The 203,613-nt window shown below is 44.0% G+C and overlaps 1 protein-coding gene across 3 annotated transcripts; it reads right to left on the bottom strand.

Moving 5' to 3' along the window:
* Positions 1-14,222: 14,222 nt before the first annotated feature.
* LOC140737581 (polycomb group RING finger protein 3) lies at positions 14,223-199,099 on the bottom strand. 3 transcript variants are annotated; one of them, XM_073064017.1, is made up of 10 exons: positions 199,023-199,099; positions 168,085-168,171; positions 154,999-155,116; positions 126,684-126,780; positions 91,077-91,132; positions 87,385-87,495; positions 72,540-72,628; positions 46,790-46,927; positions 44,648-44,728; positions 14,223-27,518 (listed from the first exon to the last, which is right to left on the bottom strand). In XM_073064017.1, exons 1-10 carry the CDS (start codon positions 199,062-199,064, stop codon positions 27,471-27,473), a joined length of 867 nt encoding a protein of 288 aa, XP_072920118.1. In that variant the 5' UTR covers positions 199,065-199,099; the 3' UTR covers positions 14,223-27,470. The 3 variants fall into 3 exon arrangements, with proteins under 3 accessions (XP_072920118.1, XP_072920117.1, XP_072920120.1); XM_073064016.1 differs by having other exon boundaries at positions 14,223-21,853; XM_073064019.1 differs by having other exon boundaries at positions 14,223-21,853; positions 87,430-87,495.
* Positions 199,100-203,613: the final 4,514 nt, after the last annotated feature.

Here is a 203,613-nt window from a genome sequence, read left to right as displayed (position 1 = left end):
CATTGGAAGGTATCTACACAGAACCCCACGCAATTATCCCCTGAACATTTGCCACATTTCTTCTGTATGTTTCTCTGAGAACATTGGTTCCAATTTATGCTTCCAAGTTCCTGCCTGATAGAAACATAGAAACATAGAAAATAGGTGCAGGAGTAGGCCATTCGGCCCTTTGAGCCTGCACCGCCATTCAGTATGATCATGGCTGATCATCCAACTCAGAACCCTGTACCTGCTTTCTCTCCATACCCCCTGATCCCTTTAGCCACAAGGGCCATATCTAACTTCCTCTTAAATATAGCCAATGAACCGGCCTCAACTGTTTCCTGTGGCAGAGAATTCCACAGATTCACCACTCTCTGTGTGAAGAAGTTTTTCCTCATCTTGGTCCTAAAAGGCTTCCCCTTTATCCTTAAACTGTGACCCCTCGTTCTGGACTTCCCCAACATCGGAAACAATCTTCCTGCATCTAGCCTGTCCAATCCCTTTAGAATTTTATACGTTTCAATAAGATCCCCCTCAATCTTCTAAATTCCAGTGAGTATAAGCCTAGTCGATCCAGTCTTTCTTCATATGAAAGTCCTGCCATCCCAGGAACCAATCTGGTGAAACTTCTTTGTACTCCCTTTATGGCAAGAAAGTCTTTCCTCAGATTAGGGGACCAAAACTGCACACGATACTCTAGGTGCGGTCTCACCAAGGCCTTGTACAACTGCAGTGGAACCTCCCTGCTCCTGTACTCAAATCCTTTTGCTATGAATGCCAACAAACCATTTGCCTTTTTCACTGCCTGCTGTACCTGCATGCCCACCTTCAATGACTGGTGTACAATGACACCCAGGTCTCGTTGCACCTCCCCTTTTCCTAATCGGCCACCATTCAGATAATAATCTGTTTTCCTGTTCTTGCAACCAAAGTGGATAACCTCACATTTATCCACATTAAATTGCATCTGCCATGAATTTGCCCACTCACCTAACATATCCAAGTCACCCTGCATCCTCTTAGCATCCTCCTCACAGCTAACACCGCCGCCCAGCTTCATGTCATCCGCAAACTTGGAGATGCTACATTTAATTCCCTCGTCTAAATCATTAATATATATTGTAAACAACTGGGGTCCCAGCACTGAGCCTTACGGTACCCCACTAGTCACTGCCTGCCATTCTGAAAAGGTCCCGTTTACTCCCACTCTTTGCTTCCTGTCTGCCAACCAATTCTCTATCCACATCAATACCATACCCCCAATACAGTGTGCTTTAAGTTTGCACACTAATCTCTTGTGTGGGACCTTGTCAAAAGCCTTTTGAAAATCTAAATATACCTCATCCACTGGCTCTCCCCTATCCACTCTACTAGGTACATCTTCAAAAAATTCTATAAGATTCGTCAGACATGATTTTCCTTTCACAAATCCATGCTGACTTTGTCCGATGATTTCACCTCTTTCCAAATGTGCTGTTATCACATCTTTGATAACCGACTCTAGCATTTTCCCCACCACCGATGTCAGACTAACCGGTCTATAATTCCCCGGTTTCTCTCTCCCTCCTTTTTTAAAAAGTGGGGTTACATTAGCCATCCTCCAATCCTCAGGAACTAATCCAGAATCTAAGGAGTTTTGAAAAATTATCACTAATGCATCCAATATTTCTTGGGCTACTTCTTTAAGCACTCTGGGCTGCAGACCATCTGGCCCTGGGGATTTATCCCTTTAATTTACCTAACACCACTTCCCTACTAACATGTATTTCCCTCAGTTCCTCCATCTCACTAGACCCTCGGTTCCTTACTATTTCCGGAAGGTTATTTATGTCCTCTTTAGTGAAGACAGAACCAAAGTAATTATTCAATTGGTCTGCCATGTCTTTGTTCCCTATGATCAATTCACCTGTTTCTGACTGAAAAGGACCTACATTTGTCTTAACCAATCTTTTTCTTTTCAAATATCTATAAAAGCTTTTACAGTCAGTTTTTATGTTCCCTGCCAGCTTTCTCTCATAATCTTTTTTCCCTTTCCTAATTAAGCCCTTTGTCCTCCTCTGCTGGTCTCTGAATTTCTCCCAGTCCTCAGGTGTGCCGCTTTTTTTTGCTAATTTATATGTCTCTTCTTTGGACTTGATACTATCCCTAATTTCCCTTGTCAGCCATGGGTGCACTACCTTCCCTGGTTTATTCTTTTGCCAAACTGGGATGAACAATTGTTGTAGTTCATCCATGCGATCTTTAAATGCTTGCCATTGCATATCCACCGTCAACTCTTTAAGTATCATTTGCCAGTCTATCTTAGCTAATTCACGTCTCATACCTTCAAAGTTACACTTCTTTAAGTTCAGAACCTTTGTTTCTGAATTAACTATGTCACTCTCCATCTTAATTGCTCCATCTGATCGCAACGTATAAGATTATTAAGGGATTGGACAAGATAGAGGCAGGAAATATGTTCCAGATGCTGGGAGAGTCCGGTACCAGAGGGCATGGTTTGAGAATAAGGGGTAGGTCATTTAGGACCCAGTTAAGGAAAAACTTCTTCTCCCAGAGAGTTGTGGGGGTGTGGAATGCACTGCCTCAGAAGGCAGTGGAGGCCAATTCTCTGGATGCTTTCAAGAAGGAGCTAGATAGGTATCTTATGGATAGGGGAATCAAGGGATATGGGGACAAGGCAGGAACCGGGTATTGATAGTAGATGATCAGCCATGATCTCAGAATGGCAGTGCAGGCTCGAAGGGCTGAATGGTTTACTTCTGTACCTATTGTCTATTGTCTATTAATGAAGAATTCCACCTTATTATGGTCACTCTTACCCAAGGGGCCTCGTATGACAAGATTGCTAACTAACCCTTCCTCATTGCTCAATACCCAATCTAGAATGGCCTGTTCTCTAGTTGGTTCCTCGACATGTTGGTTCAGAAAACCATCCCGCATACATTCCAAGAAATCCTCTTCCTCAGCATCCTTACCAATTTGGTTCACCCAATCTATATGTAGATTGAAGTCACCCATTATAACTACTGTTCCCTTATTGCACGCATTTCTAATTTCCTGTTTAATACCATCCCCAACCTCGATGTTAGGTGGCCTGTACACAACTCCCACCAGCGTTTTCTGCCCCTTAGTGTTATGCAGCTCTACCCATATCGATTCCACATCCTCCAGGCTAATGTCCTTCCTTTCTATTGCATTAATCTCCTCTCTAACCAGCAATGCTACCCCACCTCCTTTTCTTTCCTGTCTATTTCTCCTGAATATTGAATATCCCTGGATGTTGAGCTCCCATCCTTGGTCACCCTGGAGCCATGTCTCTGTGATCCCAACTATATCATATTCATTAATAACTATCTGCACATTCAATTCATCCACCTTGTTACGAATGCTCCTCGCATTGACACACAAAGCCTTCAGGCTTGTTTTTACAACCCCCTTAGCCCTTATACAATTATGTTGAAAAGTGGCTCTTTTTGCTTTTTGCCCTGGATTTGCCTGCCTGCCACTTTTACTTTTCACCTTACTACTTTTTGCTTCTACCCTCATTTTACACCCCTCTGTCTCTCTGCATTTGTTCCCATCCCCCTGCCACATTAGTTTAAAGCCTCCTGAACAGCAGTAGCAAACGTTCCCCCTAGGACATTGGTTCCAGTCCAGCCCAGGTGCAGACCGTTCTGTTTATACCGGTCCCACCTCCCCCAGAACTGGTTCTAATGCCCCAGAAATTTGAATCCCTCCCTCTTGCACCATTTTTCAAGCCGCGTATTCATCTGAAATATCCTCCTATTTCTACTCTGACTAGCATGTGGCACTAATAGTAATCCAGAGATTATTACCTTTGTGGTCCTACTTTTTAGTTTATCTCCTAACTCCCTAAATTCACCTTTTAGGACCTCATCCCATTTTTTACCTATATCGTTGGTACCTATGTGCACTACGACCACTGGCTGTTCACCCTCCCATTCCAGAATGTCCTGCAGCCGCTCAGATACATCCTTGACCCTTGCAGCAGGGAGGCAACATACCATCCTGGAGTCTCATTTGCGGCTGCATAAACGCCTATCTATTCCCCTTACAATCGAATCCCCTAGTTTCATATTTCCCCTTACTCCAATTAAACATTTCACTAAGTTGTCTGTTCCTATCCCTTTCCAATGCTATGGTAAAGGAGATAAAATTGTGATCACTATCTCCAAAATTTTCTCCCACTGAGAGACCTGACACCTGACCAGGTTCAATTCCCAATACCAGATCAAGCACAGCCTCTCCTCCTGTAGGCTTACACACCTAACAAACTCCTGAACACACCTAACAAACTCTACCCATCTAAACCCCTTGCTCTAGGGAGATGCCAATCAATATTTGGGAAATTAAAATCTCCCACAACAACCCTGTTATTATTACTTCTTTCCAGAATCTGTCTCCCTATCTGCTCCTTGATATTCCTGTTACTATTATGTGGTCTATAAAAAACACCCAGTGGAGTTATTGACCCCTTCCTGTTCCTAATCTCCACCCACAGAAACCCTGTAGACAATCCCTCCAGGACTTCCACCTTTTCTGCAGCCGTGACACTATCTCTGATCAACAGTGCCATGCCCCACCTCTTTTGCCTCCCTCCCTATCCTTTCTGAAACATCTAAAGCCTGGCACTTGAAGTAGCAATTCCTGCCCCTGAGCCATCCAAGTCTCTGTAATGGCCACAACATCATAGCTCCAAGTACTGATCCATGCTCTAAGCTCATCCGCTTTGTTCATAATACTTCTCGCATTAAAATAGACACAACTCAAACCTTTGGTCTGAGCTCATCCCTTCTCTATCACCTGCCTATCCTTCCTTTCGCACTGTCTCCATTCTTTCTGTATTTGTGAGCCAACCTCCCTTTCCTCAGTCACTTCAGTTCAGTTCCCACTCCCCAGCAATTCTAGTGTAAACTCTCCCCAACAATCTTAGCAAACCTCCCCGCAAGGATCTTGCAGGATCCATATCCTGCTTGTTATTTCTTCAAAGAAAGCCAACTGATTTGTCAGGCAAGATTTTCCCTTGAAATCGACTCCAACATCTTCACAACCACTGAGGTCAGATTAACTGGCCTATAGTTTCCTTTCTTCTGCCTCTCCCTTCTTGACAAATGCGATGATATTTGTCTTCCAGAACTATTCCAGAATCTAGTGATTCTTGAAGATTTATTACTCCACAAACTCTTCAGTCATCTCTTTCAGAACCCTAGGGTGTACATTATCTGGTCCAGATGACTTAGCTACCTTCAGATATCTGTTGCCCAAGAACCTTCATTCTAATTATGGTAACTTCACACACTTCATGATCCTGGACTCTTGTGAAGACTGTTGCAAAATACTTATTCAGTTCATCTGCCATTTCGTTGTCCTCCATTATTACCTCTCCAGGATAATTTTCTCGTGGTCCCATATCCACTCTCACCTTTTTTTTCACACTTTATGTATCTGAAGAAAATTCTGGTACACTCTTTAATATTATTGGCTAGCTTACTTTCATATTCCATCTTTACCTTCTTAATGACTTTTTAGTTGTCTTCTGTTAGTTTTTAAGAGCTTCATAAATCTCTAACTTCCCACTATTTTTGCTCTATTATATGCCCTCTCTTTAGCTTTTATGTTGGCTTCGACTTCTCTTGTTAGCCATGGTTGTGTAATGTTACCTTTAGAATGCCTCTTCCTCTTTGGGATGTATATATCCCGTGCCTTCCGAATTGCTTCCAGAAATTCCAGCCATTGCTGCTCTGTCATCATCCCTGTCAGTGTTCTTTTCCAGTCAATTCTGGCCAACTCCTCTCTCATGCCTCTGTAATTCCCCTTACTCCACTGTAACACTGATACATCTGACTTTAGCTTCACATTCACAAAATGTGAATTCACAATTCACACAGGGTGAATTCAATCATATGATGATCACTTGCCCCAAAAGGTTCTTTGATCTTAAGATCTCTAATCATCCCAGGTCATTACACAGCACATAATTGAGAATAGCTGAGACCCGAATGGGCTTGACCATGAGCTGCTCTAAACAGTCATCTCTCAGACACTCTAGAAATTCCTCCTCCTGAAACCCAGCACCAACCTGATTTTCCCAATCTACCTGCACATTGAAATCCCCCATGACTATTGTAACATTGCCCTTTTGGCATGCATTTCTATCTCCCACTGTAATTTGTAGAACACATCCTCACTATGATCTGCAGGTGTAAGCAGTCAGAAGTTGCATGGAAGGCAGGCAGAGGGGAGGCATGGTTCTGCTGGGAAAGAATGGCAACAAATCAGTAAAACATAGAAAATCTACAGCACAATACAGGCCCTTCGGCCCACAAGGTTGTGCTGAACATGTCCCTACCTTAGAAATTACTAGGCTGACCCACAGCCCTCTATTTTTCCAAGCTCCATGTACCTATCCAAAAGGCTCTTAAAATACCCTATCGTACCCACCTCCACCACCTTTGCCGCCCATTCCACGCACTCACCACTCTCTGAGTAAAAAACTTACCCCTGACATCTCCTCTGTACCTGCTCCCCAGCACCTTAAACCTGTGTCCTCTTGAGGCAACCATTTCAGCCCTGGGAAAAAGCCTCTGACTATCCACATGATCAATGCCTCTCAACATCTTATACACTTCTATCTGGTCACCTCTCATCCTCCGTAGCTCCAAGGAGAAAAGGCTGAGTTCACTCAACCTATCCTCATTAGACATGCTTCCCAATCCAGGCAACATCCTTGTAAATCTCCTTTGCACCCTTTCTATGGCTTCCACATCCTTCCTGTGGTGAGGCGACCAAAACTGAACACAGTACTCCATGGGGGTCTGACCAGGGCCCTATATAGCTGCAACATTACCTTTCGGCTCGTAAACTCAATTTCACAGTTGATGAAGGCCAATACACCGTACGCCTTCTTAACCACTGAGTCAACCTGTGCAGCTGTTTTGAGCGTCCTATGGACTCAGACCCCAAGATCCCTCAGATCCTCCACACTGTCAAGAGTCTTGCCATTAATACTATATTCTGCCACCATATTTGACCTAACAAAATGAACCACTTCACACTTATCTGCGTTGAACTCCATCTGCCACTTCTCAGCCCAGTTTTGCATCCTATCAATGTCCCGCTGTAACCTCTGACAGCCCTCCACACTATTCACAACACCTTCAACCTTTGTGTCATTAGCAAACTTACTAACCCATCCCTTCACTTCCTCATCCAGGTCATTTATAAAAATCATGAAGAGTAAGGGTCCCAGAACCTATAAGGGTCTGAGGCACTCCACTGGTGACTGACCTCCATGCAGAATATGACCCGGCTACAACCACTCTTTGCCTTCTGTGGGCAAGACAGTTCTCAATCCACAAAGCAATGTCCCCTTGGATCCCATGCCTCCTTACTTTCTCAATAAGCCTTGCATGGGGTACCTTATCAAATGCCTTGCTGAAATCCATATACACTACATCTACTGCTCTACCTTCATCAATGTGTTTAGTCACATCTTCAAAAAGTTCAATCAGGCTCATAAGGCACGACCTGCCTTTGACAAATCCGTGCTGACTATTCCTAATTACATTATACCTCTCCTGTTACGTACCCGTGACACGTGACAGTGGTACCCTTGTCACGTGACGGGTGTTGAAGCTATACTGGACTTGAGGTAATGGTCTTGTTGTGATGGTGGAGTGACATCATTTTCCTGCCAGTAGAGGTCATGTGACAGTTTTTTTTTACAGGGTATAAAAGGAGGACCCCTCCCTGTGAGGAGGGGCAGTTCGTGGCTGGATTTGCCATGTTGACTTCATGCCACTGCGTGATTTAATATTATGACACAGTTTAGTTGAAAAATGGAGTTTATCTAATGCCTAAAGTTTAAAAGGTCATTGCCAGCAGTTTCTTTATAATACTGCTAGTTGAGAATCAGTGGAGAGTGAAGATTGGAGTTCGGGAGTTAAAGGATCGAGGAAAGTCGATTTTGACGGTGAAACAGGTTCAACCATGTTTGATCCTCATTCGGAAGGAATTCGTTGACTGTGCCTGTGTTAGTCCCTGTGAATAGCAGAAAGGATTGGGAACAGTTTTGTAAAGGAAAGGTCAGTGCCTTTAAGCCGTTTCATTTTCCATCTCCGTAAATTCTTCGTGGGAAAAGTATAGTTCAACTGGGAACTGAAGCAAGACGACGCGAAAGAGAATTTAAATTGTCTTAAAAAGTCTCTCCTTAAATGGTCTGTAAGAATTTTGAACTTTTGCAATACTACTTTGAAGAACTGTTTTTGCAACATCACTTTAAGAACTGTTTAAGCTTCATTGCTTTAAGAACTGTTCAAGCTGCCGCACAGCAGTTGATTTCCAGTTACGTTAGTGATTTGTTTACTTTTGGGGGTTTGTTTTTCAGTGTTTAATAAATGTTTTATTGGTTATAAAAACCCCTGCCTCACTCATATATTTATTGTTGCTGAGTCCGTAACACTCCAAATGTTCATAAATCCTGCCTCCCAGGATCTTCTCCATCAACTTACCAACCACTGAAGTACGACTCACTGGTCTATGATTTCCTGGACTATCTCTACTCCCTTTCTTGAATAAAGGAACAACATTCCAATCCTCTTGAACCTCTCCCATCCCTATTGATGATGCAAAGATCATCACCAGAGGCTCAACAATCTCCTCCCTCGCCCCCCCCCCCCCACACAGTAGCCTGGGGTACATCTCATCCGGGCCCAGCGAAGATCAGAAGATGTTGAATCCTTGTGGGTTGAGTTAAGAAATTGTAAAGAAAACAGAACTCTGATAGCATTTATATACAGGTCTCCCAACAGTAGCTGGAATGTGGACCACAGATTACAGTGGGAAATAGAAAAGGCATATTAAAAGGGCAATGTTATGATAGTCATGGGAGATTTTAACATGTAGGTCGATTGGAAAAGTCAGGTTGGTAACGGATCTCAATAAAGTGAGTTTGTTGAATGTCTATGAGATGGCTTTAGAGCAGTTTGTCGTTGAGCCTCCCAGGGAATCAGCATACTCAATTGGGTGTTATGTAATGAATGAAGGTAATTAGGGAGCTTAAGGAGGCAGTGATCACAATAAGATTGAGTTCAACTCGAGATTGAAAGTAACGTCTGATGTAGCAACATTTCAGTGGAGTAAAGGACATTAGTCGTATGAGAGAGAGGTTGGCCAAAGTAACTTGGAAGGAGTTGCTGGAAGGGATGACAGCAGATTAGCAATGACATAAGTTTCTGGGAAAAATGAGGAAGATGCAGTATAGGTGTTTTCCAAAAACAAATACTCAAATGGCAAAATAGTACAACTGTGGCTGACACTGGAAGTCAATGCTAAAGTAAAAACAAAAGAGAGAGCATACCACAAAGCAGAAGTTAGTGGGAGGACAGAAGATTGGGAAGCTTTCAAAACCCTACAGAGCACAACTAAAAGAACCATCAGGAGGGAAAAGATGAAATATGAAAGCAAGCTAGCAAACAATATCAGAGTGGATAGTAAAAGCTATTTCAAGTACGGTGTATAAATAATAAAAGGGAGATAAGAGTGGATATAGGACCACTAAAAAATGAGGTGGAGAAATAATAACGGGAGACAAGGAAATAACAGATGAATTAAATGAGTATTTTGTATCAGTCTTCACTGTAGAAGATATTAGCAGTGTGCCAGATGTTGAAGGGTGTGAGGGAAGAGGGTGCAGCTACTATTACAAGGGAGATGCTGCTGAAAACTCTTAAAGTACACAAGTCACCCAGACCAGATGAACTGCATCCGAGGGTTCTGAAAGAGGTAGTGGAGATTGTGGAGGGAAGAGCAATGATCTTTCAAAAATTGTTGGACTCTGGCATGGTGCCAGAGGACTGGAAAATTGCAAACGCAACTCCACTCTTTAAGGAGGAAGGCAGCAGAAAGGAAATTAAAGACCAGTTAGCCCAACTTCAGTGGTTGAGAAGATGTTTGAGTTAATTGTTGAGGATGAGCTGATGGAGTACTTGGTGACTCAGGACAAGATAATACAAAGTCACCATGGTTTCCATCAGGGAAAATCCTGCCTGACAAATCTGTTGGAATTATTTGAAGAGATTACTAGGATAGATAAAGGGGATGCAGTGAATGTTGTATATTTGGACTTTCAGAAGACCTTTGACAATGTGCCACACATGAGGACGCTTACCAAGTTAGGAGCCCATGGTAGTACAGGAAAATTACTAACGTGGTTAGAGCATTGGCTGATTAGTAGGAAGCAGCAAGTGGGAATAAAACGATCATTTTCTGGTTAACTGCCAGTAACTAGTGGTGTTCTGCAGGGGTCGGTGTTGGGACCGCTTTTAATGATGTATATCAATGATATAGATGATGGAATAGATGGCTTTCTTGCCAAGTTTGCAGATGATACCAAGTTTGGTGGAGGGGCAGGTAGTGTTGAGGAAACAGATACAATGCAGAAAGACTTGGACAGAATATGAGAATGGGCAAGAAAGTGGCAAATGAAATACAATGTTGTAAAATGCATGGTCATGCACTTTGGTAGTAGAAATAAATATGCGGACTATTTTCTAAATGGGGAGAAGACCCAGGAACCTGAGATGCAGTGGGACTTGGGAGTCCTTGTGCATAATACCCTGGAGGTTAACTTGCATGTTGATTTGGGTGAGGAAGGCAAATGCCATGTTAGCATTCATTTCAAGAGGTCTAGAATACAAGAGCAAGGATGTGATGACTTACTTTAAGTATTGTGAACAGTTTTGGGCCCCTCATCTTAGAAAAGATGTGCTGACATTAGAAAGGGTCCAAAGGAGGTTCACAGGGATGATTCCAGGAATGAAAGGGTTATCATACGAGGAACGCCTGATGGCTCTGGGTCTGTACTCGCTGGAATCCAGAAAAATTGGGGGGGGGGGGGGGGGAGGGGCAGAATTGCATTGAAACATTTCATATGTTGAAAGAACTAGACAGAGTAGATGTGGAAGGGATGTTCCCCATAGTGGGAGAGTTTAGGACAAGAGGGCACAGCCTCAGGATAGGGGGGTGCCCTTTCAAAACAGAGATGCAGAGAAATTTATTTAGCTAAAGGGTGGTGAATTTGTGGAACTCGTTGCCACATGAAGCTGTGGAGACCACCTCGTTGGGTGTATTTAAGGCAGAGATTGATAGGTTCTTGATTGGACATGGCATCAAAGGTTATGGAGAGAAGGCCGAGAACTGGGGTTGAGGAGATTAAAAAAAGGATCAGCCATGATTGAATAGTGGAGCAACCTTGATGGGTCAGATGGCCTAACTCTGTTCCTATGTCTCATGGACTTATCTTGTCTGCCTTTACAACTCATCCTGTTGACTGTAGTTTTGCCCTATCAGCCACCTCTCCTCACGACACATTGCCTTTTTGTAAACTAGCTACCTCATCTTCAGCACTATCATCTGCCTTTCATACTGTACTTCTTGCATTGAAATATACAGAGCTCAGGACGCTAGTTGTACCATGCTCAACCTTTTGATTCCCGACTTTGTCTGAAGTCTTACCAACATCTATCTCCACAACCTCTCCACTTTCTGTTTTGGCACTCTGGTTCCCATCCCTCTGTAACTCTAGTTTAAGCCACATCTTGCAGCATTAACAAACCTTCTCACTAGGATACTAGTCCCCCTTCCAGTTCAGGTTGCATTCTCCCTGGACAAGAGCCCCATGATCCAAACATTTTATGCCCTCCCTCCTACACCAACTCCTTAGCCACATATTAAACTGTATAATCTCCCTAATTCTGGCCTCACTAGCATATGGTACAAGTAGCAATCTTGAGGTCACAACCCTAGAGGTCCTGCCCTTTAACTTAGCACCTACCTGAACTCCCTGTGCAGCATCTCGTCATTCGTCCTACCCTATCATTGGTACCGACATGGACAACTTCTTGCTCTTCACCATCCCACTTAAGAATGCTGAGAACTCAATCCACAATATCCCCAAACATGGCTCCCGGGAGGGCAACATACCATCCGGGAATCTCATTCTCACTCACAGAACCTCCTATCTGTTCCCCTAACTAATCCTCTTTCACCATACCATGCCTTTTCTCCCCTCTGTCCTCTGAGTCACAGAGGCAGTGTCAGAGAATCGCTGTAAAGTCATCCCCCCTGACAATATCTAAAGTGATCTACCTGTGGTTGAGGAGGATGGCCACAGGGTGCTCTGTACTCGCTACTTACCTCTTTCCCCTTTCTGATTATCATGCAGTTTCCTGTGTCCTGCACCTTGGGTGTAACCACCTGTACATATCTATACATCCTGCCCATCACCCCTTCAGCCTCCTGAATGATTCAGAGTTCATTCAGGTCCAGCTCCAGCTCCTTAACACAGATTGTAAGAAGTTGCAGCTGGAAGCAGTTCTCACAGTTGTAGTTGCCAGGGACACTGGAGGTCTCCTTGCCTTCCCACATCTCACAAAAGGAGCATTTCACTATCCTTGGCCAGCATACAAAGAAAGGAAGGAGAAAAAAAAATAACCTTATGGGGGCAGGTATTGTTGAGGAAACAGGTAGGCTGCATAAAGACTTAAGACAGATTAGCAGAATAGGCAAAATAGTGGCAAATGAAATACAATGTTGGAAATGGATTGTTATGCACTTTGGTAGAAGAAATAAATGTGTGGACTATTTTCTAAATGGGATCAAAATCCAAAAATCTGAGATACAAAGGGATTTGGGAGTCCTTGTGCAAAACCTAAAGGTTAACTTGCAGATGGAGTTGGAATGCAAATGCAATGTTAGCATTCATTTCAAGAGGTTTAACCCTTCGTCAGGGTCTCAGCCCAAACGTCAACAGTGCTTCTTCTATAGATGCTGCCTGGCCTGCTGGTTTCCACCAGCATTTTGTGTGTGTTGTTTGAATTTCTAGCATCTGCAGATTTCCTCGTGTTGGCAACAAGGCTATCCATTTCATCATCTACATCGACAAATAGCATAAAAAGAAAGACTCCCAACACCAACCCCCACGGAAAACCACTAGTCACTGGCAGCCAACCAGACAAGGATCTTTTATTCCCACTTGCTGCCCCTACCAATCAGCCAATTCTCTAACCATGCCGAGTAACTTTCTTGAAATACCATTGGCTCTTAAGTTGGTAAGCAGCTTCATGTGTGGCACCTTATCAAAGGCCTTCTGAAAGTCCAAATATACAACATCCATTGTATCCCCTTTATCTATCCTACTCGTAATCTCCTCAAAGAATTTCAACAGGTTCATCAGATGAGATTTTCCTTCTTACCCTGTGTCACCAAGTATTCCATAACCTCATCCTTAACATCTTCCCAACCACTGAGGTCAGGCTAACTGGTCTATAATTTCATTTCTGCTGCCTCCCACCGTTCTTAAAGAATGGAGTGACATTACGATTTTCCAGTCCTCTGGAACCATGCCAGAGTTCAAAGGTTTTTCAAAGATCATACTAATGCCACCACAATCTCTAATGCTACCTCTTTCAGAACCCTAGGGTGTAGTTCATCTGGTCCAGGTGACGTATGTACCTTTAGGTCTTTCAGCTTTGTGAGCACCATCTCCCTTGTAATAGTAACTACACACACCACTTCCCCTCACACCCATCAACATCTGGCACACTGCTAGTGTCTTCCACAGTGAAGTCAGATGCAAAAATACTCATTTTAGTTCATCTGCCATCTCCTTGTCCCCTGTTATTTATCTGGTCTCATTTTCTAGCAGTCCTATATCCACTTTATATTGTTTGCTAATTTGCTTTCATATTTCATATTTTCCCTCCAAATGATTCTTCTAGATGCTGCCTGTTAGGTTTTTTAAAACTTCCTAATGCTCTATTTTCCCATTATTTTTTGCTTTGTTGTATGATCTTTCTTATGCCTTCACATTAGCTTTGACTTCCCTTGTCAGCCATGGTTGTCTATTTTGCTATTTGAGTATTTCTTTGTTTTTGGAATACATCTATCCTGCACCTTCCTACAGCCCGTTTCTGTGCTGCTGCAGTGTTGTGACTATTTTGGCCTCTGACATCTTGGAAAAGTAAGAAAGGCAATGTTGATAAACATGATCTCTTTGTTCCTTAATTTGCTATTGAATTATCCCATCCTTTTCTCAATAGCAACCAAAGTTGTGTGACAGCACTGTTAGAATTAATGAACACAATAAATAGGATAACATGTGAAACACACTCACAAATATAATAATTTATTTAATTGACAGAACAAAAGAATTCTGCACATTATAGGGCTAAAAAGTGGTTTAATTTACATGAAGCATACAAAACATTCTCATTACAGAAGACATTTGAAGTAGCGGAATAATACATCATCACAACAGTTTATTATAAACTGGGTGGTGCCTTAGTGAGAGTATTTGTTCACATGGATCTCTGATGTAAACCTGAGTGGTTTTCATTATCTGGTAACTAGAGTTTACTTAAGGAGATGTTTTCCATTAGAATTACAAACTCATTGCAAGAAAGTTATGTTAATGCAGACCGCGATGTTATCTCATTCATCTGAATCTCTTAAACAACAGAAAATACTGAGAAACCATGTGATTCCAATTCTCACTGTGTTAGCTGTCACTGAGTTGGTGGCAGGGAGATGTCCTGCAGTAACACACGGCAAAATATTCTCAGTCAGCATGGGTCAGTTACAAACAGTTCCATTTTAATGTCTGTTTCCTTTTTGATGTATGAACTGTGACCTGCCAAGCAGCCACAATCCATTAAACTCTAATTCTGTACAATATTTGAAACTCAGTTAAACATATCTGAATCCAGCTTTGACCCCACCTGCACAGACTTGATTACTGTCCAATCTGAAACATTCATGATTTGAGAATAAGTGCCAGAACCAACCCTAAGGTTGAAATTACCTTTTTCAGTTTGTTAGAAAATGTGAATGCCGGAACATTTCTGAAACACCAACCTGTTTTCCTCCTGCACAAATAAACACACTTTATAAATTAAATACTCTTCAAATATGATGACCAAGTTCAGTTCTGGTTGTGAGTGATGCTATTCTTAAAAGATAACAGAATAAGGCAGCATAAATCAATGTTTACATGGGAGTCAATAAAGGAGTTAGATAACTAAGATACTGAGAGGGATTCTTGGAATCCGGAACCTCTCCACACGGACACTGTTCCACGGTTCTGGTGAACCTGGACTCTCCACACTAGCACTGTTCCCTGGTTCTGGTGAACCTGGACTCTCCACACGGACACTATTCCATGGTTCTGGAGAACCCGGACTCTCCACGTGGACACTGTTCCCTGGTTCTGGAGAACCTGGACTCTCCACGTGGACACTGTTCCCTGGTTCTGGAGAACCCAGACTCTCCACACGGACACTGTTCCCTGGTTCTGGAGAACCTGGACTCTCCACATGGACACTATTCCATGGTTCTGGGGAACCTGGACTCTCCACACGGACACTATTCCATGGTTCTGGAGAACCTGGACTCTCCACACGGACACTATTCATGGTTCTGGTGAACCTGGACTTTCCACACTAGCACTGTTCCCTGGTTCTGGTGAACCTGGACTCTCCACACGGACACTATTCCATGGTTCTGGAGAACCTGGACTCTCCACACGGGACACTATTCCATGGTTCTGGTGAACCTGGACTCTCCACACTAGCACTGTTCCCTGGTTCTGGTGAACCTGGACTCTCCACACGGACACTATTCCATGGTTCTGGAGAACCCGGGACTCTCCCCGTGGACACTGTTCCATGGTTCTGGAGAACCTGGACTCTCCACATGGACACTATTCCATGGTTCTGGAGAACCTGGACTCTCCAAACGGACACTATTCCATGGTTCTGGAGACCCGGACTCTCCACATGGACACTGTTCCATGGTTCTGGAGAATCCGGACTCCCCACACTAGCACTGTTCCACCACAGTAATTTCCTCAAATTATGTCAGATTCCATAGTTCTGTACTGTCCTCCAAACATACTGTGTCTTTAAAGGCCAAAGTCATACATTGTAATTTCTGTTATTTATTCTATTTCTGAGAGAAATAACTCATCAGTAAAGCTGGCAAGTAATCATACCCACATCAGTGGCCACTGCCAGAGGATTAATCTGTACAGGATTTGTACCAACTCAGTGGTAGATTGATAGAGGTTTCTGAAGAGACACCCAAGCTGCACCTTGGTTAGCTCACAGCTGTGATCACAACTGGAATGCTGAGTGTAGATCTGAAGCTGTCAGCATGCCCTGTATGGCAACAGCACTCTAATCTGCTGCCCAATTTAATCAGGAGACTGGAACAACTGTGTTATCACAGCATGGTTAGTTAGCACCAAACAACCTGTATTTACAAGAAGGTTTAAGCAAAACTGTTATTAAGCCAACTTACCTCACTAATAAAAAGCTTCTTAATATACAGGTGAGCATCAGAATTGTGTGTAAAAGTGAAGTTTGTAGTGGTAATGTCAACATGTAGAAAATACTGCTCGACTACTATTAACTTACTTTAAAGCTGAAATACTAGGCCATTGTTAGTAGGCTGGCACAAAGGTCCTTTCACAGTAACATGGTCTTTGCCTCAGTGGTGCTAGAACATGAGTGTGCCTACACACCAGCCTCATAGTGGACAAGGTTGCAAACAATACATCAAAGGTATGACCAACGTCCACATCAGCCTTCCTCAGATTGGGCACTTCAGTGTTTACAGTTATCAAACTGCAGATACGTACAGAAAGCAATGGGAAAGTGTAGCATCCCTGATCATAACAGTGGAGAGACAGAGCTAATGTCTCCTCCCAATGACTGAAGCCAGGAAAGTGAGTACTGTATCTCCAACATCCTGCATTGACACAGTGACTGCCAACACAGACACAACTCCTTCTGAGTACACTGTTGCCTTCCATCACAACGTTATTTTTATCACTTGCTCTGAGATCAGTCCATACTCTTGCTGTTCACTTAATATTAGCTGAATCTCCTACTGCCAGCTTCATTCACTGTCTCATCCTGTCACAGATATTCCCTTTGTTCTACCCACCACACCCAGTTCACCACTGACAACAAACTTGGTTTCTCTTTCTCAGTTCTAACAAAGGGAGACTTTAACTGTTTCACTTTCAACAGCTGTTGCCGACCAGCTGATTGTTCCTAATATTTTTTGTTCTATGTAAGTGAAAAAAACATGTTAACTGCATTTTTCTTCACAGTTGCTGGCCTGACTTCTGAATATTTGAACACTCTGTCTTTACTTGTGGAACACAAGTGGAAGATGTGTAATTGTTCTGAGCTGTACACTGATTAAATCAATATACATATATATAAAAATGACTTCACATTAATTTGTTAATATATTTGATCTTCTGAAAAGATGTTCATACACCAACAGCTGAGCATTGAAATAAGTATCAGACTTTGACTTCATTATATAAATTCCAAAATATTTATTTTGACTATGATCTTGGCATCCTCACTGGCCATGGGAGTAATACGAGATGATTGAAGAGTGGCAACTGATATTTATTTGTTGAAGAAAGGGAATACTGATAACCCTGTGAATTATAGACCTATGAGTCTTACCTCAGTGGTGAGCAAACTACTGGAGAAGATTATGAGAGACAGGATTTGCAAGCATTTGGAGAAATGTAGCCTGATTAGAAAGACACAGGAATGATAGAAAAATGGAGGGTTATGTAGGTAGGCACAACATGATGGACTAAAGGGCCTGTAGTGTTCAACGTTTATGAACTAAACATTTCAAAGAATGCAAACCAACTCTACTTATTGTCTAACCTTGCTGAAAGATCAGTATGAGTGTGCAGTCCCTTAGGTGCAGCTGTAGAGATATTATGGATTCTGCAGAATACCTTCACTTCTTTGATTCATTTTGTAAAACAATATACCATTATTTTTGGTCAATGTGATAATGTTCAAATCTGCTTCCTGCATTGCCTATCATAGAGTGGCAGGAACAAATAATGATAAAAGGTAATTGGTGCGTTATTGTGAGATTAAATGAGTGCATTAGATTGAAAGGAAGAAACAGTCAAATAAAGGACGTGTACACGGATCCCACGCAATGGAGGCTGTCAGTTTAATCTTGGTGGTGGAGAAACTTTTAAGGAACACCAGTTAAAGAAAAAAAATTATTGGCACTTACAGAAGAGGATAAGTATAGGGTCTAGACAGGGTAAATGCAAGCAAGCTTTTCCCACTGAGTTTGGCTGAGACTACAACTGGAGGTCATGGGTTAAGGGTGAAAGGTGAAATATTTAAGGTAATATGAAGGGGAATTTCTTCACTCTGATGGTGGCGAAAGTGTGAACTAAGCTGCCAGCAGCAGTGGTGGATGCAAGCTTGATTTCAATATTTAAGAGAAATTTGTGTAAGTACATGGATGGGAGTGGTATGAAGAGCTGTGGTCCAGCTGCAGGTCGATGGGACTAGACAGAAAAACAGCTTCCAATGGACTAGAAGGGCCAAAGGCCCAATTTTGTGCTGAAGTACTCTCTGACTCTAAGTTAGGTACACAGCATGGAAATAAGCTATTCAGCCCACCCACCCATGCTGACCAGTGGGCACCCCATCTATTTTAATCCCATAGAGATGATAAAAGACAGCCAGTGGAGATTTGTTAAAGACAAATCATGTTCAATAAGAAGTTTTTGATGTGAAACCAGAGGTTAGTCAATGTCAACTGCATGGATTTTCAGGAGGCAACTGATAAATTCCAACATGAAAGTCTGCTCTAGATTCCATCTGCATGTAATGAAAATGGTCTTAAAGGCAGCAAGCATAGAGAGGTGCTGAACTATCAAGTGAGGATGGAACTCAGTGTCACCCTTTAGTGGTCAGTGTTAGGACCACTACTTTTCATTCCGTAGTTTATTGATTTTGATATGGTGTGCAGGGCAACATCTCCACGTGATGTTTCAGAGTGTGCAAGTATGGTGGTGATGAAGGAGAAGACATTACATTTCTAGTTGGCAGACAAGCTAAGTGAATGGGCAGGCAAAATGCAAACCAAACTTAACCCAGAGGTGTGTGAAATTATATCGTACTTTGGCAAAAAGTATAGAGAGACAATAGTTGTGAACAGAGGGACCGGTTGTGTTCACCCATCTTGAAAGTAGCATGACATGACAGAATACTCATTTATTTCTTTGTCCATTCGTTTGTCTGTTTATTTATTTAGCGACACAGCACAGAGTTGGTCTTTCCGGCCTTTCGACACGCCACCCCAGCAACCCCGTTCAACTCTAATCTATTCACAGGACAACTTACAATGATCAATTAACCTACCCAGGTACGTCTTTGGACTGTGGGAGGAAACTGGAATAGCCAGAGAAAATCCATGCACCCTACTGGGAGGACACAGAAAGCTGTTACAGAATAGCGTAGGAATTGAACTCGGAACTCCAGAACAGTCCGAGCTGTAATAACATTGTGCTATGCTACCATGGCATTGCGTCAATAGAAATGAATAAACAGTTAGTGTTTTGGGCCAAATCCCATTGTCTTGATGAAAGGTCTCGGCCCAAAATGTTGATTGTTTCTTCCCTTCCACAGATACTGCCTGACCTGCTGTGTTCCTCCGGGGGGGGGGGGGGGGGGGGAGGGGTGCGTGTTTTAAAACATACCCACATTACAAACAGGGGATGCTGGTGATTTTAAAGTACATAGAGATGGTTGGATACCTGGGGCCCAACCAAGCATATGCTAGAACTCTTCAAAAAGATAGGGAAAGAATGACAGGGCCATGGATGAGATGTGTATGTCATGCTAGCTACATGTGAGATAACAGAAGGATAGAGGGTGGCTAATAAAGTTATACAACACTCCAGCACAAAAACAGGCCATTCAGCCTATTCAGTTCATTCCAACTTGTTTTTCTGCCAGATATCCACTAGGTTCCATACAGAGATGCAATCACAAACAACAGGAAATCTGCAGATGCTAGAAATCCAAGCAACACACATAGAATGCTGGAGAACTTCAGCAGGCCAGGCAGCATCTGTGGAAAAAAGACCAGTCAATGATACAGGCCGAAACCCTTACAGGACTGGAGAGGGACAAATGGAGAAAGGAGCCACGTAGGGAGCAATCCCCACAGAAAGCAGAAATTTCACTTCCATTTCCATTCCAATATGTCCATTAATGGCCTCCTCCACTGTCATGATAAGGCCACACTTAACACCTTATATTCCACTTGGGTAGCATCCAACCTGATAGCATGAACATTGATTTCCTCAGACTTCTGGTAATGCCCCCCCCCCCCACACCCCTCCTTTACCATTTCCCATTCCCTTTCCCTATCTCACCTTTATCTCCTTGCCACCTCCTCTGATGCTCCTCACCCCTTTTCTTTCTTCTATGGCTTCTGTCTCTTTCACCCAATCAACTTCCCAGTTTTCTTTATCCCTCCCCCTCCAGGTTTCACCTATCACCTTGTGTTTCTCTTTCCACTGCCCCCATCTTTTAATCTACTCCTCAGCTTTTTTTCTCCACTCCTGCCAAAGGATTTGGCCCAAAACTTTGACTATACTTCTTTTTCCACAGATACTGCCGTTTGTGAATGTTGCATGTTGATAGAGAGAAATGCCAAGACTTTGGAGAGAGATCTATTCAAATATTTCTGGGTGACGGAAAGACTAGAAGAGCTGGGATTGTTTTCAGAGAAGTTCTGAAGGGGTTACAACAGGGTATAGAAAGGGCAGATCAAGGGAAGGATCAGGTCTGAAAAGGGAACTGGATGATTCTGGGAAAGGCAAGAACTCACAGGGCAATTGTGCTGGTGGGAATGGTGATACTTCTTGCATTGAACTGGAACAGGCTCGACAGGTCAAATGATATCTATGCTTTAATATGATGTGCTAGAAATTACAGGTGCAAGATAGCACTTTAGCACCACTCAGCGTTCACTCCCTTACTGATGTCCTCATCCCAGCAATTACATCCTGTTGAAAGTGAGACAGATACACTGTGAATTTGGACTGTTTTTGTATTCATATGGTGCCCAGTGATAGCTTTTCGTACAAAAGCACACTTTCATTCCCTCAGCATTCACAGCATGAATTGTATTTTCATTCAGCCTCACTAAAGCAGAATTCCACAAGAAATCACTCATTACAGAAGATGTAAAATAATCGTTCTCCAAGAGCACGCTCACTCAACACTACAGGTTGGTCTATAAGCACTGCATTTATACAATACATACAAGCTTTGATATCAGGCTGAAAATACAGTGGACAGAAAATAGAACTGTAGCTATTGTTTCCGTTTTCCCTTTTAAATGCCGAAATTCTTGGAAGCAGGTAGATAGATTCCCACAACTAGAATGCTAGAATTACACAGGATTTAAACAGGTCATCCACCCATCAATAACATACATGAAAGTTTTGCCAGTATGAATAACATTATTACTAAAAAATTTCATGAAAATAATGTCTAGGCAAGAAGAAAGGGCAAATGGTGAATGAAAATACTTTGCATCAGTATTTACAACAGAGGAAGATAACCCAAGGAAACAAGAAAACAAACTCAACTAGGCAGAGGTTCACAAAAAGTTAAGCATAAAGAAATCAATGGTAATATAATAAAGAACAACAAATCACCAGGACCAGGCAGGTTCCAACCCAGGCTGGATCCTTTCAGAATCCAATAGAAACCTGCATTGTCCTTGATTTGGGAATTTTTCCTATAAACTGGAAAAATTGTGCAGATTACTTCATTATTTAAGCGAGCAGGGAATTGTATATCAATTACCATCACATCTGTAGCCAGGGAATTGAGGTCTGGATGGACTAAGTGATTGAACATAGTGGCGGTGAATGAGAGCCAGAGTTGATTTGTGAAGATGGCCATGCCCCAGAAGTTGATCCAATTCCCTGAAGTAGTGAATGGAGAAATATCATTACAAAGTCAACCAATGCAAAAGTTTAAGTGTTTGGAATCAAATACAGTACTAGTCTGGTTAAGGAAGTGGCAAGATAACAAGCAAATGCTGATACAGGCAGTGACCTGTAAAACAACTCTTCTCTGTTTTTATTAATGGCTTTAATGGAAAGAGGGGAAGCCACGATTGTAAACAGTGCAAGTAAAAGCATTAACACTAGAGGTTACAGAGCTGCTCATGCTCCTTGGACAGTGAGAAATTTCTAAACAGTGCAAGGCTAAAAGAGCAGAAGGTCCAAAGAGACAGAAGTTCACAGAGGGGATCATTACAATGTCACAAAAATAATCAAAATCTACTGGAAAGTTAGCCTATCCGAAGAAACAGAATACAGAAAGATAGAAGAAATAACATATCAGTGCTAATTAAAATCCTGGTTAGACCTCAGCTAGAGAGTTTTAAGCAGTTCTGGATAGCATCCTTCAGCAACGTATTTGCTTTGGAGGTCTGCAGTGCAGTTTTACCAGAATAACTTCCCAATGCCAAAATTTAAAAATAACCAAAATAAAGGACAAATTCCCTAAAATTTAGAAAAATAAAGGATGATATCATTCAATATAGCAAATGGTACCATTGGCAAAGAGACTATCTCTGTTGATTGGGGAGTCTATGACTGAAAAACAGGGTTTAAAATTAGAATGAACACATTCAACAGCAAAGCAAGAAAACAACTTTATATTTAAGCAATAGTGAAAGATCGGAGCTTCAAGTATGAAGCACCAGTAGAGTTACACTTAACTGGTATCGTATATGCACCTTATTACTTGTTAATTTATTCGTGGTAATATTATTTTATGTGTTGTGTGTGAGTTACAGGTACTGTGTTCACCTTGGTCTGGAGGAACATTGTTTCATTTGGCTGTAAACACAATTACATCAACTTGAACTCAATTATCAATCACAACTGATGATACATTATTTTTAATTTTAAATCTGAGATTGAAGGATTATGTTAATAAAGTTTATGTTAGATAAAGATTGATATATAGTTTGAACACACATCAGCCACAACCTTACTAAACAAGAGGGGCAGTCTCATGGCCTTTGTAAGCACTCAACTACACTTCCCTACCCACCACTTGCTGAGAATATACAGTATATTCCCGTAACACTAAAAGAGAGAAGGTTTTTAAAGATTTAAGTCAAAACAGGTGTGAAACATGGACATTGCCAACCATGAGGGAATTATTGCAAAGATTAAAGCAATAAAAACATTAACTCAATTCCTAATGCAAACAGCTGCTGTAAATATTGTGCCTAATCCCACAGAAATACCTCACTGTACCAGAGAGCTAAAAAATGTACCTAGTAATTCAGGTTAAATTGGTGGCAAAGCTTATTGCAAGTTCATTTGCTCTGGTGTTACTATGACAATGAAGCAGATCATAGATGCAAAGCTCAACAGAAAATAAAGTTAGACAGTATATAATAATTCTCAGACCCAGCCAACTGTTTTTAAAGGCCCACTTACAATATTACCTTTGAAAAGCACTGATTCATGTTGGAGTAAAAGGTGGTATACATAATACTGTTCTGATACCACATAGAGAGATCCATACAGAGACATTATGCTTTCCGTATCAAAAACAACATAATAGGCAAACAGAAAATCAGGATGAGCAAACAGTTCAGACTATCTTCATCTAATGTCACATAGTACTCCCATTTGAACAACAGATGAGGAGCAAATATTTAAGATTTAAAATATTCTCATTCTGAACAAGTCCCATCTAAATTGTTCACTCATCCAGTAGCATTAACAAAACAGAACTCAAAATCAATACCTACCTTCACAGTCTGAAGGATTGTAGTTTTGGACTGTTACATTTTGTCAGCATTGAAAATCAAAAATTCCAAATGCTGGCTTCCTCAGCTTTGTCATCTTCACTTCACTTTGGCTTTCTTACTTAAAACAGTTTGAAATGATACATTTCACACAGCTCTTCTCAGGATAGGAAAATCTCCCCACTAAAACTTGTGGCATCCATACACTATGATCTTCATTAACCACTGAGTGGTTATTGGAAATATGTCAAAGGGACCATTCACTACAACATCTACAGATGGACAAGATTTTGTAAAAGGCACTCATATCTTTTGTCTGACTTGTTCAATGATACCAGTTAAATCTATGCAAGAGTTCATTAAAATTAAACAATACATCTGCTGTAGTTTTTCACACTGATACAGTAAACTATCTTGGCTTTTTTTTGTTTTGCAAAGAACTGACTACATAAATAATAACATAAACTCAACGTACTAAAATGCAATCTCCGTAGCTTTCCTGCCTTTGGTGCAGAAAAATATTTCATCCTCAGCAACAGGCATTCTGTTGTATACCCTAAAGCTGTTCATACCAGTCCAACTCTGCACTGTCAACATTGTGCTTCAAGCACCATTCTTCCAAAAGCCAATGCAGATAATGAAGCAACACAAGCACCTTTGTGTTAAACACTCCTGATTTTGGAAGATGGTGTGGAGTAACATGACACTGGTATGTTTAAGCCCCACCACTCTGGTAATGAAAGCATGAGCACCGAGTTCCGTGGCCCTGAGCTGACCACCAACCAAGAGTTTCAGCAAATCCCAGCGTGATTACGTGGCTGATTCAGTGTTCTCTACAATGGTCAAACAAGCTGTAACAGTGAAACAACTGTTGGAATAGTAGCCAAACCTGTTCAATTAATATAGGTTATCTCCAGTAAGTACCTAGAACAGGGGGAGGGTTTTTCACTGAGTCCAGCTCATTCTGAGGAAAGCTGCAGGAGAGACATTAAATGGCACAGACTAGATGGCACTAAGGACCTGTTTCTATGCTGTAGCGCTCTATGACTGAAGGAAAGAGCACAGACAGAATGAACACATGAAGTGAAATGCTAGGGCTGAAAGAAAAGACTGCACTGTCACTAAATGAATTTACATTAAAATTTCTTGGTTTTATGGTTGATGATACACTTTAAATAAAATATAAATCTTGGGCATAAGGCGCATTATACTTCGTGCAGATTTTACATGGAAGATATAGTTTCAATTAGCTGTGGTCATGGACAGGAAATAAACTGACAGTAGAGGAACAGTTCTGAATTCTACTGGACTATGCCTGGCTTCTGCTACCCGATACACTTCAGTGCCCCTTTGCAATGTTCTGTAAAATTTCACCAAACATTTATTTATTTTCTTAAATTTAGAGATACAGTGTGGAACAGGCCCTTCCAGCCCTCCGAGCCTCGCCACCCAGAAACTACCAAGTTAATCCCAGCCTAATCACAGGACAATTTACACTGACCAGTATGCTTTTGGACTGTGAGAGGAAACTGGAGCACCAGAGGAAAACCATGTTCTTAAGGGAAGGATGCAAACTTGCTTACAGAGGATATCGGAACTGAACTCCAAACTCCGATGCCCTGAACTGAATAACATCACGTTAACCGCTATGCTACTGTGGTGTCGAAATCAGCTAAAGTTACTAAAATGTAAAGAAACTCCAATTTATTTGTAGATTTCAAAATGAAACAGACCACTTATGGATGTGCTAACTATCTACTAAAATGGACGACCAAACAACTTTAAAGTGGAATCAGTTATGAATATTGGTAATTATGAAATTTATGAAAAGGATGGCCAGTATAAGTGAATATTCCATTGTGCAAGTTTCTTTATTGTCCTACAGGTTCTGTTTACAGCAACACTGAACTATGCCTACAGAAAAGCCTGTTCATTCTGTTAGTGCAGTGTCCTTCAGTGTTTGCTCTACAAGAAAATTAGAGAACATTTTGTCTTCAAGCCACGTAACCAAACATTTTAAAACCTCCTTGTGAGATCCCTTAAAACATGTATACAGTTTTGAAATAATATTTAATTTAATCTGTCATAAAAATTATAGACACTGTAATTTTGTTAATTTTCTTGCTGCCTAGATTAAAAATGTTAATTATCGCTGCCAAAAATAGTACTTTGTGAGTCACTGTACACAGTTGCAATGGTCAGACATTCCATATCAACATCTTTGAAGTCAGTTATACACATTAAAATATTTACAAGCACACTATACAAGCATAACTCTGCCCTGGTATATTAATGCACAACTCTAATGCTAAACTACCTTTTAGAAAGGAGGCTGCTTATCTTAGAAACCTGGTACACAGTGCAAAACAAAACCCACCACATACCAAGAACTAAAACACATAATTATAATATAATTTGCAATAAATATATAATCCTTCAGAATGTGCCATTAATAATATAGGATAAACCCTCACTAATGCCATCAGATATCCTCTCCCGCAGCCAAGGTCTTCCACCGTTCCCAATTGGCATATGAATAGTGTTCTTATCAAAGTACCGGGAGCAACAGTTTCATCGCTTAACACAGGTGAGCACCAAATCCTTTTCTTACAGTGTCTCAAAATAATATGGATGTAACAGGCAGATACCACCTCTCCTGAGAATATCCTTTTGGAGAGTGGTGGACATCCCAATGGAAGATATATGGTCATTGCAAACAGACAATAAAAACAATGATAATTTTAACTATCTACCAACCTATCGCACCAAAAGACTTGGAAATCCCACAGAAATCTCTCATTAAACAATTTAAATAGGCAATTTAATATTTATTCAGCAACTGATATAGCTGACGGGACATGTGACCATGAATGGGACTAATCTGCCAGGACTGAATATGAATGGCTATAAGCAATTGCAGAGGCAGATTAGATTCCACCAGATGTTGGAGTACGTTTCTAGCCAGTGCTCATACTGAATGCTGCCATTTCTACAGCTTCAAGGCCAGGAAACAGACAGGGAGTAGTGCATTATATAATGCTGTAATGTAGTTCCCCAAAACTGGAACATTGACATTGTAAAAAAAAAAGTTCAATTTTGAAGTAAGGGTTAAATATCACCCTGAATCTGCACCTAGAAGCAGAATTATCTGAAAAATGTGGACTCTGTGTTTCATAAAGTCACAAACTCATGGGTTAATATTGTTCAAACAGTGAACAGGGCAATTTCACACAATTAGATTTTTTTTAAAAATCTACCAACTTCAGTCCACAATTTTTGAGTTGAAACTACAAAAATTTTTCCAAAGGTCCTTTAAATAAGAAAGCCAAAGTAACCCACAGCTTAATTCAAACATCATTCAAACATTTCCAAATCACAGAGCTGCTAAAGCAAAGGTCAAAATGTAAACTAGAAAAGACTTCTTGTGCCCACAACAAAGCCGCCTAACACATCAAATTCAGCACACTGCATTGTCTTTAGAAACCAGGTATAAAAAAGTGTCTTGGTGCAATTTCATTTGATCCTTTCATAATAACATTATGACGTAAACCCACTTAAACATGAGCGTTTCCAACACAAGGTTAGGAGAGAGCACAGAAGCAGGCTGCTGTTGAGTCGGTCCCAGTTGAGCAGGACCTCTGATCTGGTATGTGCGTTTTGCTGGTGTGTGCCACATGCTAGATCCAGTGATGCATTGTCTGGGTGCTGGGTGACAGTCTCTGCAAAGGTTGCACCTTATCAAGTTCAGCTGGCAATAAAACTTGATGTCATAGTAGGTCCATTTTTGGCCTGTAATGTAGCAGAAGTGGCGATTTCTTTGAAAAGAGAGAGAGGTATATAAAGTGTTATATAGCATAAATCACATTTCATAGCTTTAATAAAGGGTCTTTCCAAATAAGTTCAATGTTCTTTCTGTGCAGAAATTAAACATTGCTGTTCTGAAATGTCTTTGGCCCATGTATCAGATCATGAGACAGCAATAAATCAAATCACCTCAGCTCTGGCGAGCTATACCCATTTTGAGCAATCTTTAGAGCACAGAGTTTGCAATCTTTCTATTGTCTCTTTCTCCAGTTTTATCCTACCCCTCTATTTAATGCTCTATTCCTCCAGCCCCCAACTCTTCCCCATTTTATTGTCTCTCCTTTGTTTGAAGGTGTGTATCTCCTCTTCCAGCCCTTGCCGCTCCCTCTCCCTCTCCTCCAGTTCATATTTATGTAATGATTTAGAGATACACCACAGAAGAGGCCTTCCAGCCCAACGAGCCACGCTGCTCAGCAGCCCACCTATTTAATCCTAGCCTATTCACGGGTCAACTTACAATGACCAAGTGACCTACTGACTGGTATGACTTTGGATTGTGGCAGGAATCTGAGCACCCTGAGAAAGCACACATGGTCGCGGGAGGACTTACAAACTCCTTAGAGGTGGTGTCAGAATTGAACTCTGACGCACCAAGGTGTAATAGCACTCTGCTAACTGCTACACTACTGTGGCACCCCATTTTAAAGGGACACAGACTGGAGACAGGTACAGAACATGGCAGATGTAACTTAAAGGTACTGCTATGGACATAGATAGAGGAGAGGGACACAACCCAAAGAAAGAGAAGGGAGAGGAATCTGTGATGCATGTACTTGAACCTTTGAAGATGGCAGGGCAGGTTGAGAAACTGGAGAAGAGTATGGAGGGTCCAGATCTTTATACAGAGAGCCAGAGGGCACGCGGAAGCAAGTCATATTGAACCTTTATAAATGCAAGCAAGGCTTTAACAGAAATATTGCACCAAATTATAGTCAAAACATTACAGGAAGCAGGGAAAGCGATGGTCCAGGTTTGCAGGTGGTACGCTGTGTACAAGATAACCGTTATACAGAGATGAGAGGAAGGGTTGAGACAGGGGCTGGTAGGTAAAGAAAGGGAAGAGGTGGCAATCAGGATAGGAATGATGAATTATGGGAAAAGACTCAGGGGAAAAAACATAGGAGAGTAGAGCACAAGAACAGACCTACAATGTCTGTACAGACCATGATTTGATCTAATCCCAAACACCTGCACATGGTCCATACCTCTCATTCCCAAACTACACATGTACTTCTCTAAGTGGCCTTTTCACTTTACATCAGCTTCTACTTCCTGTCTCCAGGCACCTACCACTCTTATGGTCTTATGGTCATAGAGAAGTAAAGCACAGAAACAAGCCATTCAGCCCATCTAGTCCATGATGAAACCATTGAATCCCAACGATCTGCACCTGGACCACAGCCCTCCATAACCCTTCTATCCAAACTTTTGAACATTGAAATCAAGCCTGCATAGACCACTTGTGCTGGCAGCTCATTCCACACTCTCACAACCCTCTGAGTGAAGAAGTTACCCCTCATGTTCCCCTTAAACTTTTCAGCTTTCAGTCTTAACCAACCCAACCTCAGTGGAAAGAGCTTGCTTGCATTTACGTTATGTATATTCCTCATAAAGTGGATGATCTTGTCGTACAGCTACAGATTGGCAGGTATGATATTGTGGACATCACTGAAACATGGCTAAAGGATGCATGTCTCTGGGAGCTGAACGTCCAAGGATACACCGTGTATCAGAAGGATAGGCAGGTAGGTAGAGGCGGTGGCGTGGCTTTATTGGTAAGAAATGATATTAAATCATTAGAAAGAGGTGACATAGGACCGGAAGGTGCAGAATCTTTATGGGCTTAGCTAAGAAATCGCAGGGGTAAAAAGACCCTGATGGCAGTTATATACAGGCCTCCTAACAGCTGCAGTGATGTGGACTACAAATTACAACAGGAAATAGAAAAGGCTTGCCAGAAGGGCAGTGTTATGATAACTGTAGGAGATTTTAACATGCGAGTGGATTGGGAAAATCAGGTCAGCACTGGATCTCAAGAAAGAGAATTTGTAGAATGTCTACAAGAAGGCTTTTTAGAACAGCTTGTTGTTGAGCCCACTAGGGGATCAGCTGTACTGGATTGGGTATTGTGTAATGAACCAGAGGTGATTAGAGAGATGGAAGTGAAGGAACCCTTAGGAGGCAGTGATCACAACATGATTGAGTTCACTGTGAAATTTGAGAAAAAGAGAAGCCGAAATCCAAAGTGTCGGTATTTCAGTGGAGTAAAGGAAATTACAGTGGCATGAGAGAGGAACTGGCCAAAGTTGACCGGAAAGGGACACTAGTGGGAAGGACGGCAGAGCAGCAGTGGCTGGAGTTTATGCGAGAAGTGAGGAAGGTGCAAGACAGATACAGTCCAACAAAGAAGAAATTTTCGAATGGAAAAAAGATGGAACCGTGGCTGACAAGAGAAGTCAAAGCCAAAGTAAAAGCAAAGAAGAGGGCATACAAGGAAAGGTAATAATCTCTGGATTACTACCAGTGCCACTTGCTAGTCAGAGTAGAAATAGGAGGATATTTCAGATGAATACGTGGCTAGAAAAATGGTGCAGGGGGAGGGATTCAAATTTCTGGGGCATTGGAACCAGTTCTGGGTTAGGTGGGACCGGTACAAACAAGACGGTCTGCACCTGGGCTGGACTGGAACCAATGTCCTAGGGGGAACGTTTGCTACTGCTGTTCAGAAGGATTTAAACTAATGTGGCAGGGGGATGGGAACAAATGCAGAGAGACAGAGGGGTGTAAAATGAGGGTAGGAGCAAAAAGTAGCAAGGTGAAAAGTAAAAGTGGCAGGCAGGCAAATCCAGGGCAAAAATCAAAAAGGACCACTTTTCAACATAATTGTATAAGGGCTAAGAGTGTTGTAAAAACAAGCCTGAAGGCTTTTGTGTGTCAATGCGAGGAGCATTCATAACAAGGTGGATGAATTGAATGTGCAGATAGTTATTAATGAATATGATATAGTTGGGATCACAGAGACATGGCTCCAGGGTGACCAAGGATGGGAGCTCAACATCCAGGGTATTCAATATTCAGGAGGGATAGACAGGAAAGAAAAGGAGGTGGGGTAATGTTGCTGGTTAGAGAGGAGATTAACACTATAGAAAGGAAGGACATTAGCCTGGAGGATGTGGAATCGAAATGGGTAGAGCTGCATAACACTAAGGGGCAGAAAACACTGGTGGGAGTTGTATACAGGCCACCTAACAGTAGTAGTGAGGTTGGGGATGGCATTTAACAGGAAATTAGAAATGCGTGCAATAAAGGAACAGTAGTTATAATGGGTGACTTCAATCTACATATAGATTGGGTGAACAAAATTGGTAAGGGTGCTGAGGAAGAGGATTTCTTGAAATGTATACAAGATGGTTTTCTGAACCAACATGTCGAGAAACCAACTAGAGAGCAGGCCATTCTAGATTGGGTATTGAGCAATGAGGAAAGGTTAGTGAGCAATCTTGTCGTGCAAGGCCCCTTGACCATAATATGGTGGAATTCTTCATTAAGACGGAGAGTGACATAGTTAATTCAGAAACAAAGGTTCTGAACTTAAAGCAGGGTAACTTTGAAGGTATGAGACGTGAATTAGCTAAAATAGACTGGCAAATGATACTTAAATGGTTGACGGTGGATATGCAATGGCAAGCATTTAAAGATCGCATGGATGAACTACAACAATTGTTCATCCCAGTTCGGCAAAAGAATAAACCAGGGAAGTTAGTGCACTCGTGGCTGACAAGGGAAATTAGGGATACTATCAATTCCAAGGAAGAAACATACAAATTAGCCAGAAAAAGTGGCTCACTTGAGGACTGGGAGAAATTCAGTGTCCAGCAGAGGAGGACAAAGAGCTTAATTAGGAAAGGGAAAAATGATTATGAGAGAAAGCTGGCAGGGAACATAAAAACTGACTGTAAAAGCTTTTATAGATATTTGAAAAGAAAAAGATTGGTTAAGACAAATGAAGATCACCTTACAGTCAGAAACAGGTGAATTGATCATGGGGAACAAGGACATGGCAGACCAATTGTATAACTACTTTGGTTCTGTCTTCACTAAGGAGGACATAAATAATCTTCTGGAAATAGTAGGGGATCGAGGGTCTAGTGAGATGGAGGAACTGAGGGAAATACATGTTAGTAGGGAAGTGGTGTTAGGTAAATTGAAGGGATTAAAGGCAGATAAATCCCCAGGGCCAGATGGTCTGCGTCCCAGAGTGCTTAAGAAAGTAGCCCAAGAAATAGTGGATACATTAGTGATAATTTTTCAAAACTCCTTAGATTCTGGATTAGTTCCTGAGGATTGGAGGGTGGCTAATATAACCCCACTTTTTAAAAAAGGAGAGAGAGAGAAACCGGGGAATTATAGACCGGTTAGCCTGACATCGGTGGTGGGGAAAATGCTAGAGTCGGTTATCAAAGATGAGATAACAGCACACTTGGAAAGAGGTGAAATCATCGGGCAAAATCAGCATGGATTTGTGAAAGGAAAATCATGTCTGATGAATCTTATAGAATTTTTTGAGGTTGTAACTAGTAGAGTGCATAGGGGAGAACCAGTGGATGTGGTATATTTGGATTTTCAAAAGGCTTTTGACAAGGTCCCACACAGGAGATTAGTGTGCAAACTTAAAGCACACGGTATTGGGGGTATGGTATTGATGTGGATAGAGAATTGGTTGGCAAACAGGAAGCAAAGTGTGGGAATAAACGGGACCTTTTCAGATTAGCAGGTGGTGACTAGTGGGGTACCGCAAGGCTCAGTGCTGGGACCTCAGTTGTTTACAATATATATTAATGATTTAGTTGAGGGAATTAAATGCAGCTGACAGTGGTGTCTGAAAAGAGGATGCTGTCCAAGTTGCATGCCATCTTGGATAATGTCTCCCATTCAGCCAGAGACTCATTCCACCAAGATGCAACACTGAGCGTCATAGGAAGTCATTCCTGCCTGTGGCCATCAAACTTTACAACTCCTCCCTCGGAGTGTCAGACACCCTGAGCCAATAGGCTGGTCCTGGACTTATTTCCACTTGGCATAATTTACCTATTATTATGTAATTATTTATGGTTTTATATTGCTATATTTCTACACTAATCTTGGTTGGTGCGACTGTAACGAAACCCAATTTCCCTCAGGATCAATAAAGTATGTCTGTATACACTACCTGTTGAGTTCAGAGTTCGAGGGGTTCTGATACAGGGGATGAAATGTAACAGGGGATAATTGAGTTCACTGTGAAATTTGAGAAAGAGGAGGGTTCCGGTGACATCATCGTTGAAAATGGCAGCTTAAGTCACTAGCTCCTCCAGAAAAACACATATTAAGCCCTGTTATTCCATCAAATATAATATTTTTCGAAAAATATTTGAACTGGAAAGAGGGGCAAGAATGGGGAAAAGGAATGGAAATAAAAAAGTGACACTGCGGAGCCTGCGTCCGAGAGGAGTGCAGCGAGCGGCTCTCCGACCCGACCGTGTGCGAGCGAGGCGGCTACTGGGCCTCATTCAGGCGAAGCGGCGAATATTCTCGAAATCCTTAAAGAAATAATGGAGGTACAGAAAGAAATAAAGCTCCGGGATAGTAAGGCAGAGCTCGCCAGCGTTAATCAAAAAATAGCAGTGGCAGAGACTCAAATCAAGAAGGTGGAAGATCGCGTTCAAAACGTGGAACGGATACTGAGTAAGACAATAAAAATATTACATCACCAAGAAGGTAATCTGCTTGACCTGGAGGGAAGATCACGGCAGAAAAATATCAGAATCTACAACGTTCCCGAAGGAGCGGAGGGCTCATTTATGATGGAGTTTGTCGAAAAGCTACTGCGGGACGCGCTGGATCTTCCCTCGGTTATGGAGCTGGAAATCGAGAGGACGCACCGCGTGCTGGTTCCGAAACCTACCCAGGACAGAAAGCTTCGCTCTATAATAATTAAATTTCTTCGGTACAGTACCAAGACACAGATTCTACAAAGGGCCTGGGGTAAGAAGAGAGCGTTTTTTGACGATAAATTAATATACTTCGACCAAGATTACCCCCCCACCCCCAGCAGTCCTGCAGAAACGCAAAGAATACTCTGAAGTAAAGCGAGTACTAAAGCAAAATAAGATTAGATTTCAAACTCCGTACCCTGCTAAACTTCGAGTGTTTTATGACAACAGGACGCGGTTGTACCAGATGGTGGAAGAGGAGACTACAGACATGAAGGCCAGAGGTTTGCCCGTCAGTGTCACCAAAATGAGGGAAAGCCTGACTGAGGAACTGTCCCGCTCCGCTTGGGAAATAGTGCAAGAATCAAGAAGGCAGGAGACGGGAGGAGGCCGAGAGAAATATATCAGGAAGAGACCGGGAGTTTCCCAAAGACAGTCCTCACCCCCTTCAGAAGAGCCATAAGGTTTAGCTAACTTTAAAAATGTTGAGAAGCTAAATGAAAGCAAAAGTGCACGGTGATATACCTATCTCGAGAAATATTATAATGTGGATTTTATATTACTTAGTTGTTATTCTTTATTCGCTCACTTACTCCTTTTTCCCCAGCAAAATGTGATATATATATACATATGTAATGTGTGTGTGTGTGTGTGTGTGTGTGTGTGTGTGTGTGTGTGTGTGTGTGTGTGTGTGTGTGTGTGTGTATATGTATACATATATATATATTTGTGTATGCGTATGTATATATATGTATATATAGGAGTACACAGGGAAATCTTTTCTGTGTAATGGATTTGTTCATTGACTTTTATGAATACTGCATTGGGGGCCCTCAACTCACAAGTAGGAGGGGTTATCCCCCACAGCTAGACATTTCCTCTAGCTCAACACAGGGTCATCTACTAGAGACCTCAGCCTTGGAATCACACGTTTGTTGCCATTTTTGTTATTATCCGCGTTTCTTGGTTCGTATTTGTTCAGGGAGTAGATCGATTAAGTTTTATTCTAATTTCAATGGTACATTGACAGATAAATACAGATGGCTAAGGACAAGGTAAAATTCATTTCTTTTAATGTCAATGGGCTATTAAATGCAATCAAACGTATGAGAATTTCATCCAATTTGGAACAATTTGATTCATACTGGGGGAAATGGTTTAACTAAATAATGCCTCATAGGCCTGACTTTATTCTCACAAATCAATGAATCTGTTGTAAAAACAAAAGATCACTCCCTACTTGTACATAGTTCTTCCCTTTTGCTTGTTTTTTCTTTCCACTCTTTTCTATGTGTGTACCTCAGATAAATACTTTGTGGAGATTTGTGATATATATGATTATATGATATATATGTACAATGTCTGAAATACATCTTATGGAAATGTTTGTTTGATGAACTTCAATAAAAAAAATTGCAAAAAAAAAGAAATTTGAGAAAGAGAAGCCAAAATCCGATGTTTCGGTATTTTAGTGGAGTAAAGGAATAGCATGAGCGAGCAACAGGTCAAAGTTGACTGGAAAGGGACACTAGTGGGAAGCACGGCAGAGCAGCAGTGGCTGGAGTTTATGTGAGAAGTGAGGAAGGTGCAAGACAGATACAGTCCAAAAAAGAAGAAATTTTCAAATGGAAAAAGGATGCAACCGTGGCTGACAAGAGAAGTCAAAGCCAAAGTAAAAGCAAAGCAGAGGACATACAAGGAAGCAAAAATTAGTGGGAAGACAGAGGATTGGGAAGTTTTTACAAGCTTACAAAAGCAAACTAAGAAGGTCATTAAGAGGGAAAAGATGAACTATGAAAGGAAGCCAGCAAATAATATCAAAGAGGATACTAAAAGCTTTTTCAAGTATATAAAGAGTAAAAGGCAGGTCAGAGTAGATATGGGACCGATAGAAAATGATGCTAGAGAAATTGTAATGGGAGATAAGGAGATGGTGGAGGAACTGAACACGTATTTTGCATCAGTCTTCACTGAAGAAGACATCAACAGTATACCGGACACTCAAGGGTGTCAGGGAAGAGAAATATGCACAGTCACAATTACGACACAGAAAGTACTCAGGAAGCTGAATAGTCTAAGGGTAGATAAATCTCCTGGACCAGATGGAATGCACCCTCGTGTTCTGAAGGAAGTAGCAGTGGAGATTGCAGAGGCATTAGCAATGATCTTTCAAAAGTCAATAGATTCTGGCATGGTTCTGGAGGACTGGAAGATTGCAAATGTCACTCTACTACTTAAGAAGGGGACAAGGAAGCAAAAAGGAAATTATAGACCTGTTAGCTTGACATCGGTGGTTGGGAAGTTGTTGGAGTCGATTGTCAAGGATAAGGTTACGGAGTACCTGGAGGCATATGACAAGATAGGCAGAACTCAGCATGGTTTCCTTAAAGGAAAATCCTGCTTGACAAACCTATTGCAATTTTTTGAGGAAATTACAAGTAGGCTAGACAAGGGAGATGCAGTGGATGTTGTGTATTTGGATTTTCAGAAAGCCTTTGACAAGTGCAGCACATGAGGCTGCTAAACAAGATAAGAGCGCATGGAATTATGGGAAAGTTACATATGTGGATAGAGCGTTGGTTGATTGGCAGGAAACAGAGAGTGGGAATAAAGGGATCCCATTCTGGTTGGGTGCCGGTTACCAGTGGTGTTTCACAGGGGTCCATGTTGGGGCCACTTCTTTTTACGTTGTATATCTTGTGCAGGATACCCTAAAGGTTAACCTTTTTGTTGAGTTGGTGGTGAAGAAGGCGAATGCAATGTTGGCATTCATTTCTAGAGGAATAGAATATAAGAGCAGGGATGTGATGTTGAGGTTCTATAAGGCACTGGTAAGACCTCACTTGGAGTACTGTGTGCAGTTTTGGGCTCCTTATTTAAGAAACAATGTGCTGACGTTGGAGAGGGTTCAGAGAAGATTCACTAGAATGATTCTAGGAATGAGAGGGTTAACATATGAAGAACGTTTGGCCGCTATTGGACTGTACTCCTTGGGGTTTAGAAGAATGAGGGGGGACCTCATAGAAACATTTCGAATTTTAAAAGGCATGGACAGAGTGGATGTGGCCAAGTTTCCCATGGTGGGGGAGTCTAGTACGAGAGGGCTTGACTTAAGGATTGAAGGGTGCCCATTCAGAACAGATATGCGAAGAATTTTTTTAGCTAGAAGGTGGTGAATCTGTGGAATTTGTTGCCATGGGCGGCAGTAGAGGCTACGTCATTGGGTGTATTTAAGGAGGTTGATAGGTTCTTGACTAGTCAGGACATCAAAGGTTATGGAGAGAAGGCAAGAGAATAGATAGGTAGATACTTTATTGATCCTGAAGATATTACAATGTCACAGTAGCATTACAAATACACAGATATACAAATATACGAAAAGAAGAAAGAAAGAATAAAAAATAAGTTACCTCAAACAGTCTAACAGGAGGGGGATTATCTCTTTCCCAGCTATAGATTGACTCATTATAAAGCCTAATGGCTGAGGGTAAGAATGACCTCATATAGCACTCTTTGGAGCAGCGCAGTTATCATAATCTATTACTGAAAGTGTTCCTCTATTCAGCCAAGGTGGCTGAGGGTGAGAAACATTGTACAGAATTTTCAGGATTTTCTGTAGGGTCCTTTGTTCTACCACAGCCTCCAGAGTGTGGAGTTTGACTCCTCAAACAGAGCCAGCCTTTCTAATCAGTTTATTGAGCCTGCTGGCATCACCGATGTTGATGCCCTTGTCCCAGCACCCCATAGAAGATTGTACTGGCGAAGACAGACTGGTAGAACATGTGAAGGAGAGGCCTACATACTCCAAAGGACCTCATTCTCCTCAGGAAGTAGAGCTGACTCTGGACCTTCTTGTACACAGCCTATGTGGATTGACAGGGATTATAAATCAACCATGATGGAATGGCGGAGCATACTCAATGTGACAAATGGCCTAATTCTACTCCTTTGACTTATAGTCTAAAAAACATTTTTGCATAGCTGATTCAGAAGCACAGAATGATTACAGCATGATAGGCTATTTGGCCCTTCAGTACTAGCACTATAGGAGATTCCGCTAATCCAACTCCCTCGCCATCTCAATGGAATTTGACATTGGTAATGCTTTTATTTCCACTCTTTACTTTCCTCATTTCAAATGATTAAAAGAGAATAATTTCAGGGAGTGGCACAGTTAGGGCTTGATAAATGTCATGGTGTGCAACTTGCCTCTGTATAACACAATCCATGTTTCAGCCTGCAGTCAGGTTCCTCATTAAAAGTACTTTGTTGCCATTTGGTAACTTTATAAAATGCTGTGTAACTTCACATTTTTTTCTTACTGTAGGTGTAAACCAGTGGTTCCCAACGTGGGGCGTACGCCCCACAGGGGGTAATTTGATTTTTAAGGGGGGCAATTCGAGAATGAGTTATTAACAGTGAATTTTTTCTAGTAAGTCTGTGTATGAGTGTGTGTGCGACTTAATACATATGTGTATATACAGTATGCATACATAAAAATTCTTTTGTGTATGTACGTGTAATTGCGTATGTACTGTATATATAGTGTATCACCATCATTACAACCATCAAATGGCTTTCATAATTAAATTAATGAATTGACTGATGTAGGAAGGAACGAATGAACAAGTCCAAACGCGTAAGAAACTCGTACGAGGTCGCGCCAATGCTGCTTTTTGCAGTAGCTTTCGGTTCTTGGTGGTGTGAAGGTGTGTACATTAAGTCATCTCTTTTAAATGGTGTATCTGTCTTTGTGTGCTGTAGAAACGAATCGGCATTGTTTTATTTATTTATTATTATTATTATTATTTTAATATCACTTAATGTTCTTTTTTTTACAATTTCTTAGTAATTTCTTCCTCAGAACTTTAACAGTCCTTTGGTTCTTTTATTTTTCTCTTTCATGAATGCCATGTTCTTTGGAAGCTTGTTTAAACCAAGTTAATGGTCTTTTAGGCTTCCTCCAGGTGAATAGGAGTTCACTTTTTGAATAATAAGAATTATATATCACCACAGGGGGCATCAGGATTTTAGAGGTGATTAGGTGGGGCATGGCCAAAAAAAAGTTGGGAACCACTGGTGTAAACACAAGTTTGTCTAACCTTTAATTTCTGCATCCTTTCTGAAGGAAATATTCAAGCTGGTACAGTATGGCCCTCCATTCACTACGAGTTAGAAAACTGGCAGTAGAGACTGAAAGAGCTCAAGCTTACGAAGGGAGGTAGGTGAGAGACTGTCAAGTGGGCATCACATCTGGAAATAACATATGTAGAGAATGTTTGAGACAGGGACAGAGACGGGAGATGCTATTGAGGTAGAAATGGGTGACCTTGATGATGGAGCAACTCAAGATAAGTTTGGCTCTAAGATTCTGAACAGAGCTGATCAACTTTGGTAAGCTGCTCAAGAAAGGGATGATGTGAAGTATGGACACCAAAATCTAGTTCTTAAACTGGCAGCAACATAACTGCCCCCATGTGAAAGCTGATTCAGTCATGACCAAAACCACTACCATAGAAACACAGAACATAGAACAGTACAGCATAGGAACAGGCCCTTCAGCCCACAATGCTGTGCCAAACCAATTAAATTAGTAATCAAATAACTAATCTTTTCTGCCTACACAATACCCACATCCCTCCATTTTCCTCACATCCTTGTGCCTATCTAAGTGTCTCTTAAAAGTCCCTCATGTATCTGCCTCTACCTCCACCCCAGACAGTGCACTTCAGGCCCCCACCACTCGCTGTGTTAAAAAAAACTTACCCCTCACTTCTTTGAAGTTACCACCTCTGGTATTAGACATTTCAACCCTGGGAAAAAGATACTGTCTATCTACTCTATCTATGCCTCTAATAATGTTATAAACCTCTATCAGATCTCCCTTCAAACTCTGCCACTCCAGAGAAGACAACCCAAGTTTGTCCAACTTCTCATTGGCACGTGCCTTCTGATCCAGGCAGCATCCTGGTAAACCTCTTTACTTGAAATATATTTGATTGTGGAAGAGTTACACAGCAGGGAAGTATCACTCAATTTCCACTGAAGTTTTTTGTTACTGGATTGTCTTGGTAGCCCTTAATGTAGAGGCATCCTGGGCCCTAGACTCCAGAGTTCACATGGGACACACTGAATCTTCCATCTGGATGTTCGCATTTTTGTTCATTGGAATCAAAAAACCATTAAAATGCTCCAATCACATTGAGCTCTACACTAGGAAGAGAGAAATCTATGAACATCAGTACAGTGGAAATATGTTAATAGTAGTAAGTACAGAAATAATTTCTTGGTGAAAATGAAAGTGAAGGCAGTACTGTCAAAAAACTTCTGAGTCAACTTGCTACATTGATACTCACATCAAAAGAGACTAAGTGACTAACAGATGAGAAAGGAGAGGGGAAATGCTGCAAAGTCTGCATGTCAAGCAGCATCTGTGGAGGCAAAAGGTGAAAACTGCCAGTCCAATTCGCTGGTTCATTGCTGAGATTGAAGGTTTGGTTGGGGGGGCAGAGGCTGCATGGTTTTGGTTCTGGTGCAGACCAAGCCCTCATTCCTGTTACGGCTGCTGAGGAAGAAACAGCGGAGCTGGCTGTGTGCCGCTGGCGTCAGCACTAGGCTACTGGCTGGCCCCTCCAGTTGGTGCTGCCTCCAGAGTTCACTCAGTGGCAGACAAGTTTGATAGTGTTTGTCTGCGGCTGTACTTGCAAGAGATGAGAAACTGCTGTGGGCTTGTTCTTGCAAAAACATGACTCCAGGACAACATCCATGTACCATCAATCTACAGGCCATGACACTCAAACACTGGAGCCGTCTGGCATGTTGGAACTGGATGTTTCTCTTGCGATCGCAAGACCCTGTTGGGCATTGATAATGTAAGATGCTATAGGCCTGTTTCCCTTGTTGGTGACACGACAGACAGCATGAGAACTGTGTTGCCTCGGTTGTAGTGAGGACCAGGCCTCAAGCTGCTGCTGTCCAGGAGAGAGTCACCAGTGGTGCTGTAACACATCATCTGTGCTCGGTTGGGGGCTGACCTCTCCCATCAGCACTGCCCTCCAGTGTTCAATTGGTGGAATGACAGGCTGGACTGCAGTGGCTGTGCACTGCTGGGAATCTGTACAATCGGGGCCTTGAACTATATATATTCTTTGTACGACTATGGTTTTTTTTTGCTCGCTATTTTGAATGTGCTGTGTATGTTTTGCACCTTGGCCCCAGAGGAACATGTTTCGTTTGGCCGTATTCATGTATGGTTAAATCATAATTCAACTTGAACTTGATTTGATTTTAATTTGACATATCATAATTATGTGTTTATGTGCCACGTGCTATGTATGACTGCTGGTTCTGTGTTTTGCACATTGGGTGAGAGGAACACAGTTTTCTTTGGCTGCATTCATGTGTATGGTTGGATAATAATTTAACTCAACCCACAATACTGACCTGCACCTTCTGCCTCCATAAACCTGGCATGTTTAACTTTAGCACTGTGACTTAAACAAGATTGCTACCATCAATTTGTTTGCCTGATATTCTTGGCAATGATGAAAACAGTACGATTGATCCCAAGAACCCCTTCCAATTTGATACTTCATCCCACCTTCCCCACCCACCTTCACCCTCACCTGGCCTAAGGATCTATCGACCTCTGCCTTAAATACACCCAATGACCTGGCCTCTACAGCTGCACAAGGCAACAAATTCCACAAATTCATCACCCCTTGACCAAAAAAATTCCTCCGCATTTCTGTTTTGAAAGGGCACCCCTCTATCCTGAGGCTGTGTCCTCTTGTCCGAGACTCTCCCACCATGGGAAACATCCTTTCCATATCTACTCTGTCTAGGCCTTTCAACATTTGAAAAGTTTCAATGGGATCCCCGCTCATCCTTCTGAATTCAAGGGAGTACAGACCCAGAGCCATTAAACATTCCTTGTATGATAACGCTTTCATTTCTAGAATCATCCTTGTGAACCTCCTCTGGACCCTCTCCAATGCCAGCACATCTTTTCTAAGATGAGGGTTCAAAACTGTTCTCAATACTCAAGGTGAGGCCTCACCAGTGGCTTATAAAGCCTCAGCATCACATCCTTGCTCTTGTATTCTGGACCTCTTGAATGCTAACATTGCATTTGCCTTCCTCACCACCGACTCAACCTGCAAGTTAACCTTCAGGGTGTTCTGCACCAGGACTCCCAAGTTTTAGGATTTTCGCTCCATTTAGAAAATAGTCCACACTTTTATTTCTATTGCCAAAGTGCATGACCATGCATTTTTCAACATTGTATTTCATTTGCCACTTTCTTGCCCATTCTCCTAAGCTGTCCAAGTCCTTCTGCATCTTACCTATTTCCTCAATATTGCCTGCCCCTCCACCAATCTTCGTATCATCTGCAAACTTGACAACAAGCCATCTTTTCCATCATCTAAATCATTTTTATACAATCTAAAAAGAAGTGGTCCCAACATCAACCCCTGTGGAACACCACTAGTCACTGGCAGCCAACCAGAAAAGGATCCTTTTATTCCCACTCGCTGCCTCCTACCGATCAGCCAATGCTCTAACCATATTAGTAACTTTCCTGTAATACCATAGGCTCTTAACTTGGTAAGCAGCCTCATGTGTGGCACCTTGTTGAAGGCCTTCTGAAAGTACAAATATACAACATCCACTGCATCCTCTTTATCTATTCTACTTGCAATCTCCTCAAAAAACTCCAACAGGGTCATCAGGCAGGATTTTCCCTGAAGGAAACCATGCTGACTTTGTATTATCTTCTTCTGTGTCACCAAGTACTCCATCACCTCATCATTAATAATTGACTCTAACATCTTCCCAGCCACCGAGGTCAGGCTAACTGGTCTATAATTTCCTTTCTGCTGCCTTCCTCCTTTCTTAAAGAGTGCAGTAACATTTGCAATTTTCCAGTTCTCTGGCACCATGCCAGAGTCCACTGATTTTTGAAAGATCATTTCTAATGCCACCACAATCTCTAACACTACCTCTTTCAGAACCCTAGGGTACTGTTCAAGTGACTTATGCACCTTTAGTTCTTTCAGCTTTTTGAGCACCTTTTCTCATGTAACAGTAACTGCACCAACTTCTCTGCCTTCACACACTACATTAGGCATACTACTGGAGTCTTCCATTGTGAAGACTGATGCAAAATACTCATTTAGTTCATCAGTCATCTTCTTGTCCACTGTATTATTTCTCCTGCCTCATTTTCTAATGGTCCCATATCCATATTTCTCTTTTATTTTTAACATACTTGAAGAAACTTTTACTATTCACTTTGATATTATTTACTAGCTTGCTTTCATATTTCATCCTTTCCCTTCTAATTATTCTTTAAGTTGCTCTCTGTAGGTTGTTAAAAACTTCCTAATCCTCCATCTTCCTAATAATTTTTGCTTTGTCGTATGCCCTTTCTTTTGCTTTTGCAATAGCTTTGACTTCTCTTGTCAGCCACGGTTGTAACAATAGCTTTGACTGCTCCTGTCTTCTCCCCGTAATCTTTGACGGCCTGACTAATCAAGAACCTATCAACGTCCGCCTTAAATATATGCAATGATTTGGCCTCCACAGCCGTCTGTGGCAATTAATTCCACAGATTCACCACCCTGTAGCTAAAGGAATTCCTCCTCATCTCTGTTCTAAATACTTCCTTTTATTCTGAGGCTGTGCCTCTCGACCTCAACTCCCCCATTATAGGAATCATCCTTTCCACATCCACTCTATCCAGGCCTTTCCATATTCAGCCCTGTCTCCATGTGGGAAACGCAATGTTCATGTTTCTGTAGCACCTGTTACAATGCGGTCTGTATATCCCCCAGGATTCCAGAACCAATGAACTTGGAAATTCAGCCCAATATCTGCTATTGGTCACATCGAATATTACATTAATACTTCCCACCCTCGTGGATTAAAGCTGTAGCATAGTGGTTAGCGCAATGCAAAACAATTTGGGCTTTCTGGAGTCTGAGTTCAATTCTGGTGCCATCTGTTAGGAGTCTGTACATCCTCTCCTTGGAATGCTTCAGTTCCTCCCATATTCCAAAGATGTACCAGATAGGTTAATTAGTTATTGTAAATTGCCCCGTAATTAGGTTAAGGTTAATCTGGTTTGTTGGGGTTTGCTGCGGTAGTGCAGCTAGAAAGGTTGGCGTCATTCAATGTTTGTAGTGAGATGCTGAAGATGTTCTATAGGTCAGTTGTGGAGAGCGCCCTCTTCTTTGTGGTGGCGTGTTGGGGAGGCAGCATTAAGAAGAGGGACGCCTCACGTCTTAATAAGCTGGTAAGGAAGGCGGGCTCTGTCGTGGGCAAAGTACTGGAGAGTATAACATCGGTAGCAGAGCGAAGGGCGCTGAGTAGGCTACGGTCAATTATGGAAAACCCTGAATATCCTCTACATAGCACCATCCAGAGACAGAGAAGCAGTTTCAGCGACAGGTTGCTATCGATGCAATGCTCCTCAGACAGGATGAAGAGATCAATACTCCCCAATGCCATTCGGCTTTACAATTCAACCGCCAGGAGTAAGATATGTTAAAGTGCCGGGGTTAGGACTCAATGTATTTAAGTAAACTACTTAAGAACTTTTTAAAAGCTATTATTAATGCTTTTTGAGAGGGTGATTTTAGATGCATATCATATTTTTACTGAGTTAAGTATTGTATGTAATTAGTTTTGCTACAATAAGTGTATGGGACATTGGAAAAAATGTTGAATTTCCCCATGGGGATGAATAAAGTATCTATCTATCTGTCTATCTATTTATCTAAAAAGACCTACTCCATACTGTACGACTAAATAAAAATTTAAAAACCTTGAGACCAATCTTGGCTCAATGCTCTGTTATGTCATGATGAGGATAAAGTCACAGATGGTTACAGCCTTGGGCTATGGCTGTACCTTGTGTAGAACATGGCACCAATCAAATGAGATAAATGTCAGATTGTACCACCTCGACAGGCCATGGGGTTTGTTAGATACAATATACGCCCATCAAAAATAAGGAATCAATAGACAACTGACTGGAAATCTTTCCAAAATTTAAAATACAAAGTTGATTAATGATTCCAAAAGGCAATAGAATTGCTGTTTACCTTAAATCTCCATCGAGTGACAACGACAAATTTCAAAGTATGATCCTTTCCAAGGATTTCTTCATTGCATAGAATATCCAACTATGGGGTAATGAAGAGAGGAAGGAGTCATGACAGTATAACACATCAGAGTACAAAAGAGATTTTGTTGTCAAATCCTGCCCACTGCAGGAAAGAACACGAGAGGAATGTAAGTTCAGCTGAGTGCTAATGCCAGAAAAGCATTCAGCGCAGTGGGAAGATGATAAGCACGTTTGTTTTTAATTCAGCAATACAAGACAGCAACACCCAATTACACCCATGTGACCAACTGATTGTTTATTGGTAAGAGTCAGGTATCAACAAGTTTACAATTTTGTCTGGTGCTAAGCATGCATTGTTTTAAAAGCTGGAAAACCTGTTGAGCAGGAAAGTCAGTCTAAGGCCAGAATGACTAATCTCCAAAAACCACAGTCACTTTTCGTTGTGCAAAATATTACTAGAAAAATTCTCTTTTGATTGCCAGTAATTAAATTTAAGCAGAGTTCTCTGAAGGTGCAATCCAAAACCACACTCTTTATTCTACGGATTGAAGGTGGGGCTGCAGAGATTACCCTGAAACCATGCCTGCTTGGAAGGTGGAAATAATGATCGATCTATGGTTACAGGCTACAGATCATAATTTAGAGCAAGACAGGGAGGTGGGGTGGGAGCTGGAGTGTAGATGGGGGGGGGGGGGGTCAGGTGCGGGCTGCGTTGGGTACGGGGGCGGAGCAGGGCCATAGTGGGGTGTGTCAGGAATGGACAGGAGGAGGAAATACAGGACTTTGTGATATGGTGCAACTCAAACTACCTGCGTCTCAATATCACCAAGACCAAGGAGATGGTGGTGGACTTTAGGAGATCTAGGCCTCATATGGAGCCAGTGATCATTAATGGAGAATGTGTGGAGCAGGTTAAGACCTACAAGTATCTGGGAGTACAGTTAGACGAGAAGCTAGACTGGATTGCCAACACAGATGCCTTGTGCAGGAAGGCAGAGTCGACTGTACTTCCTTAGAAGGTTGGCGTCATTCAATGTCTGTAGTGAGATGCTGAAGATGTTCTATAAGTCAGTTGTGGAGAGCGCCCTCTTCTTTGTGGTGGCGTGTTGGAGAGGCAGCATTAAGAAGAGGGACGCCTCACGTCTTAATAAGCTGGTAAGGAAGGCGGGCTCTGTCGTGGGCAAAGTACTGGAGAGTATAACATCGGTAGCTGAGCGAAGGGCGCTGAGTAGGCTACGGTCAATTATGGAAAACCCTGAACATCCTCTACATAGCACCATCCAGAGACAGAGAAGCAGTTTCAGCGACAGGTTGCTATCGATGCAATGCTCCTCAGACAGGATGAAGAGGTCAATACTCCCCCAATGCCATTAGGCTTTACAATTCAACCGCCAGGAGTAAGATATGTTAAAGTGCCGGGGTTGATTGTATTTAATGTATTTAAGTAAACTACTTAAGAACTTTTTAAAAGCTATTATTAATGCTTTTTGAGAGAGTGATTTAGATGCATATCATATTTTTACTGAGTTAAGTATTGTATGTAATTAGTTTTGCTACAACAAGTGTATGGGACATTGGAAAAAATGTTGAATTTCCCCATGGGGATGAATAAAGTATCTAGCTATCTATCTATCTATCTATGGCAGGTAGGATAGAGGGTGAGGTGGTGAGGGATTAAGATAAGGATGGGTGTTAGCGTGAGGGGGAGGGTATGAGGGGAGATTTGAGGCTGGGGGTGGACGAGGATGCGGTGATGGGGCTGACCAGGGTGAGGATGCCTGCGAGGGCAACGGGGAGGATGAGGGATAGGGTATGAAGAGGCAGGGTGAGGACGGGTGTGTGGTTGGGGGAGTGTTGGGGGGGGGGGGGGACAGGAAAAAAGAGCATCACAAGATTAAACATGGTGAAAAAAGCACTGATGAATTAAAACTAAACAAGATCAGAGTGAACAGATGGACATCATGCTGTTATTTTGTATATTGTAACTCACTAATGCTTGAAATAATTGGTTATAAAGCCTGTGACAGTCCAAAACTGCTTTAATATGGTAAAATAATTCTTTTTCTCTGATGAATTTGGGACCAAAGCCCTAATATTCTTTTTTATTTTCCAATATTACCTCATTAAATGATGTTAAGTTGAGTTTTTTGGCAATAAATTTCTTCAGGTGCAGAACAGTAGCCTGCGCTGAACATCGAATCCACTTTCTCTTCAGTCCTCGCAGTTTACTGCTGTTACACTCCAGGCAGATGCTCACCTGGAACCAGACAGGGAACAACTCATTAAACAAGCTCTCTGCATCCTTCTACAGACAATACAGCTGTGTCCCCCCTTTACAAAAGTAGAGTGTTCCTACGAAACCTTTCTTAAGCCGAAATGGCGTAAAGCGAAGAGCTATTAATCTGCATGGGAAAAATTTTCATAAAAGCGAAAATCCTCTTTGTAATGCCAATTACAATACTAATGTAGGTCTTTTGTAAAAGCGAAGTGGCATAAAGCAAACATTCGTAAAGCAGGGAACACCTGGATTTTGAAGGAGTACATCATTTGTAATATTTTACAATTTAATTTTGTGCTTCCCATTGCTGGCATTTACAGGGACATGTTCCTTTCGCTATTTTAACTTTTCACATCAGATGTTAGTCAAAACATGAGGTTGTTCTAGTAGGTGATTTTAACTTTCTACATATTGACTGGGATTCCCATATTGTAAAAGAACTGAATGGAACAGAGTTTGTCAAATGTGTTCAGGAAAGTTCCATTACATCAGTACATAGAACTCCCAAATACAGAGAGTGCAATATTAGTTCTTCTATTCGTGAATAAGACGTGGCAGGTGAAAGAAGTTTGTGTAGGGAAACACTTTGCATCTAGTGATCATAATTTATTCATTTCAAAGTAATTACGGAAAAGGATGGGTCTCGTCCTCAGTTTAAGATTCTAAATTGGAGAAAGGACAATTTTAATGGCATCACAAAGGATCTGGCAAGTGTGGCCTGTGATGGGTTGTTTTCTGGCAAAGGTTTACTTGGTAAGTGGGAGCCTTCAAAAGGGAAATTTTGAGAGTACAGTTTGTATGTTCCTGTCAGAATAAAAGGCAAGGATACCAGGTTTAGGGAACTTTACCTTCAAGAGATATTGTGCCTCAGTTAAGAAAAAGTAAGTGCACAGCAGGTACAGGGAGGTAGGAACAACTGAGAACCTTATGGAGTATAAGAAATACAGGAGAAAGAAATTCTTGAATCATAGTCTATATGGAGGCCGGTGACCAGTGGTGTGCCTCAGGGATTTGTTCTGGGACACTTACTCTTCGTGATTTTTATAAATGACCTGGATGAGGAAGTGGAGGGATGGGTTAGTAAGTTTGCTGATTACACTAAGGTTGGGGGTGTTGTGGATAATGGGGAGGGCTGTCAGAGGTTACAGCGGGACATTGATAGATGCAAAACTGGGCTGAGAAGTGGCAGATGGAGTTCAATGCAGATAAGTGTGAAGTGGTTCATTTTGACAGACAGACAGACATACTTTATTGATCCCGAGGGAAATTGGGTTTCATTACAGCCGCGCCAACCAAGAATAGTGTAGAAATATAGCAATATAAAACCATAAATAATTAAACCATAATAAGTTAATCATACCAAGTGGAAATAAGTCCAGGACCAGCCTATTGGCTCAGGGTGTCTGACACCCTGAGGGAGGGGTTGTAAAGTTTGATGGCCACAGGCAAGAATGACTTCCTATGACGCTCAGGGTTATATCTTGGTGGAATGAGTCTCTGGCTGAATGTACTCCTGTGCCTAACCAGTACATTATGGAGTGGATCGGAGTCATTGTCCAAGATGGCATGCAACTTGGATAGCATCCTCTTTTCAGACACCACCGTCAGAGAGTCCAGTTCCACCCCCACTACATCACTGGCCTTACGAATGAGTTTGTTGATTCTGTTGGTGTCTGCTACCCTCAGCCTGCTGCCCCAGCGCACAACAGCAAACATGATAGCACTGGCCACCACACCCTTGTAGAACATCCTCAGCATCGTCCGGCAGATGTTAAAGGACCTCAGTCTCCTCAGGAAATAGAGACAGCTCTGACCCTTCTTGTAGACAGCCTCAGTGTTCTTTGACCAGTCCAGTTTATTGTCAATTCGTACCCCCAGGTATTTGTAATCCTCCGCCATGTCCACACTGACCCCTTGGAAGGAAACGGAGGTCACCGGTGCCTTAGCCCTCCTCAGGTCCACCACCAGCTCCTTAGTCTTTTTCACATTAAGCTGCAGATGATTCTGCTCGCACCATGTGTCAAAGTTTCCCACCGTAGCCCTGTACTCAGCCTCATCTCCCTTGCTGATGCATCCAACTATGGCAGAGTCATCAGAAAACTTCTGAAGATGGCAAGACTCTGTGCAGTAGTTGAAGTCCGAGGTATAGATGGCGAAGAGAAAGGGAGTCAGGACAGTCCCCTGTGGAGCCCCAGTGCTGCTGACCACTTGGTCTGACACACAGTGTTGCAAGCGCACATACTGTGGTCTGCCAGTCAGGCAATCAATAATCCATGACACCAGGGAAGCATCCACCTGCATCACTGTCAGCTTCTCACCCAGCACAGCAGGGCGGATGGTGTTGAACGCACTGGAGAAGTCAAAAAACATGACCCTCACAGTGCTCGCCGGCTTGTCCAAGTGGGCGTAGACACAGTTCAGCAGGTAGATGATGGCATCCTCAATTCCTAGTCGGGGCTGTTAGGTGAACTGGAGGGGGTCTAAGTGTGGCCTAACCATAGGCCGGAGCTGCTCTAGAACAAGTCTCTCCAGGGTTTTCATGATGTGGGAGGTCAATGCCACTGGTCTGTAGTCATTGGAGACACTGGGGTGCGGCGTCTTCGGTACAGGGACGAGGCAGGATGTCTTCCGCATCACAGGAACCCTCTGGAGACTCAGGCTCAGGTTGAATTCATGGCGAAGTACTCCACATAGCTGGGGGGCACAGACTTTGAGCACCCTGGGGCTGACACCAAATATGGGTAGGTCAAATATGATGGCAGAATACAGTATTTATGGTAAGACTCTTGGCAGTGTGGAGGATCAGAGGGATCTTGGGGTCCGAGTCCATAGGACGCTCAAAGCAGCTGTGCAGGTTGACTCTGTGTTTAAGAAAGTGTATGGTGTACTGGCCTTCATCAATCGTGGAATTGAATTTAGGAGCCGAGAGGTAATGTTACAGCTATATAGGACCCTGCTCAGACCCCACTTGAAGTACTGTGCTCAGTTCTGGTCGCCTCACTACAGGAAGGATGTGGAAACCATAGAAAGGGTGCAGAGGAGATTTACAAGGATGTTGCCTGGATTGGGGAGCATGCCTTATGAGAACAGGTTGAGTGAACTCGGCCTCTTCTCCTTAGCGAGCGACGGAGGATGAGAGGTGACCTCATAGAGGTGTATAAGATGATGAGAGGCAGTGATTGTGTGGATAGTCAGAGGCTTTTTCCTAGGGCTGAAATGGTTACAACAAAAGGACACAGGTTTAAAGTGCTGGGGAGTAGGTATAGTGTAGATGTCAGGAGTAAGTTTTTTTACTCAGAGAGTGGTGAGTGCGTGGAATGGGCTGCCAGCAGCGCTGGTGAAGGCAGATACGATAGGGTCTTTTAAGAGACTTTTCGATAGGTACATGGAGCTCAGAAAAATAGAGGGCTATGGGTAAGCCTAGTGATTTCTATGGTAAGGGCCTGTATTGTGCTGTAGGTTTTCTATGTTTCGGTGTTTCTATGAGCCTCCACTGAACCTGCTCCAATGTCAGCACATCCTTTCATCTTTTTCAAAGGCCCCAAAACTGTTTACAATACTCCAAGTAAGGCCTCAACAGTGCCGTATAAAACCTCAGCACGACATCTTTGCATTTATATTCTAATTCTCTTGAAATGAATGCTAACATCACATTTGCTGTCCTCATCACCAACTCAAACTACAAATTAGCCTTTAGGGAATTCTGCACGAGGACTCCCAAGTCCCTTTGCACCTTGGATTTTAAGAATTTTCTTGCTGTTTAGAAAATAGTCTTTGCTTTTAACTCTTCTCCCAAAGTGCATGACAATACACTTCCTGATACTGTACACCATTTGCCACTTCTCTGTTCACGAGAGTGATTCCAGGAATGAAAGGGTTACTGTATGAGGATCATCTGGCAGTGCTTGGGCTGTACTCCCTGGAGTTCTGGAGAATGAGGGGGGATCTCATAGACACATTCTAAATGGTAAAAAGCCTGAACAGATTAGATATGGCAAAGTTATTTCCCATTGTAGGGGAGTCCAGGACAAGAGGGCACGACTTCAGAATTGAAGGACGTCCATTTAGAACTGAGATGCGGCAAAATGACTTTAGTCAGAGGGTGGTAAATCTGTGGAATGTATTGCCAGGAGCAGCTGTGGAGGTCATAGAACACAGAACAATACAGCACAGTACAGGCCCTTCGACCCACAATGTTGTACCGACCCTTAAACCCTGCCTCCCATATAACCCCCCCCCACCTTAATTCCTCCATATACCTATCTAGTAGACTCTTAAATTTCACTAGTGTATCTGCTTCCACCACTGACTCAGGCAGTGCATTCCATGCACTAACCACTCTCTGAGTAAAAAACCTTCCTCTAATATCCCCCTTGAATTTCCCACCCCTTACCTTAAAGCCATGTCCTCTTGTACTGAGCAGTGGTGCCCTGGGAAAGAGGCACTGGCTGTCCACTCTATCTATTCCTCTTAATATCTTGTATATCTCTATCAGGTTTCCTCTCATCCTCCTTCTCTCCAAAGAGTAAAGCCCTAGCTCCCTTAATCTCTGATCATAATGCATACTCTCTAAACCAGGCAGCATCCTGGTAAATCTCCTCTGTACCCTTTCCAATGATATCACATTCTTCCTATAGCGAGGCGACCAGAAGTGGACACAGTACTCCAAGTGTGGCCTAACCAGAGTTTTATAGAGCTGCATCATTACCTCGCGACTCTTAAACTCTATCCCTCGACTTCTGAAAGCTAACACCCCATAAGCTATCTTAACTACCCTATCTACCTGTCAGGCAACTTTCAGGGATCTGTGGACATGTACCCCAAGTTCCCTCTGCTCCTCCACACTCCCAAGTATCTTGCCATTTATTTTGTACTCTGCCTTGGAGTTTGTCCTTCCAAAGTGTACCACCTTACACGTCTCCGAGATGAACTCCATCTGCCACTTCTCAACCCATTTCTACATCCTGCTAATGTCTCTCTGCAATCTTCGACAATCCTCTACACTATCTACAACACCACCAACCTTTGTGTAGTCGGCAAACATGCCAACCCACCCTTCTGCCCCCACATCCAGGTCGTTAATAAAAGTCACAAAAAGTAGAGGTCCCAGAAATGCTCCTTGTGGGACACCACTAGTCACAACCCTCCAACCCGAACGTACTCCCTCCACCATAACTCTCTGCTTTCTGCAGGCAAGCCAACTCTGAATCCACCTGGCCAAACTTTCCTGGATCCCATGCCTTTTGACTTTCTGAATAAACCTACCATGTGGAACCTTATCAAATATCTTACTAAAACCCATGTAGATCACATCCATTGCACTACCCTCATCTATATGTTTGGTCACCTCCTCAAAGAACTCTAACAGGTTTGTTAGACATGATCTGCCCTTCACAAAGCTATGCTGACTGTCCATGATCAGACCATGATTCTCTAAATGCCCATAGATCCTATCTTTAAGAATCTTTTTCAACAGCTGTTCCACCACAGATGTAAGGCTCACTGGTGTATATTTAGCCGGACTATCCCTACTACCTTTTTTGAACAAGGGGACAACATTCGCCTCCCTCCAATCCACCGGTACCATTCCCATGGACAACGAGGACATAAAGATCCTAGCCAGAGGCTCAGCAATCTCTTCCCTCGCCTCGTGGAACAGCCTGGGGAATATTCCATCAGGCCCAGTGGACTTATCCGTCCTAATGTATTTTAACAACTCCAACCCCTCTTCTCTCTTAATATCAACATGCTCCAGAACATCAACCTCACTCATATTGTCCTCACCGTCATCAAGTTCCCTTTCATTGGTGAATACCAAAGAGAAGTATTCATTGAGGATCTCGCTCACAGGCACATTTTCCCATCTTTATCTCTAATCGGTCCTACCTTCACTCCTGTCATCCTTTTTCCTTTACCCTACTCGCCAAGGCCTTCTCATGCCCCCTTCTTGCTCTCCTCAGCCCCTTCTTAAGCTCCTTTCTTGCTACCCTGTATTCCTCAATAGTCCCATCTGATCCTTGCTTCCTAAACCTCATGTATGCTGCCTTCTTCCATCTGACTAGATTTTCCACCTCATTTGTCACCCATGGTTCCTTCACCCTTCCATTCTTTATCTTCCTCACCAGGGCAAATTTATCCCTAACATCCTGCAAGAGATCCCTAAACATCAACCACATGTCCATAGTACATTTCCCTGCAAAAACATCATCCCATTTCACACCCACAAGTTCTAGCCTTATAGCCTCATAATCTGCCCTTCCCCAATTAAAAATTTTCCTGTCCTCTCTGATTCTATCCTTTTCCATGATAATGTTAAAGGCCAGGGAGCCATGGTCACTGTCCCCCAGATGCTCACCCACTGAGAGATTTGTGACCTGACCCGGTTCATTACCTAATACTAGATCTAGTATGGCAATGCCCCTAGTCGGCCTGTCAACATACTGTGACAGGAATCCATCCTGGACATACTTAACAAACTCTGCCCCGTCTAAACCATTGGAACTAATCAGGTGACAATCAATGTTAGGGAAGTTAAAGTCACCCATGATAACAACCCTGTTATTTTTGCACCTTTCCAAACTCTACCTCACAATCTGCTACCAGGGGGCCTATAGAATACTCCCAATAGAGTAACTGCTCCCTTCCTGTTCCTGATTTCCACCCATACTGACTCAAAGAGGATCCTGCTACATTACCCACCCTTTCTGTAACTGTAATAGTATCCCTGACTAGTAATGCCACCCCTCCTCCCCTTTTTCCCCTCTCTATCCCTTTTAAAGCACTGAAATCCAGGAATATTGAGAATCCATTCCTGAATATCTACATGATCAAGTTTTTCAGTCCACTGTAAGTCATCCTACAATCACCAAGATCCCTTTCCGTAGTAGCAAAGTACTCATTAAGTACTGTGGCGACCCACTTTCTGCGCAGGTGAACCGGCTCACAAATAGCCAGTGCGTGGGGAGAGACCTTGGTAATGCACCTCTGACGTCATTTCCGCCAGGAGAGGGTGGGCGCTAGGGATTAAATGCCAAAGCCGCGAAGTTTGAATAAACTAGTCCCGACTGCGTGTCGTCTCTAGCTCTGTATGCAGTACATCGCTACACTGGTGACCCTGACGGTCCAAACGGGATTTGGACCAAAGATGACTGACTCTTCATCTGTTCACGCAGTTTCGCTAAAACTGCCGACTTTCTGGACGCTGCGACCACGCGTGTGGTTTAGCCAAGCAGAAGCCCAGTTCCAGATTCAGCAGACATCCTCTGATTCCACGCGTTACTACCATGTGGTGAGCGCCCTTGACCAGGAGATGGCCGCCCAGGTTGCGGATTTCATACAGACGCCCCCGGAAGAAGGCAAATATGAAGCATTCAAAGCGCTGCTCACTGGGAACTTCGGCCTCTCACGGCTGTGAGCGGGGTGCCCGCCTGCTTCACCTGGACGGTTTGGGAGACAGACTGCCGTCAGCATCGATGAATGAGATGCTGGCCCTGGCTGACGGACACAAGCCCTGCCTCATGTTCGAGCAAGTGTTCCTAGGGCAGACGTGCTGTGGAAAGCCAAGAGGGAGAGCATGGCGTCCGTCGGTCAGATTACCAGGCCACGCGCCCAACAGCGGACCAGACCAGGCTCGGCAGGGGGGGCGCACACAACACAGGGGCAGAAGTGAGGAGGCCAGTGAACAGTGGTGTTTCTACCACCAGCGGTGGGGCACAAAAGCCTGCCATTGTCGTCCGCCCTGCAAGGGCCAGCAGCCGCTAATGACTAAGGCAGCTGGCCACCAGGACAGCCTCTTGTACATCTGGGACAAACAGTCGGGATGCCACTTCTTGGTCGACACCGGAGCGGAAATCAGCGTCTTGCCCCCGACGGGGTACGACATCCACAACAGGAAGCCAGGACCCACCCTGAGGGGCGCAAACGGCAGCACGATACGTACCTACGGCACCCGCACACTGCAGCTGCAGTTCAGCACCAGCCGGTTCACGTAGGACTTCACACTGGCCGCGGTGGCCCAACCACTCCTGGGGGCGGACCTCTTGCAAGCTCACAGCCTGCTGGTCGACTTGCAAGGGAAAAGACTGGTACATGCCGAGACTTTCCAGACGTTCTCCCTGGGTGAAGCCAAATTGCCGGCCCCACACCTGGACTCCATCACGCTGCCCGACAACGAATTCACCAGAATCCTGGTGGACTTTCCATCAATTCTGGCACCGCAGTTCATGGCAGCCATACCCAGACACGGGGTACAGCACCACATTCCGACCCAGGGACCACCCCTCCACGCCCACGCACGAAGGCTCCCCCCGGAAAAGCTCCGCCTGGCGAAGGAGGAGTTCAAGAGGATGGAGGAATTGGGGATCGTACGGAGGTGCGACAGCCCATGGGCCTCCCCCCCTGCACATGGTGCCCAAAGCAGCCGGGGGTTGGAGACCATGCAGCGACTACCGCAGACTGAACGAGGCTACAACTCCAGACCACTACCCCGTGCCGCACATACAGGACTTTGCAGCAAACCTGCACGGGGCAATAATCTTTTCCAAAGTAGACCTCGTCCGGGGATACCATCAAATCCCGGTGCACCCTGAAGACATCCCCAAAACAGCACTCATCACCCCATTCGGCCTGCTCGAGTTCCTCCGAATGCCGTTCGGCCTGAAGAATGCCGCACAGATGTTCCAGCGGCTAATGGATGCAGTGGGACGCAACCTGGACTTTGCGTTCATCTATTTGGACGACATCCTTATAGCCAGCAGTAGTCACCAGGAGCATCTGTCCCACCTCCGCCAGCTCTACTCCCGCCTGAGTGATTTCGGCCTCATGATCAACCCGGCCAAATGCCAGTTCGGTCTCGATACCATCGACTTCCTGGGCCACAGGATTACCAAAGACGGAGCAACACCTCTGTCCGCCAAGGTAGACGCGATCCGCCACTTTGCCCGGCCCAACACGGTCAAAGGTCTGCAGGAGTTCGTTGGTATGGTGAACTTCTACCACTGTTTCCTCCCCTCAGCAGCCCGTATCATGCACCCTTTGTACACCCTGATGTCGGGTAAAGGCAAGGACATTACTTCGGACGAGGAGGCCGCGGCCACTTTCGTTAAAGCCAAGGAAGCCTTGGCAGATGTCACGATGCTGGTGCACCCCAGAACGGACGTTCTGACTGCACTCACGGTGGACGCATCCAACACAGCAGTTGGTGGGGTGCTGGAGCAGCTCATCGAGGGGCGCTGGCAACCCTTGGCGTTCTTCAGCAAGCACCTACGACCACCCGAACTCAAGTACAGTGCTTTCGACCAGGAGCTGTTGGCACTGTATCTGGCAATCCGGCATTTCAGGTACTTCTTAGAAGGCAGGCCGTTCACCGCGTTCATGGACCACAAATCGTTGACCTTCACGTTCACGAAGGTGTCCGATCCCTGGTCGGCTCGCCAGCAGCGACATCTGTCCTACATCTCCGAGTACACGACAGACATCCAGCATGTCTTGGGAAAGGACAACGTCATGGCGGATGCACTCTCCAGACCAGCTGTCCAGGCCCTATCCCTGGGGGTGGACTATGCAGCACTGGCAGAGGCACAGCAGGCAAACGACGAGATGCCCAGCTACAGGACTGCAGTCTCGGGTTTGCAGCTGCAGGACTTTCTCGTAGGCCCAGGTGAGAGGACCCTCCTGTGCGACGTGGCTACCTGCCAACCTCGCCCCATCGTCCCGGCAGCCTGGAGGCGGCGAGTTTTCGACTCCATACACGGTTTTACGCACCCATCTATCAGGACAACCGTCCGGCTGGTCTCCAGCAAGTTTGCATGGCACGGACTTCGCAAGCAGGTCAGTGAATGGGCCAGAACGTGCGCGCAGTGCCAAACAGCCAAGGTGCAGCGGCACACTAAAGCCCCGCCGCAGTAGTTCGAACCCACCCACCAGAGGTTCGACCACATTCACGTGGATATCGTGGGCCCCCTACCAGTGTCCCGAGGAGCGCGGTACCTCCTAACTATGGTAGACCGGTTCATGAGGTGGCCAGAGGCGGTCCCGCTCACTGACACATCTGCCGATTCCTGCGCCCGAGCACTGATTGCAACCTGGGTAGCACGTTTCAGGGTACCGGCCCACATTACCTCCGACAGAGGTGCCCAGTTCACCTCCAGCCTGTGGTCGGCTGTGGCCAGCCTGTTGGGAACGCAGCTACACCACAATACTGCCTACCACCCACAGTCGAACGGACTAGTGGAACGCTTCCACCGTCACTTGAAGTTGGCTCTCATGGCCCGCCTGAGAGGACCTAACTGGGTGGACAAGCTTCCTTGGGTCTTGCTTGGAATTCGCACAGCGCCCAAAGAGGATCTGCACGCCTCACCGGCTGAGTTGGTGTACGGCGCACCCCTGGCCGTCCCGGGAGAGTTCATACCAGCCCCAAGGGGGCAAGAGGAAGAACCCGCAGCAGTCCTGGACAGACTACGCGAAAGACTCGGCAACCTGGCCCCCGTGCCGACTTCACAGCATGGACGGACCCTGACCCATGTACCCAAAGACCTGCAGGACTGTAAATTTGTGTTTGTACGAAGGGGCCGGACACCGGGCACCGCTACAGCAGCCGTACGAGGGGCCGTTCAAGGTGATCAACAACAACAGGTTCATGTACGTTCTGGACACTGGGGGGAGAGAGGAGGTATTCATGGTGGACCGACTCAAACCAGCCCATGTGGACTTGGCGCAGCCGGTCGAGGTTCAGGCACTGCGGCACAGAGGCAGACCTCCCAAACAGAGGCTGATCCAGACTGTGGACATTGTGGGGTGTATCGCCGGTTCTGGGGGGGGGGGGTTATGTGGCGACCCACTTTCTGTGCAGGCGAGCCGGCTCACAAATAGCCAGCGCGCGGAGAGAGACTTTGGTAATGCACCTTTGACAACATTTCCACCCGGAGAGGGCGGGCGCTAGGGATTAAATGCCAGAGCCGCGAAGTTTGAATAAACTAGTCTCGAAACGACTTATCGACTGCGTGTCGTCTCTAGCTCTGTATGTAGTACATCGCTACAGTACCTCTATTATCTCCTCCAGTTCCACACACACTTTTCCACTGTCACACTTGATTGGTCCTATTCTCTCACATCTTATCCTCCTGCTCTTCACATTCTTGTTGAATGCCTTGGGTTTTTCCTGAATCCTGTCCACCAAGACCTTCTCATGGTCCCTTCCGGCTCTCCTAATTTCATTCTTAAACTCTTTCCTGCTAGCCTTATAATCTTCCAGATCTCTGTCCCTAGTTTTTTGAACCTTTCGTAAGCTCTTCTTATGTTTATCTGTTATTCATTCTTTGGGGCATTTCTCTGTTTTCATAGTGTTATATGCCCCTAGGGTTCATTTTTTCTGCAGGCTGCGACTTAAAAACGCCGGGAGAATGAGACTGACTTTTGGACACTGTTTGAGTTGGGGGGGGGGGGGGGGGGGGGAAGAGAGAGAGAGAGAGAGAGAGAGAGGAGGATGAGGAGGAGGAAGAGGATGAGGAGGAGGAGGAGGAGGAGAGAGAGAGAGAGAGAGAGTTATTTGATGGGCAATCGATGCTATGGTTTCTCTGCAGCTTGTTTTGAATATACAAGGACACACAGCTCAGAGTCTAGATGGATTTGGTCAATGAAAGACAGCAGTGAGTTGGTTGTTGGTTTAAACTTTCAGTAGCACAAAAGACACACACAAAATGCTGGTAGAACACAGCAGGCCAGGCAGCATCTATAGAAAGAAGCACAGTCGATGTTTTGGGCCGAGATCCTTTGTCAGGACTAACTGAAAGAGAAGATAGTAAGAGATTCTCTTACTCTTACTTCCCAAATCTCTTACTATCTTTTCCTTCAGTTAGTCCTGACGAAGGGTCTCGGCCCAAAACGTCGACTGTGCTTCTTCCTATAGATGCTGCCTGGCCTGCTGCGTTCCACCAGCATTTTGTGTGTGTTGCTTGAATTTCCAGCATTTGCAGATTTCATCGTGTTTGTGTAGCCCAAAGGGGTGAGTTGAGATCGATGCAGAGTATTGATAAATGACTCTCACAAGTTTCTGCAACTAGAAGTAGCTTGCAGAGTAGAGAGAGGAGAGGAGAGGAAGGTTTGCAACAGAAGAAACCTAGTGACAAAGGGATCACTGTTTGGACTCTCTCTCCAAGTAGCCTGTAAGGGTGAGTTTGTTTCCATTTGACTACAAAGGTATGATTGTCACGTAGTTAATCCACAGGAGTGGGTTCTCTGGTGAGGGGGAAAACCTTTGTGAATACCACGTGTGTATTTACCCTTTGTCTGGGTGTGGTAGTTCACTGAAGAAAGGCACCCCTGTGGCAAATCACTGTTGGAGTTATTTCGTATGTCATGGAACTGGATAGGTTCAGAATATTTTGAAGGGAGAGGGCGAGCAGCCAGCTGTCTTGGTACATGTTGGTACCAATGACATTGATAGGAAAAGGGAGGAAGTCCTGAAGAGAGATTTCCAGGAGTTAGGAAGGAAGCTGAGAAACAGGACCTCCAGGGTAGTGATCTCAGGACTGCAACCTGTACCACCTGCTAGTGAGGGCAAGAATAGTAGGATCAGGCAGATGAATGCATGGCTGAGAGACTGGTGCAGGGGGCAGGGATTCAGATTCTTGGATCATCTGGATCTCTTCTGAGGGAAGTATGACCTGTTCAAAAAGGACGGGTTACACCTGAACCCGAAGGGGACCAATATCCTGGCGGGAAGGTTTAATAGAGCTGTTAGAGAGGGTTTAAACTAATTTGGCGGGGGATGGGAACCAGAATGGTAGAGCGGAGGAGGGGGAAGACAGAAATAAATGTAAGATAGTGAGCAGTAAAGATGTCAGGAAGGACAGGCAGATGATGGGGCAAATTTGCAGCCATTGGGATGAATTCCAGTGCAATAAGGTTGCAGTGCAATCAAAACAAAAAGTACCAAATACTGGACTTAAGGTGTTATACTTAAATGCACACAGCATAAGGAATAAGGTGGATGATCTTGTCGTACAGTTACAGATTGGCAGGTATGATATTGTGGCCATCACTGAGACGTGGCTAAAGGATGCATGTCTCTGGGAGCTGAACGTCCAAGGATACACCGTGTATCAGAAGGATAGGCAGGTAGGCAGAGGGGGTGGCGTGGCTTTATTGGTGAGAAATGATATTAAATCATTAGGAAGAGGTGACATAGGATCGGAAGGTGCAGAATCTTTATGGGTTGAGCTAAGAAATCGTAGGGGTAAAAGGACCCTGATGGCAGTTATATACAGGCCTCCTAACAGCTACAGTGATGTGGACTACAAATTACAACAGGAAATAGAAAAGGCTTGCCAGAAGGGCAGTGTTATGATAACTGTGGGAGATTTTAACATGCGAGTGGATTGGGAAAATCAGGTCAGCACTGGATCTCAGGAGAGAGAATTTGTAGAATGTCGAGATGGCTTTTTAGAACAGCTTGTTGTTGAGCCCACTAGGGGATCAGCTGTACTGGATTGGGTATTGTGTAATGAACCAGTGGTGATTAGAGAGATTGAGGTGAAGGAATCCTTAGGAGGCAGTGATCACAACATGATTGAGTTCACTGTGAAATTTGAGAAAAAGAGAAGCCGAAATCCAAAGTGTCGGTATTTCAGTGGAGTAAAGGAAATTACAGTGGCATGAGAGAGGAACTGGCCAAAATTGACTGGAAAGGGACACTAGTGGGAAGGACGGCAGAGCAGCAGTGGCTGGAGTTTATGCGAGAAGTGAGGAAGGTGCAAGACAGATACAGTCCAACAAAGAAGAAATTTTCGAATGGAAAAAGGATGCAACCGTGGCTGACAAGAGAAGTCAAAGCCAAAGTAAAAGCAAAGAAGAGGGCATACAAGGAAATAAAGGTAATAAAGGTAATAATCTCTGGATTACTACCAGTGCCACTTGCTAGTCAGAGTAGAAATAGGAGGATATTTCAGATGAATATGTGGCTTGAAAAATGGTGCAAGGGGGAGGGATTCAAATTTCTGGGGCATTGGAACCAGTTCTGGGGGGAGATGGGACCGGTACAAACAAGACGGTCTGCACCTGGGCTGGACTGGAACCAATGTCCTAGGGGGAGCGTTTGCTACTGCTGTTCAGAAGGATTTAAACTAATGTGGCAGGGGGATGGGAACAAGTGCAGAGAGACAGAGGGGTGTAAAATGCGGGTAGAAGCAAAAAGTAGTAAGGTGAAAAGTAAAAGTGGCAGGCAGGCAAATCCAGGGCAAAAATCAAAAAGGATCACTTTTCAACATAATTGTATAAGGGCTAAGAGTGTTGTAAAAACAAGCCTGAAGGCTTTGTGTGTCAATGCGAGGAGCATTCATAACAAGGTAGATGAATTGAATGTGCAGATAGTTATTAATGAATATGATATAGTTGGGATCACAGAGACATGGCTCCAGGGTGACCAAGGATGGGAGCTCAACATCCAGGGATATCCAATATTCAGGAGGGATAGACAAGAAAGAAAAGGAGGTGAGGTAGCGTTGCTGGTTAGAGAGGAGATTAACGCTATAGAAAGGAAGGACATTAGCCTGGAGGATGTGGAATCGAAATGGGTAGAGCTGCATAACACTAAGGGGCAGAAAATGCTGGTGGGAGTTGTGTACAGGCCACCTAACAGTAGTAGTGAGGTTGGGGATGGCATTTAACAGGAAATTAGAAATGCGTGCAATAAAGGAACAATAGTTATAACGGGTGACTTCAATCTACATATAGATTGGGTGAACAAAATTGGTAAGGGTGCTGAGGAAGAGGATTTCTTGAAATGTATACAAGATGGTTTTCTGAACCAACATGTCGAGAAACCAACTAGAGAGCAGGCCATTCTAGATTGGGTATTGAGCAATGAGGAAGGGTTAGTGAGCAATCATGTCGTGCAAGGCCCCTTGAGTAAGAGTGACCATAATATGGTGGAATTCTTCATTAAGACGGAGAGTGACATAGTTAATTCAAAAACAAAGGTTCTGAACTTAAAGAAGGGTAACTTTGAAGGTATGAGATGTGAATTAGCTAAGATAGACTGGCAAAAGATACTTAAAGGGTTGACGGTGGATATGCAATGGCAAGCATTTAAAGATCACATGGATGAACTACAACAATTGTTCATCCCAGTTTGGCAAAAGAATAAACCAGGGAAGGTAGTGCACCCATGGCTGACAAGTGAAATTAGGGATAGTATCAATTCCAAGGAAGAAACATACATATTAGCCAGAAAAAGTGGCACACCTGAGGACTGAGAGAAATTCAGAGTCCAGCAGAGAAGGACAAAGGGTCGCGTCCAAGATATCCTGAAGTGGGAGGGTGAGGAGCCAGAGGTTGTGGTACATGTAGGTACCAATGACATAGGTAGGAAAGGGGAAGAGGTCCTGAAACGAGAGTATAGGGAGTTAGGAAGGCAGTTAAGAAGAAGGACCGCAAAGGTAGTTATCTCGGGATTACTGCCTGTGCCAGTGAGAGTAGGAATGGAATTAGGTGGAGGATGAATGCGTGGCCGAGGGATTGGAGCAGGGGGCAGGGATTCAAGTTTCTGGATCATTGGGACCTCTTCTGGGGCAGGCGTGACCTGTTCAGGAAGGACAGGTTACACTTGAATCCTGGGGGGACCAATATCCTAGCGGGGAGATTTGCTAGGGCTACAGGGCAGACTTTAAACTAGTAAGATGGGGGGGGGGGGCGGAAATCAATTTGAGGAAACTATGAGAGAGGAGGTTAGTTCACCAGTAGAGCAAGTAAGTGGACAGTGTGTGAGGGAGGAAAGGCAGGTGATGGAGAAGGGATGCGCTCAGTCCGAAGATGTAGAGGAGAAGAAAGAAAAGGATAATAAATTTGAATGCATTGCTAGGAATGAAAAGAGAGGAGGAGGTGGAGAGTATCTTAAATGTATCTATTTTAATGCTAGGAGCATTGTAAGAAAGGTGGATGAGCTTAAAGCATGGATTGATACCTGGAATTATGATGTTGTAGCTATTAGTGAGACATGGTTGCAGGAAGGGTGTGATTGGCAACTAAATATTCCTGGATTTAGTTGCTTCAGGTGTGATAGAGTAGGAGGGGCCAGAGGAGGAGGTGTTGCATTGCTTGTCCGAGAAAATCTTATGGCGGTGCTTTGGAAGGATAGATTAGAGAGCTCCTCTAGGGAGGATAGATTAGAGAGCTCCTCTAGGGAGGCTATTTGGGTGGAATTGAGGAATGGGAAAGGTGTAGTAACACTGATAGGAGTGTATTATAGGCCACCTAATGGGGGAGCGTGAGTTGGAAGAGCAAATCTGTAAGGAGATAGCAGATATTTGTAGTAAACACAAGGTGGTGATTGTGGGAGATTTTAATTTTCCACACATAGATTGGGAAGCTCATTCTGTAAAAGGGCTGGATGGTTTAGAGTTTGTGAAATGTGTGCAGGATAGTTTTTTGCAACAATACATAGAAGTACCGACTAGAGATGGGGCAGTGTTGGATCTCCTGTTAGGGAATGCGATAGGTCAGCTGACAGATGTATGTGTTGGGGAGCACTTCGGGTCCAGTGATCACAATAGCATTAGCTTCAATATAATTATGGAGAAGGACAGGACTGGACCTAGAGTTGAGATTTTTGATTGGAGAAAGGCTAACTTTGAGGAGATGCGCAGGGATTTAGAGAGAGTGGATTGGGTCAAGTTGTTTTATGGGAAGGATGTAATAGAGAAATGGAGGTCATTTAAGGGTGAAATTATGAGGGTACAGAATCTTTATGTTCCTGTTCGGTTGAAAGGAAAGGTTAAAGGTTTGAAAGCGCCATGGTTTTCAAGGGATATTAGAAACTTGGTTCGAAAAAAGAGGGATGTCTACAATAGATATAGGCAGCATGGAGTAAAGGAATTGCTCGAGGAATATAAAGAATGTAAAAGGAAACTTAAGAAAGAGATTAGAAAAGCTAAAAGAAGTTACGAGTTTGGTTTGGCAAATAAGGTGGAAGTAAATCCGAAAGGCTTCTACAGTTATATTAAAAGCAAGAGGATAGTGAGGGATAAAATTGGTCCCTTAAAGAATCAGGGTGGTCAGCTATGTGTGGAGCCGAGGGAGATGGGAGAGATTTTGAACGATTTCTTCTCTTCGGTATTCACTAAGGAGAAGGATATTGAATGGTGTAAGGTGTGGGAAACAAGTAAGGAAGTTATGGAACCTATGACAATTAAAGAGGTGGAAGTACTGGCGCTTTTAAGAAATTTAAAAGTGGATAAATCTCCGAGTCCTGACCGGATATTCCCCAGGACCTTGAGGGAAGTTTGTGTAGAGATAGCAGGAGCTCTGACGGAGATCTTTCAGATGTCATTAGAAACAGGGATTGTGCCGGAGGATTGGCGTATTGCTCATGTGGTTCCATTGTTTAAAAAGGGTTCTAGAAGTAAGCCTGGCAATTATAGACCTGTCAGTTTGACATCAGTGGTGGGTAAATTAATGGAAAGTATTCTTAGAGATAGTATTTATAATTATCTGGATAGACAGGATCTGATTAGGAGTAGCCAGCATGGATTTGTGCGTGGAAGATCATGTTTGACAAACCTTATTGAATTTTTTGAAGTAGTTACGAGGAATGTTGACGAGGGTAAGGCAGTGGATGTAGTCTATATGGACTTCAGCAAGGCCTTTGACAAAGTTCCACATGGAAGGTTAGTTGAGAAGGTTCAGTCGTTAGGTATTAATGCTGGAGTAATAAAATGGATTCAACAGTGGCTAGATGGGAGATGCCAGAGAGTAGTGGTGGATAATTGTTTATCGGGATGGAGGCCGGTGACGAGCGGGGTGCCTCAGGGATCTGTTTTGGGCCCAATGTTGTTTGTAATATACATAAATAATCTGGATGATGGGGTGGTAAATTGGATTAGTAAGTATGCTGATGATACTAAGGTAGGAGGTGTTGTGGATAATGAGGTGGGTTTTCAAAGCTTGCAGGGAGATTTATGCCGGTTAGAAGAATGGGCTGAACGTTGGCAGATGGAGTTTAATGCTGAGAAGTGTGAGGTTCTACATTTTGGCAGGAATAATCCAAATAGAACATACAGGGTAAATGGTAGGGCATTGAGGAATGCAGTGGAACAGAGAGATCTAGGAATAACAGTGCATAGTTCCCTGAAGGTGGAGTCTCATGTAGATAAGGTGGTGAAGAAGGCTTTTGGAACGCTGGCCTTTATAAACCAGAGCATTGAGTACAGAAGTTGGGATGTAATGTTAAAATTGTACAAGGCATTGGTAAGGCCAAATTTGGAATATTGTGTACAGTTCTGGTCACCGAATTATAGGAAAGATATCAATAAATTAGAGAGAGTGCAGAGACGATTTACTAGGATGTTACCTGGGTTTCAGCACTTAAGTTACAGAGAAAGGTTGAACAAGTTAGGTCTCTATTCATTGGAGCGTAGAAGGTTGAGGGGGGGATTTAAAATATTGAGAGGGATAGATAGAGTTGACGTGAATAGGCTGTTTCCATTGAGAGTAGGGGAGATTCAAACGAGAGGACATGATTTGAGAGTTAGGGGGCAAAAGTTTAAGGGAAACACGAGGGATATTTCTTTACTCAGAGAGTGATAGCTGTGTGGAATGAGCTTCCTGTAGAAGTTGTAGAGGCCAGTTCAGTTGTGTCATTTAAGGTAAAATTGGATAGGTATATGGACAGGAAAGGAGTGGAGGGTTATGGGCTGAGTGCGGGTAGGTGGGACTAGGTGAGATTAAGAGTTCGGCACGGACTAGGAGGGCCAGAATGGCCTGTTTCTGTGCTGTGATTGTTATATGGTTATATGGTAAGGGCTTAATTAGGAAAGGGAAAAAAGATTATGAGAGAAAGCTGGCAGGGAACATAAAAACTGACTGTAAAAGCTTTTATAGATATGTGAAAAGAAAAAGATTGGTTAAGACAAATGAAGATCCCTTACAGTCAGAAACAAGTGAATTGATCATGGGGAACAAGGACATGGCAGACCAATTGTATAACTACTTTGATTCTGTCTTCACTAAGGAGGACATAAATAATCTTCTGGAAATAGTAGGGGACCGAGGGTCTAGTGAGATGGAGGAACTGAGGGAAATACATGTTAGTAGGGAAGTGGTGCTAGGTAAATTGAACGGATTAAAGGCAGATAAATACCCAGGGCCAGATGGTCTGCATCCCAGAGTGCTTAAGGAAGTAGCCCAAGAAATAGTGGATACATTAGTGATAATTTTTCAAAACTCTTTAGATCCTGGATTAGTTCCTGAGGATTGCAGGGTGGCTAATATAACCCCACTTTTTAAAAAAGGAGGGAGAGAGAAACTGGGGAATTATAGACCGGTTAGCCTGACATCGGTGGTGGGGAAAATGCTAGAGTCGGTTATCAAAGATGAGATAACAGCACATTTGGAAAGAGGTGAAATCATTGGACAAAGTCAGCATGGATTTGTGAAAGGAAAATTATGTCTGATGAATCTTATAGAATTTTTTGAGGATCTAACTAGTAGAGTGGATAGGGGAGAACAAGTGGATGTGGTATATTTGGATTTTCAAAAGGCTTTTGACAAGGTCCCACACAGGAGATTAGTGTGCAAACTTAAAGCACACGGTATTGGGGGTATGGTATTGATGTGGATAGAGAATTGGTTGGCAAACAGGAAGCAAAGAGTGGGAATAAACGGGACCTTTTCAGATTGGCGGGCGGTGACTAGTGGGGTACCGCAGGGCTCAGTGCTGGGACTTCAGTTGTTTACAATATACATTAATGATTTAATTGAGGGAATTAAATGTAGCTGACGGTGGTGTCTGAAAAGAGGATGCTGTCCAAGTTGCATGCCATCTTGGACATTGTCTCCCATCCACTCTATAATGTACTGGTTACGCACAGGAGTACATTCAGCCAGAGACTCATTCCACCAAGATGCAACACTGAGCGTCATAGGAAGTCATTCCTGCCTGTGGCCATCAAACTTTACAACTCCTCCCTCGGAGTGTCAGACACCCTGAGCCAATAGGCTGGTCCTGGACTTATTTCCACTTGGCATAACTTACCTATTATTACTTAATTATTTATGGCTTTATATTGCTATATTTCTACACTATTCTTGGTTGCTGCGACTGTAACAAAACCCAATTTCCCTCAGGATCAATAAAGTATGTCTGTCTGTCTGTCTGTATACACTACCTGTTGTATTCAGAGTTCGAGGGGTTCTGATACAGGGGATGAAATGTTCTACCTGCTGAGTTCAGAGTTCAAGGAGTTCCAATACAGGGGATGAGATGTACCACATGATGAGTTCAGAGTTCGAGAGGTTCTGATACAGGAATGAAATGTCCTACCTGCTGAGTTCAGAGTTCGAGAGGTTCTGATACAGGAGATGAAATACACTACCTGTTCAGTTCAGGTTCAAGGGGTTCTGATACAGCTGATGAAATGTCCGATCTGTTGAGTTCAGAGTTTGAGGAGTTCCAATACAGGGGATGAAATACACTGCCTGTTGAGTTCAAAGGGTTCTGATACAGGGCAGTGTTGAGACTTTTCAAGCACTGTGAGGTCTCACTTGGAGTATTGTAAACAAGTTTAGGTCCCTTATCTTAGGCTACATCCACACTAGACCGGATAATTTAGAAATGCTGGTTTTGCGTAAAAACGATAGGCGTCCAATCTATGCATTTTTGAAAATATCTCTATCCACAATGAAATGGAGATTTCGGCGAATCTCCTCCTCCTGCGCATGCGCAGGACACATCTACTGAAAACAAGTGACATGTTTGGTGTTGAATCTCGCCGTAAAAGTGCGCGTTTGTGTAGTTACAGACTAGAAAAACTTAAAACGATGGACAGCTGTTGGCTCTCGCACAGGAGAACTTAAATCTAAAAAAAACAAATACTGGAGAGTACGGCGGCAACTGACAGGGAGTTCACAGGCAGACTGACCCGGCTGATGACGAACATTGAAAAACTGACTAACTCTGTTGCATTAATAAAGCACCTTGTTAAATGTATAAAACATGTCTGCATCACTGTTATCTTGTATTTCCATACAAGGTTACATTAGGCTGTTACACATCTATTGTCAGAGAAGTACTTGCATAAATAGGTAAACCACCTTCATACGAGCAAGGACAGAAAACAGGGCAAAGTGAGTACAGCATACTTATTTATTTAGTAAGTTATGGGTCAAAGTATTTGGTGAGTACATTTCTAACTCTTCTGGCTTCAGTCTCTTTGCTGTCTGTTCTGAAATTTTTAGGTTGCGTTCAAGAAAACAATGAAATAGCGCGCTGCTGTCTGCCAGCGTTTTCAAAAGTCTCCGGTTACCCCGTCCACACTGATCTGCCCAAGCAGCGTTTTCAAGAATACCCACCCTGGAAAGCGTTTCTGAAAAGCTCCTATTTCGGGGGATGAAAATGCCGTTTTAGTGTGGACGGAGGGTAAAAACAGAGAAAAGGCTTCGGTTACGGATTTATCTGGCGTAGTGTGGATGTAGCCTTAGAAAGGATGTGCTGAAACTGGAGAGGGTTCAAAGGTAATTCATGAAAATGATTTCAGGATTGAATGGCTTCTCATATGAAGAGGGTCTGATGACTCTGGGCCTGTAGGACCCAGAGGAGAGCCTTAGAATTGAGAGACATCCGTTTAGAACAGAGATGAGGAGGAATTTCTTTAGCCAGAGTGGTGAATCTGTGGAATTCTTTGCCACAGGCAGTTGTGGAGGCCAAGTCTTCATGTATATTTAAGTCACAGGTTGATAGATTGTTGATTACATAAAGGGATATGGGGAGAAAGTAGATGATTGGGACTGGAAGGTAAATTAGATCAGCAATGAGCAAACGTGATTGGCCAAATATCCTACTTCTGCTCTTATACCTTATGGTCTAATATTAGAAATTATGATAATACAATTAAAAAAGTGCAGAAGATCAACACAGAGTTTATGATGTCTGAAACCAGGCTGGGAAATTCAGAACACATTTCCAGCAAGATATTCTCAAAATTATGCGACCAGATTTTCTCTCCTGCTGCAATGCAGGCTTGATGAGATTTAGCGTTCATGATGCTGAAATAGGAATCATCCTGACACTGCATTATCAGCAATTAGAAGCACATCATTTAGTCAATAATTTGATGTATGTCACATTAAAAAAACCTCTGAAAAATTAGGAACAGCAAAACAAATGTTTAGCGTTTATCTTTTCTAGCTATCTGTAGATTAGTGTGAATTTCACCCCACATAGTCACAGTGAGCAGCCAGCATTCTCATGTGAGGCATAAGTAGATCATAAAGCCACAGGACCACAAGACCATGGGAGCAGAATTAGACCACTCAGCCCAATGCTCCGACATTCCATCTATTATCCCTCTCAAGCCCATTCACCTGCCTCCTCCCTGTAATCTTTGAAGCCTTGACTAATCAAGAACCTTTCAACCTCTGCTTTAATTATACCAAATGCCTTGGCCTGCACAGCCATCTGTGGCAAAGAATTCCACAGACTCACTACCCTCTGGCTAAAGAAATTTCTTTACTTCTGTTCTAAATGGACATCCTTTGAATTCTGAGACTGTGCCCTCTGGTCTTAGACTTCCCCACATCCTCTCCACATGCACCATCTAGATCACACATTTGCCACACTGGCTCCCTTCAGCACTATACTGTCCACATTTCCTGCACGTGCAACATTTTCCCATTCACCCATCATCCCCCCCTTTGGATGTCTTGCCACTTACTCACACCGAAGGGTACAGTTCTGTAGCTGATTAGCTCACTAGCATGCTTTCCAGTTCACAGTGCAGAAGCCCACACAGAGGTACCCAATCAGGATGTATTGCTCATCAAATGTGGACTTGGGTTAAGCAGAAATGTGAAGTGGAGGAGGCTGATGTGTGGCTTATCAAGGGGTACAAAATCATGAAGGGCATTGATAGGGCGAATATGGAGTCATTTTCTGGGATTAGCGAGTCTAAAACTGGAAAGCATGGGTTTGATAGTGAAAGAGGAAAAGTTTAAAGGGGACATGATGGTAAAGTTCTTCTTAGAGCAGGGATTACCAACCACTGTTTACGGCACGGATAGAGGGGTCTGTGGACCCCAGGTTGGGAAACTCTGTGATGGAACATGATGCCAAAGGCATTGGTAGAGGTGTGCACAATTACAATGGCTAGGATATATGCATAAGATGATGAGAGGCATTGATTGTGTGGATAGTCAGAGGCTTTTTCCCAGGGCTGAAATGGTTGCCACAAGAGGACACAGGTTTAAGGTGCTGGGGAGCGGGTACAGAGAAGATGTCAGGGGTAAGTTTTCTTACACAGAGAATGGTGAACGCCTGGAATGGGCTGCCGGCAATGGTGGTGTTGGCGGATACGACAGTGTCTTTTAAGAGACTCTTGAATAGGAACATGGAGCTTAGAAAAATAAAGGGCTAGTAAGCCTAGTAATTTCTAAGGTAGGGACATGTTCAGCACAACTTTGTGGGCCGAAGGGCCTGTATTGTGCTGTATGTTGTCTTTGTTTCTATGAGACATTTGGACAGGTACAGGTATTAGAATTTATTAGAGCAGAGGTTCCCAGCCTGGGGTTCATGAACCCTCTTGCTTATTAGTACTGGTCCATGACATAAAAAAAGGTTGGGAACCCTTGTAGTAAAGGGACATGGGCCAGACTGCTCTGCCTCAGAAGGCAGAGGAGGCCAATTCTCTGGATGCTTTTAAGAGTTAGATAGAGCTCTAAAAGATAGCGGAGTCAAGGGATATGGAGAGAAGGCAGGAACAGGGTACTGACTGTAAATGATCAGCCATGATCACAGTGAATGGCGGTGCTGGCTCGAAGAGCTGAATGGTCTACTCCTGCACCTATTGTCTATTGACATTGGCACACAGGATTAGATGAGAAAATAATTTTGATTAGCAGGGAAAAGGTTTACCAAATGGCTTGTTTCTGTGCTGTGTAATTCCATAACTTTTCAGTAATAACACGCCTGGATACAACATTCGTGACTTGCAAGCATTTCAAATGCTAGGTTGGTGTGAAACCGAGAAGCTGAGGGGCTATACTGACTGAAGTAGAGAAGAACAATATTAGATGAACTTGTAGAAATATGCTGAGGTGTCAATAGGGTGAATGCTCAGAGAATGGTCTTTGGTGGTTTAATCAATAATGCATAATTTCATATCAAGGAGAAGGCATGTCTATGGAAGAACATCCTGGGGATTTGTGAACCTCTGCTATTCTCACCCAAAACATCAATGGAAGTGAGGTCAACATCAAATCAGACCCGATCTTAGCGAATGGACCATTAGAGTGAGGAGCAATACTCTGCTCCTATTTCTTACATTATTATTTGCCCAGCTAGTAGATATTCTTATGAGAGAACATAATGGAGGTGAAAGGTCACATAACAGAGGCCTCGATAGTTAGGGGGACAGATAGGAGATACTGCGGCAGCAATAGAGAAACCATAACATTATGTTTGCTGATGATACAAAAGTTGGGGGTGTTGTGGATAGTTTGGAGGGTTGTCAGAGATTATAGCGGGATATCAATAGGATGCAGAACTGGGCTGAGAAGTGACAGATGGAGTTCAAACCAGATAAGTATGAAGTGGTTCGTCTCGGTAGGTCAAATTCAAATTTGAAGACAGAATATAATACTAATAAGACTCTTAGCAGTGTGGAGGATCAGCCAAATCTGAGATTCTGTGTCCATAGGACACTCAAAGCTGCTGCACAGGTTGATCGTGTTTTTAAGAAGGCGTATGGTGCGTTGGCCTTCATCAACCATGGGAATCAGTTCAAGAGCCATAAGGTAATGTTACAGCTATATAAGACCTTAGTTAGACCCCACTTGGAGTACTGTCTTCAGTTCTGGCCACCTCACTACAAGAAGGATGTGGATACTATAGAGAGAGTGCAGAGGAGATGTTATTTGGATTGGGGAGCATGCCTTATGAGATGAACTTGGCCTTTTCTTCTTGGAGCAATGGAGGATGAGAGGTGATCTGATAGAGGTGAATAAAATGATGAGAGGCATTGATCGTGTGGATAACCAGAGACTTTTTCCCAGGCCTGAAATGGCTAACACAAGGAGACATAGTTTTAAGGTGCCTGCAAGTAGGTACAAGGGGGATGCCAGAGGTAAATTTTTCCACACAGAGAGTGGTGGGTGCATGGAATGCACTGACAGTGACAGTGGTGGAAGCGGATACAATAGGGTCTTTTAAGAGACTCTTAGATAGGTACATGGAGCTTAGAAAAATAGAGGGCTATACAGTAGGGAAATTCTAGGCACTTTCTAGAGTAGGTTACATGGTTGGCACAACATTATGGGCCAAAGGGCCTGTAATGTGCTGTAGATTTCTATGTTTCTATAACTCTTCCAAACTGCATGAATTTACTGACACTGATTATCAGTTCTATAATGCTGTTTCCATACAAAGTGAAGCCCACCACACTTTCAGGAAAATTTGTCAAGGTTGCTTAAGTTCAAGTTCCAATTTAATTATCATTCAACCATGCATGACTATAGCCAGATGAAACGGTGTTCCTCCAGAGTCAAGGTGCACAACATATTACCAACAGCACACAGCACCCAGGACATACTGTTACGATAAAGCTACCTGCTCATCATTTCTGTGATAATCATGTTCTTCCTCTGGCTTGTCCTCCATTTTCTGTTTATTTGATTCATCTTCTGGCTTTGTTTCACCTTACAAAAATAAAGTTGGCAAAGGTCAGCCCAAGTGATTCAGCATCAAGCCATGCACAAAAGCTCATAATCACTACTGACAGTTTACTAATGCGTGGCAATGAAACATTTAGTACAATTAAAACAGTGAGCTGACTTCATACTTACAAACTGAATAACATGTAAACTCAGCAGCCACAAATGGATTAATTAAATATCAATGACACTTATACAAAATTCTCTTCATCCTACTCCACAGTTCTTCCACCTTCATCCCTGGTTGAAAGGATTAGAACAGAAACTTGATCTACCCTTTAGATTAACCGGACTATTCGTATCACTGGACCCACACCTCCAAGGTTGAGAGAGTGGAACTGCCCCAGGGCAACAGGCTTTTCACTTTTAAAACTCTTCTGCACAAGTCTCCTGTCACTGTCAGATACGACAGACAACCAACAGAGTCTAATTCACCCCTCTCCTCCTCCTGGTTTCACCCATCATCTTGTGTTTCTTCCTCTCCTCTCCCCACCTTCCAACTCTGATTCCTCACTCGTGCTGGTGAGGGCAGGAACAGGGAGATAGGGGATCTGAATGTGTGGCTGAGGAGCTGGTGCGGGAAGCAGGGATTTACATTCTTAGACCACTGGGATCTGTTTTGGGGTAAGGATGAATTGTACAAAAGGGACGAGTTGCACCTTAACAGACGGGGGACAAGCATTCTGGCAGGCAGGTTTGTCATTGCTACATGGGTGTGTTTAAACTAAATAGTGGGGGGGGGGGGAGGAGATGAACTGGAAATATAAGGATGGAGTTAAAGGGAAAGAGAGAATGAGAAAAGTTAAGAAAGACAACAGAATTAACGGAGCAGAAAGCTCAGGAAGGGATCGAAGAATATGGCCAAGTGCAATAGGAATCGATGTGAAAGGTGAGGGGAGTAATGGATTAAAAGTATTTTATATGAACGCACGAAGTATAAGAAATAAAGTGGATAAGTTTAAGGCTCAGTTGAAATTGGCAAGTATGATGTTGTAGGATTAAGAGATATGGCTGCAAGGGACCAGGGCTGGGAAATGAATATTCAAGAACATACATCCTATTGAAAGGACAGGCAGGTGGGCAGAGGGGATGGGGTGGCTCTGTTGGTGAGGAATGAAATTCAGTCCCTTGCGAGGGGTGATATAGAATCAGGAGATGTAGAGTCAATATGGATAGAACTGAGTAATTGTAAGGGCAAAAAGACCCTAAAGGGAATTATCTACAGGCCCCCTCAAACATAGGGTGCAAGTTGAATCAAGAGTTAAAATTGGCATGTCGCAAAGGTAATGCTACAATTGTTATGGGGGATTTCAACATGCAGGTAGACTGAGAAAATCAGGTTGATACTGGACCCCAAGAAACCGAGTTTGTGGAGTGCCTCCGAGATGGATTCTTAGAGCAGCTTGTACTGGAGCCTACCAGGGAAAAGGCAATTCTGGATCTAGTGTTGTGTAATGAACCAGATTTGATAAGGGAACTTGAGGTAAAAGAGCCATTAGGAGGTAGTGACCATAATATGATAAGCTTTAATCTACAATTTGAGAGGGAGAAGGGAAAATTGGAAGTGTCAATATTACAGTTGAACAAAGGGGACTATGGAGCCATTAGGGAGGAGCTGGCCAAGATACCCTAGCAGGGATGACAGTGGAACAACAATGGCAGGTATTTCTGGGAATAATACAGAAGGTGCAGGATCAGTTCATTCCAAAGAGGAAGAAAGATTCTAAAGGGAGTATGGGGTGACCGTGGCTAACAAGGGAAGTCAAGGACAGTATAAAAATAAAACAGAAGAAGTATAACAGCAAGGAAGAGCAGGAAGCCAGAGGATTGGGAAATTTTTAAAGAGCAACAGAAGATAACTAAAAAGGCAATACAGGGAGAAAAGATGAGGTACGAAGGTAAGCTAGCCAAGAATATGAAAGAGGATTGTAAAAGCTTCTTTAGGTATATGAAGAGGAAAAGATTAGTTAAGACCAAAGTTGGGCCATTGAAGACAGAAATGAGTGAATTTATTATGGGGAACAAGGAAATAGCAGACGAGTTGAACAGGTACTTTGGATCTGTCTTCACTAGGGAAGACACAAACAATCTCCCAGATGTAATAGTGGCCAGAGGACCGAGGGTAATGGAGGAACTGAAGAAAATTCACATTAGGCAGAAAATGGTGTTGGGTAGACTGATGGGACTGAAGGCTGATAAATCCCCAGGGCCTGATGGTCTGCATCCCAGGGTTACTTAAGGAGGTGGCTCTAGATATCGTGGATGCATTGGTAATCATTTTCCAATGTTCTATGGATTCAGGATCAGTTCCTGAGGATTGGAGGGTTGCTAATGTTATCCCACTTTTTAAGAAAGGAGGGAGAGAGAAAACAGGGAATTATAGACCAGTTAGCCTGACATCAGTGGTGGGGAAGATGCTGGAGTCAATTATAAAAGATGAAATAGCGGCATACTTGGATAGCAGTAACAGGATAGGTCCGAGTCAGCATGGATTTACAAAGGGGAAATCATGCTTGACTAATCTTCTGGAATTTTTTGAGGACGTAACTATGAAAAAGGACAAGGGAGAGCCAGTGGATATAGTGTACCTGGACTTTCAGAAAGCCTTTGATAAGGTCCCACATAGGAGATTAATGGGCAAAATTAGAGGACATGGTATTGGGGGTAGGGTATTGACATAGATAGAAAATTGGTTGGCAAACAGGAAACAAACAGAGATTAACTGGTCCCTTTCAGAATGGCAGGCAGTAACTAGTGGGGTACCGCAAAGCTCAGTGCTGGGACCACAGCTATTTACAAAAATCATATAACAATTACAGCAGAGAAACAGGCCATCTCGGCCCTTCTAGTCCGTGCCAAACGCTTACTCTCACCTAGTCCCACCTACCTGCACTCAGCCCATAACCCTCCATTCCTTTCCTGTCCATATACCTATCCAATTTTTCTTTTAAATGACAAAATCGAACCTGCCTCTACCACTTCTACGGGAAGCTCGTTCCACACAGCTACCTCTCTCTGAGTAAAGAAGTTCCCCCTCGTGTTACCCCTAAGCTTTTGCCCCTTAACTCTCAACTAATGTCCTCTTGTTTGAATCTCCCCTACTCTCAATGGAAAAAGCCTATCCACATCAACTCTATCTATCCCCCTATTAAATACCTCTATCAAGACCCCCCTCAATCTTCTACGCTCCAAAGAATAAAGACCTAACTAGTTCAACCTTTCTCTGTAACTTAGGTGCTGAAACCCAGGTAACATTCTAGTAAATCTCCACTGTACTCTCTCTATTTTGTTGACATCGTTCCTACAATTCGGTGACCAGAATTGTACACAATACTCCAAATTTGGCCTCACCAATGCCTTGTACAATTTTAACATTACATCCCAACTCCTATACTCAATGTTCTGATTTATAAAGGCCAACATACCAAAAGCTTTCTTCACCACCCTATCCACATGAGAGTCCACCTTCAGGCAACTATGCACCATTATTCCTAGATCACTCTGTTCTACTGCATTCCTCAATGCCCTACCATTTACCATGTATGTCCTATTTGGATTAGTCCTACCAAAATGTACCACCTCACACTTATCAGCATTAAACTCCATCTGCCATCTTTCAGCCCACTCTTCTAACTGGCCTAAATCTCTCTGCAAACTTTGAAAACCTACTTCATTATCCACAACGCCACCTATCTTAGTATCATCTGCATACTTACTAATCCAATTTACCACCCCATCATCCAGATCATTAATGGATATGACAAACAACATTGGACCCAGTACAGATACCTGAGGCACACCACTAGTCACCGGCCTCCAACCTGACAAACAGTTATCCACCACGACTCTCTGGCATCTCCCATCCAGCCACTGTTGAATCCATTTCACTACTCTGATATTAGTACCTAACGATTGAACCTTCCTAACTAACCTTCCATGTGGAACCTTGTCAGAGGCCTTACTGAAGTCCATATAGACAACATCCACTGCTTTATCCTCGTCAACTTTCCTAGTAACTATAAGTAAATATACATTAATGATTTAGACGAAGGGATTAAAAGTAGCATTAGCCAATTTGCAGATGACACAAAGCTGGGTGGCAGTGCGAAATGTGAGGAGGATGTTATGAGAATGCAGGGTGACTTGAACAGGTTGGGTGAGTGGGCAGATGCAGTTTAATGTGGATAAATGTGAGGTTATCCACTTTGGTGGCAAGAACAGGAAGGCAGATTACTATCTGAATGGTGTCAAGTTAGGAAAAGGGGAAGTACAACGAGATCTAGGTGCACTTGTTCATCAGTCACTGAAAGTAAGCATGCAGGTACAGCAGGCAGTGAAAAAAGCTAATGGCATGTTGGCCTTCATAACAAGGGGAGTTGAGTATAGGAGCAAAGGGGTCCTTCTGCAGTTGTACAGGGCCCTGGTGAGACCACACCTAGAGTATTATGTGCAGTTTTGGTCTCCAAATTTGAGGAAGGACATTTTTGCTATTGAGGGAGTGCAGCGTAGGCTCACAAGATTAATTCCCGGGATGGCGGGACTGTCATATGTTGAAAGATTGGAGCAACTGGGCTTGTACACACTGGAATTTAGAAGGATGAGAGGGGATCTGATTGAAACACATAAGATTATTAAGGGATTGGACACGCTAGAGGCAGGAAACATGTTCCTGATGTTGAGGGGAGTCCAGAACCAGAGGCCACAGTTTAAGAATAAGGGGTAGGCCATTTAGAACGGAGTTCAGGAAAAACTTCTTCACCCAGAGAGTTGTGGATCTGTGGAATGCTCTGCCTCAGAAGGCAGTGGAGGCCAAGTCTCTGGATGCTTTCAAGAAAGAGTTAGATAGAGCTCTTAAAGTTAGCGGAGTCAAGGGATATGGGGAGAAGGCAGGAATGGGGTACTGATTGTGGATGATCAGCCATGATCACAGTGAATGGCGGTGCTGGCTCAAAGGGCTGAATGGTCTACTCCCGCACCTATTGTCTGTTGTCTATTGTCTTTGATAACGGGGCAATCCCAGAAAATATGATAAAGGTTTGCATTTTGATTTTCACAATCTCTCCAGCAAACAGGGAGGTTACTATCATAATGGGATAATCTATTCATTTTAATAGATTCAATCCTTGAACTGAAACTAGAAAAAGGAAATTTTTTTTCTCCAGTCCTGATGAAGGGTCTCGGCCTGAAACGTCGACTATACTTTTTTCCATGGATGCTACCTGGCCTGCTGAGTTCCTCCAGCATTCTGTGTGAGTTGCTTGGATTTCCAGCATCTGGATTTTCTCTTTTTGAGATTAGCTGGACATCTATTTGAGTATGTGTAATTTTAGATCAAGCAATGGGAAAATGGTTAAAATGGCAAAATTAAGATGCTGTATCTAAATGCTCAAAGCATTTTCAAAAAGGTTAATGAATGAAATGGAAGTGGACAGGTAATTCCTGTTGTGGAAACACAGCTGGATGGGATCAAAGTTGGTAGGTGAATACTCTAAGAAGGATGATCAGAAACAGAATTGTGTTTAATATCATTGACATATGTTGTGAAATTTGTTGTTTTGCAGCAATATACAATAAGAAATTAACAAAGTACTACAAAAAAAGAGCAAAAGTAGATCAAAAACCAGTGTGGTGGTGTACATGAGTTCATTGTCCATTGAGACATTCATGTCAGAGGGGAAGAAGCTGTTCCTGAAATTTTGAGTGTGTGTCTTCAGACTCCTGTACCTCTTCCTTGATGGGATGGTACTGGGCACCGCAGTAGCACGACTCTATTACAGCCCAGGGTGTTCCAGAGTTCGGAGTTCAAGTCCAGTGCTGTCCTGTAAGGGGTCTCTGTACGTTCTTCCCATGGAACATGAGAGTTTTCTCCAGGTCTTCCAGTTTCCTCCCACAATGTACATTGTCCCGTGATTAGGTTACTGTTAATCAGGTTTGTTGGGGGGTTGCTGGGGTGGGGTGACTCAAAGGGGCAGAAGGGCCTGCCCACATAGTTTTAATGAATAAATAAATTAAGGATTGAGATTTAAAAAAAGAGATGGGTTGGTGCTACTACTAAGGAATAGTTCAGACAGACTTAGAAATGAAACAACACGAGTGAATCTGCAGATGCTGGAAATAAATAAAAACACAAAATGTTGGCAGAACTCAGCAGGCCAGACAGCATCTATGGGAGGAGGTAGTGCCGACGTTTCGGGCCGAAACCCTTCATCACTTAGAAATGACTTTGGCTCAGCAAACGTGATGTTGAATCCGTATGAAATGAACTAAGAAACAGCAATGGGTAGTAGATACTGGTGGCAGCTAGTTAAAGACTGTTAAGTAGTAGATGTGATATCAAGAAATTAGAAGTACATGGAACAGGGCTAATATAGTAACCACAGGTCTTTGATCTACCTATAAACTGGACAAATTAAATTAGCAGCAATTCATCAAATGTAAACATCAGTTTCCAGACCAACATGAGGAGTGGCTGTTATAATTTTCTTTTGTTCTCTGAGGAAGGAATAATTGCTAATTTTATGCAAAGAGGCCTTCACGGGAAAGCAAACATAATAAAATGGAATGCTACAGAAGATAGGTGTTACATTTACACCACCTATAAAAGTATGAGGGAGAGCACAGACAATGACTAGTAGTGAGAAGAAATGACGTATAATTTGCAGGGAAAAAACACACAAATGATAACTAACAGGTAAAGTTAACTGCAAGGAAGAGGGTTAGATAGTTGATTTAGGAACTCAGTAAAGGATGAAAACAAAATTGCCAAAGAATAGAAAAAAAGTATAAAGGAGGTATAAAAAAGATTAGTGAGGCTAAACATTACAAATAGGAGAAGTTATAGTAGGAATGAGAAAATTAAATAAGTATTTTGTTCGGCACGGACTAGAAAGGCCGAGATGGCCTGTTTCCGTTCTGTAATTGTTATATGCTTATACATCTCTTCACAGAAGACAAAAATACTTGCTAGAAGTAGCAGAGAACCAGGAGTGAAATAAGAATAAAGACTGAATGAATGAGCTACAAAAACTGATGATACAATAAGGAATTGTGAAGAGATGGTATACCAACATTTGGTAGATTCTGAAATTGTTCCTGTGCTTTGGAGGGTAGCAAATTTGCCCCCATTATTTAGGAAAGACATGAGAAAGAAAAAGAATTAGTAGCCTAACATCACAAAATGCTGCAAAAATTTTACACGCAAACACTTGAAAAGAATAACAGGTTTGAACAGAGTGACCGTGGCTTGGAGAAAGGAAAATTATGTATGATTTACTTTACAACTCCTCCCTCAGAGTGTCAGACACCCTGAGCCAATAGGTTGGTCCTGGAGTTATTTCCACTTGGAATAATTTACTTATTATTATTTAATTATTTATGGTTTTATATTGCTATATTTCTACACTAATCTTGGTTGGTGCAACTGTAACGAAACCCAATTTCCCTCAGGATCAATAAAGTATGTCTGTCTGTCTGTGATTAATCCACCTCTCTAAAGGGAGCAAATCAGATCAGGACAAACCAATGAGATGATTGATTTGAATTTTTGGAAAGATTAGTCAACAAGTTTTGAGTGGATGAAATTCCAGTAATATATGTAAACAGCTCAGGATAAACAGATGGTATTGTCACTGAACATCAGGATGCATTTGCTGTGTACAGCTTTGGTCTCAGTTACAAAAGGTTATATTTGGCAGAGGAACTGCAGTGATGACCGACAACATTGGAATAAAAATCACTATCAGGTTTATCACATTGTGAAATTTGTTGCCTTGTGACTGCTGTATGGTGCAAGACGTAAATACTTTTATTTATTTAGAGATACAGCACAAAACAAGCTCTTTGGCCCACCTAGACGACCGCCCAGCAACCCAATGATTTATCCTTTGCCTAATTACAGGACATAATTATCCTACTAACTGGAACGTTTTTGAACTGTGGGAAGAAACCAGGACACTTAGAGGAAACGCATGCACTCATGGAGAGAACACGGGATGTTGAAAAGATGTTTCCTATAGTGGGAGAGTGTAACACCAGAGGACACAACCTCAGAGTAGATTGGCATCCTTCTTGAATGGAGATAAGGAGGAATTTCTTTCAACAAAGAGTGGTGAGTCTGTGGAATTTGTTATCACAGGTGGCTGAGGAGGCCAATTTTAGGTATATTTAAGCCAGAGGTTGATAGATCCTTGATTGGTCAGGACATGAAGGGACATGGGGAGAGGTAGGAGGTTAGGGCTGAGAGGGAAAATGGATCAGCCATGATGAAATGGCAAAGCAGACTCAATGGGTCAAATGGCCTAACTCTGCTCCTAAATATTGTGGTCTTACAGATGGATCTAGGTGAGGTGGCATAAGGGGTAGGAGAATTGGAATGGTGTCAGAGGCTGGGAGGTAATAGGGTGGATCCAGGGGAGGTGGCATAGGAAGCTCCATGTACCTATCCAGGCGTCTCTTAAAAGACTCTATTGTATCCGCCTCTATCATCATCATTGGCAGTATATTCCACACACACACCACTCTCTGTGTGGGAAAACTTACCTCTGACATCCCCCTTGTACCAACTACCAAGCACCTTAAAACTATGCCCCCTTGCTTGATCCATTTCAGCCCTGGGTAAAAGCCTCTGGCTATCCACACAATCAATGCCTCTCATTATCTTATAACATCTCTATCAAGTCACCACTCATCCTCCGTCGCTCCAAGGAGAAGAGGCTAAATTCACTCAACCTATTCTCATAAGGCATGCTCTCCAATCCAGGCAACATCCTTGTAAATCCCCTCTGCACACTCTCTATAGTATCCACATCCTTCCTGTAATGAGGTGACCAGAACTGAACACAGTACTCCAAGTGGGGTCCAACCTAGGCCTTCAAAAGCTGTAATACCACCTTATGGCTCTTGAACTCAATCCCACGGTTGATGAAGATCAACACACCATACGCCTTCTTAACAACACTGTCACCCTGTGCAGCAGCTCTGAGTGTCCTATGGACACAGACCCCAAGATCTCGTTGACCCTCCACACTGCCCACACATATCTGAGTTGAACTCCATCTGCCGCTGTTCTGCATTCCATCGATGTCCTCTGACAACTCTCCAGACTATCCACAACACCTCCAACTTTTGTGTCATCAGCAAACTTACTAACCCACCTTTCTAAATTGAATAGAACACAATAGAAAACCTACAGCACAATACAGGCCCTTCAGCCCACAGAGCTGTGCTGAACATGTCCTTACCTTAGAAATTACCTAGGGTTACCCACAGCCCTTTATTTTTCTAAGCTCCATGTACCTATCCAGGAGTCTCTTAAAAGACCCTATCGTACCTGCCTCAACCACCGTTGCTGGCAGCCCATTCCACTCACTCACCACCCTCTGCGTAAAAAAAGCTTACCCCTGACATCTCCTCTGTACCTACTCCCCAGCATCTTAAACCTGTGTCCTCTTGTGGCAACCATTTCAGCCCTGGGAAAAAGCCTCTGACTATCTACATGATCAATGCCTCTCATAATCTTGTACACCTCTATCAGGTCACCTCTCATCCTCTGTCGTTCCAAGGAGAAAAGGCTGAGTTCACTCAACCTATTCTCATAAGACATGCTCCCCAATCCAGGCAACATCCTTGCAAATCTCCTCTGCACCCTTTCTATGGTTTCCACATCCTTCCTGTAGTGAGGTGACCAGAACTAAGCACAGTACTCCAAGTGGGGTCTGACCAGGGTCCTATATAGCTGCAACATTACCTCTTGACACCTAAATTCAATTCCGCGATCGATGAAGGCCAATACACTATACGCCTTCTTAACCACAGTGTCAACCTGTGCAGTTGCTTTGAGCGTCCTATGGACACGGACCCCAAGATCCCTCTGATCCTCCACACTACCAAGAGCCTTACCATTAATACTATATTCTGCCATCATATTTGACCTACCAAAATGAACCACTTCACACTAATCTGGGTTGAACTGTTGAACTGCCACTTCTCAGCCCAGTTTTACATCCTATCAATGTCCCGCTGTAACCTCTAACAGCCCTCCACGCTATCCACAACACCCTCAACCTTTATATCATCAGCAAATTTACTAACCCATCCCTCCACTTCCTCATCCAGGTCATCTATAAAAATCACGAAGAGTAGGGGTCCCAGAACAGATCCCTGAAGCACTCCACTGGTCACCGACCTCCATGCAGAATATGACCTGTCTACAACCACTCTTTGCCTTCTGTGGGCAAGCCAGTTCTGGATCCACAAAGCAATGTCCCCTTGGATCCCATGCCTCCTTACTTTCTCAATAAGCCTTGCATGGGGTACCTTATCAAATGCCTTGCTGAAATCCATATACACTACATCTACTGCTCTTCCTTCATCAATGTGTTTAGTCACATCCTCAAAAAATTCAATCAGGCTTGTAAGGCACGACCTGCCCTTGACAAAGTCATGCAACACACACAAAATACTGGTGGAATGCAGCAGGCCAGGCAGCATCTATAGGAAGAGGTACAGTCGACGTTTCGGGCCGAGACCCTCCTGGGAGCAGAGATAGCCCAGGAAATAACAGACCAGTGAGTCTTACTTCAGTGGTTGGTAAGTTGATGGAGAAGATCCTGAGAGGCAGGATTTATGAACATTTGGAGAGACATAATATGATTAGGAATAGTCAGCATGGCTTTGTAAAAGGCAGGTTGTGTCTTACGAGCCTGATTCAATTTTTGAGGATGTGACTAAACACTTTGATGAAGGTATAGCAGTAGATGTAGTGTATGTGGATTTCAGCAAGGCATTTGATAAGGTACCCCATACAAGGTTTATTGAGAAAGTAAGGAGTCATGGGATCCAAGGGGATCCAGAACTGGCTTACCCACAGCAAGCCAAGAGTGGTTGTTGACAGGTCATATTCTGCATGGAGGTCGGTGACCAGTGATGTGCCTCAGGGATCTGTTCTGGGATCCCTACTCTTCATGATTTTTATAAATGACCTGGATGAGGAAGTGGAGGGATGGGTTAGTAAATTTGGTGATGACACAAAGATTGAGGGTGTTGTGGATACCGTGGAGGGCTGTCTGAGGTTACAGCGGGACACTGATAGGATGCAAAACTGGGCTGAGAAGTGGCAGATGGAGTTCAACCTAGATAAGTGTGAACTGGTTCATTTTGGTAGGTCAAATCTGATGGCAGAATATTGTATTGATGGTAAGACTCTTGGCAGTGTGGAGGATCAGAGGGATCTTGGGGTCCGTGTCCATAGGACGCTCAAAGCAGCTGCGCAGGTTGACACTGTGGTTAAGAAGGCATATGGTGTATTGGCCTTCATCAATCGTGGGATTGACATGCCAATCAATATTTGGGAAATTAAAATCTCGCACCACAACCACCCTGTTATTAGTACACTTTTCCAGAATCCATCTCCCTATTCTACGTCCTCATCTAAGTCATTTATTCAAGTCACAAAGAGGAGGGGTCCCAGAACAGACCCCTGCGGGACACTAATGGTCACCATCCTCCATGCAGAATAACAACAACCCTCGATATCTCTGTTACTATGCAGGGGGGAGGGCCCATAAAAAACACCAACTGGAGTTATTGCCCCCTTACTGTTTCTGACTTTCACCCACAATGACTCAGTAGTCAACCCTCAGTCGTGATACTATCCCTGATTAGCAGTGTCACCCCCACACCTCTTTTGCCTCCCTCCCTGTACTTTTTGAAACATCTAAAACATCCAAGTCTCTGTAGGGCCACAACACCATAGTTGCATGCATTGATCCATGCTCTAAGCTCACCACCTTGTTTATGACACCCCTTGCATTAAAATAGACACATTTCAAACTATCTGGCTGAGTGCTTTTTTGCTCTATCATCTGCTTATCTTTCCTCACAAACTCCCTATAAGCTGTCTCTACTTGTGCACCAACGGCCCATCCTCTGCCTCTTCACTTCTCTTCCCATCCCTCTGCAAATCTAGTTTAAACCCTCCCCAACAACATTAGCAAACTTCCCCACCAGTATACTGGTCCCCTTCCAGTTCAGGTGCAACCCACCCCACTTATACAGGTCACCCCTTCCCCAGAAAAGGTTCCATTGATCGAAGAACTTGAAACCCCGTCCCCTGCACCATCTCCTCAACCACTCCATCTGTGTTATCTTCCTGTTCTGACCTTCACCAGCTTGTGGGACTGGGAGTAATCTGAAGATTACCACCTTGGATGTCCTGCTCTTCAGCCTCCTTCCTAACTCCCTAAACTCACTGCGCAGGACCTCTGCCCCTCTCCTGCCTATGTCATTGGTACGAACATGTATCACAACTTCCAGCTGTTCACCCTCCCCTTCAAGAATGTTCTGCAACCACTCAAGAGACATCCTGGACCCTAGCACACGGGAGGCAACACACTATCCTGGTGTCTCTTTTGCTGCTACAGAACCTCCTATCTGTCCCCCTAACTATTGAGTCCCCTATGACTATTGCTCCATCTGACTTTACCCTACCCTTCTGAGGCTCAGAGCCGACCATAGTCCTATTGATCTCGCTTGCTGCTGCCTTGCCTGGATAGGTCATCCCTTCAGCAGTATCCATTGCTGAGGAGAATGGCCATAGGGGGGTCCTGCACTGACTTTCTTCCCCCTTTACCTGTCTCGATGTACAACCATCTACTCCCCGAGTTCTGCACTCTGGGTGTAACCACCTGCTGGAAAGTCCTATCTATCAAATGCTCGACCTCCCGGATGATACTAAGTTCATCCAACTCCAGCTCCTTAATGCTAGAGGCTGGGAGGTGGCATGGGCAGGGGTGAGTGGGAATTGTACCAGAGGCTAGGAGGTGGCATGAGCAGGGGTGAGTGGGAATTGTACCAGAGGCTAGAAGGTGGCATGAGCAGGGGTGAGTGGGAATTGTACCAGAGGCTAGGAGGTGGCATGGGCAGGGGTGTGTGGGAATTGTACCAGAGGCTAGGAGGTGGCATGAGCAGGGGAGAATGGGAATGGTACCAGAGGCTAGGAGGTGGCATGAGCAGGACAGAATGGGAATTGTACCAGAGGCTAGGAGGTGGCATGAGCAGGGGTGAGTGGTAATTGTACCAGAGGCTAGGAGGTGGCATGAGCAGGGTGAGTGGGAATTGTACCAGAGGCTAGGAGGTGGCATGAGCAGGGGTGAGTGGTAATTGTACCAGAGGCTAGGAGGTGGCATGAGCAGGACAGAATGGGAATTGTACCAGAGGCTAGGAGGTGGCATGAGCAGGGGTGAGTGGTAATTGTACCAGAGGCTAAGAGGTGGCATGAGCAGGGTGAGTGGGAATTGTACCAGAGGCTAGGAGGTGGCATGAGCAGGGGTGAGTGGTAATTGTACCAGAGGCTAGGAGGTGGCATGAGCAGGGTGAGTGGGAATTGTACCAGAGGCTAGGAGGTGGCATGAGCAGGGATGAGTGGGAATTGTACCAGAGGCTAGGAGGTGGCATGGGCAGGGGTGAGTGGGAATTGTACCAGAGGCTAGAAGGTGGCATGAGCAGGGGTGAGTGGGAATTGTACCAGAGGCTAGGAGGTGGCATGAGGAGGGGAGAATGGGAATGGTACCAGAGGCTAGGAGGTGGCATGAGCAGGGGTGAGTGGTAATTGTACCAGAGGCTAGGAGGTGGCATGAGTAGGGGAGAATGGGAATGGTACCAGAGGCTAGGAGGTGGATGTAGAGGGGGAGAGTGGGAATTTCACACAAGGTTACTAAGTTTACTGATGGCCATTCTCACACTGCAAACTTGAACTCACACTGTAGTCAGAGTTTAGTCACAGTAGTTCAGCACACTCAATGTCACTGTTCTTTTTTAATAATTGCACATTAAAGCTTTAATTACACAAATTAAAAATAATCCAAAACCAAAATATTACATTTGCCGGAAATCTGAAATTAAAAAAAGAACTAGAATGGGCTGGATGAGTTGAAGGGCCTGTTTCTGTGCTGTAGTTCTCTACAACTCTAAAAATATTGAACTAGAACAGATTTTTCCTACATTCCCAGTTTCCTATTAAATAAGATGATGAGAGGCATTGATCATGTGGATAGTCAGAGGCTTTTTCCCAGAGATGAAATGGCTGACACGAGAGGGCACAGTTTTAAGGTGCTTGGAAGTAGGTACAGAGGAGATGTCAGGGGTTAAGTTTTTTTTACACAGAGAGTGGTGAGTCCGTGGAATGGGCTGCTGGTGACGGTGGATATGATAGGGTCTTTTAAGAGACACCTGGACAGGTACATGGAGCTTAGAAAAATAGAGGGCTATGGGTAACCCTAGGTAATTTCTAAGGTAAGGACATGTTCAGCACAGCATTGTGGGCTGAAGGACCTGTATTGTGCTGTGTAGGTTTTCTACGTTTCTATGAGTATTTTATGACCTACCCTTAGAATCTTCCGCTGCATTTTATAAGAATGACTAGTACTTTAAACTTTATGCTAACTTGCAATTAAAATACCAGAGGGGAGGTCTCACAATAATTACAAAACTTTTTACACTGATCCACCAATCAGAGAATCTGACTGCCAATCACTCTGGTAGAAGGAGCTTGCACAATTTTGTTAGACCCAGAACTCGTATTCAAGTATGCAGATAAAGTTTATTGCATAAAAACAAGCTGCCCTGACTCACGATACACACAAATAACACAGGCATGGCAAGTATGAAAGCAGGACAGTGTACTTGAGCAAGAATTCCCTACAGTGCTGGGAAAGAAAAGGTTAGCTGACAGGAAAGCGACTAACCGTCATGGAGTGTGTCGAACAGTTGTTTAGCTGTGCACGTCTCACCTTTCACCTCTCCAGGCATTTCAAGGCCAAGTTTCTGATAAAAGTCTTTTTGTTTTTTTAATTCCGCTGTAAATGACAAATAATTTAGGTTTAGGCATTTGTGATACACAATATTAACATTTTCTGCTTTACCTCTAAATCATCGGGATTCCATGAGTTGGTCTAAAGAAAAAACATAACTCTCCAGTTTGAGTTGCACTAAGGAAAAGATTTAATAACTCCCCAGTTTCGATTCAAAGTTCAAAATGTCACCATATACAACCCTGATATTCATATTCCTGTGGGCATACTCAGCAAATCTCTAGAATAGTAACTATAACAGGATCAATGAAAGGTCAACCAGAGTGCAGAAGACAACAAACTGTGCAAATGCAAATATAAATAAATAGCAATAATGAGAACATGAGATAATGAGATAAAGAGCCCTTAAAGTGAGATCATTGGTTGTAGGAACATTTCAAAAATGGGGCAAGTGAGTTAGTTATCTTCTTTTATTCAAGCCTGATGGTGGAGGGATAGTAACTGCTCTTGAACCTAGTGGTGTGAGCCCTGAGCCACTTGTACCTTCTACCTGATGGCAGCAGCAAGAAAAGAGCACGACTCGGCTGGTGAGGATTTCTGATGAAGGATGTTCCTTTCCTGCGACAATGCTTGTGTAAATGTGCTCAATGGCTAGAAGGCTTTAACCTTGATGTACTGAGGCGAATCCACTACCCTTTGTAGGATTTTGTAGCTTGATTAAGGAAAAATATCATAACTTCCCAGTTTGAGTGGGACTAAGGAAAAAGTATAACTCCCAAGTTTGTGGTGCACAGAAAACAGTTCAGGACAGTGAAGTCACAATGAGATTATCACAATGGACAGAAGATACAAAAGCCTGAAAGCACGTACAAGGCTCAAGGACAGTTTCTACCTCACTGCTGGAGGACTATTGAATGGTTCCCTAGTGCAATAAGATGGACTCCTGACCTTAAAAAATAGAAAAATAGAGGGCTATGGATAACCCTAGGTAATTTCTAAGGTAAGGACATGTTCGGCACAGCTTTGTGGGCTGAAGGACCTGTATTGTGCTGTACGTTTTCTATGTTTCTATGTTTCACAATCTACCTTATGATGCTGCACCTCATGGTTTACCTGCACTGCACTTTTCTGTCAATGTACATTTTATTCTGTATTCTGCTAGTGTTTTCCTTGTTCTACCTGAATATACTAAGCAATGAAAGTATCTATATGAACAGTGCACAAGACAAGCTTTTCACCAACCTTGATACAGTAATAAACCTAGTCCAATAAAGGAAATTGCAATTGATCATGTGAATATTCGGTGCTCTTGCTGATGATAAAAAGACTGATCGATGCCCCTTCACTGAGTTCAGAGATTTCTCTCCTGCACAGGAAGATATTTTCTGTACTTCATACAGTTACAAGCTGGAGCTTAAGAAAATAATTAACTTTAAAGATTTACAGTACATCTCTGCAGCCACATTTTTCAATTAACCTTTGACTTCAGCATGTCTTTCACAAGAAGTTTTAGTTATTTTATATTAAACCCTAAACTGATTTTAAGAGGTATAGTGATGCATCTACAGAAGACCATGTTTCAGCAATTTGAAAGTGATCCCTCATCTCCATTACTAGCCTCACATTTGTGTATCAGTCTCTGAGAGAACTGCTTCCTTTTTACCATCAAAGATGCAATGGCACCTGTCTTAATTACACAACTTGCTAAAGCCCTGCCTGCTCAAAGAACTCTTTGCATGAATATGTATTCCTACCTTGTTCACTCTTACATCAATTAGATCTTCATCACAATCTACACAAAAAAGAGCTCCCTTTGGGGCTACTCTGCCTTTTCCTGCATTGGTAATATCTTCCTGGACCACTTCCACCTCTCCACCACTGGTCACATCTCCAGGCAGTTTCATTGCTTGATGACATTCAGTTTCAGATAGTTCTCAACATTTGTCAGCCATGTATTGAAAAGACTGAATCAACTGCCCTTGCCTCTCAGCATAAATCTCCACATACTCCTCTCTAATTGCCTCCCTACAATTTCAAATGTCAAAAGAATGGAACATGCATGTAGAACAGATTTAATGCAGCTTTACCAGTCTGCATATGATTTTGGGCTGTATACTTAAAGAAGATGCTGACATTGAAGATTTGCCTGCCAACCCCTGGGACAGAGACGTTGACATATGGAGTTCAAAATACAAACTAAATTTATAAAAGTACATATATGTCATCATATGCTACCCCAAGATTCATTTTCTTGTGGGCATTCACAGGAAAAGTAAAGAAATATAATACAATTTATGAAAAAGAGGAGAGAGTAAGTGCCAGCGAGGGGAAGGGAGGGCAGGGACCCTGTGCCCAGGGAGGGGAGGGCAAGGAGTCTGTGCCAGTGGTGGGGGGGGTAAGGGGGGAGGAGGAGGAAGAGAGGTGTTTGTGCCCAGAGTTGGATGTAGGTAAGAGGGAGAGAGAGATGGGCAATAGTCTGTGCCCAGAGGGGGGAGGGTACGTCAATGCGCAGGGGAGGGTGAGGAAGTTAGGGTGATGTTTGTACCCAGACGGGTCAGGGAGGGCCATACTCAAAACTTGGCCATAAAGCCACAAATTCCATCATCAGATAACATGAAAATTAGTGGCCCAACACCGACACCTGGGGTACACCAGTCACTGTTAGTTACCTTGTCAAAGATCTTCTGAAAATCCAAATAAACACAGCATCCACTGAGTCTCCTTCGTCTATTCTGGATGTTATCTCCTCAAAGAATTCCAACAGATTTGTCAGGCAAGATTTCACCTTTAGAAAACCCTGCTGACTTTGGCCTATTTTATTATGTGTCTCCGAGTACCCTGAAATTCTGAAACTTCATCTTTAATAAACTCCAACATCTTTCCAACCACTGAAGTCAGGCTAACTGGCCTATAATTCATGGTTTTTTGACTCTCTCCCTTCAGAAACAGTGGAGTGACATTTACTCTGGACCCATTCCTGAATCTAGTGTCTTCAACCCTGGGGTGTAGCCTGTCCAGTCCAAGTGATTATCTTCCTTCAGACCTTTCAACTTCCCAAGTATCTTCTCCTTAGAATTGGCTACTCTACTTCACTCATGCTTGCCCCCGACACTCTTGAATTTGTGGCATGCTGCTTGTGTCTCCCACAGTGAGACACACAGAAATTGTGAGAGCCCGTGCCACTCTGCCTTCTCTATGGTTACAGGCTATCACGTGATGTACTGAGCACCTGCAGGACACATCCTGCTTCCATATCCAGGGGACGAGACTAGGTTGATGGTATAGGGAGATTTATGAAAATCTGTGAGGCTGAAGAGAACTACAGGGAATGGTGTGGAAGGAATGGCTTAGTGGGGAGAGATGTCAAAGAGGGGAAGGGAATACAGGGAGTGGAGTGGAAGGAGTGGATTAGTGGGGAGAGTTGTCAAGGAGGGGAAAGGGAATAAAGAGGGAGAAATGATTCTATGAAAATGAGAATTTACACTAATGCATCTTCTACCCTCACTCTTCACTTCCCCTCCCACACTGACTCATGCCCGTCTCCTCTATCATTTACGCCTCTTGTCTTCATTGTAAAACATGCTGCATTTCAATTTGTCAGAAAAAATTGAAACTTTCCAACTTACCTTCTTGGAGACCAGGCACCAGTTTGTAGACAATATCTTGCATTGTACGATCGTGTCTGAGAAATTGATGAAAAAGTTAATATATTAATTGCTATCTTACAGAAGTAATTTCCAAAATTTCCAAACTATATTCCATGTAAAAGAGTAAGGTTATGTTGACAATTAGATCAACTTATTGATTTGCTTAGAAGATGAAAATTTAAGGATGATTTAATAAATGTATTTTGAAAATATGGATGATTCCAATAACAGAAAACCAGAGGCACAGATGTGAGATAATTGGCGAAGAACCTGAGAGGAAATCTGAAATATTGATTTCTGAGGAAGTCCTTGTAAACTGGACTGTTCTGCACAGTACGTGATGAGAACACATACAACATGATCTCATAAATAACAATAATTTTCAGACTGCTAGGCAGCTGCTTAGAGGAACCCATGGCTGCTGATTGTTGGGACAAGGTTTGAGGCATCAGGGTATTAATAAAGCTTTGACATTTGCATCACCTGGCCTTTCCTAACAATGACTGTGAACAAGCCATAGCCCTAACAAACTAATTAAGGTCTGAGACTTTGGTAAAAGTTATCTGAGAACTTAAATTTCTTGAGGTGCCCAAACTTTTTCTTGGTGCTCCTTTCCTTTTCTTCCCCACTCTAAAATTGTACAAAACAAAAATAATACACTAACCTTGCTTAAAATGTTGAAAGGAATGTTTCATCTTTAACTTTATGACTTTTGGAGATCAGTTCATCTTCTACTCACTTAACTATTCACAGTAACAGAAATTTTGACCAAAGGTGCCCAAACTTTTGCATGCCACTGTATTTTTGTATCATCCACAAACTTTGCCATGAAGCCATCAATTCCATTGTCTAAATCATTGACAATGTGAAAAGTAGCAGTCCCAATACTGACCCCTGAGGAACACCACTAGTCACTGGAAGTCAACTAGAAAAGGCCCCTTTTATTCCCACTCGCTGCCTCCTGCCTGTCAGCCAATCCTCTAACCATGCCACAACACACACAAAATGCTGGTGGAACACAACAGGTTAGGCAGCATCTATAGGGAGAAGCGCTGTCGACGTTTCGGGCCGAGACCCTTCGTCAGGACTAACCAAAAGGAAAGATAGTAAGAGATTTGAAAGTAGTGGGGGGAGAGGGAAATGCGAAATGATAGGAGAAGGCCGGAGGGGGTGGGATGAAGCTAAGAGCTGGAAAGGTGATTGGCGAAAGTGATACAGAGCTGGAGAAGGGAAAGGATCATGGGACGGGAGGCCTCAGGAGAAAGAAAGGAGGCAGGGGGAGCACCAGAGGGAGATGGAGAACAGGCAAACAACTAAATATGTCAGGGATGGGGTAAGAAGGGGAGGAGGGGCATTAACGGAAGTTAGAGAAGTCAATGTTCATGCCACCAGGTTGGAGGCTACCCAGCCGGTATATAAGGTGTTGTTCCTCCAACCTGAGTTTGGATTCATTTTGACAATAGAGGAGGCCATGGATAGACATATCAGAATGGGAATGGGACGTGGAATTAAAATGTGTGGCCACTGGGAGATCCTGCTTTTTCTGGCGGACCGAGCGTAGGTGTTCCGTGAAACGGTCTCCCAGTCTGCGTCGGGTCTCACCAATATATAAAATGCCACACTGGGAGCACCGGACGCAGTATACCACACCAGCCGACTCACAGATGAAGTGTCACCTCACCTGGAAGGACTGTCTGGGGCCCTGAATGGTGGTGAGGGAGGGAGTGTAAGGGCAGGTGTAGCACTTGTTCCGTTTACAAGGATAAGTGCCAGGAGGGAGATTGGTGGGAAGGGATGGGGGGGACCAGTGGACAAGGGAGTCACGTAGGGAGCGATCCCTGCGAAAAGCAGAAAGGGGGGGGGAGGGAAAAATGTGTTTGGTAGTGGGATCCCGTTGGAGGTGGCGGAAGTTAAGGAGAATTATATGTTGGACCTGGAGGCTGGTGGGGTGGTAGGTAAGGACAAGGGGAACCCTATCCCAAGTGGGGTGGCGGGTGGATGGGGTGAGGGCAGATGTGCGGGAAATGGGAGAGATGCGTTTGAGAGCAGAGTTGATGGTGGACGAAGGGAAGCCCCTTTGTTTAAAAAAGGAAGACATCTCTTTCGTCCTGGAAAGAAAAGCCTCATCCTGAGAGCAGATGTGGCGGAGACAGAGGAATTGTGAGAAGGGGATAGCCTTTTTGCAAGAGACAGGGTGGGAAGAGGAATAGTCCAGGTAGCCGATGCAGACTGGGAGACCCCCTCCCCCTCCGGTCTTCTCCTATCATTTCGCATTTCCCCCTCCCCCCACTACTTTCAAATCTCTTACTATCTTTCCTTTTGGTTAGTCCTGACAAAGGGTCTCGGCCCGAAACGTCGACAGTGCTTCTCCCTATAGATGCTGCCTAGCCTATTGTGTTCCACCAGCATTTTGTGTGTGGTGTTGTTTGAATTTCCAGCATCTGCAGACTTCCTCGTGTTTGCTCTATCCATGCCAGTATCTTTCCTGTAACACCAAAGGATTGTATCTTGTTAAGCAGCCTTATGTGTCGCACCTTATCAAATGCCTTCTGAAGTTCCAAGTAAATATATCAACTGCCTCTCCTTTGTCTACCCTGCTTGTTATGTTTTTGAAGAATTCTAACCGATCTGTCAGGCAAAGTTTCCCTTGACAGAAATCATGCTGACTTTGACTTATTTTATCATTAGTCTCCAAATACTCCGAAAACTCATCCTTAATAATAGACTCCAACACTTTCCCGGCCATTGAGGTTAGGCTAACTGGCCGAAAATTTCCTTTTTCTGCCTTCCTCCCTTCTCAAAGAATGGAGTGACATTTGCAATTTTCCAGTCCTCCAGGACCAAACCAGAATCAAGTTCTTGAAATATCATGACCAATGCATACGTTATCTCTTCAGCAACCTCCCTCACAGCTCTGGGATGGAGTCTATCTGGTCCAGATGAATTGAATTGAATTGACTTTATTACTTACACCCTTCATATACATGAGTAAAAATCTTTGCATTACGTTTCCATTTAAATGTGCAATGTGGAATTAAAGTAATTTGTAATAAATAGTATGTACAACAGGATAGTCATTATAACATATAAATACAGTTGTGTCAGCATGAATCAAGCAGTCTGATGTCCTGGTGGAAGAAGCTGTCCCGGAGCCTGTTGGTCCTGGCTTTTATGCTGTGGTACAGTTTCCCGGAAGAAGCAGCTGGAACAGTTTGTAGTTAGGGTCACTTGGGTCCCCAATGATCCTTCAGGCCCTTTTTACACACCTGTCTTTGTAAATGTCCTGAATAGTGGGAAGCTCACATCCACAGATGCACTAGGCTGTCCGCACCACTCTCTGCAGAGTCCTATGATTGAGGGAAGTACAGTTCCCATACCAGGCAATGATGCAGCCAGTCAGGATGCTCTCAGTCGTGTCCCTATAGAATGTTCTTAGCATTTGGGGGACCCATACCAAACTTCCTCAACCGTCTGAGGTGTAAAAGGCGCTGTTGTGCCTTTTTCACCACACAGCCGGTACGTAGAGACCGCGTGAGATCCTCGGTGATGTTTATGCTGAGGAACTTAAAGTTGTTCACCCTCTCAACCCCAAATCCATTGATGTCAATAGGGGTTAGCCCGTCTCCATTCCTCCTGCAGTCCACGACCAGCTCCTTTGTTTTGTGACATTGAGGGAGAGGTTGTTTTCTTGACAACACTGTGTCAGGGTGTTAACTTATTCTCTGTAGGCTGTCTCATTGTTGAGATTAGGTCAATCAGTATAGTGCCGGCAGCAAATTTAATTAGCAGATTGGAGCTATGGGTGGCGACACAGTCATGGGTATACAGAGTAAAGGAGGGAGCTTAGGACACAGCCTTGAGGGTCGTAGGGGCAGAGGTGAGGGAGCCCATTCTTACCACCTGCTGGCGATCTGACAGGAAGTCCAGCATCCAGCTACACAAGGCAGGGTGAAGGTCAAGGTCTCTGAGCTTCTGGTTGAGCCTGGATGGAATTATGGTGTTGAATGCTGAACTGTAGTCCAAGAACAGCATTCTCACATAAGCATCCCACTTCTCCAGATGCGTAAGGACTTACTCACCTTAAGTTCTTTCAGTTTGCCTTGTACTTTTTCCCCTTTGTAATAGCAATGTCACACACTCCTGCTCCCTGGCACTCACAGACCTCTGCTACACTGCTGGTGTCTTCCACAGTGAAGACTGATGCAAAGTACCCATTAAGTTCATCTGCCATTTCTTTGTCCCCCATTACTGCCTCAACAGCATCATTTTCCAGTGATCCAATTGTTATGTACCCCTAGGGTTCATATTTTCTGTGGACAACCACTTTAAAATGTCGGGAGAATGAGTCTGGCTTTTGGACACTGTTGGTGCTGCTAATGAGAGAGAGAGAAGAAGAGGGGATGGTGGCACCCAGAGCAGATGTGAGAGAGAGACAAAGATTTAAGGTTATGGCTCCATGGATAATTATTTACCTTTGTTACAAGGACACTCTTCTTTGCTCATTAACATTCTTGCTGAGATAGCAAGGAGTGGCCCAGTTTGATGGATGGACGATGCCCTGGCAGGGGAGATAAAATAGCAAGTCTGCTGAGACATAGGCAGACACACCACGGGACACTGGAAGAGCATTGTGCACCCACAGGGAAGGTGGGTGCTTGGTGGATCGATTTGGGGGAATTGATCTGAGGCTCACAGTGTGTGACGGCAGACCGGTGGGGGCTTGTGTGTGTGTCCACCCTCGCCTGGGTGACAGGCTCACCACTGAAGAACGGTCTGGCCAGGAACGGAGGGGTCACAGTCGGTGACCGCAACTGCACAACAGGACAAGAAGATAACAGAAGGTTTGCCTGCTGCAACTGCTCACCTCTCGCTCTCTCTCTCTCCCCCCCCCAACGGTACCACAGCAACTACCTCGACCTAAGCTAAACTGAACTGAACTCTGCATCATCTTAAGACTATTCATTTACCCCTAGACTTTGAAAGAGCTTGGTTTTGATTTATATTTCCACACTTCTGTATATATCATTGCTAACCTGTTTTATATGTACATTTGCATTTTATTGTACTGTATTACTTAGTTTACTAATAAACACTCTTAGTTACAGTACCACCAGACTCCAACGTATCATTCCATTTCTGCTGGTTTGGTAACCCAGTCACGGGGTACGTGACACAATATCAGCTCTCACTTCCTTTTTATGCTTTATATAACTGAAAAAACTTTTAGTATCCTGCTTTATATTATTGGCTCATTTGCCTTCATATTTCATCTTTTCCCTTCTTAAAGCTTTTTTAGTTGTCTTTTGTGGGATTTTAAGAGCTTCCTAATCATCCAACTTCCCACTAACTACTGCAACCTTATATGCCCTTTAGAGGTCCCGGCTTTTATGTTGTGCTACTGTTTCCCGGATGGTAGCAGCTGGAACAGGTACCAGGGGTGACTCAGGTCTACCTTATATGCCTGATAAAGTGCGCCCTTTCGAAACAGAGATGTGGAGAAATTTCTTTAGCCAAAGGATGGTGAATTTGTGAAATTTGTTGCCACATACAGCTGTGGAGGCCAGGTCTTTGAGTGTATTTAAGGCAGAGATTGATAGGTTCTCAATTGGACATGGCATCAAAGGTTACAGGGAGAAGGTTGGGAACTGGGGTTGAGGAGGAAAGAGAAAAAAGGATCAGCCAGATGGCTTAATTCTGCTCCTACGTCTTATGGTCTATGCCCTTCCTTGGCTTTTATGCAGTCCTTAACTTCCCTTGTCAGCCACAGTAGGCTACCCCTGCCATTTGAGAACAACTTCCTCTGTGGGACTATCTATCCCGCGCCTTGTGAACTATCCCCAGAAACTTCAGCCACCTCTGCTCTGCCGTCATCCCTGCCAGTATCCTCCTCCAATCCACCGGGCAAGCTTCTCTCATACCTCTGTAATTCCCTTTATTCCATTGTGATACTGATACACGTGAGTTATGCTTCTCCCTCTGCAGTATGATTTCAATCATATTATGTATCACTGCCTCCTAATGGTTCCTTTATGTTAAGCTCCCTAACAAGATTCTGAATTATTACACAACACCAAATCTAAAATAGGCTCGAGCACAAGCTGCTCTAAAAAGCCATCTCGTAGGCATTCAACAAACTTCCTCTCTTGTGATCTGACACCAACCTGATTTTCCCAAACCCATTGGCATACTGAAGTCCCCCATTACGATTGTGACATTATTACATGCCTTTTCCAGCTCCCTTTGCAGTCTCAACCTCACATCTTGGCTACTATTTGGAGGCTTATACATGATTCCCATAATGATTTTTTAACCCTTGCAATTTCTTAACTCCACTTACAAAGATTCAACATTTTCTGATCCTATGTCAGCTCTTTCTAAAGATCTAATTCCATCTCTTACCAACAGAGCCAAACCACTGCCTCTGCTTTCCTGCATGTCCTTTCGATACAAAGTATATTCTTTGATGTTAAGCTTTCAACTATGACCTTCTTTCCGCCACAACTCAGTGATGCCAACAATGTCATACCAACCAATCTCTAATTGCACCACACCCCTGCAAGGTTGTCCACCTTATTCCGAATGCCAGTGGTCCCCAACCACCGGGCCGCAAGGCATGTGCTAACAGGCTGCGAGGAAATGGTATGATTAGTCGATATGAAACGATATGAGTCAGTTGCACCTTTGCTCATTCCCTATCACGCCCACTGTTGAACTTGAACGCACGCTAAGTCATTACCCACGCAAGGTCATCAGTTGCCTAAACGCAATGATACCCTAGCGCCAGGGATCACTGGTTGGCATCAGGTAATCGGCCACCTCGCACAGCTGGCAAGAAGTGCCGTTGCTACTGGCCTGGAGCGCAGACAGATGGGCGCCACCTCTAAACCTGTTTAGCACACTGAATGTTCATGGGGAACCTGGTGCTAAAATATTCACAGACAACCTAATTTGGGCTCAGGGTTTCATAAGTAGCAGAGCAGCTACCTCGCTGTGATCTACTGAAAGTCATCCCTTGAGCCAAATTTTTGTTGGCCGATAGATCCTACCTGCCTACAAGGAGGACGGGCACATGCCCTGTTGCACTCCTTATCACTCGGTCAGTCGCTCTGTCCGGACTGCGACTGCCGCGGCCCCGGTACGGGGACCTCCGGCCCTTACCTTGTCCTCTCACTGGTGTGTTGCAATTATTTTATATATTCATACGAGGAAAATATGTGCTGTGTGTTTAATATCCAAATGTTACTTAAAATGTTATGATGCTATTGACTTATGAGTGAGTTATAATTGATTTATGACTATGTTCATGTGAGGAAAATATGCGCTGTGTGTTTAATATTAAATTCGTTAGATAAACCCTTTTAGAAACAAAATTGAGTGTATTAGCCATTTATAAGTGACTTATAGCTGACTTATCACCTATATTCCGGTCGATATTAACACCCACACTGCCCCCCCACCCCTCGGCCGGTCTGCAAGAATATTTTCAATATTAAACCGGTTCGCGGTGCAAAAAATGTTGGTGACCCCTGCCGAATGCTATACGTATTTAAATACAGCACCTTCAGTCTTGCATTCTTCGGCCTTTCAAATTTTGCCTCTGCGGTACAATTGAACTCTGCTCTGTCTGCATTTATACCCAATCATTGTCTTGTCCTTCCTTACATTCATGTTACACACATCATCTACTTGTAAACCTGCTGGATCATCCTTAGCTCTATCATACTGGTTCCCATTCTCCTGCCATATTAGTTTAAACCACTCCCAACAGCTCTAGTAAAAATGCCCGCAAGAATATTGGTCCCCCTTGGATTCAAGTGCAATTGGTCCCTTTTGTGCAGGTCACACCTGCCCTAGAAGAAGAACCAATGATCCAGAAATCTGAATCCCTGCCCCCTGCTCCAATTCTTCAGCCACACATTTATCTGCCACCTCGTTCTATTCCTATCCTTACTGTCCACATGGCACAGGCAGCAATCCTGAGATTACTACCATTGAGGTCCTGCTTCTCAACTTCCTTCCTAACTTCCTGTAGTCTGTTTCCAGGACCTCCTCCCTTTTTCTACCCATGTTGTTGGTACCAATATCTACCACGACCTCTGCCTGCTCACCTTCCCTTTTCAGGAATGTGTGGAAACATCCAGGAACAGTGCAGATCCTGGCCCCTGGGAAGCAAATTGCCATCCATGTTTCCTTTACACATACACAGAATCGCCTATCTGTTGCCCGAACTATACAGTTCCCTGGTACTGCTGCCATCCTCTTCCATTCCCTACCCTTCTGAGTCACAGGCCAGACTTAGTGCCAGAGGCACGGCCACTGTTGCCTCCCCAGGTAGGTTGTTGCCCCCCCCCACCCCAAACAGTACTCAAAATGGAGTACTCATTGTTAAGGAGGATGGCCACAGGGGTGCTCTGCGTTATCTGACAGTTCCCCCTTCCCTCTCCTGATAGCCACCCATTTATCTGTCTCTTGTAGCCTTGGGCTGACGAGCTCCCTGCAGCTCCTGTCTATCACTGCTTCACTTTTTCAACAAGCCTAAGGTCATCGAGCTGCAACTCCTGTTCCTTAAGGAACTGCATCTCAATGCACCTGGTGCAAATGAGGCCATCAGGGAGGCTGGTAGTCTCCCAGAAATCCCACATCTGACACCCACAACAGAATACTGGCTCTGTAGACATACCCCCATTCTCTCTAGAGTTAAAGAAATAAGGAATGAACTTACCTAGCCTCCGCCTGTGCTTGCCAAAGCCCTGTTGAGCTAAACGTGTTCTGTACACACCAGCTGTGTGGTGAAAAATGTACAACAGCACCTTTTTCACCTCAGACGGTTGAAGTTTGGTATGGGCCCCCAAATCCTAACAACTTTCTACAGGGGCACAATTGAGAGCATCCTGACTGGCTGCATCACTGCCTAGCTTGGGAACTGTACCTCCCTTAATCGCAGGATTCTGCAGAGAGTGGTGCAGACAGCCCAGTGTAGCTGTAGTTGTGAACTTCCCATGATTCAAGACATTTACGACAGGTGTGAAAAGTGGGTCCAAAAGATCAATGGGGTCCCAAGTCACCCCAACCATGGTGTTTTCCAGCTGCTACCATCTGGGAAACGGTACCGCAGCATAAAAGCCAGGACCAACAGGCTCCAGGACAGCTTCTTTCACCAGGCCATCAGACTGATTAACTCATGCTGATTTGAGTGTATTTCTATGTTACATTGACTGTTCTATTTATCATAAATTATTATAAATTACTATGATTGCATATTTAGACAGAGATGTAATGTAATGATTTTTACTCTTCATGTACGTGAAGGATGTAAGAAATAAAGTCAATTCAATACAAAGCCTTACTACTCTGACGATGACCACTCCGTTAGACATTTCCTCTCTTTTATAGAGATTGGCTATTTAAAGCTCTTCGCTGGACCTGCACAGTAAAGATTCTGTTGCATCTGCGCAGTACTCCAATCAATGACTCTCATCAAGAAGCTTCCGGCTTTTTAAAGCTCTTTGCTAGATCTGCGCGGGAATGCTTCTGTTGCATCTGCGCAGTACTCCGATATGAGCACATGGCATCACAGGAAATAGAAGACTGACTGACTGGCAGAAGGCAAAGAGTGGGAATAAAGGGAGCTTTCCTCTGGTTGGCTGCTGGTAACTAGTGGTGTGCTGTAGGGGTCCGGTTTGGGACAGGTTTTTCCATTATATGTCAATGATTTGGATAATTGCTTTGTGGTCAGCTTTGCAGACAATGCAAAGATAGTTGAAGTGGCAGGTAGTGTTGAAGAAGCTGGCTGTCTGCAGAAGAACTTAAGATAGATTGGGGGAAAAGGCAAAAAATGTGGCAGATGGAATACAGAGTAGAGAAGTGAATGATCATGCATTTTGGCAGAAGGAATAAAAGCACAGACTATTTCTTAATGGGGAGTAAATTCAGAAATCAGAGGTGCAGAGACACTTGGGGGGGGGGCCTCGTGCAGGATTCCCAAAACGTTAACGTCCAGGTTGAGTCAGTGGTAAAGAAGGAAAATGCAATGTTAGCAATCATTTCAAGAGGACTAGAATATAAAAACAAGGATGTAATGCTGAGGCTTTATAAGGCACTGGTGAGGCCTCACCCTGAGATACCATGAACAGTTTTGGGCTTCTTACCTAAAAAGGAATGTGCTAGCATTAAGAGAGGGTTCAGAGGAGGTTTGCAAGAATTATCCCAGAAGCGAAAAGGATAACACAAGGAATGTTTGATCATTCTGGGCCTGTACTTACCAGAGTGTAGAAGAATGCAGGGGGGTCTCATTGTAATCTGCTGAATTTTGTAAGGTCTGGGTGAAGTGAATATGGAGCGAATGCTTCCTTTTGTGGGGGAATCCAGGACCAGAGGACACAGGCTGATAATTGAAGGACATCCATTTGGAACAGAGATGAGGAAAAATTTCTTGATCCTTTTTTCCTCTCCTCAGCCACACTCCCTGGCCTTCTCCTCGTAACCTTTGATGCTGTGTCCAATCAAGAACCTATCCAGCTCTGCCTTAAATACACACAATGATATGGCTTCCAGAGCAGCGTGTGGTAACTAATTCCACAAATTCACCATCTTCAGGCTAAAAAAAAATTCTCTGCATGTCTGTTTTAAATGGATGCCCATCTATCCTGAGGCTTTTGTCTCTTGTCCTAGACTCCACCACCATGGGAAACATCCTTTCTACATCTACTCTGTCTTGGGCTTTCAATATTCAAAAGGTTTCAATGAGATCTCCCTCATCCTTCTAAATTCCAGCGAGTACAGACGCAAAGCCATCAAACATTCCTTCTATGATAACCCTTTCATTCCAGGAATCATCCTTTTGAACCACCTCTGAAACCTATCCAATGCCAGCACATCTTTTCTTAGATGAAGAGCTCAAAACTGTTCACAGTACTCAAGGTGAGGCATCACCGGTGCCTTATAAAGCCTCAGCATCACATCCCTGCTCTTGTATTCTAGAAATCTTGAAATAAATGCAAACACTACATTTCCTTTTCTCACCAACTCAACCTGCAAGTTAACTTTTAGGGTGTTCTGCACAAGGACTCCCAAATCCCAGTGCATCTCAGATTTTAGAAAATATTCTGCACAGTTATTTCTACTACCAAAGTGCATGACCGTGCACTTTCCAACATTGTATTTCATTTGCCACTTTCTTGTCCATTCTCTTAATCTACAAACGTTTGTAAGTCCCACTGCAGCCTACCTGTTTCCTCAATGTTACCTGCTCCTCCACCAATCTTTGTATCATCTACAAAGTTGGCAACAGAGCCATCTATTCCATCATCTAAATCACTGACATACAACATAAAAATGAAGCAGTCCCAACATCCACCCATGAGGAACACCACTAGTCATAGAACATACACAACACATTACAGGCCCTTCAGCCCACAATGTTGTACCGATCATGTAACCTACTCCAAAAACTGCCTGGAAATTTCCTTACCACATAGCCCTCTATGTTTCTAAGTTCCATGTACAAACCCCATTTCCAGAAAAGTTGGGATATTTTCCAAAATGCAATAAAAACAAAAATCTGTGATGTTAATTCACGAGAACCTTTATTTAACTGACAAAAGTACAAAAAGATTTTCAACAGTTTTACTGACCAACTTAATTGTATTTTGTAAATATACACAAATTTAGAATTTGATGGCTACAACACACTCAACAAAAGTTGGGACAGAGTTAAAATAAGATTGAAAAGTGCACAGAATATTCAAGTAACACCGGTTTACATAGAACATAGAACATAGAATAGTACATTACAGGGCCTTCGGCCCACAATGTTGTGCCGACCCTCAAACCCTGCCTCCCATATAACCCCCCACCTTAAATTCCTCCATATACTTGTCTAGTAGTCTCTTAAACTTCACTAGTGTATCTGCCTCCACCACTGACTCAGGCAGTGCATTCCACGCACCAACCACTCTCTGAGTGAAAAACCTTCCTCTAATATCCCCCTTGAACTTCCCTCCCCTTACCTTAAAGCCATGTCCTCTTGTACTGAGCAGTGGTGCCCTGGAGAAGAGGTGCTGGCTGTCCACTCTGTCTATTCCTCTTTATCTTGTACACCTCTATCATGTCTCCTCTCATCCTCCTTCTCTCCAAAGAGTAAAGCCCTAGCTCCCTTAATCTCTGATCATAATCCATACTCTCTAAACCAGGCAGCATCCTGGTAAATCTCCTCTGTACCCTTTCCAATGCTTCCACATCCTTCCTATAGTGAGGCGACCAGAACTGGACACAGCATTCCAAGTGTGGCCTAACTAGAGTTTTATACAGCTGCATCATTACATCGCGACTCTTAAATTCTATCCCTTGACTTATGAAAGCTAACACTCCATAAGCTTTCTTAACTACCCTATCTACCTGTGAGGCAACTTTCAGGGATCTGTGGACATGTACCCCCAGATCCCTCTGCTCCTCCACACATACCAAGTATCCTGCCATTTACTTTGTACTCTGCCTTGGAGTTTGTCCTTCCAAAGTGTACCACCTCACACTTCTCCGAGTTGAACTGCATCTGCCACTTCTCAGCCCACTTCTTCATCCTATCAATGTCTCTCTGCAATCTTTGACAATCCTCTATACTATCTACAACACCACCAACCTTTGTGTCGTCTGCAAACTTGCCAACTCACCCTTCTACCCCCACATCCAGGTCGTTAATAAAAATCACAAAAAGTAGAGGTCCCAGAACAGATCCTTGTGGGACACCACTAGTCACAACCCTCCAATCTGAATGTACTCCCTTCACCACGACCCTCTGCCTTCTGCAGGCAAGCCAATTCTGAATCCACCTAGCCAAACTTCCCTGGATCCCATGCCTTCTGACTTTCTGAATAAGCCTTTGGAAGACTCCACATTAAGCAGGCTAATTGGTAGCAGGTGAGGTATCATGACTGGGTATAAAAGTAGTGTCCATCAAAGGCTCAGTTTTTGCAAGCAAGGATGGGTCATGGCTCACCCCTTTGTGCCAAAATTCGTGAGAGAATTGTTAGTCAGTTCAAAAGGAATATTTCCCAACGCGAGATTGCAGAGAATTTAGGTCTTTCAACATCTACAGTACATAATATTGTGAAAAGATTCAGAGAATTCAGAGACATCTCAGTGCGTAAAGGGCAAGGTCGGAAACCACTGTTGAATGCGCGTGATCTTCAAGCCCTCAGGCAGCACTGCCTAAGAAACCGTCATGCTACTGTGACAATTATAGTCACCTGGGCTCGGGAGTACTTCGGAAAACCATTGTCACTTAACACAGTCCGTCGCTGCATCCAGAAATGTAACTTGAAACTGTATTACGCAAGGAGGAAGCCATACATCAACTCTATGCAGAAACGCTGGCGAGTTCTCTGGGCCCGAGCTCATCTCAGATGGACCAAAAGACTGTGGAACCGTGTGCTGTGGTCAGATGAGTGCACATTTCAGTAATTTTTGGAAAGAATGGGCGTTGAGTTCTCCGTTGCAAAGATGAAAATGACCATCCTGATTGTTATCAGCGAAAGGTGCAAAAGCCAGCATCTGTGATGGTATGGGGGTGCATCAGTGCCCACGGCATGGGTGAGCTGCATGTCTGTGAAGGTACCATTGACTCTGAGGCGTATATTAGGATTTTAGAGAGGCATATGTTGCCATCAAGGCGACGTCTCTTCCCGGGACGTCCATGCTTATTTCAGCAGGACAATGCCAGACCACATTCTGCAGGGGCTATAACAGCGTGGCTTTGTAGACACAGAGTGCGTGTGCTTGACTGACCTGCTGCCAGTACAGATCTATCTCCTATTGAAAATGTATGGCGCATCATGAAGAGGAGAATCAGACAACGGAGACCACGGACAGTTGAGCAGCTGAAGTCTTATATCAAGCAAGAATGGACAAAATTTCCAATTGCAAATCTTCTACAATTAGTATCCTCAGTTCCAAAACGATTAAAAAGTGTTATTAAAAGGAAAGGTGATGTAACACAATGGTAAACATGCCTCTGTCCCAACTTTTGTTGAGTGTGTTGCAGCCATCAAATTCTAAATTTGTGTATATTTATAAAATACAATTAAATTGGTCAGTAAAATTATTGAAAATCTTTTCTTTGTACTTTTGGCAGTTAAATAAAGGTTCACGTGAATTAACATATCACAGATTTTTGTTTTTATTGCATTTTGGATAATATCCCAACTTCTCTGGAAATGGGATTTGTACCTATCCAAGTCTTTTAAAAGACCCTTTTATATCTGCCTCTACCACTGTCGCTGGCAATGCATTGCATGCATTAGGGTCTCTGTATAAAAAACTTACCTCTGATATCTCCCTTGCACCTACTTCCAAGTCTCTTAAAACTATGCCCCCTCAGGTTACCCATTTCAGCCCTGAGAAAAATCCTCTGGCTATCCACACAATCAATCTGTCTCATCATCTTATGTCTTTTTCTTCTTCGGTTGTCCATCGGAATCCAATGACGACGTCCACTCCTTTAACAGTGAGATCTTTGATGACTATACAGTCCTAACCTGGACCCACAAGTTCTATTCCAGGTGGGACATGCATATGTGGTAGAAGTGGTGGTAGTGATGGCAACCATGACTGCATTTCTCCTGGCTCTCTTCTGCTGTCTTCTGGTTGTTCTTTCCATCTCCAGAATACGAACCCTATCCCTACACAGCTGTCGCCAAGTGATACAGTCAGCAGCAACATCCTCCAGGTCCTCAGGTCTGATCTTTCACTTCCTTAAAGCATTCCTCATCTGATCCTTATAGCGCTTCTTCGGCCCTCCAGCTGAGTGTCGACCATGATGTAGCTGGCCATATAACACTCTGTGGGGTAGCTGACATGGGGGCATCCTTATCACGTGCCCCAGCCACTGCAGCTGATGCTGGGTAATCATGGCCTCAATACTTCTGCAGTTGGTCTTTACAAGTATTTCAGTGTGAGGCACCCGCTCATGCCAGGTAATTCCCAGGATGTGCTGAAGGCAGCTTATGTGGAAGCGCTCCAAGGACTTGATGTGACGGCTATAGGTTACCCAAGCTTCACAGCTATAAAGGAGGGTGGTGACACAGACCGCTTGGTATACAGTGACCTTTGTGGATGGACGAAGGCTCCTGTTCTGAAAGACTTTACGCCGAGGTCTTCCAACGGGAGCTGATACCTGTTTAATGCGGCTCTGGATGTCATTGTCAATGCCGCTATCCTCAGAGAGAATGCTCCCCAGATATTTGAAAGGTGGCATTACTGATAGCTTTTCATCACCAACATTGAAAGCAGGTAGGGTGGGTGGGACACTGGCACTCCATTGGCAAACCACTTCTGTCTTGGTGGTATTGACGGTCAGCCCCATCCTGCTGTACGCTCTCACCACTACAGCAAGGACAGTCTGAAGATCCTCCGGAGTATGGGCCACAAGAGCACAGTCATCTGCATAGTGCAGCTCTAGGACCCATCCTCTACGGAGTTTGGTGGTTGCGTGGAGCCTCCTGATGTTTAAGAGGTTGCCATCTAATCTGACGTCCACTGCCACACCGCTGCTGTCCTCAATCTCATTGTGGAGAAGCTTGGTAACACACAAAAGGAAGATGTTAAAGAGCACTGGTGCTAGCACACACCCCTGCCTCACCCCTGTGCGTACCAGGAAGGGCTCAGACTCTTGTCCTCCTATGGTCACCCGAGCAGTCGTCCCATCATTGAACCGGCGAAGGATGTTAACAAATTTATTGGGACAGACAAACCTGAGGAGAACATCTCATAAGAGCTTTCTTTGCAGTGTTGAATGCTTTGGAGAGGTCAACAAAGGCCATAAACAGGCCATGATGTTGCTCCCGGCACTTTTCCTGAAGCTGCCAGGCTGTGAAGATCATGTCAATCGTACTCCTGTTCTTCCTAAATCTACACTGCAATTCAGGCAGCAGTGACTCGATGATGTTGCTGATGAGCCTCTGAAGCATCACCTTAGCCAGGACCTTTCCAGCAACAGAAAGGAGTGATATGCCCCTACTATTGCCACAAATGGCCTTGTCACCCTTGTTCTTATAAATGACAACGATGTTTGCATTCCTCCATTGCTGTGGGGTGTTCTCATTAGTCCAGGCCTTGGTGATGTACTGGTAGAGGATGCGCATATATATGTACCCTCCGTTCTTCAGTAACTCAGCAGGGATATTGTCAGTGCCAGGGACTTATTGTTCTTAAGGGAGTAGACAGCTGATAGAACCTCCTGGAAGGTTGGTGGTAGACTGAGATTGATGGTACATCTTTGCACCTCTATCAGGTCACCTCTCATCCTCTGTAGCTCCAAAAACCCCAAAAGGCGGAACGCAAGAACCAAATGTCTGGACTGCGCCGACCCACTGGCACTTACGTGAACGCACCTGTCATAACATGTAAATAAAGCGCGCGCTGCTCTAATTTATTTTAACCTCATCCCACAACGTACACTTGACCTACACCCCCATAGAGCACATGACCTTCGCTGGCTGAGCAAAGGCCATGCGTTGAAGAGGGTGTGCGACCCGCGTGACGAGCTTGTGTCATTTTTATCCAGCTTGCAGAGCCAAAAAGCCCAAGGATTTAAGAGGTTTTTAAGTGACAACAAGGTGATGGCAGATGTTCTTTTTTTGTGTGACATCATGTCTCATCTAAATCAAATTAATCTACAATTACAAAGCAACAACCACACTGTTGCAGACATGTACGAGGCGACTAAAGCTTTCCGGTCAAAGCTGAACCTTTTGGGGGGAGACATTCACGGAAGAAAGTTGCACTTTCCATGTCTGCAGGAGCATTGCGAGAAGAACAAAATGCAGGAGGATCCAGTGATGAAGGATTTCGTGACGAGCCTGGAAGAAAACTTCAGGAAACAATTTGAAAGCTCCCCTAAACTCTCAGGTGAAATCCTCCTCTTCCTGAGACTGCCATTCTCTGTTTTGACTTATGGCCAGTGGACTGCGGAGGCCAAAAGGTTGGTGCCTTCCATAGATGAGGCAACTATTCAGATGGAGGTCTTGGAAATGGGAACATCTGATTTACTCAAAGCACAACACAAGGACGTTGGGGTGAGTGACTTTTGGATCAACGTGGTTCCCCAAGCTCAATTCAAAAGCTCAATTCTCCTACTCACACTGTTCCCATCCACGAACATATGTGAGTCATCGTTTTCTTCAATGCACTCTATCAAGAACCAGGACAGTAACAGACTCTCCAATGCACATCTAGGCCAGTGCCTCAGGATTGCCACAACAGGATACAGGCCCGACATCAGAAGGATTGCCTCATCCCATCACTGTCATTTCCCTCACTGATTGGTGAGTGAATCAATTTATTTTTGTCCATTTGTCAATCTTATTGTGGTATAATAATATTACAACAATAATACTGATAATTTCATTTATAGCTACACTTCATACTTCAAATGCTACATAGCTTAATTAAAAAAAACAAATAGATTAAATGAGAGAACAGAAACAGTGGAAAAGGCAGTACTACTAAAACTCTTTGTGTGAAGACTACCATGTTTACTCTGTGTGTGTGTGCACACGCGTGCACATTTTAAGTCCCAGATGAGTTCTCAATGTGACAGCTGACAGTTGAGATAGCTAGAGTCATAATTAAATGATTGGTTTTGGACTTATTTTGTTTCAAGAGTGCATTTTTTTTTCTTGTGTGACCCACCACACAGGCTTTGAGAATCTCAGGCCTAAATTATTACTACCACCACTACCACAAGTAATAATAATAATAATGGTAATAGCAGCAACATCTGCCCATAAAACGTCTACCCATATTTACTGGCGCAATGAAAAAAACCCTGGACATTTTGGCCCTTGGCTTGGCATGCTTGATATAATTTGGCCCTTGTGGAAAAGGAATTGGGGAACCCTGTCATAAGGCATGCTCTCCAATCCAGTTAACATACTTGCAAATCTCCTCTGCACTCTCTCTGTAGTATCCACATCCTTCCAATAGTGAAGTGACTAGAACTAAACACAGTACTCCAAGTAGGGTCTAACTAAGGTCTTATTATAGCTTTAATATTACCTCATGGCTCTTGAACTCAATACCATAGTTGATGAATGCCAACACACTACAGGCCTTCTTAACAATACTGTCAACCTGCGCAGCAGCTTTGAGTGGATCCCAAGATCTCACTGATCCTCCACACTGCCAAGAGTCTTACCATTAATATAATATTCTGTCTTCAATTTTGACCTATTGAAATGAACCACTTCACACTTATCTAGATTGAACTCCATCTCCCACTTCTCAGCCCAGTTCTGCATCCTATCGATGTCCCGCTGTAACATCTGACAACCCTCCAGACTATCCACAACTTTTGTGTCATCAGCAACCTTACTAACCCACCCTTCTACTTCCTCATCCAGATCATTTATAAAAATCAGAAAGAAGACAGGTCCCAGAACAGATGCCTGAGGCACACCACTGGTCACCATCCTCCATGCAGAATATGAACCATCTACAACCACCCTTTGTCTACTGTGGGCAAGCCAATTCTGGATCCACAAAGCAATGTCCCCTTGGATCCCATGCCTCCTTACTTTCTGAATGAGCCTTGCATGGAAATCTTATCAAATGCCTGACTGAAATCCATATACACTGCTCTACCTTCATCAATATGTTTTGTCATATCCTTAAAGAATTCAGTCAGGTTCAGAAGGCATGACCTGCCCCTGACAAAGCCATGCTGACTATCCCTAATCAGATGATATCTCTCCAAATGCTCAGAAATCCTGCCTCTCAGGATCTTCTCCAACAACTTGCCCACTACTGAAGACTCCCTGGTCTATAATTTCCTGGGTTATCTCTACTCCCTTTCTTCAACAAGGGAACGAGGTTTGCAACTTTCCAGTCCTCTGGAACTTCTCCCATCCCTATGGATGATGCAAAGATCATCGCCATAGGCTCAGCAATCTCCTTCCTCACTTCTCACAGTAGACTGGGAGATAGCTCATCCAGTCGCGGTGACTTTCCACTTTCTTAATGTCTATACGCTCAAGCGCTTCACTTGGCTGTAAGTCATCCCCACAACTGCCAAGGTCTTTTCCCCTGGTGAATACTGAAACAAAGTATTCATTAAGTACCTCCGCTACCTTCTCTAACTCCATGCACACGTTTGCACTATCACACCTGATTGGTCCTATTCTCACACGGCTCATCCCCTTGCTCTTCAAATACTTGTAGAATGCCTTGGAGTTTTTCTTAATCCTGCTCACCAAGGCCTTCTCATGGCCCCTTCTGGCTCTCCTAATTTCATTAAGCTCCCACCTGGCACCCTTGTAATTTTCTAGAGCTCTAACAGTAACTAGTTTCTTGAAGCTTTCATAAGCTTTTCTTCTTAACTAGATTTTCTACATCCTTTGTACATCATGGTTCTTTAACTTTACCATCTTTCCCTGTCTCAATGGAACATACCTATGCAGAACGCCAAGCAAATGTTCTCTGAACATCTGCCACATTTCTGCCGTGCATTTCCCTGAAAACATCTGCTCCCAATTATGCTACCGTTCCTGTCTAAAGCATATTTCCTCCTACCCCAATTAAACGTCTTCCTAAATTGTCTGGTCCTATCCCTCTCCAATGTTATGGTAAAGGAGATACAGTTGTGATCACTATCTCCAAAATGCTCTCCCACTGAGAGATCTGACACCTGACCAGGTTCATTTCCCAATACCAGATCAAGTACAGCCTCTTCTCTTGAGTCTTATTTACGTATTGTGTCAGGAACCCTTCCTGAACTCCATCCCATCCAAACCCCTTGCTCTAAGGAGATGCTAGTCAATATTAATTAAGTTAGAAGCACCCATCACAACAACCATATTATTATAATTTTGTTCCAAAACCTGCCTCCCTATCTGCTCCTCGATGTCTCTGTTACTATTGGGGGGGTCTATAAAAAAAACACCCAGAGGAGTTATTGCCCCCTTCCTGTTTCTAACTTCCACCCACACTGACTCAGTAGACAATCCCTCCATGACTTCCTCCTTTCTGGCCAAGGTTGACTGGAAAGGGACGCTAGCGGGAAGGACAACAGAGCAGCAGTGGCTGGAGTTTATGCGAGAACTGAGGAAGGTGCAAGACAGATACAGACCAAAGAAGAAGAAATTTTCAAATAGAAAAAGGATGCAACCGTGGCTGACAAGAGAAGTCAAAGCCAAAGTAAAAGCAAAGCAGAGGGCATACAAGGAAGCAAAAATTAGTGGAAAGACAGAGGATTGGAAAATTTTTAAAAGCTTACAAAAGCAAACTAAGAAGGTCATTAAGAGGGAAAAGATGAACTATGAAAGGAAGCTAGCAAATAATATCAAAGAGGATACTAAAAGCTTTCTCAAGTATATAAAGAGTAAAAGACAGGTGAGAGTAGATATAGGACCAATAGAAAATGATGCTGGAGAAATTGCAATGGGAGATAAGGAGATGGTGGAGGAACTGAACGAGTATTTTGCATCAGTCTTCACTCAGGGAAGAGAAATATGCGCAGTCACAATTACGACACAGAAAGTACTCAGGAAGCTGAATAGTCTAAGGGTAGATAAATCTCCTGGACCAGATGGAATGCACCCTTGTGTTCTGAAGGAAGTAGCTGTGGAGATTGCAGAGGCATTAGCAATGATCTTTCAAAAGTTGACAGATTCTGGCCTGGTTCCAGAGGACTAGAAGATTGCAAATGTCACTCCACTATTTAAGAAGGGGGCAAGGAAACAAAAAGGAATTTATAGACCTGTTAGCTTGACATCGGTGGTTGGGAAGTTGTTGGAGTCGATTGTCAAGGATGAGGTTACAGAGTACCTGGAGGCATATGACAAGATAGGCAGAACTCAGCATGGTTTCCTTAAAGGAAAATCCTGCCTGACAAACCTAGTGCAATTTTTTGAGGAAATTACAAGTAGGCTAGACAAGGGAGATGCAGAGGATGTTGTGTATTTGGATTTTCAGAAGGCCTTTGACAAGTGCAGCACATGAGGCTGCTAAACAAGAGCGCATGGAATTACGGGAAAGTTACATATGTGGATAGAACGTTGGCTGATTGGCAGGAAATAGAGAGTGGGAATAAAGGGATCCCATTCTGGTTGGCTGCCGGTTACCAGTGGTGTTCCACAGGGGTCCGTGTTGGGGCCGCTTCTTTTTACGTTGTATATCAACGATTTGGATTATGGAATAGATGGTTTTGTGGCTAAGTTTGCTGATGATACAAAGATAGGTGGTGTGGCCGGTAGTGCTGAGTAAACAGAGTCTGCAGAGAGACTTGGATAGATTGGGGGAATGGGCAAAGAAGTAGCAAATGAATTACAATGTCGGAAAGTATACGGTCATGCACTTTGGTAGAAGAAATAAACTGGCAGACTATTATTTAAATGGGGAGAGAATTCAAAGTTCTGAGATGTAACGGGACTTGGAAGTCCTTGCGCAGGATACCCTTAAGGTTAACCTCCAGGTTGAGTCGGTGGTGAAGAAGGCAAATGCAATGTTGGCATTCATTTCTAGAGGAATAGAGTATAGGATCAGGGATGTGATGTTGAGGCTCTATAAGGCACTGGTAAGACCTCACTTTGAATACTGTGTGCAGCTTTGGGCTCCTTATTTAAGAAAGGATGTGCTGACATTGGAGAGGGTTCAGAGAAGATTCACTAGAATGATTCCGGGAATGAGAGGGTTAACATATCAGGAACGTTTGACCGCTCTTGGACTGTACTCCTTGGAGTTTAGAAGAATGAGGGGGGACCTCATAGAAACATTTCGTATGTTGAAAGGCATGGACAGAGTGGATGTGGCAAAGTTGTTTCCCATGGTGGGGGAGTCTAATACGAGAGGACATGACTTGAGGATTGCAGGGCGCACATTCAGAACAGAGATGCGAAAAAATTTCTTTAGCCAGAGGGTGGTGAATCTATGGAATTTGTTGCCATGGGTGGCAGTGGAGGCCAAGTCATTGGGTGTATTTAAGGCAGAGATTGATAGGTATCTAAATAGTCAGGGCATCAAAGGTTATGTTGAGAAGGTGGGGGAATGGGACTAAAGGGAAGATTGGATCACCTCATAATGAAATGGTAGTGCAGACTCAATGGGCCGAATGGCCGACTTCTGCTCCTTTGTCTTCTGGTCTTTCTGCAGCCACAATACTATCCCTGATTAGCAATGCCACTCCCCCACCTCTTTCTGCCTCCTTCCCTGTCCCTTTTGAAACATCTAAAGCCCTGCATATTCAGCAGCCATTCCTGCCCGAGATATCTCTACTTGTGCGCCAACCACCCCATCCTCTGCCTCTTCGCTTCGGTTCCCACCCCGCAGCAAATCGTTTAAACCCTTCCCAGTAGCATTAGCAAACTTCCCTCTCAGGATATTGGTTTCCCCTACAGTTCAGGTGCAACCTTCCCCACTTGTACAGGTCACGCCTTCCCCAGAAAAGGTTCCAATGATCCAAGAAATTGAAACACTGTCCCCTGCACCATCTCCTCTGCCACTCATTCTCTGCGTTATCTTCCTGTTCTGATTTTCCCTGGCTCATGGCACTGGGAGTGATCTGGAGACTACCACCTTGGAGGTCCTGCTCTTCAGCCTCCTTCTAAACTTACTGTGCAGGACCTCTACCCCTCTTCTGCCTATGTCATCGGTACCAACATGTACCATGACCCCTGGCTGTTCACCCTCCCCTTCAAGAATATTCTGCAATGCTCAGAGACACCCTGGGACCCCAGCACCCAGGAGGCAACACACTATCCTGGTGTCTCTTTTGCTGCTGCAGAATCTCCTATCTGTCCCAATAACAATCGAGTCCCCTATGACTGCCTCGGAAGGTAGTGGAGGCCAATTCTCTGGATGCTTTCAAGAAGGAGCTAGATAGGTATCTTATGGATAGGGGAATCAAGGGATATGGGGACAAGGCAGGAACCGGGTATTGATAGTAGTTGATCAGCCATGATCTCAAAATGGCAGTGCAGGCTCGAAGGGCCAAATGGTCTACTTCTGCACCTATTGTCTATTGTCTATTGCTCCACCTGACTTCACCCTACCCTGCTGAGGCTCAGAGCCGACAACAGTGCTATTGATCTCGCTGCTGCTGCCTTGCCCAGATAGGTCATCCCTCTCAGCAGTATCTAAAGGGTTCACCTGTTGCTGAGGGGAACGGTCACAGGGAGATCCTGCGCTGACTTCCTTCTCCCTTTACCTCTCTCAGTGTTTGCCCATCTACTCCCCACATTCTGCAGCTTGGGTGTAACCACCTGCTCAAAAGTCGTACCTATCAATTCCTCTGCTTCCCCTAAGTTCATCCAACTCCAGTTCTAGCTCCTTAATAATGCTGTCTTTCATGAACTGTAGGTGGCTGCACTCCCCACAGGTGTAGTCATCAGAGAGGGTGAGTTCACTCAACCTATCCTCATTAGACATGCTCCTCAATCCAGGAAACATCCTTGTAAATCTCCTTTGCACCCTTTCTATGGCTTCCACATCCTTCCTGTAGTGAGGCGACCAGAACTGAGTACAGTACTCCAAGTGGGGTCTGACCAGGGTCCTATATAGCTGCAACATTACCTCTCGGCTCTTAAACTCAGTCCCACGATTGATGAAGGCCAATGCACCGTATGCCTTGTTAACCACTCAGTCAACCTGCGTAACAGCTTTGAGTGTCCTATGGACCCAGACCCCAAGATCCCTCTGATCCTCCACACTGCCAAGAGTCTCACCATTAATACTATATTCTGCCATCTTATTTGACTTACCAAAATGAACCACCACACACTTATCTGGGTTGAACTCCATCTACCACTTCTCAGCCCAGTTTTGTATCCTATCAACGTCTCACTGTAACCTCTGACAGCCTTCCACACTATCCACAACACCCCCAACCTTTGTGTCATCAGCAAATTTACTAACCTATCCTGTGTCACCAAGTACTCTATAATCTCATCCTTAACAAGTGACTCTAACATCTTCCCAACCACTCAGGCTAACTGTCTATAATTTCTTTTCTGTTGCCATCCTCCTTTCTTAAAAAGTGGGGTGACATTTGCAATTTTACAGTCCTCTGGCACCATGCCAGAGTCCAATGATTTTTGATAGATCATTGCTAATTCTCTAATATTCTCTAACACTACCTCTTTCAGAACCCTAGGGCGCAGTTCATCTGGTCCGGGTGACTTGTGTACCTTTAGGTCTTTCAGCTTTTTGAGCACCTTCTCTTGTAATAGTAACTGCACCCACTTCACTTCCTTCACACACTACTAGTGTTGTCCACAGTGGAGACCGATACAAAAGACTCATTTAATTCATCAGTCATCTCCCTGTCCCCCATTATTATTTCTCCTGCCTCATTTTCTCGTGGTTCCATATTCACTCTTATCTTGCTTTTATTTTTTACATACTTGAAAAAGCTTTTACTATCCACTTTAATATTGTTTGTTAGCTTGCTTTCATATTTCATCTTTTCCCTTCTGATGATACTTTTCATTGCTCTCTATAGGTTTTTAAAAGCTTCCCAATTCTCTCTCCTCCCATTAATTTTTGCTTTGTTATATGCCCTCTCTTTTGATTTTACAATAGCTTTGACTTCCCTTGTCAGCCACGGTTGTACTATCTTGCTATTTGAGTATTACTTCATTTTTGGAATACATCTATCCTGCACCTTCATAGATGTTGCCTGGCCTGCTGGGTTCCCCCAGCATTTTGTTTGTGTTGCTCGGATTTCCAGAATCTGTAGATTTTCTTTTGTTTGTGTTTGAATTACTACATTGTAAAGTCTCTTCCAGGGATGCCTACCCTGAAGTTGTTTAAATCTTCCCTTCAACAGCAGTTCAGTGAAACCCTCTCTCACTGCTTCCCCTGTGATCCCCGCTGCTCTCTGACTCTGTGACTATGTGCTTAGCCAGTCCAGCTACTACAGCCATGCATCCTTTCTGGGAACATGTCTTTGTCGCCAGCTTGTACCAGTCCCGCTGAAGGGTTTCGGCTCGAAATGTTCAATGTACTCTTTTCCTAGATGCTGCCTGGCCTGCTGAGTTCCTCCAGCATTTTGTGTTTGTTGTTTTGCACTTACCTCATTTTTCCCAGAAACTCAAGCCATTGCTGCTCTGCTGTCATCCCTGCCATCAGCTCCTTCCAATTTACTCTGGCCAACTCCTCTCTCATACACTGTAATTTCCCTCACTCCACTGAAATACTGCTACATCAGACTTTACTTTCTCCTTATCAAATTTCAAGTTGAACTCAATCATACTGTGATCACTAGTAAGCTCCCTAATCGCCTCCAGTTCATTACAGATCACTCCATTGCAGCTGATCCTCTCGTAGGCTCAACGACAAACTGCTCTAAAAAGCTATCTCTTAGGCATTCAACAAACTCACTCTCTTGAGATCAATTACCAACCTGATTTTCCCAATCAACCTGCATCTTAAAATCTCCCATGACCATCATAACATTCCTGTTTTAACACACCTTTTCTACATTCTGTTGTAATCTGTGCTTCACATCCCAGCTACTGTTGGGTGGCCTGTATATAACTGCCATTGGGGTCCTTTTACACTTGTAAGTTTCTTAACTTAACCCAGAAGGATTCATCATCTTCCGATCCTATGACACATTTTTCTACTGATTTGATGTTTGATGCCATTCTTTACCAGCAGAGCCACGCCACCCCCTCTGCCTACCTTTCTATCCCTCCGATATAACGTGTAACCTTGGATATTTAGCACTCAACTACAACCATCCTTCAGCCATGATTCAGTGCTGGCTACAATATCAAACATGACAATCTGTAATAGTGCAACGAGATCATACACCTTATTTCTTATACTCCGTGCATTGTGATATAACACTTTGAGAACTGTATTTGCTACCCTTTCTGATTCTGCATTCCTAATGCACTGATACCCTGCTGGTTGCAATTCTGTCCTATCATTTGCCTGGCCTTCCTGACAGTCTGAATGCATGCTAACTTTGCTTTTTTACCATCTGTCCTATCCTGAGTCCCTTCACTCCAATTCCCACCCCCTCGCCAAATTAGTTTAAACCTTCCCCAACAGCTCTAACAAACCTGCCTGTAAGAATATTGGTCCCCCTCAGGTTCAGGTGTAACCCATCCCTTTTGTACAGGTCATACCTGCCCCAAAAGAGATCCTAATGACCCAAGTACCTGAAGCCCTGCCCCCTGCACCAGCTTCTCAGCTCCACATTAATTTGCCAAATCATCCTGTTTCTACCCTTACTAGCACATGGCACAGGTAGCAATCCAAAAATTACTATTTTGGAGATCCTGCTTCTCAGCTTTCTGCCTAGCTCTCTAAATTCCCTCTTCAGAACCTCATTGCTTTTTTCCCCTATGTCATAGGTACCAATAAGTACCAAGACATCTGGCTGCTCTCCGTCTCTCTAAAATGCTGTGCATGCGACCCGAGGTGTCCCTGATCCTGGTAACAGGGAAGCAACATACCATTCAGGAGTCTCATTCACATCCACAGAATCTCCTGTCTTTTCCCCTATCACTACTGTTGTCCTCTTCTCCATCTTTACCTTCTGCAGCACGGACCCATGCTCAGTGCCAGTAACCTGGTTTCATTGGCATTTCCCTGGGTGGTCATCCCCCACAACAGTATCCAAATGGTATACTTATTATTGAGAGGAATGGCCCCAGAGGTGCTCTGCGCTAACTGCCTATTCACATTTCCATTTCTCCCAGCTACTCGCCTCCTGCAACTTCGGGGTGACTACTTCCCAGTGACTCTTCAAGGCTGAGGTTGATACAGACAGACAGACATACTTTATTGATCCCAAAGGAAATTGGGTTTCGTTACAGTCGCACCAACCAAGAATAGTGTAGAAATATAGCAATATAAAACCATAAATAATTAAATAATAAGTAAATTATTCCAAGTAGAAATAAGTCCAGGACCAGCCTATTGGTTCAGGGTGTCTGACACTCCGAGGGAGGAGTTGTAAAGTTTGATGGCCACAGGCAGGAATGACTTCCTATAACGCTCAGTGTTGCATCTTGGTGGAATGAGTCTCTGGCTGAACATACTACTACGCCTAACCAGTACATTATGGAGTGGATGGGAAACATTGTCCAAGATGGCATGCAACTTGGACAGCAACCTCTTTTCAGACACCACCGTCAGATGGGTTCTTGATTAATCAGGGTACCAAATGTTACAGGGAGAAGGCAGGAGAATGGGTTTGAAAGGAATAAATTAGCCATGATGTAATAGCAGAGCAAACTCGTTGGCCAAATAGCCTAATTCTATTCCTATATTTATGGTCTCTCCAACACATCAATACTCCAGCACTGGTCTCAGTGTTGGTCCAGCAGCACACCAGAGCTCAGATGTGCCATCCACATTTGTAATGCTGCATTTAGCCAAGCGTGCATGAACGTCCAAAGGAAACTGAACCATAAACAGCTGATAGCCAGCTTTTTCCTACAGAATTGCCAGCTAGTTCAGTTCAGCCTCTGTTTTCTTAAAGGATGATTTCTGGCATGATTTAAGATGGCACTACTGAAGTTGAGCAACAGATTACTAGTAGTTCAAAAACTAAGAAATACAACTAAATTAAAACACTTTTTCTGTGGTAAATTGTGGTAAACCATCACCACAAACAATGAAGTGGCAAGTGAAGGCGAGGCTGACTCGAGGGTTAGGCCATGCACGTGCGATGCAAATTTGGAGCATGGCATATTCAAGGAGAAGCATTCAGAATGAGGTTGAGGCATGGTCAAGACAGAGACTAAGCAAATCGGAGTGGAGTCAGTGTGGAGGAGTTTTGCAGTTCATCCACCTAAACTGGCAGCAAGGTTGGATGGATCTAAGTGCCGAGCTGATTTGGAAAGGTTGAGACGAGAAAGGCCTTGAGCTGGACGGCAGGCTACAGGCCCAGAGTGCATTGTTGCTGCAGGACCCAGGCCCTATTGTGGGGGACAACCTGGTGTTTGGATGATTTAAACACAGCCCAGGTTGACTGAAAAGGCAGGGTGCCGGGACCAAAGGTGAGGCTCAGGCCAATTCTGCTCGTGCTTGCACAACGTTTACTCCTCTCTCCATGGCGCTAAAGCCATGAGACTCCTCCAGCTGCTACATGCTTCATGTCTGCAAGCTTTGTGGCTTTTTGTCAACATGCACTGGGATCATGGCCCTCCATATCGCTACCATCCAGGTACCTATACAAATTTTCTCTTGAACGTTGAAATCAATGTTGTATGCACCACTTGAGCTGTCAGTTCATTCCACACACTCATAACCCTCTAAGATTCACCTCATGTTCCTCTTAAACTCTTCACCCTTTTACCCTTAACCCATGATCTCCAGATGTAGTCCAACTCAACTTCATTAGAAAAAGACTGCTTGTATTTACCCTGTTTATACCCCTCATAATTTTTATACCTCTATCAAGATGCCTCTCAATCTTCTACATTACAAAATATAAGGTACTACCCTATTAAATCTTTCCTTATAACTCAGTTCCTCCAGACCCGGTAACATCCTTACATATTTTCTCTGTACTCTTTCAACCTTGTTTACATCTTCCTTGCAGGTTGGTGACCAAAATTGCACACAAAACTCCAAAGTATACCTCAAATTTATACAACTTCAACATAACATCCCATCGCCTTTACACAATACTTTAATTTATGAAAGCCTCTACGTGCCAAACGCTTTCTTTATGACCCTATCCACCTGTGACACCTCTTTCAATGAATTATGGATCTGTATTCCCAGATCTCTTTGTTCTACCACACTCCTCAGTGCCCTACTGTTCACTGTGTAAGACCTGCTCTGGCTGGTCCTACCAAAGTGCAAAACCTTGCACTTGTCTGCATTAAATTCCACCTGTAGCGGTGTGCTACACACAGCGCTGAAATAACGACACGGAGTCGATGAACAGCAGTTACAAAAAGATTTTATTCGAACTTCGCGGCCTCGCTTTAAAGCCTTTCTGATCCCGCCCTCCCTGGGCGCGGATGCTGTAGGGGGCACGTATTCACAGTCCTGTCCTGTGCGCGGATGCTGTAGGGGGCACGTATTCACAGTCCTGTCCCGCGTGCGGGCTTTTCCCCTTGCTGGTGAAGCAGACTTGGCGCCCTTTTGGGACTGGCCTTTATGCCGGCGCGCTGGCTATTTGTGAGCCGGTTCAAGTGCGCTAGGAAGTGGGTCGCCACATAACCCCCCACCCCCAGAACCGGCGATACACCCCCCAATGTCCACAGTCTGGGCCGGACCCCGTTTGGGAGGTTTGCCTCTGCGTCGCGGTGCTGGAAACTCAACCGGTTGCGCCACATCCACATGGGCCGGTTTGAGTCGGTCCACCGTGAAAACCTCCTCTCTCCCCCCCAACGTCCAGCACGAACGTGGACCCGTTGTTTCTGATCACCGTAAACGGCCCCTCGTAGGGCCGCTGTAGCGGTGCCCGACGCCCACCCCTTTGTACAAACACAAACTTACAGTTCTGCAGGTCTTTGGGTACGCAGGTCAGGTTCTGCCCATGCTGCGAAGTGGGTATGGGGGCCAGGTTGCCGAGCCTCTTGCGTAGTCTGCCCAGGACTGCTGCGGGTTCTTCCTCGTGCCCCCTTGGGGCTGATATGAACTCCCCGGGGACGACCAGGGGTGCGCCGTACACCAACTCGGCCGACGAAGTGTGCAGATCATCTTTGGGCACCGTGCAAATTCCGAGCAGGACCCAGGGAAGCTCGTCCACCCAGTCAGGTCCTCTCAGGCGGGCCATGAGAGCCGACTTTAGGTGACGGTGGAAACGCTCCACCAGGCCGTTCGACCCAAAAGGCTGGCCATAGCTGACCACAGGCTGGAGGTGAACTGGGCGCCGGAGGTAATGTGGGCCGGTACACCAAAGCGAGATACCCAGGTGGCGAACAGTGCCCGGGTGCAAGATTCGGAGGTGATGTCGGTGAGCGGGATCGCCTCTGGCCATCTTGTGAATCGGTCCACGATAGTGAGGAGGTGCCACGCTCCGCGTGACACTGGCAGGGGGCCCACAATATCCACATGAATGTGGTCGAAACGCCGGTGGGCGGGGTGGAACTGCTGCGGCAGAGCTTTGGTGTGCCGCTGCACCTTGGCCGTCTGGCAGTGCATGCACGTTTTGGCCCATTCACTGACCTGCTTGCGGAGTCCGTGCCAAACGAACCTGTTGGAGACCATCCGGACGGTTGTCCTGATGGAGGAGTGTGCTAAGTTATGAATGGAGTTGAAAATGCGCCGCCGCCAGGCTGCCGGGACGACGGGACGGGGTTGGCCGGTGGTGACGTCACAGAGTAGGGTCCTCTCACCTGGGCCTACGGGGAGGTCCTGGAGCTGCAAACCGGAGACTGCGGTTCTGTAACTAGGGATCTCCTCGTCTGCCTGCTGTGCCTCCGCCAGCGCCTCAAAGTCTACCCCTTGGGAAAGGGCATGAATGTTAGGGCGAGAGAGTGCATCCGCTACGACATTGTCCTTTCCCGAGACATGCCGGACATCCGTCGTGTATTCAGAGATGTAGGACAGATGGCGCTGCTGGCGGGACGACCAGGGATCGGACACCTTCGTGAACGCAAAGGTAAGCGGTTTGTGGTCCGTGAACGCGGTGAAGGGCCTACCTTCTAAGAAGTACCTGAAATGCTGGATTGCCAGGTATAGCGCCAACAGTTCCCGGTCGAAAGCACTGTATTTGAACTCGGGTGGTCGCAGGTGTTTGCTGAAAAACACCAGGGGTTGCCAGCGACTCTCGATGAGTTGCTCCAGTACCCCACTGACTGCCGTGTTAGATGCGTCCACTGTGAGGGCGGTAGGGACGTCCATTCTGGGGTGCACTAGCATCGCGGCGTTTGCCAAGGCTTCTTTCGCTTTAATGAAAGCGGCGGCGGACTCCTCGTCCCAGGTAATGTCCTTGCCTGGACCCAACATCAGGGAAAAACAGGGGGTGCATGATTCGGGCAGCTGAAGGGAGGAAGCGGTGGTACAAATTTACCATACCCACGAATTCCTGAAGGCCTTTGATTGTGGTGGGTCGGGGGAAATGGCGGACTGCGTCTACCTTAGCGGGCAGAGGGGTTGCCCCGTCTGTAGTGATCCTGTGGCCCAGGAAGTCGATGGTGTCGAGCCCAAACTGGCATTTGGCCGGGTTGATTGTCAGGCCGTATTCACTCAGTCGGGCGTAGAGTTGACGGAGGTGGGACAGATGCTCCTGACGATTGCTGCTGGCTATGAGGATGTCGTCCAAACAGATGAAAGCGAAGTCCAGGTCACGTCCCACCACGTCCATTAACTGCTGAAACGTCTGTGCGGCATTCTTCAGGCTGAACGGCATGCGGAGGAACTCGAAAAGGCCGAAAGGGGTGATGATTGCTGTTTTGGGGACGTCATCAGGATGCATCGGGATTTGATGGTATCCCCGGACGAGGTCTACCTTGGAGAAGATCCGTGCGCTGTACAGGTTTGCTGCAAAGTCCTGAATGTGTGGCACAGGGTAGCGGTCCGGTGTTGTAGCCTCGTTCAGCCTGCGGTAGTCGCCGCATGGTCTCCAGCTCCCTGATGCTTTGGGCACCATGTGCAGGGGGAAGGCCCATGGGCTGTCGGACCGCCGTATGATCCCCAATTCCTCCATCCTCTTGAACTCCTCCTTCGCCAGTCAGAGCTTGTCCGGGGGAAGCCTTCGAGCACGGGCATGGAGGGGTGGTCCCTGTGTCGGGATGTGGTGCTGTACGCCGTGTCTGGGCATGGCTGCCGTGAACTGCGGTGCCAGAACCGATGGGAAATCCGCCAGGACTCTGGTGAAGTCGTTGTCGGACAGCGTGATGGAGTCGAGGTGTGGGGCTGGCAACTGGGCTTCACCCAGGGAGAACGTCTGAAAGGTCTCGGCGTGGACCAGTCTCTGCCTCGGCAGGTCAACCAGTAGGCTGTGAGACCGCAAAAAATCTGTGCCCAGGAGCCGTTGGGCTACAGTGACCAGTGTGAAGTCCTACGTGAACTGGCTGGAGCCGAACTGTAGCTGCACCGGACGGGTGCCATAGGTCCTTACTGTGCTGCCGTTCGCGGCCCTCAGGGTGGGACCCGATGCCCTGTTGCGGGTGCCGTAACTCGTCAGAGGTAAGACGCTGACCTCGGCACAAGTGTCGACCAAAAAACAGCGTCCCAACCGCTTGTCCCACACATACAGGAGGCTATCCCGATGGCCAGCCGCCGTAGCCATCAGCGGTGGCTGGCCCTGGCTTTTCCCGGGAACTTGCAGGGCGGGCGACAGCGGCGGGCTTCTGCGCCCCACCGCTGGTGGTAGAAGCACCATTGTTCGTTGGTCTCCTCACCCCTCCCTCTGGGGCTAATGGGCTCTGCTGCCGGGCCTGGTCTGGTCTGCTGCTGGGAGCATGGCCTGGTGATTTGTGCGACTGACGCCCCCACTCTCCTTCTTGGCTTTCCACAGCAAGTCCGCCCGTGCTGCCACCTTCCGGGGGTTGCTGAGATCTGCGTCGGACAGCAGCAGGCGGATGTCCTCGGGCAGCTGCTCCAGGAATGCCTGCTCAAACATGAGGCAGGGCTTGTGTCCTCCAGCCAGAGACAGCATCTCATTCATCAAAGCCGATGGTGGTCTGTCCCCCAAACCATCCAGGTGCAGTAAGCGAGCAGCCCGCTCGCGCCATGAGAGTCCAAAAGCCCTTATGAGCAGGGCTTTGAATTCTGTGTATTTGCCATCCGCTGGGGGAGACTGTATGAACTCCTCAACCTGGGCCGCTGTGTCCTGGTCGAGGGAGCTCACCATGTAGTAGTAACGTGTGTCCTCCGAGGTTATCTGCCGAACGTGGAATTGGGCTTCTGCTTGCTGGAACCATAGGTGAGGTTGCAGCGTCCAGAAGTTTGGTAGTTTCAACAAAACTGCATGAACAGATGCGGCGTCGTTCATCTTCGGCCCAAATATCATTTGGGCCGTCGGGGTCACCAATTGTAGCGGTGTGCTACACGCAGCGCTGAAATAACGACACGGAGTCGATGAACAGCAGTTACAAAAAGATTTTATTCGAACTTCGCGACCTCGCTTTAAAGCCTTCCTGATCCCGCCCTCCCCGGGCGCGGATGCTGTAGGGGGCACATATTCACAGTCCTGTCCCGCGTGTGGATGCTGTAGGGGGCACGTATTCACAGTCCTGTCCCGCGCACGGGCTTTTCCCCTTGTTGGTGAAGCAGACTTGGCGCCCTTTTGGGACTGGCCTTTATGCCGGCGCGCTGGCTATTTGTGAGCCGATTCGAGTGCGCTAGGAAGTGGGTCGCCACACACCTGCCATTTTTCAGTCTATTTCCCAGCTGGTCCAGATCTCACTGCAAGCTATGATAGTCTTCCTCACTATCTTCTATAGCCCAAATCTTGGTGTCATCTGCAAATTTGTTGATCCAGTTAACCACATTATCATTCAGAGGATTGATAAAGATGACAAACAACATTGGACCCAGGTCTGATCTTTGAGGCACTCCACCATTCATAGGCTCTGACGAGAGGCAACCATCTACGCCTACACTCAAGTTTCTCCCACAAAGTCGGTGTCTAAGCCAATTTACTACCTCATCTTGAATGTCGAGTGATGAACCTACTTGACCTATCTCCCATGTGGGATCTTGTCAAGTAGGCTCTTGCTTAGACACAACTGACCATGCACAAAGCTATGCTGACTATCCTTAATCAGTCTATGTCTATCCAAATACTCATATCCAGTCCCTTAGTAAGCCTTACAACAATTTTCCTACTACAGATCCCAAGCTCACCAGCCTATAATTTTCTAGTTTATTTTTAGAGCCTTTCTTAATTAGCTATCATCATTGGCTATCGTCCTATCCTTTGGTACCTCATATGTCACTAAGGATGATTTAAATATCTCTGCTTGGGCCCCAGCAACTTCTGCACTTGCTTCCTGCAGGATCTGAGGGAACACCTTGTCAGGCCCCGGGGATTTATCCATCCTAATTTTCCTCAAGACATCAAACGCCTCCTCCTCTGTACACTGTACAGTGTCCATGAAGTTGATGTCACTTTGCCTCATTTATATAGACTCTGTGTTCCTTTCCTGAGTAAAATACAGATACAAAACATTTACTTAAGATCTCCCCCATCTCTTGGCTCCATACATGGATTATCATTCTCATCTTCCAGAGGACCAATTTTGTCCCTTGTAATCCTTTTGTCCTTAATATATCTGTAGAATCCCTTAGGATTCTCTTTCACCTTGTCTGCTAGGGCAACTTCATGTTTTCTTTTCACCTTGCTGATTTTTTTTCTTAAGTGCTCTCTTGCATTTCTTATATTCCACAAGAATCTCATTTGTTTCTACCTGCCTATCCCTGCCATGTACCTCCATTTTTTTCTTAACCAGGGCCTCAATACCCCTTGGGAACCAAGGTTCCCTACACCTGTTAACTTTATCTTATATTCTAACAGGCATATATAAGCTTTGTACTATCAAAATTTCACTTTTGAAGGCCTCCCAGTTACCAAGTTCACCTTAGCAGAAAACAACCTGCCCCAATCCAAAGTTGTTGATATTGTGGAATGAAGTTCCTCCACCATGTTGTGATGACATCTTTCGTAGAGCATGGATCCACAGACAGACACACACAGAACACATGCATGTATACACATACACACAAAGAGACAGACACACTGACACACATACTCAGTCTCACCCAGACACACATGCTCACACAAAGGGAACCCAAAACATCGTCAATATATGTTGATACTGTGGACTGAAATTCCAGCTCAAGGTACGAACGATAGGGGGAAATCAGGACAGCCATTCAGAAATGGACATATATCAGAGAGCAGCTGGTGCAGCAGGTTCAGTCAAGTCTCACTAAACTGCAAAACTGCTTGTTCACTTATCTTATTTAGAGATACAGCACAAAACAGACTATTTCAGACCACCGAGCTGGGCCAGCCAGCAACCCACCAATTTAACCTTATTCTAATCACACAACAATTTACAATGATCAATTAACCTACTAACTGGTCTTTGGACTGTGGGAGGAAACCAGAGCACTTGGAGGAAACCCATGTGCACACTGGAAGGAACGTACAAACTTTCTAACACAGAATGCTGTAATTGAACTCTGAACTCAGACTAGGAGTTGTAAAAGTGTCATCCTAATTGCTACACTACTGTGGTGCCCCAGTTATATCAGAGATATTGCCAGAAGTTAAAATCTTACTTCAATGATTGAACTGGAAAGACCCCAATGACATAAAATTAATCAAAAATCACAGACAGATGTTAAGGGCAATTAACAAAGGAAAGCTGAAAACATTCACCTATACTTTCATCAGTTATTTAACAGACAATTATTTTGGGGGTGGGAAGGATTTGCTGTTTTAGATTCCAAGTGCAAATACCTCAACCTCCTTTGAGAAGAGATTTATTGATCATCGTTATCAGGTAAAAATTGCATTGCACAGAATTGTATACAAACATTCACACATTTTGTGCATATGAAATGATCAAAAAAAGCACAATACCAAACAAAAATCAAGAAGTCACTTTGCAGTTTTCCTATTTGCATGGTTAACACTAGAACAGCTACAGCTGTGTGGTTAACACTCACCCTATGTACTGCAGTGGGTGGCTCTGGTGAATGACGATCCTGCAGGTCGGACAGGTGTTATTCTCTTCAAGATATTTCACAAGACAGCTCCTACAAACTGAAACAAACCAACAATTCATCAATATCTCATTGTCTACAATCCACTCTGGCAGGAACAGTCTAGTGAACAGAGCTCCTGACAAAGACACAGTGATTTTTTTTCCCGAATTAGTAACTAAGGAAGTGCTTGCTTAAGAACAATCAAAAGTCTAACATTAACAAGTAGTATGACCCAGGGAGCAGAAAGGCAGATTGATGCCCGATTTCTTGGCCACATCAGAAGTACAATTTGCCTGCATTGGGGTAATAAAAGCAAAAGGAAGGATGAACAAATTAACTAACACAGGAAAGCATTCAAGGGGAAGAGTGACAATGAGTGTGGCAATGAAAGCACAGCAAGACAGATATTCCTTGCAACCAACACTCTTGTCCATCTATTGCAGGACATCTGCACAGACCTATGGAAAAAACTGGTAGCTGGGACCAATGATTTAGAAGGGAAGTTCCACTGGGTTCAACCCAACTGTGTTAACATTGAATTCTCTAATTTCTGGTAAACTGTCAATGAAACCTTTTTTTCTCCTCCTGATCCATGGACAAGGCATAGCTAACAAAGCTAATTTTAATGTCTATTGATATAGTGGTTGAGAGCTGAGGCTTTGAGTTCACATAGATGAGAGAATGAATTCCAGGACTTTGGTTCAGTACCAGAGAGATCTATTTCAAGGTTAGAGTAGTGGACAACCAGGACAGGAATATGTTTATGTAATGCCTCTGAAATAAAATAGACTACAGGCTGCTGCAAGGCAGTTTGCAGCTTGTGGCCAAGGATTCTGAAGTTCAGAGTACTGGGTGGTATGATAATCAATAAAAAAAATACGAAATGCTGGCAGAACTCAGCAGGCCAGACAGCATCTATGGGAGGAGGTAATCACTCCTGATGAAGGGTTTCGGCCCGAAACGTTGTTATTACCTCCTCCCATAGATGCTGTCTGGCCTGCTGAGTTCTGCCAGCATTTCGTGTTTTTTTATTTATTTCCATCATCTGCAGATTCACTCGTGTTGGTATGATAATCAAGGTGGTTTGTTTAGCTGATCTGAATATTCCAACATTTAGTCATCTCAGCAAGTGGCGAATATTCCACTACACTCCATGCTTAAGCAAGGCTTTGGCGAGTCACCCATTATAAAACACAAGGTTGCTGGCCTATTATGCAAGTCACCATCTGATGCACCTAGCAGAACGAGGCTTCAGGTTAGTACAATGTCCAGGATATTGGTGGTGGGAGATTATATAGCAGTAATGCTGTTGAACATCAAGAGGTGGTGGCTCAACTCCCTTGACCTTTCTGATGGCCAACATTATCAGTCTGAGCTTGAATCCAATGCGCATCTCATTGTCTATGTGTACGGGTGCCTTTTTTTAACCAAGTTGCACATTTTAACCCAGATAACTTCACAAGACCAGCCACAATTACAGCAAGTTGATAAAACAGAAACATATTTATCACATGGTGCTGGCATGCAAGAATTCAATCCCCTTGCATGATACAATAGTTTATTCTTGTTCTAATTACTAACGGTCTTAAAGTTATTACAGATATTTCTGTACTTTAACCATGTACCAAGCAAGCAATCAAGATTGCACGGTTTAATATCATTGAACAGGAAAGCATCCTTGTCGTTCATTTCATGTTATTACATACTTGTTATTTATTGCTATTCATTTATATTTGCATTTGCAGTTTGTTGTTCAATGATCCTGTTTACAGTTTACAGATCCTGTTCTATAGATCTGCTAAGTATGCCTGCAGGGAAAAAAAATCTCAGGGTTGTACATGGTAACATGTATGTATTCTGATAATAAATTTTACTTGGAACTTTTTTTTGAATTTCAAAATTGGGACTGCAGTTGACATGATGTTTCTGATTTCAGAATTTATCAGTTTGATGATAATGCCGCAGCAATATTTCTGGCTCCAGTGCTAAGATTAAGAGACCTATCTCAGGTAATAACCACTTCGGGAAATTGGAACATGCCGTTTACAATATAGTAATATACCCCTTCTTCCAGACTGATTTTCATCCCTAAGGACCGAAGAAAAATGTAATTGAAACAGGTTGCACAGCCCTCGAAGCTATCCTGCCCATCAATAAGATCACAGTTCAACTGAGGCAAAGTGAAACAACACTGAAAAAGGCACACTGACCCAATGCACCGATAACAAAGCATCCATTAACAATCGAATTGAATTCAATTGTTAGAATCTCAGGTGGTGATGAGAGGGTGTACAGGAGTGAGATATACCAACTAGTGGAGTGGTGTGGCAGCAATAACCTGGCACTCAACGTCAGTAAGACGAAAGAGCTGATTGTAGACTAAAGGAAGGGTCAGATAAAGGAGCACATACCAATCCTCATAGAGGGATCAGAAGTGGAGAGAGTGAGCAGCTTCAAGTTCCTTGGTGTCAAGGTCTCTGAGGATCTAATCTGGTCCCAACATATCGATGTAGTCATAAAGAAGGCAAGACAGTGGCTATACTTTATTAGGAGATTGAAGAGATTTGGCATGTTAACAAATACATTCAAAAACTTCTATAGCTGTACCGTGGAGAGCATTCTGACAGGCTGCATCACTATCTGGTATGGAGGGGCTACTGCACAGGACCGAAAGAAGCTGCAGAAGGTTGTAAATCTAGTCAGTTCCATCTTGGGTACTAGCCTACAAAGTACCCAGGACGTCCTTAGGGAAAGTAGTGTCCATTATTAAGGACCTCCAGCACCCAGGGCATGCCCTTTTCTCACTGTTACCATCAGGTAAGAGGTACAGAAACCTGAAGGCATACAATCAGCAATTCAGGAACAGCTTCTTCCCCTTTGCCATCTGATTCCTAAATGGACACTGAAGCTTTGGACACTAACTCACTTTTTTTTTATATACAGTATTTCTGTTTATGCACATTTTTAAACTCTATTCAATATATGTAATTTGATTTACTTGTTTATTTATTATTATGTTTTATTTTATTTATTATTATTTTTTCTCTCTCTGCTAGACTATGTATTGCATTGAACTGCTGCTGCAAAGTTAACAAATTTAACATCACATGCTGGTGATAATAGACCTGATTCTGATTAAATTGAATTGACTTTATTACTTCGGTCTTTCACGTACATGAGTAAAAATCTTTACGCAACACCTCCATCTGAATATGTAGTATGTAGTTTGTAGTAATTTGCAATATATAGTATGTACAACAGGACAGTCAATATAACATAGAAGCACAAAGAGGCCCACTTCCCACTGCTGTCTGAAAGGAGTTTGTACATTCTTCACATAACTACGTTAGTATCCTCCGGGCACTCTGCTTTCCTCCCACATACTGGTTAGCAAGTTAATTGTTCACATGGGTGTGTTTGGGTGGTATGGGCTCATTTGGCTGGAAGGGCCTGTAACCGCACTGTATCTCTAATTGGTAAATTAATCTTCCATACTGACTGTGCATTCAATCTACAGAGAACTAAACTGCTCACATTAGACTAATATGTCTTTACTCCAGTCCAATCCAACTTCCTGTTCAAATGCCTTTTAACATTACATCACCAAAGACTCAAACAAATTTCTACAGTTGTACCATGGAGAGCATTCTGATGAGTTGGATGTTGGCAGCTCCCAGCACATCCTCGGACTGTGTTGATCATTAACACAAACAATGCATTTCACTGTGTATTTCAATGTTTTTGATATATATGTGACAATTAAAGCTAATCTTGAAATCTTTTTTTACCATTTATGATCAAGCCTTCAAACTTCTTTGTACTCTTGAGTTCCCTACTCTTACCATTGTTGACCAGATCTTTGTAAATCCTCCTCTAACTTCCTCATAGCCAGCATGTCCTTCATGCAATGTGTTAAGAAGAAAAGTACACAGCATTCAATCATAGAGCACTACAGAACTGAAACAGGCCCTTTAGCCTACCCAGTCTCTGCCAGACTATTATTCCACCTCGTCCCATTGACCTGAACCTGGACCACAGCCCTCCATACCCCTCCATCCACATACTTATACAAACCTGAAAACATTGCACTCGAACCCACATTCACCTCTCATGCTGGCAGCTTGTTCCACAATCTCACCCTAAGTGAAGATCCCTCTCAGGTTCCCCCTGAACTTCTCCTTTTCACCCTTAAACAATAAGGTTCTAAATGGTGTTTAAAATTCAGAAGTATTTTATAGAATGTGTCTTCTCTTAACTCCTATATTGTTGGAATATATAAAGATGGTATTAGCCATTCAACGTACCATTACTGCAGGTAATAGAGCATTGACCAGCAACCAATCCAGACATCAAAAGTTTGAGAGGACGGAATTTCACTCAGGCGCACTGCCTGAGTAGAAAAAGGGAATGGCAAGCAGATCACAGCAGAGCAAAAGAGCTTTGACCAGTGACCAATCTGCATTTGAGATCGATTAGCAAGAGCAAATTATAGGAAGGCAGGGGCAAGCACAGTGGCCATTATCTGAGTGGACAGAGTAAGGTTTTAGCTCTTCGAGGCATCGGCAAAGACAGACCAGTCAGAGAAGGCAAAGGAAAAGAAAAACTCAAGGTTAAGTTTTCTTTTTCCTTCTCTTCTTTATATCTACTCAGTTAGGACAAAAGGAAATGCCAGGCAGGGTAGTGAAATATACCTCTTGCAGGATCTGGGAAGGCAGGAAGACCTCCAGTGTCCCTGACAACTATTAACTACAGGAAGTGAATCCAGCTGCAGCTTCAAACGCTCCACGTTAAGGGTTTGGAACTGGAATTGGATGAACTCCAGATCATTCAGGATGCTGAGGGGTGATAGATAGGACATATAGAGAGGTAGTTACACCCAGGAAGCAGGACACAGAAAACTGGGTGACAGTCAGGAAAGGAATTGCTGAACCTCTGGCTAGGATCTTTATGTCCTCATTGTCCACGGGAATGGTACCGGAGGATTGGACAGAGGCGAATGTTGTCCACTTGTTCAAAAAAGGTAGTGGGGATAGTCCAGGTAATTATAGACCAGTGAGCCTTACGTCTGTGGTGGGAAAGCTGTTGGAAAAGATTCTTAGAGATAGGATCTATGGGCATTTAGAGAATCATGGTCTGATCAGGGACAGACAGCATGGCTTTGTGAAGGGCAGATCATGCTTAACAAGCCTAATAGAGTTCTTTGAGGAGGTGACTAGGCATATAGATGAGGGTAGTGCAGTGGATGTGATCTACATGGATTTTAGTAAGGCATTTGACAAGGTTCCACACAATAGGCTTATTCAGAAAGTCAGAAGGCATGGGATCCAGGGAAGTTTGGCAAGGTGGATTCAGAATTGGCTTGCCTGCAGAAGGCAGAGGGTCGTGGTGGAGGGAGTACATTCAGATTGGAGGATTGTGACTAGTGGTGTCCCACAAGGATCTGTTCTGGGACCTCTACTTCTTGTGATTTTTATTAACGACTTGGATGTGGGGGTAGAAGGGTGGGTTGGCAAGTTTGCAGATGACACAAAGGTTGATGGTGTTGTAGATAGTGTAGAGGGATTGTTGAAGATTGCAGAGAGACATTGATAAGATGCAGAAGTGGGCTGAGAAGTGGCAGATGGAGTTCAACCCAGAGAAGGGTGAGGTGGTACACTTTGGAAGGACAAACTCCAAGGCAGAGTACAAAGTAAATGGCAGGATACTTGGTAGTGTGGAGGAGCAGAGGGATCTGGGGGTATATGTCCACAGATCCCTGAAAGTTGCCTCACAAGGTAGATAGGGTAGTTAAGAAAGCTTAGGGGGTGTTAGCTTTCATAAGTCGAGGGTTAGAGTTTAAGAGACGCGATGTAATGATGCAGCTCTATAAAACTCTAGTTAGGCCACACTTGGAGTACAGTGTCCAGTTCTGGTCGCCTCAGTATAGGAAGGATGTGGAAGCATTGGAAAGGGTACAGAGGAGATTTACCAGGATGCTGCCTGGTTTAGAGAGTATGGATTATGATCAGAGATTAAGGGAGCAAGGGCTTTACTCTTTGGAGAGAAGGAGGATGAGAGGAGACATGATAGAGGTGTACAAGATATTAAGAGGAATAGACAGAGTGGACAGCCAGCGCCTCTTCCCCAGGGCACCACTTCTCAGTACAAGAGGACATGGCTTTAAGGTAAGGGGAGGGAAGTTCAAGGGGGATATTAGAGGAAGGTTTTTCACTCAGAGAGTGGTTGGTGCATTGAATGCACTGCCTGAGTCAGTGGTGGAGGCAGATACACTAGTGAAGTTTAAGAGACTACTAGATAGGTATATGGAGAAATTTAAGGTGGGGGGGGGTTATATGGGAGGCAGGGTTTGAGGGTCGGCACAACATTGTAGGCCGAAGGGCCTGTAATGTGCTGTACTATTCTATGTTCTATGTTCTATAAAGGGAAGGGGTTAAGGAGACAGTGCAGAGTACCCCATGGGCATCCCCTCAACAATGGTATATCACCTTGGATACCGTTGGGGATTGACCTAACAGAGGAATGCCACTGTGGTCGGGTCTCTGGCACGGAGTCTGGCTCTGTGACTGAGAAGGGGGGATGGTGAGAAGAGGCACGCTGTGGTGATAAGGGATTAGTTAGTTAGGGGAACGGACAGGAGGTTCTGTGGATGAGAACAAGATTCCCAGATGGTATATTGCTCCCAGGTGCCAGAGTCGGGGACATCTTGGGTCGAGTCCTCTGCATTCTTAAGTGAGAGGGTGAACAGCAAGAAGTCCGGGTCCATGTAGGGACCAATAACATAGATAGGCTGAGAGACATCTGCATAGAGTATTCAGGGAGTTAAGGCTGATTTATACTTCTGCTTAGTAGCCTACGCCGCAGCCTTCGTAAGTGGCCTGCGCCGCTGTGAGCATTTATATCTGTGTGTTGGTGTGTCTGCGTCGCTCTGCAATTCACCACCAAAACGCTAGTTGGTGGTGGGGTTTCTATGCCACTGTGTAGAGTTTCTTTGTGTACAGGCAGACCCCAGTTATGAACGTCCGACTTATGGACAACTCGTAGTTACGAACCGAGGAAGGAGAACACTGGTCGCCACTTTAAGTCAGATCGCGACGCCGACCACCATTTTCAGTCGTTGCCATTGACACTGTTGAGTGATTAACTTTGTATTTGGCTTAAATTTTTCTTAGTAAGATTCACCCTGATCCCACGCCCCCCCACCCCCCATTCCGGTCGGCTGGTGGCACAATGAGATCAGCACTGGGCTGGAGAACTGAGGTTTCCAAGTTCGATCCAGTTACAGACCACTCCCATGCCGGGTTGATGTCGATCCAGTGACTCCCGTACCATTCGTGCCGGGTTGATGTCGAGCTCGCAAAAAAAAAACACTGCCACCTCCAGTTTAAATTCCCACGTGGAATATTGTGGAGGATCAAATACCCAAACCCAGCACAGCCCCCACTTGTCCCATTTAACCTGTCTCAGTGCAGTAGAGTTTAGGACCCAGGGAATTCAATGCAGTGGTCCTTAGGACCCAGCAGACCTCGGGAGCCGACGCAGGTCAGGACCTGCTGCCTGCAGTGTTTCTGTTCCATTGACGGTAAGCGATCGTGATTGAAAATAAAGTGGAAATAAAGTGTTTGGAAAGAGGTGAAACACCATCGGTCATTGGAAAAGCGTTAGGCTACGGTCTGTCAATGATCGGAACAATTTTAAAGGATAAAGTGAGAATAACGGAGCATGTGAAAGACCCTGCCCTGATGAAATCTACAATTATTACTAAGCAACGCAGTGCTTTAATTATTGGAATACATACGTTTCTTAAGTGTTTTATATGCATAGAAAGGTAAAATATATACTATATACTAAGACAAACGTTTGACCAACTGACGCTAAATAATACCAGATGTACTTGTTCTGACTTACGTACAAATCCGACTTAAAGACAGACTTAGGAACGGAACTCATACGTAACCTGAGAACTGCCTGTACTTCAAACAATGGCAACTGAGCTCATCATGTTGGAATTGGAGCTAAGAAATGTTGAACAAGAGTTACTCTTATTGAAATTACTGCAACGCAGAAAAGAGAGAAGACATCAGAGGAGATGGATTGAGGCAGAAGGATGGTGAATTTTCTGTGCTTGTCCAGCCACTGAGAGACATGGACAAGGAAATGCATTTGAAATATTTTCAGATGTCAGCAGGTAGATTTGACAATTTGGTTCATCGTCTCCAACCATTTATTTCGTATCAATGTATGCACAGTATGCCTATAGACAGGAGGAAATGCAATGCTACCAAGTGGACCAATCACAGTTGTTGCGGTCTGCATTGCCACGACGCGCAGTTACATTTTTGGAGAGGTACACGTCAGGCTATGGTGTAGGGTACAGCATAGGTTACACAGCTACGCTGTACCTACGGCGTTCATTTGACGCAGAAATATAAATCAGCCTTTAGGTGTTAAGTTAAAGGGCAGGACCTCCAGGCTTGTGATCTCAGGATTGCTACCCGTGCCACATGCTAGAACTAGGAAGATTATACAGTTTAATAAATGGCTAAGGAGTTGGTGTAGGAGGGAGGGCATAAGATTTTTGGATCATTAGGCTCTGTTCCAGAGAAGGTGGGACCTATACAGAAAAGACACTGAACTGGAGGGGGACTAATACCCTAGTGGGAACGTTCCTTAATGCTGCATGGTGGGGGTTCAACTAGGTTTGCAGGGGGATGGGAAACAGAGTGCTAAAACAGATAGTGGAGAGGTTGTGGAAACAGATGATATTAAGACCTCAGACAAAGTCAGGAATTATAAAGTTGAGCAAGGTGCGACTAGTGTCCTGAACTAGTGTTGTAGGAAAGGCGGATGAGCTCAGGGCATGGATCAACACCCAGAATTATGCGAAGTAGCCATTAGAGAGACTTGGTTTCAGGAGGAGCAGGACCGGCACCTCAATGTTCCAGGGTTCTGTTGTTTTAGACGTGACAGAGCGGGAGGTATTAAAGGTGGGGACGGGGGGGGGGGGGGGAACTAGTCACGGAAAATGTCATGGTATTGCTCCCGCAGGACAGACTGCAGAACTCAACTAGGGAGGTGGAACAGAGAAATTAGAAAGATGTGACCACATTAATGGGGCTATATTACAACCACCCAACAGTCCTAGGGATTTAGAAGAACAAATTTATAAAGTGATCACAAACTATTGAAAGAAACATGAGGTTGTTAGAATCAGTGATTTTAACCTTCTACATATTGACTGGATATTCCATTACATCAAATGACAAGATGGGATAGAGTTTGTCAAAGTTTCCTTCATCAGTATGAAGAAGTCCCAATGAGAGAGCATGCGATATTGAATTTGTTATTAGGGAATGAGACAGGGCAGGTGACAGAAGTTTGTGTAGGGGAACATTTTCCATTCAGTGACCACAATGCCATTAGTTTCAAAGTAAATATGCAGAGAGATAGGACTGGTCCATGGATTGAGATTCTGAACTGGAGAAAGGCTAACTTTGATGGTATCAGAAAGGATCTGGAAAGTGTAAATTTGGGACAGGCTGTTTTCTGGCAAAGGTATACTTTGTAAATGCAAGGCTTTCAAAAATGAAATTTTGAGAGTACAAAGCTTGTATGTGCCTGTCAGAATAAAATATAAAGATAACAAGTGTAGGGAACCTTGGCATTCATGTGATATTGAGGCCCTTGTTAAGTGAAAAAAGGAGGTGCATTGTAAGTATAGGCAAGTAGGAACAAATAAGGTGCTTGTGGAGTACAAGAAATGCAAGAGAACACTTAAGAAAGGAATCAGGAAGGCTAAAAGGTGGCATGAAGTTGCTCTATCAAACAAGGTGAAGGAGAATCCCAAGGGATTCTACAGCAAAAGGACTGCGAAGAACAAAATTGGTTCTCTGGAAGATCATAATGGTAATGCATGTGTAGAGCCAAAACAAATGGGGGAGATCTTAACGTAGTCTTTGCATCTCTATTGACTTGGGAGATGGATACGGAACCTATTCAAGCGAGGCAAAGCGGCATCAAATTCATAGACCCTGTACAGATTACAGAGGAGGGAAGGTGCAATGCCTCAGAGGTTGGCTCCTCCAAAAATTGGGCACCAGTGCCCAACAAGGTGTTCCCTTGGACCCGACGGGAGGCAAGTGCAGAAATTGTCAGGTCCTAGAAGAGATATTTAAAACATCTTTAGAGACAGGAAAGGATTGAAGGATAGCCAATGTTGCTATGCTGTTTAAAAATGCTCCAAACATAAAGCAAGAAAATTATAGGCCGGTGAGTCTGACATCAGTCGTGGGAAAGTTATTAGGAGGTATTCTAAAGGACCAGATATACGAGTATTTGGATAAACATGGACTGATTAAAGATAGTCAGCATGGCAGGTCACGTCTAACCAATGTTAAGAGTTTTTTGAGGAAGTTACCAGGTGTTACGGGTAACCCTAGTTTGGAACGGGATCCAGAATTGACCCCATGAACTGTGCTGCTATTAAGAGAGAGGGGGGGAAGGGGTGTGGGTGTGTGTGTGTGTGTGTGTGTGTGTGTGTGTGTGTGTGTGTGTGTGTGTGTGTGTGTGTGTGTGTGTGTGTGTGTGTGTGTGTGTGTGTGTGTGTGTGTGTGTGTGTGTGTGTGTGTGTGTGTGTGTGTGTGTGTGCGCGCACGCGCGCACACGCGCGCGTGTGAGAGAGAAAGAGAGAGACAGACAGAAACTGCTCTAAGGATTGATATAATGGTTTCTCTACCAGCTTGTCTACCTTTCCCCGATATCACTTGCCTGCTTGCAAAAGTTCCTGCAGAAAGAGGGCGGAGCAGGTTGATGGACAGCTGGTGTCCAACATGTGGAGATAAAAAACCAGGTCCGCTGTTACACTGACAGACACACCACGAGACACACAGTTCGGACACTGAACAAGCTTTGTTGCACCCACAAGAAGGTGGGGTTTTGGAGGATCGATTCGGGGAAATCGATCAGTGGCTCACAGTGTGAAAAAGTGTGACCGGTGGGGAATTATTTGTGTCCATCCTGGCCTGGGTGATAATTCCACCACTGAAGAATGGTCGTATGTAACATGGTCATAGTCGGTAACCACAACCGGACTTCAGAAGATAACGGGAAGACCAACGGCATCACCTCTCTCTCTCTCCGTTACTCAACCAACTACCTCGAAAAGAACTGAACTCTCTTCATCATCATAAGACTGTACCCATTTACCCCTAGTTTTGAAAGAGCCTAGTTTTGCTCCAAAACTATATATAATTGCAATCCTGTATATTATATTTGCATTGATATTACTGTATTGCTTAGTTACTAATAAACACTATTAGTTTATATCAATACCAGACTCCAATGTGGTTTCCATTTCTGCTGGTTCATTAACCCAGTCACTGGGTACTTGACACCAGGAAAGGGGATGATGGCAAGTCAGTGGATGCCATTACGTGGACTTTAGTATGGCATTTGACAAGGCAAGTGGATGCCATTACGTGGACTTTAGTAAGGCATTTGACAAGGCAGTGGATGCTTACTCCCGCTCCACAGTGTCGGTGCGGGCAGCGGAACGGGAGTAAGGAGTGCTCGTGATCGACATACGACTGGAGATCGGAGGATCAGCCGTTGTAGGTAGGCCGAGACCCTCGGACCTACCTGGAGAATACCTGAGGAGGAAGGTAAAGCTGCGCAAGCGCAGATGACTTCAGTGGCGAGTGCGGGCTTTAAAACGCGACCCACTTTTAGGAGCGGGCAGCGGAGTGCGCAGGAGCAGAGTGCTGGGCTTTGACTCAGCGGGCTTCGGCGCAAGAGGACTTCGGCAAGAAGCCTGCTTTTCATTTATTCTGACTAATCTGGGATCAGGTAATGGGGGAGACGGTTAGAGCAGTGGTGTGCTCCGTATGCAGTATGTGGGAGGTCAGGGTCAACACAGTTGTTCCTGATGACCACACCTGCAATAGGTGCATCCAGCTGCAGCTCCTATCAGACCATTAGAGAATTGGAGCAGGAGCTGGATGAACTACGGATCATTCGGGAGGCAGAGGCAGAGATAGATAAGAGTTATCGGAAGGCAGTCACACCGAAAAGAGAGGAGGTAGGCAAATGGGTGACAGTCAAGAGAGGCAGGGGGAGCAGACAGATAGAGAAGATCACCCCTGTGGCCGTTCCCATCAAAAATAAGTATACCGTTTTGGATACTGTTGGTGGGGATGACCTACCAGGAACAAGCTGCAGTAGTCCTGTCTCTGGCACTGAGGTTGGACTCGCGACTAGGAAGGGGAGGAGGGAAGAGAGCGGTAGTGATAGGGGATTCTATAGTTAGGAGGGCGGATAGGAGATTTTGCGGGGAAGATCGGGAGTCTCGGATGGTATGTTGCTTCGCTGGTGCCGGGGTCCGAGACATCTCAGATCGGGTGCAGGTTATTCTCGAGAGGGAGGGCAAGAATCCAGATGTTGTGGTCCATGTAGGGACCAATGATGTGGGTAGGATGAGTGAGGGGGTCCTGCGTAGGGAGTTCAGGGAGTTAGGTGCGAAGCTGAAGAGCAGGACCTCCAGGGTAACAATCTCAGGATTGCTACCTGTGCCACGTGCGAGTGAGGCAAGGAACAGGAGGATTATAAAGATTAATACGTGGCTGAGAGGATGGTGCAGGAGGGAGGGCTTCAGGTTTGTAGATAATTGGGCCTTGTTCCAGGGAAGGTGGGATCTGTTCCGAAGGGACGGTTTACACCTGAACTGGAGCGGTACTAACATTCTTGCAGGAAACTTTGCTAGAGCTTCTTGGGGGGGGTTTAAACTAAATTTGCAGGGGGCGGGGATCCAGAATGTTGGAGAGGTTAGCGAGAGGAAGATTAAAGGACAGGTGCCTTTAACACCATCCAGCCCAAGATCTTAAGGCACAAACTAATGGAGATGGGAGTAGACTCTCACATGGTGGATTGGATAGTGGACTACTTGACAGATAGACCTCAGTATGTGCGGTTGGGAGACTGTAGGTCTGACACGGTGGTCAGCAGCACAGGAGCGCCGCAGGGGACCGTGCTCTCTCCAGTCCTGTTCACCCTGTACACATCAGACTTCCAATATAACTCGGAGTCCTGCCATGTGCAGAAGTTCGCTGATGATACGGCCATAGTGGGGTGTGTCAGGAATGGACAGGAGGAAGAGTATAGGAAACTGATACAGGACTTTGTGATATGGTGCAACTCAAACTACCTGCGTCTCAATATCACCAAGACCAAGGAGATGGTGGTGGACTTTAGGAGATCTAGGCCTCATATGGAGCCAGTGATCATTAATGGAGAATGTGTGGAGCAGGTTAAGACCTACAGTTTCTGGGAGTACAGTTAGACGAGAAGCTAGACTGGACTGCCAACACAGATGCCTTGTGCAGGAAGGCACAGAGTCGACTGTACTTCCTTAGAAGGTTGGCGTCATTCAATGTTTGTAGTGAGATGCTGAAGATGTTCTATAGGTCAGTTGTGGAGAGCGCCCTCTTCTTTGTGGTGGCGTGTTGGGGAGGCAGCATTAAGAAGAGGGACGCCTCACGTCTTAATAAGCTGGTAAGGAAGGCGGGCTCTGTCGTGGGCACAGAACTGGAGAGTATAACATCGGTAGCAGAGTGAAGGGCGCTGAGTAGGCTACGGTCAATTATGGAAAACCCTGAACATCCTCTACATAGCACCATCCAGAGACAGAGAAGCAGTTTCAGCGACAGGTTGCTATCGATGCAATGCTCCTCAGACAGGATAAAAAGATCAATACTCCCCAATGCCATTCGGCTTTACAATTCAACCGCCAGGAGTAAGATATGTTAAAGTGCCGGGGTTAGGACTCAATGTATTTAAGTAAACTACTTAAGAACTTTTTAAAAGCTATTATTAATGCTTTTTGAGAGGGTGATTTTAGATGCATATCATATTTTTACTGAGTTAAGTATTGTATGTAATTAGTTTTGCTACAATAAGTGTATGGGACATTGGAAAAAATGTTGAATTTCCCCATGGGGATGAATAAAGTATCTATCTATCTATACAGTTCCGGAATATTAAGTGTGTAGTAGAGGAAGGTGGGGTGGAACAAGTGATAAGGAGGACTCGTGCACAGAGGGATGGTCTGACGGAACATGGAGTTAAATGTGTTGAAAGAATAAGTAAATGTAGAAAGGACAACAAAATTCTAGGGGTGTATAGCCCGATGGGAGTTCAGGGAGCTGGGTTAAGCACAATAGGCAGCGATTCAAACAGAGAGAGGAGAAATGGGCTAAAAATTCTATATCTGAATGCACGAAGTGTCAGGAATAAGGCGGATGAGCTTGAAGCCCAGGTGCGAATGGGTAACTATGATGTTGTTGGGATAACGGAGACATGGCTGCAGGGAGATCAGACCTGGGAAATGTATGTACAAGGGTATACGTGCTATCGTAAGGACAGAAATGTGGGCAGAGGGGGTGGGGTGGCTCTGTTGGTGAGGAATGAGATTCAGTCCTTTGCAAGAGGGGACATAGGGTCAGGAGAAGTAGAGTCTGTGTGGATAGAACTGAGGAACAGTAAGGGCAAAAGGACCCAAATGGGTGTTGTCTACAGGCCACCAAACAGTAACATGGATATTGGGTGCAAGTTGAATAGGCAGTTAACATTGGCATGTGGCAAAGGTAATGTCGCAGTAGTTATGGGGGATTTCAACATGCAGGTGAACTGGGAGAATCAGGCTGGACCACAGGATAGGGAGTTTGTAGAGTGCCTACGGGATGCATTCTTGGAACAACTTGTACGAGAGCCGACCAGGGACAAGACAATTCTGGATTTAGTGTTATGTAATGAACAGGATTTGATAAGCAATCTCGCAGTAAACGAGCCATTAGGAGGTAGTGATCACAATATGATAAGCTTTTATCTGCAATTTGAGAAGGATAAGGGCAGCTTGGAGGTGTCAGTGTTGCAGATGAACAGGGGAAACTATGGAGCCATGAGGGAGGAGCTGGCCAAAGTTGACTGGACGGATAGCCTAGCAGAAAAGACAGTGGAACAGCAATGGCAGGTATTCTTGGGAATAATGCACAAGGTGCAAAATCAGTTCATCCCCCAGAGAAAGAAGGATTCAAAGGGGGGAAAGGGGCCACAGTGGTTGACAAAGGAAGTCAGAGACTGCATAGCATTAAAAAAAAGGAAATATGACAGAGCTAAGGTGAGTGGGAGGACAGATGATCGGGAAGTTTTTAAGGAACAACAGAACTTAACTAAAAAGACAATACGGGGAGAAAAAATGAGGTACGAACGCAAGCTAGCCAGGAATATAAAGGAAGATAGCAAAAGCTTTTTTAGGTATGTGAAGAGAAAGAAGATAGTTAAGAACAATGTTGGGCCCTTGAAGAATGAATTGGGTGAAATTGTTATGGGAAACAGAGAAATGGCAGAAGAATTTAATGAGTACTTTAGATCTGTTTTCACTAAGGAAGACACAAGCAATCTCCCAGATATATGGATGGGCCAAGGACATAGGATAACAGAGGAAATGAAACAGATTGACATTCGGAAGGAAACGGTGATGAGAAGACTGATGGGACTGAAGGCTGACAAATCCCCAGGTCCAGATGGTCTGCACCCTAGGGTACTAAAGGAGGTGGCCCTGGAAATTGCAGATGCATTGGTAATAATTTTCCAATGTTCCTTAGATTCAGGATCAGTTCCTGAGGATTGGAGAATGGCTAATGTTATCCCACTTTTTAAGAAAGGAGGGAGGAAGAAAACAGAGAACTATCGACCTGTCAGCCTGACATCGGTGGTGGGAAAGATGCTAGAGTCCATTATTAAGGATGAAATAGTGGCATATCTAGATAGCAGTGATAGGATTGGGCCGAGCCAGCATGGATTTACCAAGGGTAAATCATGCTTGACTAATCTGTTGGAGTTTTTCGAGGATGTAACCAGGAAGTTAGACGGGGGAGATCCAGTGGATGTAGTGTACCTCGATTTTCAGAAGGCATTTGATAAGGTCCCACATAGAAGATTGGTGGGTAAAATCAAAGCTCAGGGCATCGGGGGGAAGGCATTGACATGGATAGAAAACTGGTTGGCAGATAGAAAGCAAAGGGTAGCGGTGAATGGGTGTTTCTCGGAATGGCAGGTGGTGACTAGTGGGGTGCCACAGGGCTCGGTATTGGGACCACAGCTGTTTACCATTTACGTTAACGATTTGGATGAAGGCAAAGAAAATAACATCAGCAAATTTGCTGATGATACTAAGCTCGGTGGCAGTGTGACATGTGATGAGGATGTTAGGAGAATTCAGGGTGACTTGGATAGGCTGGGTGAGTGGGCAGATACTTGGCAGATGGCGTTTAATGTGAATAAGTGTGAGGTTATCCACTTTGGGAGTAAGAACAGGAAGGCAGATTATTATCTGAACGGTGTAGAGTTAGGTAATGGAGAAATACAAAGAGATCTAGGAGTCCTTGTTCATCAGTCACTGAAGGTGAATGAGCAAGTGCAGCAGGCAGTGAAGAAGGCTAATGGAATGTTGGCCTTTATTACAAAGGGAATTGAGTACAAGAGCAAGGAAATCCTCTTGCATTTGTACAGAGCCCTGGTGAGACCACACCTGGAGTATTGTGTACAGTTTTGGTCTCCAGGGTTAAGGAAGGACATCCTGGCTGTAGAGGAAGTGCAGCGTAGATTCACGAGGTTAATTCCTGGGATGTCTGGACTGTCTTACGCAGAGAGGTTAGAGAGACTGGGCTTGTACACGCTGGAATTAAGGAGATTGAGAGGGGATCTGATTGAAAAATATAAGATTATTAAGGGATTGGACAAGACAGAGGCAGGAAATATGTTCCAGATGCTGGGAGAGTCCAGTACCATAGGGCATGGTTTGAGAATAAGGGGTAGGTCATTTAGGACAGAGTTAAGGAAAAACTTCTTCTCCCAGAGAGTTGTGGGGGTCTGGAATGCACTGCCTCAGAAGGTAGTGGAGGCCAATTCTCTGGATGCTTTCAAGAAGGAGCTAGATAGGTATCTTATGGATAGGGGAATCAAGGGATATGGGGACAAGGCAGGAACTGGGTATTGATAGGAATTGATCAGCCATGATCTCAAAATGGCGGTGCAGGCTCGAAGGGCCGAATGGTCTACTTCTGCACCTATTGTCTATTGTCCAGTGGATGGGAACAAGTGCAGAGAGACAGAGGGGTGTAAAATGAGGGTAGAAGCAAAAAGCAGTAAGGTGAAAAGTAAAAGTGGCAGGCAGGCAAATCCAGGGCAAAAAGCAAAACGGGCTACTTTTCAACACAACTGTATAAGGGCTAAGAGTGTTGTAAAAACAAGCCTGAAGGCATTGTGTATCAATGCAAGGAGCATTCGTAACAAGGTGGCTGAAATGAATGTGCAGATAGCTATTAATGAATATGATATAGTTTGGATCACAGAGACATGGCTCCATTGTGACCAAGGATGGGAGCTCAACATCCAGGATATTCAATATTCAGGCGGGATAGACATGAAAGAAAAGGAGGTGGGGTAGAGTTGCTGGTTAGAGAGGAGATTAACGCAATAGAAAGGAAGGACATTAGCATGGAGGATGTGGAATCAATATGGGTAGAGCTGCATAACACTACGGGGCAGAAAACGCTGGTGGGAGTTGTGTACAGGCCAACAGGAAATTAGAAATGAGTGCAATAAAGGAACAGTAGTTATAATGGGTGACTTCAATCTACATATAGATTGGATGAACCAAATTGGTAAGGGTGCTGAGGAACAGGATTTCTTGGTATGTATGCCGGATGGTTTTCTGAACCAACATGTCAAGGAACCAACTAGAGAGCAAGCCATTCTAGACTGGGTATTGAGCAATGAGGAAGGGTTAGTTAGCAATCTTGTCGTGCGAGGCCCCTTGGGTAAGTGACCATAATATAGTGGAATTCTTCATTAAGATGGAAAGTGACATAGTTAATTCAGAAACAAAGGTTCTGAACTTAAAGAAGAGTGACTTTGAAGGTATGAGACGTGAATTAGCTAAGATAGACTGGCAAATGATACTTAAAGGGTTGACGGTGGATATGCAATGGTAAGCATTTAAAGAACACATGGATGAACTACAACAATTGTTCATCCCAGTTTGGCAAAAGAATAAACGAGGGAAGGTAGTGCACCCGTGGCTGACATGGGAAATTAGGGATAGTATCAAGTCCAAAGAAGAAACATATAAATTAGCCAGAAAAAGTGGTACACCTGAGGACTGGGAGAAATTCAGAGTCCAGCAGAGGAGGACAAAGGGCTTAATTAGGAAAGGGAAAAAAGATTATGAGAGAAAGCTGGCAGGGAACATAAAATCTGACTGTAAAAGCTTTTATAGATATGTGAAAAGAAAAAGATTGGTTAAGACAAATGCAGGTCCCTTACAGTCAGAAACAGGTGAATTGATCATGGGGAACAAGGACATGGCAGACCAATTGAATAACTACTTTGGCTCACTATGTCTTCACTAAGGAGGACATAAATAATCTTCCAGAAATAGTAAGGGACCAAAGGTCTAGTGAGATGGAGGAACTGAGGGAAATACATGTTAGTAGGGAAGTGGTGTTAGGTAAATTAAAGGGATAAATCCCCAGGGCCAGATGGTCTGCAGCCCAGAGTGCTTAAAGAAGTAGCCCAAGAAATAGTGGATGCATTAGTGATAATTTTTCAAAACTCTTTAGATTCTGGATTAGTTCCTGAGGATTGGAGGGTGGCTAATGTAACCCCACTTTTTAAAAAAGGAAGAAGAGAGAAACCGGGGAATTATAGACCGGTTAGCCTGACATCGGTGGTGGGGAAAATGCTACAGTCAGTTATCAAGGATGTGATAACAGCACATTTGGAAAGCAGTGAAATCATCGGACAAAGTCAGCATGGATTTGTGAAAGGAAAATCATGTCTGACGAATCTTATAGAATTTTTTGAGGATGTAACTGGTAGAGTGGATAGGGGAGAACCAGTAGATGTGGTATATTTAGATTTTCAAAAGGCTTTTGGCAAGGTCTCACACAGGAAATTAGTGTGCAAACTTAAAGCACACGTATTGGGGGTATGTTACTGATGTGGATAGAGAATTGGTTGGCAGACAGGAAGCAAAGAGTGGGAGTAAACGGGACCTTTTCAGAATGGCAGGCAGTGACTAGTGGGGTACCACAAGGCTCAGTGCTGGTGCCTCAGTTGTTTACAATATATATTAATGATTTAGACGAGAGAATTAAATGCAGCATCTCCAAATTTGCAGATGACACGAAGCTGGGCAGCAGTGTTAGCTGTGAGAAGGATGCTAAGAGGATACAGGGTGACTTGGATAGGTTAGGTGAGTGGGCAAATTCATGGCAGATGCAATTTAATGTGGATAAATGTGAGGTTATCCACTTTGGTTGCAAGAACAGGAAAACAGATTATTATCTGAACGGTGGCTGATTAGGAAAAGGGGAGGTGCAACGAGAACTGGGTGTCATTGTACACCAGTCATTGAAAGTGGGCATGCAGGTACAGCAGGCGGTGAAAAAGGCAAATGGTATGTTGGCATTCATAGCAAGAGGATTTGAGTACAGGAGCAGGGAGGTCCTACTGCAGTTGTACAAGGCCTTGGTGAGACCACACCTGGAGTACTGTGTGCAGTTTTGGTCCCCTATTCTGAGGAAAGACATTCTTGCCATAGAGGGAGTACAAAGAAGGTTCACCAGATTGATTCCTGGGATGGCAGGACTTTCATATGAAGAAAGATTGGATCAGCTAGGCTTATACTCGCTGAAATTTAGAAGATTGAGGGGGGATCTTATTGAAACGTATAAAATTCTAAAGGGATTGGACAGGCTAGATGCAGGAAGATTGTTTCTGATGTTAGGGGAGTCCAGAACGAGGGGTCACAGTTTAAGGATAAAGGGGAAGCCTTTTAGGACTGAGATGAATAAAAACTTCTTCACACAGGGAGTGCTGATTCTGTGGAATTCTCTGCCACAGGAAACAGTTGAGGCCAGCTCATTGACTATATTTAAGAGGGAGTTACATATGGCCCTTGTGGCTAAAGGGATCAGGGGGTATGGAGAGAAAGCAGGTACAGGGTTCTGAGTTGGATGATCAGCCATGATCATACTGAATGGCGGTACAGGCTCGAAGGGCTGAATGGCCTACTCTTGCACCTATTTTCTATTTCTATGTCTATGTGGACTTTAGTAAGGCATTTGATGTCAATGGATGCCATCTACGTGGACTTTAATAAGGGATTTGACAAGGCAGTGAATGCCATTATGTGGACTTTAGTAATGCATTTGACAAGGCAGTGGATATTGTCTACGTGGACTTTAGTAAGACATTTGACAAGGCAGTGGATGCCGTCTACGTGAACATTAGTAAGGCATTTGTCAAGGGAGTGGATGCCATTACGCGGACTTTAGCAAGGCATTTGACAAGGTCCCGCATGGAAGGCTGGTCATGTCGGTGTTGAGATTGAGGTAGTAAATTGGATTGAACGTCTTCTTTGTGGGAGAAGCCAGAGAGAGTCCGTAGAGGGTTGTCTCTCAAAATGGAGGCCTGTGACAAGTGGTATGCCGCATGGATCGGCACTAGGTCCTTTGTCGTTTGTAATCAATATCAATGATCTGGAAGATAATGTCATTAACTGGATCAGCAAATTTATGGATGATAACAAACTTAGGGGTGTAGTTGACAGTGAGGAGGCTATCACACCTTGTAGAGGGATCTGGATCAGCTGGAAAAATGGGCTGAAAAATGGCAGGTAGAATTCAATGCAGACAAATGCGAGCTTTAGTACTTTGATAGGACCAACCAGTTTACATCTTACATAGTGAATGGTAGGGCACTTAGGTGTGTGGTAGAACAAAGGTAACTGGGAATACAGATACATAACTCATACAGGTGCATGGGGTTGTAAAGAAAGCTTTCATAAATCAATGTATTGCGTACAAGAGATGGGATGGCATATTGAAGTTGTATAAGTCGTGGGTGAGGCCTAATTTGGAGTATTGTGTGCCGTTTTGGTCACGTTCCTGAAGGCAAGATGCAAATAAGGTTGAAGGAGTACAGTGAAAATTTATAAGAATATTGCTGGGTCTGGAAAACCTGAGTTATAAGGAAAGATTGAATAGGTTAGGACTTTATTACTTAGAATATAAAAGATTGAGAGGAGATTTGATAGAGGTATGCAAAATTATGAGGAGTATATATCAGGTAAATGCAAGCAGGCTTTTTCCATTGAGGTTGTGTGAGACTACAACCACAGGTTACAGCTTAAGGGTGAAAGGTGAAACGTTTCAGGGGAAAATGAGGGGAAACTTCTTCATTCCAAGGAACGTGAGTGTGTTGAATGAGCTGCCAGCATAAGTGGTGCATGTGATCTGAATTTCAACATTGAAGTGAAGATTGGATGGCTACATTGATAATAGGTATGTGGAGGGCTAATGTCCAGACGCAGGTCATTGGAAGTAGTCAGATAAAATTATTTTGGCATGGACTAGATGGGACATAGGGCCTGTTTCTGTGCTGTACTTCTCTGTGACTCTGACATCCAAAGTATGTAACTTGTCCAAAACAAACATAACACTTTAGCAGACATACTAACTGCGACAGAGTAACACAGCCTAACAGCTCCATCTGCTGGCTTGATTTAGAAATGGAAGCAAACTCCACAGGTCAGAAGCACCTTCAGTGATGAAGTAAAAGCCAATTTAAACAGAAGGCAAACAAAGGAGAATCTGCAGATGCTGGAAATCCAAGCAACACACACGAAGTGCTGAATTCCTCCAGCATTTAGTGTGTTAAACAGAAGACAAAAGGTTTAACATTAAAGCAAAGATTTGTGTTGAAAAAAGTTCACCAGCATGTTGGAATAGAGATGGAAAATAGGAAGACACTACAGTTAACTGCATGGCTGAGGAGGGCTTTAGGTAGATGGATCTTTGGACTCTTCAGCAAGTAGGCTGGGACCTGTACAATAGGGACAGGCTGTATTTTAACTACAGGGAAACCAACATCCTAATGGAAAGCTTTGTTACTGCTGCTCAGGAGGGTTCAAACTAGTCTGACGTGACAGTACTGCGGCACTACATTGTGGCTCGTGCATCACTGTACAGCACCGCTCTCTAAAAACTCATTTCCTCATTGACTTTAATACAAACCACTACAAGCAAGTGCAGCATAGACTGGCACATGGAACCTGGATATTATACAGACTGGTATGAGACTGAGATATCACGTAGTCCAGCACATGGGGACATTATACAGACTGGCACATGGGACAACAGTATGTACCATGGATTGGGTACAACTGCAGACAGAGCAGAGTTAAGTTGTACCAGAGGCAAAATTCATAAGGAGAATGAATTATGAAGGTGCTGCATTTAAATGCACATAGCATCTGGAATAAGGTGGACAAACTCATGGTGCAATTAGTGATTGGGTGGTATGATGTTGCAGTCAAGATATAACAGATAACACACTACATACAATTAAAGTACGGTATATTTATGAATGTTAACTTAACCAAACCATTATTAAACAAAGAAAAAAGGGGGGGAAACCAAAAAAAAAGTCAAAGGTGCACAAGTTGGAGCTCAAATCGTCCAAAAGCTGAAGTGTCCAATGAGCTAACTCCTATTCACTGATCACCAGTAGGATTTCCCCTTTTAGACTCCATGGAATCCTGCACTCCTGTTAGATCGAATTCTACAGCAGGTCCCCTCGAGCTTCTTCTCTCTCTATCTCCCACTGAAAAGACCTTGACACACCCTAGAGTCCGTCATAAAATCCTCTTTGCCCAGTCTTCTCTAGAACCTTCTCCCAATTCCACCATCCTGATTGGATGACAAGACATTCTTAATCAGAACATCACAACCCCTCATCTTTAATAATAACCCAAGAGGAGGTTTGGGAATCTCTTCATCAATTATTGGGGAGTTTGCATAAGGTAACATATACCACACCATTTCCTCTGAGCCTGTACAGCATTCAGTGGTTAGGTCCCTTTTAGGTCTCTCCACTGACTACCTTTCTGTTCTCTCACTTCGGCACAGAGTCCTCTTACTAGGTGTAGGGTCCACGTCAGGCTCTGGGTCAACACGTACCTCCTGTCCTAGAGCAAAAAGGTGGTTCTGAAGGAGAATTTTGAAAGGCCAATTCCCGTCTTCTGGCTTCACCCAGACAACTGGCACATTCGGCATGACTCTTCACTACATAAGGGGTAACCACCTAGCAGTCAGCCAACTTATGCTTCTCTGCTGGCCCCAAATTCCTTATTGGAACTCCATATCAGGCATCGGTTGGGAGAACCTAATCTTTTAATCGTATCTCCTCTCGTTTCCTTGATTCTGCTTCATAGCAGAGACCTCTGCTACTTCATAAGCCTTTTGCAATTCCTTCCTCATGTCAGACACAAACTTAAGATAGGTTTTCTCCTCCAGCCAAAAAACAGAGGTCTACAGACAATCTTGCTCCGTACCCAAACATCAAAGAGTATGGCAAGTATCCAGTAGCTTCATTCTGTGTACAGTTATAGATGCCCAATATGCTGACTCCATTTGTTCTTCGAACTGATACCCAGGGTTCCGAGCAGTCTAGCAATGTCCGGTTGAACCTCTCAGGCTGAGGAACATCCTGAGGGAAATAAGGCATAGTCCTTGACTACTTGACTCCAGGCATGCCCAGTAACTCATGTACGAGCCTACTCTCAAAATCCCTTCCCTGATTGCTGTGTATCCCTCTTGAAAGGCTATAAAGAATGAAATACTCTTGCCAAGGTGGATGCCCTCTGATCCTTTGTAGGGAAGGCTTCAGCATTATCTGGTGTAGTGATCAGTAATAAACAAGCCAATCACAAAGCTGCTGGAATCAGGTTCCATAGAGAGGAAATCCATACATACTAGATCACGTGGCCCCGCACTCTGAAAATGGGCAATGTCTTGCTCCAAATATGTCAAATGCACGACTTACAGTACTCTTCGACCTCAGGCTTCATTCGGGGCCAGTAGAACCTCTCCAATCCATAGGTCTTGTCAAACCCCAAATGACATGAATCATCGTGAAGTGACTTCAACACAATCCTCCGATGCTTCTCAGGTAGAACCTACTGAGAATGGTGAGGCATGTCTGGAGGAGACGTGATGTTATACAGAAGCTGGATCCTCAAATCCAGTGTTTTCCATTCTCTTAGAGGTAGAGGTATGGCAGGGTGTTTCATCTTTTCAACTTGGTAAAATTCCCTTCCACAAAGCTGACCAAACAGTGCCTACACAAGGGTCATCTCACTGAGCTGCTGCCACTTTTCCAGAACTCAACACAGGCAGCTGTTTCGTATTCAGAGCAGTCAAGTTACAGTAAGCTTGTGCAATGGCGCAACCAGAAACTCCCAAATGATCCACAGCTCTATTCTGCCACAGCCTTGCCTCTGACTTCCCCATGGTAGAAAACTGGCACATTGAATTGAACTTTATTTCATATATCCTTCACATACATGACGAGTAAAAATCTTTACATTACGTCTCTGTCTAAATGTGCAATCATAGTAGTTCATAATAATTTATAATAAATAGAAGTCAATGTAACAAAGAAAACACTCAAATCAGCGCGAGTTAATCAGTCTGATGGCCTAGTGGAAGAAGCTGTCCCAAAGCCTGTTGGTCCTGGCTTTTATGCTGCAATACCATTTCCCAGATGGTAGCACCTGGAACAGGTTGTGGTTGGGATGACTGGGGTACCCAATGATCCTTCGGGCCCTTTTCTCATACTTGTCTTTGTAAATGTCCTGAATCATGGGAAGTTCACATCTACAGATGTGCTGGGCTGTCCACACCACTCTCTACAGAATCCTGCGACTGAGGGAAGTACAGGTCCCATACCAAGCAGTGATGCAGCCAGTCAGGATGCTCTCAATTGTGCCCCTGTAGAAAGTTCTTAGGATTTAGGGGCCCATACCGAACTTAATCAACAGTCTGAACCTTTTTCACCGCACAACTGGTGTGTACAGACCACAAGGTCCTCGGTGATGTTGATGCTGAGAAACTTAAAGCTGTTTACCCTCTCAACCCCAGATCCATTGATATCAATAGGTTGTGCATGGGGTAATTTCGCTTAGAGGGTGACAGACTCTAGCTGACAAAAGTGACAGGTTTCAACCCTGATCCTGATATAGAACTCCTTCTAACCCTCACGGCTGGCATCTGCGAGCAGTACATACAGCAAATGGAGCTTGCAATGTCTAACAGAGGTGCTTTAGTCAACAGCTCCTTCAGCAACTGGAAGGCCTCTTCATAGTTTGCATACCATCTTACTCCGAAAGGCTCTGAAGGGCTAAGATAAACTTTACCATCTTCTCCTTTTGTCCTCCTCCCTTTCTCTCTTACTTCCCCAAGGGAGGGTAACTGCACAGAAGCTGATTCAAAGGGTAGCTTACTTTGGAGTAGAGCTTCACAAATCTCCAGAAGTACCCACAGAATCCAAGAAACGAGTGTAGAGCACTCACATGCTTGGATTTGGCCATGTGGTCACCACCTCTGTCTTGGACGGATCCACAGCTACTCCATCTGGTGAGACGATGTGCCAAATGTAGTTGACAGATGTCTTGCAGAACTGGCACTTGTCCAGTAACATTTTTAACCCTTCAGCTTTCAGGCAGCCACACACCTTCCTTCAGGAGCCTTGTCTCACGCCTTTCCAGGGTGGACCTGAACACTGTGAGATCATCAGGTACACCAGCACCTCGAACAAGTTCATGTCCCCAACAGTGTTCTCCGTGACATATTGGAAAGTAGCTGTTGCTCCTGGTATGCCCTGGAGCATTCTCTCAAACTGAAAGAATCCAAGTGACACATGAATGACATCTTCTCTTTAGCAGCTTCACTCATGGGTTTCTGGAAATACCCACTCCTTAGGTCCAACACACTGAACCATTTTGTTTCAGTCAGGCAGGCCAGCACATCCTCAAACCGTGGAACAGTCTACTGGTCAGAGACACACGTTTATACCTTCCCATTCTCCTTCCTCACCACCACTATGAGGGACCCTGTGCCTCCATGATAATCCCAGTTTCCTTCATGCCGAACATTCAAATGCTTGCATGTAGCCAGTGGAAGGGGCAAATTGGTTCTGCACCATCAAGAACCTCACCACCAACACAGACTGGGAAATGGGGCTGGAGCATTATACAAACTGATACACGGGACCGGGATGTTATACAGACTGGTACGCGGGATGGGGATATTATACAGACTGATGCACGGGACAGGGATATTATACAGAATGTGACATGGGATGGGGATATTATACAGATTGTTACACAGGACGGGGATATTATACAGACTGGTACATGGGACCATCATATTATACAGACTGGTACACAGGACGGGGACATTATACTGACTGGTACGTGAGACTGGCATATCATACAGACTGATACACAGGACCGTCATATTATACAGACTGGTACACGGTACGGGGATATTATACAGACTGGTACACAGGATGGGGATATTATACTGACTGGTATGCAGGACTGGCATATTAGACAGACAGGTACACAGGATGGGGACAGTATACAGACTGTTACACGGGACGGGGATACTATACAGACTGGTACACAGGATGGGGATATTATACTGAATGGTATGCGGGACCGGCATATTATACAGACTGGTACACGGGACGGGGATATTATACAGACTGGTACATGGAGATATAATACACTCTGGTATATGGGACCTGGATATTATAGACTGGCACATGGGACCGGGATGTTATACAGACTGGCACATGGGACCGGGATGTTATACAGACTGGCACATGGGACTGGGACGTTACACAGTCTGAAAGGGACCATTTGTCTGTACTTACCTTGGAGAAGGTTACAGAAGCTAGGAAGATCAGGGAAGAAAATACTGATGTCCTGGAAGATATCTACATTATTAAGGAGGAGTTAAAGTATATTAAAGTGGATAAAGACCCCTAAGACCACTGAGATATGACCAAAACACATCTTTGGACATCTTGGGAAGCTGGGAAGAAATTTCAGGATTTGCACCATCTTTAACCATGGATGAAGTACCAGAAAACTGGAGGCTAACTAATGTTGTGCCTTTGTTTATAAAAGGCTGCAAGTAGAATCAAGTGAAGTAAAAGGCAGTGAAACCAACATCAGTGGGGGAAGGTTTCTGAGGGTCATAAACTTTCTGAAGTTTCAGTCCTCATTGAGGCATTAGCAGTGGAGAGGATGAGCAGCTTCAAGTTCCTGGGTGTCAACATCTCAGAGGATTTATCCTGGGCCCAACAGAAGGAACAACAGTAGCTCGACTTCATTAGGCATTTGAGGAGATTTGGTATGTCACCAAAGTCTCTTGTAAGGAGCTTACACATTCTCCTCATGATCACGTGGGTTTCCTCCAGGTGCTCTGGTTTCCTCCCACATACCAAATGCAGCAATTGAATGCACACTCGCCACATTCTCACAATCGAACTGATACAGTACAATAGCAGGATCTATGTCAACTGGGAACGTGTGCCACGGAAAGGCAAATGGAATTTTACTTGGGCAATTATAAAGTAATGCATTTGGTCAGTTAAACCAGGCTGGACATACACAGTGAATGACAGAGTGAAAGACAAAAGCCTGATGGTTGAGGGGTAATAACTATTCCTGAACCTGGTGGTGTGGGTCCTGAGGCTCCTGTACCTCCTTTCTGATGACAATAGCGAGTAGAGAGCATTGCTTAGGCGGTGGGGGTCCTTGATGATGGATGCTGCTTTCCTGCAGTAGTCCTCAAAGTAGCTGCGCTCAATGTTAGGGAGGGTTTTACCTGCGATAGATTGTGTTGTATTTACTACTTCTTATAGGCTTTTCCTTTCAAGGACATTGGTGTTTCCATACCAGGCCATGATGCAATCAGTCAATATACTCTCCACTGCAAGCACAGCTATAGAAGTTTGTGAAGATTCGGCATATCATCTAAAACTTGACAGACTAAGGCGGGAGGTGAAAGATTGAAAATGGAAATGGGGAATAAGTTTTCCATACAAAAGGTGGTGTATATATGGAATGAGCAGCTAGAGAAGGTGATAGAGGTGGGTACACTTATAATGTTTAATACACAGGATAGGAAAGGTCAACAACAGACAAATGAGCGAGGTCAGGTGGACAATTCAGTCAGCATAGACGAGTTAGGCTGAAAGACCTGTTCCTGTGTTGCATAGCTTTATAGCTCTATAAATTCCAAAATGGCTGAAATAAGCATTACTAGGTATCTAGCTAAGCTGTGAACAATGTATTTCTGGTACTTACAGGTATGTAGGCACTCTGTGACTGTGGTAGCATCAATCAAATATCCATTGCAAAGTCGACACGTGATGTGAGCATTAATGTCCCAGAGCTTTATCTTCCTTGTCAGCATCTTTGAACCCTAGAAAAATCACGTATTCTTCAAATGAAAGTTCACAGCTTAAATTTATCATCTAAGTATGTATACCATGTACAACCTTGAGATTCATCGTCTTGCAGGCAGCCACAAAACAAAGAAACACAACAGAATCCATGAAAAACCACACAAGACCATCAAGCACCCAGTATGCAAAATAGGATAAATAATGTACATAGAACATAGTACAGCACATTACAGGCCCTTCGGCCCACAATGTTGTGCCGACCCTCAAACCATGCTTCCCATATAATCCCCACCTTAAATTCCACCATATACCTGTCTAGTAGTCTCTTAAACTTCACTAGTGTATCTGCCTCCACCACTGACTCAGGTAGTGCATTCCACGCACCAACCACTCTCTGAATAAAAAACCTTCCTCTAATAGCCCCCTTGAACTTCCCTCCCCTTACCTTAAAGCCATGTCCTCTTGTACTGAGCAGTGGTGCCCTAGGGAAGAGGCGTTGGCTGTCCACTCTGTCTATTCCTCTTAATATCTTGTACACCTCTATCATGTCTCCTCTCATCCTCCTTCTCTCCAAAGAGTAAAGCCCTAGCTCCCTTAATCTCTGATCATAATGCATACTCTCTAAACCAGGCAGCATCCTGGTAAATCCCCTCTGTACCCTTTCCAATGCTTCCACATCTTTCCTATAGTGAGGCGACCAGAACTGCACACAGTACTCCACGTGTGGCCTAACCAGAGTTTTATAGAGCTGCATCATTACATCGCGATTCTTAAACTCTATCCCTCGACTTATGAAAGCCAACACCCCATAAGCTTTCTTAACTACCCTATCTACCTGTGCGGCACCTTTCAGGGATCTGTGGACATGTACCCCCAGATCCCTCTGCTCCTCCACACTACCAAGTATCCTGCCATTTACTTTGTACTCTGCCTTGGAGTTTGTCCTTTCAAAGTGTACCACCTCACACTTCTCTAGGTAGAACTCCATCTGCCACTTCTCAGCCCACATCTGCATCCTATCAATGTCTCCCTGCAATCTTCGACAATCCTCTACACTATCCACAACACCACCAACCTTTGTGTCGACTGCAAACTTGCCAACCCACCCTTCTACCCCCACATCCAGGTCGTTAATAAAAATCACAAAAAGTAGAGGTCCCAGAACAGATCCTTGTGGGACACCACTAGTCACAATCCTCCAATCTGAATGTACTCCCTCCACCACAACCCTCTGCTTTCTGTAGGCAAGCCAATTCTGAATCCACCTGGCCAAATTCCCCTGGATCCCATGGCTTCTGACTTTCTGAATAAGTCTACCATGTGGAACCTTGTCAAATGCCTTACTAAAATCCATGTAGATCACATCCACTGCATTACACTCATCTATATGCCTGGTCACCTCCTCAAAGAACTCTATCAGGCTTGTTAGACACAATCTGCCCTTCACAAAGCCATGCTGACTGTCCCTGATCAGACCATGATTCTCTAAATGCCCATAGATCCTTATCTCTAAGAATCTTTTCCAACAGCTTTCCCACCACAGACGTAAGGCTCACTGGTCTATAATTACCCGGACTATCCCTCCTACCTTTTTTGAACAAAGGGACAACATTCACCTCCCTCCAATCCTCCGGTACCATTCCCATGGACAACGAGGACATAAAGATCCTAGCCAGAGGCTCAGCAATCTCTTCCCTCACCTCGTGGAGCAGCCTGGGGAATATTCCGTCAGGTCCTGGGGACTTATCTGTCCTAATGTATTTTAACAACTCCAAAACCTCCTCGCCCTTAATATCAACATGCTCCAGAACATCAACCTCACTCATATTGCCCTCACCGTCATCAAGTTCCCTCTCAGTGGTGAATACCGAAGAGAAGTATTCACTGAGGACCTTGCTCACTTCCACAGCCTCTAGATACGTCTTCCCACCTTTATCTCTAATCGGTCCTACTTTCACTCCTGTCATCCTTTTGTTCTTCACATAATTGAAGAATGCCTTGGGGTTTTCCCTTACTCTACTCGCCAAGGCCTTCTCATGTCCCCTTCTTGCTCTTCTCAGCCTCTTCTTAAGCTCCTTTCTTGCTACCCTATATTCCTCAATAGACCCATCTGATCCTTGCTTCCTAAACCTCATGTATGCTGCCTTCTTCCACCTCACTTGTCACCCGTGTTTCCTTCACCCTACCATTCTTTATCTTCCTCACCGGGACAAATTTATCCCTAACATCCTGCAAGAGATCCTTAAACATCAACCACATGTCCACAGTACATTTCCCTGCAAGAACATCATCCCAATTCACACCCGCAAGTTCTAGCCTTATAGCCTCATAATCTGCCCTTCCCCAATTAAAAATTTTCCTGTCCTCTCTAATTCTAACCTTTTCCATGATAATGCTAAAGGCCAGGGAGCGGTGATCACTGTCCCCCAGATTCTCACCCACTGAGAGATCTGTGACCTGACCCGGTCCATTACCTAATACTAGATCTAGTATGGCATTCTCCCTAGTCGGCCTGTCAGCATACTGTGACAGGAATCCGTCCTGGACACACTTAACAAATTCTGCCCCATCTAAACCCTTGGAACTAATCAGGTGCCAATCAATATTAGGGAAGTTAAAGTCACCCATGATAACAACCCTGTTATTTTTCCACCTTTCCAAAATTCCAAATATTCTATACCCAGGGGGCCTATAGAATACCCCCAATAGAGTAACTGCTCCCTTCCTGCTACATTACCCACCCTTTCTGTAGCTGTAATAGTATCCCTGACCAGTAATGCCACCCCTCCTCCCCTTTCTCCCCCCATCCCTTTTAAAGCACTGAAATCCAGGAATATTGAGAATCCATTCCTGCCCTGGTGCCAGCCAAGTCTCCATAATGGCCACTACATCATAATTCCATGTATGTATCCAAGCTCTTAGTTCATCACCTTTGTTCCTGATGCTTCTTGCATTGAAGTACACACACTTTAGCCCTTCTACCTTACTACCTTTACACCCTTTATTCTGCTTCTCTTTCCTCAAAGCCTCTCTATATGTTAGATCTGGCTTTACTCCATGCACTTCTTTCACTGCTCAATCGCTCTGGGTCCCATCCCCCTTGCAAATTAGTTTAAACCCTCCCGAACCATGCTAGCAAACCTACCTGCCAGGATATTGCTCCCCCTTGAGTTCAGGTGCAACCCATCCAGTCTGTACAGGTCCCACCTTCCCCAGAAGAGATCGCAATGATCCAAAAATCTAAAACCCTGCCCTTTGCACCAACTCCTCAGCCACGCATTCAACTGCCATCTCCTCCAATTCTTACCATCACTATCACGTAGCACTGGCAGCAATCCTGAGAACACCACCCTTGAGGTCCAGTTCTTCAGCCTTCTGCCTAGTTCCCAAAACTCACACTTCAGGACCTCATCCCTCATCCCTGCCTATGTTGTTGGTCCCAACATGTATCACAACTTCTGGTTGCTTTCCCTCTCGTACCAGGATGTCATGCACCTGGTCAGAGACATCCCGGACCCTGGCACCCAGGAGTCAACAAACCATGCGGATGTCCTTCTCACGTCCACAAAATCCCCTGTCTGCTCCCCTGACTATAGAGTCTCCAATGACGACAGCTCTCCTCTTTTCTGTCCCATCCTTCTGCACCACAGGGTCAGACTCAGTGCCAGAGGCCCTGCCACCATGGCTGTCACCTGGTCAGTCATCCCTGCAAACAGTATCCAGGATGGTAAACTTATTATTCAGGGGAATGGCTACAGGGGTGCTCTGCACTATGAAAATAGTAAAAAAAAAATTAGTACCAGGAACAAGAGCTGCAGACTCTGTGAAAGTGAGTCAGCACAGAGGCAAGTGAAACCAGTCCAAGAGCTCAACAGCTGTAGGGCAACAACTGTTCCTGAACCTGGTGGTGTGGGATCCAAGACTCCTGCACCTGCCACCCAAAGGGAGTAGTGAGAAGAGGAGGAGGCAGGTCAAGCACAGACAGGTGGAATGGACTCAGGTGGATCTTGGCTCGACATTTTTCTTCTATTCCTTTCATATTCATGTCTCCCTAAAAGCCTCTCGAACTCCACAAACTGCTTCCACAACTATTTCAACAACCCATTCCAGAGACCTATTACCCTCTGCATAAAACAACTTTGCCTTCATGTTACTTTTAAACTACCGCCACCCGCTCTATAACCTTAAAAGCATGGTCTCTGATATTTGACTTTTCTGATAGATTCTGTTTATCCTACCTAGGCCACTCATAAATTAAAAAACTTCTGTGGTCTCCCCTCAACATACAATGCTCTGGAACAGGGATTCCAACCTTTTTATGTCATGGACCCCTACCCAGGAATCTGTGGACTCCAGGTCGGGAACCCTGCTCTGCGGAGAACAATCCAAGTATCTGCAACCTCACCTTATAACCCATATTGTCTAATCCTGGTAAACTAATTCTGCACCCTCTCCACAGTCTCATAGTAAATCCCAATAGTTCATACTGTCTAATCTTGGTTAATTGGCTAGTGGCAAAGTGGCATTAGCGCTGAACTACGTGGCGAGAGGTCCTGAGTTCAAATCTGGCGGCTCCCTTGCACACACACCTTCCGTGCCTGAGTTGAGTGTCGAGCTAGCAACTTGACCTCATAAAAAAAACCTGGACATGGATGGGCTCCGCCAGGTTTCAGACACGCTGTAGATGAGCAATCACCAAAAAGATCTGTATAAAAAGCTTGTCATGACGGCACCCCGACGACTCCATCAGGAGTTAAGGGCGCGCACACACACAATCCTGGTAAATTAATTTTGCACCCTCTCCACAGTCTCACAGTAAATCCCAATAGTTCATACTGGTCTAATTCTGGGAAACTACTACTGTCCCCTCTCTACAATCTCACAACTAAGCAGCAGTGCTTCCATACAAATAATCTGTAGTACACGTTATTCGTTAGAGCTCTGGATGGAAACAAGCCCTTTAGCCTAACAGGTCCATTCAGACCAAGGTGCCACATCCAAATAATCCAATTTGCTAGGGTTTGGCCTGTAACCTTCTAAACCTTTCCAATCTATGTACCTGTAGAAATGTATTTTAAAAGTTGTTAATATACCTGTCTCAACAACTCCCTCCAGCAGCTAATTCTACAAAAATGCCACCATTATTTTTAAAAAGTTGCCATTCAAGTTCCTCTTAAATCTCTCCCCTCTCACCTTAAACCAATGTCCTCTGGTTCTTAATTTTCCAAGTCTGAATGTATTCACCTTATCTTATATACTTCTAAGACCACTCAGTCATCCATGCTCCAAGGAATAAATAAGAACATAAGAAATGGGAGGAGGAGTAGGCCATCTGGTCCATTGAGCTTGCTCCCACCATTCAATAAGATCATGGCTGATCTGGCCATGGACTCATCTCCACCTACCTGCCTTTTCCCCATAACCCTTAATTCCAATACTATGCAAAAACCTATCCAACCTTGTCTTAAATATATTTACTGAGGTAGCCTCCACTGCTTCATTGGGCAGAGAATTCCAGACACCATCCTCTGGGAAAAGCAATTCCTCCTTATCGCCATCCTAAATCTACTCCAAATCTTGAGGCTATGTACCCTAGTTCTAGTCTCACCCACCCACCAGCATTAACAACTTTCCTGCCTCTATCTCATCTATCTCTTTCATAATTTTATATGTTTCTCTAAGATCTCTTCTCATTCTTCTGAATTCCAGCGAGTATAGTCCCAGGTGATTCAATCTTTCCTCATAGTCTAACCCCCTCATCTCTGGAATCAACCTGGTGAACCTCCTCTGCACCACCTCCAAAGCCAGTATATCCTTCCTCAAGTCAGGAGACCAGAACTGCACACAGTACTCCAGATGCAGCCTCACCACTACCCTGTATAGTTGCAGCATGACCTCCCCGCTCTTGAACTCAATCCCTCTGGCAATGAAGGCCAATATCCCTTTTGCCTTCCTTTTGTGATTCATGCACAAGCACTCCCAAGTCCTTCTGCAGAGCAGCATGCTGCAATTTTTTACTATTTAAACATTAATCTGCACTTCTATTCTTTCTTCCAAAGTGGATGACCTCACATTTATCAACATTGTATTCCTGCTGCCAGACCCTTGCCCACTCACTTAACCTATCTATATCTCTTCAGTCAAAGCTCAGTTGCTCAAGTCCTACCAAAATCTTTGTAAATCTTTTCAGCACTCTTTCCAGTTTCAAAACATCCTCCCAACTTCTATACTCAATGCCTGATTTAAGAAAACCAGCATGCCAAAACCTCCTTCATCACCTATGCCTCCACTTTCATTGAACCATGTGCTTGCATTAAAAAGGTGCCTCTGTACGACAACACTCCGCAGGGCCAGTTCTACCTGGATTTCACTTTCCAACATGTAACATCCGCACTTGTCCAAATTAAACTCCACTTGCTATTCCTTGGCCCACTTACCTAGCTAATCAGGTTTTTTTCTGTAATTTATGATAACTTCCTTCCTTGTCCACTATACTACTTTAGTGTCATAAGCTACTGTTTAGAATATAAGCAGTTTTACTTATTTATATTTATTGTGTTTTTTATTACCATTGTATTCCTTATCTTATTGCAGAGAGACATTGATAGGATGCAGAAGTGGGCTGAGAAGTGGCAGATGGAGTTCAACCCAGAGAAGTGTGAGGTGGTACACTTTGGAAGGACAAACTCCAAGGCAGAGTACAAAGTAAATGGCAGGATACTTGGGAGTGTGGTGGAGCAGAAGGATCTGGGGGTACATGTCCACAGATCCCTGAAAGTTGTCTCACAGGTAGATAGGGTAGTTAAGAAAGCTTAGGGGGTGTTAGCTTTCATAAGTCGAGGGATAGGTTTAAGAGTCGCAGGGTAATGATGCAGCTCTATAAAACTCTGGTTAGGCCACACTTGGAGTACTGTGTCCAGTTCTGGTTGCCTCACTATAGGAAGGATGTGGAAGCATTGGAAAGGGTACAGAGGAGATTTACCAGGATGCTGCCTGGTTTAGAGAGTATGCAGTATGATCAGAGATTAAGGGAGCTAGGGCTTTACTCTTTGGAGAGAAGAGGAGACATGACAGAGGTATACAAGATATTAAGAGGAATAGATAGAGTGGACAGCCAGCGTCTCTTCCCCAGAGCACCACTGCTCAATCAAGAGGACATGGCTTTAAGGTAAGGGGTGGGAAGTTCAAGTGGGATATTAGAGGAAGGTTTTTTTTACTCAGAGAGTGGTCGGTGTGTGGAATGCACTGCCTGAGTCACTGGTAGAGGCAGATACACTGAGTCAGTGGTGGAGGAAGATATACTAGTGAAATTTAACTACTAGACAGCTATATGGAGGAATTTAAGGTGGGGAGTTATATGGGAGGCAAGGTTTAAGGGTCAGCGCAACATTGTGGGCCGAAGGGCCTGTACTGTGCTGTGCTATTCTATGTTCTATGTTATGTTTTTTTGCTGGTGTATCACATCTGGAGTAACAATTATTTGGAAATGACATTAAACAATCTTGAATCTACAAACTTACTACCAATGCCTTGAACATTCTTATTCATATTGTTGCTATTGATGACAAACAATAATGAGTATAGCACTCGCCCCTGAGGCACACCAATAATCACAGGCCTCCAGCCTGAGAAACAAACTTCTGTCTTCTCCCATCAAGCCAGTTGTGTATCTAAATAGACAGCTGTCCCTGGATCCCCTCTGATCAGACCTTCCAGAGCAGTGCACCATGTGTAACCTTGCCAAAGGCCTTACAGACATCCATATAAACCACATTTAGCACCCTGGTCTCAACGACTTCCTTAATCATGTGTCAAAAACGCGATCAAATTCATAACACACTGTTGCCCATGCACAAAGCCGTGCTGTCTCAGCGCAAACATCCCTCACAATCTTCTCCAGTAACCTACTTACCACAGATGTTAGTCCTACTGGCCTACAATTCCCACATTTTCTTTACAACCATTCTTAAATATAGGCACAATATTTTCTGGTACCTCACCAGTGGCTAACAAATATCTCAGCCAATGCTCCTACAATTTCTTCTCCAGACTCCCACAATGTTCTTGGATTACCTTGGGCAGGACCTCGAGATTTGTCTACCCTCAATTCTTTTCAGTCTGCAGTGCCCACTAACCAAGACCACCCCATTTACTTTTCCTGGTTTCAGAGTTTTCATGTCTTTCTCCATGGTTAAAACAGAAGAGAAATATTCATTAAGGACTGGAGGTGTGGAAAAGCCAGACAAATTAGGGATATTTAAAAAGTTCTCAGATAGGCACTTGGATGATAGAAAAACAAAGGATTATGGTTTATGTAAGACGAAAGGTTGGATCAATCATGGAGTAGTTTGCATTGGTCAGCACAATGTTTTGGGCTTAAGGGCCCATACTGTGCTGTACTTATTTTTTTAAGAGATACAGCATGGCCACAGGCTCTTCCAGCCCAACAAAACCATGCAGCCATGAGACCAATTAACCTACTACCCATATGTTTTAGGGGGTCAAAGGTTACAGGCAGAAGATAGAGGAATGGGGTTCAGAGGAACAATAAATCAGCCACAATGGAGTGGCGGAGCAGACTCAATGGGTTGAATGGCCTAATTCTGCTCTTATGTCTTTGGAATGCTGTAGAAAACTGGAGCACTCAAAGCAAATCCACGTGGTCACAGGAAGAATTCCTTAAAGGCAGTAGTGGGAATTGAACCTGGGATACTGACACTGTAATAGTATAATTCTATTCAACTGGGTCACTGATGCTTTAATAATTACACTACCATGCCAACCAACCACTACACCATTGTATACTGTTCTATGTACAACTACAAGTGCAAACATCCTCCCCAATCAGCAAAATTTATTTCTGATGTGAAATGAAACTCCATTTCTCTTTTCACAGATGCTTCCTGTTATTCTGGGGGGGTCAGATTTTCAGCATCTTTGGCTGTGGATTTTCATTGTTTGAGCTGGGGGCTCATATGATGCAGAAATTTAATGTGCTGTAAGTGATTATGTACTGTGTTTCGCACCCTGAACCGTGAGGAATGTTGTGTTCTTTAGCTGTATACATATGTACGGTTTAATGACAATAAATTTGAACGAACTTGAACTGATGGTGAATGCTTCAAGAAGCTTTAATATGTTAATACATAGCATGTAATAATATTTACAAAAATCTCCTTTTAAAAACTGTAAGTGTTCCATAGAATGGAAGAAAAAGTACCTTTGGTGTGAAACAGCATTTCCATAGAAACAGAACAAGGAGACCACAGCCCAAGGTTGTGTATCATCACATCATATCATGGAAACAATGTTTATCCGCATGGAGAGGGTGCAGATATGCACACAATACACCAGGCACCAGAGTCTTGGATCACAACACAGAACAGTACAACAGACCCTTCAGCCATAATGTTGGGCTAACCATTGAACCAACTAAGAGATTAATCAAACCCTTCCCTCCCACACAGAGCTCCATCCCATAAGACATGAGAGCAGAATCATGCCATTGGGCCCATCAAGTCTGCTCTGCCATTCAATCATAGCTGATCCTTTTTTTGCCCCACTCCACGGCCTTCTCCCCATAACCTTTGATGCTGTGTCCGATCAAGAACCTAACAATCTCCACCTTAAATACACCCAATGACTTGACCTCCACAGCTGCCTGTCATAACAAATTCACCACCCTCTGGTTAAAGAAATTTCTCCGCATCTCTGTTTTAAATGGACACTCCTCTATACTGAGGCTGTGCCCTCTTGGCCTAAACACCCCCACCATGGGAAACGTCCTTCCCACAATAACTCCGTCTAGGTCTTTCAACATTCGTAAGGTTTCAAAGAGATCCACTCTCACTCTTTTAAATTCCAGCGAGTACAGACCCAGAGCCATCAAACATTCCTCGTATGATAACCCTTTCATTCCCGGAATCATCCTTGTGAACCTCCTCTGCACCCTCTGCAATGCCAGCACATCTTTTCTAAGATGAGGGGTCCAAAACTGTTCACAATACACAAGATGAGGCCTCATAGTACCTTACAAAAGCTCAGCATCACATTCCTGCTCTTATATTCTAGACCACTTTAAATGAATGCTAACATTGCATTTGCCTTCCTCATCACCGACTCTACCTGCAGGGTGTTCTGCACAAGGACTCCCAAGCCCCAGTGCATCTCAGATTTTTATATTTTCTCCCCATTTAGAAAATAGTTTGCACATTTATTTCTACTGCCAAAGTGCATGACCATGAATTTTCCAACATTATATTTCATCTGCCACTTACTTGCCCATTCTCCAAATTTGTCCAACACCTTCTGCAGCCTCCATTTCCTCAACATTACTTCCCTCTCCACCAATCTTTGTATCATCTGCAATCTTGACAACAAAGCCATCTATACCATCATCTAAATCATTGATATACAGCATAAAAAAGTGGTCCCAACACCAACCCCTGCAAAACTAGTCACTGGCAGCCAATCAGTCAAGGATCCTTTTATTCCCACTCCCTGCCTCCTACCAATCAGCCAAAGCTCTAACATTGTTAGTAACTTTCCTGTAATACCATGGGCTCTTAACTTGGTAAGCAGCCTCATGTGTGGCACCTTGTCAAAGGCCTCCTGAAAATCCAAATATATAGCGTCCACTGAATCTCCTTTATCCATATAAATACTTGCAATCTCTTCAAAGAATTCCAACAGGTTCATCAGGCAGGATTTTCCCTGAAGGAAACCATGCTGACTTTGTCCTATTTGTCCTATGTCACCAAGTACTCCATAACTTCACCCTTAACAATTTTGTCCAACATCTTCGCAACCACGGAGGTCAGGCTAACTGGTCCATAATTTTCTTTCTGCTACCCCCCTCCTTTCTTAAAGAGTGGAGTGACATTTGCAATTTTCCAGTCTGTCAGAACCATGCCAGAGTCCAAAGATTCTTTAAAGATCATTACTAATGCCTCTACAATCTCTACTGTTACCTCCTTCAGAAACCTAGGGTGCAGTTCATCTAGTCCAGGTGATTTATGTACCCTTAGGTCTTTCAGCTTTATAAGCACCTTCTCCCTCCTAATAGTAACCGCACTCACTTCTCTTCCCTCACATCACTTCAACACCTGGGATACTGCTAGTGTCTTCCACAGTGAAGACTGATGCAAAATACTCATTTAGTTCAGCAGCCATCCCCTTGTCCCCTGTCATCATCTCTCCAGCCTTATTTTCTAGTGGTCCTATATCCACTCTCATCTCTCTTATTCTTTTATATTCTTGAAAAAGCTTGCTCCACCTACCTTGATATTGTTTGCTAGATTGCTTTCATATTTCATCTTTTCTCTTCTCTCCTAGTGATTCTTTTAGTTGTTTTCTGTAGGTTTTTAAAAGCTTCCTGATCCTCTGTCTTCCTGCTAATTTTTGCTTTGTTGTGTGCCCTCACTTTTGCTTTTACATTGACTTTGACTTCTCTTGTCATCTACGGTTGTACTATGTCGCCATTTGAGTATTTCTTTGTTTTTGGAATACATCTATCCTGCACCTTCCTCATTTTTCCCAGAAACTCGGGGCATTGCTCCTCTGATCCCTTCCAGAATCTCTTTCCAATTTACTTTGGCAACTCCTCTCTCATACACTGTAATTTCCCTTACTCCACTGAAATACTGCTAATCAGACTTTACTTTCTCCCTATCAAATTTCAAGTTGAACTCAATCATATTGTGGTCACTACCTCCTAGGGGTTCCTTTACCTTAGCTTTGATTCTCTTGTCAGCCATGGTTGTATTGTTTTACCATTTGAATATTTCTTCATTTTTGAAATACAAATGTCGTGCACCTTCCTCATTTCTCCCAGAAACACACACCATTGCTGCTCTGCTGACATCCCTGCCAGCAGCTCCTTCCAATTTACTTTGGCAATTCTTCTCTCATACCACTGTAATTTCCCTTACTCCACTGAAATACTGCTAATCAGACTTTACTTTCTCCAATTAAATTTCAAGTTGAACGCAATCATATTGTGGTCACTACCTCCTATGGGTTCCTTTACCTTAAACTCCTAATCACCTCTGGTTCATTACATAATACCCAATCCAGTGTAACACTTACCCAATAGGCTGGTATATGTCTAGGGGAAAAGGAGATCCAGCCACTCACCAACCCCACCTCCCATACACGCAAGTGCTATGAGAATCAAGTTTATGCCGCGCGCACACACGCAATATCAAATTCACACCAGATACCGTTATGGAATACACTTTAAAGATTTTACTGAAACTAAGAGTACTATGCAATACAGTATATGAAGGAAAAGAAAATAAAGTAAAAGGCGCCAACTTATCAAAGTTCAGTCAGTTTAGTGCACATCATTAGAGCTCAACCATCGAACTATTCGACCCCTCGTCACTTTCCTCCGACCTCCACGTTCTTGCACCTGGGACCACCCTGGTGGTCAACCGAGCAGTGCAGTGCATGTCCACCTTCCTCGGCATCTTCTTCCCGACTCCCTGAAAAGACCACGAAAACCCCCCCGCTCCCAGCCCCACAAGACGAAATAACATTTCCCCATTGGTTAACAAGTGAATACAATCCCAATATCAGCAAGTCTAAAGCTAAACAACTGCAAGAGAAAGCACTTATAACAAAGAAGCACTCCTACTCTTAACAAAACAAAGAAGCCATTTTGATTAACATACACAGTACATTGTACACCAGTACAGCTGATCCCCTCAACAACAAACTCCTCTAAAAAGCTACCTTGCAGGTTTTCAACAAATTCACTCTCTTGAGATCTGCCTACATGTTAAAATCTCCCATAATCTCCCAGCTGGGACATTAACATTGTCCTTTTGAAACATCTACTCTATTTCCCATTGTAATCTCTAGTCCATGTCCCAGCTACTGTTTAGAGGCCTGTATATAAATGCCATCAGGGTCCTTTTACTCTTGAATTGGTACAGAACTGAGAGCTGAGTTTGAATTTGAAGTGCTAAGCTACTTAACTCACCTGCGCTGCTCTGACGCGGAGCACTGCAGTGTAGTCATGTGATGTGGCCGGCAAAGATCGGAACACTTGAGTAGCTGTGTGAAACACCTGAGCAAGGTAAAGCAATGAGGCTGTGTCATTTTAAAATGTGTTCAGTAATAACCCATGCAATTCTCATTATACACTGCCAAAAATTCTGGTGAGGAAAAGTTATAGTAAAATAAAGTTATATATACCCAGTAAGGAGAGAATAATACCTTTCAGCACAAAAGAATATGGTTTAATGGTTGAAACAATGATCCAATATCACCAGAATTGGGTAAAGAACAATGAAATCTCGTATAGGCAAGTGCAAAGTGAGAGACTTAGAAAGAAGAGGATGAGTATGTCCATTACACTAACTGCAAGATCAGTAATTGTTCCTTCACTAAGTGCTTCACTGACACCCTTTTCCACCATCCTAATAAGTCACATGTCTACCAGAACCTTGTTCATGGCATGTGTGAACCTTGTGTGGATCATGAGGAAGGTCATCAAAGGATTCAGCTGCTTAGAAACACGTTGGAAATATTGGTGGAGAAATGGCAGATGGAGTTTAATCCAAACAAGTATGAGGTGCTGTACTTGAGAGGTCAAATCGAAGGGTAAAATATATAGCAAATAGCAGGATCCTTAGGAGCAATGATGTGCAGAGGGATCTTGGGATGCAGGTCCAGTCCCCTGAAAGTGGTAACACAAATGGACAGGGTGAATGGAAGGTGTATGGCATCTTTGCTTTCACTGGCAGTTTGGACACTGAGTATAAAAGTTGGGATGACTGGAGGGGACTTTGGTTAGGCTACATTTGTACTGTGTGCAGTCCTGGTCACCACATTACTGGAAGGATCTCTAGCCTTTGCAGAGGACAGACCACCACGGTAGCGTAACAGTTAGCACGACACTATTACAGTTCAGGGTGGAAAAGTTCGGAGTTCAATTCCGGCATCCTCTGTAAGCAGGTTTGTATGTCCCTTCCTGTGTGTGCATGGGTTTCCTCCAGGTGCTCCAGTTTCTTGTAATTTATTTTTTTTATTGAAGTTCATCATCAAACAAACATTTCCATAAGATGTATTTCAGACATTGAACATATATATCATATAATCATATATATCACAAATCTCCACAAAGTACTTATCTGAGGTATACACTTATAGAAAAGAGTGGAAAGAAAAAACAAGCAAAAGGAAAGAACTATGTACAAGTAGGGAGTGATTTTTTTTTACAACAGATTCATTGATTTTGAGAGAATAAAATCAGGCCTGAGGCATTATGTAGTTAAACCATTTTTCCCAGTATGAATCAAATTGTTCCAGCTTATGGTTAACAGATGCTGTTATCTTCTCCATTTTGTAAATGTCCATTGTAATTTCCATCCACGTATTTAAAGTTGGGCTCTCCTGTGATAAGAGTCTTTTTACCAGCCACCAACAGTATATTCATTAAATATTTATCTCTTTTCAACCATTCCTGAGGTATATATCCAAAATATATGGTCTTACTCTCTAAGGGTATTTCACATTTAAAGATGTCTTGTAGAGCATTGTGTATCCCCCTCCAACAGTCTTTGATAACAGGGCAGTCCCAAAAAATATGATAATGATTTGCATTTTGATTTCCACAATTTCTCCAGCAAACAGGGAGGTTACTATCATAATGGGATTTCTGAGAAGGTGTAATAAAATATCTTATCAAGTTTTTCCATCCAAGCTCCCTCCATTTCTGTGAACTGGTACACTTCCATTGATATCTCCATATTGTTGTCCATTCTTCCTCAGATATAATTATCCCTCCTTCCTTCTCCCATTTTGTTTTAATGTATGAAGTCAAATGTGTTTTAAGATTTGACAACCCATTATACATGCTTAAAATGATTCTACCATTATCTGAATTATATGCTTTTCTAAAGAGCTCTATCAAGCATGTATTTGCCTTGGTTACATTTTTAAGCATCCTATTAACATATTGTCGCATCTGTAAATACCGATAAAAATCTTGTTTTTCTAATGAGTGTTTCTCTTTAAGCATTTCAAAACTGAACAGTGTTCCTTCTTTCATTATGTTGCAAAGAACTGTTATTCCTTTAGCTGTCCAGTCCTTAAATCTAGCATCCAATTTATTTTGTATAAAATCAGAGACATATGCACACCATTTAAGAATTGCAATATCTCCCTCTAGATTATATTCTTTTATAGTAGTTTTCCATATTTTAAGAGTCAATTTCACCCATGGGTTATCAATAGTATTTATGTACCTTTGCAGGTTGTTATCAGCCAAAATTGCTTGTATGGGGATGGGAAGTACCTGCTCCTCAATGTTTTTCCATTGAGCGTCATATGCGTTACACCAACACATCACAGCTCTCAACTCTGCTGCAAGATAATAATCTCTAAGAGAAGGTAGGCCCCATCCCCCCTTTTCCTTTGCTAATTGCAAAGTTTTGAGACAAACTCTAGGCCTTTTACCCTGCCAAATATACCTTAATAGCATCTTGTTCCATTCATTGAATTGATTTTGATTAATCTCTATTGGTAGGGTCTGAAAGAGATATAACAGTCTGGGCAGTATATTCATTTTAATAGACTCAATCCTTGAACTGAGACTGAAAAAAGGAATCACGCTCCATCTTGCCATATCATCCTTAATTTTTTTATATAAAGGCTGATAATTACATTCTGATAATTTTGCCAAATCTTTTGGCATAATGATGCCCAAATATTTGAAAGACCCTGTGTGCCCAGGGGTATCTACTTTCAATTTCTCTTGGTGGGCTATACTAATATGAAAGTAATTGGGTTTTATCTATGTTGATCTTGTATCCTGATAATTGACCAAAAGATTGCATCAATTTAGGTAAAGAGTATGTTGGTTGCCCCAGATAGATCAAAATGTCATCTGCATAACAAGCCAATTTATGCTCTGTCCCTTTAATAGTAATTCCCCTGTATCTTCATTTTGTCTGATGTATTGAGCTAATGGTTCCAGATATAACACGAAGAGTAGTGGTGACCATGCACAACCCTGTATCGTGCCCCTTTTTAGGGTAAGACTATTTGATAAATATCCATTGATTTTAATCCTAGCAGTAGAATTGTCATATAGTGTCTGTATAGTTTTAATAATTGTGTCTTGGAAACCAAATCTATGTAAAACTCTGTAAAGAAAATTCCAATTAACCGAATCAAATGCTTTTTCAGTGTCCATGCTTATCACTATTCCTTCAATTTTATTTTTTTGTATATGATCCATAATGTGAAGTGTCCTTCGTATATTGTCTTGTGTCTGATCGTTACGTATCAGTATGGGTAGAAACTCCTCTAATCGTTTGGCCATGATAGATAGATAGATACTTTATTCATCCCCATGGGGAAATTCAACATTTTTTCCAATGTCCCATACACTTATTGTAGCAAAACTAATTACATACAATACTTAACTCAGGATGGAGGTAAATGACCTATAATCTACATTAAGAACGGATATTGGTCTAAATGACTAACATTCCATTTTATCCTTGCCTTCTTTCGGTATAGCTGAGATTATTATTTTCTTCCAACTGGGTGGCATTTGTGCCTTTTTAGAGCCCAGTTCAGTGTAGGGAGTAAAACAGGAATTAACTCATTTTTAAATTCTTTGTACCACTCTGCCGTATACCCATCTGATCCTGGTGACTTGCTTAATTTATGCCTACTAATTGCAGCTTTTAATTCAACTTCAGGTATGTCAGCAGTCAACGTTCTATTTTGTTCTTCGCTTAAAATGGGTAACTCTAGAGAATTCAAGAAGGTGTCCATTTGGGTTATGCTTCCCTCTGGAACTTTGGAATATAGCATTTTGTAAAACACTTCAAAAGCTTCTTGAATTTCACTTAGCTTATTTTTTATCATTTTCGTTCTTGGGTCCCTAATTCTATGAATTGTATTTTCTGCTATCTTTTTTTTCAGTTTCCACGCCAGTATTTTCATAGATTTTGATCCACGTTCATAATGTCTCTGTTTCAGAAACATTAAGTTTTTCCTGATTTCTTGCGTAGCCAAATTATTTATTTCATTCCTAATTCTTTTAAAATGTATCCTGTGCCAAATTCAATTTGTGTTTTTTCTCTAGTTCCTTCAGCCTATTTTGTAATTCCTCTAATGTTTTATTCCTTATTTTTTTCTTATATGAAGATATCGCTATAATTTTCCCTCTTAAGACCACCTTTAGAGTATCCCATAAAATGGGAGGTGAAAGCTCTCCATTATCATTAAATTCAAAGTAGAGACCTATTTCCAAGATGGTGGCACGACGCAGCTTGCAGCGGCCACTCCGGAGCTGATTATCTGTTATTTATGAAGTGGGATGCCGTGCACAATCATAATCGATTGAAAACGGACGTGGGAGCACGGAGGAACCTCGGGAAATCTCCAGGAAGACCTTCTTCGTTGCTGCTGCTGCTGTGAGGTCCGGGACTCTGTTGGGAAGAACAGGCCCCCAGTCCTCGGGGTCGCGCTGCCAACGGCCATTGGCGGGGCCATCTTAATACACTCGGCAGAGGTGGTGCTCAGAGAAGCTGTGCCGGAGGGGATGGTCGTGGGCTCGGAGGTTTGACGGACTCGGAGTTTCGCTGCGGTCATATCGCTTTCGGTGTGTGCTGTGTCTGCGAGGCTGGGTTCAACAGAGCTTTCGTTGTGTGCTGTGTCTGCAAGGCTGAGTCAGGCGGCGCCGTGTAAGTACATAGCAGGGGTATTCCCTTCTGCCACCGGCGTGGGATGGCGAGTCTGTCGGGACCCTGGGGACTTGTGGAAACTGTGTGGTGATTTCTTTTGAACTTATAGTCCTTTAACATCTTTGGACTATTTTTTACTGTGCCTATAGCCTGTTTTTTTTTAATCAATTATGCTATTGTTTGCACTGTTGTAACTATATGTTGTAATTATGTGGTTTTGTGCAGGTCTTGTAGCTTTAGTTTTTGGTCTTGTTTGTCTGGTGGATTTGGAGCTCTTTTCCGGGGAATGCGCTAAGACGGTAGCGCGATATTAATATGCAGCAGCCTCTCTGGACTCTGGATTGGGGATTGCCAAACGTTATGCGGATTTTCTAGTGTAGTCTGTCTTGTCATATGCTTTTGTGATATCATTCTGGAAGAATGTTGTCTCATTTTTTAAACTGCATTGCATTTGTGGTTTCTAAATGACAATAAACTGAATCTGAATCTGAATTTCTTTTTTAATTTGTTCCTTAAAGTACGGATCATTGAGTAGACTTGAATTTAGTTTCCAAATTGTATTCTTTGGTTGCAGGTCAAAATCAACAGATAAATATATAGGTGCATGGTCACTTATATCTATTGTCCTAATTCCACAAGTGTTTATTTTGTCTTTGTCTTTTCCAAATGTTATGAAATAGTCTATTCTTGTATATACAGAATGGGGAGCAGAATGATGAGTGTAATCTCTTCTGTCAGGGAATAGGTCTCTCCATATATCAATTAAACCAACATCCTCAAAAAGTGTATTAACTATTTTATGTAAAGATTTTGTTTCATAGGTTTCAGAGATTTTGTTTCAGAGGGTGGACAATCCTGCATTAAAGGTTACAAGCTACGCACAATGGTGGACAATCTTGGATTTGAGGGTACAAGCTATGCACAAGAGTGGACGATCCTGGATTGGAGGGTATGAACCATGCAGAAGGGTGGAAAATCCTGGATTGGAAGGTATGAGCTATGGTGGACAATCCTGAATTTGAGAGTAGGAGTTACGTAGAGAGAATGGACTATCCTGGATTAGTGTGTATGAGCTATGCAGAGAGGTGGGAGAATCCTGGATTAGTGGGTACGAGCTATGCAGAGAGGTTGGACACTCACTGAATTGTTTTCCCTGGTGTCACAGGTTGTTGCATGACCACAATACATAGGAGCAGAATTAGGCCATTTGGCCCATCAAGTCTGCTCCACCATTCAATCATGGTTAATCCTTTTCTCCCCCTCATTACATAACATCCAATCCAGTACAGCTGATCCTCTAGTAGGCTGAACGACAAACTGCTCTAAAAAAAAAACCTGGGAGGCAACATACCATCTAGGTGTCCCATCCACGGAATCTCCTGTCTATTCCTCTTACTACTGAGTCCCCTCTCACTACCACTCCCCTCTTCTCACTCTTTTCTTTCTGCACCACAGACCCATGCTCAGTGCCAGTAAAGTGGTCTTTGTGGCATTCCCCGGTGTAGTATTGATGTGACTCATACACCGCAATATACTGAACAACCACGTTTATTCACCAGACCTCCATTTTCTATTAACCCCCGTTCTGACGTCATACGCACCCTGACCTACGAATACTCACACAGTATATTACATCCCCCTTCTCAAGATTTTTTTTAACAACACTGTGAATTGCCAAAACAATGCCTTTCTTACATTGCAACAGCCATAACATAAACCAAAAACATCTTAACTTCTTATACTGTATTCTACATTGTATCTTACAATACTAACAGCAGTATATTTTCTTTTACTACATAGATTAATAAACCTTTTATTTCACATCTTGGAATTTATAACATGTGTGACTTTGCCTCAAACTGTGTGAGACTGTAGGTAGATCTAGTCTCTGTATATTGCTGGAAGTTTGATTTGTCTCCCAGACTGTGTACGATACAACTGTGACTGTGCTTGTCCTTCATCAGAGTCAGTCTCTCGAGTGACCTCTGCGTCTTTGCGGTCTGCATTTCCACTTCAGTCGGCCTGCGCTGAACCTTCACCTTCATTGCGTTGTGGGGTTTCGTCGCGCCCCTCACTCTTGGTGTCATTTGTTTCCATGTCTGTATCTGTGGAAATGTCCTGTGCACCTGTACGTGGAAACTCCCTCTCGCCTGTCTTCAGCAGATGCTTCCTGTTCCTCCTGTAGACTCTTCCATCCAGTGTGCGAACTATGAAGGATCTTGGTTGCTGATGTCTGTTCACAACCACAGCTGGTTGCCAAGTGTCTCCTCTCTGTATTCTGACATTTTCACCTGTATGCAGATCTGGAAACTGTCTTGTATGTCTGTCATAGTAGCTCTTTTGCTTTATTTGCTTGTACTTTTGCTTGTCATGTACTTGAGTATTACCTTCAGGAGTCAGTAGAGTTGTGGATGTTGGCAGTTTGGACTTCAGACAACATCCCATCAACAACTGCGCAGGAGAGAACCCCACACCCTCAATCGGTGTGTTGCAGTATTCAAGCAGAGCAACGTAAGGGTCACCGTTGCTGCTCTGTGCCTTCTTGAGCAAGTTTTTGATAGTTTGTACAGTTCTCTCTGCTTGTCCATTAGACCGAGTGTGCCCTGGACTAGAAGTAACATGTTGAAATTCCCAGCCTTCTGAGAACCCTCTGAACTTACCACTGGCATATTGTGGACCATTGTCACTAACGACAATATCTGGAATACCATTTTTTGCAATGTCGACTTCATTGCGGTAATGACACCTTGACTGGACGTGTCACTTAACTTGGTGATCTCCGGATATTTTGAATAGTAGTCCACACAAAGCAGATATTCTGCACCATTGTAGTGAAAGAGATCTGTGCCAATCTTCTCCCATGGTCTTCCTGGTTGTGGATGGGGAAGTAAAGGCTCTCCTGATGAAGGGTTTCGGCCTGAAACGTCATTATTACCTCCTCCCATAGATGCTGTCTGGCCTGCTGAGTTCTGCCAGCAATTTGTGTTTTTTTTATTTATTAAATTTATTTCCAGCATCTGCAGATTCACTCGTGTTGCTCTCTTGGATTGCTGTTTTTGTTTTTATTACAGACAGCACACTGAGACACAATGTCCTCTATCTGTGTTGACATACCTGGCCAATAGAGAATGTCCCTTGCTCTTTCTTTACATTTCACTATCCCCAGGTGTGACTTATGTATTCTGTTGAGCATTTCCTGTCTCATTTGGTTTGGTACGATGAGTTTTGCCGCTTTGAACATTAGTCCTGATACATAGCTGATTTCCTCTTTAAATGTCCAGTATTTCTGTATTTCTTTTGGAACATCTTTTCTTTCTGTTGGCCATCCATTCATTGTAATGTTTCTTAGCGTTTGCATTTCAGGATCATCTGCAGTCGCTTTCCTGAACATTTTCAACTTCTCCTCAGAGATGGGTAGCTGAGGTGTAACCCAGTTGACCTCCAGCTCTCTTCCTAGCAACTCTTCCTTTTGCTCTTTGAGGTAAGCACGGCTCAAAGCATCAGCGATGTACAGTTCTTTTCCTGGCTTATAGGTAACTGTGAGAGTGTACCTCTGTAGCCTGAGAAGCATCCTTTGCAGCCTCATAGAAGCTTGGTGGAGTGGCTTTTTGAAGATGCTCTCAAGTGGTTTGTGAACACTCTCTACCTGTATTTCTTTGTCATATACATATTGGTGGAACTTCCCACACCCATAAACTATGGCGAGTAATTCCTTCTCAATTTGAGCATATCGGTGTTGACAGTCTGTAAGTGCTTGTGATCCATATGCCACAGGCCTCCCATCCTGCAGTATAACAGCTCCTATTCCTTCCAAACTGGCATCCACAGACGTTGTCACCGGTTTATTGACATCATAGAACATGAGTGCTGGTGCATTGGTAACCAACTGCTTCAATGTGTCAAAGCTTTTCTTTTGTTCATCTTCCCAATGCCATTCAGTGTTGCTCTCTAGTAGCTTTCGAAGTGGAGCGCTGACCTCTGATAAGTTGGGAATGAATTTGGCAAGATACTGTATCATGCCCATGAACCTCAATAGTTCTTGCTTATCTTCGGGTGGCGGGAGCTGTACCACAGCCCTGACCTTTTCATTATCTGGTTTTAGCCCATCAGTGCTGAGTACGTGACCTATGTATTTGATCTCTGTAGTTCTGATCTTACATTTACTTTTGTTCAGTTTTAGATTGTACTCACGTGCTCTCTCCAGAAGCTTCCTAGTCTCTAATCATGTTCCTCTATTGTGTCACCCCATACCAGCAAATCATCAATGATATTGACCACTCCGTCCAGGCCTTCAATCATTTGTGCCACGGACCTCTGGAATACCTCTGACGCAGAAGAAATCCCAAAGGGTAGACACAGGAAATGATACCTCCCTATGGGCGTGTTGGAAGTGCATAATTTGAAACTTTCCTCATCCAGCTTGATCTGCCAGAAACCTTGATTTGTGTCTAATACTGAAAAGTATTTTGCATTAGACATGCAGGAGACAACCTCTTCAACCCTGAGCAGCGGATACTGCTCTCTTTTGATGGCTCAGTTGAGATCTTGTGGATCCATGCAAATCCTCATCTTTTTTTCTGTGACCACTGTCACCATACTATTCACTCAGTCAGTCGGTTCTATTTGTCTCATTATGACTCCCATCTGTTCCATTCTGTGTAGCTCCTCCACTACTCGATCCCTGAGAGCTACTGGAATCTTTCTCAGGGCATGCACAACTGGTGCAATTGTTGGATCAATCTGGATATGCTGTTTCCCTGGTAAATATCCTAATCCAGAAAGCTGCTGGATCCATACTTTCCAGTTCTCAGCAAGATTACCTCGTAGGCTTAAACCCAACAGTGGCTGTAACTGTGACATCTTTTACTCTTCTTTTTCTCCCAATCCCACTTCTGACACCATGTAGTATTGATGTGATTTGGACACCGCAGTATATTGAACAACCACATTTATTCACCAGACCTCCATTTTCTATAACCCCCGTTCTGACGTCATACGCACTCTGACCTACAAATACTCACACAGTACATTACACCCAGGAGGTCCAAGTGAGGCCTCAATAATGCTTTATAAAGCCACAACATACATCCTTGTTTTTTTTATTCTAATCTTGTCAAAATGAATGCTAACATCGCATTTGCCTTCTTCACCACTGACTCAACCTGAAAATTAACATTTGGGGAATTCTGCATGAGAACTCCCAAGTCCCTTTGCACCTCAGATTTCTTAATCTTCTCCCCATTTAGAAAATAGTTTTTCATTCTACCCATATGCATGACCATGCACGTAACAACACTGCATTTCATCTGTCTCCTTGCCCAGTCTCCTAATCTGTAAGTCCTTCTGTACGCTCTCTGCTTCAACACCACCTGCTCATCCACCTTTCTTCATATTGTCCTCAAACATGGCCACAAAGCCATCAATTCCTTCATCCAAATTACTGACATATAGCGTAAAAAAAAAAGTCCCTGCACCAACCTCTGCGGATGTGGGGGTAGAGGGGTGGGTTAGCAAGTTTGCAGATGACACAAAGGTTGCTGGTGTTGTAGATAGTGTAGAGGATTCTTGAAGATTGCAGAGAGACATTGATAGGTTGCAGAAGTGGGCTGAGAAGTGGCAGATGGAGTTCAACCCAGAGAAGTGTGAGGTGGTACACTTTGGAAGGACAAACTCCAAGGCAGAGTACAAAGTAAATGACAGGATACTTGGTAGTGTGGAGGAACAGAGGGATCTGGGGATACATGTCCACAGATCCCTGAAAGTTGCCTCACAGGTAGATAGGGTGGTTAAGAAAGCTTATGGGGTGTTAGCTTTCATAAGTTGAGGGATAGAGTTTAAGAGTCGAGGTGTAATGATGCAGCTCTATAAAACTCTAGTTAGGCCACACTTGGTGTACTGTGTCCAGTTCTGGTCGCCTCAGTATAGGAAGGATGTGGAGCATTGGAAAGGGTACAGAGGGACTAGTTGGCAGCCAACCAGAAAAGACTCCCTTTATTCCCACTCTTTACTTCTCGCTAATCAACCAATCCTCTATCCATTACGTGTTCTTGTAATACCATATGCTCTTAACTTAAGCAGTCTCGTGTGGCACCTTGTCACAGGTCTTCTGAAAGTCCATGTACACAACATCCACTGATTCTTCATCTATCTTGCTCGTTACTCTTTCAACATTTTCCAACAGATTTAAATGCAAAATTTTTCCTTAAGGAAACCATGTTGACTTTGGCCTATTTTATCATGTGCCTCTAGTACCCTAAATACACATCCTTAATAATTGACTCCAGCATCTTCCCAATCACTGAGATCAGACTAATTGGCCTATTATTTTCTTTCTTCTGCCTCCCTGCCTTCTTAAAGAGTGGAGTGACGTTTGCAATCTTCCAAACTGCCAGAACCATTCCAGAATCTAGTGATTCAAGAAAGATCATTACTAATGCCTCCACAATCTCTTCAGCGAACTCTTTGAGAACTATGGGGTGTAATCCATCTGAACCAAGTGACTTATCTACCTTCAGACCTTTCAGCTTTCCAAGTAACTTTTCCTTGGTAATAGAAGCTACACTCACCTCTGCCCCTGATACTCTCAAACTCCTGGCATACTGCTGGTGTCTTCCACAGTGAAGACTGATGCAAAATACTTATTCAGTTTGTCCATCATTTCCTTGTCCTCCATTACTACCTCTCCAGTGTCATTTTCTAAATTTGTGTATATTTACAAAATACAATTAAGTTGGTCAGTAAAACTATTGAAAATCTTTTCTTTGTACTTTTGTCAGTTAAATAAGGGTTCACGTGAATTAACGTATCACAGATTTTTGTTTTTATTCCTTTTTGGAAAATATCCCAACTCTTCTGGAAATGGGGTTTGTAGTATTAATGATAAGACTCTTGGCAGTGTGGAGGATCAGAGGGATCTTGGGGTCCGAGTCCATAGGACACTCAAAGCAGCTGCGCAGGTTGACTCTGTGGTTAAGAAGGCATATGGTGTATTGGCCTTCATCAATCGTGGAATTGAATTTAGGAGCCTAGAGGTAATGTTGCAGCTATATAGGACCCTGGTCAGACCCCACTTGGAGTATTGTGCTCAGTTTTGGTCGCCTCACTACAGGAAGGATGCCTGGATTGGGGAGCATGCCTTATGAGAATAGGTTGAGTGAACTTGGCCTTTTCTCCTTGGAGCGACAGAGGATGAGAGGTGACCTGATAGAGGTGTATAAGATGATGAGAGGCACTGATCATGTAGATAATCAGAGGCTTTTTCCCAGGGCTGAAATGGTTGCCACAAGAGGACACAGGTTTAAGGTGCTGGGGAGTAGGCACAGAGGCGATGTCAGGGGTAAGTTTTTTACTCAGAGAGTGGTGAGTGCGTGGAATGGGCTGCCAGCAACAGTGGTGGAGGCGGATACAATAGGGTCTTTTAAGAGGCTTAGTAAAATAAGGGCCGTATGTAAGCCTGGTAATTTCTACGGTAGGGACATGTTCGATACAACTTTGTGGGCTGAAGGGCCTGTACTGTGCTGTAGGTTTTCTATGTTTCTAAGTGACAGATGGAATAGTGTTGGGAAGTGTATGATCATGCACTTTAGTAGAAGAAATGAAAGGGTTGACTATTTTCTAAATGGAGAAAAAATATAAAGAACCGAGATGCAAAGGGGCTATGGATTCTTTGTGCAGGATTCTCTAAAAGTTAATCTGCAGGTTGTGTCTGTGGTGAAGGCGGCAAATGCAATGTTAGCAATTCATTTCAAGAGGACTAGAATATAAAAATAAGGATATAATATTGAGACTTTATAAAGCACGGGTGAGGCATCACTTGGATTATTGTGAATAGTTTGGAGCTCCTTATCTTAGGAAGTATGTGTTGAAACTGGAGAGGGTTCAAAGGAGGATCACAAAAGTGATTCCAGGATTAAACGGCTTGTTATTTTTGAGAAAGTAGAGGGCTACAGATGGACTTAGATAGATTAGAAGAATGGGCAAAAAAATAGCAGATGGACTACAGTGTCAGGAAGTGTATAGCCATGCACTTTGGTAGAAGAAATGAAAGGGTTGACTATTCTCTAAGCGGAGAGAAATGTTAGCATTCATTTCAAGAGGACTAGAATAGAAAAACAAAGATGCAATGTTGAATCGTTTGTAACGGTCAGCATGGTTTCGTGCAGGGAAATCCTGCCTTGCAAATTTGATTGAGGTTTTTGAAGTGGTTGCTAGTAAAGTTGATGGAGGTAAGGTAGTAGACATGACATACGTAGATTGTAGCAGAGCTTCAAAGAAGCTCCTGCATGGTGAACTGGTCTAAAAACAAATATGGATAGGGATCCAAGGTGTTTGGCAAACTGGATCCAAAAGTAGCTTGGTGAAAGGAGGCAGAGGGTAGTGGCGGAGGGCTGTTTTTCTAACTGGAAGTACGACCAATGGTGTATCTTAGGGATTGGTTCAAGACGTTTGTTGTGATTTGGATGAGTGTTTATGAACTACATAAAGATGTATGGAAATGTAGACAACGAGGATGGTTGCCAATGGATATAAAGGACCATAAGACATAGGAGCAGAATTTGGCCATCTGGCCCATCGAGTCTGCTCCGCCATTCAACCAGTTCCCGGCCTTCTCCCCGTAACCTTTGATGCCACGTCCACTCAAGAGCCTATCAATCTCTGCCTTAAATACACCCAGCGACCTGGCCTCCACAGCTGCATGTAGCAACAAATTCCACAAATTCACCACCCTTTGGCTAAAGAAATTTTTACCAGGTCTCTGTTTTGAAAGGGCACCCCTCTATCCTGAGGCTGTGCCCTCTTGTCCTTGACTCTCCCACCATGGGAAACATCCTTTTCACATCTGCTCTCTCTAGGCCTTTCAACATTCGAATAGTTTCAATGAGATGCCCCCTCATCATTATGAATTCCAGCAAGTACAATCCTAGAGCCATCAGGCGTTCCTCATATGATAACCCTTTCATTCCTGGAATCATCCTTGTGAACCTCTTCTGGATACTCTCCAATGCCAGCACATCTTTTCTAATATGAGGGGTCCAAAATTGTTCACAATACTCAAGGTGAGGCCTCACTAGTGCCTTATAAAGCCTCAGCATCACATCTCTGCTCTTGTATTCTAGACCTCTTAAAATGAGAGACGGTAGCGCGATATTAATACGCAGCAGCCTCTCTGGACCCTGGATTGGGGATTGCCAAATGTGACGTGGATTTTCTGGTGTAATCTGTTTTGTCATATGCTTTTGTGATATCATTCTGGGGGAACGTTGTCTCATTTTTTAACTGCATTGCACTCGTGGTTTCTAAATCACAATAAACTGAATCTGAATGCTAACATGGCATTTCCCTTGCTCACCACCCACTCAACCTAGAAGCTAACCTTCAGGGTGTTCTGCATGAGGACTCCCAAGTTTCAGATTTTGATTTTCTCCCCATTTAGAAAATAGTCCGCACATTTATTTCTACTACCAAAGTGCACGACCCTGCATTTTCCAACATTGTATTTCATTTGCCACTTCCTTGCTCATTCTCCTAATCTGTCTGAGTCTTTCTGCATCCTACCTGTTTCCTTAACATTACCTGCCCCTCCACCAATCTTCATATCATCTGCAAACCTGGCAATGAGCCATCTATTCCATTATCTATATCATTGATATACAGCACAAAAAGAAGTGGTCCCAACACCGACCCCTGTGGAACACCACTAGTCACTGGCAGCCAACCAGTAAAGGATCCTTTTATTCCCACTCCCTGCCTCCTACTAATCAGCCAAAGCTCTAACCATGTGAGTAACTTTCCTGTAATACCATAGGCACTTAACTTGGTAAGCAGCCTCATGTGTGGCACCTTGTTAAAGGCCTTCTTAAAGTCCCCCCGCTTTTCGTTTTACGCCACTTTGCTTTTACAAAAGACCTACATTAGTTACCTGTCTTAGCATTACAAAAAGGATTTTCGCTTTTACGAAAATTTTTCCCATACAAATTAATGGCTCTTCGCTTTACGCCATTTCGGCTTAAGAAAGCTTTCAAAGGAACGCCCTACCTTTGTAAGGGGACACCTGTATACAACATCCACTGCATCCTCTTTATCTATCCAACTTGTAATCTCTTCAAAGAATTCCAACAGGTTCGTCAGGCAGGATTTTCCCTGAAGGAAACTATGGTGCCTGTGTACTATCTTGTCCTGTGTCACCAAGTGCTCCATCACTTCATCCTTAACAATTGACTCTAACATCTTCCCAATGACTGAGGTCAGGCTAACTGGTCTATAATTTCCTCTCTACTGCCTTCCAGTCCTCTGGCATCACTGAATGATTTTTGAAAGGTAATTTCTAATGCCACCACAATCTTTAACACTACCTCCTTCAGAACCTTAGGGTGCAGTTCATCTGGTCCGGGTGACTTATGTACCTTTAGGTCTTTCAGCTTTCTGAGCACCTTCTCTCTTGTAACAGTAAATGCACCCACTTCTCTTTCTTCACACACTACAACATCAGGCATACTGCTAGAGTCTTCCACAGTGAAGACTGATGCAGAATACTCATTTAGTTCATCTTCTATCTCCTTGTCCCCCGTTATTATTTCTCCTGCCTCATTTTCTAGTGGTCCTATATCCAATCATTTCTCTTTTATTTTTAACTTATTTGAAAAAACTTTTGCTACCACTCTGATATTATTTGCTAGCTTGCTTTCACATTTCATCTTTTCCCTTCTAATGATTCTTTAAGTTGCTCTCTGTGGGTTTTTAAAAACTTTCCAATCCTCTATCTTCCCACTAATTTTTGCTTTTTTGTATGCCCTTTCTTTTACTTTTACAATAGCTTTGATTCTCTTGTCAGACCACGGTTGTATTGTTTTACCATTTGAGTATTTCTTCATTTTTGGAATACACGTGTCCTGCACCTTCCTCATTTCTCCCAGAAACACACACCATTGCTGCTCTGCTGACATCCCTGCCAGCAGCTCCTTCCAATTTACTTTAGTAACTCCTCTCTCATACACTGTAATTTCCCTTACTCCACTGAAATACTGCTACGTCAGACTTTACTTTCTCCCTATCAAATTTCAAGTTGAACTCAATCATATTGTGATCACTGGGTCCTAAGGGTTCTTTTACCTTAAGCTCCCTCATCACCTCCGGTGATAACACCTACATAACACCTAATCCAGTATAGCTGATCCCCTAGTAGGCTCAACGACAAACTACTCTAAAAAGCCATCTCTTAGGCATTCAACAAACTCACTCACTTGAGATGCATTTCCAACCTGATTTTCCTAATCAACCCACATGTTAAAAACTCCCATGACCACCTTAACATTGCCCTTTTGACTTGCCTTTTCTATTTTCTGTTGTAATCTGTGGTCAACATGCCAGCCACTGGTGGGATGCCTGTATATAATTGCCATTAACATTCTTTAACCCTTGCAGTTTCTTAACTCAACCCACAAGGATTCAACATCTTCTGATCCTATGTCACATCTTTCAACTGTTTTGATGCCATTCTTTATCAGTAGAGCCACACTACCCCCTCTGCCTACCTTCCTATCCCTCCAATATAATGTGCAACCTTGGACATTCAGCTCTCAACTACAACCATCCTTCAGCCATGAACAGCCTGCTCTTTTCAAGAAAAATCTGTTTATGTGCACCATGCCTCAATCAAAACAACTTTCAGAAGGCCTTAGATGGCCACAACATCATAACCTGACGATCTGTAATAGTGCAGCAAGATCATTTATTTCTTATACTACTTGCATTTAGATACAACACCTTGAGTACTGTATTTGCTATCTTTTCTGATTCTGCATCCCTAATGAGTTAATACTCCGCCTGTTGGCTACAACTAAGTCCCATCACCTGCCTGCACTTCCTGACATTCTGACTGTACACTATCTTTACCTTTTTTTACCATCTGTCCTATCCTGAGTCCCTTCACTCCAGTTCCCATACCCCTGCCAAATTAGTTTAAACTCTCCCCAACAGCTCTAACAAACCTGCTCACAAGAATATTGGTCCCCCTTGGGTTCAGGTGCAACCTGTCACTTTTGAACAGGTATACCTCATACAAATACAAATATAAATAAATACTGATAAATAACAAGTATGAAATACAGTTGCAAGAAAAAGTTTGTGAATGCTTTGCAATTACCTGGCTTTCTACATTAACTACTCATAAAATATGGACTGATCTTCATCTGAGTCACAATAATATACAAACACAATCTGCCTAAACTAATAGTAATAGTTGGCCTCCGTTAGTCTTGATAGACCATGAATTTGCACCTTGGGAAGTTTCCAGAGCACAAGCCTGAGCAAGGTTTTTTAATGGAAGACTGGCAGTTGCCCAAGCTGCAAGTCTCCCCCCCCCATGCCACCAATGTTGTCCAAGGGAAGGGCATTAGGACCCATACAGCTTGGCACCAGTGTCGTCGCAGAGCAACGTGTGGTTAAGTGCCTTACTCAAGGACACACACACAAGCCTCAGCCAAGGCTCAAACTAGCGACCTTCAGATAACTAGACGAACGCCTTAACCACTTGGCCACTCTCCAACACTAAACTAATAACACACAAACAATTGTACTACTTCTCGTCAATACTGAGTACACCATTTAAATAATCACAGTCTCAGTTCAAAAGAGTATGTGAACCTCTGGAGTAATGCCTTCTACAAAAGCTACTTGGAGTCAGGTGTTCCAATCAATGAGATGAGATTGGAGGTGTGGGTTGTAGAGATGCCCTGTTCTATAAAAAAAGACACACAAAGTCAGGTTACTGACAGAGCCTGCTCTTCTCAAGAAAGGTCTGTTTATGTGCACCATGCCTCGATCAATACATGTTTCAGAAGGCCTTCAAAAAATTGTAGAGATGCATGAAGCTGGAAAAGGCTACAAAAACATTTCTGAAGACCAGAGTGTTCATCAGTCCACAGTTGGGGAAACTGTCTACAAATAGAGAAAATTCAGTACTGTTGCTACTCTCCCTAGGAGTGGACATCCTGCAAAGATCACAAGTGCAATGCTGAAGGAAAAAGAGCCCAATAGTAACAGCAAAAGACATACACAAATCACTGGAGCTTGCTAAACTCTGTTCATGCATCCACTATAAGAAAAATACTGAACGAGAATAGTGTTCATGGAAGGACACCACTGAGGAAACCACTACGCTCCTGAACATCTCAAGTTTGCAAAAGACCATCTGCATGTTCCACAACGCTTCTAGGACAATATCCTGTGGACAGATGAGACAAAAGTTGAACTTTTCGGCAGGAATGCATACTGCTATGTTTGGAGGGGAAAGGGCACTGCACGTCATCACCTCAACCCAACTGTGAAGCCTGGTGGAAGGAACATCATGGTTTGGGGCTTTATTGCTGCCTCAGGGCCTGGAGAGCTTACAACCATTTGAGGACACAATGATTTTAAAAACTATATTAAGGCATTTTACAGGAGAATGTCAGAGTACCAGTCCAACACCTGAAGCTCAATAGAAGTTGGATGATGCAACAAGACAACAATCGAAACACAAGAGTAAATCAACAGAATGGTTTAAAAAGAAAAAAAATTGTGTTTTGGAATGGCCAAGTCAGAGTCCAGACTTTAACCCAATTGAGATGAGGGCTGTTCATGCAAGGTATCCCAGAAATATTGATGAACTGAAACAGTTTTGTATGGAGGAGTGGTCTAAAATTCTTCCTTGCCATTGTGCAAGTTTGATCAACAGCTACATGAAACGTTTTTGGTGGAGGTTATTGCCACTAAAGGAAATTCTACCAGTTATAAAATACAAGGGTTCACATACTTTCTGCAGCCCGGACTGTGAATGATTAAACAATGTGTTCAAGAAAGACATAAAAAGTGTAATTGTTTGTGCAGTTTGTATTAGTTTAGGCAGATCGTGACTTACATGTCAAGATCAGACGACATTTTATGAGTAATTAATGCAGAAAACCAGGTAACTGCAAAGGCTTCACAAACTTTTTCTAGCAACTGTACCATGAAATAACAAGATGAAGAGTTCTTAAAGTGAGACCATCGTTTATGGGAACACCAGAAATCGAATCCCCTTTTATTTAACAGCTTGATGGTTGAGGGTTAATAACTGTTCTTGAACCTGGTGGTTCGAGTCCTGAGACTCCTGCACCTTCTAACTGATGACAGCAGTGAGTAAAGAGCATGGCCTGGGTGGTGAGGATGAATGGTTACTGCTTTTCTACAATGCTTCATGTAGACGTGCTCAATGGTTTTCCTGTGATGTATTGGGCTGAATCCACTGCCTTTTGTAGGGATTTCCACTCAAAGGCATTGGTGTTCCCATACCAGGCTGTAATGCAGCCAGTCAGCACACTTTCCACTACATATCTATAGAAGTTTGCCAAGGATTTTGATGACATGCTGGATCTCTGCAGACTCCTGAGGAGGCAGAGGCACTGTTGTGCTTTCTTCACAATTATATTTATATGATGGATCCAGGACATGTTCTCTGAGATAGTGACACACAGGAATTTAAAGTTACTGATCCTCTCCACCTCTGATCCTCGAGTGAGGACAGGGTCATGGACCTGTGGTTTCCAGCTCCTGAAGTCTACAATCAGTTCCTTGGTTTTATTGACATTGAGTGGAGGTTGTTGTTATTACATCACTCATCCCTACTTTCAATCTCTCTCCTGTATGCTGATTCACCACCCACTTTGATGCAGCCCACAATATTTCAGCATTGGATCACTTGTGTACTGAAAATGGGGAGAATGGGGATGTTCATGTGGTGTGCAGGAGGAACGTAGTCAGGATATATAGTCAGTTTTTATCCAAGGATACAGGAGTCTATAACTAGATGACAAATTCAAGGTGAAAGGGTATATATTTAAATTTCTCAGGGACAAATTTTCCCTCAGAAGTTGGTGGATTTATGAAACAAGCTACCAGAGATGACAAAGGTAGTCTAATCACAGCGCTTAAGCAGCAGCTGATTGGTACAAGGGAATATGGGATTAGCTTTGATGATCTCAGTGTGTGGATGAGTTTCCCTCCTCCCTGCTCTCGACAGTACATCTACCCCGTGACTGACTCTTCAATCACTCCTCCCTGCTCTCTACATCTGTTCCCTGCAGTACCTGACCATAAATCCATAAGACACAGGGGTAGAATGAGGCCATTTGGCTCATTAGACTGCTCCACCATTCCAACATGGCTTTATTTTCCCTCTCAATTCTATTCACCTGCCTTCTCCACATAACCTTTGATGCCCTGTCTAATCAAGAACCTGTCAACCCCTGCTTTAAATATACCCAATGACTTGGGTATATTTATTGCCTGAGGCAATAAATTCCACAGATTCAATATCCTCTGCTAGTAGGTATCCCTCTCTTCAGAGTGTGTGTCCTCTGGTGCTCAACTCCCCAAATATAGGGAACATTTTTTCCACATCCACTCTATCCAGGCCTTTCCATGTTCAGTAAGTTTCAATGACCATTCAATCAATGTAAGTATTTTCTCTTTATTCACTCCAGTGAACCCCTTCTGATTTTATTTGCAAAGTTAAAAGTCATTCGTGCCTGAATATGCTGTCTTCAGAATGGACACAGCTGAATGAGGGGAAGATTTATGGAATTTTAAATTAATTAGTTAAATCCAATTAAGTTTAGTTTTAAAGTTAATTTACTTATAAAATCTTAGCCTCTTTTGTACTTTTCTGTTGAGGTGGTCGACTTGGGTAAAAGGATATCTATATGAGATGCCATTTACAAATATTTGGAAGTCATGGTGCTGCTCGAGTATCTCAGACCATGTGACCTAAATATTATTCTGTAATAAGAGGAAGTAATGGTACTTGGAGACTAAAACTAAAATAAGTCAAAATCAACATGGTTTCTGTAAAGGGAAACCTTGCCTGACAAATCAGTTAGATTTCTTTGAGGAAGTAACAAACAGGGTTCACAAAGGAAAGGGCAGTGGATGTCATTTACTTGGATTTTCAGAAGGCACTTGATAGGGTACCTCACATGAGGCTGCTTAACAAGATAAAATCCTATAATTATAGGAAAGATATTGGTGTGGATAGAGGAAAGGCTGATAGTGAGTGGGAATAAAATGGGCCTTTCCTGGTTGGCTCTAATGACTAGTGGTGCTCCTCAGGGGTCTGTATTGGGACCGCTACATTTCACATTGTTTGTCAATTATTTAGATAATGGAATTAATGTTTTTGCGGCAAAGTTTGCAGATGATTATGAAGATCGGTGTTGGAGAAGGCAGTGCTGTGGAAGCAATACTATTGCAGCAGGACTCAAGGCAAATTTTAAGAATGGTCAAAGAGTAGCAGATGGAATACAGTGTTGGGAAATGCATGATAAAGCATTTTGGTAAAAGGAACAGGAGTTAAGAAACCTCATACAAGATTCCCAGAAGGTTAATTTACAGGTTGAGTCTGTGGTAAAGAAGGCAAATGCAATGTTGCCATTTATTTCAAGGGGAATAGAATATGAAAGCAAGGAGGTAATGCTGAAGCTTCTTAAGACAGTAGTCAGGCCGCACTTGGAGTATTGTCAACAGCTTTGGGCCCCATATCTCAGAAAGGATGTGCTGTCATTGGAGAGAGTCCAGAGGAGGTTCACGACGCTGATTCCGGAATGAAGGGTTAACATATGAGGAGCATTTGGCAGCCTTGTGCCTGTACTCACTGGAATTTAGAAGAATGCGTGGGGCTCTCATTGAAACCTACCAAATGTTGAAAGGACTATATAGGGTAGATGTGGAGAGGATGTTTGTTGTGATGGGGGTATCCAGAACCAAAGGATACAGCCTCAAAATTGAGGGTGACCTTTTAGAACAGAGGCAAAGAGGATCTTTTTTTAGCCAGAGAGTATCTGTGGAACGTTCTGCCACAAGCTGCAGTGGAGGTCAAGTCAGTGGGTATATTTAAGGTGGAAGTTGATAGACTCCTGATTGGTCAGGGCATCAAAGGATATGGTGAGAAGGCAGAGGTATTGTGTTTTATGGTCTAACACTGAAGCTCTCAATGGTCTGGGGCCAGAGTACATCATAGAATTGTGCTCAAACTCTTAAGGTCTTTTTCCACCAATCTCTTAAATTTAAACCATCACTGTCAAGGATAATTGGCAGGTCAGCTTTTTTGAACTATGTTCTTAAGTTGCAGAATTCAACACCCAAGTGTGCATCCAACTTCAACTCCTGACTGACAAGGGCAAGGAGCTGGAGCTAGATGCCTTCACGACTATCAGGGAGATTGAAAACTTCATACAGGCTGAACACTCAGCATGCAGGCTTCACTTCGAGAGAACTAGAAACTGCCTAGAATTTCTCTACCGCATAGCCCTCTATTTTTCAAAACTTCATGTACCTAATTAAGAACACTGTCACCAGCAGTGTATTCCACGCACCCACCACTCTGTGTGGAAAACTTACCCCTGACATCCTCCTTGTTCCTACTTCCAAGCAGCTTAAAAGTATGCCTCCTCGAGTTAGCCATTTCAGCCCTGGAAAAAGCCTCTTGCTATCAAAGTAAGGATGTAATACTGAAGCTTTATAAGGCATAGATCAGACTGCACTTTGAGTACCGTAAGCAGTTTTGGGCCCTACATCTAAGAAAAAACGTGCTGGCATTGGAGAGCATCTAAAGCAGGTTAACAAGAATGATCCCAAGAATGAAAGATTTAACATATGAGGAGCATTTGATTGCTCTGGGTCTGTAATCAATGAAGTTTAGAAGAATGAGGAGGAAGAATGTCATTGAAATCTATCAAACATTGAAAGGCCTAGATAGAGTGGATGTGAAGAGGATGTTTCCTATAGTGGGGGAGTCGAGCACTCGGAATCGAGGGACATCCATTTAGTACAGATACGAGGAGGAATTTCTTTAGCTAGAGGATGGTTAATCTGTGGAATTCAATGCCACAAATGACTGTGGAGGCCAAGACTTTGGGAATATTTAAAGTGGAGGCTGATAGGTTTATCACAAACAAGATAAAATCTGCAGATGCTTGAAATCCGAGCAACACACAAAGTGCTGGAAGAACTCAGCAGGCCAAGCAGCAACTATGGAAAAAAGTATAGTCAACACTTCAGGCTGAGACCCTTCAGCAGGACCGGAGAATTAAAGATGAGTAGATTTGAAAGGTGGGAGTGGAGAGAGAAAAAAAACAGGCAATAGGTGAAACTGAAGGGGAGTGATGAAGCAAAGAGCTAGAAAGTTGATTGGTGAAAGAAACAAAAGGTCATGGAAGAAAGAAGGAGGGAGGAATATCAGAGGGAGGCAATGGGCAGGCAAGGAGATAAGGTAAGAGAGGAACAAGGTGATGGGAAATGGTGAAGGGTGGAGGCATTTCTGGATGGTTGAGAAATCGATGTTCATGCCATTAGGTTGGAGGCTACCCAAACGGAATATGTATTGTACCTCCAACCTAAGTGTGGCCTTATCCAACAGTGGAGGAGGCCATGGATGGACATAGCGGAATGGGAAGTGGAATTAAAATGGGTGGCCACTGGGAGCTGCCACTTTAGAGGTTGGGTTAGCCTGTTTCTTCTGCCGGACGGAGTGTAGCTTCTCGGCAAAGCATTCTCCCAATCTACGTCAGTCTCACCGATGTACAAGAGGCTGTGGATGCTGCCTGGCCCGCTGAGTTCCTCCAACATTTTGTGTGCCCTGTTAGGTTTATTTTTGTCTTTTTATTTTATTCTTTTACTTCATTTTCATCTTTATACTTTCATCATATTGTAAATCTTTTTGATCTATACTGTCTGTATGAAAAGTGCATGATAAATAAGTTATCATTAACTCTAAATGTTGCTTTGAATCTACAATTCTGAAATGTCACTGGTGAGAGTTGATTGGCAGCTGTTGAGAACTTTCTGGCAGGTTGTTAAGTAAACATAAGACCATAAGACAGAGAAACAGAATTAGGCCTTTCAGCCTATCAGCTCTACTCCATCACTTAATCATGGCTGATCCTGGATCCCATTCAAACCCATACACCTGCACTCTCACCGTACCCCTTGATGCCCTGACCAATCAGGAAGCTATCAATTTCCACTTTGAATATACCCACGGACTTGGCCTCCACCACAGTCTGTAGCAGAGCATTCCACAGATTCACTATGCTTTGGCTAAAAAGGTTCCTCCGTACTTCTGTTCTAAAAGGCTGCCCCTCAGTTTTGAGGCTGTGCCCTCTAGTCCCTACCATAGGAAACATCCTCTCCACATCCACCTTATCTAGTCCTTTCAACATTCGGTAGGTTTCAAATAGATCTTCACGCATTCTTCTAAATTCCAGTGAGTACAGGCCCAAAGCTGCCAAATGCTCCTCATATGATTCCCAGAATCATCCTAATGAACCTCCTCTGGACTCTCTCCAATGACAACATATCCTTTGAGATATGGGGCCCAAAGCTGTTGACAATACTCAAAGTGAAGCCTGACCAGTATCTTATAAAGGCTCTGCATTATCTCCTTGCTTTTATATTTTATTCCCCTCAAAATAAATGTCAACATTGCATTTGCCTTCTTTACCACAGACTTAACCTGTAAATTAACCTTCTGGGAGTCTTGCACAAGGACTCCTTGGTCCCTCTGCACTACAGATATTTGAATTCTCCCCATTTAGATAATTGCCTGCACTAATATTCCTTTTACCAAAATGCATTATCATACATTTTCCAACACTGTGTTCCATCTGCCACTTTTTTGCCAAGTCTTCCAATTTGTCTAAGTCCTGCTACAATCTCATAGCTTCCACAGCACTACCTTCCCCAACACCGATCTTCATAATCATCTACAAACTTTGCCACAAAGCCATCAATTCCATTGTCTAAATAATTGATAAACAATGTGAAAAGCAGCGGTCCCAATACTGACCCCTGAGGAACATCACTAGTCACCGGCAAACAACCAGAAAAGGCCCCCTTTATTCCCACTCGCTGCCTCCTGCCTTTCAGCCATTCCTCTATCCATGCCAGTAGCTTTCCTGTAACACTGTAGGATTTTATCTTGTTAAGCTGCCTCATGTGAGACACCTTATTAAACACCTCTGAAAATCCAAGTAAATGAAATTCACTGCTTCTCCTTTGTCCATCCTGTTTGTTATTTCCTCAAAGAACTCTAACAGATTTGTCAGGCAAAATTTCCCTGACAGAAACCATGCTGACTTTGACTTATTTTATCATTCATCTCCTAGTACCCCCAAAACCTCACCCTTTATAATAGACTCCAACATTTTCCCAACCACTAAGATTCCTCTCTGGAGTGACATTTGCAATTTTTCAGTCCTCCAGGACCATGCCAGAATCAAGTATTTCTTGAAAGATCATGACCAATGCATCCATTATCTCTTCAGCAACCACTCTCAGAACTCTGGGATGTAGTCCATCTGGTCCAGGTGACTTATCCACCACAGGACCTTTCAGTTTACCTATTACTTTTTCTTTGTAATAGCAATGGCATTCACTTCTGCTCCCTGACATTCACAGACTTCAGATGCATAGCTCGTGCCTTCCACCGTAAAGACTGAAGCAAAGTACCCATTCAGTTCACCTGTCATTTCTTTGTCCCCCATCGCTACCTCACCAGCATCATTTTCCAGTGGTCCAATATCAACTCTCATGTCCTTTTTACTCTTTACATAACTGAAAAAACTTTTTGTATCCTGCTTTATATTATTGGCTAGCTTGCCCTCATTTCACCTTTTCCCATATACGTAGTTTTTTTAGTTGCCTTTTGTTGGATTTTAAAAGCTTCCCAATAATCCAGTCTTGCTACCTTATATGCCCTTTCCTAGGCTTTTGTGCAGTCCTTAACTTCCCTTGTCAGCCATGGTTGCCTCACCCTGCTATTTGAGAACAACTTCTTCAGTGGAACAAATTCATTTTGCACCTTAGAATATAGAACACTACAGCACAGTACAGGCCCTTCAGCCCTCCATGTTGTGCTGACCCATATAATCCTTTAAAAAAAGTACTAAACCCACACTACCCCATAACCCTCCATTTTTCTTTCATCCATGTGCCTGTCCAAGAGGCTCTTAAATACCCCTAATATCTTAACCTCCACCACCATCCCTGGCAAATCATTCCAGGCACTCACAACCCTTTGTGCAAAAAACTTACCCCTGATGTCTCCCCTAAACTTCCCTCCCTTAATTTTGTACATATGCTCTCTGGTGTTTGCTATTGGTGCCCTGGGAAACAGGTACTGACTATCCACCCTATCTATGCCTCTCATAATCTTGTAGACCTCTATCAAGTCCCCTCTCATTCTTCTATGCTCCAAAGAGAATAGTCCCAGCTCTGCTAACCTTGCTTCATATGACTTGTTCTCCAAACCAGGCAACATCCTGGTAAATCTCCTCTGCACCCTCTACATAGTTTCTACATCCTTCCTATAATGAGGTGACCAGAATTGAACACAATACTCTAAGTGCAGTCTCACCAGAGATTTGTAGAGTTGCAACATGACCTCTCTACTCTTGAACTCAATCCCCCTGTTAATGAAGCCTAGCATCCCATGGCCTTCTTAACTACCCTATCATCCTGTGCAGCGACCTTGAGGGATGTATGGATTTGAACCCCAAAGTCCCTTTGTTCATCCACACTCTTAAGTAACTGACCATTAATCCTGTACTCAGTCTTCTGGTTTGTCCTTCCAAAATGCATCACCTCACACTAGTCCAGATTGAAATTCATCTGCCATTTTTCTGCCCAACTCTGCAGCCTGTCTATATCCTCTTGTAACCTTCGACAACCTACAGCTCCATCCACAACTCCTCCAATCTTCGTGTCATCCGCAAACTTACTCACCCATCCTTCCGCCTCTACATCCAGGTCATTTATAAAAATCACAAATAGCAGGGGTCTCAGGACAGATCCCTGAGGCACTCCACTAGTCACCGAACTATTGAACTATTCATAAAAACTTCAGCCATCTCTGCTCTGCCATCATCCCTGCCAGTATCCTCCTCCAATCCACCTGGGCAAGCTCCTCTCTCATGCTTCTGTAATTCCCTTTATTCCACTGCGATAGAGTGAATTATGTTTCTCCCTCTCAAATTCCAGTATGAACTTAATCATACTATGATCACTGTCTCCTAAGGGTTCCTTTACGTTAAGCTTTCTAATAAGATCTGAATTATTACACAACACCCAATCTAAGATGGCCTTTCCCCCAGTAGGATCAAACACAAGCTGCTCTAAAAAGCCATCTTGTAGGCATTCAACAAATTCAGAATCAGGTTTAATATCACCAGCATGTGACATGAAATTTGTTAACTTAGCAGCAATTCAATGCAATATATAATCTAGCAGAGAAAAAAATAATAAAACATAATAATAAACAAACAAGTAACTCAATTACATATATTGAACAGATTTAAAAATGTGCAAAAACAGAAATACTGTATATCAAAAAAGTGAGGTAGTATCCAAAGCTTCAATGTCCATTTAGGGATCGGATGGCAGAGGGGCAGAGGAGAAATTCCCTCTCTTGCGATCCCACAGCAACCTGATTTTCCCAATCCCTTTGCATATGGAAGTACCCCATTACAACTGTGTTATTACCTTTACTACATGCCTTTGCAATCTCAACACCACATCTTGGCTACTATTTGGAGGCCTTTATATGAGTTCCATAATAGAATTTTTACCTTTACAGTTTCTAAATTCCACCTACAAAGATTCAACATTCTCTGACCCTGTCACCTTTTTCTAAAGATCCATCTCTTACCAACAGAGCTACACCACCGCCTCTGCCTTCCTGTCTGTTCTTTCAACTAAAAGTATATTCTTCGATGTTCAGCTCCCAATGCTGGCCTCCTTTCAGCCATGACTCAGTGACGCCCACAACGTCATACCGACCAATCTCTAACTGCGCCCCAAGCTTGTCTGAATACCAGTGGATTTAAATACAGCACCTTCAGTCCTGCATTCTCCACCCTTATGAATTTTGCCTCTGGTACAATTTAACTCTTTGCTCTGTCTGCATTTATACCCAATCATTGGCTTGTCCACCCTAACATTCATATTATATATTGCATCATCTACTTGTAAACCTGCTGGCTCATCCTCAGCTCTATCACACTTGTTCCTATCCCCCTGCCATATTAGTTTAAACCACTCCCAACAGCTTTAGCAAAGCTGCCTGCGAGGATATGGGTCTGCCTCAGATTAAAGTGCAATACATCCTTTTTGTGCAGGTTCCACCTGCCCCAGACAAGGTCCTAATTACCCAGAAATCTGAATCCCTGCCCTACTCCAATTTTTCAGCCACCCATTTATCTGCCAACTCATTCTATTCTCACTGTTGCATGGCACAGGCAGCAATCCCAAGATTACTACCCTTGAGATCCTGCTTCTCAGCTTCCTTCCTAGCTCCCTGTATTCTGCTTTCAGAACCTCCTTTTTTCTTCTCATGTCATTGGTACCTATTTGTGCCACAACCTCTGTGGTCACCCTCCTTTATTGGATATTGTGGATGTGTTCAGAAACAATAACGAGTCCTGGCACCTGGGAAGCAAACTACCATCCGTGTTTCTTTTTTGCAGCCTCAGAATCACCTGTCTGTCACCCTAACTACAGAGTCCCCTAACTACTGCCATCCTCTTCATTTCCCTACCCTTCTGAGCCACAGGGCCAGACTCAGTGCCAGAGGCACAGCCACTGTTGCTTCCCCTAGGTAGGTTCCCCACCCTGCCGAACAGTAATCAAAATGGAGTACATTTTGTGAGAGGGACGGCCACACTATCCCATCCCTCTCCTGACAGTCACCTGTAGCCATTCCAGAACAGCCCCACCGATAAGTAGAATACCCACCCTTGGCCAAGTGGGAAGTTGTAGACACTGCTGAGGGTCCAAGGAGGCAGCATGCAAACTAGAGAAGATAGTCTGAGAGCAGCCACTTAGATTTGGGAAGCCTTGAGTTCCTCGAGCTTAATGATTTTCCTACCCCAGATGCTGCCCCTTCCCCTGGACACTAGTGGCTGTTTCTTCCTCAGGGGATGATGATATGTTGCATGGCTCAATTAGATAATGGAGAGGAGAGTTAAGGGACAAGTAGGAGCCTCTTCGGCTGTAGTTGGTGCATTACTTCTTGGGTTTCATGGTCAAGAACTCACTAGCTGCAGGGCAACATGGAGGGAAAGTGAGAGGAGTAGTGTCATCCATCTTGCACCAAACAGGTGTTAAATGTTTAAAAGCATTATCCCCAAGTTCATCCAAGGAGTATGCCTGGTGCCACAGTTTAAGAACCAAATTCATTTATCCATACTTGAATACAGACAAACAACATTCCTCTGGGGCCAAAATGCAAAGGGACAATACGGAAAATGAGTACAGGGGAAGGTGTCAGAGAAAGCACTTTCAGTTTGACACATTGGGACTCTTTCTGAGACAGAGGTCTGCACTATGCTGGCAGGATATTTCAACAAGATCCCATCAATTCCATTACAAAAGGGGGGAGAGCATTGTCAGTACTCCCAACATATTGAAACTAATTACTATGGAATCTTTGCTGAAGTGGTTTTTTAAAAAAATGTTAACAGCAAAGCAGATAATGGCAGCAATGAGCAACAAATGTGGTTCAACACAAGGGATTCCACAGATACTAGAAATCCAGAGCAACACACACTGCTGGAGGAACTCAGTAGGTCAGGCAGCATTGATGGAAATGAATAGACGGTGACGTTTCAGGTGGAGACCCTTCTTCAGAACTGGTTGAAGTAACTTTGACAGTACCAAATGTAGCAAGACATTGAATAAACTGTATGGACATGATCAAATTGCTATTATAGAAATGTGACTACATAGTGACCAAAGCTGGAAACATTATTCCAGGGCATTAAACATTTGGAAAGGATAGCAAAAAGTACATGGGGAAATACTACTAATAAATAATCATGAAATAGGTATTGCACTTCTAAAAAACACTCGACTTGCAGATTGCAGTATATATTGAAATATTTCAGTACAACAAAGTCATAGTAGCAGACAGGAAATATTAAATTTGCAACGGGTCTCCTAAACAGTTGTACAAAATAAAATCAATTCTGCAAGACTGCCAGCCACAACAGCAAGCCTGCAGAATGGGAGTGCTTTAGATTTAGCCAAAAAAAATTATGAGGAATTTGATGAAAGGAGAAAAGAGAACTAGTACACTTGTTGAAGAAAAGTCATCAAAGTTTCCTGGTTGGCAGGCTGTGCAGGATTCTTGTGCCTATGGGCATCCAACCAAGACCATAAGACAAAGGGGCCAAATTAGGCCACTCAGCCCATCAAGTGCGCTCCACCATTCAATCATAGCTGATTTATTATCCCTCAAACCCATTCTCTTACCTTCTTCCCATAACTTTTGATGCCCTAACTAATCAAGAACCTATCAAACTTTATCAAAACCTATCAAAACTGCACATAATAAGACAGACAGCCCAACATGCAAGACAACAAACTGTGCAAATACAAAAAGAAATAAGCAAAAACAATCAAGAATGTGAAATGAAGAGTCCATTCAGTGTTGGGGTGAGTGAAGTTACCTATACTGGTTCAGGACTCTGATGGTTGAGGGGGTAATAACTGTTCCTGAACCCAGTAGTGTGAGTGTTCGGTGTTGGGATGAGTGAAGTTTTCCACACTGGTTCAGGACTCTTGATAGTTGAGGGGTAATAACTGTTCCTGAGCCTGGTGGTGAGAGTCCTGAGGCTGCCCGATGGCAGCAGCGAGAGGAGAGTATGAAATAGGTGGTGGGGGTCCCTGATAATGGATGCTGCTTTCCTGACTTGGGGCAGTGAATCTTTGGAATTCACTACCAAAAGGGGCATTTGATAAGGACAGAGCTGCTCGAGGCCCTGTCACTGACTACATTCAAAAGTAAAATCCACAGGCTTTTAAATATGAGAAGTGGTAAGAGTTATCTAGCTGGGACAGGAACATTCGGCTGTGTTAGGTGCACAGAAATCAGGTAGCCCGCACCCTGCCCGGCCTTGACATCGTTCCTGAGTCTGGCTGCTGTAGCCACTAGAAGGGGCTGCCGTCGGGGTGCTCAGCCGCCGAAGCCACAGCTCGGCCGGTGGGCCGGCGGCCCGAGCCCCGCACAAAGGATCCCTCAAGCCCCGGCCCCCACCCCACGGGCCACAGCCTCGCAAGGGCCGCGAGCCTGTGGCGGTGCCGTGCAGTGCTGCTCGGGCCGGCCTGCGGCAACGCCAACCGACACCCCCACAATCCCCGGACTCACCTGTGTCGGCGGCGCTGCAGGGTTGAGGTGCGGCGGACTCATTGATGGACAGCCGCGGCCTGACGTCACTGGCCCGCGACTCCGGCCGCCGGCAGTGACGTAACGAGAAGCGTCCAGACACACACGGCACCGGCGCCGGCGCAGGCGCGGCGGGACGAGCACGTGCTCAGCGACGAGGACAAGAGGTGTGAAGCGGGAAGGAAAGGTTGAGGAGGTGAGTGGAGTGAAATAGGATGGTGAGGGAGAGGGGAGATTATTCGCAGTGAAAAGGAAGGTGGGGTGGGGGTGTGAAATAGAGGGTGAGAGAGGGAAGAATATTGGGGTGGGGAGTGAACTGGGATGCTGAGGGAGAGGGGTGAAATTGGAGGGTGGGGTTGGGGAGTGAACTAGAGTGGTGAGGGAGAGGGGTGAAATTAGAGGGGTTGGGGAAGGGGTGAAAGCAGGATAATGAGAGGGGAGATTATCGGGTTGGGGTGTGAAATAGAGTGGGGAGAGGTTAGATTATCAGGGTGGGCAGGGTGAAATAGCAGAATTGGAAGAGGGGGTTTATTGGGTGTGAAATAGGAAGTTGGGGTTAGGGGATCTTATCAGGATGGAGGGTTAAATAAGGGGAGGGGAGATTACTGGATGTGAAATAGGAGGGTGGGGAGAGGGGGGATTATTGGGGTGGGGTGAAATAGGGGAGTGGGGATATTATCAGGGTGGAGAGTCAAATAGGGGAGGAGAGGAGAAATTATTGGGTGTGAAATAGGGTGGGGAAAGAGGAGGTTTGGGTATGCAATTGGGGGTGGGGAGTGACATAGGACATTAAGGGAGGGAAGGGAAAAATGTTGGGAGTGGGATGTGAAGTAGGAGAGTGTGGTGTGACATGGGAAGGTGGAGTGAGGGGAGGTTGTTTTGGAGGACTGTGTGTACAGGGGAAAATTGTAAAGCCAATGGGTGGGCTGGAGAGAGTTTGTCATTGGGGTGGGAAAGCTACTTTATGGTGGGGAGGGTTTCAGGAACAGGGATGGGGTATGGAGAGGATGTTTCATTTGGTGGTGGTGGCACAGCCTTGGAATACGTTGCTTTAGACAGAGATGAAAAGAATTTCTTAAGCCAAAGGATAGATAGATAGATAGATAGATAGATACTTTATTCATCCCCATGGGGAAATTCAACTTTTTTCCAATGTCCCATACACTTGTTGTAGCATAACTAATTACATACAATACTTAACTCAGTAAAAAAATATTATATGCATCTTAATCACTATCTCAAAAAGCATTAATAATAGCTTTTAAAAAGTTCTTAAGTCCTGGCGGTAGAATTGTAAAGCCTAATGGCATTGGGGAGTATTGACCTCTTCATCCTGTCTGAGGAGCATTGCATCGATAGTAACCTGTCACTGAAACTGCTTCTCTGTCTCTGGATGGTGCTATGTAGAGGATGTTCAGAGTTATCCATAATTGACCGTAGCCTACTCAGCGCCCTTCGCTCAGCTACCGATGTTAAACTCTCCAGTACTTTGCCCACGACAGAGCCCGCCTTCCTTACCAGCTTATTAAGACGTGAGGCGTCCCTCTTCTTAATGCTTCCTCCCCAACATGCCACCACAAAGAAGAGGGCGCTCTCCACAACTGACCTATAGAACATCTTCAGCATCTCACTACAGACATTGAATGACGCCAACCTTCTAAGGAAGTACAGTCGACTCTGTGCCTTCCTGCACAAGGCATCTGTGTTGGCAGTCCAGTCTAGCTTCTCGTCTAACTGTACTCCCAGATACTTGTAGGTCTTAACCTGCAAGTTAACCTGTAAGGATGGTGAATCTGTGGAACTCACTGCCACAGACAGGTATGTAGGCCAAGCCATTGGGTATATTTAAGGCAGAGGTTGATAGATTCTGAATTAATTGTGGCATCAAAGGACACGGAGAGAAAGCAGGAGAATGAGGTTGAGAGAGATAATAAATCAGCCATGATGGAACGTTGGAGCTGACTCGAGGGCTGAATGGCCCAATTCTACTCCATTTTATGGAACGTGTCAGTGGGTGGATGAAAGGAAGAGGAAAGGTTGTTGTTGAGGCAGCGGAGGTAGGGTACAGTGGGAAGGGGATCAAAGGATGACCAGTGGGGTGGGAAGAGGTGGGTAGGGGTGGTTGTGGGATACTGGAGGCAGGGAGCAGGAAGTGAAGTGGATGGGTGGGGTGAGGGGGGATTGTTAGTGGGGAGGGTGAGTGTTCTGACTCCAGCCTGGACCTTGACTGACAGCACCTCCAGGTTGGGACATCACATGCTACCACTGGAGCCCCTGTCACCCCTTGCCCCACCACCACTCTACAATCCATATCTCTCAGATCCCACCGCCAGCTCTTGGGTCCTCGGAAATTCCATCTTCCTCTCACCCCACCATCCCTGAACACCGCAAGCCTCAGACACAACCAACCATCTTCCTCCCTCCGATCCAAGCTCTCATCTGTGCCAGGTCTTCACCATCCCCTCTGATCTTCCTCCCTGAGGCAGAACATTCTGTCCTCAATAAGGTCCGCACCTTTGTCACCCTACACTTAGACCTCAGTGAGTTCCGTGCCTGCCATGACACTGAGCTCTTCTTCCACCGTCTCTATCACCGAGCCTACTTTTTTGGCAAGGACTCTCCAGCCTGCACCGATGACCCCTTCTTCCGCCTTCAACCCCCTTGCTCTGGTCTTTTGCCTGCTCTGAATCTTTTCATTGCTAACTGCCAACAAGAGATTAACTGGCTTGGCTTTACAACTCTTCTCTCTAATTCTAACCTCACTCCCTCACTCCTTCTGAATGCTCTGTTCTCCACTCTCTACGTGCTAATCCTTACATCACCATCAAACTCGTAGATAAGGGTGGTGCTGTAGTAGTCTGATGGACTGACCTCTGCTACCAGATGCTCCTGACTGTGCCAGCTTCCGGCATTAGATGCTCGAATTCTCCAGAGGATGGATAGCTAGTGCAGCACCTTTAAGTGTTCAGGATGGTCCCGCTAATTGGCAATCATGTCTTGGGCACCCAGAATTGAGTATTAAAAGAGCACCTGAACCGAGGCTCAGAACTCAGTTGTAAGCCCTACCTGTGATATTGTGTAGCATTTATTTTGTGCTCTGTTCTAAATCCTGTCTGATATACCGTGTATCAATCCTTGCTTCGGATACTCCAGCATTTGGGTCCAAACTGGAGCTAAAATGGGACTACTTCAGAAGGTCAAAGAGAGCTGGTCTGAGCCCAGTCCCAAGCATCACAGTTCCACTCCCCGACCTTGGACCATAACTAACCAGATCCTGTCGAGCCCATGCAGGTCAGCTGCACTAGACTCTCCACCGAGGCATTGGAGTCAAGGTAGCTGCTTTTACTGCAGGGAAGCAGGTCACCTGCAGGCTGAATGTCCTAGGCTGCAACTGTCAGAAAATCTTCTAAGGCTGTCCAGCAGCCACTACTCCCAATCCCACAGACTCTGGTTTCGTGCTGAAGGCAGAGTTTACCTGGGAAAAGAACCCAAGGCAAGTGAAAGCTTTTGTGGACTCTGGAGTAGCGAGTAATTTTCTGGACATCGGAACCGCCCGCTGGCTCAACATGCCACTGCAAGAATTGAGCCAGTCCATGCCCACGACTATCTTGGACAGCCACCCGCTAGGTTCCAGGCAAATCCAGCATCAGACTGTGGTTTTGCAGATAAGTATTGAGGATCATGTGGAAGACGTCAGTTTCACCTTTATTGATTCACCCTGATCCTCTGGTACCCATGGCTGGCCCAGCATAACCCATCCATGGACTGGAGGGAGGGGGTAATCGTTACTTGGTCCAGTCATCGTAAGAGGGTTTGTTTGCGGCATGGTGTTCTGAACCCCAGACTCTCTCAAGACCAATGACCAACAAAAGGGCAGCCTTCAGTGCAAGGTAACCTGACGATTCTGGAGATGCCCTCAAAGACAGACAGGCCAGTCCCAGCCAATGGGACTGTGCATGTCCCAACCCTGTCTAGTTGAGATTACATGGGAACTAGAGAGAGGGAATCTCTAGTTCAGAAGAAGCCCTAGGAGATACCCAAGCAGTCTGGAAAACTTGCAGCTAAGCCTAAGGAATCCAGTCGCTAAGTCTCGAGGAAAGGAAAGATTCCTATACGCAGATCCTTGAAACCTGTTCCAGATGGGGGAGGGCAAGGACCATCTGCAACAGCTCACGGCTGTCGCCTGGAGATACAGACAGGGATTGGACTCTGCTTTGGTCACTATCTCTGCAAATGAGGTTTATGAACCTAGGGAGGGGACTCTGAGGTCTGTTGAATCACCCTGCCACCTAAGAAACCTCAGGAGTCATCCTCAAAGGAAGGTCTGGAGAAGATAGCAACACCCAAATCCCTTCTGTCTACAAGGACTTGGATGAGGTCTTCAGCAAGGGAAGGGCATTGACTCTTCCACCACACCGAATCTACGACTGTGCTATAGTCCTGCTGCCTGGTACATGCTCTGCAATGTCAATTGTACGAGCTCTCAGGCTCAGAGAGAGGCGTAAGGGAGGAGTCTCTTGCCATGGGCTTCATTTGGCCATCTGGCTCACCAGCTGGTGCAGGCTTCTTCTTC

This window comes from Hemitrygon akajei, chromosome 13, assembly GCF_048418815.1.
Source record: "Hemitrygon akajei chromosome 13, sHemAka1.3, whole genome shotgun sequence".
Classification (NCBI taxonomy): Eukaryota; Metazoa; Chordata; class Chondrichthyes; order Myliobatiformes; family Dasyatidae; genus Hemitrygon; species Hemitrygon akajei.
The sequence above is the reverse complement of the archived record's forward strand: the minus strand, read 5'-3'. Positions and strand labels throughout refer to the sequence as shown.

Bases quoted from the DNA above. Each gene is read 5' to 3' on its own strand.
- LOC140737581 (XM_073064016.1), bottom strand. From the start codon at position 199,064: ATGAGTCCGCCGCACCTCAACCCTGCAGCGCCGCCGACACAG. The intron at 155,117-168,084 runs GTGAGTTAAGTA...TGATTTTTCTAG, and splicing joins TCCGCGTCAGAGCAGCGCAG to GGTTCAAAGATGCTGACAAG. The intron at 46,928-72,539 runs GTAGCTTTATCG...GTCTGGTTCCAG, and splicing joins ATCACAGAAATGATGAGCAG to GTGAGCATCTGCCTGGAGTG.